At 39.8% G+C, this 282,962-nt stretch overlaps 1 protein-coding gene across 1 annotated transcript; it reads left to right on the forward strand.

The window, feature by feature from the left end:
• Positions 1 to 21,993: 21,993 nt before the first annotated feature.
• TLN2 (talin 2) lies at positions 21,994 to 206,212 on the forward strand. The gene is made up of 58 exons (XM_086620595.1): positions 21,994 to 22,011; positions 81,235 to 81,315; positions 96,155 to 96,325; positions 98,631 to 98,728; positions 99,384 to 99,513; positions 100,963 to 101,115; positions 102,001 to 102,143; positions 103,622 to 103,749; positions 108,823 to 108,886; positions 111,073 to 111,177; positions 113,028 to 113,183; positions 114,123 to 114,224; positions 116,872 to 116,948; positions 118,691 to 118,871; positions 120,566 to 120,679; positions 121,322 to 121,430; positions 122,122 to 122,330; positions 123,144 to 123,242; positions 125,588 to 125,755; positions 127,243 to 127,537; positions 130,223 to 130,389; positions 131,525 to 131,653; positions 133,222 to 133,335; positions 135,152 to 135,265; positions 136,429 to 136,563; positions 137,530 to 137,658; positions 138,240 to 138,342; positions 139,790 to 139,998; positions 140,804 to 140,923; positions 141,954 to 142,151; positions 144,418 to 144,557; positions 147,878 to 147,971; positions 149,796 to 149,885; positions 150,919 to 151,041; positions 152,331 to 152,474; positions 152,643 to 152,804; positions 153,943 to 154,083; positions 155,281 to 155,462; positions 156,522 to 156,654; positions 158,255 to 158,356; positions 161,124 to 161,294; positions 163,636 to 163,782; positions 164,643 to 164,744; positions 166,101 to 166,220; positions 168,797 to 168,943; positions 170,402 to 170,568; positions 171,990 to 172,173; positions 173,726 to 173,851; positions 175,261 to 175,377; positions 177,630 to 177,815; positions 183,297 to 183,404; positions 186,287 to 186,392; positions 189,583 to 189,707; positions 196,511 to 196,636; positions 199,931 to 199,993; positions 200,077 to 200,259; positions 204,987 to 205,112; positions 206,081 to 206,212. Exons 3-58 carry the CDS (start codon positions 96,190 to 96,192, stop codon positions 206,207 to 206,209), a joined length of 7,629 nt encoding a protein of 2,542 aa, XP_086476721.1. The 5' UTR covers positions 21,994 to 22,011; positions 81,235 to 81,315; positions 96,155 to 96,189; the 3' UTR covers positions 206,210 to 206,212.
• The last annotated feature ends 76,750 nt before the right edge of the window (positions 206,213 to 282,962 follow it).

Consider the following 282,962-nt stretch of genomic DNA (forward strand, 5'->3'; position numbering starts at 1 on the left):
GTCAGAAATTTCATTTAAAAGAAAATGAGAAGAAAAGTCACAGGATATTGTAATTATACCCCAGGATAAAGAAGGAGCTTGGGGGATTTTGTGGATCACCGCCTCAGCAGTAAAGATCTGCCATTAATGGTATACAACCAGAGAAGTGCAGCAAACTAGATTAAAAGTGCTTGGAGAACAGTACTGGCTCACAGCAGCAAGCAGGAAGAGTGTGAGAAAGGCAAGGGTTTGCTTTGACAAAATTCCTTCCAAGTCAGAGAACCCATAAGCATGAGAAAACAAACACTTTAACTGCTGCTCCTAAACACAAAGACTTTAAACATACGGCCAGATATTACTATATAAAGAAAAACAATTTGAATTCACTGCTGTCACATACATATTCCCACCGGGAAAAGTAGAAATAGGCTCATGTGACCATAACAGATTCTCTGGCACTTTGTAAAAATTGTTACATGGTGAGGAGCTTTGCCTAAGCGGGGAGGACAAAATTAAACCCTTTATTGTTTAGCTATCTCATCCTCTTTCATTCCCTTAGGCAAGCCTTGACTTTGAATCCAGCCTCAGCCTCTCCCCCTCATCCCCCAGGGCCAGCAGCCTCCCACTGGCAAAGGCAATGTGGAACACATGGCACTTGCGTGCTGGGAACCTCCTCCACCCCAATTCAGAGAAAACAGGCTGCCATTTACTTGCAGCACGTTTCACTTGAGGCTTCGCACTACCTGAAAGCATGGAAGAACCTGGGACACTTGTGAGTTTTTTGCTACCCGTGGTTGCAAAGTAAAAGATACTTCCCTCTGTTTTCTAGCACTTAAAATTTCTTTTGCAACTTAATTTGTCTCAATTAAAATAACAAATACAATGAAAGCTCTGGAAAATGCTTATTCTCTCACCAGTCTTCCAAGGAGCTGTGCAGACAGGTCATTGAGAAGAAAAAAGGGATTTCAGAAAATACCATTTCCTAGCCACAGTCACAGGAAGCACAGCTCTTCCTTCATGATCAGCAGCACCATCTTCAGAGCTGAGTGTGAAACCAGCCAGGCAATCCCACAGGTTCTGTATTTTCCTCCCACCTAAGTGATAAAAGAAACTTCCTGGGCAGCAGCCTTGTTCTATCCCTTGTCCATTTCTATACAGATGATCAGTCATGTAGATACAGGGAGGGCAGGGGCCAACTCCTCCAAAGTGTCTCCAGGGCTAAAAATACCTGAAAGCTGCTGTTTCACTTTCACAGAGAAAATCCCATTTGTGGCCTCCAGGACAGAGATTGCTTTTCATTTCTGTGCCAGAGCAGCCTCTGCCTCATCAGCACTCCTCAGACAGTAGGGCCAGGGTCAGAAGGCCACCAACTTGTTCCTGCTGCTTTTAATTAAGCAGAACTCATCAGTAAACTGAAGGCCAGCAAATGGCACAGGCACTAGTAAGCACAGCCTTCTGGCTTCTGATATTTCAAGTATTGAGCTACAGAGCAGCAGCACCCTCACTGTGTGCTGCTTGTGCTTTTTTCCTATTTACTGTGACCAGCTGAAGTTGGGAAGAACAACTGATCCTAAGTAATTATAATATTATCCTCAGCAATTTACTGCTCAGCAACTTTCCTAAAGCAATGAAGTGATAGCATTCAACAGCAGCTAAAGTGGCAGTCAGGCCAGAGGAGCTTCAGCCTCCCAGTACTTAACCCACATTGTCCATTCAAAGATCAGCTGTTTCAGGCAGGCTGAAAGTCATTAACAACTGCCCCACTTCACCTGTCAACAATTTGCCCTCCTCTAAGAATATAATTCAAATCTCTTCTGCTTTCTGTTAGATTTGAGTCCAAGCCCCTTGGAAGTTGTGTAAAGAACCCTAGCAACCCTGCACTTGAGTCAGTTTCCTAAAAGTAACTTGCAAAATTAATTACAGGTTTGTGATGTCTTTTTTTCCTTTTTTCAAGTACTGCACTGGTATCAGGGAGCTGTTATGACAGTTAGGGATATAAGCCCTTCAAGCTTGGTTTCAGTGGTACAAGATCTTACTGGAACTATGCGGGAGCACATTTCACCTAATGAAAAGAGTAGCAAGCAAGGGAAAAGCACTGTTGGGCTTGTGCTATTATACTGAATGCTTTGATTCTAAATATTTTTGAAGAGTGTCTTCAGTGTGGTACCCAGTGAAATTCTGGAAAACCATTTCATAAATCAGCTTCAGTCAGCAGCACTACACGTCCCCTAGTCAAAGAAATCCTTTATGGTTTATCTATATAGTAAGAGAGCATTAAAAGAAAGCATTAACTGAGGATTGCTGTCAGTGAATGACTGACAATAAGATGGGAGCTTGATTTAATCACAGGAAACGCAAACAACTTATACCTTTAGGGGAATCAGTGAAAAGCTCAGCATTAAAATAAATCACCATCAGACCCTGGAGACAGCAGCTGGAAATGGGCTGGTGCTCCCTCCTCTCCGTCATGCTGGCTTTACCTCTATGTAATCTTGCTGACTTCAGACTTTCACTGTGCAAGTGAAAAGAGAATCACATGCCTGATACATGCCATACTAGATTTGACTAAACTTAGCAATTGTGACTCCAGCATTTCCATCGTTAATGTTCCTGTCCATCCTGAACATCTTTTTCACTGAGGCACTTGAGCTCCACACAAAAAAAATACAGTGCTTTAAGAAAGTTCCTTTATGAGGAGAATTGCTGGTATATTCTTGTTCATTTCTTTTATGTTTCTTTTGAAACAACATCTCACCTAAAATCTGTAGTGTCAAGAACAGTAGCAACTTCCTTCTTTAGAGCTCTCAAAGCAGATTTCATGTCTTTTTTTTTTACCTTTTTTTCCAATACCGATCCTTTTATAGAGCACAATTCCCATGCCACCCTTTTATTTCTCCATCTATACTGGTGCTAGTCAGAACATTAATCCTTTTATCATAGTTCTTCTCACTTCCATTTCTATGTAACTGAAACCATAAAAACATTGGACACAAAGCTAATCTAGGAGACTTGGAACATTGCATCTCATTAAATGTCATTAAAACATTTAGTAGATAGCATTGCCTCATCCCAATTTGTTTCATCTTTTATCTTTTCTCCTGCTGTAGATAACACTTTACTTCAGAATTCCATTTCCCCCCCTTTCCTGGAAGTCAAGTACCCATCAGGTTTCTGCCATCTCCAAATCCAGCTTGTCTTAATGTATGAAATCCATTTTCTAAACCCATTCTTGCATACGTCTGATGAAGCAGCAGCAGCTAAGTCAATATAAAGCTTTGGCTGTGTAGGACCGATCTAGAGATCTCTCTCCTGTTACCAGCAACTACTGTTAGTGTTGGAGTTTCTCTCTGAAGCCCAGACTTTATACAAAGCAAGTCTGCAGATTATGCCATTTTCAGACAAGGAATGCAAGGCTGGAGGAGGCCTCCTCAGTCTCTGAGCACGAACCCTCTCTATTGCTAACATTGCATTATCCAGTTCCCCATCATCATCTTATCCTGCTGCATCATGAAAGTCTGGTTTCAGCACTACTTCTCCCAGAGGAAAGCTGTTCTACATCCCAATCACTGCTGTCATCCTTCCAGGCTAAATTTATTCACAGCCTGTCCAGGCTCATCTGTCCTTACATCAATGTTTTCATGAACCTCACAGTTCTTTCCCTGTGTCCTTCCCACCACTGTTCGCCCTCTGATGCTCTGTAAAGGACAATTATTTCAGCCTTTCTGTAGATAAATGGCATGGTCTTTTTGTCTCTTCTTCTAGAAAACAAAACAAACCAGTCTTATCCCTGTGATAGCAGATCTCACTGGTGCTTTGTATAAAAGCAGCAATGTTCCTTGCATCTGAGGGAAACAGATTTCCCAATACATATCTTTTTCAGGACTGCTCATGGTGATCTCATGATTGACTGTTACACCTAAGCCACTCCCCCCAAATAGCTCACATTTTGTTGCAGAGGGTTTGTTCTTGCTCCTAATTGCAAGACCATGCATTTTGCAGCTCTGAATTTCTTCTGGTTTCTTGTACTTCAAACCTCAAGGAGGACAGTTATTTTTTCCTCATCTTTAAGGAGTAAAGTTTCTCCACCCTCATCCAAATCCTCCCACACAGCATGTTTCAAACAAAGGTTTTTTTATGTTGGAGAGGCAGAATATTCTGCTTTTGGTCATCAGCAGAAACCCAAATAAATCATATTTTCTGGACAGAGGCTGGAGAAAGCTGTGCGGAACTGGTCCATTCACACAGTTGAAATGAATTGTCATCAGGACTTTGCAAATGAAACGGTATGTTCACATCCCTGATCCTTCAAAGGGTAGGTGTGAGCAGAGACATAGAGATGCACCATATATGAAAGGAGCCCCAGAAGCACACATGCCCCTGCTTTTGCCCCTTGGAGCCTGAACCATGAGCTGCGTGTCACCTGACAAAGTCCATCAGGTTCTCTTATACTGAGCTCTTATGGACATGCCAACATTTCACAGTATTCTTGGCATCTATGGCCAATTTTTCTAGACAGTAACTAGTCAAGAAGAGAACATTACAAAATAAGAAAGAGATAATGTCAGGACTCACTGCTCTTAATTACACTCATTACTCTCCTCTAAAGATGCTAATTTCCTGAGCCTAAACTTCTTCTCTCACTCTTATTCTCCTCACTCCTCTTCTTGGCCTGAATCATGATCAAATTCCTCACTATTTGTTAACTGGCTAGCAGACTGTTTGATTGCAATTAGACATACATACATGGTACCACCTGCTACATGCTTTTTATTGCTTTTTGGCTCTGGAACAGCTGTCGGTTTCAATTTCTGCAAATTCACAGTGAAGGAAATTAGATAATTATTTATTTTTTGCAGATGCTTTAATTCTTCTGCAGTATATCAGGGCATGTAGCAAACTTCGAAGAAAATTTAAAATCATAGGTAACTATAATGTTTTACATGGGTTTTGTCAATGAAACAGTAGACACTTAATGAGTTTACTTAAGGAGTCCTCAAAAAATATATAGGCCCACAACCACATCTTCTTGTCACTAGGTTTTCTTTTTTTGGAACCTTCTTCTGATATGAATAGTATGCACAAAGTGAGCCAAACAACTGAAAGTTTATTATTTCGTATCCTATTTACCGGTTTATAAAGCAACCAATGCTTCAAAAACCTGCCAAAAAGAGCAATGAGTTTTTTTCCACCTCACTATCTTGAATACCTCATTTAAAATTGAGATGAAGATATGCAGTGCATCATTTCCACGTTTTTAAATTCATTGACCTGTAAGTCAATCCTTAATTTTATCAATAACAGAGCATAATTTGCTCAAAAACATTGACACCTGTCAACTGAACTTTAACATCTTTTGTCAAGTCAGCTCTAAAAGTGCAGATAACAATCATGACCTCCTACTGCTTCCTATTGAGACACACAGTTCTGAGTTACCTGAGGGGGAAATAAATCACACTATTGCAAAAGTCCAGAGCTGGCCACACTCACTGAAGTAACACACTTAAATATACAGGCTTACTTGAGGTCTATGAGCTGGGATACAGGTAGCACAATCTAGTTTGCACCATAGTATTAAAATTTCACAGAAACTTGAGAGCTGTTTGCTGTTGACGTGGTTCAACGAATACGCATAAACAAAGAAATACCTTACTTCATTTGATTTGTTCAGGTTTATTTTGGAATCGTTTTCCCTCGAACACTCTACATCAAAACAAGAAATGGGGATTGGTGATGAGCATAGCTCCCCTGTTAGAAGGCCTGTACTTCAGCACTGGGTAGGAGAACACTTACTATTCCCTCATTGAATTGGTGGGCAGAGGCGATGTCTAGGCACACAAGAGACATCCGCAAGACCTGTCCAAGAGCCAGAAAGGGATTTCGAGTTGTGAGACAGGTAGGCACTGATGCCCTGTGGCAAAGTTTTCTGAAGCAGTATAAATTTCTCTGCAAAACTACAAAGTTGTAAGTGACCAAAACTATGAAGTCATAAGTGACCCCCTCCACAGTCACTAATGCACAGAAAACGTAATGCCATGCTCTCCCTTTCCTTTTTCCCCCCTTGATCTAATATCTTTGCCATTTCAAACTGTCATCAGTTTATAGCTGTTTTCCCAGCACTCACTGCTGTTGCACATCTCCAGTTACATACAACTGGAGAGCACCTTGGGTTAGGCTGGGCTGTGCCTGTGCTCCAGTGCTGGACCTCTTCCCTGCAGTGGGACAACCTGGCTGGCACTGGGGGTGAGGTTTTGACCCCTGAGTGGACTCTAAGCTAGTTGGGATTTTTGCTGTCCTTCAGTAAGATGCAAGCCATACAGCTCCATGAAAAGTGCTTCAGGTTGTTTCCTAGGAGGCAAATCACAAAGGAGCTAAGTGTGCAGTGACAGAATTGCAGATGTATTTAGGCCCTCGATGTGAACAAACACTTGATAAAGGCTCTTTAAATGAGGTTTTAAAACAGCATCTGAATTGTGGCTTGCATTTATAGCTCAGGTGCTTTTATAGCCTGCACTACTCAAGTCTTCTTACATAGGCAGTTACGTGCCTTCCTGAATTCAGCCCTTGAACAGCAGTTCAACTCTCACTAAAATCTGTAGCCAAACATACACTGATTTCAGTCACGCACCATGCCCTCAGCTATCTCCAACCTCTTCCCCTGACTTACAGGCAGAGAAGCACCTCACACAACCTCCTCCATCTCTGAGTGTTATAATGTGAGCATCAATACTCACTGAAAAGATACCAAAATGTCCCACGTAAGCTAATGCCAATTCCACCCATTGTCCAGGAAGTATGGAAAGCCACAAAATCTTCAGCAGCTAGGCCTTGGCGCCCTTGGTATATGAGCAGTATAACCTCAAAGACCTCATGATTCAGCTATGTGTGTGCATGCACGGACTCTAGTGACTTGAGAAGAGACTGAAAGGGGCAACCCCTGTCCAAGGCTTTTGCTTTACCACTGAAGTGACACGTGTTACGGGGTTGGTTTTTTCCTTAAATTCCAGTGAAAAGACTAGTTACTGACACAGAACATCAGAGACAAGCTAAAATTATTCTTTGGGGTGAAATTACAAGTTATTCTATTGATCATGACTACATGCTTCATGTTTGTCATTTCACTTCCCATTAATTCTAACACAGTGGAACAGGATGGCATCTTAGAATCCACTTTCCCCACTAAAGCTAGTCCATCACATTCAGAAGTATCTTGGTTTTATTAAAGCATTAAGTCACTGCTGCATTTTCCTTTGGCCTTCATTTCCCCTTTTTTTCCAATGGAAAATACTTTTTTCCATCTAGATTGAGCTTGAAATCTGACTAATGGCTTATAGACATTGTTTTTGCTTTCTCAGATAACTGGAAAGCAACTTATGTTGGAAGCCTGATGTGCATCCTGGGTCCGTAGGATGGGGAATGAAGCAGTGTACCATTTAAGATGGGTGTATTGAGGGCACACTACCTACCCTACAAATAGGAAAGTAATAGTGATCCCTGCTTGTTTCAGGAGGCAGGATGCATCCTGGGTTGACCCCTTGCTGCATGTCATTCTTGTTTTTCTGACACTCATTAAAACTTTCAGTTGAGACCCATGCATATGCCCCTCCTGTCTGAGGATCACATTATTTCAATACTGCAGAACCATTTTCCCTATACCCAGCAGTGCCTCAACACGAGGGCACTATGATCATGCAAAACCCTGGTTGCTCTTATTAGCTCACAACAGATTGCAGTCTCAGCTTCAGAGAGCTTTCAGCTGAGCAAATAGAAATCTGCCTTACCAAAGTGCAATACATAAAGAGAGGAGAAAACAGCGGTGAGTATCAAGTGTGAGATGATTTCATATTGTAAATCTTAACACAAAAAGGCTGCTCCTGCTTACAGCCTAATGTGCTCAATTACTTGAAGAGACTGGATTCTAGAAGGAGGCATGACCATATCAGCTTACTCCTGCAGTTACTCAGATAAACTCAGAGCAAATACTAACTTTCATTTTGGTTTTGGTCAATCCTCTGAGACCAGTATCTGCCTCACAAAAAGAAGATATCACCTTTGCAAACATATGCAACAGATGCTGCTCAACCATGTCCGATTTACAGGGTGTCAGTGATGTTCCTTTTACTACCTCCTAGGCAAAGGGGCAGATAGCACAAAGATCTGTAGTTACCACTGTGGCACAGATGACTCCATATAGTCGCTGCAAAGCTGTACTGCACAGCCTTCCCCTCCTCCACCTTCTCCTGTTCAGCTCCCTGGATCAAATCAGTCCAGGCAACAGAAACGCACGAGACAACTACATTATGTTAACAGGGATGTAGAAGGTAACTACAGTATCAAAAGATTTACAAAATGGATTCCAGGTTCCTATACCTGTAAGCAAAGTGCAGTTACAAGTCTGCTATTGGGCTGCAGTAGATGACTATGAAAGAGTTCAGTTTGGTCAGGAGCAAGTAGAGAAATCTCTCACATTTTTAGTAAATCATTACCTTCACTAAGGGACTTCAGGAAGATATCTTTTTTCCTTTCTACTTACTCCCTACCCCCAAACATGCACGATATACAAGAAACTTAAGTCATGTTTTCTAGGGAGAGACCTTGTTATCTGCAAAGCTTGCATGCCAGCCTCTGCGGGTGAAGACTGGCACTGAGAGTGGAAAGCACACTACAGAGTCTGTTCTGATGCTGCAGGAGAGAAACTTCTTCTTCTTTAGGTGGTTAAAAAATATTTAACCATTTCAATTTTATGAGTATAAAGTAACACCAAGTAAAATTCAAGTCAAACTGCTACAGTAAATTCATATTAGCATAAAATTGAATTAAATACTGAAGGGTTACAAAACATTTCTGGGCAAGTTGTGTTTCTAATTTGTCTGATATCTCTAGTTTGGCACTGTTACCTATTATTGAAAGAATGTTGAAATAATCCCTGAGGCAGAATGGTTACATTTAATAGTACCATCTAGTACTGCTTGCTGTAATACTGCAACTGCCTAACTGTATGAAATGATCCTGGCAGCCTCAGCAGCAGTGAATGGAATAGCCCAGCACATCGTATCACATGGGTTGCAGCCCCCAGCTCTCTAAAAAAATACCTGATAAAACAGAAAAATTAATCCTGCCATGTAGCTATTGCTTCAGCACCATGCCAGCCATTTTTAAGACTGCCTAAACACTTGCACAGGGAGGGAGTTGGTATCTGGCAGGCTAGGAGTCAGATACTATCATAGCTTATGGTCTTACCTCAGCAACAACTTTAAGTGCCTGCTTAGCCACAGAACAGGGCTCAGCCTCATCACTTCACTGTGTGCTTTCTCCTTGTCAGGAAAAAAATGATGATTTCTATGATTTTATGCACCTCTCCTATGAAGACAAGCTGAGAGAGTTAGGGTTGTTCAGCCTGGAGAAGAGAAAGCTCTGGAGACACCTCCTAGCAGCTTTCCAGTACCTACAGGAGACCTGCAAGAAAGCTGGAGAGGGATTCTTGACAAGGGCATGTAGCGATAGGACAAGGGGCAGTGGCTTTAAACTGAAAGAGGGGAGATATAGATGAGAGGTAAGGAAGAGCTTCTTTTCTCTGAGGGTCATCAAACACTGGAACAGGTTGCCCAGAAAAGCTGTAGATGCCCCATCCCTAGAAGTGTTCAAGGCCAGATTAGACGAGGCTTTGAGCAACCTCATCTAGTGGAAAGTGTCCCTGCCCATGGCAGGGGGTTTGAAACTGCCTTTGAAACTTCAAGGGATCTTGAAGGTCAAACTTTGATCCTTGAAACTTCAAGGGATCTTGAAGGTCCCTTCCAATTCAAACCATTCTATGCTGGTGCTTGTAAGCAAGCTGTGGTAAGGCCTAAACCTGCCCCACAGACTTCCACAGAGCTTGTGCTATCAACTTCAATAGGTGCAAGATAGATCAGTAAAGGATAGATTTTTTTTTTTTTTTTTTTTTTTTACAGACAACAGCCCAAAATAGCAAGACTTGTGCCAATTTTCAAAATTGTAACAAGGGTTTATCAGCCTTTTTAGGTGACAGGTACTTTCAGAAAAGTGGTCCTTGCCCATTGAACTGTTTTTTCCTCCAAGAAAAAGGATGCCACTAGAGACCTAACTGATTCTACCTTTTCATTATTGCCACATCCACAACTATCAACTATGATGCTATTGCTGAGGCATTCAATCGTGATGCTAGCTGCTGAATCTGAGCATAGAAAAAGAAAGAAAAAGACAAGCAGGAAAGGGATCTAAAGCTGCCAGTAGTTACTGAAACTATGGGATTTTTTTTTGAGCATTCTAACATGTAGATCAATTGACTACACGTTTAATTGCATGGATGAGCTATCCCCAGACACTGAGTGCTGTGCATTGTGGTACTTCAGTGTCATTCCTCAAAGTGTAATAGTGAAGGAGGACCCAATTTTTGCCCCTGACATGGTAACATTCCTGCCAAATCCATCAATATTTGTCTCATGTAGAGGTGGCTGCACCTAAAACTGCAAATAAGCCTCTGTTATATTTATTTAGATATTTGAAAGAATCTGCTGTCTGGACGCCTACACAGAAATTCAGATCTTCAGCCAGTTTAGTGGCCACAGAAGAGACCATGCTTCTGGGCAAGGGAAGAGTATTCCATCTCATAAAGCCCAGAAGACAAATGGTTGGACGGGTGCCACTGGAGAAACTTATTCATTTAACTCAGTAACAATTGGAGACATTATTACAGTTCTTTCTGGATAGAACTGTGGAAAAGTAAAAGCAACACTTAATGAGCTGATTATTCATAGAATGCCTTTATCCCTTGCTTCCTCCACCCATTCAGCATTGGCTGCTTCTGGGTCCCTTCACAAAGCCTCACAATAACACAAGAGCGTTCTCTGCAACTGACATGTGGAACATTTCTCCTGTATTTCTCCATCTTGTCACTTCTTCTGTCTTCAGATCTCATAAGAGTCCACAGATTGCTGCTCTGCTCAACAGCTGAGTTTTTCCTCAATATTCTGTTAATCTTCCATATTTCATTTCACATAGGTCTAGGTATTTTGTCTGTCTAGAAATATCCATAATTTTTTCTGAAGGTTTTTTGGGTTTGTGGGGTTTTTTTTTGTTGTTTTTTTTTTTTTTACATAAATGCAACAGGTACTGTTCAAAGTGGCTAATGAATAACGGCATACATTTCATTTGGAAGGCACAATGAATGCAAGCCAACCACCAGAGCTGGCTCAAGGCTTCTTATCAGCATAAAAAAACCTAAATTGTGCTGCCCTGAGGATGGAGTACATAGGTTACACCCAGAGCTGACTTTCTGCCACAGAAAAGCAAACAGGATCCAGAAAAGGTTCACATGTCCCATTTTCCCAAAGTAGCTGCTGTTTGATGCATTCTTGTCCCCTCTCCTGGCAGCAGTAGCAGGTTTTCAGGGCTCTTCTAGGGCCCATTCTGCCACCCTTGTTGCTGCCTCCTTTGCCCATGTAGAGATCTAGCCCTCCCACTCACCAAGAAATTGGCCTTATTCATAAGTAAAGAAAAATCACAACCTCAACTCTGACCATGCTTTCTACCTACACATACACATTCAACTCATTAGAAATTAGTTATATATCAATAATCTTGCCTGCAAGGTTGAAATAGAAAATTATATGCATCTTTATATACATTATGTGCCTGTTTCCACCTTGTCTGGATTTTAACTCTAAGGAAATCTACAGCATTATGTTAAAAAACTCTACCTCTGCCAAGATTGCCAAGGTCACTACTACTAATTGTTTCTCTCTGGTTAAAAAAATAGGTAGGCACGTACATGTACACACATGTTTGCACAGACATCTACTCCCTTCAAAAGGGAAGGTACTTGGTTTGTGCTTTACTCGAATGACCAAATTGTTGCAAGGGCATTTGAAAAAAAATAACCAAACTATAAAGCCAGATACGCACAATGCAGGGTGTAGAATGGTATGTAAGGGCCTAAGTTCATGCCAAGTTCCTGTTAGGATACATGCCCCAGTGAAGTCTAAGCTCACGCTTCATGATTAAGGAAGCTTTACTATACTTGAAAAAAATCCCACAGCACAATCCACAAGCACTAGGCTGGAGTGATATGAGGCCTTGTACCACTTCGCTGCTGTGTGATACCTTTTTTCTTAGGAACTGACCACAAAACATGCATTCACATGCAATATATTCCAGCAAGGGAGCTAGAGTGATTTATCCATACGAAAGTTGTAGAGCTGATGCTTCTGCTGTGCTCTCATTCTCCCTTTCCGCAAGATGAGGAGGGAGAGCATATAATATAATGAAGACTAACTCATTCTGGAAGGAATGCAAGTCTGCACTGAAACAGTGTATTTTGCCCTTGAGGTGATGAATACCATCAAAGAAGAACAAACCATTTTGCAGAATTCATTACATCTGTGGAAAGAAATCCACTGGTCTGTTTTCCAGAGTTGAGACAAGCTGTCTCAGGTCCAGCCTTGCAAAGTGCTGGGTCAGCTCTGGAAAGGAAAGGGTGGCTTGGCAGAAATAGTAAAGTTGGTTAGGGAGTAAGGGAAAACTGCCAAATTCACAAGTCCTGATGACAATTAGTAGGTTTAATAGAGTCTTCTGTTATGAGATCTTTAAAATGGAAAAGATTAGAGAATGCTTAACCCTGCTCTAACATAATTACATCCCCCTCCCCACCCCCACCTCCCATTAGCTGCCCCAGGGTGCATTACACAGGCAGCAGAAAAGGGTTGGAAATGATCCCTTTCAGGGCCTAACATCCAGAGAAGAGGTTTGATGTGCAGCACAGGGTTGGCAGTGTGGCTTCCTATAGAAATACAAGGGACATGCTTGAAACAGAGGATGGGACAAGGAGTAACACCAGCTATCCGTGATTTCCCACCACCTAGCAGGAGGTAGGGACACTGAACATAAGCAAGGCCAACCCTGAAAGCTAAAACATCCCAAAAAAACCACAAAGTACAAAGATGTCTCACAGCTGAGCATAAAATTAACAGACAGCCAGGGCTGTTACGTTTATGTTCCTTCCAGACCTCAGGCATGCCAAAGCTAATACTGTTTTCATTAATAACTGCTGTTATCATTTAGAAAAGGCTGTTAAATCATTACTGACTTAATACATCAACAAGAGACCACAACAGCCAAAGGATTTATTGATGAAGTCACAGAAAAGGCAGCTTACTTGTGAAGCAGCCTAAGATAAGGACACATAGGAAACAAAATAAAGGATGCACCAATTTTCTATATAAAGTTATTAATGTAATTTATATTTTGACAGTAATTACGTACTGTCAGTGATGTCATATGAAGAGTGTGAATTTTTCATTTTACCAAGGGAAAATCTAATTTGCTATTCCCCTAGGAGAAAAGTTGATTAGGTATGAATTTGATAATCAGAAATGATTAATTACTTGGTTGAGAACGTTAGTCTTATAAACCTGGTTGGGTATGCATAAACAGCAAGATGTGCTCTGATTAGAAGAGGAAAGAAATAAGTGCACCAGCACAAATATCTACTAAATGCCTCTGCAAAGAAAAATACCACAAAATCTAGACATCATTTAAAGTTAAATACAGGCCATCCTGATACTCAAAGAACGTGCATACAGGTAGAGGTTGCTTGCTCAGCACTGATAGACAAGGACTCCACTTGCACATTTACCCTTGAGACAGGTTACGCAAAAGTTATGAGTTGTGTATAATTGTACTTTCCCACTTAATGTCAGGAGTGGCTCTTTTCTTCCCACACATTCCTTGTACAAGGTGATCTCTTCATCAGGTTTTCACAATACTGCATTCTTCACCCATTTGGATAGAGTTGGATCAACTGACTTAAGACATTATTGTACAAGATGGATTACAAAGAACCTACTGCCCTCTTGATAGCAACTCTTTTTGTCCCCCCAGGTCATTGATTGTCTAGTTCCACGCAGCCACTTTCCTTATGGAGCAAAATTCCATTCACATATTGGGATCTCTTTCAGGGCTCCTCAGCTTATTCAAAGCACTGGCACCAGCAACTAGGATTAACTTCCCTTATCTTCCACCCTGCTTTTTTCTCAGACATTAGGGGAGAATTTGTCAGCAATACAGCAAGCTACCATTGATCAAATACACCAACATATTTCTACCACACAATAACCTATGTTTATGTTTAAGTATACTACTCAACAGAAAAAAAAACGCTTCTCCTGTTTGAGGAGGCCTCAGGATTTGGTTCACATATTAAAAAAACAAGTGACACAACAGCAATACAAAGATCTAGGAAGAAACCCAACCAGATTCTCACAGGGTATGGAAAGAGACATTTTAAAAGGCCAGCAACCTGGTACAGCAGAAGTAAGCACTCAGCAGGGCTTCCCTCTTGCTGTGGAGAAAACCAGAATTGCAAGCCTCTGCAGAACATGCAAGCCCACCTGCCCATGCTCACAGCTCCATGCTCAAGTTGCACCCACTCAAATTGCTATGCATCAAGTCAGGTACAAGGAGAAGAGAGAGACAGGGAAGGGAGAGATGGGCTGAGCAATAAATCTGGGCAGCTCCCCATCAGCCAAGATGACTGATGTCTTCCTGTGCTCTGCCCTACCATGTGCCTTACCTTAGAGGTAAGCCGAAGACACAGCTCCATTTTCCTCTGATTTCATTCCTTGGCTCTCCAATGGAGATCAATAATTGCAGCACTGCCGGCTGCCTGCAGAATCCTGGGGCCATGCCATGGAAATCCCTGTGTGGTCATAAAGAGAGCACAGCAACTGAAGGGGAGGCACAGGAAGGAACAAAGCTTATCTAATACTTCAGCTCCAGAAACTCAAAGTAATGCTAAAGTAGCACATGGCCCCAAAGCTGATACTCTGGGATGTTTTTTCATGAGTGAAAAGTTCACAAATAAGTATTGATTTTGAAGACACATACTGTTTGTGTAAATGAAGCTTACCCTGTGGGCCCAGATGTTAGTGCTTGATTAAATGCATACATTAGAGGAGACTTGCAAGAGGAGTAGTGTGACTGCCACCAATTTTTCTTTGGCAAACCTCCACCAGGAAAGAATCCTATGTCAACTATAGCTCTCCCCTTTGTACTGCACCAACTCAGACAATGCATCTGTTGGATTCATTTAAGTATGTCCAAGTCTGAGTTTCATTGCTTTAAAGCATCAAAGACTTTTGCTGTTATAAATCATAACAAATAATCAGTAATTCTGAACAATAAACCACATGATAAAAATAAGGCGCAGCTGTTGCCAGTCATTGAAGGAGACTGTAAAAGAGAAAGGAAGCAGCATTACATAGATTATAGTTCTTGTTATCTAAATGATTAGTTTGAAGACAAGGTGCTAACAACATCTCTCATTTTAAAGGTGACAATTTTTCTCTATAACACTGAATTACCATAGTTAAACAAATATAGTAAAAATTACTCTTTATTCCAGCAGGAAGCTTTACATATTGTAACATCTGGGAAGCCAGGGAAACAGCAATGTATTTCCTAAAATACCTGGCATTGCTCCAGTGCTTTATCAGCATCCTTAAAATACAGGCAATTGAAAAAACACCCTTGGTGCTGTATGATATGAATTTCAGACAAAGCAAAAAGTTCAGCGTAACTCCATACAAGTCACATCTGAGTACTATACAGAGGGATCCAAATCAAACAGTTTAGAAAACTAAATCCCATTTTCAAAACTGTAATACAATATTTCCATATGTACTTTGTGCAGCAAACTTGATGTTCTGTCTTTGGATATGTACAAGAAAAAAATAAAGGGACAGACTTGTAAAAATAAATGCTTATTTAGTAGGTACTTTTGAAAACAATCAGAAAAAGTATCTGGAACCCAAAGACTCTGTATTACTGTTATACAGAGAATTATCACTTAGCTAGACCCGTGTGGGTTTGTGGACAACAGTCCTCACATTTGCTTTGATTCTTCCCACAGCAATTTTGAAAACCTGGAAGTGCTCTTCAGACCAGAGCATAGTTCAGCTGCAAACATCCATGCTAGAATATGTTTGTCAGAAGCCACAGGGGGCTTGTAATCAAAAGGCAACTTGGGTTGCTTTCTGAGGGACAACATTACGTAAAACACTGCTGTTTGGGAGGTAGAATTTTTCTGGTGATACAAATACCATGCTTGAGGGCAGCCCGATTGATTGACTAGGGGATCAATTTATGACCCTTCCACTCTGGGTACTATGTGGGATACAACTGAGAGGGATGCTACTCTTGTTCTTGCCTCCTGACCTCCCACATTGCCAAATCTGTGTCCCATTAACTTCACTGGGACTGACATTTTCTGTGGGAACCAGATCTGAATTACAATCCTATCCTTCATTCTCTTTGAGCTCTTGAAACTGCTGTTCTCTTTAAGATTAGGTACCAAAATCTCTCCTCTGTTTTCTGCAGTCTTGGTCTTGAGTATTCCTTACTAAAAAGGTTAACTCTGTATACTCATTTAGAAGTGGCTGATTGATTTTCCGCAGATATAAACACCACCACACAAGAGAAACATAATCTCAAAGAGAAATTGTATTACTTTAGACTGTAACGTAACTACAGAGCTAAAAAAGAACTGGGTAAAATCAGCTTATCCTGCTGACAAACATCAGTCAGAGCCTTGCCTTTCCATCATGACTAAAATCAGCAGAGCTGGGAAAAATTGGTAAGGTTATAACAAGATTGTTACAACTCTGTGCCTGACCTTGAATACTGTAATCCTGCTATCATAAAATGAGAGGGAGATTATCCCTTCAGTTACTTAATCTCTTTAGGGGTAGCAGTCTAAAGAGATTTTTGTTCTAATAAATCAATTTCTAGAAGTTACTGTGCAAATCTGAAATGTAAGATTCAGCCTCTTTGTATGTTAAGAGGGACCAGTGAGAAGTTGACTGAGAGGTCCTATGATTACAAGAATGAAAAACCAGATGCAAAGTAAGAACACAGTTGTAACACAGTAATGATGTGCTCTTTGTAGAGTGCAGTGGTACAGAATAGACAAGGAAGGGGGATGCAGTCTAAATGAAAAGCACAGGAGCAGTGTTTTACACAAGAAAAGCAGTAACATTGTCAGCCAAAATTCCATTTTCCCCTCACATACCTAGGATCTTCACTGAAAATGTTTAATACAAGATGTGGTATATGCTATCTCACACCCACTGACAGATACCTCACATCTACAAGCAAGGATTAATAACTGGGAAGAAAATCAGAACCATCCCCCTTCCTCTATGCCCTTTCCAACTGTAGAACAAGGGCCTTTTGCTACCACTGCCTCTCAGCTCAGAGAGATCTTGAGATGTTGCCCGAGGAAAATAGGGAGAAAGTGGTGACTGTGATAAAGTCAAATGGCAGCAATGTGACCCAAGGTAGCAGAGATTCTTAATTAGTCTTTGTAAAGCCCATGAACTGCCCCCAATACTAGGCATTTTGGTATGAAAAGACACCCTTTGCACATTCTTCAGATTAGCAGAGGTAACCTCCGTGGTTTAAAATATCAATCAGTAGCCCTGGAGAAAAGTTAAGAATCCAGAATGATCAGAACAAACTGAAGTGGCCCAACATCAAGAAACTTGGTTAGTAGAGAGAGGCTCAAAGAAGAAAGGAAAAGCCCATGTACAAATACCAATCAGCAAATAATCAACTCAGTAACAGAATAAGATAAATTATCAAGAAAACTGATTTGATTCATAAATGAAAGATAGAAAGCTAATACAGAGGGTTACGTCAGATTTCAAAAGGCATGCATAAAGTCATAATGAACCAGAAGAGTGCAGAAATCCTGAAGTAGTGAGTAACCTTTTCAGGAACTAGGTGTTAGTCAAGTAGAAGAAAAACAAAAAAGTTGATTCTTCCAATTATAAAGTTATGATTTCAACAAATAAAGTCAGAATCATGATCTATTTTTTTACCATAATCCAAGAGAGCAGTGCAATAAAAAATCATCTGAATAAGCACCACAAACCTGGAGTGGGTCCTCAAACAAACTTCCTAGTAAGGCTGATAGAACACCAGAACCAGCTACATAGAGATGATACGGCATCTCCTGGCCTAATGAATTTGACAAGTATTAAGCAAACAGCAGTCCTGGAGAACCAACACAGCTTGCCCTTGAACAGAAAGTCAGTTTCCTGCATTTCTCTCAGCTCTGCATTTTTAGGACTGTAAAATTCATTATCACCCTGCATGTTATGAGAAACATCTCATGTATCTCTGAAGGTACTTACTTGGTCTCCTTCATATCTCTTTCAAATTTTCATTTACTGTAGTATTTTAAATAAACAAACAATAGCTTAGGCTCTGATGCATGGTAAAAGAAATACATGACAAGGGCCATTAACATCTTCCTTCATGCTCCCCTTCTGTCTTGTTCAATCTGCTATTCCTTACAGTCCAGTTAAGGAGTAAATCCTTCAGGGCAAGAAATGAGGTTTTATTCTATATTCACTTAATATCTAGCAAAATTAGATCTCCTTCTACAGCGATAACACAAACAGCAAGATTATTAGAACAACAAGAAATATGTAAGCACTGTAACAGTTTGAAAAATTAGTTTGTACCTTAGCCTGTATCTACCAGGGAACAGGAACAGCTGGGCAACCAGAAAATCGAATCCACAGGTCAGGATGACACCTAGTAAAGATCACGAGGGTCAAATACAGTCTAGTGCCCTGCAGAGAAGATCCATATATAACACAAGTTCAAAGTCAGACCACCAACTCAGTCTGCAAAGCAAAAATCTGAATCAGCAAAACCCGTAATTAAAATCAGACAGACCTACAACCTAACTCAAGCTAGGACTAAATACCCAGGGCTGAGCTTATATGGAGCTCCTGGGCCCATGGGCAGAGGGTGTGGGTGAAGGCCCCAGGTGAGGTTGGTCAGGGCAATTAAGGGCTATTAGTGCACTCCCAACCATTATGGTATTACTGCCTGCTAACGCTAACGTGATAATCACAGTGCTGACTTTTGCCTAACATTACTCACTAAGGATAATTTTGACTCATTATAAATACCATTTTTATAACTGTATGTCTTAAATTTATCTTTCAAAGCCTTCTAACATAGTTATGAAAGTAGTCTGGTCACACACACACAGAATCTAGTTTACATGCTTGGGTATGATTTATGTTGCATTTTAATGGACCTGTTCTGAGACAGTGATTTAAAATGTATTTAAAATGATAGATGAGAAAACTGTTTATAGCATACTTCATTGAAGCTCTCTGCACGCAAACTTGACTAAGTTCTACTTCACCCGAAAGATCAGTAAATATGCCAGTAGTGGTGTCATTCACAGGCTATTTTAAGTACCAGAGTCCTAGGATAATTTCAACACAAGGATTAACAGAGGGCTATGAACAAGTAATAGAGCATTTATGGATAGTTTGTGTAGATGTTTCATGCCTCTGGTTTGGGGGATTGCTTAATATCTGTCTCCCAAGATGAAAAAAAAAATATATACGTCCCCAACCTTACTGTCCCACCTGGCAAACAACTGGGGAATATCCCTGTTGTTCACATGCCAGTCCCATTTTGCTTTGTGGAAACATATAAGGCTGTTGTAGCTCTTGCTCTAACAAAGCACTCTTACCCTGAAAGCTGTGAAGTTTCCTAATTAGGAGCTGGAAAGATAGAATAGCTGGGATGGAAGGAAAATGTAACCTCAGAAGTGAAGTCAGATGCCCAATAGAATGTCTTAATATTAAAATGTTCTCTAAATACACATAAAGCCTAGAAACGTCATATTCTTTTTTTAAAAAAATGTTATTTTTCCACTCAATCACAACAATTCATAAACATTACCTGTCATAGTTGGTAACTGCAACTAGAGTCTGATTTAATCTCAAGAGATTATTACGCTATGAAGGTACTAATATCTCAAACTCCGCAGCTATGACTGGTAAAATGAATTTAACAATACTCCAGGAAAACAGTGGCAAACTGAATAGAAATCAAAGGCAAAAACCTTTGTAGAAATGCTAAAGAAGATTGGGAATATGTGAGTGCGTTGATGTAAGTGCTTTCAGTTTCACCTAAACTGTGACTATTTTTTCTTCCCAAGGGAAATGCATCGATCTGCAAATTTTGATAAGTTGAAATAATGTAAAGGAACTAGGAAGTTATAGTTCTGTTTTCTATATCCACTGTACTACAGTAAAAATATGGTGATTTCTTATTACTGAAATAACAAAAGCTGGATCCTTAAATGACAGATTGACAAGATACCTCATTTATTGTTGTAAAAGTATTATCATGGATTGTTACTGTAGAACCCAGGTGTGTGCCCAGACCCCTTTGTATTTGGTACAATGCAAACAGAGATGAAAAAAAAGCTGGTTTGTGCCCCAAAGCAAGTCACTAGCTGCGTACAAAGGGAGATGGATAGCAAATGTGTCCACACACAGACATACTGGGAGGAGCGAGTCACAGAAATGCTACAGAGGAGCCTGGTCTTACCAGTGCACTTCGTACTGCAGTAAAACTTTGTCCTTTGGGATTGGGGGTATTCTTGCTGACATCATGATAAAAAGATTTCACAGAAGCTGTTTGGAGGGCAATGCAGCGCAGAGGTTTAAACAGCCTTCCTGTGAACGGAGAGGAAACAAGAGGACACAAATGACAAGAGCAATAGAGACTCGATTTGTGGCCTTGCGTGTTATGTGGCAGGTAACTTACACCTGCAAAACTACCTGTAAAACGCAGTAACTACTTTAGTTATCACTTCTTTTAATGACAGACATGATAGTATCTCTTTAGTAACAAATATGATAACAATAAGTCATTTGTAAAACAGGTGTATTGTCAAGTGTTTGCAAGTATAAAGCAAACCCTGTGGCCTGTGTTTTAGTTAACAGTGAGGACACTTCTTGTTCCTCTGCTGAAGCTGGCACAGCTCAGTGACTGTTACAGACGTAAACGCTGTCGTGCTTTTAATTCTGTGCTGTGGATCTGTAAGGCACCCGGGCTGGTTATTGTAACTACAGACTGTCTGGAACGTGAAGTGTGTTGATGCAAGTGTAACTATGGTGGACAGTGCAGTTGTACCCGAGCGCGGTGCGGTAAGGTGACTTTGTTGGAGCAAAATTCGTCTTGAGGACAAAGCTAGCTGTGAAGTGATGCAGCCCTTTAAACTCATTGTAAGAAAAGATCTTTACTAATGACTGTACTTCAGCTAAGTCAGATTCAGTTATTTTAATTATATGGTTTTTAACTGTCGCAGTTTTACTGGTGGAGGCCCCAGTATACGTGAAGCTAATTCGCATAAGGGACTTAAGTTTGCACAGCTGTTTTTTTCTCCTGTCGATACCCATATATTGGTACGGAAACCATCTACACACTGCAACAGTAGGGCTGTTGTGTGAGGAAAGCCCTGAGTTTTCTTTGTCCTACGGCGGCCAACTCCTTGCCGATGTTCCGTGTAAACGCTTCACACAACACAACCCAGGGGCAGCCCGGGTGGCTTTCAAAGCGCACTGACTGTTTCCGAGTATTTTCCTTACTCTGAAGCCATTCCCGCCCGCGGCCCCTACTCAGCGAGCGGGAGGCAGCACCGGCGGGGCTGCGGCGCGGCCGGCGCGTGCCAGGTGCGCGGGCGGGAAACCCGCCCCGGCTCCGGGCACAGGTGCGGGCTGGGAGCCCGGGCTTGCTCCGAGCGCGCGTGCAACAGCCCGGCGCTTTGCTGTATCAGCCTATCGCGACAGCGGGCCCGCCGAGCGCCTCCGCAGCGCGCAGCACCGGCGCGAGGCTGCGCGCGCTGCCTCAGGAGCCGGGCGGGCGCCTCGCGCCTCCACAGCAGCCCTCGCGCAGTCAGCGGTGGCGGCCCGGGCGGCAGCCGCCCCCCGGGGCTCGCTCTGCTCCACAGCTTTATTTTCCTTCTGCCGGTAAAGCATGCTGGGCTCCGCCGGCCTCGTTTCTCCTCCTCCTTCTCCTCCTTGAGGAGCCGCCGTTTCGCCGGCGACTGCGGCGCTGGACGGGCAGAGCGGGAGCGACGCTGCCCCACCGCCCCGGCGAGGGCCGCGGCCGGAGAAGGTGCTGTTCCCTCACGCCCAGGTAAGGGGGGCCCGCAGCTCTCGGCCCAGCGAGCCGGCTGAGGCGGGTTCCTCTCCCGCTGACCTGCGGGCGCAGCGGAGGCTCGGGCGGGCGGGAGCCGCGGGTCGCACGGGCCGGGCGGGCGGGCGTCCTGGGCTGCTCGCGCCGTGGGTCAGGCGGCGGCGGCGCGGGCCTGGCCGTGCCGGGCGGAGGGCGGTGGAGCGGTCCCGGAGTGATGACGCGCTTCCTGCCCTCCCCGCCGGGGGTCTGCGCCTGGAGTCCGCAGCGGCGGCAGCTGCGGGCGGCGGCGGAGCAGGCGGGAGCGGGCAGCAGGCGAGCGGGGGGGAAGGAAGCGAGCGAGCGGCGGGGCTTAGGCGCTTTGCAATGCTGCAGTAACGCCTTTCCCGGTAGGAGCCCGCGAGGACCCCCGTGTCCTGCCCTGCCGGTGCACGTTGCATGGAGTGTCTGGTCCGTGCTGAGCCGCCGAGAGGGGGAAGACTCCGCGCAGGGCTGAGCGGCGGGAGCGCGGAGTCGCTACGTGCTCGCGGCGACTCCGCGGCCGCTGCGTTTCGCATGGGCGCTGCGTTGCCCCCAGCCGTGCAGGCGGCAGCTGCCGGTCGCCCGTCCCGCGGCGGGAGCTGCGTTCCGTCCGGCACAGCCTCGCCCGCGCGGAGCGCTGCTCGCCCAACAAGTTGCCGTTTCCAGGGAGGATAGCGATAGCCCAGCCCAATGCCGTGCGGGAAGCCGGGCTGCCGCGGCCCGGCAGAGGCTCCGCCGCCGGGCGGTCTGAGCCTGGGGAAGGGGAGAGCGTCCCAGGCTCACCTTCCCTTCGTCAGGAGCCGGGGTGGGAGGGAAACTGCGGTCCTTTGGTATTCCCTCCTGTGCCGTGTAGCGTTGGTATGGGAGGGAGGGGCTGGGGCGCCCGGTTTTTCCCGGCCCCTCGCAGCCTGTCTGGGGCAGCTTTCCGTGGCCGGGTCGGGAGGCAGGTTTGCCCGAGGAACGGAGCTTTTTTGCCGTGGGGCGCTGCTGGCGACCGTGATGGAGAAAAAAACCTTTTCGCAACACGTTGCGAAGCGACGACCTCCCAAGGACGATCATGCCGCGTGTGTATACGATTGATCTATATCCGTCTGTGTGTATGTTCACCTCTTCCCACCAGACCCGTGGAACGGGTCGAGTTGGAAGCGGATCACAGGCCGGTCCCGTAGGGCCACTCCAGAGGGGAGGGAAGGACGCCTCCGCCCCTGCGCAGCGCGGACGAAGATGGGTGGGCGGATGAGCCGCGCTGGTCTGCAGCCTCCCAGTTCCCCGGGCCGGCCTGGGAGCGTGCAAGCGGCCAGCGGCTCTGGGCTACCTGCCCCGGTGCAGCAGGGCTTTGTGCCAAAGTGCAAAACCTTCCTTGGTGCGAGGCTGCGGTATGTGCTTGCAGAGCGCCTGTCCATGCTGTGGGCTGGGATCCCCTTTGTGTCCTGGCACCTCTCTTTATTCCATGCCACCCTAGCAGATAGTTGTGGGTTGCAGGGCACAGTCTTGCTTTTGAGTGACTAGAGGGCCCCGACTCAGTGCTACTGCATGGGAACACCTGTCAGGGAACTGGGGCCTCTGCTGTCTTTGTGCTCACCTTCTGTAGTGCTTTTGTTCTGCTGACCAGCCACTTCAATTTATTTAGACTCTACTTTTTCTGTGTTAAAACACTGCTGCACTGTCTAGTTAGAAGGATTGTGGGAATGTTCATTGACTGAAAAAGCTGTCAGATTAAACAATTGCACACTTCTTTCCAGATCTTTTAAAACTTTATTTTGCAGACTTGTATTTTAGAGCCAAGTTTGAGCCATATTAGGTTTCAAACTGCAAAGTTCAGAGTTTCAAAGTATATTATTTAAAGGTGTCAGGAGTTCTGCATCGTCAAAAGAGCCCAATAACTATGGAAAAACGTCCATATGATTAAAAGCAAACAGGCAACACGTTTCTGGGATTGCTCTTGCTTATATAAAACATCACTTACTCATCTGTACATGGCAGTGTGTTGCAAGTATGAGCGCAAGCTGACAGTGTTACTTATGTTACAGTTCATAAGGTATTTATATGAAAAGCTTTCATATCTGTTTGAGATAATGGCCAGCCATTCTTCCAACAGTGTAGCTGTTTGCTAAGTTAATTAAGCTGGCTGAACTACCTTTTCTGCTCTAATTTTCAAAACATGAACTTTTCAAGGCAGTGCTTTGAGATTGGAGGTTACCACGTAGCTGGGGAGGGAGAAAAAATATCTCTTGCCTCTGGGAAGTGCATTTCATGTGAATTTCCTAAAGCCTTGTTCAACGCGTAGGTCACTGCAGAACTGAAGAGTTATGTGGAATTTTCATCTGGCTTATCTGTTGGTGGCAAAATTATTGTTCTTGAGTAAGACAAGAACACTTCTTGTTTCTAGTTGCTGATCTAAGTCTCCGGGTTAACTGTGACAACCTTAGGCAATATTTAAGTTCTGAATCTGAGTATAAGACTTGATAAAGACTATAGCAATTTCATAGAGGATACTCATTCATTTCACCATTCAAATTATAGAAGTTTACCCTGAATAGTTGTCCTGTGTGTTCTTAGAGTAACATCTGTTGCATGATATCATGTAATGGAATGTAGTACAGCCTAATTTAAGTTGATTTGAAATGTTGCCATTGCTCTGTAGTACTGCCTGAGAGAGAGAGGTTTTTTGTGTATATGTGATGGATAGATTGGTTAGGAGTAGATGATGAGAAAGAGGAACTGGCATTTGAACTGCAAAGGATTAAGTAATTTTACTCTGAGCTTGGTTTGTTTTACAGTTTCACTTAGATGTCTTTCATCATTTGCCAGCTAATCTAATCGCAGAATTCTACTTGCATGTGTAGATGCATGGGAAATGCATCTACTGTTATATTTATAACTGATTAGTACAAAACAGCACTACAGTAGATACAAGTCTTTTATTTTGGAGGTGGGGGAGTGAGCTTGAAAGAACTCTCCGACTGTGGCAGAGCTTGAACTGCACAATCTTCATCATGACTGAAAACTTTGTGCTGTGAAAACCTTCTCTTATTTGGTATTGTTTCTACAAAGACTTGACTCCACACAGAAGCATTAGCATTTGGATTGTGTCACTTTATCTGCTTACCTATATAATGTATATCTGTTAAATCTGTGCAAATGCGTTGTCTGGGCAGCTTCCAAAATGTCAGTACTTAATTAGTCACCATAACTAGACAGTAGTACAGATATCTACCTCCTTTCTGTCTTGTGCTATTGTAGTTTCAGATAGCTGTTGGGATATCAGGGTGATATATTCTTGAAATGTAAGCAATTCCATTCCAATCCATAATTTTAGCATTGAAGTACCGAAAACACCATTTCAAGCAGTTCTCAACTCCTAGTCCTACCGGAACCTCAGAGATTTCAATAAACTGCCAAATGTGTAGGCATCCTGTTTTTTTTTTTTTTTTAAATATGTAGAGTTTCTTGCCAAGAAGTTCTTACCCAGATGCTACCTTTGCACTAGGCCATAATTAGGAAAGAAGTGTGAATGTGTTTACAGAGGGCTGTATCCAGCTTTTAAGAATTCTTTTTTTATTCCCCTGCTCTTGCATCTTGAAAAGGTTTGGCAAGTCTGCTTATGCATGTTTCTGCAGACAATAGAATGCTAATGCAAGCTGAGAGCAGGAAACAAAATGGTTTGGTGGTGTTGCATATGGGGGGAGGCTGTCTTAATAGGCAGTACTTTTGCATATTAAGTTTCATTTGTTTACTTTTGGTATTAGCTGGAAGTTGTAGTTTCAGGTAGTCCTGTCTGTTGCTACCTGAAGGGGAATGCAGGTTTTTGCTTCTGGTCTTCTGCTTTTGACTACACATGGTTAAAAGAGTATAAGTTAAGTTGAACTGAAGAACTTGTCAGAGCAGGGGAGAGGCAAATGATAAAGCAGAGGGTTTTTTTTCAGAGTAGCCTGGCTCCCAAGTTCCAGAAGCTATATTGAGCAGAAAAATCTAGGCTTTGCAACTCTCTAGATGAGATTGTTAAGATTATGGACATTGTGTTGTGTCTTAAGCTCTTCTATGCCTTCTTCTTATTGTTGTGATTAAGCAAGCCATTCCTTTTCAGAAAGAATGTCTGGTTGTCTTGAAGGTAGCCCAAGCAACTTAGATGCATAAGTGCTGGGCTGATCCCTGTGATGCTGAAATCCTAGGTCTGATGAGCGTGTAGAGAATTGTGGCCTTCTACCTCTGGGTGCAGTGAAAGATGTGCCTTTTGAGTGATACTCATATGCTTCAGGGTGAGAAGGTGGCAAGGAGCCTGTGGTTAGTTTTGACGCCAGGCTTGTAACTGTGAACGCTGAATCTTTTAGGTTTCTGTCACTGCCAGTGCTGCTGAAAACTCATTTCACAGTAGTGTCAGAGAACCATTTCCCTGGGCGTGTTGTGTGCACACATGCTTATCTTGGAATTAAGTTTGAATTAGCCTGTGTACTTGAAGCGATTGTGATAATGCTTTGATATTTTCCACTTCTAGTTGCAAGCTGGGATTCCATCCCCAGAGATCCACCCCCTCAATTCTCAGAGCTCCAGTGCCTTTTTACCCAAGCATTTCCATAAAGCTAGAAAATTCACTAACTGACTTCACAAGGTGATGGTGACCATACAACAATAAGTCTTGTCTTAAAATATCTTTACAGTAGTACAGTGCTGACTTCTTACTTGTAGTCCCTTTACTTGGCAGCAACCAATTGAGTGACTGCCAAGATGGGTCAGGCTGGCTCTTGAAACTGCCTTCCTTGCATTCTCAGTAGGTAGCTCATCTTTCTGTGTTTGGGCAGCAGGAAGAAAGTGTGAACTGAAGTGAATTGTAAATGAACCTTGTGTCTTTCTCTCTGGCAGCTTTTGTGAGGTTGAGATTTCCTATTTGCATGAAAAAGTGACGTGTAACCCAGAAATAAGCAGGAGGCTCTCACTCTTTAAATCATAGCAAATAACTGAAGTGATAAAGAATCAGAGGTACTACATGAGCTGTTGAGTTTTTCAAAGTGGAATAACAATTTGCCTTTGTCAGCTGTGGTAGAGATTTCTTGCTATAGTATATCAGTGTTTAGTGTTTTGCTGAAGCGTTTTGCATAGTGGTGAGAATCTCTTAGACAATACAGTTGTCCTCAGTATAGGAAGGCCTTGATTTGTGTAATGCTTGTGTAATGATCTCCCTTACCTTTCTTGGGAGTGGGTATCTGTAATATGGTAAATAACCCTTTGTTTCAGCTGTCTTAAGTCTACGATTTGTTTACAGTGATGGTATGTACTAGTGGGAAAGTTGTGATTTTTCTGGAATGTGAGATATAAAGTTGAGGTATAGAAGACAAATATGTGAGCATAAAACAGTTTCAAAAACTTACTGACAGTAAAAATGAGGCTTGAATTTGTACAGGTGGAAATGATAATTAGCCTTAAAGGCATTTATGGCAAGTACCTTTTACCTTTGTTCAACTTAAATGTGCCAGATGCTGTGTAACAGGAAACAGCATGTGTTGTTTGTGTTTCCAAGAACAAGTGGAAGCAGCAAAGGCAAATTATGAATGTCTGAAAGAAATGATAATCGCTGTTGAAGAAAAGGCCTATGGTAATCTAGAGGGAGGGACTGTGGCAGGAATGTGGTGGTGGTGTAGGGCTGAGGCACATAATGCTTAGACACAATAAAAATGTTGAAATACCAGGACAGAGTCAAAATTTAGCAATGAGACTCCAAATGAAGATATGAATAAATGAGATCAGGAAGCTGTACTTGAACACTGCAGTTCGCTGTAGCCTGCAAGTTTGGTAGTTCTTCCTTGTAATTTTCACAATTTTGACAAAAAGATCATCTTATATTATTTTTTTGTTGCAGTATGAGGGAACATCTCCTATTGGCAAGGAGGTATCTGAACTATCTTGGGAAAGGATCAAGTGGGAGCCACTACTGCACAGCAGGAATGCAGTGTCAAGCAGAAGGAACCAGTGGCATATCTCCTGGGTCAGGGTATCACAGAAGGCACTATTACAGGGAGGAAGAGATAGATGTCCAACTCCAGTTTTATAAAGCAAAGGCTATGGGAAATGAGATCGCTCTGTCATGTTTAAAGTACTCTTTCGAAGTGTTATGTGTAACAACTGAGAATGTATGCACTCCAAGCAAGAACCTGAGATTCTGTAGTATGTACCAACCCTGAAAAACATTTGTTTTTTAATTAAAAAAAAAAAATCAGTGACTGCGTTTTCAGTTGTAAGGTCCAGATCAGCCTGATTGTAGCTGGATTGCCTGTTCAGCTGCACTGTGATACTAAACAGACTTAAAAGCAGCTGAGAAGAGAAGCATGACTGAAACCTGTGAAGAAAGGGTAATTAACTAAACTTTGCCTGGTGAGACTGGACAGACCAGTCTACGGATTAAGTACAGGACAAACCCAGACGCGGAGAGAAGGGGAGTTGCAGTGGATCTCATGGGCCTTGTCTGAGGCCTTTGTATAGGACAGGGATATGTAAGGGGTCAGTTCAAATGGGTTCACAGGTGCTGTATGGGTGAGTGATGTTTTGTGGTCCTCTCTGTCCTTAGAGAGCCGCAAAAGCAAAGGCTAGTCTAAACCAAATGATCTTTTCCCAGGAGCAGGAAGGTAGTCTGATGTTGGTGCTACCTTCATCCATTGCACGAGCTGTGGATACCTGGAAGACCTAAGGCACTTCAGTCTTTCTCCTCTCCTTTTGTACACTGTCTGTTGTTTTGTTCAGAATGACCACCTCATTCCAGAGCATGCAGGTACTTACCTCTTACAGGGAGATGCTCTCCTAACAACTTTTTTGCTGCTGCCTGATTTACAGCACAGGCCTATCCATCCCAACAGTTGATGGTTGCCTAATGCAAATATTTAACCAGTGAAATTCTTCCATGAGAAGATTTAGGCAAGTGCTATTCTCAGGTGGCTTCTCCTTGAACAGGACTCTTAAAATTCTAGTTCTTCTTGCATACTTCTTGAAAGCAAAGGCTTTTAGCAGCCTTTTTGTAGTTACTGCCATGGTGATCAAGGCACTAGCCAAATATTAATCCATTTTGCCTAACAAAAAGCAAGTTATATGAAATAAGAAACCGTGGGATTTAAGTTTCACCACTTTCTTGCTTTCCTGTAAGGGATCCCACATTGAAGTCTTGGGAGGGCCTGGGCAGAAAAGATATTGTTAAAGATTTCATGTTGGGACTGTGGCTGACTTTGTAAGAACACTGCAACAGAGGCAGGGCGTTAGTGGCACAGAGGCAGAAAAATACCTTGTTTGTGGTACAAGTGTGTGGTTACGGTGAACTGCTTGTGCAGCAGTCGGAGATTATTTAACACAGACACAGGTAAACAAAGCCTGCAGCCAGTTACAAGGGTAGATGTGCCCTGGGGAGCCAAGCAGACCACTGCTGACACAACTGTAAGGCCAGGCTATGAAAATGACTCAGTAATGGCTGTGAATATCCGTGCAGGAAAAAAGGATTCCTACCTAGTGCTATTATCATTCCTTTTCGAAGATAAATTGAAGTTTGAAGGATTAAAAATGCCTTCTGCATATGAGAGCAAAAAACCTTGTTACTTGAGGCTGAAAAGTAGAAATTAAAACCAAAACACTGTGTTCTATGTGGATTTTACTACAATGAGTAATGGCCTTAATTTCTTTGGAATTGTATTACCAGCCTACCAGGTCATTTACGGCAGTGGTTTCCAAACGTTTTTTTTTGATCTATCAGTACAAGATTTGAGAGCAAGCACCCCCAAAACACGTATATTTATTTATAAATTATACACATATACTACTGTACTAATATTATGTAGATTATAAAAAATGTATATATAAAAAGAAATTAAGAAAGGATGAAATAAACAGCATTTTGAAAATTTGTTTTATTTTTTAAAAATTGGTTTTGGTCTCATTAAAAGTATCTTTTAGTGAGAGCTATGTGATTGAATATGCTTCACTATTTTTTTATTAGTTTTTTTAAAATCTGGGCTTAACACTTTGATATAGCTATTTGAAGTTCTGGTTCTAATTTCAGTTTATTTCAATACTTGGCTTTAATGGCTGTCATGGCTGAAAAAGACACCTCGTGAAGATACATAGGTCCAACAGAAGTGCATTGTTGATTGTGCTTACTCAGTCCTGATACTCCCTCGTATACACTAGTTATGCAAAGGTTATCCTGAAATCAATCTATTCAGTTTCCACCTTCCCTGATGTCAATCAGTTGTTCTTGCAAACTAATGGGAAGGTGTTGCATTCTTCTATTTTTAACAAATGTATTCAAAACCTCCTGAAACTCTTCTTGGAAGATTTTTAAACAGGTTAGGAAATTCTGTTTCCAAACCTTTGAAGTATATAGATTTGAGAGGTTTTTATAAGTGACACATCATTTTCAGCAACAAAACCACCTAACAATGGAAACATTTCCAAACATCCATTCTCAAAACAATCTCTGTAGAGCGAACTTCTTTTGAAAAGCAGTTTCTTTCTTGTTCACTGTTAAAATGTCAACTTCACCTTGAAGGGTTAACTTAAGTGTGGTGTTTTGGTGTTTTTTTTGTTTGTGTTTTGTTGGGGTTTTTTTTAAATGTCTGCTAGGTAGCATACTGCTGACAGCCACTTGTCATCAGAGAAAAAGTCAGCAAATTTCGAACAGTTGTCTTTGTGGAAAAAAAAAAAGCATAATGCATCTTTAAGTTTGACAACTCTTTTAAGTACTTTGCCACAAGATAACCAGCAAACCTCAGTGTGGGAGTGACTTTCATGATCACTCCCCATCTCATTACAATGTATTGTAAAGATTCTACTATTTTAAGATCTTGTGTTTATGAAATTAACCATATCAATGACATCCTGTAGCACTTTGTGTACTTCTGGCTCCAGATTTGCTGCAATAGCTTGCCAATGAATGATGCAGTGAAAGAATTTCACATGTGGTTCTATCTATAACCTTTACACTAGACTTTTTTTTTCTTTAATCCAGTTAAAGCAGCCACTCCATCAGTGATTACACTTGCAGAATTTTTTCCATAAAACGTTGTTTCTATTAAAGAAATAGTTTACTGTTGAGAATATGTTGAGTCTTCTCAGGTACATCTCTCCTGTAGCGACTCGCAAAAAAATAGTTCCTGGTCTATTTCATCATTTAAACTGTCTAGTGTATTCTATAAGCTGAGACATGTTAGAAACATCTGTACATTGAGCCAACAGTATAGCAAACCTCCCACACTGTATAATTTGTTCTAATACTTATTTCTTCAAATCTTTGGCTGTTTTCTATATGTCTTCCAGCAATATTTGCTGACAAAGGAATGCCATATTGTTTTCTATGTCTTTCAACCACTTTTTACTGCAGCAGGAAGGCCAACTGCTTCCCCAATGGTATGTGGCTTTGTCTCTTTTGCTATGAAGTAAAAAACCTTTAAAGAGGCTTCTAAAGATTTATCTTGAAGTTCAACGATTTATTTTTTTTAGTTTTTGTGAAGTACTAGTAGAGTGTCGTATGATTTTAAATCAGTGCTGCAGAAATTGTAGGGACTTGTCCTCATGTTCTGAGAGGTTAGTTTTTAAATGTCTTGCTAATCATAGTGGCTTCATGCTATCATTAGCTGTTATCTCAAGGCACAATGTACACTTTGGGTGAGGGTTATCATTAATGACAGCCGATATAAATCTGTATTTCAAATAGTCATCTTCATAATTTCAAAATTTTTTGGTGAAGTTTTTGTGAGGTTGGATGAGATTGTTGAATTTGCTTTATAATGTGTCCGAGAAGCAGCTTCTTTTGGGAGTAGGAGATTGGTTGATGCACATGGATTTTTTGAAGCAAAAGCCAAATCTGGCATGGCATTTGCGTATCTGAAATAACATAACACTTCAAAGTCTTCAAGGTCAGAGATGGTTTGAGCAAGATTGCAGCTGTAGAGAGCCCTAAAACACTTGTTCATGTCTCTGGTGAGAAATCCTTGTCTTCACTTGCTTCATGTTCTGGTACTTTAAAATACGTTATTTAGTAATATGACCCACATGTGTTGTGACAGCATGCAAATTTTTACGAGTGTGCCTTTGTGAATTGTGGCCTTAGGTCATGCCAGTCAAACTTTTAGAAATAAGCGTTCCTAAATCATTGAAGTTTTGTTTGTTTGGGTTTTCCTCTGTCTGGGACTTCTGAGAAGCACAGCAATTCTTATTCATTTATTTTTAGCACCCGACACAATGTAGCGCTCTCATCCTGCCTGAGGCTACAGTGTCTTCTCTTAAAGATAACTTTCAAGTACCTGCTGAACATCTGTTATCAGGCACCAAAACTGTCTTGGTACCCACCCACTAAGTGTATCTCGTCATGTACAGCTCCGCTTTCTGTAGCTGTCCTGTGAGTTGTAAGGGATTTAAGTACAACTTTAGCCCCAGAAGAAGATGCAGAGGCAAGGTGGCATTGCAGATAAGTCCTTTGGGTAAAAAGGGAAGATAAAGCAGGGAGTTGCTTTTTGAAAATTGTTTACAAGGCACTTCTTAGCCAAAGGAAAAAATGTAGAATGAAGACAGAAAATGAAAGAATAAAAAGAAAAATGAGCAAAGCATTTTTTTTAAACTGTAGTTACAGCTTTGTAAAGACTGAAGATTTGCAGTAATGTAGTATTGACTAATTGGTTTTTTATGGACTATATACTTATTTCAAATTTCTTGCTTAATGTGTACTTGTTTAAATCAAAATTGCGTTACTACCCATAAAACAGTCTTTGTACTATACAGATACAGAAATCAGCAGTGTCTTCACAGAAACAGACTTTCTAGAACAGTCATGAGTTTTTCGTACTAATGCTTATTTCTGATGTGTTTAATGGATTTTTTTTTTTTCTTCTCAAATTAAGTTTTCCTGTAAGAAGAGTCTTCGATTTAATGTTCTTCTCTTTGGGACACTTTTCTTTACATTTATTCTATGGGACCTAATTCTCCCATGACACAAGTGAATCAGGATACTGGAGACTTGTGCAAGTGAAATGTATCTTCCCTTTGGGGAAGGTGTTTAATAGAAGTCAGTTATTTTCTTTTTTCCTGGTCAACCTGTAGATGTTTGAAATACTTGTGCTGGTTGGGAGTTTGCCATTTGAAATGTAAGCAATTCGTACTTAAGATACCTACAAGTAGCTTAGAATTAGAAAAGCTTTCTTCTGACAACATTCAGGGGATATTCAACTAAGCAGTAGGAAAATGCTTCTTTATAGGTAATAAGCTCATGGAAACCTAGCACTTGTATAACCAAGCTTGCCTAAGGAGGGTGACTGTCTTGTCGGTAGCTATTGGAATGCATTCTTTTGACAGGGTTGGTTGACAGTTATAAACATTGTCAGTCTATCAGTGACCATTAGCTAGTGAAACAACTGCACATATGATAGAGGAGCTGCAGGAAACAGGACAGAGGCTAGCCTTTGCTTCTCTTTGATGTTTCTTGTTGTTTAGAGTTATGGCATCCTTGCACAAAACCAGCTTGTTCTTCAGACCGCATTTGTTGCAAAATGGGGCCAAACTGAAGTATTTGCAGAGAAAATTCAAAATGATAAGGCTTGGTAAAGAATATAAAGAGGTGAATCTGAGTTATTGTTAGGCATACTTTGGTTCTGTAATGGATGTCTTGGGAACAATGAAATGAAACTCAAGTGGTATGCAGTATCTTTGTGCAAGTCCCATAGTTCAGAAATTCAAGGGGTTGTAACAAGGAATCTGTGTTCAGCAAAAAAGCTTTAGTGTCATGTGGAAGACAGAAGTCCTGACTAATAGTTAGCTAATGAGTAGATTTAGAGTAGAACTTCGAAGACCGAAAATGTGCATTTGCAGCATCCCTTTGTTTCCATTGAAGGCTGGTTTGCTTATTCAAGAAACAAAGTAGTGATCAAAGACACCATCAACAAGCATTGACCTCAGAGTTAAGTCTGGTGTCAGGGAAGTGGATGGCTCCAAATTGCAGCTTGGGTGGCTGGATAGTAGAGGTTACAGTGCTTGTTGATACCTATTCGGATATGTCTACTTTGAAAGGCTTTTTTGTCACACAGAAGGGAAATGCTTCTCATCTCTTTGTAGTGTAATAGATAAATAGGTATGGTGCTCTAAAGCTACCTGTCAAGATCCTTTGTGTCAAGAGGATACCCTTAGGAGGATTTTGATAATAATAGCTGCTTTGTCAAAGATGACTTCTTCTGTTATGTAAAGCTTTACATTATCTGTCTAATACACAGTGGACAGTGGCTGCTATCTGCACTCAAGGGCGATAAAGACCGAGTGTGCTTAAGACTCTCTAACCTAAACGTTATACTGCAGTTGAATGATGCAGTGCTGTGTCTTCCTGGTGGAATGAACAAACAAGTAAAACACTTGCTTTAGAAGTCTGATTTTTTTTTTTTTTTTTTTTTTTGAGATGGAAGAAATAAGCGGATGTGTTAAACTGTTCTGAGATTCTTGGGAAAAGTCTGCAGGGTGCTGAAACTTACGAGTATAATAAACGTTAATTTCAGTTTGTTTGTATTAGTAGCTAGTGGTTTCTAAATGTCTGTGTTTTCTGAGTATTTGAGAGAAAATCATATATAGACAATAAGCTATGCTTACCAGGTAGTGGAGAAAAGGGACTTCCTGGTAACTCAGCTATGAAATCCTTGAATTGGAAAAAAACCAATTCTTGTTTTCCCATATGTGCTCTCCTTTTCCCATGCACGCTTTGTTGTCCTGCTTTAGTGTCTCTCTAAATGGGCATCAATACAGCCTGTGGCCTTGGCAGTTGACTACTTATGCTATTGCAACACACACATCAAAATAAATCCACCTAATCAGTGTTAATGATCAGAAGGAACTATGTATTCATTTATTTCAAAGAATGAAAATCATCTTAGATTATTTATTTGAATTCTTAAGGATAAATAGGAAGTCTCAGGAGTATATGATATTGGTTCAAATGCTTTACCATGGTTATTGTAAGGTAGAGACAAGGACCAGTCTTTGTGCTTAAGCTGCCAAAGTGTCTAGACACGAATTGAAATCTGGAGCTATTTTTGCAGCATTCTTGTACTTAGAATGATGATGTATTATATATACCCTGTATCAATGAATTACTGGCATCCATTTTTGGTTTATGCATTCTCTCTTAGCGAAAAGTGGGTTTGATAGTTTAAGGCCAAGTTCTCCTGTCATCTGATACTTCATTCTCTTCACACAGCATGTAGCCAATCTGTGGACTCTGGTGCTTTTAGGGATCAGAGCTGAGTCTCCATACGGGCAGGACTGATGTGGTTATGTATGCTACAATAGAAGTCCTCAGCTTCAGCCACAAACAGCACAATTTATGTTGAGAGCCTAGGGGGAACAATTTTTTCCTTGCATCGCCTGTATAGGGTTAGCTGAGTGATCAGAATTTTACCGTTCTCGGATGTGTTACAGGCGTGGAATTGCTCTGTGAAAGGTAAAGGCAGAGACCTTGATGGGCAAGGGAGAAGTAACTATGTGTCATAGCTAATTGAGTTCCTGAGCCCAAATGTCAGGTTTGGATTTGGAATTTCAAGTTGAAATACTGACTTTGCAGGCATATTTTGACCTACGGCTTGAGTTTGAAGCTTTATTAAACTTGCATCCCTCCATCCCTTCTTTCACATCCCATTCTCTGGTAGTCTTTCATATACTCACTGAGCATGATGGAAATAACAAATCTGCTCTATTTGGATAATCGAGAAACTCAAAGAGTAGATTTTGTAGATCAGTATTACTAGTGTTAAAAGTGTTTTCTTAATTTGCAGAAGTATGCACTTTTTTAGGAAAGATAATATATTCAAGTTGTTGCATTATTTAAAAATAAATTTTAAAAAAAATTGGCAGCTTCCAGAAGTGGTCCGTTGGAGGTCTGGCTGATTTATAGATGCTACTTCAAGTGTAGTCAACAAACGACGTGCCTAATCTTATTGTTGTAGGGCTTTTGTTTCCTGTACAGCTGATACTCAGAATCCAGTGGTGTAAATAGTACCACTGAACAGGAATTACCTAAAATTATGATTAAAATGTAGCAACTTTTTTTCTAAAATCATTAGTTAGCAGGATAAAAATAAACAAACAGTATAGGTGAGCAAGGTTATTGTGTTTAACACTGTGTTTTAGGATAAGAACATGTGAAACGTCCTTCTGTTACACACTTGACTATCCAAGGTATTGGCATAATAATCTGAAAACCACTTCTGAAGACACTTATTTCATTTTTTTATTGGCAGTGCTATATGTAGTGACAAATGTAGCTAACTTGGATAATGAAAGTGCAGCTTTTGTCCTTGATGAGTGAATTGCCATCTCTTGCAGTAAATTTTAAACATCAAACCTAATGTTTTTGAGCTAGGTTACATACTTAATGATATTTTGTCCTGAGATAGTCAGTAATTCAGGAAAGATTGAAATTATTTGATCCATTTTGCATGGTTGTATATTTCTCTTGTTGTACTCAGTGATATAACTGACCCTGCCTTGCAGTGACATGTAACTTAGTTTATTCCAGCTTCCTGAGCATCAGTGCCACTTTGGCTGAAGAACTCGTAAGGAGATTTTTAGCTTCTGGCTTGCTCTCTGCTTGTGCTTCAGTTAGGATTTTGTATGTTGCAACTTTGGTTAAAATTAAGATGAACTGTTAACTGTGTGGTTTTTAAGTTCCGTGCTTGTTTCTAATGGCAAAATAGAGGAAATGGTAAAATCTTACTAACCTTGACTTGCACCTGGAATGTGAGCAGCCCGTTTTTGGTGTGCTGTAAATATTATGTATACTTAAGGTAAAAGGTGAATCCATTCTCAGTTACCCTCTTACTACTTACCCCAAAACTCAAGAATAAGCTTGGATTTTAGTTGTTGAATTTTGGGTTTTCAGTTTGCTGCCCCCACCCCCTCCACATTTTCTAGGGCTTTTTTTTTTTTTTCCCAAAAAAACTGCTGCTGTGGTAAGCACTACTTAGTAACTGCGTATTGGAGTGCAGCCTCTGACCACAAAGGGGTCATTCCTTGAAAGATGAGTGTCTACCTGCCTAGCAAGCACTTGTTATTCTATGCATTGCGAGGATTGTATCCTGTCTTTCTATTATGGAAAGAGCCAATGCTATTTTATTAAACTAAGACTTTGGAAAAATGTGTCTTTATAAGTAGGTTTGAGTTTCAATACTTCAGATTGATGCTATAAAAATTATTTTATGTGTCTAGTTACTGAGTATAGACCACTTGGCCTCTGTAAGAACCAGTTCTTTCTTTGAAGGGTTGACAGATCAGACACTTGCTCTTAGTTGGCTCTTCCTTAGCCACTCTTAATAGAATAGGGAATATCTATTCCAGTTGCCTGGTGCTAACACTGAAGATAATACTTGTTTTTGTGTTGGACGTGTTTGGCAACAAATATCCTATTCCAAGTATTTGTAAGAAATGCTCATTGACGAGTTCTTCCAGCATCACAGAGGTGCACCATCCATACTGAGCAATTGTCAGTAATACCATTTTCTTAGTTCGCTATATTCCGTGTAAAGATAGGGATCTTACTTATGGGTTGCAGTGTACTGAGTCTTGCAGAAATGCTGCTGTCAAATCATCACGTTAAGGGGTGGTATTTAGGCATGCAATAGTTTGTGAACTGGTGGGGAATCTACGCTTTCTGTGGAGGTAACATGTTTTGTGTGGTAGTGCACACAAGGAAGAACAGTGAAGCTGGAGATGCTAATGTAATGTGAATGGCTGTGACTTGTCATCTTTTTCTCAAATACAGTTTTTGACAGACTTTGAGCATATTAAGTTGACACAAGAGGATATTGATGCATCCAGTGTAAATCTTTGTGATCACTTAATCTGAATTCTACATTTTGAGCTATGTTTTAAAGCAAATCTCTTCAATGTGTAGTATAATTTCATGCATGTATTTCTCTGGAAGCTCTTTTGTTTCATTTCAAGGAAAGTTAAATTTGTTTGCTGTTGGTAGCAGATTGTAATAGCTGCTTATCAGAAGACGCGAAACTTCTCATGCCAACTTTGAAGATCAGATTTCTGATCAGTGTTCTGTATTAAGCACTCTGGTAAACAAGGTTCCAAAGCTTTGTGTGCTTTGATATTTTTGTTGTGGGGAAACAATGCATTTCAGCTTACATACTGTTTCTGAGTTGAGCTGGAAGCTGGAGATTCTCTTTGAAAGAAGCTGTTTCCAAAGAGGGAAGTCTGCTTTTGTAAACGAGACTTGCAGTCAAACCAAATATTCAAATGAGCCCAACCAATGCAAAATCTATTCTTTCCTACAGCTGAAAACCTGCGGGAAAGCTAGTGCTAGTTTCCCTTATTTGATCCTCATTGCAATGCAAAATAGTTCGAAGTTTACTGCATTTGGCGTTAAAATAAAAGTTATACACAGAACACTAAATGTTGACTTTGACTTGTTCGTGTTGTAGAAATGGTCAAAGTGTGTCTTACTGGCATACGATGCTTCTCAATCACTACCTTAGAAGGTTGTGTTTGAAATACTTGTACCTTTCACTTCTTTTTCCTTCCCCTGCAGAAAAAGCTGCTTTGAGAACTGAGTGTAAAATTGGAAATTACCTTACTTGCTTTCAGTTATAAATAGCAGCAAGATGGAAGGGGATTCCCCTGCTGCCAGCCTCCATTGATGGCTTCCTAATTTGGTTCAAACCATGCCTTACAATGTGCTTTGACTTCCGGCCCTCAACATGCTACAATGAATTTGGTTGTATTCAAAAAAACTATGTACTTGAGGTCATGAGCAGGTAAAGTTGCTGTGATACAAGTGCTTTCTTGTTTTGTTGTGTGCTTTTTTGTTTGGGGTGGTTGTTGTTTCTTCTTGTCTGGGCATTAGTAGTATTAGAGATACCACAATGTTTTTCAAAACAATGCCCTCTTGATATTGACTGCCATTTGCTATTTTGTGTGCTTCGTGCACTGATCGAGGCTATATTGAATCATGAGTTAAAAAGCTGTTAGTGGTGAAACACTGCTGTGGCTGGAATTTGAAGAAAATATTGTATATATGGTAGCTTGAAAGGACAGGACATTTTTTTTGGTTCATATGGCTTTTTTTTATGGAACTACAGTTCTTGTACTGTAGCTGTTATGGAAGCTAAACACTGAAAATAAATGGTGAAATAACTTAGTAATGTTCTGGTGTGTGTTCTTTCTTTAAGACAATATATTCAAACCTCTTTAAAAAAACCTATTAGATGAAGCATTAGTAAAAACAAGCCCTTATTAAATAGGCTAATTATTAATAGTGCTAACTGTTCTCAGCCATTTAATTACATATATTATTTGGCTGACTAGCTGATCAATTGTCTTACTAAAATACATCTTTGGCCAAATGTAGGTTGGTACTGGCATTCAGTTGACACCTCACCTTCAAGTCATACTGTTGGTATCTCAAACTTTGCCAGGCAGTAAGTGAGTGTATTGGGAGGGGTGCAGTTGATTACTTAAAAAGTGATCATATGACTGACACTTGAGTCTTGAAAGTAATGCCACTGGGTCAATGTGATTCCTAAGGCAATGATTTCTAGTGGATGGAATGAAAAACACCCAACTCCTGTAACACAGTGTAAAATGTTCTGTGTCTGTTAGGTGCGTGATAGAGAAGAATTAGTGGTATGCCATTATTTTCTACATCACTGTGATTTAGTTTTGAAGGGAAGCTTGGCTTCTGACTTAATTGGAAGGCTAGTTGAATTGGTTTGACATTAATATTAGTTTTGTGTCATTTCCCAAATCAAAACAGCACAACTGTGCGAGAAGGTAGAATTAGTATGAAAAACATGAGCTGCAGATAGGCTTATGTCAAGCCTCTTCCATCCTTTTACTCCTATCAGACAAACTAAAACCAGATTTGTCTGTTTCAGCCTCTCCATGGTTGACACAAGTAGGTTATGAAGGGTGATTGTTTCTTCACAGCGTGTCTTTCAGTTACGTTCCCTCCCTGCCCATTTGTTCGTGGCATTGTAATTCTCTTTTAGGGACAGGGCATTTTATAATTTAACAGCTTTTGATTCTTGTGATGTTCGTCATTTAATTCAGAACACTGGAGCTAAGGCTGCTGAAACAGCTGATGATGAACCAGTCTTTCAGATGAGTTCCTTGTTTCTTGTCTTCCTTTCCACTGTCTTCAGTACTCATTCAACAACAGCCACTTCTTTCCCAAGTTATACCTGTGCTCAGCAACAGACATTGCCAAGCACAGGTATAACTTGTGAGAGAGCAGCCCTGCAGAAAGGGATCTGGGGGTGCTGGTTGACAGCAGGCTCAGGATGACTCAGCAGTGTGCCCTGGCAGCTCAGAGGGCAAACTGCATCCTGGGGTGCATCAAACAAAGTATAACCAGCCCATCAGAAGAGACAATCATCCAGCTGTGTTCAGCATTGGTGCAGCCTCACTTCGAATTCTGTGTGCAGTTCTGGGCCCCACAATTTAAGAGGGATGGGAAGGTCCTTGAATGGATTCAGAGGAGGGCAACAAAGCTGGTGAAAGGGCTGGAAGTCATGTCCTATGAGGAGCAGCTAAAGACCTTGTCTAATTTGAAGAAAAGGAGACTGAGAGGTGATCTTATCGCTCTCTGCAGCTTCCTGAGGAGGAGAAGGGAAGCGGGAGGGAGGTGCTGAGCTCTTCTCCATGGTATCCAGTGATAGGATACGTGGGAATGGTTCAAAGCTGTGCCAGAGGAGGCTTAGACTGGACATTATGAACCATTTCTTTACCGATAGGGTGGTTAAGCACTGGAACAGGCTTCCTAGGGAGGTGGTCGATGCCCTAAGCCTATCAGCATTTAAGAGGCATTTGGGCAAGGCCTTTAATAACATGCTTGAACTTTTGGTCAGCCCTGAAGTGGTCAGGCAGTTGGACTAGATGATCGTTGTGGGCCCCTTCCAACTGAAATATTCTATTCTCATTCCATGACACTAACAACTGCAAAATAGTTTTTGGGTTTTCATGCTGTCAGTGATAACTAGCAAGAATAATTTTTTCCCAAAGGTATGCTGACAGGAACTTCTGATGTTTCTTCTGCTTCTGGGGGACAACTCTTGGTCAAAATTAGTTACCTTTTTATTTCTGTTTCAGATGAGGAAACTGCCTCCTAGCATCTGTTTATTAGGCTCAAAACTTGCCTATTTTTTTCTGTTCTTCTGTTCAATAGTCTGATTTTTCTTGTATTTTGAGAGTAACGTTGAGGGAATGCCATTTTTCAGTGGAGCCCTAAGCTAGTGCAGTCAGCAGCAAAAGGACTTCAGCATATAAAAAGGCATTAGTGTGGCAAAAGCGAGAGTTTTCATTTATTAGGTCTTGCTAATGAGCGTATTTCCAGTTTTGAGCAGATGAGCTCTCATTAGGTCGGGCTTTTGGCTTCAGTTCAGTATGAGGGGAGAAAAACTAGGGGTGTGCACTGAAAGTGCCTATCTAGCATAATGTCTGATGTCCTGATGACTTTCCTAAGCAAAGTTATTTTTAGGATAGTGAGGCAGGCAGTATCTCTGCAGGTTTTAATGTACATGAATGGTTTGTGGAACATAATTTGTAATAATAGGGTTCTCAGTGAAGAAACTATAACTAGCAGGACCCTTGGTTCTTTTGCATTGCTGTTTATTGGATTTTACTCCACCTATACGTAGTCTTTGTGATTCACTAATGACTTATGCAGGCAGCTGCTTGACTGGTATCACTCCTTTGAAAACTGAAAAAAAATTCAACAGTTTACAACTAATTGATATTTATAAGGAATGCATCCTTTAATGCATCCTGGAGAATGTGTGCTGCTTAATTAAAAAACTTAGATGCTTGCCCAGTGTAGATCTAAGACAAATTGTAGAATCTTTCTGGTTAGGACCTGAACAGACCTTCCCAGAAACCATACAGTGCTTAATAGCTTTAGCTTTAAATATCTGTGGGCATTATTTTGTAACTTGCTAGGCAACATACCATTAAGATTCACTCAAGTGACTGAAAGCCAGAAGGGTTTGTTTTTGACTGTTCTCTTCCAGAATAACTTGTACCAATCTTGGTGCTTATGTCCATGGTCATGCATCTGCAATGTGGTCATTGTTGTCTGAAGAATTTAAGCTTCTTTGTGCATCAGTCATTGGTTTAAAAACTGAGTAATTTTCTCTGGTTGGGAAACCCTGGCTATATAATTGAAAGTGTAATTGGAAAACCTTAAGTAGTTCAAGTGGCTTGAAAAGTCCATGTTGCTGTTGTCCTGGTCCTTAAGGTCAGAGCAGATGTGTCTACAATTTTCACTTACACGTGTGTGTGGACACAGCTGGTCTCTAATAACTAGTTGCTGGATCCTCTGACTGCTGTTACACTGAAGGCATAGACTGTAATTGTAGAAATACCTGTGAAAGAGCTAAGTTAATTTGACAAACTGGATCTACCCGCTCCTTCTGTTTCTTTTCCAGCCGTTACTAGACTCTCTGGATGATGGGAGGATGGTCAGTATAATACTGTAACTCAATTTTGGCACTTGTTTGGTAGCTATGGAATTGTCTGTGCTCACAGAAGTGTGTGTTTCTTGAGTGTGCGAATGAAGGCAGAAAGACTGTATACTTAAGAGCTATGTAACAGAAGTTTGTGTTAGGTTTTTTTTTTGTGTCCTAAAGACAGAAATGTAAGGAATCAAAAGTCAGTGGTGTTGTGTAATGAGAAGAAAGAAGCTACTCTTGGCAAAAGTTACCTCAAAAGTGGAGATGTACATTTTCTTCCTTGCATGTGCTTGGATTCCTACCTACTATGGGTGAGGTATGAACCACAGTGCGGAAGGCATCTGTGGCAGGAGTGCAATGAGAAAAGAGGGTGCTCAGACTTCTGTGGCTCAGAGAAGAGAGGAGAACAATGTGAGAAAGTGATCTGCAGTGTGAGATGAATGGTCCTGCCAAATGAGCAGTCTAAAGAACTGACAAGGATGGGACTTCTAGGGGGAGATGACATTCTCTAAATGATAAGCAGGGATTATGGTGGTCAACTTTTATACCCGCTGGTTAAGCTACAGAATGAGCAGAGTGATCTCTTTGGCGATGTTTGATGGTTTTGGTCAGAGCTATTGATGGGCCAGGTCCCTGTACCAAGCAGTGTCAGATAGTGATCTTAGTAATTAGGCCAGGGTTTTCATGCACGGGTGAAGATGAGGTCTAATATGTTTCACCTGAGTTGTCGCCTCAAGCTTAAATGCTTGGCCTGTGGGCAAAATGCAGACAAGTGGGATGACTTTGATATAAATTTGTCTTGTGATTATGAACTTTTTTTGATTTACAAAGGTTGCTTTGGGACTTAAACTTAGATGACTGAAATATTGAACGTGGGGGTTTTTTTGACCGAATAGCAGTCTTTGTTTTCAAAAAGTTTTGTGGAAGTTTGAATCGCTTACATAGCCCTCAACAGGAAGATTGTCACACACTCGAAATTCTCTTTCAAGGTCAAATTCTCCTCACTTTTTTCTGTTACCATATGCAGCCCATGTTTACATAGATGCTTCCCATTAAGCAAGGAGTGTTATTTCAACTTGCTACTTCCCAGCTCTGTTACTTGCTGAATGAATCTAGTCTGTTGTCTTTTATTTTCACTCTCCTAAGACAATTCTTTGCTCTCCTCCATGAGATCTTAGTTCTTCATCTTTCCAAGAAAAGGTTATGGATTTTAAAGGTATTGTGCAGATGAAAAGGGAAGTGTTTTATAGTAGTCTTCCAGTACCTGAAGGGGGCCTACAAGAAAGCTGGAGAGGGACTTTTTACAAGGATATGTAGTGATAGGACAAGGGGCAATGGCTTTAAACTGAAAGAGGGTAGACTTCAATTAGGTATAAGGAAGAAATTATTTACATTGAGGCAGGTGAATCACTGGAACAGGTTGCCCAGAGATGTTGTGGCTGCCCCATCCCTGGAAGTGTTCAAGGCCAGGTTGGATGAGGCTTTGAGCAACCTGGTGTAGTGGAGGGTGTCCCTGCCCATGGTGGGGGGTTGAAACTAGATGATCTTTGAGGTCCCTTCCAACCCAAACCATTCTATGATTCACCTTGTTGTGGCTATGCACAAGAATCCAGGTGTGTTTCTTGGTTGAAGAAGGGCAAGTGTCTTATAGGTGAGAAATAGTGAGTGGGGAGCCTGGGGATTTTACAGCTGTCAATGTTTTGAGCCATAAAATTACAGCATAGGTTAGATTCTATAAGTTGGACAGCAGAGCAGATTCTCCTGCTTCATACCCCTACAATTCCATTGGCTATGCTTTCCCATCTTCTAAGTGGTTTTTGAAATTGTAGAGCTAAGCCTAAAATAAGGTGTAATTCAAAATAGTGGGATTGGAGAAGTGGTGGTGCTGCAGTTGGTGTTAGCTCAGCATGTTGGGATGGATTTTTGCAGTGCTGAGTGCAAATATTAATTAAGGAAATGAACTGCTGTGTTGGTCATCCTGTTGCTTTTCTCCCATCTCTGCCTTACTTTCAGCTTATTTCTAATGACAATTTCCTTTAAAGAAAAGAGAGTAAGAAATGTGAGTGTTAAATGGCTTGATAAAGAAACCCTGAATTCATGTATCTTATGTGAGGAAAATAAGAAAAGGTTAAAAGTCATTGTCTCCTCTTTGGTGAAGTATGTTCAAATGTAACACTTCTGTAAAAATTGAGACTTTGTTCTCTAGACTGTATTTAGGAATTTCACTTGCAACTATGTAGTACAGTGAGCTGGCGTTAATGGAACAGATCACTTCTTGTCACTTGGAGTACTGCAGTGAGATACCTTTCATACTTCAGGAAAGTGCTTCATTCAGATTCGGAGTAGAATCTTTTTTTTTTTTCAATTATACTTTTTGCAGAAAGTATAATCAGAATAACATGAAAAAATCAGAGTAACATGAAAAAAACAGGAAATAATGCTACCTTTTAGGTATTCATGCCTTCTGATACTTTGCAGTCTAGTGAAAGTCACTGATCTCAACATGCTAATTAATAACAATCATAGAATGGTTTGGGTTGGAAGGGACCTCTAAAGATCATCTAGTCCAACCCCTCTGCCATGGGCAGAGACACCTTTCACTAGATCAGGTTGCTCAAAGCCCTACCCAGCTTTCAAAGATAAGGCATTTAGAACTTCTCTGGGCAAGTTGTTGTGCTGTCTCACTGCTTTCATGGTAAAATAAATAAATGAATTTCTTCCTTTTGTGTAAGCTGTTGTGCCTTAGCCCAGCCAGCAGCTAAGCTACCGCATGGCCATCTGAACTCACCCACTTTTAGTTTAAAATGGTTGCCCCTTGTCCTGTCACTACAAATCTTGGTAAAAAGTCTTTCTCTGGCTTTCTTGTAAGCCCCCTTTAAGTACTGAACGAACATGGTAATGTCTCCCCAGAGCCTTCTCTTCTCCAGGCTGAACAACCCTCTCAGCTTTTCTTCATGGGAGAGCTGTTCCAGCCCTCTTATGTTTTTATGGCCCTTCTCTGGACCCACTCTAACAGGTCTGTGTCTGTGTTATACTGGGGACCCTAGAGGTGGACTCAGTGCTCCAAGTGGAGTCTCATGAGAGCAGGGTAGAGGATGAGAATCAACACTCTTGACCTGCTGGCCACACTTATTTTTATGCTGTCCAGGACATGATTGGCTTTCTGGGCTGCAAGACTGTCTGATCTGACAGTCAAGTAGACTAAAAGTATCTGTTATGTGCTGCTATTATGTATATTTGTGGTATATCTAGTACTTTCTTAAGGTGGAGAAGTGCTAGTGTATTAACTCTTCAGCTTTGACAGCTCCTTGACAAACTAATATCTTGTAAACATGAAGTCACTAATAGTTGAAGGCCTTTATGCTGTTGCATTCCAGATGGCTTGCTTGTCAAGTGTGTGGGGTAGGCCGCCTTTCTGTATTTCCAACTTGTAAACAAAGCCTCTATTTATTGCAAATGAACAGCAGCTAAATAAAGCAGGCTGCAATATCTGTGGCCTTTTTTTAGAGTAAAGGCTTAAACGAGAATTTGGAGGACGAAAAGCCAGCTATCATTCCAGAGCAATGTAACTTGCAGAAATTGATGACTTTGTTGTAAGCCAGGCTTTTTGTTTCCTTGTGTTTGTGAAGGCTTGTGCTGTTTAACTGCACTATGCACTACAAACTTAGATTCCCAAGGAGATTTGACATCTGTAGCATCTGTGAAACTAGAAGATATGTTCATGTGCTTGCAGGGAACTTGCATATTCACTGCTCCTTCAGCTGTGAGAAAGTATCTTGATAAAACATAAATCCAATTTTTAGTCACACTTGAGCTATTTGGGAAATTTGAGTTGTTCTGATGCTGGGAACACATTTCATATTAAATATTTAAGGACAGGATGGATAAACTTTTGCTACCCTACATTTTAGATAGCTACTTTAGCTACTAAGATAGAAGGGTCATCTCTGGTTACAGCCCTAAAGCTGAGAAATAAAATGCAGTCTCCCTAGGTGTGGAATATTATTTTTTGGCAAAAATGTCGGAAGTAGAGGTGACTGTCGTATCGGATCTGATGTTAATCAAACACGCTATTCTCTTCCATATGACTCGTAGTCTTGTTCAAGCATTGCAATGAGGTATCTTAAGTTTCTATGTAAATTAATTGTTAAATGTTATCCCTCTCTTCCCGTTAGCATATAGTGTAAATAGTTTGTGCTGAAATGAATGAATTTTGGGTGTAAATAAGCATGATAATTTGCTTTAAAAAGGTGATGACCTTGTGCCATCTGCCTTTGACAGAAGTTGCCATAAATGCTGTTCTTAACTTGGAATATAAACTGAGCACTGATTGTGTTGTTGTAAAAGCTGTGGTAATGAAACCTGTGTGTTTTAGGCAGACTTGCATAAATCTTTTTCTGAAAAAGCTTTCTCATGCAAAGTGACATCCATGCGAGTATACCTTTTCCAATACAGTGCAAGCAGCAAAAGAGAGAGCCTAACTTTGAACGTCTACGTTGTGGATATACTCTAAATAACAACTGAATCTGATGGAGGATGTCTTTGAGCCGATTCTTGCTACTTCTTGGGTTTAAAAGGCTGGATCAGAAGTACAGGCCTTCCCAGGACCTTTATCCTTAGACTGCAAAGTCTATTCTGATGTGGTCTTCCTCTCTCATCTAGAGCAAGAGAAGTTTGGCTTTTCTGTTGATATCCTGTATCTAGGCCATGTTGTCCTGGAGTCAGAACAAGTACTGTGACCGCTGTGAAAAGACGACCTTTGGCTTTTCTGTTACCGTGAGTTCCTTGGTCTAACTTGTATCTTAATAAGCACTGTGTGCGGAAGGAAGCCTATAGTGTGTGTAATAGATGTTTACTTGTGTAGTAACACTTCTCTAAGGGTGCAATTCTAAGATGGGTTGTTTTAGATTGGACCGAAGTTAGTGCTGTCTTGCTCTTTCTCCTTTCTTCCCTTGTGTCAAACTTAGAATTGGCCTGACCATGCAGAGAGCTAGACTGGAAATTTCAAGCTAGTTGAAAACTAGTATTGTGGAGAAGAGGGATGGGGAGAGACAAAGTTGGATAGTTTAGGTCCCTGTACCTACTTGCTATGAGCTGGGCTGAGTGCTGGTGTAAGGAGGGAATGGGAAAAACTGGATAATGTGCTAAAGGGAAGAATGGGATTGTGGCAATGCTGACTGAGACAGAGGACTGCACCTCCAGGGCATCTAGTTCTCTTAGTAGAAATGGTCTGCTTGCTGATGGCGAGATTGTTAATGTCCCCCAGCATTGCGAGCTTCTAGTTTGGGTTGGTTAAAGAAGTTTCTTCTGGAGTGCAATTACAGATGCTATGCTTGCTTTAATGCCTTCAAGTGAGCTCAGGTTGTGCAGCGTTGCTTGATTACAGCTGACATCATTCATCTCTTGTTTTTGATGCGAGTTATTAGTCTGGTTGTCTTGTTGCAGTGGACCTCTGGGAAGGAAGTAGTTGTTTGAGCAGAGTTCAATTTACATGGTTCAGTTTCTTGTGTGATTGTTTTCAGCTAAGTTGTAGTATGCAATTAAACACTATAATGGACAGTTTCCTTTTAATATGTTTCCTGATACTTATCTGCATCTCTTTTGAAACTTGAGCAAGGAAGAGTTGAAGGAGAGAGTGGATAGATTTGAAGAGGGGAAAATACCCCATGTGGAAGAAAAATTATTTGAGGGAGATTTATTTCTTTCTTGGTCATTCTTGTATCATGTATAAATTTGTTGACTTTTTAAATAATAACTGGACTTTATGAATCTATGTATTACTTTTTTTTTCCCTCTTCTCCTGCCTCTTTCCAGTAAACATGAGAAAGGACAGCGTCCTTTACCTACAAAAAGGTAAATCTCTTTTCAGCTGAAGAAAAGCTAACTCTTTCAAAGATTTGAAGGTTGTATCATATCAGTTTTGTTATTTTGGCCAATTTGAGTAAGAGAATAACAAACAACTCTCAAATGTTATCTTTTACTGTGAGTAAGCCTTCTTTCACTAGCTTGCTGACCTGTGCTGAGTTGTATGGGCATTATAACAGTGATGAACGTTCTTGTCACAAGGTGCTAAACACGTTGCCTGAGAAGTAAACAGCATTATTTTTCTGTAACCCTACATAAAAGCGTCCAGACATCATTCACTTTCATCACATCTAGACATAGAGGCAGCAGATGGGAGGAGAAAGTGGAAAGAGTGGACTTTAGGCATCTGTGTTGAGTGCTAATGCAAATGGAAAGGACTCAGCAGTCATTGTTACACCACAGTTTTCACATAAATGGTTTTGATGGAAGTAATTTTTAAATACCATTGGATGACTTGTTAATTGAGGCATTGACTGAGCTGTTATCTTGGCTGAGTTCACTTGATGCATGTAAAGGAAAAGGGTATGAAGCAAGCAACCAACCATGTGTGTGTTTTAAGGGCTTTCTCTGAGTCATAGCGAAATCAATGTGAAAAGTGTGGTGCCATTTTGGAAAAGTTGTATTGTTATGTGCTGCAGAAAGAAATTATCTGTTGAGAGAAATGAGCAGAGTAATGCCAGTTGGATGTCCAGAACTACAGAAGGATATGAAGTGAAGCTGCAAGAACAACTGAGTTAGAACGGAGTGTTTGTTTGAAACCTACTGGTCTTTGACGTTAACAGAACACGTAGAAGCAATAGCAAGTCTTGCATTTTATCCTGTAGGCTTTGCCCATGGAAGTGTAAAGGATTTTTGTCACAGTAACGGTAGCTTTATTGCCATGTTTAGAGTTCCTAGGTCCTCAAAGTTATACTGTACAGGAGGATCACTATTAAAGTGTCTGTCTCAGGACACTCTGAAAAGAGTTTGTTCTCTCAATGTTCTTGTAAGGTTCACCCAATGCCTGCTTCTGAAGAGCTGATGCTTCTGAAGAGTATTTCATTTCCTGGACTCATACTGGCCACTGCTAGGGAAGTTGGCTGAGCATTTTAAGATCTACTGCTGTATGTGTTGATGGTATTGTTATGGTACCAATTACAATTTAGCCCTCTGATTAGGGCAAGGTTAGAAATGTTAGTTTTAAGTACCAGTTAAATGACCTGATAGTCTTGCAGTTAGTTAATTGCGTATGACATACTTGGAGTAGGATCAAATGATACTGCTGTAAGCTTTTGCAACTGGCATTGCACATCACAATTTGAGTGGCTTCAAATTTATTGATGAAATTAAAGTTCAAATCAGCTTTTTTTTTAAAAAAGAATCCAATTTTGTTACCTCAGTTGACATACATTCATGGGCAGAATTTTCTACCTAGTCTAACTTTCATGCAGCTTTTTTTTAAGTCTCTAATAGGTGTTTAATAACTTGGATAACTATCGTTACTGTGCAACGCACTTCAATACATGAGGCTGTATATAGCTTGTCTTTTTTTCTGTTGAAAATATTTGGAAACATCTAGTGTTAATTAAATTTTGTCAATTAAAAGTTAACAAAGTATTATTTTATGCACTCGAGGGCTAGTTTTGTGTAAACGGTAATGGAATGACTTGAATTGTATCTATTTCACACACACTTTTAGTAGAAGCCTTGGATCAATAGAAGAAACAAGTCGCTCAGCATTGATCAGTGCCGTGACACATTATTTTAACGCACCTAATCCACTAGAGGCGAAGATGATAATTTGCTAGTGCTTTACAGGCAGCATCATTAGTGCTAGTTCCCATTGCACTTTGAAGTGCATAGTAATAAACCTGAATTGACTGGATAACAGCTTGCCAAGTGCATCTTAAACGTGTATGTGCATGTATCTAGGGATGTAAAGTCCTGCCTAGTTTTGCTGGTATGCACATACCACCCTGTTAGTCTTGGACGCCATGGAAGAAGAGTTGAAACAATAGCAGGAAATCTAACTAAAGCATTTTTTACAGCTTGCAGGTTTCTTGAAAGTTCCCATACAGCCCAGAACCTTTTCCAGTCTGTATTACTGTATTGTGTTCTGGCAATGCTGACTGTGCGGTTTGCCATGAGATAGCATTTGATTGTCCTAAAAAACTTGGACCCATATGGAAGTGAAATCCAAGCACTGATAGAAAGTTGTCGTCTGGCATGAAAGAGAGAGAGGAATATTTCTACTTTCAGTTGCTGAGGTTAAGAATGAACTACAGTTGTGGGGTTTTTTTCTAGTGCTCAGCAGTAGTCTCTAAAATACACAAAGGAAGCTACTCAACTCCCTCTCTTTATTCTTTGCATAGCTATTCTGTTGCAGCCAAGGCCAATGCTTACATGTACCACCCATAAATTGTGTATTTCAAGGATTAATGCATCCTATATGAAACTGCAGGAGATTGTAGAGTGCTAGGCCCACTAGTAAGGTATAATTATCTTGATAGAGTATCAGCTGTCTCTTGAGACAAAGCTAATATGGGGTAATTTAGGGTCATCAGATTCAGAACTAGTAACAGCCATCAGCTACTTTTTTGTTATAAAGGAAAACAGCAACAGATCTTGTGTAAGTATCAGCCTGGGAAGATCTGTGAAATATGACTAACTAGCTGAACTGCTTGTATATGGGATCAGTTTTGTCTTATCCATCTGTACCTCACTGAGACAAATCTAATTATTTTGAGTGACTAGCTTATTGATATTCAATACCCTGGCAATAGTTTCTTGCTCTAACTACATAACCATTTGGCCTGAGCAGTAGTTTTTACTCAACACTGCACAGACTTGACATGCGCAAACTGGAGCATGTTTACTAGTAGTTGAGCTACTCAAAGGAAACAATTTCATTGTAGTAAAATAGGGAGATAATTGCAGATATAGGGCAAACTATGATTGAATTCACTTAACTTTGAATATCTTTTAAATGACAAGCTTCCTGTTGAGCCGCTTCTTTATGTATGGATCTGGGCATTCCAGTCTGTCTTAGACTGTACCTCATGCCATAGTTTCTCTCATTCCCAGTCACATTAACAGAATGGATGCACTGACAATTTCCCTTTGGGGCAGTAGGATGGTACAGACTGGTATTGCCAAAAGTATCTTCAGAACATATCATTAGTTACTCCTCCAGAACAGAAAGTAAGTGACAGTGCTTCTAGGAGAGTGCTGCTTCTGCTGATCTACACAATCAACCCAGTTGCAGAGGATTTATAGCATTGGCTTAGTATTTGCGTGAGTTGAGTATAGAGATGAGGGATGATCTAGTCTGTTTTAAACATTTAAATCATCAGAAGATGCAAAATGTCTTTATTAATGTGTGAGGAAATAATGCAAAATGTCTTTATTAATATGTGAGGAAATAATACTGAATGTCAAATCAATGAGCTGTAAGTTGATCTCTAGTTACTGTTACTCTAGTAGACAAGTTGCAGGCAGTTCTCAGTTACAATTACAGACATTTATTTGGTATTTAAGAGTCAATCTTTTTATGATTAGTTTAGGCTTTCTCTGTGCCACCTCGTATTTGTGATTTTAAACCATACCACAGAGAAATTGGTGGTAGAAGAAGAAATAAGGTAAGGTTGCTGTCTGGTGTCAGCAGGCATATGATGGTTCCAGTAAGAACTAAAGGTGAAGTAGGTACCTAAGAATAGATTACAGTGTGTTTTGAATCCCTAGTTATTTCTGACATGCCTTCAGATTTCTTAAATAAAATTATAATTGCCCTTATCTGTAAACTCTTGAGATGAAATGACTTTAAATTCATCTGTCCATGTGTGTGAAGTACCTCCTTCTGCTGGGCCTTAAAACTGAGGAAAAGCTGTTAATGCACTTCAGATTTTTTAATCAAAGGGAAAAAGTTAGTGTTTTACGTTATGTTCCTATGTTATAGATTACTCTGATTAGTTGTAGAATAGTGGACTTTGATACCCGTCTGTACTGGAGGGCAAGCAATCAGCTGCTCATGCTGGGAAAGACTGATGTCTTTTGAAACGTCCAGATTTACTACATAGATGAGCAACAATGCTAAAATGAATGGTAATGATGGCTGCTATAGTTTCAAGAATAACAAATAACTTCATTTCCTAGATTTTATTTTTTTTTTCTTTCGAAGCTCACCACTTGTAAAATAATCCTTGGAACCTCAAACAGCATATTATAGCAGCATGCTCATTACTGAGGTTAGGAGTAATGAAACTGGTCGGGAGTAAAAGGTACAGCGTGTATCTTCTATATCTGCATGCATCTGTATGGTGGCGTGTGTGTTTGAATCACTGCATAATACCATCAGCAGCTTCTAAGTTCTATTTAAACACTGCAAGTAATTCTTAAAAACTTTGCGACCATGTTGCAAAGCAAGGCAAGTGTTAAGATAAGGAAAGTTAATTGTTAGACCTGTGTCATCTGAATTTCAGCTATTTGAAAGGGAGATGAAGTCCAGGAAGAAGTACTTTAGTTGTAATCGGTGCATTTATCCTCAAATGAACACCTCAGCACCAATTTTTAACATTCATGTAGACTGAGAATCTTTTGATTGCAGTATTTACTTTTTACTGGCTCTAGAGTAACTTTTCGTGCTTAGTTTGCCATGTCGAGTTTTAGCCCAAAGATGTCAATGCTGAATGTGTGAGTTGCATGAGAATAAAACTTAGGACTTTTAAAAGGTGTGTAAAATATGGCATTTCTTAAAGGTACTTTGTTATGATTTGGTAAAAATACTGTCATTTTTGAGTCTCACACTGTGACTTTCGGATTCATAGATGTCAGTGAAGACAAATAACTGACATGTAAAAAGAAACTGGATTCACAAACAACTTCTAGATGCCTGAGCAGTCACTGATTTGCCTTAGTATTTTATCACAGTGTTCTTGATAATAATAGTAGTTTGTCTAAAAAAGAAGTGTTGCATGATAAAATAGTGACATTGCAAATGTTTAAATAATCTGCCAAGAGTTTCCTTTTTCTCTAGGCATCACCAATATCCATGTTCTTGGGAGTGTTGATCAAACACTGTACATTTGCTATAGCTCATGCATGTTTGGATAGCAGCTGCTGCTGTCAGGTCACTCCAGCTAAATTCTGCAGTATGAACTGCCCTGTTTTGTTATTAACTTCACTCTGAAGGACTGGAGTATGGGTCATTTTGCTGCCTCATTGAAGTTGCTGGGTTTTTTTTTTGTTATTTGGCTTGATGCATCTCAGTCTGAAGATTGTGTCATAACGTGATTGCTTTCACTAGCCTCATTTGCTTAGGGTACAGCATTTAAATGGCATTTTTCTCCCCTTGCCTTTGTGGTTTTTTTTCCCAGCAGTACTCTGCTCTGAGTTAACATCTAGGTCTTGCTTGTTGCTGAACTGTCCTGTTGACCTGTTTCTGTATTCTAAGATCCCAGATTGACAGGAAGGAACCAGTAAGTACAATGGTATGGGGGAATGTTTTGCTGTCATCTAAAATTCTACATACCTCAAAGATAGATAGTACTAGTTAGTGTGATGTTTTATGTGCTTTCAGAAGCCTTGCAAAACAAGTGGCTAGTGGCAGCGTTTATTTTGTAGCACTTAGTCCTTAGTGATCAATACATTCATCTGCGCAATAATCAAAGTTTAGGCACTGCTGTCTGAAAACTGCATTTTACATCTTTATCCCTTAAAGAAAATATTTATCTTACACAAGATAGGAGAAAATTCTGTTAATAAAATGCATGTCTCTTCAATGACTGTTGTTTTTTTATGGTCTTAAAACCGTAGAGAAAGTATTTGACTGCATAACCTGTAAAATCATATCAACAGAAGGAAGAAGAATATAGGGAAACATTCAAAACTGAATATGATAACATTTAGTTTTACAGTCTGGAGTTTGCTACTAGGACCTTTCATCTTTGATGTGACATCATGTAGTATATGTGGATTTAACCTCATGTTAGTGTTCTTGGCATGTGAATTATTTGGACGAGCTATTTAGTATACTGGTACATAGTAAATGCATAGAAAGATTTGCCCCATAATTCATTTTGTTGCAGTTGGTTAGTTTGGAAACAAGTCTTGCCATCCATGCAGCATTTTTTTTAAATGCTCAGAGAGTGCCCCGTTAGATGAAGAATTCCTGCTGAGGTGTCTGGACTGGCTTCAGGAACTGAAGCACTGTAGCTGTAGCAGCTGACGTGGTTTCCTCACTGGTCCCATGCTCAGCAAGTTCTGTTGCTTTTGTTCTTGTCTGGTTCCTTTCCGGGCTGCCTCTGTAGCTGAAGCTTTAGCGGGCATGCTGAAAGGCCTTTTTAGTTGAAGCATATACAAAGCATATCATCTCATGGGTGTTTTCTTCAATGAACAGCTACATGTAGTGTTTCATGTCTCCTGTTTCAGACAACTGAGTCTGGGTCCCTAATAAGAGCAGCTTCTGGAAATTAGTTGGGTGCCTTTGCTGCGTTGTGTTGTTTTGTTGTTGCGAAGTAATGGATAAGATTAGGAATATAAAATTTGAAAAAATACTCTGGAGGAAATGGTATTACCTGCAGAAGAATGGAAAATGAAGTTAATGATTGCTGAAGTAAACGTTCTAGCAAGAATATAGCAAGAACACTGGGAAAGAAAAAAGTGTTTGTCTCAAGCAATTCATCAGGTGCTTCTTACTGGGAATGCCATACTAAATATTACCTGGTATTTCAAACACCTGTCATCCTGCAGTAATTGGGTTCTAGAGAAATATCTGAACCAGAAAAAGTTGTTTTGTTGTAAGGATTTCATACTGTGACAGTTCAAAAATGGGGAATGCTAGATTATTTTTGATCATCAACTCAACTTAGTATGACTGGAGGCAGAAACATAAAAACACTTTAGTCGAAATGTGGTTCAAGTGTTGTGACTAGAAACTGTGCTTCTCCCTTTGAGAGAATCTATTGATGCCTTCATCAGTTATTATGCTTTGAAAACGAAACTACTTCATCATGTGACAAACGTTTTTACTTTAAAAAAAAAAAAATAAATTGAGGGGCATAGTAACTTAACTTTTCCGGTGTTTTGTTTGAGGCTGTTTCCAGGCATAAGTACGTTCAGGTGTAAATAAAATTTGCTTTTTTTTCCCACTGACATTCCTGTCTCCATTGACATGGCTTTCTTGTGTCAATATGGTTGATTCTTAGTATCGGTTACATTCAGTTGTTTGAATACTAACTTGACTTTGATACTGACTTTGATTACTCAGACTTGTCTGGAATTTTCACCCCTATAGATGGCTTCAGATGCTTACTGCCCTGCTGATACTTATCACTCATGTCTGGGGCTGTTACTATGTGTATGTTAATGATCCCAGCTTTTGCAAGGAAAGTTTGACTCTTCTGTTTCAGGGACTGTAAACACATGTTTAGAAGTGCTTCATGTTGGATAGTGAAACAGTTAAATAGTGAGTTTTGACTGTGGATCTTGCATGCTAATGAACTTTACAGTTGCACTGTTATCCTTTTGTTTTGGATCGCTGTATCCCATACTGGGTCTTACGTCTCTGAACTCAAAACTCCAGCTCTTCTTTCTACTGCACTGTGAAATCAAAAATGGTTTATTTGATTGAACTGCTCCACTGTTAAGTTTGCAGATAGACACTAAATTATCTTCAAGTGTTGACATGTATTGTGCAAATAGGAAATAACTCTGGTTGTTTGAGCCTTAAATTAAGTTGAAACTATGAGTTAAAACTTTTAACTTTTAAATGCTCTGGGCACTGAGAGAAACACTGAAATTTTCTAAATTTGAAGACAAGGAAAATAATGCAAAAGAATGAAAATGGTTTCTTTTGCTCTTGTTTACTTTGGTTCCTTCTGTCACTGTGCGTATTTGTAGATGAACTCTTACAAGCCCTTAGCTTCAGTTTATTTAAATAGGCTGTAACAAATATTAATTATCTGCTAACTTTCTCTTCGGTTGTGGTGTGAGTTTTTTGAAGAAGATGAAACTGGTTTTAGGGAGGAGAAAAGATATATAAAATGGCCTCTCCTACAGAGGAGGGAATTTTCAACCTGACATAGCCCAAGTTAGCCAACCTGCACCAGTCTAACAACGAAGTTGCTGTTCGGGCAGAGCTTCCCAAGTGACCTTGCTTTTTGGCTTGTAAAAGCTGATCATAAGCAAAGTTCAATTTGCAACCGAACCATTCTTCGTGTAGGTAGGGCTTGTGCTATATTGCTAATCCTACAGTGGTGCCAAAGTGTCCTTGACTTCTGTTCAAATTGAATTCTAGGAAGTTTGCCAATATTTTATCATTCAACTTCTTCAAGAACTTACTACGGCCTCAAGTTATGCATTTGTATACTACTGGCAAGCACAGCTTGTTGCAAGTATAGTACTTGACCGGATGTTATGACCACAAAACGTGCAACTTCTGGTTTAATGTTTTCATGCTGACTATCCTAATGAAGAGTGGCTTTGGAATTTATGTTGGACTTTACTGAGACTTGGCAATCAGCGCAACTGGCTTATGAGTCATCTTCGTTATTGTTATGGCAATATCTGGAGAATTTTCTGATGTTTTCGTAGTTCTATTAGGTATTTTCAGCTGCTTTATCTTTACTTTTGTTTGAATTTCACTTTTTCCTTTTGTCTTGACACATGCCACTGATTGCGTATTGTACATAACGCAAATTTTCTTCTCTTGTGTATTATCCGAAATGATGCGTAGCTGGCTACTTATGTGGAGCTTCAGTTTATGTGAGGCACTTGCAAAGTCTTTTGTTGGAGGAGGAGGAAGATGTCACAGGGATGTAGGGTCTGAAAGAATTAGAATTACTGGGAGCAGAGTAGCATGTGAAGGAATTAGAATTATTAGGGGAGAGAAGTGTTGGGAGAAAGGTGTTATATCTGCAGGAAACCGCATTGGCTAGTCTCACTGCTCAAAATCAAGTTTCTTGAGAATGTTAAGAGCTTTTCCTGCAGTATCACAAAGGTGAGGGCAGTTTGCCAATTGGTGATGTAACTTTTATGCTGTGTTCGCATTCTAGAACTGTTGGAAGATTTACATATATCCTTGTATATCCCAATATAGCCATAGTGTTCTGCTTGTATTCCAGTCTCTGCCTACTTTCTCCTCACCAAAATCACTCTAACATCTGCTCCAGAACAGCTTTTGAGTTCAGTTCCAGAGGGCCTTTACTTCCCAAGGCAGCCACAGGAAATGGGTATTGGTACCAATGGTTTGGTATGGTTTGGGGTGGTTTTTTTGGGTGGCGTTATGGGTGGTTTTTTTTTGAGCTGGTGGCTTTGTCTGTTCCTTTCCCCTTGCTTCTTTTTTCCCCTGCTATAGAGCAGGCTTCCGACACTTCCTGTGACAAGTCCAGGCTGCTTATTCTGATAGCTTTCTGGGCATATAACTTGTGTTCAAACTGTTGATGGGCTTGCTAATGGTTCATGAAATGGCTCACTGATTTCTGCTTTAAGTGGAGAGTAGTTTAAGTAGTTTAGATTTACATTTTTCTCCTGGAAATGTTTATGAGACTGAGATATGGCTTATGGAGAAAATTTGTTTTCTAAGAGGTAGGAAAGAGTGTGTTTATTTTACTTTCTTAAATTGTGAAAGAAATTCAGTTTGAATATTCTGTTCTGCTAAATATTTTTGCTTTTTATATGCTTTCCATACTTCAAATAAATAGATAAGCAGTTCTGGCAGGTTATTTTCAGGATGTGCCAGAAGCTATTATCTTCATGAATAGATGAGAAGTTAGTTATCTTTTGAAAATGTTTAAAGAAATATTAAGCTCAAAACAGCTGCTTTGACAAAGTTAACTAAATGAACAAGATGCATTTTATGGCTAAGGGCAAACGGAAGTCTAAAACATCTTAGTGGCAGTGAAACAATACAATCCAAAGGTAAGATATCCTGATGCTTCCAAGATGGATAGCTTCTATATTAGACTTAATTTTTGTGTGGGAGAAACACTATCTTATTTTAAAGTGCAACTTTAATTGCATTTTAAATTAATCTACCCCTACAGGAGTATTAAAATTGCATGGGAAGTTAGTCTGCTATTTAATTAAGTGCATGAGCCACTGAGCCATCAAGTATGCTGGAACTGTAATACCAAATTATTATACATAATGCATAATTGAAAAATTGTTTTTATATCGTCACTGCATGTATTCCCATAACAATAGTTATTTTCCTTCCATCTGAGGTCTACAGGAACTGGAGACACAGCTAACAGGAGGAAACTTAAAACAGCTTCCAGTGTTCAGAAGGTCATTGTCTCTGATATTCGAAATGGTTGAAAGGAATTACTCACATGCATCTGATTTGTAGGGGCTTTTCATCAAGGGTACTTTAAAGAAAAATCTTATTTAGATAAGAGAAGGGAACAGAGTTGAAGTTATGCTTTCTTGACTTGGAGTGTTCAACATTGTATAAATAAGTTTTTGTCTGAAATTATGTAAAATCAAGTTATTAGTAGAGTTTAACACTCAGGACTTCAAAGATTTTTCAAGGAATAGGAGCGCCTTATGCGTTTTCCCTTTTAGCCTTGTAGAATAAACTTTACCACGTGTAAAAGAGCTCTGTAGCAGAAGCCATTTTACTCCCTTCCTCAACTGCAGATTCAATTGCTCTCTGAGAACTAGGCTGCTTCTGTCCTTTTGCAAGATCAGTGACTTGTTGCTGCGCACGTGAGGCAGCCAGCTGAAGAGGGCCAAAACTCTGGAAATTGGTTCTGCAGCTTAGGTTTTTTCTATATTTCTGCAACTGTTCTTTGATGGGTGGGAACTTCATAAACAGCTGCTGTGATCAGATCCTTATGAGATCTTGGGATACTCTTTTAGAGAACTTTAAACTGAAAACGGAGTCTGCATTGCAGCCACAGACATTGTTGGTCATCAAAAAATGCATTCCCAACCTGGGTAAACAAATTAGTGTGTCCTTTTTAAAGGTTTTGTTCGTGTTTTTTTTTTGGGTTTTTGTTGTGTTTTTTTTTTTTTTTTTTTTCCCAAGGAAGCTCAGTGTAAATTGAGGAAGAGATTGCTCTTGTATATTTGTGAATCTTAATTTTGTTTTGCAGTCAAGCATTTCAAGATGCCACTACCTCAAAAATCCAGTATACAATTTAACAAGCAATTATGCAAAACAAAGCAAGCTTCCTATTAAGTGATTATGTGTGCAGGTGGTGTGTGGTGAGTTTATTCTAATTATTTTGCTTTGACTAAATTATCAGATATCTCTCATTTTGAACAGGATTATAAAATACTAGACTGAATTTGAATTGCGTGTGTAGACTTAAGGGGGGCTAGTTTCAGAAACTCTTTTCAGCAGGGCGATGTGCACTGGCATCCTGTTTATCTTTCTACTGCGATACTGTGTTACCATTCTCTGTTGCCAGAATATCTGAAACAAAATTCCTCCCCTTTACTTTTGCTTGGGAACTGAGGAGAACTACTCTGTGACAAGAATTATAAAAAAAAGTATTGGTGTACTAGGGAAAGGTAAAAAGATGATACAAAGATGATGATATGACTTCCTTGGAGTGTGCGACTGAAAAACCCAGGGAGGAATAAGCAACAAAGCCTATTGAATTACAGCTTTAGGAGAAGCATACAATCTCTACTGTAAAGCTTCTTTGGAAAATATCCTCCAGTACAGAACACAATAAAGGACTGGCTAACTGTAAATGCTGTTTCATAGATGGCCTGTTGCCTTCAGTAACTAATTTCTCCATCTTATACATTTGGATGTGTAGTATCTTGGAACTATTATGAGTGCCAAAATGCGGAAGACCTGGCATACTACTCTGGACTGGTACTGAAGCCCATGTAAATTGTACCATAGTCCACAAGGGAACATTACTGGTATTCCAGAGGTGTGCCACTTCTGTTGACCTTCTGAAAATTCCTTGTGAAAAAAATTCCTGAGTTGTAGCAGCAACTTCAGGAAACTGATTACGAAGCATACAGCAGTAATGTACTAAAGATGTAACATGAGGCAGATGGTATAGAGTAAAAATCCAGGCAGTGTAAGTCTTTGAGTTGAAGAAAAGTGTTGATAAGCAGCAGATGAACGCTTACCCGCCAGCGTAACTTCCTCATCCGTTGTTGCTTTTATGTCTTGAGCTTGTTACAACTAGGAAATTTTAAAGCACTTGCTGTGCTTCAACTCACATTGCTACTACTGCTGTTATGTAGAAAGCAACCTTTCTTTAGAGGTTGCTAGTTGTGAAAATTTGTGACTATGTGGTTGTTGCCCAAACAGGAGATTTATGGGAAGCAGATGAAAGGTTTACTGGGTCTCCTGCCCGGTCCTGCTAATCTCTTGGTCTGCCCATTGAAGTTCAAGCTCTCTGGGTTATCTAGCACTGTAACTTCCTACAAGTGAGGGGTCATATTTCTTCCAAATATTTTTTGCATCAAAATGAAGTTCATTCCGTCAAGAATCTGAGCTCTGTGCATGGGTCAGCAAATTGGTGACTTCTGTAATTTTATGTAATTTTCAAGAACTGGACAGGGGCTATGGTGATAAGGCAGCCAAAGCTGTGGCTCTGTGGTGGATTGACTTTCATAAGGCAATTGCTTTGACAGCCACGAATTGTGGATTGCTGGTTGGCCAGCCTGCTGTGGTTGAGCTACTGTTCTCAAGCTTCTTATCACCAAATGTGGATGCCACAGTCTTTTCAAAAGCACTATATGGAAGGAGGAATTGCTGCCAAGCTCTTTCCTGTACCTTTTCCCTTCAACTTCCTGTTTTCTAACCTTTGGACTTCAGGTTACACATTCATTACTGGGCCTTTTAAAGGCTGTTTGTTTGCTTCGGAAAGGGCACTATTATGCCTCTTTACATCCAGAGAATGGAGGCAGCTGAAGGAGTCTCGAACTCTTGAATGGCTGTGTTAAGCTGTGAAAGATTTCTTATCTTGGGCACACAAAAGCAATACTCAGTTCTGATCCTCTTCCTTTTGTGGTTTGTGTGGATTGTTTCCTTTTCAAGGGTAAAAGGCTTCGAAATCACAGAGCTAAGCTGTGATCTGGGAGTTGAGCACAGTGTCCCTATTTTTATCTCAACCTGTTTTGGAAAGGCTCTTGTCCACTGATAGGGAGAGAAATTAATCTCTTCTTGTCTTAATTTGAAGAATTAGTACAGGTACCTTTGAGAGCTAAGAAATTTGACAAACAAGATGTCCAAACCCTCTCACTCAATGCCTAAATTTTATATCTCTATATGGCTTAACCTAGTCCACACAAACTTTCCGTTAGGACTTGCGTGTTTACTCTTAACAGTTCTCATGAACACATGCATTGCTTTTTGCACTTAAATAGTAGTGTAATGTGAGTTGAGAGCTGTAGTGCAGCAGCTAAATATATCCATACAGCATAGCCCAGAAGTCTAGCATTCAGAAATTAATTTTTGCAAATAGGGAGGGCTTTGCTATTTTTATAGCTACTCCAAGTAAACAGTTATTTTTCATGTGGGTAGTGTAATTTAATTTTAATTTATTTGTCTACTCTCCTGAGATACTGTTAGGTGCATAGGTGTTGGTATAATAAAGTTTATGTGAAGCAAATCGATTTAGGCTAAATGGTAATGTTTATTTTGCAGGAGCTGTGCAAATGCTTAAATAATAAGGTGTCAGGGTTGAAGTAGCTGTAGGGGGCTGACACATTTGTCATACAGCACCACTAGACACAAAAGAGGGGAAAAAAGGTCTATTCCATTTGATGGCAGAAGTGGTTGAAATTGTGCTAAAGCTTCCATAGTGGAACGTGTTAATTGAATGTTAATAGGGAAACGTGGTCGGTGTGGATTTCTGTATGATTATTACATCGTGTTACATGCTAATTAAGCAGTTCAATTGTGTCTAGTCATAAGAAATGTGGAATGGAGGAAAAGTAATCTCATAAGAAAGACCGAGTGGTCACAGTTGAATTTTATGCATTTTATGATATATAAATGCAGAAATGAAACAAACACTGGTGTTTGGCCTCTGTTCTTTGTTGAAGTTTCAACTGTTATCTTACAGTTGAACTGGTGTCGTATTCCAGAGCTAAGACAATTACCATAGACAGCTGGACTGTGCTTGGATTTTAAACTGTACCAGTTTTCATGTAGGGTTCTCCTGACTCTGAACATGCTACATGTTGTACTGAGGAGAGAGACACAGCCAGAAAGCACAGGTAGCTTTGCAAACTACCTTTCACAGATGAGGCCCGTATGAGCATGTCAGTAGCATAAATGACTTCAGATAGTTGGACAGCAAACTTTACATTTTATTGGATTTTTCTGTGTTGCAGATGCACTCATATATGTTGTTTGCAAACCAACATCCCAAAAGTGGACCTGGATGTCAAGCCTTTTTCTAGCAGTTCTGAGAGTTAGATGTTCATAAGAAATAGTGGGTCAGTATGACAAATGACATTATCTCTGAGGCAGGAAATAGGAAGGGAATAGGATGCCAGCTTCCTCTCATGACATGTAAGTTGTGTTTGGTTTTCCACTCCATACAGAAACAATTTAAAAGAGCATTTTAAAAACCATACTTCACTGACTGAGGACAACTAGAAGTAGTCAACAGGTGTCAGACTAGGAAATCTCACCGTATGGAGAGCATGATATAAAAAGCCATGTTGGCCGAGTCTTTTGGTTATTGGTGGCTTATGTGGTTTGAAAGTGCTATCTTTTCTCTTTGAGAACACTAGGAAAGAATCAGTGAGTTTTGATTCATTAACTGTAAGCTCCTTTGTTTTCCAAGAGGTTATGCCTTTCCAGAAACCCTGTGCATGTAAATGAGCTGGTATTTAAGTCTAGGTTTTAGTGTTTGTCTGCCTTTTTGTCATACTAACAACTGTTAGTGCTGCCCTGGTTTCGATTCTGTTCAACCTTTCCCTCCACTTGACTAGGCTGTCATTTAGACAGTAAGAAACTATGTCCAAAAAGTGATCGTCTGGGTAACAGTGCTAAAAATGGAGATGTTCACCTTTCTCCTGTTAATTTTGGGTGTTCCTTTTCTGTAGGCTCCTCCTAAGCTGAATCAAGCAAGCTGGTGGGAAGCCTTGTGAGAAGCTTACCCTGGGCACACTGGACTGAAAGATGTGGCAAGATAAAACACTGGGTGCCAGGGGGGTATGCATGGAGGAATCGGTGGCAATTGTTGGAAAGGTTTTAAAATGGGTTGTGATGCAGAGAACAATTAGCAGTCCAAAGCAGTTGTATGTTTTCAGATGTGATTTGTCTTGATGATCAGTGTTGACGATAGACAAAAGCAAGCTCATGATTGCCTATGCAGTTTTGTGTGCAATCAAAGGAAATAATTGTAAGGTATGACCCAAAAGGATTTTTTTCAAAAAGGCAGTAGATAAATCTAGCATACTACCTGTCCAGAATTACCCTCTTCCGTTTCTACTTCTTTTTATAGAAAGGCCTCAAGAGTCTGTTATTGAGGTCTGAGATGACTTGTGTAACACAGCAGTTTCTGCAATGCATGATTGAATCTTAAAAGGTGTAAAACAATCATGCCTTTTGATTCCGGACTTAACGATGAAGTACAAAAGTTTCCTAGAGTGTGGAGGAGTTGTTTTATTTTTAAGACTGCAAGGGGGGTTTATGTAGAAACTGGTTTTCAGGTGCTTTTTAAAAAGCTAGCTGAAATAGTGGCTCAGTATGATGGACAAACATGAGCCTTCTTAAATGCACTGAGGGTTTCTTAGGAGTGACTGACTTTTCCTGACCCCAAACACATGATGCTCAGTCTGCAACTGGGCGAATCAAACATGCTGGAGTCAGAAGTGATTAAATTGTGGCTTTAAACAATATAGCTGTCAAATTACCTGCTTAGTGAATCTGAAAATATGCTAACAAAGCATGCATAGCATGTTAAAAGGTACAAAAGGTACTAATCTTTGATAGAACAAGCCAGTTGTGAGTGTTTTTTCCCCTCTGCATGAAAACATTGTTTTACCAGAAATGTTTACACTTAATCAGAAAATGCAGCTAACAGTGCAGAGCTGCTGTATAGTCAGGGGGTGGAGTTCTGATGCCCCTTTCTTGCACCCTGTGGGCCATGCTAAATCAGATTATTTGCCAGTTAATTCTCTGAGCAGGCACACAAACTACCACACCCTGCATGCTGCATCTAGACTTCAGCTGTTGAGTGAAGAACAATGTGTTTTCTGATTCAAAATACCGTGTTTTTCCAGAAGTGGTTTTGTAAGAAAGAAGGAACTTTCAAAACAGTTTTATTTAAGAAAAAGAAAGAAAATAAAACTCCTGAGAACGAACAGCAAAACCCCCCTCAGTTTTTCAAACTGTTTTTCAATGGAAGAATTCTTAGGTCCTTTATTCTAATCTAACATCATAGATTCCTAAGAAATAAATCTGAGAGAGATATCAGGATGCCTGCTTTTTAGTAAAGAAATTAACTTTCCAGTTGTCTTTAGCAGGTATCAAATAGCACAGTAAGTAATTCTGTTGCAATTGTTTGTTTTTAAAACTTAGATTTGTTTGTAAATTTGACTACTTGTTGAAGAACATCCTGACTTAAGTATTGTCTATAAATCTTAGTTTTAGTTGAAGAAGTTCTAGGATAACAACTATTTTGAGTATCATTCCAACTTACAGTTGCGTGGGTTGAGGAATTCCTTGGGAGACTGGATTGTGTTGTCCACTGAACTGTTATGCAAACTGTTTCACTATTGGAGGTTCCTTGTTGCTGCAATATTTAATTTGGAGCAAGGGACCTCTGAAAATGTCGATTTTAGAGTTAATAACTATGGAAACATGGGTTTTATTCTCTGGACTAAACTCAGGTTTTGTGTTAGCTTGCATCACCCCACTGCAGTGTGCTGGACTAAGGTCACAACTGGAATTTGACCATGTGACTTGAAATGTGCTTTGGTTTTTGACAATGTCTTCTCTCTTTGTTCTCAAGCTTGTATTGCTGTGCATGTTGCCTTCTGTGAAATAAAGCTCTGGAATTACAGTGCATGTTTGTTCTGAAGAACTGGATTAAACCAGGGCTTTTATAACCACAAAGGAAGACACAGAGGTAGAATCTAACTTCAGTAATTTTTTTTTGCTGGTGTCACTTATTGTCAGTGCTCAGCCTTATTCTGCAGTACGTAGTATTGCTCGATTGCAAATATGCTGCCTTCTTGAAGGGGTAGTTTGGGGCCAGGGCATCTCTGCTGTAATCGTTGGCACTTTTAAAGGCTGACAGGATAATAATTGTCGTCCTCAGAGGGGTGACTGCATTCAGCAAGTATTAGAAATGGACCACGCGACAGAAACGACTGCTTATTCCTTAGACCAGTGGCAAAGCTGGGAGTGCTTGGAAATCCCTGTGGAGAGTGAGGCACTGGAAAATGTCCTGAGACTTGGTCGTTTATAAGGAGGGCCTGGTGGGTGGAATTGGAATGCTATTGTGGATCAGTTGCTGCTGGAAATGAAAGTTAAAGAGGGAAAAAAAATCCTTTTCAGCTTGAAGACAAAAGTTTGAGGGAAACTGGGCTTCAAGGAGAGACACAGCATAGAATTATCTGGGAGAATGATAAGCCATCTCATGACCTTGAAGAAAGTTACCGTGTTTTTGTGATGGGGTACATTTGGCTCCCTTGTAGTGGAAAAACTCTTACATTGCCAAGGTCGTGCTTTTTACACTGACCCTCTTTGCAGCTCAATGTGTTGTAGGTGTCATTTCCCCTCATCTCTGAAATTCTTAATATCTTTTATTGTCTCAGAATTGCAATGGCTGGGCAGGTGAGCATGGCCAGGTGTCCCTTTCTTCCCTGAAGCCTGATTCGTGGGAAGGATTCTAGCAGCGAGTGACCTGTCAGTTCAACTGAACCACAGCTGCTGAGGCAGAAAGTTCTTCAGAGACATTTCCCTGCAGATAGAGCTATTAACGTTATGTGTTTTGTTATCTTGATTTTGTTCTAAATGGCATCGTATTAGTTTTAAAAATCTGCTTAGTAATAGTTGTACAGCAATCTTATACACACTTTCTTTGCACAGAGACATTTCCTTTAAGCTCTTATTTTTAGTGTCAGTATTACTTGTCAGATGACTTTTTTCATTTGTTCAATGTCCTCTCACTGCCTGTATTGCAAACAGGTTAGGACTGGAAAGATTATACACATTATACTTATGTAGCTAGGGAAAATCAATGAAGAAAAAAGTGAAATGTTCACTTCTGTTGTTTTTCTTCCGTCTTTTTTTACTGTTTTCTCTGTGACTAGTATTTCAGTATCATAGTTTAAGTAGTATAGTCACTTTAGGCATGTATGTCTTTTGGATAGAAGATGTAAAAGCTAACAGTCACAGACTGCCCATCATAGGGCTTTTTAATTGCTTCCCCAACTATCTGGTTGCTGTGAGAAATCTTTTCTTCTGCTCTTATTTCGTAAGCCTTCATTTCTGGATCCATCTCCCTAGGGACTTTTGCAATTAGAGAAAACTACTCTCTATCTTCCCAGATTTTTGTGCAGCTGCAAAGATAGGAGGAGGTAGAACACAGTGCCAGAATAGGTCTGCCTTTTCTCAATCGCCCTGGGCAAGTTCTATACAATTCTGGAGTTTTCTTCAGACTTCAGATACTGTACCCTTAGTCTTTTCCGTGAGACAGACACACGCTCCCCTCTCCCTCCCCAGCAATTCAGAAATGTTTCAGAATAATTGGATATCCTGGAAGTTATTATTTTCCATTGATAAAGCTTTGTTCCTCTGCCTTTTGTGTGTGTTTCTTTAAGCTACACTAAGATCATACTGCATTCAGTCTTCTGTTTAATCCTAGAGTAGTACTTCTGATTATAAGACTTGATCTGTCATCTTCCATGCCCTCAGACTGATGTGTTTCCTGTTGCTTTCTCAGTAAGAAGAAAGTTGCCCCTCCTAAATGCTTGCCAGTTGCAAGTTGAGGGCAACATGCCACGCGGTAAATGTGTCAACCAGAAGCGTTTCTTACCCTTGCCCCTTTCCATGCCAGTCCAGAAAGACGGTTTGGCTTCAATATCCTTGGCTAGAATTGCTTCCTAAAGCCTGTTGTCCATCTGTTCATACAATGGTATGAACAGTGCTGTCCAAGGAGCCGGTAACACAGAGTCGTAGGAGACTTGAGTGTTAATCATTCATGAGAGCAGCTGGAGTGAAAGTCAATCCAGAAAACAGTTCTGAATTATCTCAAACTGAAATTTGATGTTGAAGCATGTTTTACAATTGTCTTACTCTTGGATTAAATTGATAAAAAGTTAGTTAATTTCTGGAAATGCTTATGTCTCTTTGAAGTGCCTGCTTTCAAGGTCGTAGCTCAAAAATCTTGCGTATTGTTTAAATGTGGCCTTGTTAATTGTGATTTACCTGGCGGACAATTATTATCGAATACCAGGCTGAGTAGTAGCTCAGCATTGTTGCTAGCTTCTCAAATTGTATGCACTGTATCCTTGAGTTACTGCTCTGAATTTTCAGACAAATTAGGAGCTTTGCTTCTGAATTATACTATGACAGAAGTGGATTCTGTCATTTAAAAGCGTAACAAGGAGCACTTAAAGGTTTCCATGATAAAATCCATGTAATAACTGAAATGCAGATTTAGAAATATAGCAGTAAAGATGGAAGTTGAATTCTGACAGTGTGACTTGGCCTATTGACCTGCTAAATGCTACCTGCCAAAATACAGTTGCATTATATCACCAGTTTTCATGGCCATGCTCGCCTCCTCTCTTCATCCAAATGGCTTATGCGTAGCTTGGTGGTAATCATTTACTTAATGTTGATTCTTACATTCCTGTGGTCTATCAACAAAATTAGCATTCCTATGCAGGTATTTTAGTTTCTGCATTCAACTGTCAGTTGTATTCTTAGACTCTCGTATTTTAATTTTGAGGTCTGTGACTTCCGAGAGCAAAACCTGTCTGGTCTGAAGTGTCACTTTTGGTGCCTATGACTAGCGTCTGTTCTCTCATCACTAGGGTCAAGCTGGTAGCTGGGCTGTTACATGACTAGATCTTCAGATTTGAATGTTATACATCAACTTCATTTTTCGTTAACTTGAGTAGGCCTGTGTTAGCTGTTCCTCTTGTTATATGATGTCATTCATGTATCTGGGACAGTGAGGTCAGTTGTCACCTATGTGTTAGCTTGATCCAATAAAACCATTAAGTGCAGATTTAGATGTAGGTCATGATTACCAAACTATACTTTTAGTGCCAATTCTGAATGTAATGCTTCAGGTTTTTGGCAGAGAATGGCAAAAAGGTTAGGGAGTGTTATATGTAGCAACTCAAGTTCCCAAATACTTTGCACGTCTCTCAAGCAGCCTGCAATATAAGTTTCGTTTTGTGTTCATCTTTGTTGTTAAATGATTGTTCTGCATAAAACTTAAATATGAGCTTTGTATACTTGGAGAATTAATACACAGGGTATGTGTTTATTCTGAAGTGAGACTCTGGGATGAAAACCAGAGAGGCTTTAGCAGAACTGTTAAGACGACCTGGCTGAGTTATAACAGTAATATCTCTTTTCAAAATCTGGAAGCAATAAACACTTCAGATGTGCTTTCTGAATGCAGTGGAATTAGTCCCTTGGGCAGAGAGTGTATGAAAAAAACCCTTTGGAATTAACTTTGGATATCAACTCTGTGATATTATGAAAATACTGAAATGCCATATGCGTATGCTAAGAATGCAATGTTTTACCTCTTCCTTTCTCAAGCCTTAGTTCTGTGCAGACTGTTGTCACAGTGACCTCTTTTAAAAAGACCAGATAGGAAAATTGCTTGATTTACTTGGGGCTTTTTTTGGCTTCAACTTCAGGACAATGAATGGAAAAAATCAGTGAAAATACATCTTTCTGGGATCTCTGTTAGGAGTCAGTCCATGCTTCCATACAAACAGCTTGGCTTGTTGCTAAACAGTGGGGTATTTTGGTGGTGGTGTTATGGCTTTTTTAAACCATGCCACACCACCCTGCAGCTGTGCAGTGGCAACCACGCGAACTGCACTTCTCAGAGGCAGGTAAAGGGCACTGTCTGTATCTGCAGCAGCAGTGTTGCAGGTCCACAATCGCGTTAAATAACTGAAACCAGCTCTGAGTGACTAAGATTGTTGAGTACTTCAAGTTTTTGCAGTATTTAAGTAGCTTATTTGAGAGCAAAGGCAAACAATGCTTTCTCCCTAGCAAAATGCCTCAGGTGACCTGATTTAAGTTTCTTGACAGAAAGATTATGGAAGTATGGGCTGGTATATAGAAGATAGTTATGAGAGCTGACTTCAAAGGTGAACCACAGTGAGGGAGGGAGATTTGAAATTGAAGCAGCTTCTGTATTGGGAGCAATTGAAAAGAACAGTATTTGAGGTTAGACAACCTGTGTATGCAGTTGGACAAGGGTTGATTTGGTTCAAGATGGTATCAGTGTGTGATGGAGTTTTACTTGCTCCTTACTCTATTGAATAAATATGAATTATACATATAAATAAATATATATACATATAAAAAACATTTGAACTAATACCACATAGCTAGAAGTAGTGAAAACATCTTGAAAATAGTTGGTTTGTGTTCTCCTACAAAGCTCAGACACTGCCTCAGTCCACAAACATGTGCTTGGAAAGCTTAGTTCTGTTAAGAGAAGATGTCTCTCTTCCTTTTACTGAGAGGGGTAAGCGAGGAGGAGGTTGAGCTTCTCATATGTTTGATCTCAATAAAGAGTATAAACAGCATGTATTTCCTATGTATGTGTTTTTTCAGCATTGTCTGTCCTTCTTCCCCCATTTAAATAGCCATTCCAGACAGAGTTCTCCCCTGGGACACAAGGAGTGCTGTTCAACCTGTCTGAACACTGCAAACCATCATTTTTGTTATTTGAGGCACTCAAAGTGAAGCAATTAAAATGACAGGAAGTGCTTGGGACTGAAAGATTTATATCTGTGGGAAGACCTTATGAAATTCAAAGTATATTTTAATCAGAAAGAATTGATTTGGCAGCTGCTTAGTTGCACTGGTTTTTCTGAAATGTTAACTTAATGTCCTTCAAGACAAATCAGGCAGAATTGCTTTATGTGTAGCTGGTATAGTGTACAATAGTTATGTGTACACTCTGTAGAACCACGAAATTCTCAATCACTGAGGAACTCTAATAAGTAGTAGTGATTAAAGCTGCCTTTTAAATTCCTCCTTCCACAGTCACATCAGAAGACTTACACCTACTACAGGAGAACAAATCCTTAATGCAGGAGATAGCCACTCAGCTTCTTAATATTTCATGTGTCTTCACTCACTTGCATAAATGGCTGTTATTTGGAGGAGGAAGTGCATTGTAAGTAGTTTAAAAATCATGGATTGTCAAGGTTGGAATACGGTATAGGAAGGTTGATACCAAGTCATTGTGCTGGGAAGATTATCTTCAAGCACACAAGAAAATGAAGAAGTACCGTCTTGGAAATTCTCACAAAACTTCTTACTGGTAATCTGCTCCGAGGAGCACATTTCTTCCTCTGGAGAGATCTAGAACAGCTGCTGATGACAGTGGTCTCACTTTGAGCTGGGAGAATAGTGTCTGTGGGCCAGGAAGTGCTTGCTTCAGTTCTAGTCAACCATGTTCACTCTGGGTAATTTTTAATGCTGGTTGACTTTGGTCTCAACTTCTACAATCTTAAGAGCTTTACTGGAGTGAGAACCTCCATCGATGGAAGATGTCCATGGGCCTCAGGTGGCTGCTTAGGATTGCATTTGGGACTCCTGACAGCTATTTAAAGTACGCACACTAGTTGAATTAGTGGTTGCCTTTTATAGAAAACGGTTTTGGGTTTGCTTTTTTCTTTACTGATTACTGAGATGGTAGCAGACTAAAATGAACTTTCAGGTATGTAATGTTTCTTTTTTCATCTTACTAAAATAAACTTAAGGAAATGATTTCCTGGGGATGAAAACTTGAGCTTCATTTCCTTATGTAGATAGACAAATGTGTAGAAGGAAAAGACATCTAGTACTGAAATAGGGAACACCTACATAGTTTGCATAGCAGGAATAAGTGTGGAGACTTCCTGAAGTTTTAGGTCTTCCAGTTCTAAATTAATGTGAAACTCAAATGTTAAACGGTATCGTAGTGTGCCCCCTAATTATTTGGGGTAATTTGATCTCCGAATGTACATAACTTTATCTACAAAAGCTGATTTTATAGGGAGAAATAGTGAGAGAGAATTGTATCTACCACTCAATTTTGAAAATTAAACTTTTTTAATGAGGGAACTAATTTCAATTCCAAGACTTCTAAGTAGTCACAACAAGTACAAACAACTGATGTTGATAAGTTATAGAGCTATAATGGTAAACATAAAGAAAGCTGTAACTTGCTTTCCAGAGCTGCATTTTGGTACCTGATTGCCCTGGACAGCCACCTTCTTGTGTGATTTGTCAGAAGACAGCTTTCATTTGTGTAGTTGGAAAGCAAATTGTAAGAATACTTTCGAGATGTCTTCATAAATTAATGGTCTTTCACTGGATTCTCCCCCACCCCCTCGAAGAGAAAACTGTATCTCAAGCTGTGAAGTCTGAAGATCAGGCATGATATGTCAATTTTTTTTCTCTAAAAGAGTTGAGATTTTTAGAATAGCTTTCTGGAGCACAAGAATGGAATAGAGGAATGAACCAATTTCATAGCCATTACTTGAATTTCAGCACCTCTGGAGTTTGTTAGCAGGTTGGTATATCTTGACATAAATTTTCTCCAGTACTACAAAGCCAGCTCTTCAGAAATACATGCAGTTTTAACAGCTGAATGATAGCTAGAATTATGTTCATGGAATTGTAACTGTTGCATTTCCTAGGCACAAAATATTTAAATGAATACAGTATTCTAGTAAGAAGGAAATAAAATTGTGACTGACTTGTATTCTGGAAATATCAAAATGGTATGAATAGAGATTGGAGTATTCTTACAGTATGTATAATGCGAAATATAGTGAGACTTTTACGTCCCTGCTTTATAATATGAAGTTTTCAAGGTAAGAAGTTACAACCATTGGCAAAACTAACTTAAAGCTTTTGTTTTGAAATAGGAGAAACAGTATGTACACCTTTCGGTGAGCACTGTGAAGACTTACAGGAATGGTTAACTGGATGTTTTCTTCACATTCTCTTTGGGCCTTAAGGAAGGTGTTCCAGAGTTGTCTTTCCCTATCTACTGACTGGGTTTTCAAGCTGGGGTTTACCTCAGCTGCAACAGACTTGCTTCTGTTGGAAACTTATAGCCTTGACTGTGTTGAAAATGCCAGGCATACTGTCCCTAGGTGATGGAGTTTGGTGTGAAGACCTCCTACCTAAAGCCATTATAAGCTCTGTAGAAAGGTTCTGTGTTTGCATGTCTAAAGCAGTAATAACATATATGCACATAGGTGTATGTTTGTCTGTATATAAAGTTGGCCCAGAATCATTTATTTCCATATCACAGTGTAGTTGCATTTTCTTTGATGACTGGCTTTCATTCTGAGGACGTCTAGGATCTGTTCGTTTGTTTGGAGATTCTCTGTAACGCACACAGACCTGGACAAGATGGTATATGAGAGGTTTATTGACATACTAACAAAAAGGTTAGGTGGAATTTAAGTTTGTTTTGTTTTGGTGAGTTTGGATCATACTGGTTTGAATTCAGAATAATTTCTATTTCCAAACATCATAAATTTATATGCTAACATGAGCTTTGGATGTTTAGTATAGTTGTGATTGGATATGTTGCTTGCTGTCAGGATAGTTTATGTGTTGCCGAAGTTGAGTATTTAATAACTTGGTCTGAAGATAAGGAAGTCTCACAAACCACTGTTACTTAAAAATATCTCTTCAGTCTAGTAAAACAGTGAGGATAATATAAAAATGAAAAATCCAAGTTTCATTTCTATTGAAGTTGGATTTCCATCACTTAGTATCTGGAGTCTCTGAACCGTTACTATGCTAATCCTTTGAATGCAAATATAAAGCAGCCCAGCTTTCGAGGAATATGGAAAGTTGGCAAACTTCCTGTTAGTCATGCCAAAGAGGTAAATTGTATCCTTTGTCTGCTACAGTGTAAATGGACCATCCTTCTGTTGTGGACAGATCTGGCTGGCAAACTTGATGCTAAATATAGACAGCTTGAGAATTACACTATTTAAATGGCAGGTGTCCTGTTTCGGTAACATACTGTGAAGACATGGTATCAACAGCAAAAACCTTGTGGTGGTGGCTTTTTTCTTCCTTTTACCTGTCCATTGAAAGATAACTTTTGTTATTTTATTTTATTGCTTATTCAGCTCATGCACTGACTCTGAACAGGAAATCTCAGCTCCTAAAACTAATAGTCGTATCACTAATGATTTTATTTGCAAGTACGTAGCCAAAATTGTATATGAATTTCATGTCGTTGTTCAAGATGGAAGCGTTCACTTTAGACAACCTCAGTTTGATTATAACCTTGCAGTATCTCTCAGAAGTTACATATTTAAATTAATATGCGCAATGCAATAGATTTTTTGATTATTAGCTTAACTCTCAGTACTTGGAACCAGCCACCTTTATTACCCTTTCTGCAGGGATTTTAATGTAAGACCTAAATCTAGTGATAGTTTTATTTTATATGGGGCTAAAATCTACTATGTACGTAGTCAAGCCATTTAAAATGTTTCTGTTAATGTTTTCTTCAAGTTTTTGAGAAGAAACATAGAAATGGTAGCCATTGTAGTAGACAGTCATTTTGTCCAAGATTGGATTTTTTTCTAGGTCGCCTTATGCTGTAAATTCCTCTTTGATCCAACTGTAAGCCTAGGCTAATTGTTTTTTTTGTGAAAATGAAGGTTAAATGTTTTCCTGAAGAGCCAAGCTTGACTGAGGATTGGGAGCAGCACCAGTGTTACATCATGGGTTGATATGTCTTTCTTGAATGAGTAGCTTGAAGGGAAATGTGAACCTACTGTAGAAGATGCTTATTTAGGAGAAGTGTTTAAGGCCTGGGTGATTTGTGACTTAACAGTGAAGAAAAAGTAGAAGTTCCTATAATTTTTGTTTTAATCGTAGTTACTTACAACAGCTGAGTTCACGCTTTTTCATAAAGATGACGCAAATGTGCTGTTGGTTATTTATATTGCCATTGAACTGCTGAGGTTCAATAGCTTCCACTGAACCAGTGAATCTTTGCAATGGATTGCTGAATAATTGATGCTGTAAAGCATGTCAACACAAATGGATGGGAAACCCGATTCATTGTGACATGAGTGCAAGTGCATACTTGGATATTCTAAGTGTATAGCACCACAGCACAGGAAGAAAATAGACTCGATGCTGAGGAATTTCTTTCTGATACTATGGAGTTGTGTTCACTGCTCAGGTGTTAGTATGCAGCGGAGAACTGCAACTGTTCTGAGGCAAGCTATGCTTTCTGTTCTCATGAAAAACGGGCTTAACGTCTTCTTTATAGTTGCTAAGGTGCTTACAGATTGTCTGGTTGGGAATAAAGGATAACATGAACATAGATTCCAAATCATGAAAGGTCAGCAATGACAGTTAGTGTCAATGGTATCCTGATGAGGAAAGTGCCATTTACTGATTTTTGAAGACCTGTTATTTCACATGATTACCTGTTATTTTCAATTACTATGCATTGTATCATATGATTGAAAATTGTGTATTTAGCACTGCTTTTAAAAGACTGTGTTTTACGCTTAAATCAAGAGCCAGAGATTTTATAATAAATGAAGAACTGTTGATGATGGTGTAGTTAATTCCTTGCAGACATGGCAAGTCTGGCATGCTTAATAGTGACTGGTCCTTGTCATTCTCTACACACTTCCTGTAGCAGTACTCGGAGGGTGAGTGTCATTCACATTGTGACAGAAGAAGAGGCGGGTTTGACGAGTGGCACCTTTCTAGTGTGTGGTTTCTTAGGAGGGCAGTAAGGCATGACTGCTCTGTACTTCACATCGGTCCTGTGAATCAGTCTAACTTGCTTTCTGTCATCAAAGAAAAGGCATTGCAATATGATGCCAGGGTGGGCATCCTGTTCTGGGCAAACGTTTCGAAGAACTACCAAGCGTGACTGGATGTGAACATTTGCTGCAGCTTTTTCTGTAGTAGTAGTAACAATAAAAATTGAAATGTTACCATTTAACTTTTGGTAAACCTTCTTTGCCTACCTTAAAAGCAAACACAATGCCCATTAAATAAGATTTTATCTTTCTACTAGACAACAAAAATAGAACCTTTTTTCCTAATTTACCTAGAGCGGAAGCTGGAGCTCAGAATAAAGTTTGAGTAATAACTGCTCCTTTATGGAAAACTATCTACTGCTCTTAAAGTGCACTGAACAGGAGGAAAGTGGTATTTGCCTGACAAAAACTTCAAATTCATGGCACTTTTTTTTGCTTTACACAAACATGCAGCCTTGGGAAGAAATTAGTGCCATACTTTCTTTGTGTTGCAGGCTTGACCTGTTGTGCCTTTTCAGACTCCCTCAAAATTGTTGTCCCATACGTGCAGGATGCTGTCAAGATTGATAAATAGGAGCTGCCACACAGTAGTTGAGATCTGATAGAGTCAAGCAGTAATAGGTCCTTAGAGGTTGAAAGCTGAGTTTTGGCAGACCAGTGCAGGTCTGAGCTAGCACCATCTGTGAGGTGCAAAGGAAGAAAGTCCAGCTTGAAAGCTTCAGTTCCAAGTATGAGGGAAGAATTGCGTTTGAGAGTATAGTTTCACCTGGAGGTAGTCAGAAGCTGAATACCTTGTTCCAGTAGGTGAATTCTGATCATTTATGAAGTATCTCATGCAGCAGTAGGCTATGTGGTATATGCTGCTGCTGATAATCAGTAAAGAACAGGTTTCTTAGGTTATTTTGAACAGTTCATCTGGTTGAAGTCACAGATGTCAGTCAAAAAGACCCAGAACTGTTGGAGGATTTAGATGTTGGATGGTTTGGAGCTGAGACAACCTGAGTGGCCTGTTCTCTAGAGAGAATGTGGCAATCTGTATTGTGATCCAATAAATGGTAATTTGTCAAACCTAAAATGTAAAAGATAGATCATATGTGTCTGAGGGGAAGGAGGGGCAAGAAATGACGTTGCTTATTGGTTTGTTCTGCTTTCTGAAATGGATTTCCTACTCTAATGAACATCTCCTGTAATACTTTGCTGGGGAAAAAAAGAAGTTAATTAAAATTGAATTTTGTATCAACAGTAAATGTCATGTTTCAAGTACACACTATTAAAAACCGTTTTACCTGCAGCAGCTGTTTCGGGGTATAGGGTGCTTACTGGTAATTTTTTTCCTGTTTGTAGGTCTTATCATTCACAAATAGTAAGCATACTGGCAAAGCATGTGGGTGTTCTGTGTCATTGAGTGAATTATATGCCATTAGACTTAAATGCAGAATTTCTGGGCTTATGTGCAGTGTTCTTCTGTTTACCTTGTTCAACTAGAAAAACTTGCTGGTTTCAAGGTAGTGCAGTGCCTAAGACATGAAAAATGAGTAGTTGAAACCTGGCCTGAGTCATAAAGGAGGCTTTAGTCTCATAATTTAATAACTTTTCCTCATAAACCAAAAGGGGTATAGTAATGGTTGGGGTATAGTAATGGTTGTGGTATGATCGTTCAATGTTTCATAGTTAGTGTGGTTACAGCATCTTAGAGGAATGCTTCTATAAAATATTTAAAGCTTTATCATAACGGCTTTTGTTAATGATAAATAATGATTTGTTACTTAAATTAAAACCTCATTTTTTTAAAATGAGAGCTTCTTCAAGTAGTGCCAGGCTAAGACTTCTATGAGCTTTTTGTTAGACCATCAATAATGGTTCCCAGTATATGGAAGAGCATGACTGTCTTCGGTTGTGTTTCTTGGATGGGCTCTCCATTCACTTGTCCTGGCATGGAGCACATATATCCACATGCTTGATCTCAGAATGCCCTGCTGGATACCCCTGACTCCTGGCAATTGCTGCTGTGTTACCCTAGTCGAGCCAGTCTGCCCCCAGGAAGGGAAAGCCCAGGTGTAACTGCAGTTAGCCTGCAAGTTTACTCAAGGTGCATAAACTGCATGTGTTGCTAATCCATCTGCTTTTGTGTGTGCTATGCCGTGCTTTAGGAGGAGATGGTGTATCTGTTCTCAGAAATCACTCAGTAGTTTGCTCTCTTATAGTCTTTAAGAAAATAATAAAAGAAGACAGATAAGTGAAGGAACTAAGAATTGAAAGAAGTCATGACATACAAAACATCTACATTAGTACCAGCTTAAAATGACCATTCGATGCCTTTATTGTGTGCAAGAACAAAGTTTTGAAGCACAAAACATACATCATGGAACTAAACTTCCCAATGTCTTTGGGGGATGGGTGGGGAGAGGGGGAAGAACTATTCTATTTATAGCTCAAAATATTAAGCAATTAGCAGATTCGTTTCACAGGGGTGATACGATAATGTGGTGATGAATGCCAACAGGATTAAAACATAAGAATCCATGCTTTGTGTAATGGACTACGTATTTTGATTTGAGTTTGGTTTTTACAGCAGTACTTAGCTAACAACAATAAGATAATTAAAAACCACTCCACAAATCAAATAACAAAAAACCTCAACTAAACCAAACAACTCCCTGCCCCGCCCCCCCCCCCCCCCCAAAAAAAAAAGTAATATAAGAAAATGTACATAAACCCAAAGGAAATATATAGGCAGAAATATATTCCACATTCCAAAAAAGTAGTATAAGAGGATGATGGAATTGATCCTTGTAGCCTCAGTGAGGCCATAATCCAAATGCTACTGAATTAAACTATGTTATCACTAAGAATTTTGAGAATGTAGAATACCTAGGAAATATCTATAAAGGGTAAAATTACAGTTTACCTCTAATTCACAGTGTAGGATTCTGTAATGGAATTGAGAAAGCACGTTATGCTTCAGCACTCTATTTAATATTCTTGTTCTATTAATAACATCGCTAGCATTTGAACCAAAACCATTTAATCGAACTGGAGCTGCAGCAAAGAAAGAAAAGGGAGGAACGCAGTGGGCTAATGCTAAAAATACTCCAACTATTCAGAAAGCCCTGTTGAATTTTGTGTAAACTTTCAGAATTAGGTGCTTTAAACATTCATTGCTCGCAGCCTACAGTAGGTTAAGAATGTTGGTAAGTAGGCTCATGCTGTAAACAAATCCAGGGTTCAGGGTAGCTAATTTGCTGATTGGGCTTTTGGGCAGTCGAGTTCCATCTCTGACTACATTCCAGGAAGTGAGGACAATAGAATAAACAAACAGCGATTAATAGTTTTTAGGCTCTCTTTAGCTCCAATTGTTAAGTAAAAAAATATATGACTACTTCAGCAGCAATTAACCTGCTTGAAAAATGAACGTTCTTTCCACAGTCACGTTTGTTCAAGCTAGTCTTAAAATGTAATATAGTATGAGCAATTTTAGTTGTTCTCAGACTCCACAAGGTACACTCCTTGTTCTGCTGTTAAATATTCAGATAACTGAAAATCTAGTATTTTAAATGAAGTTGTAACTTTAAAACATACTCATTAGGTTGCTCTGGTAGTATGTGCAAGACCATCGTTTTGTTCCTTACCTTGATGTAGAATGTTGAGAGCGGTTTCTTCACCTCCTCCTTCCCAGTCACCTTTCTGATTAACACTTATATGAGTAGATAGACCTTCCTGATAAACTACAGAAAAATAAATTATAGCTTGAAAACAAGAGCTGATTTATTTTTATTTTTTTTTTAAGCAACAGTTCTGTTACAGAACTGCATCAGGAAAGAACAGATTACAAAGCAGTTTGCCAAGCACTTAAATCACAATGATGGTAAATGAACAGCATGTATTGAATCGGAAAATTTCTTTGGGGACCTTTGTCAGGTGTAACTAGAAAGAATCAAATCTAGGATGGTCACTTCATTTTCTGCAACTTGAGGGTTTGTTGTCCCCTAGATGTGGTATGTTCTTCAGATACTCATTTCTTGATATAAGGCTGGTAAGTGTCAGCCTTATTTGGTGAAGACTGAGTAGAGGTAAAGATGCTTCCACCTAGAACTTGGTGTTCTTGGAACTTGGGAATTTGAAAGGATTTCTGATGTCTTTGTCGACAAAAGACTGAAGATGAAGATAGATATCAGTGCTGCAAGTGACTGAAATACTTCACAATCAAGTTTGAAACAAATTTTAGAAATTTTAAATGTCTGCAAGTGTGGAGAAGTGAATAGTGGTTTTCAGGAAGTAGGGTGGCTGGCAATTTCGTGGGCTGTACTGGACAGGACTTTGGCACGTTAGTGTAATACAAATACTTCCATTATAGATAAATCCCTTATACACTGATACATATACACACGTAAGGGAATGAACTAGATAGCCTCACCTTAAATTGTAGCAGAAAATCCATGAAGTGCAGGCTGGTGGCACACATTTTAATTGAACTTAATTGTACATTCTTTGTGCATTACTGGAGACTTGGTAAGCATTGAAAATTTAGGGGTCTGAATTTTCAAGTAGCAAACTACTACAATGCCGATTTTAGTGCAGGTGATCGATTGAATGCTGGAATGACTGTCCTAATGTGGACTGCGTTTACTGTGACCTGCAGTAAACCTGTTAACCTGCAGTTAATAATTGTGTTGGCATAGAGCTGATGTTGCTTAGAAATCCACTGAAAGGAAAAAAAAAAAAATCCGTTTTCTAACCAACCTAGACAATAAAAACATCCTGTGATGAGTTTTATTCTATCAGAAATGTTTTTGCCATCTCTGGTTAAAATTTGCAAGAATTATTCTTTTTTTGCTGTAGGCTTTTCTCAGCTAAGAGGCATTCCTTGTTATGTAGCTGTATATTGTGTAACTTTATCTTCCTGGTCTTTCTAAACTGATACATAAACTAGTTTCGAATTTGGATAGCTGTTGTGGATCAGAACTTCATCTGAAGTTTTTTGATTGCAGTAAGAGTGCTCCAAGAGATATAAAAGTGGGATAGCGGCCTTCCCTAACTACAGATTGCTCACACCAAACATACACAGGCCTTTGCTAGCAGCCGGATTTTGGCCATCTTCTCTTTGTCCAGACATATTACTGTGCTTAGAAAAGTGATCAGTCTTGTAAACTTGGAGATACTTCAAGAAAAGGTGGTGTTTATTTCATAGCAGTGTGGAGCTTGGAGGGAACTGATAAATAGGAATTTACTTTGGTGTTCAAACTGATCTACCCATCCTCATGAGATGAGTGTTAAACCTGTATGCTATATTAGCATTTGTGTAGAGTAAAAACTAACAAATTATCCTAAGAATTCCAGGGGGGGGAAAAAAAAGAAAACTAAGTCTAAAAAACCCAAAGCCTAAAACCGTCCAAACAACAAAGCCCATCTTCTCCAAACAATCAAAAACTTGACATAGAGGTTCTGCCATCTTTTATAAACAGAACTATTAATTCTATTTTTATTTTTCTGCAATCAGACTCTCAGAAGGGGGTTCACTGTGAAGAGAAATTGCCTGGAGAGGCTTGTGCTGTGCTTTCTGCTAAGTTATTCCACATAGACTGTAAACCATAGAAAAGCACAGTTAAGGCAAAATAGCTGTCTTTGAGGTCTATGGTATGGTTTGACACCCAGACTTGTGCTGCAACTATTTGAATTAACTAGACAATTTCAATGTGTTTACCTGTATAAACCTGGAGTTCATTTATTATGAGCTTTTAAGTGTCAGTAGTTTGGAAGCCTGGATTGAATTTTATTTTCTTTAATATAAAGCTATTCTTTTTGGCAATGCGAATTCCGACTCCCAAAGAGCTAAGGAAACATACAACTTCCTGAGTTGCTTCCTTTCCAGTGCGTTGGCAGAAGGTACTTTAAAACTGGAAATTAATGGACTGGGGATAATAAAGTAACTTGTTTGTATCTTGTCTTCCAGACCTGGTTACTGGATGCATTCCACATGGTCAAGCAGTACTTTGACAAGCTTATTTTCTATTAAATGAAGTTTAATTTTGAGGTAAGGTTCTGGTTTATTTCCTTTGTTATGCATATAGTGACATAACTCCTACAGTAATTAAAAACTTTTATCTGCTGCCCGTATATATTAGTGTAAAATTTTCTTTGGAAAGTGAATGAGATCTATACAGCTGTGGCTGTGTTTGTGAAGAGAGAAATCAAACTGAAAAATAAATGTGATGCATGAATATTGAAGCTCCAAGTAAACATTGCAATTAACAGCCAGGAGACTAACCTGACCATTACAGCTATTCGCTATTTTTAAACAGTTTCCAGGGAGACTGGAGAACATGATCATACAGTAAATGAGTTCTCTAAGCCTTGGGAAAAGGGCCATGCCTTTCACTGGTATGAGAACAAACAGCTGAGATAATGATGTAACTTTGTTTCATCTTAATACCTGTAAGAGAGGTGGCAAAAGAGAATAAGGAAAAATCGTTACTAGAATAACTTCACAGATAAATTGCCATTTCTATACTGTTATGCTTTGAGAAGAGACTGTCACAAAGTGCTAAGACTAGCTTTGAGCAAACTGTCGATAAATCTTACTCCATATTTTTAAACCGTTGGAGTTATTTTGACCTTGTACACATTGCTGTTCTAAATGTGTCTCTGGCTTTGATTGCTCATCTGGAAGTGGTGCTTATAATACTAAAAGGTCACCAATGGAATATTCTCCATGTTTGAACAACGTATTTAGTGAACTTTAAAAAAGCCTATAATTAAAGCAGCATGTCAGTTTATATCAGATATGTCTAAGGACAAGGTTAAATGAAGTAAAATCACTAAAGAGTAATCAGTTATTTAGTTAGGAAATTTCACATTTCGTCATAGGTGCAAATCTTGGGAGGGCTAGATGTTTAGCAGCACTGTTCTGTTCTCTTTATTATATGGTCAGAGCTAAATATTTATAGAGATTTCTTATAATCAAGCCTGTCAGCGAGAACCTTGTAACTCTAATGTTTTTAAGAATTAACACTGCATTAAGTTATCTTGCAATGTCTCTGTTTTCCTCATTTCACTGATGCTGCTGCCAGATCACTGTTATTGTGATGTCAAATAACATGGCTTAAGATCTTAATTAGCTTTTGATTTTAGACATTTTTTAAAAAGTATTATCTTCATGTAGTTAAACTAATTATATCTTGCTGTACAACTGATGGAACTGGATAGGTAACTACTTAGTAATCAGACAAAACGGGTGCTTTTATGGAATATTCTTGGTTTCTTAACTGTGAAAGGGGATTTTCCCCAGGAAACGTTTTCAATTTATTCATACTGGCCTGATTCAAGAACGAATCTCTCGAAGTCCGCAATGATTTTCCTCCTTTCTGTTGTCAATCTCAGTGCTGCTAGCTGTTGTATAGGTAAGTGAATGGTAGGAAAATAAACTTATACTCAAGAAATTCAGTGACCCCTTCACACAGGATCTTGGTGAACTGATGGAACGATATCCTCGTAGAAGCAGAAAGTAACCATAGTCACTAGTGGAATCACTGCCAGTGAAGACTATGAATAGTAAGAAATGCTTCAAGCCCTTTTCATGCATGCACTGGGAGGTAAACAAAAGCTAAAATTTCTGGAAATTCTTTCAGTCATTTATGTGATGATCTTTTCGGAAATCCCATTCATCAGAAGACTTCTGGGGAGTTAATGGCATGTGTTTATGTGAAATTTAGTAACACAAAAATGGCCAAGGAAGCTGATTTTTGCCTACCTGCTATGATTCAGTGGGTTTTCTGCATCGACTAGTTCAGATATTAGGACACAAGAACTTGGTGTTAAAGAAAATTTGCTCTTACACGTCTTTGATAGGCTGGCTCTCTTGTCAACATTGAACAGATTGGAAAAGCTGCTTGTGTTGTTGCTCTTGAGTAGGTTGACTAGCAGCTCTCTGAGAAGAAAATCTTGACCTTTCTCAATTTAGTTAAAAGCCATGTCGGGTTGTAAAACAGCAGAGCCAAACAACGTGTTTATATGAGATGATAAGCAAAGTAAAACCTATTTATAAAAAAAAAAACCTAACAGAAAAAAGCAAGATGTGTGCTAAATTGTTCTGTTTACTTTTTCTGTCATAAGTGAAAAACAATCTAAAATATTGTTATAGGAATATGCACCTCCGTGTCCTAATCCATATTGTACAACATTAGTTATTCAAGAAAAAAAACACAACAAAATCATGTTTTACTTGGAGATTTGCTCACCACGGTGTGCTCTTTCCTTCTATGAAATTGAAGAAAATGAAGTCAAATTCGTTTTAGTATGTTTTACCATTTATGTTATTTTAATGATGGTGTTAGTTGAATAAATTTTTAAAACCATACTAGTACCATGATGTACAGAATGCTTCTGGACTTATTCCAAAGATAAGTCTTGTGTGTCAGCAGATAACTTCTGCTGCAGCCATTACAGTCGTATGAAGCAAGCAGATCAGAAGGAGGTCTTGTGCTGCAAGAATTTGAGTGTTGCTCCCTTCATTGTGAGTTTTTGTTTGGTTTTGATTTTTTTGTGGTGGTGGTGCTTGGAGTGTGGTTTAAATTGGTCACCTTTTTCTCTTGTGCAGTAACTGTAGTCTTTGTAAACCACATGGGCACCAACGGTAAGCTGATTTTAAGTCCTTATCTTTGATCACAGTATCAAGGAGATTTCTATGTACTGCATGTGTTGAATATTCAAAATCGTCACTGAAGGATAGAAAGCTTTTTAATCTACTTTGCTTCTGTTCTGTAGACTAAAACTCTTAAAAAAGGCTTTGTGGCATTTGTAGGTACAAGAACATGCTCATGTGTACCGTTCTAATTCTGGGAACTTATGGAGAAAAAAAAACTTTTTAATTTTCTCCCTTTCTTATCCGGTAGCTGTGAGCTTTTTACCTTGGGGGTATGGAATACTCTTCAAGCTGGAGTGAAATCAATGCTGCGGTGCTTGCTTGAAACAGTCACTGTAATGCACATTAGCTTTCTCATGTGTCTCAATCTCGGTGTTCTCCTGTTCTGTGGCCATGTCAGAGATATTGATTTGACAAGTGAGAGTGCACTGTCCCTGCTCACCTTTTCTATTTTAATTAGTGTTGGTGACTCTAGTGCTAACTGAGCCTTCTGCAGTCTATTGCTCTAGATCTTGTTCCTTTTCTTGGCTACTCTTTTTTTTTCTCTTTACTCTTCTACACGTTTTACTCAAAGTTTTTTGGCTAGCCATTCCTTCTTTCTTCTGATGAAAAAGTGTTCTTATTAAAAATGAAATAAAATTATTTAGTAATCAAAAAGCACAGAGAAGCCTGACGTCTCAACCAGGAACCTGATGTTTAAAAAAAAATTATTACAACTAGCAATTCAGCCTTTTAGATGGCATGAAATGGTTAAATATTGAGACAATCTGTTTTTCCTTACCTTCTTCCTCGTCTGGTCAGTTGCTAGCACAAGTAAAGGAGAATGCACTGAGCTCATTCAAGCTCGCTGCCATACCATCTGCAAATCCATTGGTATTCTCGGTATTGTAAACTGTGATTGGTAACTGCATTCATAGTGAATATCAAGTAGGTGATGGAGGTTGGAAGAGCAGGAGAAACTTTTTCTTAGTAGTCATTTAAATGTGTCAAAAGGAGATGGCATGATCTGCTGTTTATTGATTTGACATATTTTATGAATACATCATTTGAGTTGTAAGCTCTCTGTAAACTGTTGTATATATTCCTAGCATTTCCCAGGATACAATGAAATTATCAGTTCTGTGTGTCCACCTTTCTAGTGGTGGATGTATGTTGGATTAGTGTTACTGTCTGCTGACATGCAATTTTTTTGTTGATTTTTACCATTTTTCTGTAAACTTTCTTTTCTACATGACGTGAAAATTGATAAAGAATGATGATTTATACAGAAATTATGTTAATCTCATGTTGACTCCAAGTTGCGATTGCTTGTGAGGAAAAATTGCCTGAATACTACAATAGATGGGATTGAGACCAGACTATTTAAGAGGTAGAAATGTAACTGACTTAATTAACATTTAGACTCAAATAGTGATTGGCTTTGTTTTGAATTCTCCAATAAATATAACTAGGTGGAAAAAAAGGTGTGCTAAAGTATTCACTGTAGTGAACTACATGATACTAATGAAAAAAAAAAGTTGTTAAACTGTTTGACTTGATATATGGATTGTTTTATTTCCTCTATTTTTTTTGTGTACTTGTTTTTTTTTGAAACCTGATTTACTGTGATTGCTGTAGGGGAATAAGAGAAGTAATAATTCAAGTTTTGAAAAACACTTCACATGCACAGGTATTCTGATTGATCTCAGCAAAGTGTCCAGTGTCTTGGCTTCTAACATCCCACATTTTGTTTAAAGAATCAGTTCAGCAACCTGTGGGGTAGTTGCAATGGATATAGCTATGTAAAGCAAACGTTGAAGAAATGCCATTAGTGAATTGTTCTGGTGGACTTGCTTGACCATTTGATCCTGGACAACCTGCCTCTTCATGGAACTTCCAACAGGACATACTGAAAGATGCGGAAAGGAATCCCATACAATAGTTTACCTTGTTCACTTGATGTATTTTCAAGGGTCTCTTTGGCCAATGCTTTCCAGTGTATTGTCATGTATCTTTTTTGCTAAAAAAAAAAAAAAAAAGATAATCCATGCTATGACTCCTGTCTGAGGCCTCTTTAGTGACATTTTGTGCAGAGAAAAAGTTGCATTGAGTTGAGTCAGTAGAATCACTGTTCTTGTCCGATTGGTTTTGCAGGGAGAAATTCGTGTTAAATTTCGACACTGGTATCACTCTGCTAAGTGACACCAAAAATGTGTTTCCAAGTCTGAAAAGTATCTGTGGGAAGCACTTAGTGGGTTTTTTCCATTTTGACTCCAGGCCCATAACCATATGTTCTGTGGTTCATATTAGGAATCCAATAGGGAATTATTTCGCTTGTAACAAATTCTGTTCAAGTACTACTGCCAGCTTGGTTGTTAGGTTGATGTTGACTCTTTTGCAGTTTTAACCTTTAGGCTTTTTTTGTCTTACTCTAATTTGGGCTTAGTGTCACCTGGGTGATCATACTCATGTTTCCTTTGTTCTGTGCTTCATTCTGTTTCAGAGATGTCCGTGATGGCAGCAGAGTTCTGTTTATACAACAAGTTTAAATCTAAAATGTCGGATAGTTGTTGGAAAACAACAATAATACTTGATTTTAGTCACAGTAAGAGGTGCCTAGATGTTAAAGCAAAAAATTACTCTAGAATGTTACATGTACAGATCAGAGAATCAGATACCTCAGGTATTAGAAACACTAATAATTAAATCCTTCTATAGCAGACCATACCACATGGCTTTGTATATGCTTTCTAATACTGTCTGATGCTTAATAATGATTTTATTTAATCCGATATTAGCATGTAGTAGCTTCCTGAATAACCATTTCGTATTTACCTCAGAGTAAGCTCTAAGATTGTCTTTACTGCACATACTTACCTGTTCTTTATTTTCTATTAGTTGACTTTTCACAGTGCTCTATCAGCAGAATATGCTTTTCTTTACTTTTGGACCAATGTTTTATTATTGTAACTAACAAGTATCTGACCTGTACAAAAGGTGCATAATGGCAGGGTTTCACAAGAAGACAGGAAGCATCAGTATCTGATGCTGGTTTATACAGTCATAGTGTATATGTCTGTTATGTTAAGTAACATACGTCAGTGTTATGTTGCATGCTAAGCGTTTGAGATGGGAGGGGAAGTTCTGGACTTATATCCTGGTGGGAAAGACAGATACCATTCAGTGTCCTCTTAGCTGCCTTTTTATTTGTTGTTGGGTTTTTGTTTTGTTTTTTTTTTTTTTAAATCACTGTCTTGGGACAAAAGACACTATGAAAATGAATGTTTCCTATGACAGTGCTTTTGCTATCATTTATATTCCTGACAAGTTCAGTAGATATTGAAGGTTTAAATGAAAATGCCAGCTCAAGCACTTGGATTTATATTCAACCATACAGTTTTCAAGTGCACTTCATCTTTATTTATATATACATAACTTTCTGACTGGAACCTGCTTTGCCATGCTTTGCTTAATATAAGCAGTTGAAAATAGAGTGACTGTATAGAACTATGCAAGCCTGGATTTAACAGCCTGTTTGGTAGTTCAACCTATTACTACTGTTAGTATGATGTAGAATTTGTAGGTAAAAATGCTTAAAATACTCAAATCTGTTGCTTTGGAAAATCAGTTTCATGTCAACTTAAGTCTTCCACAGAAAAAAAAAGGATTTTTAATCTTCATTTATTCTTCTTATCCTATAATTTACCTGTGTACTCCTAATTTACCAGAAATCAGAGATTAGATTTGAAGCTGTATGTGTCCCACTGTAAGCTAAATTAACCTTACAAGCAGTTCTCTTTGGTTTAAAAAAATAAAGCGAAAAAATCCAACAACAAACCCCTCAAAAAAAATACACAAACCCAACAACAAAACAAACAAACCCAAAACAAATGAAAAACCCCACCAAACAAAACCACCTTCTGTATCTCAGATACTGCTTTCATTTTACTCCTACAATCTGTGAACATCTTTATTACAATTCAGGCAAGGACTTAAAAGGGCTCATCTCAACAACAGAAACGCTTCATTTGGAGAGGAACCTAGCAAAAGGATGTTGGTTCACTTTTAATTTCTACAGAAACTCGTGTTGCCTGTTATCAGCTTTCTCCTGCAGTGTTATTGCAAAATAAGAACAAGAGCCTGGAAGGCCTCTTCGAAGAGTTTCATCACTGACCGCCATATTTGCGGCTCCTGCTCGCGAGGCTACTGACTTCTATGTTACATCTAGTTCCAGTCAAGCTCTTTGCTTCTGTTATCTAAAAGCTGTTTCAGCTCTGTTATGAGCAATGTTCCTCCTCTAGTCCCTTGTAATTCATACTTCCTTTGAAGACACATTCAAGCAAGTTAGTTTGCAAATATACCTTTTGACTTAAAAAGCAAATTGTAGTTGAATTGCTGATAAGCTGACTGTCCTGTAAACAACTCTTAATTAGACTCAAATATTTTGGTCTCTTACATAATTCTGCCTGAGGGTACTTCCTTGCTGGGCTCTTAGCAAAATAGATGCTGTTCGTATACAGCTATAATGTGTGAACTGAGAATGGCATGATTAATGCTTACTACTGACTAAAGCCCGTTTTCACCGTAGCCTTTCCAAGCTTGCCCTAGTTCACCTTCGTTTCACTGTTTTTTCAAGTAATTTGTTTTTAAGATTGCGTTGCATGCTACAGATAAATGCTGATATTTTTCCTGAGATTCTTGAAGATTTTAACTGTAAACTTGCTTATCAGGATGTGTAGTGTGCATGTAAAGGCATTGTAGTTGAGTTGAGCTTTTCTTGGGGAAGGGAGGAATATAAGAGGTCTTGTGTTTTAGTTGTCCATGCACATTTACAAAGCAAGAATAAACAATGCTTTGTGCTGTACAGTGTTAAGTTCCTTGTATTATAACTGATGGAAGGAAGGATTATACTGTTTTGCTTGCTCGTTCAAGCTTCAAGAGTTCTGACTGGCCGCCCCAGACAGCATGTGATGCCTGAGGTTGTCAGGATACTTTTGGACTCTCCTAAGCTGGTATCTTTGTACTCATTGCCCCTTTAGAACATCAACTTTTAATCTGTTGGTTTACTGTTCTTGCATTTATCTTTGAGCTAATTAGAGGGAAAATTGAGATTTTTTATTTTTTTCCCCTTTCTGACCACCTGAAGAGTGCATACTGCTCCCTTCCAGACTTATTGACAGGACTTACAATCTAGTGTTTACAAGTGTGATATTTGCACATCAGTGATAGTTGTTCCTGAATGACCTCTCTATACTGTTCTCAGCGGAATGACAAAGCAGCTGACCTGTGATGACATGTTCAGTGTCTTGTCCATCATGCAGTTGATGAAGGCCTTGCTATGACACACTTCAGGCACACAACGCACAGGTGATCATTCAGCTCCTGTACAATGTTCTGGTGGAGAATTAGCCTAGTGTTCTAAGAAAGCATATTAACAGCACCCCGTAAGTACCTTTGAAAGTGTCATGGTATAAATGAGTTACAAATTGACAGTGATGGAGCTCTAAAGCTAAGGCAGTCTTCCTTGGAAAGAAGCAGTGTTACCTTTTATATGATAAGCACGTAAGACGCCAGCAGCAGGAAAGACCAACTAGTTTAAGTGCCATGGTGAGTTTGTAGTAAAATGTGTGGTGTTACCCTCTGTGCCTGTGCGATCATCTGCCTGCTTGCCTGCCTTGTGGTTCCGTCATCCTTGATTTTGAAGGATGATGCTTTCATTTGCATTGATAATTTTGTTAGTACCATATGTAGCTATCCAGTACAACTGTGTTTGTATTTTTGAGTGCCTTTTGCTTAAGGAGATCTTAACAGGCACCAGTCCACTAAACAGGTATTTGCTGTGTTGTAATAGAATTAGATGTTCAACCATTGTGAGCAACAGAAAATGTAACATGTCCTGTTTTGCTGGTGCCCTGTGCCAGCAGGTAGGTGGTGGGAGTACTGAAAAGAATAGAGAACTTTTGTCTCACTGGATTTTCTTACAGAGTTAATCTAGTATAAAAATATGTAGCTCTGCCTATACTAGCATGTACACATGCGGACTTTTAGAGTCTGACGGTCTCATGACCTAGATTTGTGTGTGTTCAAGCCTGAATGAACCAGTTAAGAAACATCTCCAGGGAGACAGACCTCTACTAAATCATAGCAGAGCTTTGCTTTTAACCATAGCACTGACAATGACAACGTTGCTTTAACTAGGTAAATGTACTCTATATTTGACAGTGTCAGTGTTGACAGTTCCACATTTGCCTAGTTTAGAAATGCAGATATTTTTGGATTGTGTTTTACTTCAAACACTTTATTGGCAAGAGTGTGAAATGAGAGCAAAGAAGTGTTGATATTCTCACAGCATTAAGCACAGATAATGTTGAACTGAGATCTTGCATTCTCTGTTTGCTTAGCAGTGTAGTTCAAAATACACAGATAACATCATGGCCCTGTCAGTTGTCATACACCACAGACATTAGGGTAGGAATGGTACAACTTAAGCCAGGTGGGTATGTGACTGATCAGGGAGGTCAGTGTCTGCTAACAGGTCTCCCCTCTAAATCTCATTTCTTCCTTGCATCTGGTAAGCCGTTCTTCTACTGTTTTATTGTATATTTTTGACTTGATGATAGTTGATTCCTGTTGGAATTAAGTGATGTGTAATTCTGTCCTTATCAATATTCGGAGACGCAGCCTTTTACCCCAGGTGATATGTCTGTTGAGAGTCCTTGTAAAATGCTTCTTGAGATAACTCTGCTCCCCCTTGCCTTAGTCTGTCTTTTTGTACAGCAGTTGATGAGGTGATTGTAACATCAGTGCCACCTTTCCAGTCTAGCAGAGCTGGGCTTTCAGGTACAATTTAGTTTCTTAGGGAATCTTTTGTGGAATTTCTATAATTGTCGTTTTGTTATGCTAGTTAATCTGAGCAAGATATTGTGAGACAGAAATGTGTTCTGTACATTCCCTGAGACTCACATCCATAGTATTGATTTGACCTGTACACTTCTGAAGTTGCACAGAGTTGGATCCCTCACTGATTCTGCCCTCATTTTACGAGCCTGACAAAAATAAGGTAAGCTTTCTAACCAGGGCAAGTCTGAACTTGATCAGTATGGATGTCATCCATCTTAATGATTTTAATGTAGACAAATTCATGAAAAGCAGACAACTCATTATTACATACTGTTATTGAAGGCTTTTTAAGGAGCTAGTTGGGAAAGCCGTTTGTTGGAGCAGTAGAGAAGTTTACCAACAACCAAAGGACCTTCAAATGGCTTGGTGGTGCTGTTTGGTTTCCTGTAGATTCTTCTCAAGGTCAGAAAGATTGTGAAGTTTTCCACTAGAGCAGAAGCTTACAGCTTGGGCTGCTAGTACCCCTTTTTGCAACACCTGGTGTGGTACCTCCTGGACAAAAAAAACTCCTGAATAAACTCTGAGGTACCTCTCTGAAGCATGGAACAAGTCGAGCAGGCCAACCTTAATGTCTGGAGTGACTGAAACAGAACTTTGTCCAAGCAAATGCTGATATATGAAAAGGGACTTGTTTCACTTTCTGTTAACAGAAAATACTTTGGCCATGGATAGCACTAACAAATTAGTAAAGATACATTAGCAGTTCACATCTATTAGTGTGGTGAAGGTGATTTGGGAAACCTTTGGTGTGTCCTTGTGAGTTTTTAAAAAAAAGTCCACCAACTTCATCACTGTTAAAAGCCAACTATTTAGAATATTTTAGGGCTCCCTCATACTGCAGGTAACTGTAGTTGACGTTTTGAGGAAATCTGTACTTTTTTCATTGTGTGTTTCGATGCTGTGTTGTTCAATTAATTGATAGGCAGACTGAGCCAGCAACTAAGTGTTGTAAAGCATCAGATCTGGTCGTCCAGATTTGTTAGCAATGTATGGAGGTAATAGAATTTTCTGTATATTACTTTTTAGTAGTTTTTAGTGTGATGGTTGAACTTGAGGCCTTGATGTACACATTACAATATATACCTGGAGGTACTGAGTTTTCTCACTGATGATCTGTGTTTTTTTTTAAGAGCTTGGAGCTGCTTCAGCCTCTCCCAAACCTGTAAGATCCAGAACTTTTTACTTCAGTCTCCAGCCTTGCAAGCTCAGATCAATCATAGTCTCATTTAGAAATCACCTATTTCATTACTCACAGAGCAATTAGACTTAGTACCAGGCAAACCATTCCTTCCAAAATCCTCTTAATTTCCAGCAACCCTTTGACTTTTGTTCAGCCATTCCAGAGGCTGAGTGATATTGGGGAGCATAAAGAGTCTATTACCTGCACAGAAAAATATTTAAATGAGGTGTGAATCAATGTATAGAAGATAGAGGGAGCATGGAAGATATTTTTCTCTGATTTTTCTCTGTGATCTCAACCCTTTTTCATGACCAAGTTCTTAGCTCTTTTGAGAAAAAACAGCTGTCCTATTTTGGCTGTTATCCAGAAGGTAGAAACCGCTTGTCCCAGTTATTACTGAAAGCCAAGTGGGGAGGTTTAGAGCCCCAGGGTAATCTGGAGGAAGCAGACGAAAACCTTTCTCTAAAGTTTGGGAACACAGTGTTGGAGGAAGCTGATAACTCATAGGTTCTTTCCATAAGCTTGTTTTTGAATAAAGCATCCTTTAGAGTCGCTGAAATTAAGAGCACTCAGTTGAAGGAGACCAGACCACTGATGTATTTAGGTCCTTCCTTCTTTAAAGAGTTGAATTTAACTCTTGAAAAAAAGGAATATTGGGAAGAAACAGTAACAGGTTCCCAACTTATAAAATTGTGTTCAAGATCACTGTCTGTTTATGTAGGGCAGGGCAAAAAGGTTCTTTTGCAGAGTGAAAGGCCTAGGTTGAAAACTTGAGTAGTTAGGAGGGAACCACCCCAAATGTAGTAGTAGTAAAAAGAAAAAGAACAATGGATCATCTTCCCAATGGATGTTGTGAACTCCATTTCAGTGGAACTTTATCAGAATGGATTAGATGAGCATCTGGCAGGGACAGCGCAGGGATGCATCATTTTGCAGTGCAAGGCGCTAGGCTAGGCTGCTGCTTGAGGATCCTTCTGACACACGTTTTTATGGTTTCTCTGGTGCATGATCACAAAGTGAAAATATTAACAAGCTGAGAAAGTACTTAATGTATTTTAAAAGAACTGTTTTGGTCTAGATTTTAAGACATGGGGCCTCTGCTTGTTTTTAAATTTATGAAGTGTGTGACACAATGCGGTACTGACTAAACTGCTTTCAAGTTCTGACTTACTCTGTTCTGGAACTCATAGGTGAGATCAAGTTTATCTGAATATTCTGGTTTGCTAAATTTATGCCAAGAAGTAAAAGCAACAGTCCAAACTGCAAAAATCACAACAATTTTACCAGAATATTTTAATTTATTTTTCTAGTTAAAGTTTCATAGTCAGTCTTCACCATTTGATTTTACTTTGCCCCTATTCTCTGTTCAAAAAAGAAGATTAGATGCTGGACTGAATTTGAATGTTCCTTGATGTAAGTTAGTGCCCTGTTTTAAAATCCATCTTTGAGTGTTATATATGAAAGGGTGAACTAAAAGATTAAGTAGATTTTTGTTTGCAAGTAGCTGTATCTATATTCATGCCATAAGATTGTGACTCTTCACCTTAAAAGACAATGTTATTTTCTGAAATATTAAGAGATTCAACTATACATAGGAAGCATAACATTACATCACCATAACTTACATGAGACCCACTGCAGTCAGTGCTGATAATACAGGATTTGTATGGCATGAAACTTTCAAGTCAGGTGTTATTCAGTTACTTGTGTAGTATTGTCTACCAGAAAGCAGTCAATCGTTTCATTGTACACAAAGATTTTTCCAGTGGATCCTCCTTTTTACCTTTACAGGAGTTGAGTTTGATCTTTCAAAAGGTGCTGCAATGTGCCTGTGCAACTGTATTAGGTTCACTTTGCTTTAATGTCAGAGAATAGATTCAGTCACCTGTATTACTCATTTATGTGTTAGCAGAAGAGAAGAGACATGTTCTAATGCCTCTACTTGAGTTATTTTTTTTAAAAAAAGATGATTGTTGAATGTGCTTACGTTTTTTCTGAATTACTGTTTCGCTTTAACCCAAGTCATTCATACTAAAAGTTAAGACTGCAGCTTCTTCATGGAAAAGTTGATAGGAAAAGGTCAGTACCTGTTTTGCCTTTTAATAGACAAGATCATCAGATGAAGTCTGAAGATCTGATGTGTGTGGCTTGCAAGTCTTACCTTCAGGTGCAATAGAAAGCAAAGAGGAGAGGAAAGCTTTTTCCAGAACTTACCTGTTCACTGGTGTCACTATATATCACTTCCTATCACTTCATCTTTTTAAGAGAGGTAGAAATAGGGGTGAGTTCAGAGGGTCGCATTATAATGGCCCTGCTCTATCACAGTGAGCTGGCAGAGGAGGGAGCAGGAATTGTGGCTCACCTTATGATGCTGGAAGCTGACAGCCAGGTTTCAGAGATCACCTGTGAGTTAGAATTGCCTTCTGAGCAACTTGGGCAGATTGTCTCTCTTCCAGGTGTTTAGTGCGCCACCTTTTTTTTGACAGTGCACATAAGTACAAGTGAACATAATGAATGTCTTCCTAGGACCTTTCTGGATGGTGAAAAATTGTTTCAGTCTGTGATTTTCTTGGGATATTTTTTGGTTTTGTAATGCTCTGAGGGTTGCTTATGTGTAAATGATAAAGTGCTAAACTGAACCTGGTTATGGCGAATCTCTGGAAATACTGCAGAGATTTATTTTTTGTCTTGTTTTTTTTTTTGTGCTGCTTCTATACTGAATGATTACTTCTGAAATGTAAAGACCTTTTGGATGAGTTTTAGGTAGGGAGAGCTCTTCATTTATTTATCAGACCTCTGCCTGGAATGATTGCTTCAAAATACAGGTTGTTTTGTTATCAAACACTGATATATGAGGAAAGCATTAACGTTGCTTGTGTGTTTTTTTTTCTGATTGACCCCTTTTTCTGTATCATATAATCTTATCACATTTAGAATTTCATACTGGTAGTGGGTGGTCTTGCAAGTACTAAAAAATCTGAAGTAGGATGGTTTGCTTTTGAGAGGCAGATGGATGGGCTGCCACAAAAATATGGGGGAGGATGACATTTTAGAGCCAAAGCTGCTCCTAAATGTTATCAGTAGAGAAATGATTTGTCTGCTGTCTGTGCCTTGGAAAAGGGATGCAATCACTGAGCTCAGTGCATCGGTGCATTGATGAAATGAAATGGTGGTTCCTACCTATTCCTTAAAGTGGTTCTGCCAGACAGTTCTGACTATCTGGGCTGTAAGAAGATGCACAACTGAAGTTTATGTTTTTGTTGAACTACTGGAATTTGCCCTGCTTATATTATCATCAGTGGCAGTAATCCATAAAATCTCATGTCCTCCTATTTAAAATACATATACATGAATTTATGCAGAAAGGATTTGGAGATTCTAGTAGGTTCTGTATTTATGCAGAAAGGACTTGTGTTCTCAAGAGTTCTTGGAGACTGTTGTGCAAAGTCTAATGATGGAAGAGTGGGTTTGAGTGTTACGACAGCAGGGTAAGATGCTTGAGACAAAACCCAGACTATCTACATGATACAATGAAACAAAACAAAAAGTGTCTGTAGTTTCCTGTTTCTGTAGACAAATGCTGTTAAATTCAGTGAAGTTTCTGAAATAGAATGGAAATGAAAAATAGCTCATTCTTAAAGCTCTGGGTGGCTGTGCAACAGGATAAAAACATCTAGTAGGTCTATGTGGAGACTTAAAAAAAACCCACAACACAGTATTGCACTCTTCAGAATCTTCAGAAGGGAGAAGTTATATACTAAGAAAATTCTGCTTTCATTTAAGTAGTTATTCTAAGCTATTAGTTACCAGTTATTCTAAATGGTCTAATAGAAAGGTGTGGTGAGAGAAAAATCATTTTCTGTCAGTAGTAGTAAATATGTTGGCAATATATCTGATAAGTGTATTGCTTTCCTATGCATCATTTTGACATACCTCAGACAAAGTATCAGCCTTTAAGTATCTGTACACAAGTTTTTGGAAAATGAATTTCTGATATAAAAAAAATGTGTTTTGGATAGTTTCCATCTTGATGGTGCTAATGAGACTTTATACAGAACTACATTTGGATGCATGTAATTCTGCTGAACTAATTTATCTTTTTAATGGAAAGTTCAGTGTATTAAAGCATTAAGTGGAAAATTCTAAATAATAATGCTGCTATTGCTTTTTCAGATACTTTAGTAAGAACTTGCAAGTGACTTGACACCATGGTGGCTCTTTCCTTGAAGATTTGCGTCCGCCAGTGCAACGTAGTGAAGACGATGCAGTTTGAACCATCCACTGCGGTGTATGATGCCTGTCGAGTTATTCGTGAACGAGTGCCAGAGGCTCAAACAGGGCAAGGTGAGTTCCTGTATTTGTTCTTAGTTAATTCATTGGCTGAATTGAAAATAAACATAGACCCATGATTTTGTTTACACTGTTCTGTTCCTCCATTTATCTTTCAGGTTGGAGGGTTTGTTTTTGAATTTAAATTGTGAGGCTCCGGAGTGAAAGGCACAAAGTACAAATAGATTTTTGTGACAGAACATATCTGCATTCTTTTTCTTCCTTTTGTCCTGACAGAGGTTTCTCTACGAAGGATGCTTTTTTGAGGAACTTTTGACTTCTTAAATAAATTGCTTATTTGCCTGAAAGATTATTTTTCCCTACTTGGAGAGCAGTTTTTGTGGTACCATCTTTTTAAAGCAGTATTTGCGGCAACGCTTTCTAGGAAAACCTGGGCAGGCTTATTTTATGCCTCAGCAAAGGAAGGGACATCGTGAATTATGAAAGAATGACTGAATATCTCCAAAATGTGTAAAAGGAAATGTTTGAAACTGGTTAATAAGTAAAAGCATCAGAATGCTGTGCATGCCATATTCACAGTGCTACTATGTATTAATCAAATTTAACTATCTCTGTACTATTGAGCAAATTAAATTAATATGGATTGTGAAATATGTCTTTACTTAGACAAAAACTCTGGTTTAAATGTAGTCCAAATTGTAAAAAAAAAAAATCAGATTCCTTGGAATCCTTTCATGCTGTAGTCTATATAAGGCCACTAGGATCTGATTCCTAAAGAACTATGTTTATTGAGTTTTATGCACAGCTCTCAACCTTTAGAGCTGTTTGAAAAATCTCATCTGAACTGTTAAGAAAACATACTAGTAATGGACAATATTACCGTTACTTAGAAACGTTTCTCCTTTGCAGGAGTCCTTAGGAAGTCTAGTTATTGAGCTTAAATTTTCAATATAAGCTGTGCATTTTTGCTATCCTGATCTCTCAAGGCAGTGATTTTGAACAGCTGTTGAATTCAAAAGTTGAGTAATAAATATCCCTGAACATCCTCAACCTCATAGAAAAGCTCTCCTCAGATTGTATAGGAATAGGTAAAAATATAGTATAAAAGGGCTTTTTCTTTACATGTGATTGCAGTGCAGTTAGGAACTTGAATCGACTTGGTGAAGCTGTGTGACGAACAGAAATAGAGTTACTAACATATCCTTTCCCCTTCTTTGTGGCTGTTAAAATGTGTGTGTTTGCTTGTTAGTTCAGAACACTCGCAGGGGTGCGGTGTAGACGAATCTAACTAGTTCCTGCACAGCTGAAACTGTAGTTGTCGTGCATGATGACTGTCAACCCTGCTGGTTGCACTCCTGCAACAAGCTTGCATGCTGGCCCAAAGGTAGCTGTGATGTGAACGTGCCAGTCGCACAGCTACCGCTGTTTCATCACTAGGGCACAACCCCCAGAAATGAATATCAGGGCAGTCGGTGCTTCTTCTGTGCTCTGTGCAAGGCACTTTGTGTACTTCTAAAGGTCACAACCTATTTATAGGCACAGATTCTAAACTTTTACATAGCTGATTCTGTACTGAATTTGTGTTATAAACACCTCTGCGGAGCACTTGGCTTTTCAGGGAATTTTTAATTAAGTTCACCAGGAAAAGTTTTTCTTCTTATTCAGTTGGTTTTGGAAGGATTCTTCATTTTATGTACCTGGATTTTAGTCTTTGAAGTCTAAGCCTGGGTTTGTTCTTCTGTGACAGTGAAAATTTTATTGTTTAGTTGTGATTCTGAAAGAATCAATTGGCATGTGTTTAGCCTGCAATAGATGCAAGTTTTCCCTGAGGTTGTTGTTATTGATGTAATTCTAGAAGCCTTGTGGTTTTTTAAATGCCTAAGCCTGAAGCATCTATCAAAAAATTCTGAAGTTTGGTGTAAACTCAGTATGTGAAAGGTGGAAAACAAACTGTAATTTTTTTTGTAAAATACAACTATTACTTGAAATAGTATACGGTAGTTAAGCCCAAACTGCTTATACTTTTGGTTAGTCAATTGCAAAGAAGGACCTGTGAGCATTTGAAAAAAGTCATCTTGAAGAGAAGTAATTACAAATATAATACAAATTACACAGTGGATGTGACATGCGCTTGCTTAGTGAAGCTTTTGTTCAAATCTTGTCTAAAGTCTGATCTACTCTGCTATCTGCTGCTACACTAAATATTTTCTGAAGCACAACAAAAATTCTAAGTTCATGAAGAACGGAAGGTGAGTGCAATAGAAACTTAACTCAGAAGCTGAATAACCTTGAATAAAACTATGTTTGCTTTATTAAGTTTAATGTTTTTCGGTGGGTCTCTGTCTCTTCTGTTCCACAGCCTCTGACTATGGATTGTTCTTGTCAGATGAAGATCCTCGAAAAGGTATATGGCTGGAGGCTGGAAGAACGCTGGATTATTACATGTTGAGAAATGGGGTATGGTGCAAGTCTGTTGCGTTTTCATCAACATGTTTTCAGAAAACTTGTTTCCCAAGTAGCAAGGAAAATGTTTAGCATTTGGAGGGCTAGGAGAATCTTGAGTCTGTTCCTGAAATTGGCCCACTTCTCTTCCTTGCTCTGCTTCAGTAGTTAGTTTTTTCCTGCGCCTGGTTGTGACTATGAGCTACTGCGGCCAACAGTGTCTTCATAGAATGATTAACAGGAAGATAAAAAACAAGTTTTGTAATAAACTTTATATTTGAGGTGACCTTGAATTATAGTGTAGGTTTCTTTATACTAAAGGTGATGAAGTCATACTTGCTCGCTTTATGGCCAGCTTGCTTACAACCAAAAGGCGTTGCTATCCTTTTTAAATGCTGAACTAGTTTTTGCAGCACAGAGGTACTTCGGTCTATCCCACCCTGCCTAAGTTTTGGTCTTGCCAGCGAGGACAATTTCTTGAGAAATTACATTGGCAGAACTAAAAGCAGTCACTTCACAAGTTTGTTACATGAATACATTTGTTTATACCGTAACAAAGAAGAAAATCCAGCTTGGTGGGTGGGGAGGAAATCCTGGTTTTAGGCATCTTAGTGCGTTGGCTTGTGGTGGCTTCCAAAAGCATTTAGAAACAGTATTGCTTTCTTCCTAGGATATATTGGAGTACAAAAAGAAACAGAGACCTCAGAAAATACGTATGTTGGATGGTTCAGTGAAAACAGTCATGGTGGATGATTCTAAAACAGTTGGTGAATTGCTGGTTACTATTTGCAGCAGGATAGGTAAGATTTTGGGACCCGCAGGCTTAAGGATTTAGGTTTTTGCCATATTTGCATCTTGATCTTTAGGATGTTATGTGTATTCCTGTCTAGAAATTGGCACATAATGTAAAAAACTGCAAATGTGTTATCAGTTAACATTTACTAAACGCTTTTTTGAAATCTGTTGTCCAGGTTTTATGAAAGTTGGTAGAGTTAACTGTGTCCTTAAACTTCAGTATTTAGTAGTTGAAGACACAGTTATCTGATAGTACTGTTAAAAATTTTTTATTGTGTGTTACCTTTTACATACACTTTCCTGCTATGCGGTAAAGAATTAGAACTAAAGTTATACTTCAATGGGTTAAAAGATAAATACTGTTAAGCTTGAAATATACCCTAACTTAGGACTCTGTGTTATGGTTAAGAGTTGATCACAGGACCATATAATTTGCAAAATGACATATGGAAGCCATCCAGAGCAGCTGGTCAAAAATGTGTCATATTGGTTATAGTCTGTATATAGAGACATTGTGGAAAACTAATTCATATTTAACTATAAACATGCGTCCAACATGGATTAGTTTAAATCAACTTAAACTCTTACTTGATTCTCATGTATAGAATTAAAGTGGCCTTAATTTGATTTAGATTAATTTACATGGAAACTGAATTAAGCTGAATTTAAATTTATCTATTTCAATTTTGTTTGAGTGTTTCTATGCTGGATTCTAATATGCTGTAACAAATTTTCTTCAAAAATTAGTTAGACTTATTTTCATCAATGTGGTCATGTAGGTGAGCATTGAATTTACTTTGCTGTAGAGCATAAACATGCTTTACCAAACAGTGGAAAAAAAAAAAAAGCAGAACGAAGAAATGAGAGCAACTTAGCACATATGCTGAATGTTGTGAACTGATTTTTGATTGTTTCATGTAAAATTCATAGGAAGAGTTGAGTTATAAAACTCCAAAAGAAATCATATATTTCACACGGTTTCTATTCCTCGGTCTGCTCTGCCACATCTCTTCTACATGTCGTGGGCAAGCTGAAATTACTCGGTTCTCAGGAAGCAATTGTAGGCATCCATGAAATGAAATTTACTATGGCATGTCTTCATTCTGGAATTTACTGCTAGTTAAAATTCCATTGTGTTTTTAAACTGGCACCTTCTCTTGGTACATAACAAAAAAAAACTTAGTATCTTTCTGAAAGTGGCAAATGGGGCATATGACAAAGGAAGGGTGTATTTGAAGGGTAATGCTGGATATTGGAGTGATGTCTTGAACGCAGAAGTTATTCTTCTTGAGATCTAATTCCCCATACACTGCTTTAGCATTTCATCTGGAATATCTTTACTATGCTTGAAATTAACTATTGTTTTTTTTCATATATGAAAAGGAACATTTCATCTGTCCTCAAATGTGTTACATTTTTGTTGTTATAAACACTGGATTTATTTATAATTCCAGGAATAACAAATTATGAGGAATATTCCTTAATCCAGGAGAGCATCGAAGAGAAGAAAGAGGAGAGTACAGGAACACTTAAGAAAGATAGGACGTTGTTGCGTGATGAAAGAAAAATGGAAAAACTGAAGGCAAAGCTTCATACAGATGATGATTGTGAGTAGTGTATTCCAGGATAATTCTTCGATTAGTGTCTTTCCACAGTATAGTGCAAGAAAACCATGCAGCAATGTATGATTTTGTGGTTCTTCAGGGTGTCTCAGTTTATCCCTAACTGTATTTTGTATCCTTTTATATGTAATGTCTACTGCTGAGTGTTTTTTAGATTGGGTAAATGGACAAGTTGTTGTCTCTAGCTATGAGAGTTAGCAGGTCTTTTGAAGTGATTTTTGTTACTTACTTGGTAGGAATTGTAACCAAAGTGTGAAGGGTCATTTCTATAGTGACCGTTTTCTCCCTTCATTAACGTTGACTATTTAAATATTGATGCCTACTGAAAGCCATCAAAAGGCAGTTTTGTCTTTGAAGGTACAAATTTTAAGTGTAGATGGAGTTTGCCAAAGAACTAAAAGTATTTCATTTGTTTTATGTGTAAAGTCATGAGAACCATTATTTCTGTTTTACATTAAGGCACTAAGATTAATTGACTGGCAGGAAGATGTTTTAAAAACATATTCAGGGATAAGAAAAATAAGCAGAGTAGCTAGTTTTACAGGGAAAATGTGGTAAACTTTTAAGTAATTTTGCAATGAAATCTCGAAGACCTAAATTTGGTAGCAGAGCCTTACTATAGTTATTTCTTCAACAATATTAATGGTGATTTATGCTATAGTAAATTCTTGTTCCTCAGCAGTGCTGTTCTCCAATTGTCATTTGTAGCAACCTTCAACACTAATGGCTAGAAACAGAAATGAAAGCAATGTTTTTTGCAGAATTTCCCCCTCCAGTGGAAATGACAATTATCACATGATTTTCACAACAGGTATTAACACTAGCAACACTGTGTATCTAACGATGTGCACGTCTGTGGTTTTGTTGCAGTAAATTGGCTGGATCACAGCCGAACGTTTAGAGAACAAGGAGTCGATGAAAATGAAACACTACTGTTGAGACGAAAGTTCTTCTATTCGGACCAGAACGTAGATTCAAGAGATCCTGTTCAGCTCAATTTGCTTTATGTTCAGGTACTGTATGTGGACCAGAAGTACAGGTTCTACCTTATCTGAGGAAACCTGTGTAGGTTAATTACAAAAAACTTATTTCTAAAATACTCCATCTTCTAGAATTCCAGTTCTGAGTGTGTTTCAATTTTACTTTTTTGTTTATTCCTTCAAGAACACATGATAGTACAGAGGCCTTGCTGATTCTTTTTAATCCAATACTTTCAACTCAATAATGGACACTCGACCAAAAATACGCTGACTTTAACGTCATTTTCCTGGTTTCCTTAAATTTCGTGAATGTCTTTAAGTCTTAAGTTGTTCTTTTTAGTTCTTCTCTCCATTCTTTTCTAAAGGTGATGCTCTGTCTGTAATAATCTCAGGTTGGTCTTGCAACCAACTTTCTGCTTCTCATCTCTTTTCTCTTCCACCTGATGAGTGAGAGCTGCTTCTGCACTCCCTTTACAATCTTCAACTCAGACAGCACGCAGGGCAGGCAGGCTTCCTGTTCAAAATGGACCATATCATGTAACACGGTGGGAGTCCACCTAGGCAGGTTCCCCACACTAAGAGGTACTATACATACCTTTGCAAAACTAAGAGTTTTATGCAGAAGATACTATTTAACTAAAGGCTCTCGTACAGTTTCCCGTAATGCAGTCTGAAAAAAGTAGGCTTTTAAACTCTTTGTTTTTTTTAAAGAAAAAAAAACAAAACACACTGAAAGTTTAATGGAATTTTCAGTTGTTATACTTGCAGCTGATTGAAACGGGATTGCTCTAAATTGCATTTTAAAACCCTGAAGCAAAAGATCAAGATGGCATTGCTTATAAGACTGCATTACACTTTTCAAGTATTTTAGAAGACTGTATCACACTGAGCTGTTCTTCTGCCACTTAGGTACTTCTTTCAGGCTACTGTTATGGCAGTATGTGTTGATACTGCCTTGTCATTGTTTTGTCTGTGGACAGATGAGCCTTCTGTTGCCAAAGATGTAAACTACATCATCTTCTATGACCACTACATTTAAAAAAAAGGAAGGACAATGCTGTTTGCCTTCTCCTGTTTTCATTTCTAAATAGTAATCTGTTTTTTACATACTAGTTATGCAGATTATTTTCTCTACTATTAAAAGGTGGTAAGATAAAAACTTTTACTTGTGTGTATGTACACATAGACATATATGTGTATATACACATACATGTATATACATATGTTGTATTTTATATACACATATGGCAGGAAATGGGTGTCAAGTCTTCTTTTTGATGAAATTTGTAACAATTGTGGTTTCAATAAATCTCAGTAGATATTCACCAGAAAATAATCTAGCCCTTTGTTTATTTTATTAGTCATAACCATGTCCAGAATGGAATAATAAAGACTTCCAGACAGAAAAGTGTGTTGCTGGATTCTTGGGCCGTGTTCAAGCTTTCAAGGAATTTCGAGGTGTAGTAGTTCTTTTTGGATGTCCCTGACATGTCTTTGCTTACCTCCTATAGGCTCGTGATGACATACTGAATGGTTCCCATCCTGTCTCCTTTGAGAAGGCCTGCGAGTTTGGAGGCTTTCAAGCACAGATCCAGTTTGGACCTCATGTAGAACACAAACACAAACCTGGATTTTTAGAGTAAACACTTCTAACTTCTAAATTTGGGTGACCTCAAGTGTAACTAGTGTTGAATTGTCACAGACTAAATGCATTTTAGTACTCCAAGCAGAGGTAATCAGATTCAGTGTGTTTTTTTGTAGCAATTTCCCTGTGAAAGGAGCCTTATTGCATAAATCCTCAACCCCAGCTGATATGGGGACCTTTGACAGCAGCTTATTAGGCAGCACAGGGCACCAGTTTTCCCCAGGGTGCCAGCTGAGTACGCAGCTGGATTCCCCAACCATCTGGTAATGTGAGAGAACTGGGATTTTATTCTTCCTTGGAAGTCTACTTCTGCCTGCATTTAGTAATGCCATGTGTGAATTAACTGTACATCAGTATATAACACAGATGTTTGATTTTCTAGGAAAGTACGTGAATGGAAAGATGCTTTGTTGTTTGAATAAAGTTAATATTGTTGTGTAGAGGTTACATTTTCCAAACTTTTTAGTGACAGGAATCAGTTGTTCAGATTCACTATCTCATGGTGTTGTATGAATGGAGATCAAGAATTGTGCTGTTTGTTTCAGACGTGGACAGGACTCCTGCTTACAAGTCACCCATCCTTTAACCTTTATTGTGATGCTTATTTTACTGCTATCAGCAGGGCAAGTTTAGTTTGACTGAATTTTGGATGTCCCATTTTTCTACCAATTTTGATTTTCTGATATATTTGCCTGCAGTACAATTAGCCAAAGGCCAGAATCTGAGGAAAGGAATGTAGGAAGGTAAAAGAAAGCTATTTACTGCACATTCCATCAAGCCTTGCCTACATATGAGGCTCATGAATGCCTTAATGGGATGCACAGAACAATGGGTGCATATTTGTTTTCTTTCCTGGTCCACTGGCCAAATGCTCAGTGCTGACTCTTACACTTCATTAGTGGGCCAGAGTCGAGGGTTTAATGTGTCTCAGGGAATCAGTTTAAAATGATGGCTTGCTTTGGAGCATGCATTCTGCAACATTGGTTGTTTGAAACACTTCGGAAAGATTTTCCTGAAGTAGCAGTTCAGTTATGCAAACAAAGCATGTGAACAAATATCCTTCAGTTCCAATTAATAACCAGCTTTTCTTTGTGCTGTCTGTTTGTCTGCTACTGATTGGGCCATGAACCTTTCCTAGAAGAGCTACTGTCTCTAAGAATTAAGGTGGTCCAGTGTAGTAGCTTCAGTGTATTCCTGATTCTTATTCCTTGGAATTGTGACCAGTTACGCAACAATCTTCCTCTGGGATTTGTCTATTGTCTACTTATTCTTCCCTTCTTTGTCCACTCCCTCAAGAGTATTCCTGCAGCAAACCATTAGGTGGTGATGATGTGTGATGGTAATGATTTCAAGAGTTAGGTGTTCACAGCAGTAGTTCTTTTTAATTTTTAAAGCAATAATTCCCCATGAAGTTACCAGCAGTTTTTGCTAACTGCTATGCAGAGTTCAGTTGCTTGAATTTTTCCAGGTTTTCTTCTTGGTGTTTTCAGGGTAAAGTTTTTGTTTGTTTGCTTGTTTTTACTTTTTTTTAAGCTCTCATGTAGTGGCTGTGTTTTATGGTGGACTGAAGCTGCTGGCTGGATGATATTTCTACTTTGTATGCAATGCTGGATAGTATGAAGGCCATCACAGAACAGTCATCACACGTATAAAGTGCATTATCTTTTTTTTTTTATCCTAATAGAAATGAAAGGTGTAAATAACTGAACCATATGTTAGAAAGAGAACATTACTTCAATGGAAATCATTTAGAAACGGAATTCCAAAATTTAGAACCCCATTGTTTTCTCCAGGGAATTTTCTCTACTATTGTTTTACTTTCATTTAAATGGGCTTCAATTGTACTGGGATCAAACCTTGCAGGTCACTATGTGTAATCAATTGCTGTCCGGGTGTATAATCAGTTTCATAAAATTAAGGATTTCTGCTTTAGAAGTAATTCTATTTTGCCCTCTGTAGAGGAGCCTACCCCAGAACTCTAAGTCCCTAGTCAATGCCTTCTAATTTCAAGTGTCTATGTTTATGATTTAGTATTGTGTGCATTTGGCTTTATATAGCCTTCATGATAGCCTTTTTGTGAAACTTCACACTTATTTTGTGAGTCTAGAAAAGCCAAGCACTCCTGACTCATGATGAGCAATATATTTAACTAGTGTAGATACATGCTGATTTGGGTTTTTTTTTTCTCCTAACAATGCACCTCTTGTCCTTTCAGGAAAAAAGAGTACGTTTGGGGTGTTTTTTCTTGAAAAAGATGGACCTTTTTTAAAGTTTCATCCAACTATTTCCTTCTCTTTGGTGGATAAACATTGATTCTTTTCAAGTGTCAAAGTAGTTATGTTTCATATAAACTGTGTACTGTAGCTGAATATGTGAAATACATTTGAGAGTTGTCCGTTCACTCACCACTGAAACCTGAACGTGCTAAAGATCCCCTTAAGGAGAATCTGTCAGCTCATACAGAAAACAGCATGTAACAGAATACTATTAGTATTTCATAGCATTGTTTTGAAACACCTTCCTTGAGTTTGCCATGTCTGCAATGTGTTTATATAGAGGGATCTTTTGTATCCTTTTTTGTCATGGATAAATGATTCTTGGCGCAGGTTAAGATTATTGCCTGCATCTTGTTAACACTTAGGTATTGGTTGTTGGAATTTCCTTGAAGCTCAGGCCAGAGTAAATTATCAAAGCTCTCAAACTATCAAATTGAAATAGTCCTTTTTCATGCCCTTCCTCATGCAGCTGAAGTTTTGCGTTGCACCTACAGTGGTACATTGCCTAAATATGATGAGAAAATATCTAATACAGAACTGGTACCATTCCTATGCAGATAGGAAAGGCACAGCTAAAACTGCTCACGTCTGCTTTTCCTTTCCAAGCATGCTTGGTGACCAGTAAGCTCAGTTCTTTAATCTAGCCTGTTTTACTGTCTTAAACTGTCTTTTTTTTGAGAACACTGGATATACCTTTATGCTAATGAAAAATAATCAGTATGTTGGCACTCGTGTATAATTTTTTTAAGAACTGTAGGAACAAACTCACAGTAAATGAAGTTAAATAAACACTTTCCTATTAGGTGTTTTTTAACTGACTTCATTGTCCATTGTAATAATAAGTAAATAAAGAGATTAAAGAAGGCTAAACGATAGTATATTCCAGGAGGTTTGGCTAACTCCATTAAACAAGCTGTTAAATACAGTGAAACTGTTGTTTATTGCATCATAAAGATAATTATCTTGATTGTAGGTAGCATAAAACCAATTTCATTCTGATAACAGCTAGAACTTCACTCTTCATGTCAAGGTAATTATGTGTCTATTGATAGAAAAATAATGAAAGGAAATACAAGGGAAAAGCATGTGATCGAACTGCCAGCTACACGTACAAGAATATACCAACTGGTGCTTAGTGGACAAAGCTCAAAGTTGCTAACTCTTGCTGCTTAAGAAGCTCCAAATGATGTTTGCTCAGCAATGTCACCTTAAAGTGTACATTAGTTAACAAAGTAAGTAGACATGCTTAAACATGTAATGGTCAAACTGATTTGAACCTATGAAATTCTATCTAAAAGCACCAGCTGTTTCAGAATAAAGGCACCAGCTTTTTAGGATAATAAGCTGTATTTGGTCCTTATCTACAAAATTAATTTGGCTCTTCAGCCTTCCCCACCCCATGATGTGTCTGTGTAAGTAAGTCCTGAGAAGGTATTTCATTGTCATGTATTAGTGAGATGTAACTACTGGAGCATTGGAAGAAAGATTAGCAAGGATAGTTGTTCTTACTTCAAATTATATTGCTAGAACTTTATGGAAAGAACAAAAAGAATGATCTCACTACAGAATAGTATTTTTGAAGAAAGCACAAAAATCCTGATGTAGTCTTTTGAGTTAATTTTGTTTGTTATCTGCAATGGCATGCTTTTGTGTTTAAAAACAAAACAAGCACACTAAAACAAACAAAAAACCAAACACCCATTCCACCCCCCAAAAAAAAAATTCCCACAGCAATTTTTTTGTCAGTCTTGTTTAAAAAAAAAAAAAAAAAATCAATCCTTCTTAAATCTTGTAACTTTCCATGGCGGAGTAGGTAGTTCTAGCTTTCTGTGTGAGTAGTGTGCTTGCTTACTGAATAAATTAAAATGAGGAGATTGTCCAGTCATGCTTTTTCTGTGATACTTAATAGCCCAAAGCAGGGGGAATCCTTAGAAACCAATTTTTTTATCTATGGAAGTGTCTTCAGACTGAAAATGAACTGCTGAATATATGACATAGTTTCATCAGAGTAGAGTGTTCCAGATGGGAAGGTGCCATCCAGAAAAGAAGTCATGTTTGTTAAAACTTGATGTTGAAATGTCTTCAAGTTGGGGTGATGTTTGACTGAGATAAGGATTTATTTTATTACACAGCAAGGAGGTACAGTTGAGGTGTTCAAAGATTTTTTTTTTTTTTTTTTCCCTGACTAAACTCTATCATGGAGGCTGAATTTGCTTAGTTTACTTTGTATTTTGAGACCCTTAGTGTCTGAGTGCTACAGAAATTAGCACTGGTGATTTATGACTTTGTTTTTGAAGTAGTGACTGGTATTAAGTGTCTACTTAAATAGCTTTCAAATCTTTCGATAAGATATTAGTGATCTAACACTTCTTGGAAGACACAAAAGGAACTTGGTCCTGTACGTAGTAAATCCAAGTGCTACCGGAAAGTAATAGCAGTGCCTGAGCTAAGGCTCAGAGCTGGCTCAAGATTCAGTGTCCTCTTGTCCCAGATTACATTGAGTGTATTTGGATTTAAGAATGGAAAGTGTCACAGCTATTCTTTAGATGACTTATCAAAACATGAAGAGCTATTACATGAGGATGTAACTAAAGTATTGCATGAAGTTTTTCTTAACTATGCAAGGTATTCTCTTGCTCTCACCCTACTTAGAGTTTTGTTTCATTGTGTAGGTATTTTATGCCCATTTTAGGAAGCTTGGGGGACTCAATGCCAGTAAAGGAGCATGGAAAGCATCACTCCTCAAGAAGGCACCATTAACTATGGAATTGTTGTTGTTTTTTTTTTCTAGCCTAAAAGAATTCCTGCCTAAAGAATATATCAAACAAAGAGGGGCTGAAAAGAGAATATTTCAGGTAAATATGAGGCTGAAAAACCTACTATAGTTTCACTTCCTTTATAAGAAAAACACAACCTTTCACAGCTGTATAGTCTGTATATACTTGAATTATATAACTATCTGAAAATTAAGAGTCAAGACTGGCAGATTTTCTTTTTTTTTCTTTCTTTAGCAGATTTTTTGTCATGATTTTTTTTTCTTAACTGATGATTATTCAGTGTACTTTGAAGGGGAGAGAGTGAATATTAAGTATTCTTAAGACTTTTTTCTCAGTTGCATTGAAATGTAAGGATGTGTATTTGTACTAAAATAGAAGCACATTTAGGAAAGCCAGTTTTAATCTCATGTCTTCATTATTCAAGCATGAGCTTCAAGGAATATACAATTCTGCTTGCTAATGCTCAAGTTCAGTGATGTGTCTTGGAGTCACACAGTTATAAAAATCTGAAGCAGTTGAGTATAAAATGTACTGATACTGTTGGAAGTAATCTCAGAGTTTGAGTCTGTAGATGCACTAAATATCTGTGCCTACTGAAAGACAAGTTTGGCAATACAATAGAAGTTGAAAAACTTTGAGATCAACAGCAAAAATCAAGTCTTATGATTTCTGGAAGGACATACCAGTGACCTGTGGTCTCAGCTTTGGAGACAAGTTGCAGAGCAGGAACAGGTCACATAGTTTCTATGTCTGTTACACTCCCACTCTAGGGATTCTGTAATTCAGTAAGTCTGTTCTACCTGCAGCTTGTAGTACTTCATCATAGATGAGGATGTCTAACGCTTTTTTGTATACCTTTAGCTGGCAGTGATGTTGCTGTTTAAGTGAAAAAAGATTCATTCTCTTCTGACTATAGCTATCATGCTATTCATAGCATGTGATTTTTGCCCATGTCAAATATGGATCTATGAGTAGCTTCAGTCATTACATACTTCAGTGCATGAACAAGAAGTTCATCAGTGAGGACACTGATACAGGGCAAAAATACAACAACAAGGTGGAATAAACGTTCTTATTCAAGGTAGAATAAGCATTTTTTGAAAAAATCAGCTGTTTCCTGGAGTTACAAAATTCTTGAGTTTGGCAGGTGGCTTTTGCCAAATATTGCATCTGCAATGCCTTCATTTGGGCTCCTTGCTCTTTTGGGATCCTAGTTGTGATCTCGGTGCTGAACTTGGCAGATATAATCAGTTTATTTCTTTGCGATGCAAAAGAGATTTTGAATTTACAGTTGCTCTTCCCAGTGCTCCTTCGTGGAACGTTGTAAAGATGGTAACTTAAACTGGAGTATGAAAGTGTTTCCCGTGTTCTTGGTGCTCCCCCTGCTGTTATCAGTCAGCATGAAAGAGGTGGCAACTAGCAGTTGAGAAGAATGTGAGGGGAAGATGAGGTGCGATAAGGAATCCCACAAACAGTATTTAAATAGCAGGACATTGGGGTAGTATTTTCCAGCAGAAAGGTCTAGGGTAGGAGAGCAGATGCTGAGATGAAGTTTGAATAGGTAATATTGGTAGTTGTCATTACTTACAGGTAATAGAGTTTACTAATGAATAAACTGTTTAAACACTAAATAGAAATTGAGTTATAAGACACACCTAGATGAGTATTTCAGGCTGAACTATATTTAGAAAAATCATTTTTTTCTTCCTTACCTGTAGAAATCTTTTTGTGTGATTAAAAAAATGTGGATAACTGCAACTGGCAAAAAAAAAAGCTCATTGGAAATAACTACAAGAGATGAAAAATGTTCAGTTACTAGGTGTGACACTCATGAATCCAAAATTTTGGGCACAAAGCAGGAATAAATAGCCTGTTCCTGGAAAAAAAAAAAAGATGCTGGGACTTTTAAATGATTTTTAAAAGCCAAGTAAAGAGGCATTAATTGTATGAAAGCTAATTGTGCCAAATAGCAGCAATACCTAGATTTTTAAACTGTTTCAAGAGTCATTTAAATGTACTTGATCTGACGCACAGATAGAATGGATGATGGTGGAAGAGGAGTGTTCCCTTTGCACAGGTTGCTTATATTCTCTGATGTGAGGAATTACAGGATACAGTCTTGCTAACATTTGTAGCCAGTATTTTTTCAAATATTATGATGATTATTAACTAACTATCCTTAAACAGATAAAAGCTATACCCTTTTTTTGTTTATTTCCAGAAAGCAGTGTTTCTGCCTAAGTAATGCCGAACTCTTTTTACAGGAGCACAAGAACTGTGGTGAGATGACCGAAATAGAAGCCAAAGTGAAGTACGTGAAGCTAGCCCGTTCCCTGCGGACCTACGGAGTGTCATTTTTTCTTGTTAAGGTAATGTAGATCTTGCTGACCATATTGTATGGTTGGTTATGTATTACCTCAGACTCTGCACTAAGCAAAGGTCAAAGGTGTTCTTTCAGCCTTCTTTGTGAAATCAGCATTTGGAAAAAAGTGTAAATTACTACGTGAGACAGAATTATGATGTCAGTTTAGATCCTTGTTGTACTGCTTCTAGAAAGAAAATTGAGTCTGTCATGATTTAATTTATTTAAATTTATATTTCTTCTTTTTTCTTTTGATTACCAACAAAGTACTGTCTTCAGAAGAACATTCACAAAGAACTCTTACGTTGTTCCGGTTTAGAAGTTTAATGATAATGTGAATTGCATGCTGAAAAACTGCATCTGAAGAACAACTTCATCAACTGCATGATTAATTTATCTTAATCCTTACATTAAAACAGGTCATGGTCTTAAAGCTGTTGAAACAATTTGGTACTAAGATACTGATATTCTGCTGTGAAAACGAGACTGAAGCATTAGTGCCTGGGTATTCAGTACCCACTGGCGTAGAGTGAAATGGCAGCTAAACTTAGGCAAATGCTTTCGTTCTTAGGCTTCCACAGTTACAGTCCAGAATCTTTGTAGGTAGCTGGATATTGGTAGGTTGCCTTTTCCTAAAGTACTTAGTCATCCACAAATTCTAGTGAAGCAGATATGAGGTGAAAATATGATGAAAAATATGCAGAGGATACTACCATTAATACAGTACGTTTTGAAAGAATCACCTTGGTTTTGCTTCCTTTAAGGGAAAATGTCTTGTTAGACGCCATTAACGGTGAAAGGAATCTCAACTCTCTAACAGAGCTGTTGAGCTGAGTTGTGTAGTAGAAATTATACTAAAGTCATGGTATGCAGTTTTCAGTAACTAAAATATTAAAACTAACAAGCATGCACGTTTAGAGCAAGCTGCTAATTCAGTGGGGATTTGTTAACACAATGTGGCTGACCTGTATGGTAACAGGTAAAAATATTTTAGTATTTTTCATTAATATCTTGCTTTCTTTTGTCACAGCTTAAAGCAAACGGTAACTGAATCAAGTAACCATGTCATGGAACTTCTGTTGGAGGGAATAATAGATCTTTTTAAAAGTCTATCAAATGTCTTACTATGTAAATAGGAATTGATTCTTTGTGGCCTGCATAAATTCAGGGAAACAGGAAATGTGGATTCCTTTCTATTCTATGATAGATTTTATGTAGCAAATTGTTAGCTTGGGCCTGTGCTCTGCAACCTTGGAAAACTAAAGAGGCAGAGTGTCCAACAAATAAGCAGACATCAGCTGGCAGCCCCTTTGTGCTATTTGCATGGGTTAGAATGTTCTTATGGATTGAAAACAACTAAGATTTCAAATCCAAAATATGAGACAAATTATGGCTGATCTTGCCCAATTGTCAGCCCCAGTGAGCCTTCCTTCCCTTAATCTCTCCAGAAAATTTATAGAGAAATCGTGAGGGCAACGTAACTTCTCAGTCCTCCTGGTGCCAGTTTCCCATTCAGCTTCTCTAACGTGGTTTTACAGAGGAAGTCTTGTGTCTAGGACTACCATCATGTATTTTTTTAAGTAACTTTCAAAGATTTGGTATCATAATCCTTAAAGTGCTTGTTTGCTGGAGGAGGGAGAAGAGGGAGTGTCTTTTGAACTGCAGAGCAAAGATCCAGTAAAGACCAGAGGTGCTTAATGTTAATACATTGCTTGAAAATCACTGTGACCAGAGTTTTAAATTGTCCTTGTCTGCATGCCAGTTGCTTCCCTTTGTCGGTGTACTCCATCATGCCTTTCTTTTCTCCTATGAGAAACTCCATTTGAATTAAAAACAATCTTTCACACCTCTTTATAGGAAAAAATGAAAGGCAAAAACAAGCTGGTTCCTCGTTTGCTGGGTGTCACCAAAGACTCAGTGATGCGTGTGGATGAGAAGACCAAGGAGGTGTTGCAGGAATGGCCACTGACAACTGTGAAACGCTGGGCTGCCTCACCTAAAAGCTTCACTCTGGTAATCTTTTTGTATATATTCAGAAGAAGAGGGATCTACGTGGCAAAGAGAAAGGAAGATGGACTTATACTTGGAACAGTTTCTTGAATGTTACTTGTTCTATCCATAATTTTCTAGCATTGTATAGAGTCACTGAGTCCTAAATAAATAAACTGGCCCATATTGGTGTCTAGGGTCAATATGCATTTTGATGTTTCAAAACAGACAGACCAGTTCCCCAAAAGTACTGTTTAAATCTTTTAAAAAAACAAAGCTGTTTATATCTGTTCTGTGCCTAAGCACTAAAACAGTTAAGAAAATGTCACTATTCACACCTGCTTAAACCCTTATGGAGCTTGCCATTCATAATGCGCTTCATGACTTGCAAGATGTGAACATAAACAAAGCTAGATGGTTCATTAATACATTTGATAATTACAGATTTCAAGAACTTTCATGAATGTGATGATTTGTTAATTATTTGGTCCGTAAGAGAACACTGCAACAGGAGTATTTTGGATATGACAAGGTTATTAAAAGTGACAGAGCAAGAGACAGTGGCTAGAAAATTATATTCACTTTGATCATATGCATCTAACTTTCAATTCCATGGGTAATTATGCTTCAGAAGAAAATTCTAAAGACTTTTTTTCTCTGTCCTTCAGTGACCGAGTCTGATAAACTCAGACTAAGTATCTCTTGGTGCTCTAGCATTTCAATTTATGAAACGTTTGTGATTAAGCTACAATAAAAAGCATCCTTCCCCTCTCCTCCCTCACCTCCCATGTAGACTGGTTTAGAATCTTCGAGCAGTTTAATTTATTGTTGGATATATATAAATACATAAAATGTCTATACAAGCAATTTTAAAATCTAAATTCCCCCACTGATATTTGGTACTATTTCTTCATTTATTACTTTCTGTTTTCAAAGAGGGTTTTTCTTCCTCTTTTCCTTCAGGATTTTGGTGAATATCAGGAAAGCTATTACTCAGTACAGACAACCGAGGGAGAACAGATCTCTCAATTAATTGCAGGTTACATTGATATCATCCTAAAGAAGGTATAGTATTAAGATGACATGTAGTAAGAATGCAGTAAAAATCTCTGTACAGCAGTGCAAAAGCTCAAATGTGTGCAAGCTGCAGTTTTCTTTCTCTCATCTCTCATTAAGTTAATGTTGTATCTTATGTTTTGATGTTATTTATTTTTACCTTTAAGTAATGTAAGCTCTTTCTGTTTAACTTAACTAAGTGCTTCTGGAAAATATCAAGACTGTTAACTATGGGGATAGTGTGGGTCAGGCTCAGTACAGCATGCTTGGGCTTTGTTTTTTTCTGTCTGAAAGGTGAACTGCTGGCTATGAGTGTGAATCCAGAGAAGGGCTTAAATCTTTCAACTATGGATTTTAAGCTATCAACCAAAGTAGTGAATCAAGTGGGAAGAAATGATCCTGTGGAAGCAGCATTTAAAACTACGTTAAGGACTACATGATAGTTGTCCTGTAGCTCTTGTACTTAATGCATCAAAGCTGAGATGTTTTTGGCAAAACTGGAGAAAATAACAAATAAATCATTATATTGCTTTAAAAATATTGTGATCAGTAAAGCAAAGAATTGCATCTCAGTTATGCATAGAGGGGGATAAAATCTGTGTTTGTGAAGAGGCCAGACTGTCTTGAAACTTGGTTTTATGGACTATTCCTGGCAGGAGAAAGGAGAGGCTGATTACACATCTCCAACATTGAAAATATTCACAAGTAAATAAGAACAACAGGAAAAAATACAGTTTTGCCAACAAACGTGGAACTGAATGGTCATATTCTAAGCATATTGTATGAAGAAGTGAAGTGTTCTAAATAGCACTGGTTGCTCTTTGACAAATTTTTACTTTTTTAATCTTCAACTAAACTGCATCAGTTTGCTGTAATAGATCGTAATAGTAAAAATATGCCAGAAAGCTAAGCAGCTCGGGAGATTTTATTGCCTTTGCTTGTGTGAACAGCATAGGATGTAACATCAAACGTTATGAAATCAGAGGTTGAGGCGGATTGGCAGTATGCATCACAGTACGTGCCTTTATCTCTGAGGCTGTCAGTCTCAGATTTAATAAATCTTAAATAAACTGCAGGTTTCTATGGATGGTTTAAAACTTGATTCTAGATCTTAAGCTTCAAAAGTAGCTTTGCTCTCTAATGCCAAACGAAAGCAGCCTTTCATGTGTGTATTTCCACTCCCTTCCAGTCCTTTGATTTCTTTACTGCCTACTGACACAACCAGTTTTGAAGTGAATGAATTAGAAACACGTTAAGTAATAAACACCCATGATGCTTAGTGATGCATATGAGAAGCATGCAATTTTCAATTGTTGAGCCCAAGTTCTCTTGCATGCTTTGATGCATGCCTCAAAGTATGGCTTGTCGTTCTCAGTTGCATAATGTTAGTTCTTGGTGTGTTTTGGACTGTTCCAACTTATTTGCTGTGATGTGGATTGCTGGTGCATTTTTTTCTGCTAAAGTATTGTTGGTGCAATACTCCCCACCTCCCCAACTACTCTTGTCCTGCAATTTCATAGATTCATAGATTTCTAGGTTGGAAAAGACCTTAGAGATCATCGAGTCCAACCATCCCTAATCCCCATTAAACCATATTCTCAAGTAGATCATCCACCCTATTCTTAAACACATCCAGGGATGGGGACTCAACCACCTCCCTGGGCAGCCTATTCCAGTGGCTGACAACCCTTTCAGAGAAGAAATACTTCCTAACATCCAACCTGAATCTCCCCTGACTAAGCTTATACCCATTTCCTCTTGTTCTATCACCCAACACTAATGTAAAGAGCCCTTCCCCTATTTGAGTGATAGGTCATTAATCAGTTTATAGGGAACCTTGAACTTGAGTAACTTTTGCCACTTTTTTAATCCAGAAACATTTTACTTCGCATTAATATGGAAGTAAGGCACAATCTTAACTACAAATAGGCTGTTTCAGTTCATACATAAACTTAATGCATTCAAACTCTAATAGTAAGAACTTATTTGGAGAAAGTTGGGGGGTGTATGTGTATGGATGTGCATGGGGAGTTCCCGCTAAATGTGCCCAAGGTCATAGTGGATGTTTGTTTAAACATCTACGTGTGTATATACGTATATATATTCAGACTAAAAATCATATAACAAGGTGGAAAGCAGACAGTATCTTTGCACTAGGTCACAAGTAGAAATGGACTGGTTTTGCAAAGCACTACTTCTATGATTTATGGTAGTTTCCTGTTGTTCCTAGTGGTTTAGACTTACTCCCCTTCTGTGTATCTACCTCCCTTAACCACTATAAAATCTTCCTCAAAAAGACAGATGTGCGGACTGTCCAGAAGTTTGAAGTAACTATGGTAAAATAACTTGGATACAGTATTAAATTTATCATCTCCCCTATGGATATGTATTTCCTAGTGGTAGGTAGCACCATATAGTTAGCACTTAGTCTGCCAGGTCTTAAAACCTGATCTGTTAGATGGTGAAGGGCACCTCTTCTAAGGTGGAGGTTAAATTGTCACATGCTGCCAAAAAGTGTGTTCAGCACTGGACAAGACTCTGCAAATGATTTAACTAGGTTTCTGATAAAAGGAAAGGAAATGGTGGAGAGAAAGCAAAAAGCAACATTTGTTTAACTTGTGTTTTGTGTGTGTTTGTTTTTGCCCCCTGCCTCCAGAAACAAAGTAAAGATAGATTTGGGCTTGAAGGTGATGAGGAATCAACCATGTTGGAAGAATCTGTTTCACCTAAGAAGTGAGTGTATACAACAGGAGGAAATGTTCTTTGAGTGACGACTTTTAGCTGTGGCAGCTGTTTTCAAATGAAATAATATAGTTATGAGTGTTAAAGAATGATTTTCTACAGGGTATTTCAATAGAAAGAAGTACTGTCCCAGGCAATTCAGCGGGCTCCTAGCTTCATTTGAGGATTGAAGAACAGGTATTTTTCTTAAAATTGTTGGTTAAGGCAACCAGTGTTACCAGTTTGTGGTAACTGGTAACTCCTTGAACAAAGGAGTTCTGGTTGTAATTCAGTAAAATGCTGGGGACGGGGAGTAGTGACACAGAACTGAAAATGTCATAATAGATTTCTGATCATCGTGCAGACACTTGGGATTTACAAGATTTTAGTTGCTTGTGTCTACTAGGTCCATGGTTTCCAGTAAATTTGACTCCTGTCAGTTTAATTGTACACTGTCATAAACAGAGCTGGCTTATTTCACCGAACCACTTTAGACAAACCAATCAGACGTGCAGTGTGGATAAAAGTAAGGTTTTGGTACTAGTAGATCAGACTGTGGTGCTGATGGGAGAGTAGCTGTATACAGCAAAAAGCAGAACTGTAGATGTGGCCATATTCTTGGAAAGGAATGTTACATCTTTCCTTGCAGTGAAGGGGGCAGAAGTAGGTTTGTGACATTATAAGCCGTAACGAGCCACTCAGGTCTCCTGTTGGAACTCTAATGATGGCAGTGTCAGCAGTGTGTATGTGAAAAGTCTATTTGATTTATTGTTAAACATACAGTTTATAGGAGATAGGCTTGTTAGATGTTTAATGTGGCCTTATGTGAAATTTCAGCTTTTTGACAGATCTCACACATTCAGATGTGCTTTCTTTTGACACTGCCCTTTCCAAATCATTTCCAGAATATACTGTTAGCTAAGTGCTGTGCAGAGAAGCCCAAAACTCGTCGTAGATGAATATAAGATTTTTCACAATTGAAATAACATTTTTTTGCCAACAGATTGTTTTTAAAGCCAGAATTCCTGTCAATGCTTCTAGCGGTTAAAGCTTGAATCTTATTTACATATGAGCAGTATATCTGGCAAAGTGGTTCATGACCATAGATGACAGTAATTTTATTATTCTTGGAAGTATCCTGCCTCCCAGCCCATTGTTTGACAGGCTGCCAGATTGTTATCAATTACTGTGTGTGCATGTGTGTGTAAAGAGGGAAGAAAGAATGTTAGTTTTTATCCCAAATCTAGAGATTGCTTGCAAAAGGCATCTCCACAGGGCTCATGCTTCTATTTTATATTGATCAACCTATGACACAACTGAAACAAAGCAACTGTTATGCCATAAACCTTCTTCCAGTTCTGTCTGCCACGTATCTTAGAGGAGTAAAGCCATTGTACCACATATGCCAAAACTACACATTGCCTTCTTTCCTTAGTGACTGCTCATTAATGCTATTAATATTTGATCTGCCAAAAGCACCAGAACAATTTTTTTCAAATACACTAAAAAATGGTTAGAAAAAAAGACTGTAAAGTTTTCTAGCTTCTTCCAGTGTTGTGAAATGCCATTTAAAAACCTAAAGAAAGAACATCTGGCAGGACTTGATTTGCAGAAGCTACTTGATTTGCAGGAGCTAACTAATTTTCTCTGTGTTGGATTTTTCTCTTTCCTTATTGGTGGGGGATTTTTTTGTTTGGTTTCGGTGTTTGTTTTGTTTTTTGTTGTGTGGCTTGTTGTTTTGTTTTGTTTTTTAGATCTACCATCTTACAGCAGCAGTTCAACCGAACAGGGAAGGTGGAGCATGGCTCTGTGGCACTGCCAGCTGTCATGCGTTCAGGATCCAGTGGCCCAGAGACTTTCAACATTGGCATCATGCCTTCTCCCCAGCAACAAGTCACGATTGGTCAGATGCACAGAGGACATATGCCCCCGCTGGTGAGGAACCTCTTTGTTTTGTATATGAAATTTTTTCTTTGCATTTGAAACTTGTCTGTGGTGCAAGTAGTCAGAAATAGAATGCTATATGTATTACTAAGAGCAGGAGGAGGATATCAAGTGTGGCTTCCTAGCTGTCCTACTGAACTGAAGTTTTGAGCATCCCTGAAATATTTGGGGTATCATATTTTTACTTATTTCCTCATTTTTCTTAAAGTTGACTCCTCAAGCCTTCTCTTTGCTTCTAAGTAGTTAAACTCGTATTTAAGGGTCAGAAAAAAAAATGGTTTAAAGACTGGCAAAAGTAAGCAATTTTAAGAAAAAAGCTTACATTTAGCTTATCACTAGCCCGCCAGTTTAGATTTTTTTTTTTAGCAGGCTTAAAGCTGATGCTGAGTTTTCTCATTTAAATTAAAAGACTATCAAAAGGCCTAAACAGGCTGTAGAGAATATAATCAATGCTTAAGATCAGGACATACTACAGGAAGTGTAGTGGGTTGACCTTGGCTGGTTGCCAAATGCCCACCCAGCTGCTCTTTTACTCCTGCTCCTCAACAAGATGAGAAAGAGAGTTAGTTAAAAAAAGCTTTATCTCAACCTGTGTTGAGATAAAGACAGGGAAATCACCAATTACTTTCATGGCCAAAACAGACTCAATTTGGGGAAAATTAATTTATTGTCAAATAAAATAGAGTTGGATGGTGAGAAACAGACAAAAACTAAAACACCTTCCCACCACCCTCTTTTTTTACCCAAACTCAACTTCACTCTTTGTTTCTGACTATTCTACTCCCTGCTCCCAAGGTGTCAGTTTATAACAGCCCCTCTCTGCTTCTTTTTCCTCCTCACACTCACACTTTTCCCCAGCTCCAGCATGGGTCTTTATTATGGGCTGCAGTCCTTCAGGATAAAGTAGCTCCAGTGTGGGTCCCCTATGAGCTGCAGTTCCTGTCAGGAGAGCCTGTTCCAGCGTGGGTCCTCCACAGGCTGCAGTTTATGTCAAGACTCTGCTCCAGCGTGGGCTCTCCATAGGCTGTAGCTTCTTTCAGGAAAATATCCACCTGCTGTGGTGTGGGGTCCTCTGTGGGCTGCAGGGTGTATATCTGCTCTGGCAGGGCCCTCTCCACAGGCTGCAGGGAGGTACCTGCTCCACTGTGGTCTCTCCTGCGGACTGCTGGGCAATCTCCACTCTGCTGCCTGGAGCACCTCCTCCACACGCTTCTGACATTGGTGTTTGCAGGACTGTTTCTTGAACTTTTTGTTCCCTTCACCCCTCACTGCCATGGGGTTTTTTGCCCTTTCTTAGTGATGTTTTTCCAGAGGTGCCACCAGCTTAGCTGCTGGGCATAGGTGTGTCCTGCAGTGGGTCTGTTGGAGCTGTCTGGAACCAGCTGTGCCCAGCATGGGGCAGTCCCTGGCCTCTTCTCACAGAAGCCACCCCTGCAACCAAAACCTTGCTACAGACATGCAATACAGATAGCCATCCTGCTTTGCCTAAAACTCTTCAGTTTTCTGTTATCTTATGCATATTGATGGAAAATTAGTTTTAGAATTGTCCTTGATTACACTGGTAGGCTGTTCCAGGAAATCGATAATGATATCCTAGAAGCAAATTGAGTTTTCGTGTTCCTAGAATGCAAGTCAGTAAGACAGCTGGGTGTTGCACACAGCCATTTCCTTGTTTTGCCTTTCAGACCTCAGCTCAGCAGGCCTTGATGGGGACTATCAATACCAGTATGCATGCTGTTCAACAGGCACAAGCTGACCTCAGCGAAGTTGATAACCTACCACCTCTAGGGCAGGACATGGTGAGGTTTTTTAATCCCTCATAGAAATAGATCTTGATGCTTTTGAGTGTTTACAGATCAGGTTAGTCATTGTCCCTGGCTCTGAAGTGGTATTGCTGCTTTTAACATGTGATAAGAATTTTGTGCTCTCTTTAAGGAATTCATGTGCAGTGTTCCACCTTAGTCTTCTGAAATTAGATGTAGCGAGTTTCCTGGTATAACCATGTCTGGAATCCTATTTGTTTCATGCGCATATGTACAATTAAATGCAAACTGTGGGCAATATTTATAGTGGGAGTGAGTGCCTCCTGGACACTTGAAAGATAAGAACAAAATATGATTCTGTCATTCCTGATCCAAGTTAGGGCAGGGGGACAGATCAAGGGACTACGGCTTGTGGGGGACTGTCAGTCAAGTGTTTAGCCTTCACGGATGCACCGTTTATGGCCTTTACCTTAAAAAGGCAGCTGTGGAAGTGTGATAGCAATTCCATAGGGAATGATTCAGCAGAAGAAAACACTCGCTTTCATATTTCACTTTGAGCTTGGTGGTTGTCCTTTGTTTCCCTTTTAAAGATTCATGAAGGAATGAGATTTACATAGTATCTCCTCTTACAGAACCTCACAGCAATCCGTAGTTCTTGTTTTTGTTATTGCTCTTCAGGCATCAAGAGTATGGGTTCAGAACAAGGTTGATGAATCGAAACACGAAATACACTCTCAGGTGGATGCTATCACTGCAGGAACCGCATCTGTTGTTAACCTCACAGCAGGTACATTTCAAAGGCAAGGTTTACCTTGCCAGTCTCCAGGTTATTTATCAGTCTAATTCAAGTAACACAGGGACTGAGTATGGGGCAGCTGGAGAAAAAATTCCTTGAAAATACCTCAGTGGCCAAGTGCATTGAAGTGTGGAACAAGCTTTCTGTCCCGCTCAACATAATTTTTATATCTTCAGTTTATCTCTCACACTAAAGGTACGAACATTGAAGACGAAACGTAGCTTGCCTATTCAACAAAGTAGAGAGTGTTTGCAAGGTTACTGCAAAAAAGCATTATTGATCTGTCAGTTGTTAGATTATGTGTTTATTGACAGTGGGTTTTTCTTCAGCAAATTACAAGTTGAAGGAGCTGCGAGTGGCTTAAAGGGATCAATACTGTGTTACTTGGGTTCTTTCAATGTTCAAAGATAGCTGAAACAGTGGACTTCTCAGCAAACTGCACTGAATGAAGAGGAACTCTGTTACCAGATAAATTCTTGTAAAAGAACAAATGTAGAAATCGGAAAAATTATAGCAATCTTGAATTCTTTTAAAGCGACAATGAAATTACTTAGTAGGCATTGCTTGGCTATCTTGAAATGTCTTTTTCGCCTTTTGCCAGAGTTTAGCTTGTGATAGCTGCCTTTTCTTTTCCTCTTTTTAACCACTAAAGCATTCTAATGAAAAAACGTTTACTCTACAGGGGACCCAGTTGACACAGATTACACTGCTGTGGGATGTGCAATTACAACCATCTCTTCCAACCTCACTGAGATGTCTAAAGGTGTGAAACTGCTTGCTGCTCTCATGGATGATGAAGTTGGAAGTGGAGAAGACCTCCTGAAAGCTGCTCGAACATTGGCTAGTGCTGTCTCAGATTTGTTGAAGGCTGTGCAGCCCACTTCAGGAGAGGTGAGTAGATGGAAACTTCGCAGATGCTCTCTTTCAAGTGCATGACTTTGGCTCTTTTGAGTCATGTTAGCTTCTAAGCCTCACTTGCTCAGCGCCACATCGTGTCCCCTGTGCAAGCACTTCCTTATTCCTTCATCTGTCTATCTTTATGCCTTTAAGTCTTGCACCTTGGTATTAGAATGTTCTATATTATATGTAGAGGTTAACTGATTTGTGTAATAAATAGTTAATTAGAAACAGATTTCAAACAGTACTATGACTCAATTTAATAGAAAGTGGAGACATACTCATTCATTTATTTTTTTCTTTTCTACTATCTTTATCTACTTTGACATATAAAGTTAATGTAAGTTAATCCCTTTGTTGTAGTCTTCCAGAAATAGGAGTAGTACTGATCAGGATAGACTATCTTCATCACTTTGTTATGCTTTGGAGTCTGCAGCCAGTTTGCCTTAGTTCTCTTAGATTCAGATATTTATGTTTTGAAGAACCTGAAATCTCCTGATGTTTAAGACCAGTTGGCATATTGACTGTCCACCCTTGATTATCCTTAGAGTTATTACAACAATATATATTCAAGTATTTCAGAACTCTTTATACATTCTCTGGGAGCACTTCAGATAAAACCTCTGAAATATGAATGTGCAGCTATGCATGTGGAAGTGTAAAGATTTTTCCCAAGTATTTCTGTGGTGTAATTTTTTTTTAGCCATATTGATTGGATACTAATGCAGAAATTCTTTGAGGAAATCTAAAATTCAAGTAAAGCTCATTTTCTTTGAATTAATGCATTTCACCATTATATTTTTCCAGCCTCGACAGACGGTTCTGACTGCAGCTGGAAGCATTGGGCAAGCAAGCGGGGAGCTGCTGAGACAAATTGGAGAGAATGAAACAGATGAAAGGTTTCAGGTAATGAGGGGGGTTGCTTGTCACTGTCAGTACTGTGCAGCTTTCTAATGAGGAGGCCACTGCATAAAACCAGACTTCCCAAAGTGCGGTTAGGAAATGCTAGATTTCAAGTTTCTCAATGCTAATTGAAGTTAATTCGTTATGAAATTGTTTTTAATTACACAATCACAGAGTGCTGATTTCATAGGAACCCCTACGTCATTGTGTGCATCATACAGATGCTTTCTTGCTTGATGGAGAGCTGTTTGCACTGTACTCCCCTCAGTGTTTAAAATACATGGGTCATGCTCTTTGCATACTGGTCAGACTCTTCCATTTCAAATTCTGCTCTGCTTTTTACTTTCACTGCTATGTTCATCTCTGGCATCTTTTATGGTGACTTTCAGTACCTCAGTGTTGCATGGATAATACCTTTTATAGCTTTCCTGTAGGATGTAGAACTGGCATTTCATTTTAAAGATGGAAAATTTGGCACGAAAGTCCAGAAATCTGCTAATTTGAGATACCCTATGACCTGTTGTTCGTGACATTGTTACGCTTAATGTGTTTGAATCGCAGTTCCCATTTGCTTCGGTTGCCACAGAGTGCGAGTTATGCCGCACAATGCCAAATCACACACAGAAAATAAGGAACAGCCAACAACTTGGTTTTAAAAACTCTGCCTATCTTCGTGTCAGATGAAAGATTATAATTGAGTTTTCCAGGGGACGTCTAGTGTTAATCAATTGTTACTGAATGCCATAGGGATTTTGTGGAAAGTAGTATATTAGAACTTGCATATGCCCACAGACAACTTCAATCCCTGCCCTTCCTTGTGTTTCACTGTCTTTGCAAGCTAATGGCCTATTATGCCATGTATTTATGAAGAATGGATGTTTATTAATAAATAAGGAGTATTTTTTTCATTAAATATAGTGGTTTTCACCTAAGTGTTTGCTGTGTCTGTATATGCGCATGTAAACTAAAAGTTTACACAACCTTTGATAAACCTAGCAGAAGAAAACTATTGTGTTCAAACATAATTTCTTTAAGATGATTATTATTGTCAATTATCAAATCGTAATGCCTCTATGACTTAATAATAGTGTTAACTATTAGCAGTTTAAAAACATTGTTCTTAAATGCTCTGTTAAAAACATGTCTGGATTTTTTCACTCGATGCCAAGAACAGGTTTGCACCAGGGCCATGGGAAGTACTTTACAGCAACAGATAGACCTCTGGCGTGTGCTGTATACAAGATGTCTACCAATATAACTTACAGGCCATTTTAAACACTTGATGCACTAGTAAATCCATCTGCAAGGTTCATCAAAGTTCTCATTTTCTCTTCCTAGTTGAGTGTGTATTACAGCCCTTTCTTTCTTGGGTAAGGGAAAGAACCTGAACATTCTGCTAAGTGCTGTGGAGTGTTGTAGAAGGTGGGTAGGAGAGGGACAGTTTATCATGCCTTCATTTCCTAAAAACAAAATGAAAGCTAGTGTTCTTAATTTTTGAAATCCAACGTTTTCTTTCTGCTTTGAAGTGGAAATTATGCATAAATGTGTCTGTAGTATCTTTTTACAGGAAAGCCAGGTCGTTTTAACAGGGTATGCATTAGGAAGACTCCATCCCACTAAAACACTGAAGTATATGGAATGTAGTATTTTAAGTGGGGAAATGGGAAGAAATTTTCTGAATTTTTTGATTGCAGTAATTAATACATGAGTGTGTTTTAATTTCATAGTTTCAGAGTTAACTAAATTATTTTTGTATGAGGGAAACATGTTCTGGAATTAAGAGCTGTTTTGAATTGTTTTGGAGCAGTAATTTATAGGGCTGTATTTACATCATGGACAAGGAAATATTGTGGTTTTCAAAAACAGTGTGGCAGTTGTCATTACTGTTAAACACAATTAAGTACTTGAATTTAGTATTAACTCAAGTGTAATCTATCCTCAATGGTTTGCTCCTTGAGGTTGTCATCATTATTGCAAATATTTGTCACATATTTAGTGGTGAACTCCAGATGTCTTTGTACTTACAGGGTATTCTCAAGAAGTGAAGATAAGCATATTGCAATCTGGAACCTAGATTTGTTCTTATGGACTCCAAACCAATTAAAAATATGACAGTCCATACTCGTTCAGTTCAGTAACTCGATAATGTATAAGGAGAAATGGTTGTAGCAAGAACAGACAGCTGTCCAGTTTCCTGAGTAATAGCCATGTTTGCTGCTTTGTATGAAACAAAATGTTTAAGTTTTGATACAAGAGAACCTACCTTCAGGAGACTTGATTTTAATATAAAAAAAGTATATACTTTTTTTGTTCATAAGACTGAGTTTTGCCTTTATTTATTTTACCAGGATGTTCTGATGAGTCTGGCCAAAGCTGTTGCAAATGCTGCTGCCATGTTAGTGCTGAAGGCCAAGAACGTAGCACAGGTCGCTGAGGATACAGTCCTGCAGAACAGGGTCATTGCTGCTGCTACGCAGTGTGCACTCTCTACATCTCAGCTTGTGGCTTGTGCAAAGGTGAGGCTGGCAATGCTTATAAGGTGGCAAGGCATCATTTCCAGTGTATGTTTCTGTGTATTTCCAGTGGTCTCAGGCAATATACTGTGTTGATATCACAGCTTTAGATTTATGCAGTGTCAAAGTTGTCACCTATAACAGTGGCAATCAGGAGCCCAGAGAATGTGAGGTGTTGCTGTAATCTTCAGAGAAGATTCCTCAGATAACAAAGGCAATCTTATCAATTACTAATATTGATAAAATAAAAAAGTAAAAAATAGTAGTTCAAGCAGCACAGCTTGCCTGGGTGGCTGTGCAAGTTTTCTAATAAAGCCTGTAATTAAGAATGAGTTCACTTCATCTAAAGCTAAATAATTAAAAGTTGGTATTCTTGCTAAAAATAAAATCGAGTTGTGATAATTGATTTAAATATATTTGCACTAATTTACAGTAGTCCAGTTGTGTTAGATCCATTGCTTTTGGCCAAGTACTGATTTTCATTCTAAGCAAATTACAAATGAGTTGAGATCAGACCTCAAATTCCAAGTTCTGCAATTGGAGCATTACATCTTCTGCAGCCTTTTTTGTCTTAAAAATAAATAAAATATTTAATTTGAAAAATGGAAAGAGTTTGCATTTCCTTTTTGGATACTGCTTTTGAAGTCTACAGTGTTGTCTTTCACAGGGAAATGGATATTCAACTGTTGTGAAACATCCATAAGGTTGATATCAAAATTAATAGCCAATATTAGGTATTAAATTTTCAATATTTTCTGCTTTATTTCTCTGGCTGCAAGGGGGTTTTGTAATGCATATGTATGAATTCTTATTATTTGGACTTCATGCTCCTACTGCCTTCAAATTTCTTCAGTATGCTGGCATAAGCCACCCAGTGGCATCCTGTTTTCCTTGTAAGATATGCACAGTTTTTCCATTGCTAAAATCTGTCTGGATATGCTTGAACAAAATGGGAGAGGGTTGTTTCCAATCTGTAGATTACAGGGTTTATTACTTGTCTTGTGGCTTCAGAAGTAGAATGTTGTTTGGCTTGTGCTAAACACTACATTTATTTAAACAAACAAATACAAGGCTGATAATAAGAAGGCTTTTCAAGATCAATTCCAATTAAGATTTCATTTTATTTGGAATTTCAGGGTACAGAAGTGTGCCAGTGGACATAGTTACTTTGGAGGAGTTTGGCCCATGCCTGCTCTCCAGATCCACTGTCTAGAGTTTGCTCAGTTCAGCAGCTGCTGAAGAAGCATGAAACAAGGTGAGGGCCTCCATTCTCAGAATCTAAACTGAGATTAAGTTAACGATATGCGGAGGTCGGATTCTTAATCTCCATGTCTGAAGCTACCTATTTAAATACTCACTTTCAGGCTTTTCCATCTAGGGAGAACAGGACAGTTGAAGATTAAAAACTAATGTAGTAGATGTTTCACTTGTTAGTTAGGAAATTTGCAAATAAGCCTTTTCTGAATGCTTTGTGTCCTTTCCCTATGCAGGTTGTGAGTCCCACCATCAGCTCTCCAGTGTGTCAGGAACAGCTGATTGAGGCAGGGAAACTGGTGGACCGTTCAGTAGAGAACTGTGTGAGGGCCTGCCAGGCTGCCACAGATGACGCTGAGTTACTGAAGCAGGTCAGTGCAGCTGCCACCATTGTCAGCCAAGCCCTGAATGACCTCTTGCAGCATGTCCGCCAGTTCGCGAGCAGGGGAGAGCCCATTGGACGCTATGACCAGGCTACGGACACCATCATGTGTGTCACAGAGAGTATTTTCAGTTCGATGGGAGATGCTGGTAAGTTTCTCTAATGGACAGTAGCTTTCCATGCTTTGGAGATGTGCGTGTTTCAAATGATGCAAGGAAAAAACTTTCTCTGACGTAAAGTGTGCTTTTAGGGTAGTGCTGTCGCGCTGGGTAGTCCAGTCAACCCATAATATTAAATCAGCAACATGCACCTAGCTATGTGCTAGATAAAATGAGTTTTCTATGAAAGCAATTAATGTCATGTGAAAAGATCACTATATTTCTTCTGTTTCCTATCACTGCTTCAATTCACAGAACTGTCTAGCAATCTCGTCTCCGAAAGTGAAGACAGGAGCCTGAGCAAATACTTCCAGTGATTGATTTTATTATGCTTAGATGTCGTTGTAGGTTTTGAAACTTAATTCTGCTTTTTCCTATGACATTTCTAAAACGTGCAGCTTCTAGAACCAATCAAATCTTGAGATGCCTAACGTTGGACTGATCCAACATGAATTTTTAGTGAAGAACCAGTAAATTACCTGGAATGGTGAAATTTCAGTAGTTAGAAATGCTGTGAAGTAGAACACCATGAAGGGGCAGTATCAACTTGAAATGACGACAATTCATAGAAAGTTTAAAATGGGATTGGTTTTTAAAAGCAGTTATGGTGAATAATAAGGTCTTTTCGTGTTATAGAAACACATGGGCAGGAAAGTAAATTTTTCAGTCACAGTTGTGTTCATGTTACAGTTGATGTGAACAAACTAATCTTTTCTTGTAGAATCATAGAATGGCATAGGCTGGAAGGGACCTTAGAGATCATCTAATCCAACCTCCCTGTCATGGGCAGGGACACCTCTCAACTACATCAGGCTACTCAAGGCTCTGTCCAACCTGGCCTTGAACACCTCCAGGGAGGGGACATCCACAACTTCTCTGGGCAATCTATTCCAAAGTCTCACCACCCTCGTACTGAAGAATTTCTTCCTAAGATCTAATCTAAATCTGTTCTCCTTCAATTTAAACCCATTTCCCCTTGTCCTATCAGTGGACACTCTTGTAAAAAGTCCCTCCTCAGCCTTCCTGTAGGTTCCCTTCAGGTATTGGAAGGCAGCTATTAGGTCCCTCTGAAGTCTTCTCTTTTCAAGGCTGAACCATCATCTTAGTTGTTATGTTTAAGAGGTAAGACTTTCAGATGTTTCTTTTTTTTAAGGAACTGTCATTTCAGCTGTGCAGCACTCTTAGAGGAACATATGTGGGAAAGTAATTAGTGAAATTCTCAGTGTATTTTGACCCTAGAATCTTCTTTATGAGAAATCTGAGTGATTACATTTTTTAAGATGCACAGGAATGTTTGCTAAACCACTCATAATCTTCCAATTGAAAGCTGTGGGAAAAGTTTCCTAATGCTCAGTAGCTATCCTAAGGAATTTAATTGCTGTACATGTGTCCAAGTTTTATGTTTAGCTGTCACTTATTCAGCTTCTGTACAGAAGGCTGCAGTAAAAGAGATTATCTTGGATAGCACTTATTTGCTGTCCACAGTGAAATCTCTTGTTGTGCAATAACTGGTTTTTAGCAGAAGGCATTCAGATTCCAGTCAGTGTTTCCAACTTAACATTGTACTCCAGCAGTCACAACTTTAACAGTGAAGAGACTCTGGCTTGTGACTGCTGTATTATTGTCCAAGCAGGTTATTCTTTCTGTTTGATGTACTGGCTTAACACTGTAAGAAAGAGCATTTCAAGGTTTTTTTGCAAGTGGAATATTTAAGCTGGAAGCTGAGGTAGCCGTTACTGGTAAAAATTTTAATTGCAAAATTGCATAATAGGAAATAGTTGGTAACTTTAAACTAGAAATAGTTGATACCTAGAAAACTTTAATTTTTTTGCCTATGCCTGACCAAAGGAGCCTGGTAAGAAGACATTTAATTCTGAAACCCACAATTCACCTTTACACATGAGAAAAATGCTGCTTTGGTTTTCTTTCCATGATCTTTTTAAGAGCATTTGAAAAGAATGAGGCCTTAGAGCCAAACACATCTTACTTGATTTGATAACCTAAAGGAAGCTGAAGACTTTGTAGGTTCAAGTCTATTATGAAGGAGTTCAAGTGTATGTTTTAATGACCAAATGAATTTGCTCTAGAAATGGTATGTATCCTCTTCAGAAGCATTGCTCTTTCATCTCTGTGCTTCACCATGACCAGAACATGACTCCAGTATCTTAAACATGCATCTTATTTTTTGGCCAAAACCACCTAATTTGTGCTGAGTCTCTTCTGACAGAGTTCTTAATTTAGTTTATATTAGACAGAAGATAATTCCCCAAAAGAACTTTTCCAAAAGAAAAATATATGAAAGATGGGTAATTTTTATTAATAGAATGAAATCTTGCCTGTAATTTGGAAGCAAAATGTAGTCTTTACTGAGCCAGGAGTTTCCCTGAACCATATGTTCTAAATTACCTTGAAGTATTGATTTTTATTTCTTTTGTCTTGCTATATAGAATGCAAATACTATGTTTTTTCTTAATCTGTGCTGTAGTGTTTTCCTTCATTTATGTTGCAATCCAAGATTTTGTTTATGAAGCTTCTAAGTTATGAACTATTTGTGTATCATTTTCAAGTTGAATACTTTAGCAAATGTAGCTTTATCTTCATGTTGTTGAGCTGACTTTTGAAACTGAAACTGAAATACAGAGAAAAGGAAAGTAAAAATGTAATTGTATACCTCAGGTGAAATGGTACGGCAGGCCAGGGTGCTGGCTCAAGCCACTTCTGATCTTGTCAATGCCATGAGGTCAGATGCCGAAGCAGAAATCGACATGGACAACTCTAAGAAGCTTCTGGCTGCTGCAAAGCTCCTGGCAGATTCTACAGCTCGCATGGTTGAAGCTGCAAAGGTACCAGAAAAATGAACCTACTGTCACCTCAAAATTGTGTGGTTATACACAAAGAAGAGATGCTATGTGGGATATTATAGGTAGGATCTGGCTGATAGTAAGAGACGGTTTTTCTTATCCGGTAAATATTCTGCATTCAACGACTTATCCTAGGTACATTCAGAAAAAAAGAATTTGTTAGTTATCTGGGATTACTTTTTTTGTTTGAAAAACCTTTCTTGCACTGCTTTGCTCACCTGTGTGCAGGGTGGTCATGACTCAAGCCATCTAGGGCAATTAACTAATAGTTTTTTCTGAACAGAAAAACAGCCATAACCACTGTGATACAGTCTTGTACCAGTCTACCGATACAAATGGAACAACAAACCCGTAGCAATCTCTTAAACCTCTCTCTACAAAAGCTCTTAACAAAGCAACTCTGCCTCTGTCTTAGGGATTTCCCTCCACCTGGGCGATCTTATCTGTGTTTTTCCCCCCGACCCCACTCTTCTCCCAAGAGAGGCAAATATCTAACCTTTTCTTTCCTTTCTGTGCTAGAAACCTGTTTAAATCCACTAGGGAGGAATATGTTCTCTGAATTGTTTCCCAGATCCTGCACTTAAATGATTTTTCCCGATCAGGGTCAGTGATTCTGCTAGGGCTCTAGAAGGCCCATATGCCTGGCTACAGAGCATATCCTTGACTTGCCAGTACTTTCTCAGACTTCAATTGGAGACCTACTGTGTTTAAATCTCAAGGTTTGGACTGCGGATACCGAAAGGCATATTGAAAATGGGGATTTTAAAACCTGTTTTTTCAAAACCTCCATTAATCAAAGTACATTGTTACAGATCATACCGGAAGCAGTTTACAAAGGCTTTTTTCCTAAGCACCTAAAGTGGTATATGAATCAAATGTTCAACTCCCTTCCTCAAAGTACCTAACATATACAGTAACAACCTTGCACTAGCAATAAATTTTCTGCTTCAAAGTCTTGTAATATTTTAACGTTCTTCTACCTTTGGTTAAGATAATGTAAGAAAAACAAAGGCTAGTGTAGCAGACACTGTCTGGAACTAAAGCCTTGATATTCATCTACACTTTTTCCAGGAACTTTTACTGAGGCTTATGGTTTTTGCTCTGCAATTTTGTGCAGGGAGCTGCAGCCAATCCTGAAAATGAGGATCAACAGCAGCGTCTGAGAGAAGCAGCAGAGGGACTGCGGGTTGCTACAAATGCTGCTGCACAGAATGCCATCAAGAAGAAAATTGTCAACAGATTAGAGGTTGGAAACTAGATACTGTTGAATTTTTAGTTTACTTAGTTTTGATAATGAGTATCTGTAGATAGTTTCAAGCAAGTATAAATGCATGTTTCAGGAGTGCTAAGCCTAGAAGGATGATAGCTCTGTTCCAGAGTACAAGGCTTGGGGTTAGAGATACTAGTATATGATACTGTAGTCCTCAGAAAATTAAGCAACTTGTATCAGTGTTGTAGTAAAGTGGTGTAAGAATTTGACTCACAAGGCATTTGATGGTGGCTTAGTCTAAATTAGAACAGCTGATGTTTCAAACAGCTGAGCTGAAAGTACTTCATTACTGTTTTAATTTGTTTGTATAATCTGTCATTTACACACAATATCTTCTGGTGGTTTTACTAGTATATCTGCCAGAGTTTCATGTAAATTTCTGTACAAAGATATATTGAATTGCACCATATCCTATTAAGCTGGTAAGTTATTCAGAGAATCAAAGAAGCAGAAATGAAAGTGAAAAGATATATCTGGTAGCATAGCCAGGAGGAGCAAAGGAATTTACTGTGCACTAAGGACAAGATATCTCTGAAGTTTCCCTTGAAGGCAAGGTTTGATCTTCCCATTCTCAGCTAAAATGTAGAAAAGACAGATTTAAAAAAGAAGCCCTTCATAATTCCTGGTTGCCAACTGTGGTTTTACGGTAGTCTGATTCAAGTGCAGTGAGATGAGACAAACAAGGAGATCTAAGTTAGGTAATCATGTTGCAGAAGGGCATTTAAATTACTTTATCAAGCTAGAATCAAAAATCAGGAGTATTTCAGGAAATAAAGGCTGATGTCTCGATTTTCTAACCGCGTGCAAGAAGCTTTATAGAAAGGACTTTTTTCATTCTGTATTTATTGTATATACTGCTTACAAAGGAGTGAAATATGTAATGAAGAGAATGAACTTCATGCTTGTTGGTATTTAGTGGGCCAGTTAAAAGAATTGTACAACACGTTGGAATACCTTGGGTAAATTGCTGAATTTTTAATTTTGTAATAGGGAGAAGTTGATAAGATGACTCCTAGGTATTTGAATAAGGTCTTAGAGCTTTCAGACTCAGTAATACCGGTATTTTGTACCTCTGCATCACTTTAGTATCTTTGCTTCTGATATAGAGCAGTCTCAGTAGAAGTTGGCTCCCTTGAGTCTTTGATCAGAGGTACCAATGTAGCAGTATGAAGCACTATACGTACGTTGCCTGTTTTATCTGGCCTTCTTTGTAAGGTGCTAATTGATTAGACTGTTTCTTCTCTCTGTAATTGACTTCTTTTGGTCATATTGCAGCTTAAGCTATGAAGGAGTAAGAGCTTAGAATCCTTCTAGTTCCACCTTTCTCTTTATTGGCAAGTTAGAGATGCATAACAGTGTTCAGCTCATTTTCATCTTGAGAGAAGAGCGATTCTGAGTTTCCTTAAGGCAAATCAAATTAATCAAGGCATATAATGTATTAATCTGTCAAAGCTGTTATTGTCAAAGTTACCTATAATATGTATTTCATCCTCTGAATTACTCACTCTTACCACTGATTTAACTCTGTTTCTTTTCCTCCAAAGATTGCTGCTAAACAAGCTGCAGCTGCTGCTACTCAGACTATTGCAGCTTCCCAGAATGCAGCTGTTTCAAATAAGAACACGGCAGCCCACCAACAACTTGTGCAGAGCTGTAAGGTAAACGTACCACAACCCACTGACAACTAACTCTTGAGCTCAGCTTTCTTGGGAACTGAAGATCACGTTCTATAATACTGTTGCAACCTCAAAAGGATATTTAAAAAACCGAAACACCCACAAAACCCAAACAAAACAAACAAACAAATTAAAACCCAGCAAACTAAAGCCAACACCACACATTAATCTGTATGGGTTCTGGAGAACTCTTTTTTATTGCATTAGCTATAGTTTCCATGCATTACTGTATGGAGAGCTTTGAAAAGCTGAGCTGCACCTAACTGTTACGAATACCCCTGCAAACACATTTTAAGAAAGGACAGCATGTGTCTGCTGAGTAACAACCAATCCACCCGAAGCAAGTACTTTAAGTAAAAGTTGTGCTGCACATCAGTCAGCAGTACTGTACGTGTAGAGCTATGCTAGAAGCGCTGTGTGGAGGGATCTGGTTGCTCAGAGATTTGCACACTGGCAGGAAGTCTTGGCCATGCGTTCAGCGCACGAGTGTGCTCTTCAGCAGGTGAGTAGCTCTGTGATTATCCAAACAGGCTGTTGAGTGGTACATGCAGTAAAATGGGACCGAGGGTCTGCTATGGATTAAAGGTAACCTTTGAATTTTCCACAATGAAGGATGGAATAGCAATAGTGATTTAAGCTATAAAGGACTGAAATCTTCATTTACTATTTTGGTTAATTGGTTATATAACTAACACTGATCCTTCTATTCTGATGTTCGGCCTACAAGCATCTGGGGCCTTAAACATCACTACAAAAAAAAGTATAAGTTATAGACCTTACTATGGGGTTAACGTGATTCCTAGCTTGAAGTTAAAGCTGCTAAGACCATAGATCCCAAGGTTTGCCTGAAGTCAAGCATGTTTTTATAGTTCCAAGCTAGAATTCAGAGTCTGGTGAGAAGCTGTTCTCTTCTATGTTTAAGCTACATTTGGCAGCCTAATTTCTAGCTCTGACTAATGTTGCTTCAGGGTTTTGAAAGAAATTGCGTTTAAACAAAAATTGAAAAAGACAGTAGGAAGCAAAAATATTTTCTTCTGGATGGAAGAGCAGTTATGTGGGGAACAAGAGCAAAGTTGTCAAAGAAGGCATTGTTAAAAGCCACATTAACATTCAGCAATTATTTCTTGCCATGGTGGTGTTCCTAAGAAACGTTGGAGTTAAATAAGGTAGCTCATGTTCATCTCAAGGTTGTATTGTAGGCAGCTGCTATTTCAGTATGAATTTTTTTTTTAAAAAAGCAAGCTGATTCACTGTATGATTTACAGTTCATTCTAATTTGATCTTGATGATTTATTAGATAGCAGAGATCTCATACCTACTTTTTTACTTTTGGGGGGGTGGGGGGAATTAGTATTGCACTGCAGAAATAGGTGTTATTGTGAAATGGATGGACAAGGAACCTGAATCTGGGCAGTCCAGCAATAAAGTTCTAGCAATACGTATTATGGAAAAATCTGTCACCTCTACTACTGGCATTTGAACATGCAAAGGGAGTAATTCAAAATACTTTGTGAACATAATTTTGCAGAAAAATCTTAGATTGTCTTGTAGGATCTTTATAGTAACGAGTAGCTTGAATAAAAATTTCTTAAGTAAAAGTAGAATGGCTCTGAAAAATCCTATTGTGTATTAATTCAGTTCCTTGGAATCCTAAACGAATTCTGTGAAGGCACAAGAATATTGTTCCTGTGAATACTACAGGCTGTCTTTAAGGGGATGGGGAGAGGGCTTGCTTTAGTGTCAGAGGGTTTGGAGTTTTTGTTTATCTACTAAAAGCTTCTCCCTTTGTTTATTATAGAATGTTGCAGACCACATTCCTCAGTTGGTGCAGGGTGTAAGAGGAAGTCAAGCTCAGGCAGAAGACCTCAGTGCCCAGCTTGCCCTAATAAATTCCAGCCAGAACTTCCTTCAGGTGAAGCGACGCAATCATTGTAGTAGATTCCATCGGAGCAAAAAGCATTTTTTAGTGCTGTCTGTAGCACTTGCATTCTGGGAAAGAATTTGAAGAATAAGATGGAGATAATTCAGTGTCTTTCTAAGCAGAGGTCTGAATATGTGATACGCTGTTGTAACTTTTCCTAGTGAAGGTAAATTCAGTGTTATAGCAACAAGCTCCAGAATTCTTCACAAATAGAAAGGAATATTACCATGTTATTTTAGATACTAGCCTGCATATGTAATGGATCTTAATTGAAGTTGTGAACAAAATACAAAGTTTGATGCTGTGCTTCTTCCTAAACATCTTAAAAAAAAAAAAAAAAAAAAAAAAGTGAGCATGGATAACAAAACTATTGGGTTTATTGTTGACATTAAAAGAAACAGAAGAAACCAATTCTCCATGTAATGACATGATCGTTACTTGGCACCAGTTAGTCCTGCCTTAAATGTAGAATGGAAATGAACCCTTTCATTGGTTGCTGTTAGCAGGTTTTTTACGTTTCTATGTGGGCAGAGGTATTGCAAACAATGCTCTCACTCTGAGTATTTTGCTATATGATTCCCTCTGCAGTCATTGAAGTGATCCATCTCTCTGGCTGCGTGTGTGTATCATGGTGATGGGGAGAATCAGCAAAGTATTGAAATTGTATTAGTGGCAAACCTTGTGAAGAGTCATCACTTTAATTACAGTTTTCAATTTATAGAATTTTGGCAGACTTTAATATGTAGAAACATTGAGACCAATTTGGCATTTGTGCCACCTGGACCTGCTCATATCATGTGGATGCTGAATGACAAAACTGCACATTTAAATATTTTTAAGTAGTCTACATGAGTACTCAAAGGCCTCAGGTAGACATTGGTACCAATGAAGTAGTCGTACTAGTAAAGCACCAATGAGTCCTGCTGCAGAGGATGTCGTGGTGTGTAATGATGACAAAGTGCAGCATTACGAACAAAAGGCTGGGATCTAGAATGTGCATGGTTAAGGAGCAGGGAAGTGCTTGAAATAGTCATTACAGAAGATCTAGAAGCCTTATGTGTGTGAATGGAGGAAGTAGTTTGTTTATGCAACCCTAAGACTTCTTTAAAGAAAAAGAGCTGGTAAAACCAATTGTGTTCACTGCCTTTGAACAGCCTGGAAGTAAAATGGTGGCCTCTGCTAAAGCTGCAGTGCCCACGGTGACTGATCAAGCAGCAGCAATGCAGCTAAGTCAGTGTGCGAAGAATCTTGCTACCAGCTTAGCTGAGCTACGAACCGCCTCCCAGAAGGTACGTAAATACCAGTTGTAATCAGCTAAAGCAAGATGGCTTTATGGTGGTCACAGGCTCGCTCCCATGTGGCCCACTGTGTCTCCCCAAAGGCAATGGCTCATGCTCAGGCAGTGTTAACTTTTCAGTGTTGCTTTTTGTGTGCAGCCTGCTCAGGCTCTCACGTGGCTTCTGTGTCATAATAGAAAGAGGAGGGAGAGCTGGCAAGGAAACCGAAAAGCTTTTGCTACACTTTCCATATCAGAAATACAGAAGGGGGTGTTGTGGTTTAGGCAGCACATCAAAGCTCTGAGCTGCTGTTACACCTGAAGGAGAGAAGGGAGAGGGACGCATATCTCGTCCACCTGCCAAACTGGGGAGAACCCAGATACGTCAATGTTGTGATTGTGGACTGGAGCTGTCATCTCTAAAATTCAGGGACGCAGACGCTATCTGTGTTTCATGTACGGATTTCTAAACTATGTATGGGTTTAAAAAAACAGTATCAGTGGAAAGTCTGCTTTTTTTGTGTGAGAGATCTAAACCCAGGATTGTAGTGTATAGGTGGCTACACCTAAGATAACATTGAAGTTTCCAGCTCAGGTGCTGATGATTGTGGGCTGCCACATCCAGGGCTTCAGTGTGACTTTAGTCATGATGCATGGTTAGGCTGTTCATCAAAGGCGAAGCCCAGACTGCAGCAGTTATTTTCTCAGTACCTGGACTGCCTAGTGTGAAGGTAGATGTACACAAGCGAAGTGCATTTCATTCTCCTGCTGGCTCTTAACAGTCTGTTATTCTATTAACCAGCCAAGATTATTGCTCAGGAGTTTGGAATCCATGATGTATAACATTTAAAGTGCTGACAATGGCCTCTAAAGTCATGGGAGCAATAACTTGGGAGGGGGAGATTATATTTGAAGCATTTACTATATCTGATAGTGGATTACAGCTGCTAACAGTGATATTGATCTGATTTTTGAATAGGCTCATGAAGCATGTGGCCCAATGGAAATCGATTCTGCTTTGAATACAGTCCAGACACTCAAAAATGAACTGCAAGATGCGAAGATGGCAGCTGTGGAAGGACAGTTAAAACCTCTCCCAGGAGAAACTGTAATTGAGGAAGGATGTTCTTCATTTAAAAACAAACAAACAAAGTTAGCTGTTAAAAATTTTAAGTATTAGAGGCAAAACAAGTCATGAGGCTTTGGATAATGATGATGCTGATAGGATTTTGCATTGTAGCAGAATTACTCATAGGACAGTAGGGTCTCCTTCTCTATTGTACAAATTACAGTTTAGTAGTAGCAATTTTTAAGTCTTTTCTTGTCAAAAAGAATTTCTTCTCAATAGTGACAAAGATGAGAACTCAACAGTTCTAAGACTACCAGTCCTGATAGGCTTAGAAAGTTAAATGTTTCATTTGGAAAAAAAACCCTTCTCAGATGAAGGTGTTGATTTCCATTGCTAAGTATAAAACAGTTTTGTTGTTCATATATCTAATATATTAATTTACTTCACTCTGGACAGGGAAAACATGCTAATCAGGTTTCAGAGAAACTGTGTGTGTGTTTGGTAGCTGGAATAAAAGCTTAGTTTTTGTGGAATGAGGTATTTTTTTAATATTGTTTAATAAACAAGCGTGGTTTAGTTGAGCTTAGACAAAGAATTTTGTCCTTTGCAAATTTTCACAGCTTGAGAAATGCGCTCAGGACCTGGGAAGTACGTCCAAAGCAGTCGGTTCATCAATGGCCCAGTTGTTGACTTGTGCTGCTCAAGGCAACGAGCACTACACAGGTAGGATTTTATTCATAATGTCTCTGCGAAACCTCTGCTTTCCATAAAATGCTTGATGGTAGGTTTTCCCGTCACAGAATACTTAAATCAAGGAATTAGCCACCTTTTTTATTTTATGCTGGTCATGAATTGTGGCAAGTTACTAGGAATTGCTAGTGTGAATAATGTGCTTCATAGAAGAATAGTGTTGGAATGTGCTGTGTGTCTGTATATAATCAGAATAGATTGAGACATCTGTTGTTTTGTAAATATATGCCACTGAAACTCTGTGAAGGACAGAACTAAAATATAATGCAGTTTAAAGGTCAGTGCCACTGGAAATGTTACTGTGTCCTTTCAGAAGGTTAAAGGGTCTTTGGAAATTTTTTGTAGCACGGGATGTGAACATACTTGGGATAGCTTGGTGACATTTAAAACTGCATCTCTTAGTAGATGTTACCAGTTTACATGTATAATGCAGCTAGTCTCTCTGACTCATTAATCACATTTTCATAGTTTGAGTTAGAGCCAACAGGGAATGTGGGCACACAGAATCTGCAATTTGCTTTTGTACCTGTACTTTTAGAAACCAAAACCACCTTAATAAGAAAATGCTCTTTGCAGGAGGGGAAAAAGGTTTACTCTTAGATGGCAAAATGTTCTCTCCTTACTTCTGTAAGAAATGAAAGCTGTTGATGCAAACGCTACTGTAAGATTATTTTTTTTTTGGTATTACTGATAAAATGCGTTATGGCACTTACCACTTCATTAGATGCAATTGCATCGGGGTACATAACTTACAGGTGCTTTCATTTGAAGCAGATGTAATTGCATGAAGATGGCTCATGTTTCCATCACACAGTTATGCAGAAGTTAGCGCTGGATACCTGATGAAGGAATACAGATACTTGCAGTCAATATTGAGTAATTGAAGTAGTAGCTCGCTCTAGTAGCTCTCTTAACATCAAGTTCTAAGAGCTGTTTGGTTGGGAAATCCTACAAAGCAATGAGTTGATTTTCACAGCTCATACAACTATTTTCTATCTCATACTATCTTTGTATGCAAAAACTGTTGTGTGCTCAAGCAAGCACTGAGTGTTTGCAGGTATTATGATGTTCTGCTGTTTCTCTGTGATAAAAATTCTTTACTGCTTATATTCACTGTTAATTCCCTCTTGTCTGCAACTATCAGTAAGTTTCTTTTTGCTTTGTACTGAAAGTCTGATGTAGAGCTGTGCCTGAAACGTGGCCTTTGGGGTATAATATTTACTTTATGGCTTTTCTGCAGACATTTCCCTAGGCAAATGGTGCTATGTATTTCAAATATGTTCATATTTGAAGATTTTCTTTTAAACTGCATTTTCAATGTTATTTTGCAATGGGAAACTACCTGCAAATTCATTTGTCATAAAATACAAAGGTAGTTTTTAAGGGTACTAACAAAATCCTTGATGAAATTGGAACATAGGAGTTGCTGCCAGAGAAACTGCTCAGGCTTTGAAGACTTTGGCTCAGGCAGCACGAGGAGTTGCAGCATCTACTACTGACCCTGTGGCAGCACATGCAATGCTGGATTCAGCAAGGGATGTCATGGAAGGTTCTGCTATGCTTATTCAGGAGGCAAAGCAGGCCCTAGCTGCACCGGGGGATGCAGACAGTCAGCAGAGATTAGCCCAGGTAAGTTGCGACTTGAGCAGCTACAAGAATTCTCAAACTTGTAGTTGAGTTACTTAGAATGCAGCATTAAATGAGAGAGAAGGTGGCTGCAAGGAATGTCAGCTTTGTAGACCTTCCAGCAAGTCTCAGATAGTAACATCATGCTTATCTTAAACAATGCAGATGGTGCAAAGTATATTTTAGTTATCTTTTAGAAAAATAAACTTATACAAAGATCTAGCTAAGTGCTTTTACCCACAAAATGGTTGAGTAGGCTGCTGACTGCAGAAATGAAACAACCATTATCAAATGAAGGATCTGTATTCATGTTATATTCAAAAACTGGATGCACATCTACACACGTGGCACCACTGCTTCTGAAGACTTTAAGGAGTAACAGGTTCTTTTTTACTGGTTTGTGAAGTTCTACAATTGGCCTGTATTTTAAATAATTTCTTATGAGGTAGCATTTGTTTTAATCAGGACTTTGTCTGAAAAAAGTACCGTGGTAGCATGCAACGGACTTCTGTGATTAGTATATGGTTAACTTCAGGGGCATTCCCTTATCTGCAGTGCTGCAGCTTTTATCCCAGGTGCCAGGAGCAGTTGTGGAGCTGCCCTGCCAACACTGTGCTATCAAATGGGTGAGTGTAAGTAACGACTACTGCTAGGCTACAGGTGAGCAAACCAAGGAAGTTTGCAAGCCTCAAAAATGGTCTTGTTAGAGTCAGAATGCAGGAATTGCTGGCTATAGAATGTGACTCCTATTAGATAAATGACCACGCGAGCCTTTCTCAGTGTGGATGTGTTTACTTGTGTGTTGTAGGTAGCAAAAGCAGTGTCTCACTCCTTGAATAACTGCGTGAATTGTCTGCCTGGACAAAAGGATGTGGATGTGGCCTTGAAGAGTATTGGGGAATCTAGCAAGAAGCTCCTTGTTGATTCGGTGAGAGGTTTTATAACATGCAAATACGTTTCAGAGAACTGAAAAGCAGATTTGGATTCCCCACGAGTCACATTAATAAGTAGTAAATGTGCCCTAAGTATACTTCATATAAATTTTGTTTAAGTTTATGTGACTTCAAGTAGCTGCTACTTTGGCTGAAATGCTGATTTTGTAGTTAATGGGAAAGGTAAAATGGATCTGCGGCTTGTGAGGGCAGTATTGTCATAGATCACCATCAGTTTTTGAAAATGCCAACTGTGGCTTAACATTTTGAAGAATATGAAAATCAGAAAATTATAATCCATCTCTCAGCAGTGATCAGTTCAGTTAAGAAGCATTGAGGTCGGTCAAAAAATGTTTGCTGCATCTGTGGTTATTTTGTGCAAGGAGAGAAATTGTTATGTTTCTGTTTAACTGTATCCATGTCAAAAGAAAAAACAACACCCTTTGTCCATGGTTAATTTGCCAGAAGATTATATGGTTTGAACAATTTTTTTCTGCCCCTACAAGTGATCCTGCTACCCTGTGAATGAAGGAGGAATTGTATTTTGATATGTTTGTGCAATGCCTTTTGGTAAAACCAGGTCAGGAGTTCAGAGTCATTGTGAAGAGCTGCCAATACTTGTGTGGTGTTCTGGAAAGTTTGTTTGTGGAGGTTAAGAATGACTTGGAGATCAAAATTCTCCAACTTTTGCCACTGAGTTCATCACTTCAAATTTTGTAGTCGAACCATGAAATAGTTATCGTCAACTCTGTCCCTTGAAAGGCTTACTTACTTGTCTGTCCCTTGAAAGAAACAGCAAGACTAAGGTGGTTGTGTATATTTCTGGTTAATAGCTGTCCCATAGTTGAACTATTTTGCATTCAGAACTGAATAACTAGCAGTCCAGTTGCTGTACTCTGTTCTAGCTTGTATGTGAAGCTCACTACTGTATTGCATTTAGTATTCTTGAATTGTGTTGAACTTTCCAGTTGTGAAGGGCTGGTGTGATGTGACAGACAATAAAATATGGCACTTGGCCTCTTACAGCTACCTCCAAGTTCTAAGTCATTTCAAGAAGCTCAGAGTGAACTGAACCAGGCAGCAGCAGACCTGAATCAGTCAGCAGGAGAAGTCGTCCATGCTACACGGGGCCAAAGTGGGGAACTGGCTGCAGCCTCTGGAAAATTCAGCGATGATTTCGATGAATTTCTTGATGCTGGTATTGAAATGGCTGGCCAAGCACAAGTAAGTTATTTATCTCGCTAGTTGGGACCAAGGGTTATCTTGGGCATAGTATCTTGCAGTGCAATATCTTGGGCATAGTATCTTGCAGTGCAATATCTTGGTCATCTTGTGGCACAGTACAATATGCTACTGTGAGCCTATCCAAATGTGAGAGGTGAACTTTGTTATGAAGCGGTCATCGCAACTGGTCACCCGGAGTGAAATCAACTCAGCGTTTGCATTTTACACAAGATACTGGTATTTATTCCTGTGCCCAGTCAGAAATATGATTGCATACTCCTCTGTCTAGTTTGGACTGCAAACTAATTTGAGCTGTATATCTGAAGGTACCAAGGTGTTCTGAATCTCTCAAAGCTTATGGAAAGGATTACTTCTGTTCTGGTAGAACTACCACAGAGCATAATTTACGTGAACACTGTTCAAAATTTAGCGCCTTTCTTTGCTAATTTTCAAATGCTTTAAGTAGAGGGAGGGAGAGACACATTTAAAATCCAGACTCGATATTGCTCTATGGTGTGTGCTGCTGCGAACCCGCTACGGAGCGGAGCAAGCATTTGAAGAAGGTTGGCTAAAATGCCAGCAAGTACTTGGACTTCTGTTTAGTTATTGAAAATCTGGCAGAGCTGTATTCTGATGAACTCGGTAACAATCAGGAATGTTGTCACGTATTACCTAGCTTATTCCTAGTAGTCTAGGTACTCATTTGAAGTTGGAGATATCTCCTTCATTTTATCTTAATAGATTTAGGTGTACTGAATTACAGTAATTAGTCATTTGGAGATGATTTAACGTGACAAATGTCAGTATATAAAAAAAAGTCACGTAACAGGAGAGCTAGGAAGACTTACAGTAAAAAGAATCTACAGGTTGATAGGATGGGATTTGCCTTAGTAGGAGGAACTTGCTGAAAGTAAAATAGCCAAGAAGTCTAGAGTGTGTCAGTCCTTTGAAATCATTTATGAAGTGTCCCTACAGAGCAGATGCTTTGTAGATAGAGCTGAGTAGAGAGATTGGACAATGGCTGCTGATTATTCTCCATCAAAACGTAACCACTCTGGTTTCAGATTGTCGTGGTTTAGCCCAGCCAGCGACTAAGCTGTTAATTGCTGAGTAACCCTGTCACTGCTACAGCAGACGAAGACCTGCTTACCTTTTCCCAGCCCCTTCACACAAACCTAGCACACAGATCCATGAAGTATGTTAGGCACCGAATATCAGCTGACTCTCTGAAACCAAGTAGGAGTTAGGTACCTGACTATCTTTTCAGCCGTGTAGAATGTTTTGTTTGATGCAATTCAATAAAGGCAAAGGTAGTAATGATACTGTAAATAGCTACTTGAAAAGAGGATTCCAGCCACTGATGACCTTGTGGCCCTTGCCAATTTGCTTATCCTGCTGACGTAGGGGATGATAACCATCTTGGTTATTAATGGAAGATCTTTCGAAAGAAAGTATTTTCTGTCTGTGTCTAGTTATTTGGCCTGAACAAAAGCAATACCAGCTATTTTGGAGGCCCAGCAGAATGGGGGGAGTAGGGAAGAAGCACCATGTAAATATAGAGCACAAGCTATTCAAATCAGCTGAGTAATATGCAACCTCCTCACATAAAGCTCTGAACAGACTGTTGGAAAGAACATATTCACTTCTACCGATCATTGACAGAAGACACAGCTATTTGCTGTGATAATGCAGTACTCCCCTGTAATTGTATGTGTGTGCAGGTTTTCCTTTTCAAGCAATGGCTTCAGATAAATAATAGAACATCCAAGTCAGAATGTTGACCCAAGTATGTTTATAGAAACATATTTTCTTGGGATAGACGACTTTCTGGAAGGATCTTTCTGGGTAAGTGATCCCAGTTAGATGCTAGAGAGCCTGTGGGTTACATAGAGGATGCTAGAATACAGACAGTGTACACTGACTGAATAATGTGGATCAGTTGTGCCAGGCAGAGACACATGAGAGTCTCAACAACAAAAGCGTTGTTCAACAAGTAGTAAAGTTTCCCCGTTGCTCATTTGTGAATACTACCATTGTTAGAAACCAAGCTATTTGTTATATGGGTTTCTTTTTCTGCTATCTAAGTGAAGCTAGAGGCACCTGTCTGGGTGAACAGAGGCTTTGGTCCATGTCCTTCTCTGGACTATGGTCTCCTGCATGTCAGTTGTTTCAGGTGGTTTAAGAAACTGGGTTTCCAAATGTGGTTTTAGCGCAACTCTCTTTATTGCAAACTCGCACTTAATGTTGTGCTGCTGTGGCTTTCCAGACTAAAGAGGACCAGATTCAAGTAATTGGTAACCTCAAGAGCATCTCTATGGCTTCCAGCAAGCTGTTACTAGCTGCCAAGTCTCTGTCTGTTGATCCTGGAGCTCCTAATGCCAAGAACCTCTTAGCAGCAGCAGCAAGGTAAGGATGCGTTGCTTGCTTTAGGTGTGCCTAAGTTACTTGCTTTTCTCTGTGATATTTATAATGTGTTTGTATATTCTTCTGCTGTTGACAATTAACTGGATGATTGGAACCTGCAGTTCTATTTAAGTGGAAGTAGGCCAGAGGGCAACTGCTTATTTTGGACTAGTTCCTTAACTGGCATAGCTTGTTACCCTTGATGAAAATACAAAACAGCAGTTGAAGGGTTGGCCTGGATTTTGAAAGAGACTAGTGTTTTACCTACTGTGTTCTGACAGGGCAGTAGCTAACAGCCTCTCAATTGCTAACAGAAAAAAAGATATTAAATAATGTTCTTACATAGAGCGTGCTTAAAAATCATGTTGTGACTGCCTCTCGCTGACAGTGTGAGTGTGTGTGTATGATCAAGAGCACTTGAAAGGGTTAGATGCTGTGTTGATTTGGTGGAAGATACACTTACTTTAAGGATTCTGTCAGCCATGCCCTGAACTTCATCTTGAAGACCCTGTTTCTCAGTCATGATGCTCAGCATTTATGTGAAAAATAACACTGTATTTCAGTGTTTGACTGGATAATACCTCTCCTTCAGTTTGTCAAATCCTTTTCACAATTTTTTTGTTTCCAAAATTAACTTTTTATTCAGTTATCTAAGTTTGTAAATGGAATGTTCAAACATCAAACTGGAAGGGACTGTTGAAGAACAGATAGACATCACACCTAGAAATGTCAACATTAAATCAGATGAACATCTGAGACTGTGTGGATGTGACTTACAGTACTGTCTTCCAAAAAAAAGATTCCAAAAAAAAAGATTACACCCACAAAGATTAGCCTAGAGAGGAAGTTAGGACTGTTACTGCCTTGGGCAATGTAGTTGATGTTTGTCCTGGACCTTGGAATCGTCTCTAATAGCAATAACTTTATTATTAGAAAATAAATTCACTCTCTTAATAAAGAACTTCTTAAAGAAGCTATGGTACTTTACTTTGTCATATGTGTTAAAAAAACCCACAACGAACAACCAAATATTCTGATATTGATCTTGTCTCCCTGGAAATAAAGAGCATCTAGGAAAATTGTAGGTAATTGAAGGCACACTGCTTAAAAGTGAAGGAGTTGCATAAACTTTTGTTATGGCTGCAGCATCAGACTGGTACAATTTCTGCTTTAGGCTTGGAGAATTGCCGTTTGAGCGGTAGAGGAAGGTAGTGCCCCCAGTGAAGCCCACTTAGTTGTCAGTTTCTGCCAGGCTGGTATTCCCTCTGTAGAAGCATGTAATTAAAAAAAAGGGAGACAAGCCACGTAGAGCCTTTAGATGTTCTATTTTGCCATGCTGTTGGTGTGTATATGTGTGTCTGCATGCGTAAGACTTTACCAGAAAACCACGGAAAGGAAATACTGTATCAATTCTCAGTTTGTGGTTGAGATGCTAAGGAGAGATATCCTATTTCCCTTCTCAAATCTTCCATGGCTGCTTGTGACAAGCTTGCCAGGGCTCTGTTCTCTTTCCCTGCTATGCTATGGTCAGGGTCAAGTATTTTTAATTTCTTTACTTTCTCTTTTCTTGTGAAAGAAAGAGACACAGCTTCCTTTGCTTCCTGTTTAAGAAAGGAAGAAGAATATGCATGTTGTTTTTCAGGGTTAATAATAACTTTAGAAATATTTGTATATACACACACGCATATTGACTCAGATAAATCAATGATTAGTTAAAGAAAAAACCCAAACTTGGTAACAGACTATATAAATATACAGCAGGACATGTGTATAACACAGTATGCCAGACAGGACACAAGACCTATATATGTAACAGTCCTAAAAGGCAGAGGAAGTCAGGGAAAAATGGCTACACAAGGACACTAAAGCTTCTGAAAAGGGTAGGAGTCTCAGTTAAATGAATGTGTCTATTAGTTTCCGTTCTTTTCGTCCTGGAATTAAACAAAAAACCTGCTGTGTATGTAATAAGTGTATACCGTTTCCTTTTGTAACAGTGCGATATCATCCATCTGGGTAATCATGTTATTAATGTTAACAATCGTGTTATCAAATGCCATTTTCTTAAAGAGAAAATAATTCAAATGTGATGCAGAGTTTTCAAGGCCAGAGGAAAGCATGTTTTCCATGCATTCCAATTTCACTCTTTTTTCTAATTTGTTGTGAGAAACAACACAAAAAGCTTGCGTTCCACTATATGCCACAATACAAGCTAAGTCATTTTTGACTACTAACAGTGAATGGCAGACTTGTACTTCCTCCTGCAAAGCCTCTTCTTCCAGAATCTCCTTACCTGGGTAATTAGACATTAGTCTAAAATGAAATGTAGTCACAATGAATTTTGCGTAGTATCGGAGCATTCATTGGAAACACAAATAGCGACTATTATATGTCAGATTCAGTCTGTGTCAAAGAGCACCAGAACTGTGAACTACCATAGAAACAGAATGCAAAAATCTCTTGTTCTCTGTGGATTTAAACATAAGGGAGCTGATGCATGTTGACTCAGAGAATATCAATTATTAGTTAAAGAGAAAAAAAACCCCTTTTATAACAGGCTACAGAAATAGATAGCAGGACTGTGTATGTGTAATACAATGCGTCAGACAAAACACAAGACTTTGCTTACAAAGAGTGTATAATATAACTTTACATTCAAACATTTTTTTGACATACTGGCCACTTCTAAGACTTCTAGGGTACTATCTGAGAGATGACTTGGTTAATAACGGACCTGGAGAAGTGCTAAAATACCTTTCAGCAACTAAGTTATGTCACTGTGCTAGTGTAATGAGTTGACCTTGGCATGCTGCCAGATGGTGTTTTGCCCTTTCTTAATGATGTTTTCCCAAAAGTGCCTCCAGCTTGGCTGCTGGGCTCAGCTGTGTCCTGCAGTGGGTCTGTTGGAGCAATCTGGAACCAACTGTGCCCAGCATGGAGCAGTCCCTTGCCTCTTCTCACAGAAGTCACCTCTGCAGCCAAAATCTTCCCACAGACACCCAATCCATGTGTGGCTGTGAGATGAAGCTTCTGTTTCTTCTGGACTAACTTAATTGTTTGCACTGAAGGGATAGATTTTCAGGTGTGGATCACTATCAAACACTTTAGTGAGAATGTTTTTGCTCCTATGAAGGTTGTTGTTAAAGAAGAGGTCTCTAGGTGAACTGTTTAACCTGCAGTTAATCCCCAAACACTGAAAAGAAAAAAATGTATTAGGACATGAAAGTTTAAAAATCTTTATGCAGTGTACAGTTAATGAAACAAAAGTTTTAATAAGAGAAATGGTTTAACTTTAAAATATATATTTTACCTTCTACTCTCCCTAGAGCTGTGACTGAGAGTATAAACCAGCTCATCACGCTGTGTACCCAGCAAGCTCCTGGGCAGAAGGAATGTGACAATGCACTCAGAGAACTGGAGGTATTACTACATTTCAAAAGTTCTTATGAATTAAAATGGGCCCCACATGTTTGTTTCACTTGTTTTCTTTGTCCAATTAGCTGCTCTCACTGTCTTCTCACTTGATATTTGTGGCAGGGGTTTTAATTGCATAAGAGATAAGCATAGAACCTCTGTGAACATCTTGTAGTTTTGGCCAGAATGAAATTTGCTGCCCTGTCCCCATCTCTTCCCTGCTCCCCAAAAGGTACACTTTAGTTCTTATTATTCATACTTGCTGTGAATTAAGTAAGAATCGTGACGAGATGGACACTCCCACTACCAGCAGTGCACTGGAGGGAGCTGCAGTATCTTGATTTTTCTGCTTATAGAATGTTGTTACTGACATCCCACTCTAGGTTGACACGTACCATCTTTTACCCTGCCATTTCGTAGTGCAGAGTTTTGATGCCTTGTATCTGCTTTGTTATAGCCAAGCTGATATGACATGTGTGTCAATACAGGTTTTTGCAAGGTATGTTCTCATTCATGAGTCAAATGTTTGGCTGGCTAAATAGTGGGTAGCAGGTCAGTTGCAAGACCTAATTCAAAGGCTGTGCACTGATCACACACACAGCTGCTTACAGTAGTAGGAAACAGTATCTTTTTAGTTTAACTAAACATTTCTTGTTTGCTGTCAAAATCAGAACATCCAGGGTTGACTGGCCTGGTGTCAGTGGCCTAAACCACGACACCTGGGTAGATGGAGTTGTCATTTAAAAATGGAGCACAACAATGAAGAGTTGCTGCAATATCTGTGAGAACTGAGAAAGATGAGAAGCAACTGGAAACTGTTTTCTTGATATGACTTCTTCACGTCACCTTGTTCTCAGTTTAACTGCTGGAAGGCTTTAAGTTTGACTATAGCTTTTAAAAAGCAATAGCCAAGCTCTTAAAAATATCGCAGGTGTATCTTAATGTTAGGATTTTAGTTATGAGAAAAGTCTAAAGGTTAAAGGTTTAAAATCATGCCTAGATTTCCTTCAGGTGGAAGGCAAACGTCAGATACAGATGTTGATATTTTTCTATACTTAACTGATTTCACTTTCTTTGGAAAGATTAAAAGTCTTTTTTGCCTGATATTTGGCAGAAAATAGTGTTCCTCCAAACTTGGAAAAAGTCATATTGCAGTTTTTTATCTATAAAAGGATTAGTCTGCTGCATTTTACAGCTTTTTACTAGTTTCGTTATCTAAATGCATTGATTCTTCTCAGTGAATATGTGACTGACTTTCACGTTGTTATTTCCAGGCATCAGAATTGCCTCAGAAAAAGAGACTAAACCCAATTAGTATGTGTAGTTTTCTGGCAGAGGGAGATTTGTTGGCAGTAGTAAGAGACAGGCAGGTGGCTGACTTGCACTTAGTGTTGTAGCCCTTTGTGTCTCTAGACAGTACTCAACAAACAGTAGCTGGTTTTCCTATCGCTCTTGTAATTCCATTTATGAAATTTGGAGTAGTACTGAAAACGTGTGTCAGACTGACAACTGACAGAAAACCAGAGCATCGCTAATTGACCATAAATCACTCATCACAAACACAAGGTAAACTGCATTAGCCTATACTTCCAACAGATCTGTAGTGCACAAATGTGTAGTTACCACAGTTCAGTTAATGTAGGGTAGCATTTAATGTGTAGCACACTCATCTGTATGTGAGCCCTCACTGAGTGTGTCATTCTGTTTGCTTGCTGGAGACAAAGTTGTGAGATTACACTGGTATAAGCAGGATAGTTGTGATGATCTATGGTGTTCTCAGCTCAGTATTTCAGGTTCTGTCAATAATCAGAGTTTCTTTTGTTATTTCAGACAGTTAAGGGAATGCTGGATAACCCCAATGAACCTGTGAGCGATCTCTCATATTTTGATTGTATTGAAAGCGTAATGGAAAACTCAAAGGTAATTTTCTTTTCCCACCTCTGTGACAATTGTCAAGTGTGTTTTGAATACTGGAAGTTTCCACATGCATATGAGACATGTCAGAAACACAGCACAGTTTTTATAGCTAAAACATGTGCTGCATTGCTTGATCAAACTCAGCTTGAGAGAGGTCTCAGGTAACTTCAGTTTTTGGTCACTTAGCAAGGCGTATTGCCTTGGTAAGAATTTTTTAATTCAATGACTGGTATGCAGTGCTGTTAAAGTTTCCCCCCCTTTCCCTTCCTCTCTTGTGCATTAGACAACGTATCATACTTTCATGATGTATTTTGACTGCAGCTACGTTAGAATGGCCCAAAACGTAAATGAGAGACTTGACAATGCAATACCATTGTGTCGTTCTATGCAAAACAGCTTAGAGAAATGTCTGAGCAGTCCAGATACTCCAACACATCAGAAAATCTGCATGAAATCTCTTAAGTTATTTTTAACCATACCATACATCTTTCTTCGAAGCTTTGCTTTTAGTGTCGTTATTTGATGTGTTGGAATTGTCTCAGATCCTTCCTTCTTTAAAAGAAAAATAAAGTGCTTAATGGATGTGCATGTCATCGTGCCTCTAATGCTCTACTGCAGTCAGACTTTATTTTGAATCTTAAAAGAAAATAATCTTAAAGCAGTGGGAGACATCGTAGGAATTAATGTGTATGCTGACATTCAGGTGGTTCCAGCAGACCAGATGCAGTTTCATTTCCACTGAGTTTCAGTGAGTTTGGGGGCAAAGATGATCCTGGATGTGTGGACAGCAGCTGGTGGATTTGTTGTCACGTTCTGCAATCTGTGAAACGTACCTAGTGCCAGGCTAGCTGTGACAACTAGTGGATAATAGCAAAAATAACGAGGGTTAAGTCAGTGAAGTTATTAACTAAGTATCATTTCTGGAAGCCAATTCAAAGAGGTTGGTGGGCTAGAAGTGGTCTGAGGCCAGGAATCACTTGCTTTTGAGTAGTAGGGAAGCGTATTGGGAAGGTAACTTTGTTTTTTAATTTCTGAGGTTCTTGGAGAATCAATGGCGGGCATTTCCCAGAATGCCAAAACTGGGGATCTTTTAGTCTTTGGAGAATGCGTTGGAGTTGCATCCAAGGCTCTTTGTGGCCTCACAGAGGCAGCAGCCCAGGTAAGCTACTGAAGTCTGTAAAGAAAGTATAGGTTTTTATTTTTTTATCAAGCTCGTGTTTTGAGTGTGTAAATCTGAGATTCACTTCCTGGTGGCCAAAGAGCTGATGACCTTGTACCACGTGGCATGCCCTGTATACATCCACAGAAATTGTGCTTACACTACTGTACATCGCAGCAGCAATAACATGAATATTTGGTAAGGCAGGGAAATGACATCAAGAAGGAAACTTTTCTGAGGATAAAGCAAATGTCAAAGCTGCAGCTTATGGAGTTCATGTTTGCAGCTCAAGCTCTGATCTCGTACTTAATAGAGGAGCACACAAAAAACAGCCACAGTTAAAATGAATGAATCGTTTGATTTAGTTTGTAAAAATTCGTAAGGAGCATTACTGATGTCAGACATTTAAAATAATAAGCAACCTGTTTCAACTCTTGAGATACTTTTGGAATAACTGAAGTTGTTTATCTACTTCAACAAATTAGAGTCTGGAACTGATAACTGTGGTTTCACTGATCTGATAACTGGGTAACTTGAACTCTTGAGAGCTGATACAGCCTCTTCGGTGAAGGATTTGGCTGTGGAAGATCATGCTCTGCCTCTGGAAACCACTTCTTGATTTCCCCGAATATGGAATGTCTCAGTACAGACTTAATTCCTCCACATCTAACCCTGTGTTGCCTTACTGGCATATCAAGGTGACAGATAATGGTATCTGTAATGGAAATTCATTAAGAAATCTTCAGATACATTTTTGAGAGTTCAGACAATTTCTCCTTGTTGAGGGGCATGAACCTTTCATTTAATTGGGAAAGTAAGTTTGGCTGTCAGACATCTTGAGCTACAGTGAGACCAGCAACTGCAGATTTGATGGGTCCTTCACTCAGCAATAGTGCATTTGCTCTGAATAGGTTTTCTACTCAGGCTTGATGAAAACCCTTACACCTGCAAATGTGGCTAATCGAGTAAATAATTTGCTGATGCTTGTGACCATTAAAGCTCTTCCTATTGGCTGTGCAAGTGAAAAATAATGTTTCCAGGGATACGAGCTGCTTTAACAGTGGACAGTTTCTTTGATTTGACTAAATAAATTTCCCATGTGTAAGTTTTCTTTGTTTCAGAGGAATCTGGAGATTTATTATTTAGGAAAACGGTAATAGTACTTGACAGTATGACTTCTGGATATTCTCTGATCGCCATGTGCTATGGCATATGGCAAGCTTATCTAAGAACAAAGACAGATTTGACATTGTTTCTTACGATTGTTTTCTTCCTGTCTCCATTTCTAGGCTGCTTACCTGGTTGGCATCTCAGATCCAAACAGCCAGGCTGGTCAGCAGGGTCTTGTTGACCCAATTCAATTTGCCAGAGCCAATCAAGCAATCCAGATGGCTTGCCAGAATTTGGTAGATCCAGCAAGCAGTCCATCACAGGTGATTCCAGAGGACTGCAGTGAGACCGTCATTGTTAGGACACATGACTGCTTTGTCAAGCAAAGGAGTTCTGGTTTGAAACTGTCACACGGCTTTGAACCACTACTTTGCAGAGCTTGAGTATAGTAACTGTCACGCTCCTTTGACAATCTGCATCTATTTTTACAGGTATTATCAGCTGCCACAATTGTGGCCAAACATACTTCTGCGTTGTGCAATGCTTGTCGCATTGCTTCATCAAAGACAGCAAATCCTGTTGCCAAAAGACACTTTGTGCAGTCTGCCAAGGAAGTTGCAAACAGCACTGCTAACCTGGTTAAAACAATCAAGGTACAAATGCTACTTAATTGTGTTTCCTTCTTTCTTTGTGTTTTTATTTCTCTTTTTTTTTCTGTTTGAGACAGAATCAAAACAGTTAGAAATATCTTTTTATCTTCTGTGTTATGTATGGTTTAAGTAATCATTAAATACATTTTTGAAGACTTGGATTGGAAAACACATTCAGTGGTATAACTGTGCCATAGTCAAGATGGAAAGAATTAGACAATATATTAATATTCTCCAATATTAAGCAAGGCAGCTGGCCCACCTGGTATGAGACACCTCTGTACTGATGTATTTAATGAGCTCGCGCCATGAGAAGAATTTGCAAACAACCGAACATGATGTTTTTTAATGGCATTACATTGCTCAATATCCAGAAGTTTGTGGGGGTATTTCTGACAGCTTTACCATATTTATAAGAGAAAAATAAACAAATAATACTGGGAACCAAACAGAAGCTATTTTTGTTGCTGATGCTTAACAATCTTCTGTTAATAGTAATCTTTTATTTTCCAGATACCTGCCTGCAATATGGCAGGGAGTAGTTTCTCCTCATGTAAGCAGAAATAATACTTCTTAATAGAGGACTCAGGATTCTAAACCCTTCTGGAAGCCATTAGCTGATCTACCACTGAGAGTCTTTTAAAATAATTACGCTTTTAGGACTGGAAGGTTCTACTATGTTACTCAGAGGTCCTTCATATTGGAATCTTTCCTGTGAGATTATGAGAGAGATCAGTTGACTTACAAAAACAAGAGCAAGAAATTATTGGTTTGCTTAAAAATAAAAAACTGCTTTTTTTTTAAATCAGTCTATAGGAAAAACTACCTTGTTAGCCACTTCCACCCTTTTGAGCATGAGGTGCTGAGACATGATTTATGAGAGCCATCAGAGAGCAATGCTAGAAAACCTTTATTCAGTCCTGTGAAGTAAAGCAGCAGTCTTAAGTTTAGAGTCAATAACCAGCTAAGGAAAGAAACACATGCTTAAGGTATCACGCTCTTTGCATCAGCCTTGTTTGTGGAGGAACTTTCAAATGTCATAAACACATACCAGTTTAAAACTTTGAAGAATTACACAATCGTCCTTCAGTTTTGCAAAGAAACCCATTCGGACGGAACTTGATCACAATTTAATTTCCAGGCACTGGATGGTGATTTCTCTGAAGAGAACCGCAACAAGTGCAGAGTTGCTACTGCACCTTTGATAGAGGCTGTGGAAAATCTGACAGCATTTGCTTCAAATCCGGAATTTGTCAGCATACCAGCACAGATCAGCACTGAGGTAAGGCAGGATGCTGCATTTCCACCCTCAAAAAGTTGAAAATGTTGAGTTAATCATGTGTTGAGAGAGAGGAAGTGAGTGTAAAGACCTGATCCCGAAATGTCTCTCTGTGTGTTCCTGTGTGTTCATGGGGCATTCTGCCGTCTTCTGCTTAACCTCCCGCCTTGAATTTTGCACCAGTAGGTTAAAAGTCGTTCGGCTGCAGTAAGCGCTGCCAGTCTCCTGCTAGTAAAGTGACACAGTACGGTGACGTGCATGTCATATAAGGTGGATTCTTCCATGTAACAAAGTAATAATTTAAAATAATAAATAATCCCTTTTTCTGTCAGGAGCAGCTTTAACAAATAGAACTTAATTAGTTCTGAAAGGGATTGAAGGAACGTCACTGGGATTTTTCCCTTTGAAAAATAATGCTGTCATGATGACTAGAAGCAGGTTTTCTGGGAATAATAACTTCCTATGGGCCTTCTGTATTTTTTCCCTGAATTCTCTGTCCTCAACCCCTGTAATTACAACAGAACAGTATTTAAAGTAACTAATTAAGATGATTTTTTTTTTTTCAACGGGAAAAATAAATAAATCCTTCAAGCTTCATAAAAGCTTTGAAGTAGAGGTCACCTAACTGACTCTCCAACTGTTCCTTACTGCTTTTGGCAGGCTCTGTTCCAGATGGCAATATCAGATGATACAATAGCTGCTGCAATGTTGAAGTTGTGGGGCTGTAACTGAAATCTAAGCCTGTCCTCCAGGCCTATGGTACTTGGGTTTACCAGATTACTGACAGTAAAATAGATACAGACATGATGACCCAATTAGAGTGTTGTAGTCCAACAAACTCCTGGCAAAAGAGCACACTTGGTTGGATCTTGCAGGTTTTGAGACGAGGTTTATTTTCAGTGATCTCTCCATAGTCTACAATTAGGCAAGTGTGATGGTTTTTTCCTTTTTTTTCAGCTGGACGGTGCCTTTCTAAACTTGGAAAGTGTTTCTTAAGTATGTTACAGAACAAATGGTTGGACTGTGACGATTTTAGTACTATATCCATGTTGACTATTTGTGAATATAATAGTGTGATACAAGAAATGATAATGCCGTTTTAATGCTGTTAATTAAACAGATTTTTAAGAGCAGAAAGTGTGGACCAACTCAAATAATTATTTAAACATTCATTGTGTTCTTGCACTTTTTTGACCACAGGGATCACGAGCACAGGAACCAATTCTAGTTTCTGCTAAAACAATGTTGGAGAGCTCGTCTTTATTAATAAAAACTGCTCGTTCTCTGGCTATCAATCCAAAAGACCCTCCTACATGGTCTGTACTAGCTGGACATTCCCATACTGTCTCAGATTCCATCAAGAGTCTTATCACCTCTATCAGGTATGTCTTTTGTAGTAACAAAATTGTAGTAATAATGGAGCAGCTATTCATAAAGAATAATACAGTATGGCCATACTGTGGTATTTTTCATGAACAGAAACTATTTATTCTGTAATGCACAATATCGCCCCAGTTACACTGGGTCTTTAATCATAATTGGTGACTGCAGCACTCTGCAGTGTAACGTTGTTCTGTGTGTGTATTTTTTTCTTCTTCCCTGGTTCCACCTTTGAGTCAGATTTAAGGTAAAGGTAATAGAGAATGCTGTACAATAAAAAAAGCACAGCTAATATTACTTCCATCCAGATCACGTACCAACATACAGCACATGGAAAACACCGTGTTTCTGAAGGTTGGGCAGACAGTGTATAAATTACCTTTGCTATCTATTCTTTACTGTAGTTGCAAGAATGTTGTAGCAAGAAGTGAATATTCTTTATTTTTTGGACTAAACCTGTCTGTCCCTTTCCTAGTGAAAATTTTGAAGTGTAGTTCTATGCTTAACCTCTTAATATTGATTAAATAAGAACAGTATGAGAAAAGTGAACTAAGGAGCATTTACAGTTATGTTGATTGTTGATAATGATTGTACTGAAATAGCAAACTGCATGTCAGGACAAGGCACTCAAACTAACTTTCACTAAAAGGTGTCTGGGACTGAATGTAACACCTGATACCTAAGGAATTGTTTTCTGAGGCAGCCTATGGCACTGTACATAAACGTGAATATTTTTTCCTGGTGTCTGTTGCGTTTTCATGTCGACCTACATTATTGGGCCAGTCTGGCCGTCCCAAGGGGGCTGAATTTGCACTTTTCTGAGGCAACAAATTTTCAGCTATCTAATCATTGAGAGGAGCGATATATGTGTGTGTATGAAAGTGTGCAGAGCACTCTGCACATATGTCGAAATCCCATAGGTAGAACAAACCTAACTTTTGTGCTTGTTGCTCTCCTCCCACAGGCTTTATGTATTGGCAGGTAACGAAGTACGCTTGTGTGTGTTCATGAAAGAGCCGGCCTCCTTCCCACTGTGCTCACTTACCATGTCTGTCTTCCAGGGACAAGGCCCCAGGGCAACGAGAATGTGATTTCTCCATTGATGGGATCAACAGATGCATCAGAGACATTGAGCAGGCCTCCCTTGCCGCTGTCAGTCAGAGTCTGGCCACTAGGGATGACATCTCCGTTGAGGTAAGGGAGATAGCACAGGAAAAAAGAGTAATGCTGAGCAGCCTCGTTTACCCTGCCACTTTTCTTTCCATGTGAAGATTTGAAGCTGTGCACTCAGCACAATCTACCAGTGATTTAGGGGAGAAATATTCTTACTGGAATCTTTCTAGGCAAAAATCACGTGCCAGCCAAAGTGTGTCACTTCCAGAAAGATACCAGAATCACCTGGCAAAACTAGGGGTGAAAGTTCTTTTTAACCACCAGCCACATATTACTCTGAATTCCTGTGCTGAGGTGACAGACTGATAGTGTTTCTTTGGTGCTTTGCCATGTGGAAGTCAGGATGTTTCTGAAACTAATCTATAACTAAAAGTCCATGACTGTCATTTTTCTTAATGCCTAATTTAGCATTAAATAAGTGAAATCTGGAGTTGATGTTGACATGTTCTTATTTAAAAAAAGCTTCCTTTCCCCGCCACGCTCCGTCTCATGATAACATAGACCAATCCTGTGCTATTTCAGACTTTATCTAACCGAGGAAGGGCTGTCATGCCAGACCGCGTACAAAATGTCGGCAACTCACAATCGGGTTCTCAGCTTAGTATTTAGTTTCTTTTTGTACTGTCGCTTCCTCGAATTACGTGTCTATTTGTGTATTCTAGGGGTTTCTTTGAGCTGTAATGCTGCATATTAGAAACATTGCAGACTAAATGAAGCTATCGAAAACAAGTTATTACAGGAAATATGTCATAGATAGAATGCTTTTCTATTTAAATAATGAAGTCATCTTGGACACCATGTTGAACTGAAATAAATGTCACTGAAAATGGCAGTTACTTATAAAGCAGTACAGGAATGTGACAAAGTGCAAAAATAGCATTTATTTTCTCTTGCCTTTCATGAGAGTGAGCTAAATCCCAGTGGCTGCCAAGATGTTAAGTGCCTCTGAACTAAAAGCCAGTATTTATGTCTCAACAAGCCCAGTAATATACTTTTCTCATGCTCTTATCCAGCAGATGGTATTCAGGAGGTCAGTCCTTGTCTTTGCCCCTCACACATGTCATATTTTTGCTTTGTCTTTCCTTATCAGTGAATTTCTCCTGCTAGCTTCAAAGTCTACAGCAGAGCTTTTTGCTCGTGTACTCTATTGTCTGCGTTGAAGTATGTTTCTCCATATTTCAATCAGAGCTCCTGCTGTTTCTCTGATCAGGGCAGTGATGCTAAATCTTTGGCAGGGCAAGAATAGTTGGGGGTGGAGGGCGGTGGGGTGGCGAGTGAGGCTTGTCACGTTGCAGTGAGAAAGGACACCTACTTCTGAGTTTGCTACTATCAGCTGGAGTGGGAGGGAGCCATCTTCCCCACTCTCTCCCCAGACTTGCCATATAAATCTGAAGAGGACCAGGCCTATTTGAGGGTTCCTGTTGTTGAAACAGGGTGAGGAAGAAGAAACGAGCAAGTAGATAAAGAGAGCAGACAGCCTGGATTTCTGCGTCCTACTGTAGTGGGTCATTTGAACAGCATTCTGAGTGTGTCGTTTGGTCTGAGGGGTGATTGTTATGGGATGCTGCAACTCAATAAAAGAACAGTTGTGATAGTGACTGACAATTTCTCTTTATATTAGGCTCTACAGGAGCAGCTGACATCGGTCGTCCAGGAAATCGGCCACCTCATTGATCCCATAGCTACTGCAGCTCGGGGAGAAGCAGCTCAGCTTGGGCACAAGGTACTGTCCTACCATTACCAAGGTATTTGACATCTCAGACAGCTGGACACTGGGCGAGACCATGATTTAATAGCTTTTTCACTTCCTACAAAAGAGCAGAAGGAAGCATGTGGAAGGAGGAAAAACGTGGGATTTCCACATACTTGGAGCTGAGACCAAATAAACCCGCTTATGCTTTGGGCCATAGGAAAGATATTTTCGTTGAGGTTTTTGGGGAAGGGCAGGTTTGGGGAGAAAGGACAAATGAAGAAAGGGGAGGGAAAGGCAACGATGGAAGGGTGGTACACAACGTTATAGGTCTCCATCCCTCTGGTTGTTGCAGCCAGCAGTTGTACGTACGTGTAGGTTCTTCTGTCTCTTCTGTTGTATTAAAGGTGACCACAGGACCTGGGGCCCATCACACTCCAGGCTTGTTCAGCACGTCACGGAATTACAGTTTGAATATGTGTATACATAGCAGAATTTGGCCATTTGAAGAAGTACAGTGTGGATTGTCAGATCCGGTCCTGATCTGAGGTCCTTGCACAAAGCACACTACTCCATGTCCTGGCCAGCTCATGATGAAGCAAGGAGGGAAGTGTGGGATACACACAGAGATTACCTCTGGCCTATGGAGACCCATCTCCTGAAGCAGCTTTCTGTAGTCTGAGGAGAGGGAGGTTTAGACTGTGGTTTCAAAGGAAGGGTGTGATGGGCCTGCACTCCACCTTTGGAGTGAAGTGCTCTGCCTCCATCGATTATAGAGGGAGTGTTAGCTTTATTAGGGAAAAACCAGGAATGTTGAACTATCCCGAGTTTCAGCCCCTGCTGCAAATTTTTAGTGGGGGCTGAGAGTGGACAAGAAAAACTGAAAACAATCTGGCATTCTATTGTAAGCATTGTGTAAACATGTCCCTCTGTTATGTGGAAGGATGGTAGAACTTGTGCTTATTAGGTGTCTGTCCAAAAATGAAACTCTACAGCACACGTGCATCATTTACTGTGGTTATTACAAGATTTCAGTAGTTTCTAAGGTAGTAATTCCTCATCCTACAATATATTCTTCAGAGAAAAATAAATACAAGTTTTGTGTGTCAGTGCATTTAATACCAGAAAGGAGTCACTTTGTTAGTGTGAGGGCTCTTTCAGAGTTGCACCAAGTAACTCCATTTAGCTTTGGATAACCATCAAATATTTCGTAACGTCTCAACTTCCGTTTACCTGGCCTTTTGATGTGCACAAGAAATCGGATTTGGTAAGATGTAAGTAGTTAGGGAGTGACATTACTCGTCCCACTTCTTGGTAGATAAATGTTGACTAAAGTCCAAAGCACTTTTCTTGAACATGTTTTTCCTGCTGAGTGCAGAAGAAACTGTTCCTTCTGTTTACTTTGACATGGTTTAAAAGACCTTATGTTTGTGAAGTCATTCCTATTGTTGAGGTTTTTCCTTTTTCTTTTGCTTTAATTCTCTGAGAACCAAAATAGGAAAAGAAGTCTAAGTCTCCAAATTTTATTGGCTCTTAACTGTCCACATAGACACTTAGATGGAGTAAAACTTCCAATCTCTTTTCCTGCACACGAAGTACTGCAAATTTTCTTCCCCGTGCCAGCCTTCGAAACCTGCTTATAGTCCCTGCAAACATATGCTTAGTTGAACTTCGGAGGCTTCGGGTGTACCAGAAGTGGGCAATTTGTTCATGTTCTGTGGAGTAATGAGCCCAAAGCAGTACAAGGTTTTCGCATCCAGTGAAAACTGTAAAAGCAACATCTCATGAATTTCTGACACGGACCAAACGCTGTTGTGGTTTTGTGGAAGATGTGTCAGATGACATGTAGACTGTAAAAGTATTCGTTCGAATAAAAATTTTCACTTATTTTCTTAGAATATGTGTATAGCCAAAAGGAGATGTTTCCTCAGAACAAGTGTAAATCAGATCAGAAACTGAGGAAAACAGAGAGACTGACTCCACATAATTCTGAAGACTAAAATACAGCAACAGAAGCTGCTGGCAGAACTGTGTTTTAAGATATTCCACACGCTGTATTGAGACCAAGTAATGAACTGAGGGGAAAAACACAGCGTGCTTGGTTGTGTGGTCTTTGCAGCACGCCTGTTCCTACCGCCTGTACCAGCTGCTGGGTAGCAGACTAGCATTTAACCACTAGTCTCTTTTTTAGCAGCAGGAAACACTGCAGGGTCAGGCCACGTGGCTGTCTTAGGGAAGCATTCACGCATAAGCAGTGATGAACTGTGTCCAGAGGTAATATTAGCACTTCTGCCCACTCAGATGTGTTACACGGCAGAGAACCGTCCAGGTCTGCGCTGGAATCTGATAAAGGGTTTGAGAGGTTAGGGAGCGAAGGCTGTGAATACAAGGTGTCCCTGAGGTGAACAGAGCCGTCTAAATCCAGTGTGGTCACATTTGTTATCCGTCGTCCGCAACGAAGGTTGGGAAATTTCTCCCTTGCGTGGAGGAGACACTTGTCAGGGATGCTCCCAAATAGCGTGTGGCTCCCGTGAGTTTTGAAAACAGTTTCATCTGACCTCAAGGGACCGTGTGCATCTGAGGGAAGAGACACATGGCCTAATGAAGGAATTTGAAGGTGAGCAGAGAGAGAATCACTCAGGCACATAATACAAACTAAACTCTGTACAGCGCAGAAGCACTAGGACAGTGTGCTGCTTGAGCTAATGCACAGCCCGATGGTAATTAGGCATATGGTTCCTCTCCGTTACACCTGAGAAAAGGGGTTAATGGCTTTCTGTGGTTGTTCTGGCTTTCTTAGGTAACGCAGCTGGCAAGTTACTTTGAACCCTTGGTTTTAGCTGCAGTTGGCGTGGCATCCAAAACACTAGACCATCAGCAACAGATGACCGTGTTGGACCAGAGCAAGACACTGGCAGAATCTGCCTTACAAATGCTGTATGCCGCCAAAGAAGGAGGAGGAAACCCCAAGGTACTGTTGTTGTGTGTAACTAAGGGATCATTGGACGTGGGAGAGGGTGAGGGGGTGGCAGGAAAAGGCAGGTGGGTCAAAAAGAACACCACCAACCTACTGCACATTTGCAGTAAAAATACCATCGCCAGCTCTCCTGACATCTCTCACCAGAGTGGAAACAGCCATCAGTGGCAGGATCCCAGTCTGTCTTACAGCATGGTCACAAGGGACGCAAAGTCAGGATCTGCTGGCAACTACCTATGTGCTTCTGCAGTCACCAAACGGCTAAAAGGCAGAGCCTGTCTGCTACACAGGCCGAGGGGGTCGGGGGGCTGCTGGCTCTGATGCTCATGGGGGACGCCCCATGACACTTGGAAGAAAGGACAGGGCATGCTTTACGCCGCTTCTACAAGCCCTCTGGTAGCACAAGGAGCCTGCAAGACCCAGACCTCAAGCCTTTTATCAGCGGGCAGAAAGCCATGCCCCACCGTCACCCATGCGCGTGGCATACCACGCCCGTGCCTCCCAAAAGCTGCATGCGCGAGGATGTCCCTGGCTGCGCATACATGTGCGTCATGGCTCCCTCCAGCGGCACTTTGCCCGGAAGGCTGGTCCTGTCTTCTTAAGCCCATGCTTTCCCTTAACGGCTCACGCGCGCGACCGCATTTACAGGTTGCTACGCGCGCCTGTCAGAGAGACGCCTTCATGCGACACATTTTATGAAGGCAGTGACGGTCAGCCATCTTTCCTTTAGAGCGTGCCGTGCGCCTTTCTAGAGAGTTGGAATCACAAGACACTTCTGTGGCTATGGAGAGCTGGCAGCGTGCGACACTATTCTAAGGCGCGCTCCCTGCACTGCTTCGACACCCGTTGGCGCGCGATGCTTAACGTCTCTGACACGCTTCGCCCGCATCAGAAAAGCGGCGCTGCGTGACACACTGTTATCGTTGGCGAGCTTAGCGCACCTCCCCAGAGCGCGGCTGGCACGCCACGCTTTCGTCTCTGGCACGGTTCACGTCCAAGGATAGACAGTAGCCAGCGCCAGGCTTCTTTCCTCAAGCACGCTTCCCACGACTCTACATGTGACGCTTTTTATCTCAGTGTTCGTGCTCGACACTTTTTACCTCTTTAGAGAGCCGGAACGCTCGATGCTTTCCTCTCTAGGCGCGTGTATAGAGTCTTGTTCGTGCCCGACTGTTTTTACCTCGAAAAAGAGACCCGAAACGTGCTACGCTTTCCTCTCCAGACACCTATTTTAGACTTGTTTTTGCTCGGCGCTTTTTTCCTTTTTCTCACTTCCAATCACCTTTATACTGATGCATCGCTGTTCCCGAAAAGCGGCACAGGAAGTCTAACACACTTTGTCATGTCCAAAAGCAGGCGGTAGTTTATTGTGACACTGGGTGCATGGGGACATCTCCTTCTAGCATGCAGACCTGGACTCTGCACCGTTATACAGTACCATCGTGCATATTCATAAGCTCGTTACATATTCGTTGTTATTCTCTTAAACAATTGGTTAATTTTCCTCTACTTTGCATGTAAATTACTTTGCATGCTCAGTCCTCTTCCTCCGCCCCTTTCTTTTGGGTTGCAGTCTCTTCCTGCCATATTTGTTTTTCCCCAGGTCATTGCTACACATGGTCAGTGTGCGAAAAAACGGTAACAAAGTTTATGCAGTTTCTGGGATGTTCTCTTCAAGGACAGCCGTTCTTGATAAAGAGTCTCCCTCTTAATCATTCTGGCAGCTTCAAGTATGGTCATTCTTTCGTGTTCTTTTAGTTATGTGCAAACAGCCCACTAAACCCTTCATTAAATTAAATGCCTCAGAGATTTTTTTGGGGGTTGTTATTTGATTTTATTTGTTCTTTTAGAAAAATTGTTTTTGTAAAATAGTTTCTCAGGAGTGTCTTGTGTTAGAATTTTTTTTTTTCATACTATACAGTTGTGATATTTTTTTATTTCTTTATGTCACAGGCATTTTCTTTTGTTGTTCATTTGTCTACAAGCGTCATTTTTGATCAGTTTTTTTAATGCAGAAGTAAACTCTTTCACTGTTGGATATTCTTTTTGCTTCCCCATCTTTGTTCTTCCTGTTATGTATGAGTAGGTTTCATTATTTTTTTCTAAAAAAGGTCCTATTGGTTTTCTAAGTGATTCCTATTCGATGTTGGCTTTTCTTGTCTAAGTAGGACTGTTTCGTCAGTCTTGCTGTTAAATTCAGTTTTTCTTCTTTAACCTGAAATAGGATTTTTGAAGCTACTATTGTATTGGGTTTGGTAGTTACTGTTGTGATTCGCACGTTGATTTGTGCACAGAATGCTCTCTGATCTCTCTTTTCTCATTTTCTCTCTTCCAGGCTTCCCATACTCACGATGCAATCACCGAGGCTGCTCAACTGATGAAAGAGGCTGTGGATGATATCATGGTTACCTTAAACGAAGCTGCAAGCGAAGTAGGCATGGTCGGAGGTATGGTGGACTCGATAGCAGAGGCCATGAGCAAGGTGAGCATCGACAGCCAGAACCCCTTTTCCTTTTGCACTTGAAAGCAGCTCCACATTGCAGGGGTTTGGAAAAGCTGTTGCTGATTCACTTCAGCCATGGTCGGTGGCTGATGCTCTATGACGAGACACCCAAAGACTCTTTGAAATTGTGAAATCACACTGTCATGGGCGACAGTGCTTGTGTTAGTGACCTGTGTGGTACCTGTCACTAGAATTACTACAATGTATTTCCGTTCAGTCATATGCTGGTATTTAACCGTTGTCTGAGGTCAACCGGCCTTCTATTTTTGCTTTCTTTTCCTACTTGTTTTTCACGTTAGTCTCCTAAATGATGAGCAGACCAACCCTGAGGCAGAAGACTTTCAGAGAAGATGCAAAGCCTAAAGTGCTCTGCTACCCTTTGCGAAGTATTCTACCGAAAATGTGTAGTTGCAAAGTGTAAATTACTTCAATCCACACAAGTGGCTTTTCCTGTTTCAAGTTAAAGGCATGTAGGGTAGAAGCCTTTATCACATCAAGGAATGTTACGTTACCTCCTCACAGGAACGTTTTGTTTCATCACCTTTGCGCGTTCCTTTCTACTTTAGCAGAAAATGACATGTTGGTTTGACCCTGTGTGAGAAGTCAACCTTGCGCTCGAAAACTCTGCATTGTAAATTCTCTGTGTCTTCTCTGCTCAGAACATGGGCTGAAGACTTTTCTGAGCTTTTCCATATATCCTGTTGCACTGTCTTCACTTGCGTGTTTCAAGAGAGGAGACTATAAAAAATAATATATCCCACAATTTCAATGTTACGTGTAAGGCGTGCTGTTTGTTATCACCTTACTGATTCTGCCGTATTTTTCTGCCTTTCTTGCAGCTGGATGAAGGTACCCCTCCGGATCCCAAGGGAACATTTGTTGATTATCAGACCACTGTGGTGAAATATTCTAAAGCCATTGCTGTAACAGCACAGGAAATGGTAAGATATTTGGTTAGAACTAAGTACAAGCTCTTCTGTGTTTATAAGGAACGTGGAATGATTTGCACGGTGTTATGAAACTCTTTAAGATCCTAATTTTCAATCATCTTATCTCTTCAGGGGTAATGGAGCAAAAGAAGTGATGGTTTTGTCAATTTAACTCTCAGATCTTAGTGGTGTGATCATAGGGGTGGCCCTCTACAGGAGAAGTGCTGGATTGTGCTGTGGCTCATCTGCACAAAACCCTTTTATTTGGCTCCTTTTCTAGGAGAATAAAAGGAAAACATTTCACCTGTGCACTCTTTCATCAACCTGTTTCATTTTCACTGAAATACCACCTTACGTTTATTGATGACTTCAGGTTACTTTCACACTTACTGTTTCATTTAGCCTGTGAAATAGTTTTTTTCAGACCCCTGTAATACTTATGAGTGAATGCAGATCGACATCTGAAACTGTTCTTTTCTGGCATTTCTGTGATTCATCTGGGCTTAACGAAAGAAAAAAGGACACTTGTTGAATCTAGATTTTAACTCATGTTTCACAACAATGCTTACCGTTTTTGAAGAGTACTTGCATTGCCTGTTTGTTTTTGAGAGGCAAGTGGACTGTTTATGTATGCTACAGACGAGATTGTTTCAAAATCAATTGCTGTTACAGTCGAGACAAGTTGATTGTTCTGCTGTCTGCGACACTGCAGCTTATTGGCAAACCCTATAAATCTGTCTAAAACTAGTTTCGCCCCAAGGGTGGAATGCCATGGCTTTTACTGGCCTAAATTGGAGACAGAAGAAGTATCTTTGTTAAAAGGTAGGCTTTTTCTAAAGAGAGATTTGGTAATTTATACTCACTTTCTACCGAGGTGTTCTGCGTAGACCTACCTATTTCTTTTCGGTCCGCTTCCTATGTCTTAGCTGATTTTTGCATCGGTCCTCAGATTTTTTCCGTTTTCCTGCTCCCGTGCCACGCCAGCTGAGACTGATGTAGGCTAGCTCGCCTTGGACAAAATAAGGTGGCCATGACACGCAAAACCCGCTTCCCCACCCGGTCCGAGTAACTGTGTACCTGGCCCGTCACCCCGCTGTGTCAAAGAGTGAATTACTAGCTCTATCTGCTGCTCTTTGATTACTCCGTATGTTCTGTGAGTGCCTAGTTACTGTGACGCTAATAAAGCATGTTTGCTTGAGTTTCCTCATGGAATTCTTGCTGGAGGACAGGTCCTTTACCCGGCAAGTGGTTTTCCCCGTTTCACAAGTGTGGCCAAACAAATGAGTGTGCTTCTAAGCTGGAGTGTATTAACAAATTATTCTCATGCCTGTCGTTTTTCTTTTTCTCTTGCCTGTGTTCTTTTTTCAGATGACTAAGTCGGTTACTAACCCGGAGGAGCTGGGAGGACTTGCATCACAAATGACCAATGACTATGGGCATTTGGCTCTCCAGGGCCGAATGGCTGCAGCTACAGCAGAACCAGAGGAGGTCTGCACTTTTTAGACCTCTCCATTCTCTCTATACGGTGGCGTCGACATGGGTATTCTTTTACCGTAGAGAATACAATAAATACAGAGCCAAGTGACAAGAGGTATTCACCTTGCTCGGTTGCAACAACGCGCTTGCAGCCGTTGCCAAATGCCGTACATCCCTTGTACGATCAGGCAGATGACAGGTTTCGAACCGTCGGGTAATGTCTTTCTTTTCAAATGTCTTTGGAACGGTTCCAAAACGAATGCAGTGAGCGTGTTTCCACTGCCTTTGCTACGTTTCCCACTTCTGTGCACAAGCACTGTCTGTACTGTGTGCTCTGTCTCCTAAGCAAACATATGCGCTACCTCTGGCCCACTGACACTTGAAACATGGGGCAGGAGAGCACATCTGTTCCGAGAAGACTTTCACTTGGCCTGCTATTACTTGACTGAAACCGTGACGTGAACCGAGTCAACATGATAGGCGTACTTTGGCTATGCAGATCTGTTTCTTTTATGACCTACTTCTATTTTTGCTAAATGCAGATTTTAAGACACAAACTGTGCACAGCCAGACAAAAACTCTGCCGAGTTTCTTTTCATCGGACGCAAAGGAACCGATAAGCGTAGCGAAACTCTGTGTCTTTTCAAAATGCCGTGAAATCTTAGACTATCGACTGTTACTTACGTGTATGTCTCATAAATATTGTTTCCTTTTTACAGTTTGTGGAGAGATATCTATTTTTGTCTTTGATACCGACCTTTCTCTCCTCCAAATATACTCTCTATTCAGTGTGCCTTCACAGGTTGGGGCAGAGCTGCACATAGTACTGCGAAGTAGGTATTTACTGAGAACACACCTCAGTTTTACCACTGCCCATGTGCACAGGTCTATAACGATAGGAATTAGGATTTACTACAAAATGTTTTCAATGAATGTTCAGAACTTCAGACAGGCTTCACTTCTGATTCTCTTCAGCCCTCCTGTTGCTCTTGATACATGTCAACTGTCTACAGAGCAAGTTTTCTCCTAGGAGTGCTACGAATTGGAAGATTTTTAATGAGACTTAAGGACCGTGCAAAAGACATAACGTTTTACTTTATAAGCATGGCTTTTTATGCTACAAGCCTTGTTACAAGAATTACCCGATCAAAGAACAGAAACCTTCTGTCACAACCTCAGTCCAGCTTCAGAAAGAAGCAGCTTGCAATGGTAGTGGACAGTTCCGTCAGACCGGGACACGACCTTCTAAATTACTTGAGGCTTTGACTTACAGACAGCTTGCAAATAAAAAGAAAATTCTTAATTAGTTACTATACAGTTTTCCTTCAATCTCATACATTTTGATGAATTATAAATATATATATATGCTTTTTTATCTTGCCTGTAAGCCATTTCAATTATAACTTCCTGTCCTGAAAGTGAGATGCAGGAAGCCAGTAGGAGCAGAAGTATCTTTTGCTGAGGGGACGTCTTTTGTACCTGAGAGTCAGAACACCAGGCAGGAGAAGCGGGGTTCCTCACGCAGCCTTACGCTCCTCATGCTAACAGAGCAATACGGACTACTCGCCTCAGTCGCGTTAAGTTGCTGTCTATTCTCATGAGCACAGTTACAGAAATCCTTTCGCCTCCCTCCTCTTCTCATTGTGTGCCTCTGGTTACAGAGCATAGACGAGCTTCATTGAGGTGGGGTAAGAGGGTATCTCACCATCAAAGGATGTATCAGACTGCCTAGATAAAAGACCTTCAAAGAGTTTTTGGCTTTGTAATTACGTTCCACTGCTGATAAGAGTACTTGAACGTTTCATGCTCAGTAGCTACGCGAAAAGCAACGGCCTGCCTTCGGCTAGATACTGTTACGTTGAAGTACCGTTTCTGCACGTTACTTTCTGCCTGAAGTTGAAATTTGTGATACTAATGGCTGTGATTCCTGCTTACTCATTAATCCCAATGCGCATCTATATGCCCAAGTACGTGCAGATACTAAAACGATCACGTGTTCCTAAACAGAGACTACACAGCTTATGCTGTAGGGTTATTAATAAATCAGAAGCGGTGAGGGCAGGATTTTCCACATTGCGGTGCTCCTCATGTATCTGGTCAGTCCTGGAGAGTTGAGACACTGTGCCACATGTAAAAATGAACAGAGTTATGTGCTTTTGACGCAGTTTCAGCAGTGAGGAGCGAATGTGTACTTTTTACCCATCAAACATACCTCGAACACAGCTCACACTGATGGTACGGTTCTGGGGGATGAATGTTATTCGAATGCAGTGAGGTCGTGTCTGGTTGAATTATGTACGCTTGGCTTGGGTACAGGCCTTATGCCTTCTCTTTCCCTGGGTTTGGTTCACTAGCGCTCCTGTTGCATCAGTAAGCCTTTCGTAGGGTTGTGCTACAAGAATAGATGGTGTTACCTCTGTCCTTTTTCCTGATCTCCGCAGAAAGTATAGTAATGGGCAAAATATTGGTAATAAAGATTCACCAGAGCGACCGTGTTTCCATTTGTGTTGACGCGAATTACCAGCATGACGTTTATTTATTCACTTTGCTCTCTCTTCCTTTTATCCTGCACCTCCTTTACCATCTAGATAGGGTTCCAGATCAGGACTCGGGTGCAAGAACTTGGCCACAGCTGTATCTTTCTTGTGCAAAAAGCTGGAGCTCTCCAGATTTGCCCGACAGACAGCTACACGAAAAGGGAGTTGATAGAATGTGCTCGTGCTGTGACAGAAAAGGTAAGACACCCCTCTGTGTTGCCCTGTGGTGTTTGTCTACCGAGCTTCTCCAGGGAGTAAACCAGTCAAATTGTACGGGTTCAGGAAATTATTATTTTTTTTTAATTTCCCATTATACTGCAATATCGGTTGAATTACACAAAGTTCTCTTCTTTCAAGCATTCAGTGCAGTTCGTGTGCAGGATTAGCCCATGATCAGCCCTTGCTCATGTCTCCTGATAAAACTCCAGCCTCACGCCAGAGGGAAACTGGTCCAAAACTAGTCTGTAAGACACAAGTTGGCACTTGTGCCCTATGAGGCGCTCCCTTGGAAATACTAAGTCGGCATAGATGGCCACAGTTACCGAGATGAGGTTGGTCAATGACACTTGACTTCTTGCAGTGATGTTCTCCCCTTTTTAGACTGGGCCAAGCTAACACACTTAGAACTGCATCTTCAAACTGTCTGGGGTTTCTCAGTCTTTCTGACGGCCTCTCTTTCCTTTTTTTTGGGCACAAACACTGAGAGTCAAATGTCAGTTCCATTTAGATTTCACCAAATCTCACTTGTTCAGCCTGCGTTAGTGTGTTTTCAGCTGTACAAATTTTCTATTTTGTCATGTCCCGAGAGTATCAGCAATTCCAAATTTAGGCAGGGGTAGAGAGTGTTTTCTAAGAATGGTTAAAGCTGATAAGGAGATTAATAATGAATGACAAGGACCTATTTGGGGACAACTTTGAATCTGAACAGAACCGTAAGAAGAACTGTACTATTAGAAGTCGGTATACATATCCCCAGATGTGAATCCTTGCTTGCAAAAGCAATGTTTACAACTGCAATTTGGCACGGGAACAGCATCCCAGCTGCAGAGATTTGTAAGCACAATGTTAATGAGATTAAATGGAGATTTCTAGCTTTTGTAGTGATCAAAAGTGTTGCTAGATATAAAGCCATATCTTGTCTTTCTATGAATTTCTATAAATGTAACAATATTTAGTATCTGGATTCAGAGAGTCTATACTTTGTTTCTCTGATGTTGACGTTTATATCAATGTCCTGTACGTGACTCCGAAGGTGCCTGAGGCCAGTGTTTATCTGCACGTGTTAGGAAAAAAGCAGCAGCTCTTGCCTCTGATGTGTATCCTGGCAGAAGTTCCCTATGTTATGTCTGACTGTATTTCAAGGAAATTTTAAGTCATGTGCTTCATCCTGTGATCAACAGATCACTTCATTCTGTCTCAAAAATGGACTTCCTAGCTGAAGTCACCTTTAGTTTGAGACAATCTTTAGTCATCACGATACTAGTGTGCAAAAAGAGCAAATAAGAGGAAGGGGAAGGAGAGGTTTATTAAAGTTTGCCAAATGACACTGCGGAATGGGTTTCCATTTTTGATTCCAGTCACGTTAAAGAGCTCACTTAACGTCCCATAACGAGGCTTTCTTTCGATGACCACCTTGTTGCTTTATGTTGTTTCTAGGTCTCCTTAGTTTTATCTGCCCTTCAAGCAGGAAACAAAGGCACGCAAGCCTGTATTACTGCAGCTAGTGCCGTGTCTGGGATAATTGCAGATCTAGACACCACTATCATGTTTGCTACTGCTGGAACCCTTAACGCTGAGAACAACGAATCATTTGCAGACCACAGGTCAGTGTAACTGAAAAAGATGGAAGAGCGCATGCACAGGGGAACAGTGCAACTGGCTGAAGCGAATGGCATACGAAGATAAATTTTTACCTTTTAGGTTGCCATAGATGACATTGAATGAGGCAGTGGAGTGAGAAGAGAAATAGGAAAATTAGGATATTGACAGAGGACAGAAAACTTCACTTTGGTTATTACTATAAGAAAAGAATTTTAAAAAGCTAGGCAACATCTGCTGAGAGCACTTCTGACAGAAGACCCCAAGCACTATTTTGGCTTTTTTTTTTATTGAAGCCGTCTCATTGCATGGACTACCACGCACTGTTATTCGTTAGCAAAAACTAACTGTCCCTGACATTGAAGAGGAATCTTCTATATGCTTTTTTCCAACAGCTCTTCTTGACTATATACCTGTTTGTCTTGCTGAATCACACTTATGGTTAATGCTGTTGTGGACAGCAGTGATGGCAATGGCACAGCTATGCCATGCGTTTTCCCCTTTGCCAGGTATAAGCCAGTTTTTTGTTCAAGCAGCATCTGCAACAAAATAATCCCGCAGCATTTTTCATCACGTTAAGAGCTTTGCAGCATCTGACTGTTACTTCCTTTGCAGTTAAACCCAGGACTTCACAGCCGAGACACTGACTTACTGCTTCGCAGCCTAGTTGGCCCACATGACGATTGTGTGGCCATCATTTATTTCCCACCTTGCCAGTTGCTCAAGGAAGAGGAAAGATGGAACAGTGTGTAAGCTGCTGCTGTTCTGCAGACTGAAAGTCAGGGATTTTTATGCAGATGTTGTTTTTTCCAGGCTGACGTTTTAAATTAATATGGTTCTAGTTCTCAGTGAACTTGACTCTTGTGAAGCACATACTCAAACTGGTTTCTTCTTTTACCCAAATGTTGCTTTGGATTCCTTGTCCTGACATCTGAAAACATGGATATGGTGGGGGGGAACCCTGACTAGGTCACATTCTCCATTCCTTTTGCCATTCTTGCTGCTGCCTTCCTCATAAATAATTATTTTAGTTTCCTTAACAATATGCTGGTTATGATGGAGGTTTGACAGCTGTTACTTTCCTCACAGCGTGGCCGGATTTTCTTTTGGTGTTAAAATGAAATGCTCTCTTCTGCTACTGCCTTACCTCATTTCTTTTCAAGACAGGGTCATTTTAATAAACTGCCTTGCATCTAGCCCAAAATGTAACACTACTGGTTTAATAGCTGTCTTGCCTATTTGTCTGGGGTTTTTTTATTGCAACCTGGCTTGTGGTACGTTATCATGAGTGGACACTGGCATGATGACTTACATCAGCTCTTTTATGTAGCTGTTAGTCACCATAACACTGAAAACCATGGTTTTTTTCCTCTTCTCCTTTCCATTTCCTTCCCTGCTTCCTCTTTTTTTTTTTTTTTTGCTGCAGGGAAAACATCCTGAAAACAGCAAAAGCTTTAGTTGAAGATACTAAATTGTTGGTTTCTGGTGCCGCCTCGAGTCAGGACAAACTGGCCCAAGCAGCTCAGTCATCAGCTAACACCATCACTCAACTTGCTGAGGTAGTAAAATTGGGAGCAGCTAGCTTAGGATCCGATGATCCTGAAACACAGGTGAGATGTGTTAAGATTTTTCTGATGTGCTTAGAGAGACCAGAGACAGTTTTCATTTGATAAGACTTTGTGGGAATTCTGCTTTTAAGCAATGCAATAGGGTTCATCTCTTTTGTGACTTTTCTGGGTTTACTCAGACATCACTCTTTTTAGAATACAATCAAGAGATTAAAGCACTGAGTGGAACTAGACAGGCCTTTGTATAATGCTTTTGCTTTTATTTCATGTGTGTGTTCCAGCTGGGATGCTTTTCGCGAAGTATTTGTCTCATTTTTACTAAGTTGTGATTGGACCCCTGACTCATCCCATTTTTGTTCTAAAGAGCTTGAATGGCTTCAGAGCTACTTATCCGTACATCTGGGCTGTTCACTATGTGTTACTTGCGTAGGCTAACAAGCTCTTGCCATTCTTCAGCTGTCTCTCGCCCTCCCTCTCGCCCTTCCCTCTCGCCCTTCCCTCTCGCCCTTCCCTCTCGCCCTTCCCTCTCGCCCTTCCCTCTCGCCCTTCCCTCTCGCCCTTCCCTCTCGCCCTTCCCTCTCGCCCTTCCCTCTCGCCCTTCCCTCTCGCCCTTCCCTCTCGCCCTTCCCTCTCGCCCTTCCCTCTCGCCCTTCCCTCTCGCCCTTCCCTCTCGCCCTTCCCTCTCGCCCTTCCCTCTCGCCCTTCCCTCTCGCCCTTCCCTCTCGCCCTTCCCTCTCGCCCTTCCCTCTCGCCCTTCCCTTGTTACAGTGAACTACACGCACAAAGGAATGAGGCTTTTTTCGTATTATTTGTAATGCTACAGAAATGCAGTTATTGAGAAGTAATTTCAACATTTTCCTTAAAATGAACTGTCCTGAAGTCCTGCAAAATTCTTAAAATATGATTTTCTACTAGTGGAAAGGGCAAGGGATTTGGAGGAGAATGTTGTTCCAGTACTATCCTAAAATACTTGACAAGCCATTGTAGTGTCTGTATTTTGTCTAGGACCTCCGTCTTTGAGCTGGGGTTTAGGAGACAACATCTCCAGATTTGACTTCTCCTGACTTTAAGGCCAACCAAATTATTCAGCATTTAATTTTGTATAGCCTCTTACAGAGGTTCAACTTCCTTTTCTCTGAAAGAACGTCTCCCTCTAACATCCAGCCATAGCAAGTACATTTGGTCTTTCAGCAGGTGATTCCAGAGTTGGTACCTAACTGTAGCATTAGACTATCAGCTTAAAATCAATCTGTTTTCTTGCTCTCATCCCGCTTCCACTCAAAGGTTGAAGAACATGGAGAAAAGTAAACCTCTTAGGGACGCTCAGAGGAAGGAACTCCTACCTGCAATCAGCGTTTCAATTTCTCCACAGGAAACGGTCGCTTTTATAAATTCTGGCCAGTTCTATGACATACTGTAGCTATCAACACAGCTTTTCCTTTTCCAGAATATTATGTGTTTTACCGGGGTAGAGGGAAAGTGGTACTGTGTGTGTACCAGTACTAGATTTTGTTTAGCTGTGTTCTAAAAATCACACCCTCATCCAGGCTACCGTTTCTTGCCTGAGGCTTACAGCTATTTCCCATCCCTATAGGTTGTCCTGATCAATGCTATCAAGGATGTTGCAAAGGCCCTTTCTGATCTTATTGGTGCTACCAAAGGAGCTGCCAGCAAACCAGCAGATGATCCATCCATGTACCAGCTGAAAGGTGCTGCCAAGGTAAAACCTTGTTCTTATATTTTATTTGAAAGTATCTGCAATCACATTTCATAGATGTGCGAAGCTTGGATTTCAGCAATTTCTGATTGCCTGAAATCTCATCTCTTTCTTTGTTTCATTATCATCCTGGGATGATACAGGAAAAATAAGACAACACTATTGACTTTCCATGAAGCTATCAGTTTTTGTAGGCTGTCAGATGACTTTCGTGCTTTTGATGAAAGAACTGTAATCTTTCTGAAGAGAAACTTCTTCTTTTGCAAGCCCGTATCTGAGGGCAGGTTCTCCTCTAATAATGTTATAGACTAAAATTTGTCTGGTATAAAATGGTACCTAAATACTACATTCTAAACAAGGCCATATGCTCCGGATAAGCACACAGGCTCCTTATTTAAACCTTGCAGCTTGGGGAAGGCAGGGAGAAGTGGAGGGAGGGAGGAAGGCAGGGAAAAAAAACCTTTGTTTTCCGTGCACCTGAGATGTATTGTGACATTTGCCTCACAAAGTTATCGCGGCTTCATGTCTACAAAGTATTTCCAGATGTGGAGATTTAGGTGGTATTAATTCTGCTTTCACATTATGAGAGTGTCGTGGTAGCTGCTTGCTTGGCTGGAAGCTCTTCAGTCTCACGTCTGTTGCTTACCTGCAAGACATGTGCCTCTCTTCCTTTCAGAGCCCACGATAACAGTATACTGTTGAGGCACTCCTTGAAAAGTGACCTGTCTACTCTAGGAAAGTGGCTTCTTCGCTCTTCCTGCTTTGAAGAGCTCTCTGGTTTAAGTCCTCATTGTCAAGAAACTGGCCTTTCTGTCTCTTCTTTTTCCTTTGTAGCTATCATTTGTATCTTGGGGTACTGGGGTACAGGAAGGGCGTAGTTATTACGGTGACAATGAGGTTATTCCGCATCAGGACTACTGGCTTTGTAACAGGAACAGCACCACTGACTCTGTATCTGCGTTTGGGCCTGAGGCTGGTGTTTGGCTACTTGCTTACCTGGGGTTTTATCTGATTGCACAGAAAGTACTGGGTCAATTTCAAAAAGAAACAGCATACCTTGATTCACATCTCCTTCAGCTTACAGTATAAGATGCACAGGAAGAAAAGACGCTAACGTAATCAATCTGTATAAGACACCTACCATGTTGTGAATTCTTTGTAAATTTTTGCCATAACGCTCATGCTTAAGATAGTATGAGTCTGTGGTTAGTTGTGCTACATTTCTGCTCAGACACTGGCTGGCAGGAGAGCTGGTATTTAGTCCCATAACAAGGACAGTTCCTGAAGCCTCCTAGGCCCTATTAGAAGTAATAATGCTGCCTAGCTTAATTTGCCTTGCTTCATATTGTACTGTCTCTGAAAAATGAGAGGAAGAAATCACATATTTTTGTCTTCACCTCTGTCTTCTTCAGGTGATGGTAACAAACGTCACATCGCTTTTGAAGACTGTTAAAGCAGTAGAAGATGAAGCTACTCGAGGGACAAGAGCTCTTGAGGCCACAATTGAGTACATCAAACAGGAACTCACGGTAAAGAACAAAACAGCCATATGTGGCAGTTTTTGAAAGTATGCTCTTACACTCAAACCATTCTGCCCAGGCACTCCTCCTCAAGCTGGGCTTTACTGCCTTGAAGTGCACCAGATGCAATTTGGTTCTCTCTACCTGTTGCAAATAATCTCTGAAAGTACAATTAGAACGCCGTTCCAGCCTGTCTGCTTTCACACGTTACCAGTCCCCACTTTGAGAATCGAGATGCTGCTGTTATCAACAGCAGCTTCTTCGTTCTTTAGACGTTAAGCTTTCGCTACAGATGTTCTTTTCTGAGTCCAATGCTGTTCACTTTTTTGATCCTAGCTTTGGAAATATCTCCTCAGCATCATAGCCATATTGCCCCTGCAGTTTAATCTTGTTTCGATTTTTCCTTTGTTATGAAATGACACTACCAGTGATACATAGCCTGCTATCTGATATTCTATCTGAGCAGGAATTAACAATAGCATAGAATTCTTTCCCAAATTGGGTGTTAGACCATGACAATTGTTTTCCTTCCTCTTTAAGATACAAAAGTATAACCTCCAGCTCCAGCTTTCAGTTTGGTTGTCTTTTTTTCACTAGTACTCTAGTCAGTGACATAAATTAATACCTGCATGTTTGTCAAGAAGCCTGATTTTTTTCCCTTCCTTTATTTGCAGTCCATTTTTATAAAACCCTATAGACACAGTCTTCAGCAGAAAATATTTTGCTGTGTAGTCTGTGGATTAGCAATTTTTACACTAACTGCACTGGCACAGTTTTGCCTTGTCAAGTGCTCTCCATAAAACATCTAGTTTCCATTGTGCGAGCAACACTGTTGTAAGGAAGAAATAACACTTTTTTCTTTTTTTTTTTTTTAAATATCTGTATATAGTTGTTGGGGAATCCATACAGTGTCTGCAGTGGTAAACACTCCTGATTCAGTACCTGGTCAGGAACATTCTGTACAATATCTAGTGAACATTACTGTCGTGTATGCTCATGAAGGCCTGGCTGAGATATGTTCCTTCCCATAACTCTGATCTAAAACCTGTCCAGATTTGTCATGGAAGGATTGTACATTATCACATCTGCTTTCTTAATCTGGTTCGTATCTGTTTGAAATGTTCCGCCTCTTCTTTTTCCTTTTGTCAGCCTTGCTAAGGAACAGGTCTGTGGTGGCAGTATTGTCATCTCTTTCATGGGGAGAAAAGTGGAGCACTGGGAGAGGGTCGAGAGGAACCAAGGATGGCACCTGTGTGCTCAAGAAAATGCGTCAGGCTTGACTTGGAACTCCAGGGACTGAATCCGAGCAACATTGAGGAATGTCCTTCACATATTTAACTCGACTTTATTTTTTAACATTGCTTCCGTTTCTAGAGACAGAAAGTGAAAAACTGTTGAACTGGGAGCATGGGATCAACCAGGCTCATTTTTGTCCAGACATTTGCATGCTGTAAGCATTAGCTTGCTTAGGTTCCACTGTGCGTAGCCAAGAAACTTCTCCTGATTATTTGTGCACTCCGAATTGCCCCTGCACAGTAAAAGAATGGCAAGCAAATATGGACTAAAGCTTAGGAAAAGAGAAATACAAGACAAAAGTAAGGTTACCCAGCTCTTATTGTCTACATCTTACCACAGTTCATGTATTCCAGTACTCACGAGAGTAGTCTGTACTGTCAGATAATTTGAAGTACTTTCACATGATTCACCCTGCAAAATTACATCTTTGGGTTTCTAAGGGAGACTAAGTATAGCGTAAGAGACAGTGCCCCACCTCCGCTTTTTTAAGAGACATTTGAATATTTTAGTGATATTCTCAGTCTGTCCTGCACTGTGCTATCAATAAGGGCTTGGTGGGGCCCAGCCTTTGCAGGGGAAGGATGTTCTCATGTAAGCAGACCAGCCTAAGCCACAGTCAGGATGAAAAAAGATTATAATTAAAGGAATGGTAATTCTTTTGATCCTGTAACACTCCAAACAGCTGTTCGTAACAAACTGCCATCCGGGTAATTAAATGGCAGATGAGATGAATGGGTTAACCTTTCCCAGTATGCTTCCCTCACCTTATTGTTTCTCTCTGATGTCTGCATGTGAACAGGCTTATCAGGACCAGGCTCATGACAAGCAAGAATGATGTTCAAGTACTCCGAATTTGTTTCTAATTTCCTGCTGTTCAAAGTCTGCGTCCAGTTGCTGTCTTTCTATCGTGATTGTTCTGCTTCGCCGTGAATGGTATCAGGCTTTCCTTCTGCTTTCACTTTCAGGTTTTTCAGTCAAGCCAGGTTCCAGAAAAGACATCATCACCTGAAGAATCAATCCGGATGACGAAAGGAATCACCATGGCAACTGCCAAAGCTGTTGCAGCTGGGAACTCATGCAGACAGGAGGATGTGATTGCTACAGCAAATCTGAGCCGCAAAGCAGTAGCTGACATGCTAACAGCTTGTAAGGTAAAGATTCACTTCCTTCCTACGACTGATTTTATTTTATTTTTTGTGTCTCTAAATCCCTTGAATATTGTGGTTTCTGTTCAGTTCTCTTTGCATTAATGCTCTGCTTTTTTCAGATGACAAAGTTGATGGTTATGATAATTTTAAGGGAACGTCCCTCTCAGGCTTTTCTGTGCTATGCACAGAAAATAAGCAGCACTAATATTGACTATTTTCTTTTTCTGTAAATGAGAAGTTTTATTTGACCCGAAATTTCGTAGTTTTCCATCTCTTATTAAACTGGAAGGCAAACAATCCGTGCAAGTAGTAGAATATACAAATAATCCTATGATCACAAATACAATTCCAATATTTCTAGAAACAGTGAAAGGAGTGGTGAAAAGAATCACTCGGATCTATTTTTAGTAGCCCTTTCCCCCTAACCAAACCTGTCGGTTTACTCAGTTTCTTCTGTGCTTTTCAAAAACATGTTTTGCCTTTATTGACATCCTATTTTCTACACTTGTTTGAGCTAGACAACTTTCAAAAACTGACCTGCAAAACTGAGGGGGAAGTATGTGTCATATAAATGGCTATTAAGCCATTTGGCTTTGTTCTGATGAAAAAAAAGATCTAGGCATAAATAAAAAAAGGGTTATAAAGACCTTATTCCTTTTTGGTCTTTACTAGTAACGCAAAAGCGCCTTTGCTTGTAGATTATATTTGTTTACTTTTGCTTTTACATGTATGGAAGATGACAGTAAAATTAACAGTGCACTCCGTGAGGTGTCTGATTTTCAGTATTTGGTCAAATACTAACTGCCTACATCAGTCCCAGATTAATTTTTAGCCTAATACTGTTAATTTTGGTTTTAAAATGATCCTTGTACAAAAGTGCAAGTTCTAGTATAACTTAGAACTGGATTTATACAAAACCATTGAATTAAACTTTTTATTTTAACTTAGTTTTCTGACAGGGTTTTTAGCATTTGACAGTTCTTGAACACTTTGAGAGCTTCAAATTTTGGTTCTGTCCTCTCCAGTTCATAAACTCAGAAGGTCAACAAAACAAGTCAGCTCTAATTTGCATGGGAAAATCGAACAGCTGTGCTACTTACATGGGAACTACCAGAGCCTAATACATCTTAGGCACAATCCAGTTAATTGAAACTTCTAAGGGAGGCTAAGAACAGTTCACAGTTGTGCAACATTCTGGCAAATCAATTCAGGTATGAGTTCAGATGCTGAGATGTGCTAAACATCCTTTATCATTTGGAAGTGGCTAGTGGAGACATGTTTTTGTTTCAATCTCTCCAAACAGGTAGTGAATTCTCAGCAACAGAATCCTCTCTTTCCAAAAACATTATAAACACACTCACATACGCAGTACACAGCCTGATAGGTAATTTAAACATCTAATTATGAACAGTCATCTTTTTGTGTTTACATTTGCTCCCAGTTAGTTTAATGGTTTCGCAGTTCACGCATTGCAAGCAGCTGACAGGATGAAACTTCCTGCAAACTGAACAATGGAGGTCTGGGATGCTGGAAAAGCATTTGTGATCTCCCAGGGAATTACCTTCACAAAGAAAGTGATCTACAGAGGAAAATGGCTGGTAATCATTTTACTTACCTGTAAAGTAAGTAAATACACTGAAATTTTACCTGTAAATTAAGTAAATACACTGACAAGGAGTCTTCCTCAGACAATTGATTCCTCTATGAATTAGGCTCCGGTAATCTAAATTAGTAAGAAACTTTCAAACATAATAGCGCACTTGCTACAGTGTCGTTTAGACCAGTAAAGGCAAAGGCTTAAGATCTAGTTTTGTCTTGTCTAGCTTTCCTAAAATGAAGAGCAGCAAACAGGAATAAAAGTCTCCAGGGATACTAATTTTATGCATTATCTAAAATGTGTGACAAAACAGCTATGTCATTTAACAAAACTTTTAAATAAACAATTTTTACCAGACTTTATTTAGAAAAATCCTGTTTCTACAAATTTTGCTCAGAGACTTAAAAATCTTATGCCATGAATTTCTACGAATTGATTACTGTATATAGCATTTCCATGACAAGCCACAACCCCTGCAGTTCAGGGTAGGAACCAGCAGTCTTAGCCTCGTTATGCCATAAAAGCTGTGCAATGCAATGCAACTTGTTTTTTGTGATATTTGCCAAATACTGGAGGGGTTTCCAGTGTGATTAAGCTAGTCTGTACAATAAGCACTGACAAATAATCAGAGTTTGATGTCCTGTGTGCTAAGACAAAAGTGCATGTATATGATCTATGGTAGAACTGTACAGAACATAGCTCAGACTTCCCTGGTGTCAGGAATGTAAATGTAAGTTCCATTTCATAGCCAGATGCCTAAGGTAAGTGGTACAAGGGATTTGGCTTCTTAGCAGTTATATATGTGCTTGTGCTTGTTCTGCGACACGTGAATTCCCAGTGATCGTTAATAATTCTGCGCTTGTAAGTAGATGCCGTTTCAAAAGACAGTGAGGTTGATTACCGTGGGATATAATGAACCAAGACAACTTTCATTCAAGTCAGTGGAAATACTGTAACTATATTTACTGAAGGTTAGAGCAGGCCCTAAGATAATAGCAATTTCTGTCTTTATTACCTATTTGTATGAAATAATGACTATGCAGTAAGTAACCTGTGCCTAATACCACTATTTTTAATGATTTCTGTTGGAAAGGAAACAGCTGTGAAAAGTCTGTCAAAAGCATAGAAAATAATTGAAGTGAGCAATGGCTCAGGTCGTTACGCAGCCAGTAGATTGAAGGAAACAATTGTTCACCTTTTCTCAGCGCTCGTTAGACTGCATCTAGAATACTGTGTTCAGTTTTGGGCTCCCCAGAAGAAGAAAGGCACTGATCAAACTGGGGCAAGCTCAGCAGAGCCCACCCAGGCGGCTGGAGCTGGACCACAGGCCCTGTGAGGAGATGCTGAAGAGTTGCCTGTTCAGCCTGGAGAAGAGATGGCTTTGGGGGGACCTCATGGCAGCCCTCTAAACCTACCCGGAGATGGCTGAGAGCAGACAGCGTTAGGCTATTTGTTTGAGGTGCATGGGAAGGGAATGAAACACAATGGTCAAAAATTGAAACGGAAGAATTTCCAATTATTCCACTGTGGTTACAATTAAGTATTGGGACAAGGGCCTAAAGAGGATATGAAATCTCTGTATTTGTAGGTTTTCAAAGACCTAAGTGATCCGGTCTGAATTTAGTGTTGTCCTGGCTGTAGGCAGGAGGTTAGACTGCGTGAATTCTCAAGGTTCCTTCAAACAGCACTGGTTTTCTGACTCTGACTATCTCAGTACCTTTTATCTCCACAAGTTACTCATGAGTGCCGACACGCTAGAAGTTGTAGCGCTAGAGTCAAGCAGTGCTTGCTGCCTTACTGCTTGGAAAGCCTGTGAAGAGAAAATGAGGGCCGATAGTGAAGAGGAGCCTCAGCATGAGGACAGAAATGTGTATTCTGGTTCTCTAGACGTGTTTCAGTTTGAGATGCTTCAGCAGGCTTTCTGTGCAAGTCTGGAAAAGTAAATGTGTTTGTTGCAAGTCCTAACTGGTGCAGTGAGATTTCTGCTGGGAAGTTTCTGGGTTACAAAAAAGCCTTCTTACGATGACTTTATCACCTCTTTAGTCTGCTGTGAAGTATACGGTCTATTTTAAGATACATCGAACCTTCAAAATGCTTCCAAAAATATTCTGATATCAGTCTTGGTTATGTATGCAAAGCATAAAAAGAAGTTGATCTTTCTCTCCTACAGATGTTTGCTCTAATTGCATGTGCATGGATAATATTTAAGTGCAGAAGAGGCATATTAGGGTGCTTCAAATGTGTTCATATGAAACGCTGGGGTACCCTTTATGCCCTATTTGAAAACAAAAAATAAGCTGTTCTGGATTTTTGGGGCCTCTGGAACTTGTTTGAGGTGTGCTGTGAAGATGGGGAAAATCCTATCCTGTTTCCTCCCATCCTACCCTATTTCCTCTCATCGCCTTTCCCTTCAGGCTATTTGTTGACAGGATGAAGAGATGAAGGTGGCCGAGAGCCGGTTTTGTGCTCTGCTGAGCTTGAACTTCCCACCAGAGGGAGCCCATAGACCAGCTTCAGGTCCAGCTGGCACCAGCGCTTGCTTGGGCTGTCAGGGATTGCAGGAAGGGCTCGAAATTTAAGTGAGCAGTGAGATAATCCCCCGTCTTAATGGCAGATGCAGATATGAGGCTGCAGGGGTGGAAGGACATGGTCTGTGAGAGGAAATGCTAATTTTTAAGATTTTTAGGAAGTTTCACTTGTCTACAACTAGCACATCTGTCCAATAAGAGTTGTCTAGAATTTTATTTCAGAAAATACAAGGCTTGAAGAGACTGCAGTTTTCACTTTTTATTAAAAATAAAATGGTTGAATTAGTCAGGTCTATATCAGATGTCAGACATTGTACTTACTGGGAATCCTTAAGAAGTCCAAGAACTGACTCTACTGCTTCTCTGTACTTAAAGAGATGGTTCCAGCACTGCCTTTTGCTGTGTTAAATCTCTGTGAAGCTAAAGCCATTAATAAGCTTTTACTTATAGTGTGTTACCAGATCACAAGAAGCAGCTAACGCTCTTCTGGGGTGTGTGGGTTGGGTTTTTGTCTCTCCCATGTAGAATAATGATATCCTGGCACTTCCACAGCACTTTTCATCTGCCGTTTGCAAGCCTTTCTATAAGGAACAAACTATTATCTTTACCTTGCGGAATGGAGAAGGAAGAGTGAGAAACCCACATTTGACTCACACACTGGGCTGGTGGTTGACCTCTCGCCCAAAGTCTTCTGGGGCCAGCCCAGTGCTTTGGTCTCTAAACCCGATGGCCATTTCGGCTTTCATTCCTTGATGGTAGACTGCACAGGCTTACAATTAAAAAATGGGTTTAGCCTACTTCTAATCTGTAAGATGTAAACAGCTGTTTGTGGGTGGCAAAACTACACTTACAGTTCTGATATTTGTTGGTATTAGCAAAAAAGGAGAGCCACAATTGCAAAACCTTTGCACTGTAGAACAGTATATATGCAACTCAAGAGCCCGTTCCAGCCCTTAGATCTGTTTTCCAAGTGATATATTTTCATTAGAGGAAAACATAAATCCTCTTGTATTTTCAGATGGTTCTTCAGGGGTTTCTCTATTTGTTCTCAACTGGCAGAAGGAAGTACAACTACTGCTGACAATATCTAAGGAAGGACACTGGGAAAGACTGCAGATGCACACTTAGGCAGCAGGATGTGCTGATAAAAATGTTCCAAATGCTATTCTCAGAACTGGAGCTCTGCTGCTTTTCAAGCAAGTGTTTGCTTGCACCTTTACAACAGAAAAGCTGCCCTCGAGCTCTAATGTCATGTGCATGTTATGAAAAATCTCTCCCATTCGCTTTCGCCTATCTTCTCTGTGTTGACCTCCTCCTGTGGAGCAGTTTTGGGGTACTGATGTTGTTCTGCCTCCTCAGCAAGCGTCGTATCACCCAGATGTGAGCGCAGAAGTTCGAGACAGAGCCCTGCGCTTTGGAACAGAATGTACCTTGGGATACTTGGAACTCCTGGAACACGTTCTCCTGGTAAGGAGTCATCTGCATGCACGTATCTGATCTCTTACAAGGAGAAGAATCTCTCTGACCTCTTTCTGTGGTGGCTGCTAGTGACATATTTTTATGAGTTTGACACAAGATTATGAGCAAGTTCTTTATTCAGGAAAAGCAAGCTAAAGTAAACTGAGTACTTCAGCTCAAACTGTGAGACAGAAGGAAGACTGGAAGTACTTAAATGGTACTGAATTCTGGATCAGATCTGGAGGTAGTACAGGTCCTGACCTAAAAATGGTCCCTGACAAAGACATTAAAATAAGACACTTCAGTATTCTTTTAAGTCCACTGTACACATTAGACATACTAGGCACACTCCTGTCCCCCAGACCAAAGGGATTACACAATCTTTACAAAAGCACTTTCACATGCCTTTTGCAGTCCTGATTCCAGGAAAATAAGATATACCTACTCAATGCGATCCCAAAACCCCAAGCCAGCACTGCCTCATGAAGAGCTCTCCCAACTCATGCCAGACATGACACCCTCAAAGCTCCACATAAAAATTCTCTGCTCAAATCCAGAGTTATGAATCTTGCTGTCAGTTGGCTTTTCTTGACCATAATTGTCACACAGTATTATGTGACAATAGCAACAGTTCTTCTGTTGCTATTACATTTCTAGGAAACAATAATGTGTGTTGGAAGTAACATTTGTGAGATTTTGAAGTTTCTGGAGGTGACTTAAATCAGCAATCAGCTTCATGGACACCCAGAGATTTCTTTTAAGTGGCTTTAAGCTGACATATTAAAGTCTCTGAAAGTGAAATTCGCAGCCACTAACTGCAGATTAGCAAATCCAAGTCAGCTTTACTGCTGAGAATACAGCATGTCTAATCTTTTGCATCAACTTGTTAAAATATCTATAACATAGACGTGAAGTCATAGTTACGCTTGCCACTAGCACGGAAAATAGTTCAAGAAAGACTGAACTTGTAATTCCTAGAGCTGTATAGCAGTAAGTAATTTAGCATTAGATGTGTGATCCATTTTTAGTTTAGAAGTACTTCAGGGAATTTTTCATATTTGGTCTCCCAAACTCAGTCATAGTACTTGTCTCAAACTGTACCCCAGAACCAATCAAAGACTTTGTCTTTGCTATAGTCCTGACCACATTTGTGTGGTTTTGGACATTTTTGCCTGCATGGGCAGATAGCCCTTGAGAAGCTCAATTTCTGCTGAGGGATTATGCAGCGTATAAGCCTTGGTTGTAACTGTGTTGTTACGTTTTGTTAGCATTGCAGATTGTTTAGCTGTCAAGGATTCAGGTACTTCTGTTTACTATGGAAACGAGTTGACTAAAGATCATCCTTAGGAAGCAGGAGACCAGTCCACCTACACATTGACATGGCAGTTCCAGAGAGATAGGATTCCTTGTGTTGCAGAGTGGTCACCAGGCAAAGTTAAGAAAACAATTCAGTTTATTTTATTCTGCCAAAGTGAGGGGTTAGGCATTTGACTGCAAAATGGGAAACACGCTTACAAAAAGATAAAATGTATTTTCAGTGCGCACCTAATTTTCAGAGCTGCTTTGCGGGGGAGTTATTGTAAACTTTAAGAAAATGCACACCTGAGTGTTACTTCGAGACTCAACCTCTTGTTTTGCTCTTAAATCTCTCTCTGCATCAGTTACTCTCAGAAGCAGGTTTTGAATATAAATTAACTTCCAGAACTTAAGCTTTTTCTCTTCGTACATTATGGTAATTAAAAATGCAAATGTTGTTTCTGTTCAGGGGAAGAATTCAACTTCACTGTCTGAATGTCTCACTGTTTTCCATTTGAAGCACAGTTTAATATTTGATGCAAATTAAGTTCAGAGGTGTCTGTCTTTCCCTTCCATCTAAGGGTCTTGCCCAGGGTTGGCGTTTCCGTTGTGTTCACTATTGCTGATTTTTCTCCAGAACAGGCAACTAGTGCTAGCTTGCAGAACTCTAATTCTGTTTCTTAGAAATAGTGATCAATCAGTTTGTTAATACTAGAAAATCAGCTCCTCTCCAGCAGTTTAGAAAGATGAAGCCTGATGCGTAAGTATAATGACTACAGTATCTGAGAATGGAGTGCTAAAGCTGCATATTCCTCCCACATACTCACACATTTGCCTCTGTTTTCAGGAATTCTATCCTAGTTTTAGTATTGAGAACTTCCAGACAATATTGTCAGTTCCTGTAGAAATGCAAGGCAGTACACCTTTCCTAGTATGCATCAGACATTGGACCTGTTGGAGCGGGTCCAGAGGAAGCCACAAAGATGATCCGAGGGCTGGAGCACCTCTGCTATGAAGACAGGCTTGAGAGAGTTGGGGCTGTTCAGTCTGAAGAAGAGAAGGCTCCGGGAAGACCTTCTAGCAGCCTTCCAGTGAAGGCCCCCATTAAAGGGGCCTACAAGACAGCTGGAGAGGGACTTTTTACAGGGACGTGTAGTGACAGGACAAGGGGCAATGGCTTTAAACTGAAAGAGGGGAGATTTAGATTAGATATAAAGAAGAAATTCTTCCTTAGGAGGGTGGTGAAGCACTGGACCACGTTGCCCAGAGAAGTTGTGGCTGCCCCATCCCTCGAAGTGTTCAAGGCCAGGTTGGATGAGACTTTGAGCAACCTGATCCAGGGCATGGTGTCCCTGCCCATGGCAGAGAGATTGGAACTAGATGATCTTAATGACCCTTCCAACCCAAACCATTCTATGATTGCAGTGTAAGCCTTTGCTCCTAATGATTAACTGATAATTGTACTTCACTCACTGGACTCGTGTTTTCTCTCAGCTGATTGCTATATAAATCTTTCACTAGTGTGCCTTGGGAATGCTCCAAAGTTCTCTAGAATCTTTACTAACTGCATTATTGCATTTTATCTTTTTCTGTAGATCCTTCAAAAACCAACTCCAGAACTAAAGCATCAGTTGGCCTCTTTCTCCAAGCGGGTTGCTGGTGCTGTTACAGAGCTCATCCAATCAGCAGAAGCAATGAAAGGTGAGTTGGGCAGCCTGACTACCATCATGGTGTGCTTTTTACTTCAGAGATGATGATCTGTCATTTTTGTAGTTTAAAACAAAACCAAAAACTAACAAAAACCCTTTTAGTATGTTATAGGTGTCTTAGTACCACCTACTTCCATTCTTTCAGTTTCTCTGCTGGTATTCACTTGTTCACAGTGTTGGTAAACGTGTCTGTTTGACCCTCTCCCACTTCATATGATCAGTCATGTCATCTGTAAATCATGTGGCTTTTGAAGATGGAACCATTAAGAAAAGCAATCAAAATCGGTATCACTCTCTTGAACTAGTGGCTGAATTGGATGGCTGATTCCTTTCCTTACACTCGTGTTTGTTCAGTCCAAGTCCTTTGCTTTGCAGTGATAATTGCTTTCCAACTTCAAGTAAAATGGGATATCACCATCTTACTGAATTAATGCTCAGCCTTTAGCAATGATGTCCGTTTTAGGTCTATAGTGCTTACAGTCCTCTGTCTGGGTCCTGCCCTGACAAAGTATGTTAATGAAACAATGAGACTTCAGAAAATTGTGGTCTGGATTATCTCCTGAATTCCTAGAATTGAACAACTTGTGCGCAAATATAAATTCAGCACTCAAATAAGCAATGAATTCCGTTGTTTAGCAGGAGTTCACTGTTCTTACAACAGACGTGTGATGTTTTTCTCAGATCCTGACTTCCTTAGTATAATTTTTATCCAGTGATGCATGTGAACTTAGAACGACAGTTCTAACATTCAACATTTTAAATGAGATTCATACATATTACGGGGGGTGTTATTAAATATTAGACCACTGAAGCACATCCACTACCAGATTTACTGGGAACTTTAGTCTAAAGAAATCCTCACAGCCATCAGAAAGGCATATCAGCATTCTAACCTCATAGGTAATAGAATGCTGCAGTGAAATATTTTGAATAAAGCATTGTAATAACTTTTTTTATTTCTCCCCCCTCTCCTAACAGAGACTTCTAGTAAATTCATATTTATTCCATCATTCTTTGCTGAGGTAGGCCAGAGAACACTATACTAATTTTTCTGATATTCTGTGTAATACAAACTGCAGGTTTTCCTCCATTATGTCCCGCTTTTATTAGTACACATTCCTTGGAAAAGAATCCTGACTAAACACTTTTCATATATGGGAATTTTTTATTACTTTCTTATGGTTTTTTTTTTCTCTATGTCTAAATATAGTTACTCTGCTTCACGTAACAGTGATATACATTATGCTTTTTCCGTGTTCAGGTGAATTTATTGAATTCTTCATCCTTTTCTACACTCTCTCATATGTTTTGAAATTTCTGGTTTCATTTGCTAATAAGCCAAGCCAATACCAGAATTTTTCTGTTCCCTAAATGTTTTTCCAAAATCTTTTTATTGTCGTCGTCTCTGGAGACGTTTATTTATTTCCTATATTTTTAAAATTTTAATTCATATTCATGCCAATAAAAATGAACTTTTTTTCTTTTCATTTACTGCCTGTAGGGGATTTTTTTTTATAATTTGCTTTAGAAGCTTTTTTGTGGGAAGTAAAATGTATTTAAATGTATTTAACCACTCCAAATTTTCATTCCCAGTTGTCATTTATAGAAACATGATAAAATTCTGTCTCCTAACCAATTTAGCATGTAAATGTTTTCACCTTTGTGAAATGCTGTTTTTGAAGAGGAACTGCTGCATTTTACAAGTTTGGTTTTGACTGTCTTTATACACACTGCCTGTATAAAAAATATTTTTTCTCCCTGCTTATCTGCCAATATTAGAGTTTAATATAGAATTTCTTCATCTTGTACACCATTTGAGCTGAGAAATTGTCTTTGGTAATGTTTTGATATTTGATATAAAATACATATATACATTAGCATTATTAGGGATTAACAGCATGCAGTGTAGCTCACTGGGATTACAGGACCATGTACTTCAGCTTTCTCCCAGCACATCATGGATGGGAGTCGGTCATTTTGTATTCTCCTGTAATTTAGTCACCTGTAGCAGAAACTGCCTTATTAGCTGGTGCAATGTTGATCCATAAGCATTCAAAGCTATTTCCTCCGATGTTTGATGAATCAGACATGGGTTATGCTCTTCCCTATGCAAAGTGCCAGTATCCTTCTCCCCACTTGCTCTTCCTTAATAACAAGTAATGTTTCCATTTATATTTTGAGTTCACCCAAACTTTCTGATCCAGTTTCAATAAGTTTAACAAGGCCTTAAGAGATTTTTTTTTTCTTTGGGTTTTTTTTTTCATTCTAGCTTAGTCTTCCTTTGCCTGGTGTATACCACTTCCCATCCTTTTCTGTTTCCATCTGTGACACCACTGCGTCCCCTTGCCCTTAGTAGTTATGAATTTAGAAGTTTTCTTTTGGATTTCCTTCTCTCTCCATCTGATTTTTCCTTTTGGCTGTTTCATTGCTTCCCTCAATTCAGAACACAGATGCTTTCTGAATCTTGTTGTCCAGAGAATAATGTTATGGAATTGAAAATAATAATGCACTGAGAACTTCCAAAAATCTGAGATCACCTCCAGCCAAGTATTATTTTGTACATCTACAAAATTTCTTTGAGCCAAGAGAAATGCCAAAAACTCAACCAAAAAAACCCCAAAATTTGACCTTTGGATGTATTACAGAAACTGCTTTGGCCTTCTCTACATTGCTGTTAGAAACACATTGCCAAAAGCATGCTTTCTGCAGTCGGTACTAGTTTCATCTCTAACCACTGCCAAAACAGAGACTCTGAAAAGCGTGCTGTGGGTGATTATCTGTTGTATATCACGTCCTCTTTACCATTCTGTCAGACTTCTCAATTTACCTTACAAACTTGGTCCAGTTAGACACCATCTTAGTAAAAGCTGATAAACGAAAGTTGAGTGACAGCTAGTTTTGTTCCTGGTATGGAGAGTATCCCTTTTTGAAGCTGATTTGGTTAGACAGTTCTTAATTAAGATACTTTCATAACAGAATAATCCCGCTACTTTTTTTCACTCTGACTTAAGCTTTGCTCTGTGACATAAACTGCAGTGTTTTTATGCCATTATGATACTAAAATCAGTTTTCTACAGCATGCATTCCATATTTGACACTTGAAGTGTGATTGTAAATCACCCTGTTTGAATGGCAGCTCACAGTGGCACTGAAGTTATTGTCTTCATCTCCATTAATTTCAGGGACAGAGTGGGTGGATCCAGAAGACCCAACAGTCATTGCGGAGACAGAGCTACTAGGGGCTGCGGCATCAATTGAGGCTGCAGCAAAGAAGTTAGAGCAGCTGAAACCAAGAGCCAAGCCAAAGGTGAGTGTCCGTCCCCATTGTTTCTTTGAATAAAGCAGAAGATGCATGCAGCCCATATATTGGTGTATACTTTGTTGCTGTCCACGATAATGATATAACCAATCAACTTTGCATCAGTCTCAGTGCCACTAGACACTGCACTGGATGGACTTACCCTGGAAGGAAGAGGGCAAAAAGATGCTTTTCAGGGAATGAGTCAAGCATCAGCCATGAGCAAGCAAAGGAAGAATAGCCAAATGTTAGAAACGCTTTTAAGTGTTACAGTATCATTACAGTTGATTATTTACTTTTGTGCTTCCAAACACATTTTACTGATGTGAAAAGTCATTCTTACTTGCTTTCCTTTGAAGACCCTTTGTTCTTATCTGAATGTGTGTAGTACAGCAGGAGAAAGCAGCAGCAACACAGAAGGGATTCAGCAGAATGCAAAAGACCTTCAGGATTTTCCGAGATTAAAAACATAACATTTTATGCCATGCTAAAAGAGTAGCTGCTTCAGTATCAAATCAGATGTGTGGTATGACCATTTCTATTTAATTTTCCTGAAGGAAAATGAATTACAGTTCATTATGAAAGCAAGTAGTGTTGCATGTTGCCAGGTCATTTCAAATGTGTCTCTGAATGTATTATATAAACTTACGCTAACTATTTTCGTGTGTGGTACAGAGGGAGTATATGACACTGCTGTTACTTACGGTTGTATGCATAGTTCACAAGACTGGATCACAGAGAATTGCAACCTTTTGTCTAGTGTGGAAAAACAGGCAGGCTTTAGAAGAAATTACCATGTTGCCTAGAACTGCATTGCTTTAAAATGAAAATCATGCTTTGGCTGTGTAATTGACTTCAGGAAAGGACTAAGTATCTATTTCCTTGTTGATGTTGCTTTGTAGGTGCAGAACTGTTTTCTAAGTAAAGCTAATGAGAAGTCTTTCTAAAAAGCAGGGCCTCAAGAACATTCAGTGTTAGATGATTGTTTTTGGTGCAGGGTGGTATTTTGTCATTCAGGAACATCAGATGAAATAGTTCTTGGTAGCTTCACTCTTTGAGGACTTCCCTCCCACCCCCCTGCTTAGTGATGGGAATAAATTAGCTCATGAAAAAGAAATGGTCTTTGTCCTGCATTTTTTAACAAGTACATCCATTTTGTTTATAAAGAAAAATGGTCCTTTATAATGAGATTCTACAGAGCAGAGGACACAGGCTCAGTCTGAGGAGAGGAAGAGTCCTCCATCACCTTTTCTATACAATCACTGCACAATAGCATATGTGTGTTGCCTGGTAACCATGGAGCAGTTTCCTTCCAACATCTAAGCCACTCCTGGGTCATTGTAATTTTCCAGTGAATACAGATCTCACACCTGCTCCTCATTTAACATGTTAATTTGAGTATCCAGTCTGTCTGTGATTTATTGGTCTGTTTATTTGTCATTTTCTGAAACTAAAATTCATATCCAACTGTTTGTTCAATTTGGGATTTAAACAGCCTTTACATCCTTTTTTAGATGTTTAATCTCTTTCACAATATGGATTGTAACATAGGTCAAAGGTACTAGGAAGATCACAGAGTGGCTCAAATACCACTTTTTCTGCTGAAGACTTGTAGCTTGTATTCTCTCGGAGTAGGATTTCATGTTTTGAACAGGCTCTGACTTTCTGATGCTTGTCTTTGACAACATGTTTAATGTTGTAGTGTGAATGCCTAGACTAGGTAAAGGGTTGATAAAACTGATTTTTTTCTTATGCTTAGTCTATGAAAAGCAGGACTAGTAGCTATCTTCTACAATGCAACAGACCACTGGTCCAGCTAGACCAATATCCTGCTTTGATTAGCAGTAATCATCATCAAGTGACTTTGCAGAGAAGTCCTTAGTTGGTAATTTTAGAATAATCTGCCTGCAGGAAATCCGTCCTCTTCATTGTTATTAATCGGTAGTCAATTCTTTATGTTTGGGTAAGCTTCTGTTACTGGGGCAGGGAGTGGGAGTCATTTGATTCAGGCTTGAAATTTTCATCTTTTTGTGTTCCAGTTTGTCTATTACCTCTAAAGGAAAAATCAGTAGTTGAACTTAGGGGTTTTGCTCATTTGTTCCATTACCTTAATTTTTTTGATACTTTTGGATTTTTTAAATTCTTCTTTTCCTTGTTTTCTCTTCATATTTTTACACCCTTGATGCCTTAAACTGAGACCAATAGCATGATATCTCTTCATTTTCCACTACTAGGAATCATTTTATCCCAGAGAACAAGCTCTAAAAAGACACAGACCTGCTAACTTCTGCCCATGTTTTATTGTATGATGCATATTCCGTTTGCTTTAAATCCTGGTCGTTTGACTGCTGGTGAATGTGCTCCTAAAATGCTTAGTCCGCTAGTCCACAGCCCCATTGATACCCTGTTAATGTCTGTCTGTCTTCTGAGCTTGTATCTTGCCAGCACTTTGAGGACACTCCTAAGTAGGTGTTGCTACTCCTCCCCATCACACAAAACCTGTTCAGCATTCTCATTGCAGTGTTCAAGGTGGGGAATGATCTGTGAAGCAACGAGATCTTTATTGTTTATTAAGCAATTTTTGACTGTCACACTTCCTATAAATACAATTACATTTTTCCTGAGTGTGGATTCTTTTTTTCTTTGTTCCATTTTTGGAGGGTCAAGTGTCTTGCAATGCAGCTACATATGACTCCTGTTATGCAAATATGTCACTAGCTGTAAAATACAACCCCCCCGAATTAGTTATTTTTTGAAGAAGAGAAACATTTTGTTTAATAAAAACTACTTGCTTCACTAATACTGGAAAAAGAACACTTATGGAAAAAAGTGCGGTAGATGAGGTACAACAGCAGAGGGCCTTGCTGTACCTACCCTGTTCTGCTGGTACGCTCTTCGTGCTTCTATGCAGGCTTATGCCTTCAAGCCCAAGTGTCTTTAGTAGTGAATAAGAGTTCCCTGCTGTTAGCTTTCAGCAGTTTGTCCTTTTTTTTTCCCAAGATGAATCAAACCTGGATGCCTTTTTCTGCAGGACTCTGTGTGATATGTTTGATATATTAGGTTGTTATTTAATCCAACTATATATCAAACATATTCCTACAGTGTCCTGCCCTGTCTCCGGGGGTTTTAACAGAGTAGAAGGCAATATGAAGGAGTACATTGACTCACCAGCAGGTTTAGAAGACTTCCTGCAGACTCCTAATCTAATCTGATTTAAAATATGTACATGAAGGGCTCCTTTATCAGTGGAGCTGCTCTTGGAGGGACATTTAAATTGCGTAGGGCCTTTTATGACAGTGAGCAGCAGCTGTGCCAAGAACTGACCTTCACTGAAACGGTTATTGTGTTTTCCATGACTCAGTGCAGTAATTTACCCATATTGGTTTTCTCCTTACGAAATAGAAGGTGAGAGCTGCTTCAAAATAAAATTATTTGTCTTTTGTAATTTTTTTCTACTGTTTAGCAATGAGATTGGGGACTCACTTGTTCTCCTATTAACCCTGACTTTATGCTGCCCCTAACAGTGGAGATTCTACAGAAAACTGGTTAAAATACAGTACAAAACCATCTCAAATTATATTTTTTTAATGGCACAATCAACATTTTCAGGATATTTCATGCCACAGACTTTGTAGCTAGCCTAATAATTTTGGTTTGTCTGTTCTGGTGACTTCATTTCCCAATCCATTTATACCCGTACATAGTCAAAACAGTTTATTAGTTTAAGCTGGTGGAAAAAGAGAGGCTGATCTTCATGGGGGCTATTTGAGGAAGGAGAAGCTAATCCACTTGTCTTATAGATCTGGTTTTCTTAAGAAACCCAAGTAGCCCTCTCAAGTAATTAAAATCTTACAAGGTGAAATCTTCTGCCATGTATCACATCGTTGCTCTTAACTTTGTTCATGAAGGCTGTGAACTGACACGTTTTGACAGTACTATAGATGAGCGTGAACTTCAGACAGTTCAGGACACAGACTTTAATAATGGGAATGGGTAAAAGAATTACTTCTCTTGTAGGGTGTTTTGCTGTGTTCAGTCTTGGACTGCTACATGTCCTTATTGCTAAGGAACGCTCTTTGGAGAGAACAGGCAGGTGAACATACCCACAGCACTGACTGAGCCTTGTGCCTGCTTCCCCATTTCAAACATGAGCATCCAGCCCTTAGATGTTGTACCTGAGAATACTGCAGGGAAAACTGCAGGGAAGAACTAGAAAACAAGGATTTGTTAGAAAAGATGAAAACTCAACAGTGTTCTGCTGTGTAAGGCAAAAACAAATTCTTCAAGGAAGGGATCAACTAGAACACTTTTTTCTTTTTTTCCAGACATAGAAGTAGTTGTGAGATGACGGGAAATGTAGGATCTGGAAGCCTGAGAAATTCAGGGGGTGGTTTCTTCTCCACACCCCTCAAATTTCAATATTATTGGAAAGAAATTCATTTGGTACACAAGACAAGGAAAAAAAAAAAACTGTTACCTGATGAGATACTAAGGTTTAACTATCTGTTTTCCTGCTGAGCTTTGCCTGCTGCTCCAGGGTGGAAGTTAATCCAGCCATTGTACAATAGCATTCCCAGTAATGCAAGATTTGATTATTCTGCATTCCCTTTGAAAGTAGTTATTTTTGCTTAGCACTTGTGTGCAATATTTAGTCCACTCACTACGCTGAACTGAGTTCTAAAAGCTACTTTTCTTCAGCCTCTTTTTGGTGGCTGGTTTTTCGCAAGTTGATACCAGCTGGGCATATACATGGCTGCCTAATGGATCAGAGTATGCCAATGGGCATTTTATTAAACTTTACAAAAGAATGACACCTCTTTTATAATAAATAAGCAGATACTGAAGTGCTCAATCTCTTAAGTTTGAATTCCTGACAATGCTGACATATAAAGAATAATACACATGATATATTTTATATTGGACATGAAAATTTAAAAACTCCGTAACAGGGAGCCTTGGACAAAAGTAGAAGTGCAGTAACACTCTTAAATTGACTATCATCCAGTGGTAATTTTGTTGGTATTTCAGTTTAAGTCTTTGGTCAACTCAAATCAAAGTCAACAATGCATCTATTTTGATAATGAAAAGAAATCTGATAGTGGCTATACTGAATTCCATTTTGCCACTTTGGTTTTGTGATGTCATGATTGAAGTAAAAGTCTGATAAATAAAACTTGAGACCTGTTGCATAAATTCAGGACCAATGTGATTACTACTTAGATATGATGGTCATGATGTTACACTGCAAGCACTCCCAAAAATTCATGTGGAACATGACTTGCTCACTTTACAAAGCAATTTCTTCTACTTTTATTACAAAGACATGCTTCAGTTGATGGCATTAGCCCAATGGCAAGGCAAGACAAATACTTTTCTTTGAATTAGGTGGCTTTTCCTAAAGGATAAGAAAAATTTTGAAGTGCCAAACAACTTCATCTATATTGCAGTGTTTATTTTCAGATCATTCAGTTTTTCTGATGTCTATGGATGCTGTGGTTTCATCTCCTGGACTTTTAGTTATGTGGCAGTTACGTGAAGTGCTGAGCACTGCTTGATATGCCATTTTGTAATGATTTGTAATTACTCATAATTATCTTTTATTATTTCATAATTGACTATTTCATCAGATTGCAGTAGCAAGAGAACTAAACCTGACTTAAATTTAGATGGATGCGCTTAGCCTCGCAAACGAAGTGCCCAATTTTCTAACTTAAAGCCCACTTAGCTGGTGCTCCTAAAGCTAGTTATTTGACACAAGAATGCTGTGATTGCTTAAGTTGGAAGAAACCTGCATTGAACCTCATCTCTCACAAGGTGGTCTGTTCTGGTATCGTATCCACTAGCCCTACTGGTCATACTGCATTGGATTCTGGTAGGCTTGTGATTTGATCACAAACAAAATACATTCTGTTGGTTTATTTTGTATAAAACCCAATCAGAATACTTGGCTTAAGCCTGGTTCTGTTTAAAACAGCAATAACCATTTATCTCTATCTGTTTTCTTAACTGTTCAGAAGCCAGTAAGTGTGCTTAAATGGATAAATGTTTTCAGTGTTTGCTTAAATTTTTAGAAAGTCAGGGAAGTTGTTGTTTTATGGAACAATAGACTTGCATTTTTAGATAGCAAGAAACCTCTCTGGGAGCAGCTGATCTCTCTATTCGTGCATGCTTGTTGAAAGACATGTTTGGATGACCGAAGTGTTCCAGGCAGACTTTTGGAACTTTGTATCTCCAAGATGACTAAACTGGACCACTTCACAATGCTGCTCTCTGGGAAATGACAGCTCTTACTAAAAGCTGTTAAATCTATGCACTTGCTTGGTATCTATGTTACATTCTTAGTACAGGTGAATGAGACAATACACATTTATCACTGTTCTTTTTAATGCTTTAAGTATTTAAGTATTTGGAAAATGCTCTACCTAGCTTAGCAATCCTGGGAGCCAGTATTTTAGCACTGCAAGAAAAACAAGAATTTCTTTTCAGACCTGCATTTTTCTGAATGTAGTTTTGAGTAACCCTAAAGGAGGGTAATGTATTGAAAAGTTGAAGGCGCTTCTTTAAGTATCTTGTGTGATACTCAGTTTCACATGTGAGCAGCCACAAAGGAAACTTAGTATTTAAATTTACTGATGTTGACTTCCAGCTTTAGTCCACCTGAAACTCCTTTGCAGAAAACAAGGTTGTAGGTCTGACTCAATTAACTGATGTGTTTCAAAATATTCTTGTCTCATTTTGTATATGTCCTCAATCTTGAAAATACAACTGCTTTCAGGTGAATAATATGTGACATTGTTCTTTCTTGGTTATAGCAAGCAGATGAGACTCTGGATTTTGAAGAACAGATCCTGGAAGCAGCTAAATCCATTGCAGCTGCTACCAGTGCCCTTGTGAAGTCAGCTTCAGCAGCCCAGAGAGAACTGGTGGCACAGGGAAAGGTGGGTAAACAAGTCAAGTAGCAACAGTAGTGGGGAAAAGCATCAAAATTTCATCTAGCCTCTTGACTGTTCTCTATTAAAACAGTAGGAAGGGAGCTTCGGAATGACTAACGAAAATATAAATCTTTTCATTGCTCATCACAATACATAGCCCAGGCCTGGTTCTGTTAAAAAAAAAAAAAAATGTTTATTCAAACCTCACAAGTGTAATCAAGTGTTTGGCTCATCAGATATTTCAGCTGTGGGGAGTTTTTGTGTTTGTGGTGGTTTTTTTCATTTTGTGTAGATCTGTGATTCAAGACAGAAATCTATAGTCCCACAAGAGAGCTTGGGGACCCAAAAACAAATGTCACAGTATACAGTACCACTCTGGACCAGAATAGCAAAGAGCCTCACTAATTGTGCCCTCAATGTTTTGTTGTCTGATTCAATGGGGACAGAGTCTTGCATCCAAATTCACTACGTTTAAGTGGACATGATTATAACTATTGTTGGGACCAACAGAAAGAGTGTTTATTACACGCGTTGTCCTTTTGGTCTGGTCAGGATCAAGGTCTTTGTAATTCATTTTATAGCCATCACTGTGTTTTTTGCTCCCAGTTAATATGCTTTGCAACTTAAAATCAGAACATCAAACAGATATGTTGCCTGTGAGAACAATTTGTTATAGGATCATTGCTGTTGTGTGGTTATGGTTTGCAGTTTCATCTAATTCTTTATTCTAAGCAGACTGTGTCATGGATCTTGTTGCAGGAGCGCTATACAGTCTGCTTCAGCTGGGATTCCTAGGGAGCTTGTGCCTTTAGTTCAGGCAGGAGCACAGAACAATAGCGATGTGACTGAAAAGCCCCACCGTAAGCTGAAGCTATGAAACTTACAATAATGCATAAACCAAGATACTATTAATACCCATTGAGATCTGACTTTGGAGACAGTTCAAAAAATGAGAATTTTGACTTACGTCCTTCGCGTAGAACATTGTGGAGTCTGCTTTTGTTTGATAAGACCTGCTCTTACGTAGTTTCATTATGACATACAGCATGCCTTCCTTTCCTCACCACCACCACTGTAAAGTTATACAGAATAAGACAGAAGGTATTTCTGTCCTGGTACCCGCCCTGAATCTCCCTCAGGTAGTCTGGGCTTCTTTGCACCCACAGATACGTTTCTATTTGTGTCTTTCAGATTGAGGCTAACAGCACTTGCATCCTGTTCCATCCAAGTTCAGATAATTGCTAAACCCACTTTAATCGGTCTGGTTGAGGAAAGCTGTAGCCTGCTGTTCTAACAGAAGCACACCTGTCAAATATAGTGCCATATTAGCAGATCTGGTCAGCCTGCTTTACAGAATTTAGCCAGTTTGCTTTATCCGTCACACTTCTAATAACTTGCTGGAGGATCAGGAATTTTTTGCAGTGCATGGCTTTTATTGATAATTTCTTGCCTGCTTGGAGGATTTACAAATACTACTGTGGTCTTGAAGGGAAAAAATTAATTCCAAACAAAGTAAAAATTTAATGAAACATCAAACTTTGGAATCGTTTGTGGCACATCCGCTCATTATGATACTTCTCACAAATAATTAAAGCCATTAAGATAATTCTGAAATAATGAAGCCCTAACCTGTTTTCCTTCTCTTCTTTCTTTACCTATTGCTAGTGCTTAGGTAATTGTCATTATGGGGTGTCCCCTGGCTGCTGTGGTAGCCTATATCTCTATGTCAGCCGAAAGCACAGGAAGCTGGCTTCTAAAATGACCGGCCAAAGTCTTGCCCATAGTGAATGGCTCCAACCTGCATGGTGGGAAGATTGTTACTCACATTGGGGGAAGCGTTTTGCTTTTGTAAGAAACTTTGAGGCATGTGGTATGGACTTCTCACAGAAAAGCATGGCTGGCATGTAGGCGGGAAGGACAAGTTTGATCTGCTCCACATCCATCGCTTCAGTACTGCACAGTAAATGATACTGACTGTTGGTTAGATTCCTCACTGACCTTTTTATTTGGTATGGAGGCTGTGGGAAATTCTTAACCAACTGCATGGATGTGTGCGAACTAGGCACAGTCTTGTTGCAAATAAATTTCCAACATTGCTTGGCAAAGGCTGTGAAAGTATCTTACAGGGCAAATTGGTGCAATATTGTAGCTGAAGATTTTGCTAAAGAAATTTTAAGTGAAACTGCTTTCCCCTGTGGAATTGTTATAAAAGAATTGATTTGTTCCAAGGCAATCATTTCCCTTTCTGCAGTATAGATGAAATCTGGGAAGTTAGATCTGATCTATCTTCTTCCACATCATCCCCCTGTTCACTCCCTCACTCACACATGCACACATATACGAAATTCAGACGCCACTAACTAGACTCCTGCATCTGTGGTCAACTTAAAATACATTTTCTGGGGATGATTAGGCAAGAAAACCTTGAAGCCTAAAGAATACAGGGACCTAGTGTATTCCTTTGTTTAAGTGGTTTATCAGTTACACAAAAGTGTCACCATAGCTATGAGAGAACAACACATCATCTGTTTATGTTTATGCTACTCATAAGGATTTGATTCCGATCCTTATTATGCACGAATCCCTGTTTCCATTTCTTTTAGAATATAACAAGTTTCTAGGCCATGTTTACATTTGACATCTTCCAGCTTCTCTCCCAAAACCTCCCAGACCCGGGAAGTTTAGGGTGGGGGCTAGCAACTGACAGTAGAATTTTGTTTCATTACTTTCATCTGATGTGAGAATAAAACTCTCCTGGTTGTTGCTGATGTCATGAACACTTCAGTGGATGAGCTGTGCGGAAAAATGGGCTGCTTTCCTCAAATGCCGTTATTAGGCAGGAAGGCAGTTAGGGGGCTTCCCTGTGAAGCTTTCTGCTTTGTACCTTCCCATAGTGCCAGAATAAGGAAAGATTCAGGAATGAAGTAAATGCAAATGTCTTGTGGAGACAGAAATAAGTCATTTTCAAGGCCAGGAGATTAGGAACTACTGCTTCAGCTGTTGCTTAGGTGAAAGTCTCAGCTGCGACAATCATTAATCTGGGACTTCTACACATGCTCCAAGGATGGAGCAATTCAAGCAGCATAGCAAGCTGGATACTCTATGAGCCGGCAGATGTGTGCTGGAAGCATACTTACTCTGGCAACTAACTTTCAGTTGGATTTTTTGCTCCTGTATGTGCTGGGCACAGTCACAGGTGCAGGTGTTTCCATTTTTCATGGATTACTGTTTGTTGAAATCTGAGACAAAGCAATTGTATTTTCTGTTTCATTGTAAGTCATATCTGAAATGTTTTTTCAGGTTGGAGCAATCCCAGCAAATGCAGCTGATGATGGACAGTGGTCTCAGGGACTTATTTCTGCTGTGAGTAACTACTTCTCTCAATGAAAACTAGCACCTCCTCTGAAGAAATAATACATAGTGACCTTTTTTTTACTGTCTCCTAGGCCCGAATGGTGGCGGCTGCAACCAGCAATCTCTGTGAAGCAGCTAATGCCTCAGTACAAGGCCATGCTAGTGAGGAGAAGCTCATCTCATCTGCCAAACAAGTGGCAGCTTCCACAGCACAGCTGCTTGTGGCTTGCAAAGTGAAGGCTGATCATGACTCTGAAGCCATGAGGAGGCTACAGGTACTTGTGTTCTTAGTTACCAAAAACCTATAACAGTGCTATGTAAACACTGTTTTAGCACTGTGTGAACAAACTCCAAATTTCAGGAATAGTTTCTTGAATTTTCAGAATTCTGTTCAGTTTTTCTTCCTTGTGGGATTCTGGGGCACTTTCATTCATCAAGGATGAAATTATTGTACATTTGTCATTATTCAGGAGTAGCTACAGCTCACTTCACTGCTTGTTTTGTTCTTCATTTTTAAAAGATGTTGAGAGATGCAAATGTTGACTGGGCTGTGCCAAGCCCTGGTTTAGGTGCAATATTGATAGATTCATATTCGTGACAAGCCACAGGAATACACGAGCTGAGAATGTTTACTACATGCATTTTTATAGTAACTGAATATAGTTGGTTTCTCTGCAATTATTCTGCATTCAGTTAGACTCCCAGTGAGCTTGCAAGCAGGTAAGCACACTTAACTTGGTTGCACGTGAGTATCTGCCTGACCTCTGCAAGATTATGTATGTGTTCAACACAGTTCTTGCCTAAGTGCCAGCCTGGTTTGTGGTCAGTTTTCCTTTGTTTCTAGGAGTCAAGAGACAGCAATTGTAGATGTAACATTTCTAAAATGGAGCATCATTGTCAGACAAAAACAAGGTCAGAAGCTGATGCAACTTCTCAACTAAAGTCTGATTTAAATTTTTACATGAAACTGGTTCCCTATTACATTACACATCCATTTCATGTTGAGCTTCTCTGAACTCGTACTGAATTAACACTGTGTTATGATGACTAAAATCTAATGTCTCCAAAAGTTTTGTTTAAGGGTGTTCATTTTAAAAATGGCCACAGCCTTCTCTGACATCCTGTCCTGCAGGCTGAGCCTGGAATGTAAGAACTATTTTAGCTCCTTTTTTCATACCATCAACCTGGAGTATCTTTGGTGATAGTAATTATTCCCTTTTCTCTTATTTGCACAGATGCTACTAATGGACACTCAATGTAACAGTTCATGTATGGATAGGCAGAATCAAGTCCAACAGAAATACATATGGCTAACTATCTGTCTGAGCAAGAGGAATTGATGTCATAATTTTTTTTTTCAAAGTAGAAGAATGACTTAAATATTTAGGAGGAAAAAATAAACGTATGAATGTGTGAAAAATCTGTTTCTTTAGAACACAGTGGCACGTTAATGTTATCTCTAGGGATGAGATAGTTTTAGTGCTTTATAGTGGATTCATATAGATTGACTTTGTGAAGGGTCTGTGAGGGAGGTATCAGTAGCTGGAAGACAGCTCTGACTGTAATACAACCTGCACTTTAACACCCAAACACCAAGGTGGGTCTGAAAAATTTTTAAGTGAAGAACAAACAATAGAAACAGGAACAAAATCAAGTACTAGAGATTTTCTCAGTTTTCTCAGCTCTGCCAGGAAATTCAGGGTACTCAGTCACTGTAAGCAAATATTATTAAATAGACATCAAATACAAAAAGTTGGAAGGGAACTTTTATGAAAAGTGAAAAGAAAATGACTGAAATTGAACTTTGCCACTTTACCAAGCTTCGGATTAGTCCCAAAATGAATAATGAAGGGAAAAGCAGTTTGCACCTGGAAATAATACCCTTTACCACAGCAAAAACAGTGAGTTGATATCTACCAAATATTTTTACTGGTGGATTTGCCAAAACTACTACTGAAGCTTTTCAGCTGCCTTTGCCTCCAGCAAAAATATTTTTACATACCTTTAATAACTAGGTTAGGTTTGGGAGTTTGAGTGTATTAGTTTTCTCTTTCCTACCCCACAAACAACTACAAGCTTTGAGAGAATGATTTCAACTCCATTTCCTATGAATGCTAACTTGGAATGCACTGTTACAGAGCCTATTCCAAAACTTAATGAAACAAATGGAAATGTTTCTGTTCTCTTCAGATAAGCTCCAGACTAAGCAAAACAAATTTCAAATAATTTGTCCTTGGGTCATTTCAGGTGGGAAGAGAGTTAAATTGAAAGGGAGATGAAGCTGGAAATATAGAATAGGACTTGGGGGAGGTGGAGGGCAGGTTCAGAGCTGGTCCTCATGGCTTCCCCTCCTAGAGCCAGTGTGTCTCCAGCATGTGAGAGCAGGCTGTCTTGGCCAGCAGCCTGTGAGGGAACAAGTGTTCTCAGCACACATGACACCTGGGGACATCAGGAACCACGGGACAGAGAACTCTAACTCCTGTTCTCTCTGACTGCCTGTCACACTGCGAGTACCTACCCTTTTTCTGCACACTGTGAAAGCATTAATGTTGATTATTGCTGGTGTTGACTGATTTTCTGTTAGATACTAGGGCTTAGGGTTTAATACAAAAACAGCCTTACTGGATCAGACTAAAAGTTCATTAAGCCCAGTCTGTATCCTGATTCCAGCAGTGGCCACTAGGAAATGCTTAAAGAAGTAAGAACAGGGTAAGCATGCATGATACTATTCTCTACTGTTTTCTTAGATTCCAAGCATTTTCAACTCTGGAACTTCCCGAGCCAGATGCAGATTCTGTATGTTTAGTAACCTTCAGTGGCTTTCTCCTCTTAATTTATCCAGTCCTCCTTGACCTCATGTAAGCTTTAACTAACACTTCTTGGGCAGTAAATTAAGCTAGGACAGTTGTACCTATGTCTGTCCCAACCTGCTTCTGCTGGTTTAAATGTACACAGTACAAATAGCTGAATGACATGCAATCCACTGCTGTAGCACACAGGTCTCAAATTTCATTTGCATGCATTTACTGCAGGAGTGTTGATAACATGTTGCTTTTGGAATCTCAGCTAAATTCTTTGCGATTAAGTAAGAATTGTCTCCATAGCGTTCCACTGTGCACTGAAGACTTATCCATGGTAGCAGGTGATCTAGGTATTCTCTTGCTCAGGAGGTAGAAACTTCTTTGAATGGTGTTCTGTCTCGTTCTCTTAAGTTGTTTATTGCTAAAGCACTCGGAATACATTTAGGGGCCCACCTTTCAGTATTTGTATGTATAATTGTCCTGGTTTCACTGGGACAGAATCATAGAATCGGTTTTCTGTTCAGAAAAGCTACGTTTCTAATGTAAGCTGCATTTTTGAGAAGACTGCGGCATCTGATTCGATGAGAAGAAAATTGATAAGACCCTTTTAGTTTGTAGCCAGCCATGGTATGCAGGTATCCATAGTGATCAAGGACTTTTCAACTTGTTTTTGCTAATGACTCAGATATCCAAGAACCTGGGGGGAGCGTGGCTAGAGTGACTGACACTTAAATTGGCAAATAGGGATTCCATACCATGTAATGTCATTCTCACTATAAATTGGAAAGATTGTTTGGGATAGTCTCTCTTTCCCAATGGTTGCTATCCCTGCTGGGTCTCGCCCATCATTCCACTCCCGAGGCCTACTCTCTGTCTTCCAGGATTGTGGTTTTGGGATTTTCCTGCTCCAAGATTGCTAGACAGAAACGGGCTGGATTTTGGTCAAGAGGTGGTGAGCAATTGCACCATACAGCACTTGTCTTAGCCCTAACTCCACATCAGCCCAGGTGTTTCTTCTCCTGCCTCTGTCCTGACACTGATGAATAGATAAAAAGGTGAAAAGGAGGAGGATTCTAGTAAGAGCCAAAAAGGGGGCATAGGTCAGATTTTGATGTATCAACCAGTTTAAAATACAAAATATCAGACATAAGACTTATCTGGTACTCACAAATTCAAAGGACTGCTAGTGGTATATGAAAGATCTCATTTAGACCTCCATATGCAGTACCCTTTAAACTATGGACCATTCTTCTCCCAGAGCCAGCTTTCTACCACTTTCACTAGCTTTTAGGACACTGGAGCATATTCAGTGCCAGAACTTACGATGCTGAGCCCTATACTACCATCACCTGTCTGCACCGGGTATTTCCTAGCCAACGGTCTTCAAGACCCCAGTGCTTCACAAAAGGTGTCAGCTCCATCTTTCAGCTTTAGCTGAAGGCAAGTTTGCATTTTTTATGACGAGGATTCTTCTTCCACCCATCTCCATGGGGATCACAGTAGGAGATTCCAAGGCCACTCTTCTGGTATCTTTCTCTGTATCCCTTAAACCAGTGCCTGTGGACACGGTCATTACTGAGCATGCAGTGTGGAATCTCTACTGCCAATATGTGTTATGGTATAGCAAAGATAGCTTTGTCAGTGTTAGAATGGAGGTAGCTTAGTTACCTTTTCCTTTTGGAGGCACAATTACTGACATGACTCAGTTTAGACATCAAAAGAGGTATTACAAATGTTTGTCTATTTCTCTTTAGAAATCTGAGAATTTTTAAGGAAATGAAAGTTTGAATGTGAGATAATCATGGCTATGTAAGTGGCTAATTTGCTCTGATGAAAGTCCATTAATTAAAAAACTTAATTGCCTTAATTTGTTTCTTTATACACTAGCTTTCATGTTCTGTTCTTCCTCAAAAAAAAATTCTCATCAGTGCTGTGCATAGCACAGCTTGTGACTTCATCAACTGTAGGGAAGAAAAATCTTGTTTGTGATTTTCCCAACTTCCAGATTCTTAAATAAAGGAATTGTGTTCCTCTCTGTACCATTGATTTTGCAAGACTGATTTGCTTTTCACTGGGAAAACCAGAACAAAATACACCTTTCTTGTGTAGTCAAGCAAAGATGTATTAGTTTGGATGCTCAGATGAATCCCTGTTAGTTATGCACTTTTGTTTTTACTAAATTTCCTGTGTTTTTTTCACAGGCCGCAGGAAATGCTGTCAAGCGAGCATCAGACAATCTTGTCAGGGCGGCCCAAAAAGCAGCATTTGGGAAAGCAGAGGATGACGACGTTGTGGTCAAAACAAAGTTTGTGGGAGGCATTGCTCAGGTTGGTACAATCACCCGAGAAGTAAAGCAGAGTAAAACTATCACAGAAACATGGCATAGTGTTGCAATGTCCATCTACTTCATTGCAGGCTGGACAAATCTATGTAGAAATCTATAATAAATTACTTTATGCCTCACTGTTAGGTAATCACTGACATAACAGCAAAGTGATAGGCTGTAAGATGTCTACGTTTCTTCATTGAGCATTCACTGTAATAGCAGTTACCATTGTTCAAGGTCTTTCATTTTTGTTCTGATGAAGTTAATGGTTCTTTTCAAATTTCTCTTATGTACTTTAAATATTCTCAAATCTTAATGTAACACTGGTTTTGTAAGTATATACATAATTAAAGAAACAGAGTGAGAGATAAAAACTGATGACATTTCATTACTGTGACCATAATAAATATGGGGAAATAATAACAATATTTAAAAATAGATTCCAAGTCTTTGAGGTTGTACCAACTTCTGAATTCACTGTTATGAATGAGGAACACCATGTACTGTGGTCACTACTTAAAAGATACTGAAATTTATCATTTCTGCACGTCTGTAGTACTGTAATTTTTCCTTTGACATTTTGAGATGCAGGAAAATACTGTGGATATCTGCAGTAATGAGTGTTCAATTTTACTGTCACTCAAACATTATGTTAAGACATGGTGCTTATCCTACATGTGCTAACCCCCCACCCCGATGAATGTTGGGGGAGCACAGTACTATAAAATCCATCATGGATGCATGGTAAAGCTATGCTGGTACATTTTTTAGTCCTCTTTAAGAAACAAGTGGGAATACGATACTGTTCTTGATGGCATACTCTTGGAACCTGGAAATATTTGAGCAATTCCTGATGAAGTCATTGAAATTTGGTCTGAAGAATGCTCAAGGCCTAGCTGTGACTGGTGTTACAGAAAAAGAAATCTTGTTTTATAGACATTCCCTGCTGTCCTAATTCATGTTTTCTAGATCATTGCAGCCCAGGAGGAGATGCTGAAGAAGGAAAGAGAGCTGGAAGAGGCAAGGAAAAAACTGGCTCAGATCCGCCAACAGCAATACAAATTTCTGCCCACAGAGCTGAGAGAAGATGAGGGTTAACCTGCTGAGATTTTTATTCCTTTTTTCTTTTTTTTTTCTTTCTTTTTCCTTTTTTTTTTTCTTTTAAAGAAATAAGCTAAAGGGGGACAGTACAGTGAGAACTGCTCTGACAACATTCTGGTATGCCAAGCACTTACCTAAATAAACTGCCTGTCATAGCTTTGGATGAGCAGAGGGCAATAAACACTTGTTCTTTCTCATCTGGTCAGCTGAGGTGCATGATGATCAAATAATGGTACAGTGTTAGGTTCATCATTCCTGTTCCTTCCTTGACTTATATCTCAGGAGAGAATGTTTCACTTTTTACTAAAGATACTAAGTCAGTATTATTGTCACTTTCCTGATGCTTGAGGTATTTATCATTCCTTGACTTGTTATAAAACATTCATAATATTAATAGGAAAACAGTCAAGAAATCTTTCATATGATAAATATCACATGAGCTGGTGGTTCTCCCCCAACTACCCTTGTAAAAAGACGACCAAGATGGAGAAGGATGTATGTCTGAGTGGAGAAACACGCATGAGTGTGGGTTTGAAGAAGATGCCTGTCCTCTTTTAGTGTTATATAGCTGGTTCACCCCAAAACTGGAGGAATTCTCTCTGCACCTGTTTGCACTAGTAGTATTACTCCTTACCTGATACCAACAAGCTTCTGCTTGTACAGTACTTAGGTTTACAAAATGTGGCAATAGCCATTCTTTAAAGAGCTCAGAAAACAAAGAAATTGAAACCTTGTCACTGCCTCAATAATAGCAGGTTCATGAAGGAAAATGCTGTTGTGATTATATACCTCTAATGTGTGACTACTTTTACAGTATTATACACACATACACATGCTCTAACATTGGACTGAAGAGTTTTGCATTTTGTTTTATAATTGAAGTTATCTGGATTGTACTGTGGGATTTCTGTTAGAATGTACGTTAGTTAAAAAGGGAAATGCCCAGTACAACAAAAGACTATCACAACTCTTGTTATTCTTTTGATAATTTCATTTATAATTATTTTGATTTGAAACCTGTGGGTATTGTAGGAGAAAAGAGTAAGTGATTTACAAGTATGCTTTTCCTGTAATATATTTTTTAAAAATCTGAACTCTAGGGAGTTTTTTCAAAGTTGGTATTAATGAAAATGTACTTACCAAGGAATTGCAGAGAAGCAATAGCAGCAATCTATCAGCAATCTTTGTCTTCAGCTGCAGAAAGGTACGGTATGCTCTTAATATCTCTGTTGTGACCTAAACAATAGCAATATGGGTAGAGTGAGTAACACATTTTACCCTGTCAAAGAAAGAAGACAAATCACAGAAACTTTAACTAGCAAAAGCTAAACTATTTGACTAACTACAGAAACACCATCTCTCCTAACAATGATTTCCAACATGCCTCCAACTCCACTCAAGCCCTCTTAAACAATAATGTCAAGTCTATTTAGGTCAGAGGATGTTGCCACTCCAGTCCTTCTGAAGGCCATGCTGTCATTTAGATACCTGCCAAGTACATTCAGCTGAGCCTGTTATGTTATATGCATACCCACCTAGTTGTCATTGTTGCAGAAATACTTGTCTTGTAGTCTCAAAAGTAACCCCCCTAGTGGTAGGTTTACCAGTTTAGATAGTGCTAACTCATTTAAGTTACCTGCATGAGATACAATTATCAAGAACTTTGTCACGCTAGTGTTAAATATATAGCAAAAAGTGACTAGAGAATTAATAAATATTAAAGTGTACAAAGATTTTTATTGTTAGAGTCTCTTCTCTGGTACTGACATGTTTCAGACTCAGTAGAGTTGCTGGAGAATCCACAATCATGAGAGGAAAAGAATTGGCACATCCCAAATGGAATCACTGGCATCGACAGGCGTGCTGTGATGTGTAGGCTTGTGTGTGTATGCAAACCCTTGCTATCAGAGACGTGCAATTTCGAGTTCTGTAATCTTCCACTTCAGCACAATCGATTTGATTTTTTTCACTCAACTCACTGAGAGCAGTGTCACAGAATCTTGATGTTAACAATTCCTACACCAAAAAAAAAGGCTTCCCGTAAATTTTGAGGTAGAAGGCTAAATTGTTTTTACTGGTGTAAGATCTGAAAAAAAGACAGCTCTAGTGATAAGGATTTTCTGCTGCTGTTGGTAGGTCCAGCTTCTTTGCAGCTTATGGCTCTTTCTCTTTTTTTACCTGGATAGCCTCACATTCCCATCTCTGCTTTGGAAAGATCTGCAAGACAAGATTTGTTACTGCTTCCCTTTCAACCTGTGTTTAAGCTATTATTTGGTCTCAGTAAAGCATGAAAAAAGATGATGCTGTCTAGCACCATGCCAGTATTTTATTGTAGGTATAATACTGTTGTAACCCATTTCCATCAGGATGGTATTTGTCAGTTTGAAAGAAGCCAAAAGCCTGGTCAAATGCAACTATGTATGGAAGTTGTAGAGCTAAAAAACTTTATCAGTATATAGAAGGAAAGAGCATGCTCAAATTGTGTTCCAGTTAAATTTGTTTGGGAAGTCCATTTTAGCACAGTTATTTTGAGACCTCTCTATTTCTGATTTAATGCCCCCTCTTATTTGACAGAAAGTATTATTCTCTTTTCTCCTTAGCTATGTGCTCCACAGAGGAATCACAGTCAAACAAGTAGCAGAACCGAACAACTGAAGTATTTTTTTACTTTGAATTTTGTCTTCATTTGGGAAAAATTAAGAGAATATAAGCTCATCTAAAGTCTATTTCAATTTTTTTCTTGCTGTCATAATTTGCAGTACCACTGAAGTCCACATGTGAACGTCTGTGGAGTTTGGAACTAGTACATGCGTGTATTTGGCATGGAGACTTGCAGCAGCACGTGACAAGTTGGAGTAAGGGATGGAAGCTAGTTAGTAAGAAGGACAGATGTTTACTTTGTTCTGTTAACTTGTGAAATGGTAAATGAGCTCTGTTGTATCTCACCCTTCTTCATGTGAAATTCATTTTAAGGAACTGTATGCAAATTAAAAGCAAAATGCCTCAAAGTTGTTTGTGTACAAATAGTCTAGTGTTGTTTCCCCAACTATTCAGAAAATAATTTGAACATTTTATAATTTGTGTAAACTTTTCTACATCAGAAACCTTAAAGTAAGAAAAGTTTTAAAACAAAAAATTGAAGGCTAGGCTCTTGTTTAATCTGTTCCTTTCCCTTTGATTTTCTGCATCTTCATTACTTAATTTCTAATGAAGGGATGAATACATAATCTAGAAACCTCCTCAGTCTAAATACGTCTAGCTCGTGAGCACATTTTTGGTTTTAATCAGTCCAAACTGATTAAAAGTATGGCATGTACCATCACTACATTTATCTTCCCTACATTTTTTTTAATCTCTGGGTTTGGATTTTTTTTTTTTTGTGCCTTATACTGTAGAAGTTTGTCCTTATGTGGCTGCATCATGATTAACAAAGAGAGTTATCTGCCCATAACTGTCATGATTCCTGAAATCTGTTTTTCTGTATTCACAGTAGTACACATGAAACATATTGCGGTTGTTCACATTAATGGAACAACATGTTTCTGTGCCACAAAGTTTATAATGCCAAATGCAGAAACTGTTTGGTCATATGAGTTACAAGTCCATTACAAATTGCTGTTTTGCCTGACCATAGTACCTGCACCGAAGTCTAATAGGTTAGTTTGGAGGCACAGATGCACAGGCTGGATCTGGTTCATGAGTCACTCTTCCTTTAACGCGTGAACTCTGTCCTTAGACACAGTGCATCGTTCAGTGGAGAGCAACGCAGAGATCCCTGAGCAAATGTCACTGAGTGCATGCAGCACTGGGTAGAGCCACGCGGGTGCACCTCAGCCCAAGAGGCAACATCCCTGCATCCATCCATCCCAGTGGTCAGGGGGACGCGCTGCCAAGCATGCTGCTTCGGTCAGCGCTGGGCAGAAGGAGGACCTGGTACTGAGGCACAACGCAAGCAGCATTCATTTCTCCAGCAGCTGGTAGTTTCAGTAATTCTGGCAGAGCATGTCCCATATCAACTGCCTGGAATCAGATCAGGCCCCTGGATCTCATGCTTCCTAGTTGGAGTCAGCAAAAGTGACAGCGTTGAAATTTTGTGTGTTCCTGTTTTCAGCTTGGTGCTTGTGAGCTACAGAGAGGTCTCCAGCAGGCGTGGTAAGATCGTGCTCAACTGTGTAATCAGCCCAGCCGCTGCGTAAAGCAGATTCTGCAGCAGAGTTCTGGGCTGCGTGTTTCAGCCCCGAGATGTTTAACAAGAGAATCAATCTAAACTGGGCATGGCCCAGTTCCAGGGGCAGGCTGAAGCAACCCCAGTACTAGAGTCTGGAAACACTATACCCGTAACAGTTCATATCTGACAACACGATTCATTTTGCCTAAAGATTATTCTCTGTCTTTTATTGAGCTACAAATAAGTGCCGTCTTGTCACTTTTTAAACTTTTTAAAAATAATAATGCAGTAGACACTTCTGTTTTCTATCAAATTAGTGCACTTTGTTGCAGGGGAAGAACACTCTGTTCAAGACAGTTCTGTAATTATATGCTGGATTTTCTAGGAGGGTTGAACTCTCACTTCTTGACTTCCCTTCCTGTTAAAGTTTTAACCCCAAGAAAGGCACAAAGGAGTCTGTAGTCATGCTGCCACACTATTATGTGTAGCATTTATCTGGCCACAAAAATAAAGTATATTTTATTTTTGTCTTCACCAACACTAACCCCTTGAAGGAATTCCTTTTTTTTTTTCCTGCATTTAGGTATTTGGGACTTGTGTTGCACCGGTTGTCATGCAAAGGATCATTTTGCTCCATAAGGAAAATAAGGCAGAAGTTTTATCTATCTGCAAGGCTGGGAAAAGGCAGAATTCCCAGGTGACAGAGCAGAATGTTCTATTTAAAGCTCTGCTGCATAGACAAAACTACGAATATTTACTTTGTGATATATATCTGACCATTCAATATCCTTAAAATAAAGCACATGTTAACCACACAAAAATATATACAAAAGTCAAACATGGGTTATTCGAGGGTGTTGGATGCTTAGTGGTGTTGGGTTTTTTTTGGGGGAAGGCTAGTTTTGCTTTTATACATGTTACAGTTTCCATTTCATTCAACATTTTTCCATGTCAGATCTAACTCTGTGTGTGTACCTACAGTTAGGCTACTTCAATTCTCCATATGAAATCTGTGCCAGAAATCTTGCCACTGGCCAGTTCCATGTATAACTAGTTGGGTGTTGCTACCAGCAGGGGCTGTTTCTGGCATGACTGCATGTCAAAGTGGGATCTTCTTGGCATTCTGCGTGCTCACCAAGTGGATCCATCACCAGAGGCATATATCATGTCTCTGATCATATGGTCGCTTTCTTCCATGTATTCTTCGCAACATAAACAAGATTGAAGAAGCTCCTCTTTTAGGGTTGGTTAGCTGAATATTTAAATGGGGGCTGTAGAGGTCCTAGGCACATTTAGGCTAAAATATTTTAATATCTATTAAAATCTTTTAAAATAGATATTTTAACCTACTAGAAAAAAGCATTTGGTGAATTTGCTGTCCTTATTTTCTGTGCAGCATAATTTTAATTTGTGTTAAAAACATTCTAGGCCCTACTTTCGAGACTCTAGGGAGGTTAATTCTTTGTGCTTGCACTGTAACACCTGAAGACTTGAAAACTAAACCAAAATGTTTTATATTCTTTGGTCCCTTTTGACCTTATCTTTCTTCACAAGTTCCTTTGCTTTTCTGTTTCTCTTTTGTTCTGAGAGTTTGAGAGCTGGACTCCTTCCTTGAGCGTCTTTTAACAATATATACACTAAGTTTTCCACCTGTACAAGTAGGTTATGTCTAGTGTGGCAGGAGAAATACTAAGATATGGGGTTTATCCATGCCTAATTTGGATGATGTAAAGCTTATATAACAAACATTATTTCTCTAATGGCTATTTTCTTTAAGTATATTTATGTATTTTAAAAATTGATAGTAGGGGCTGCTGACTTCTTAGCATACTAAAATGTCCACTGTGAAAGTTTATTCCAGGTGAAGAGGGTTTCTTTTGGCATGTTTACCCATAACTGGTATCACTATAAAGTCAAAATCTCTTCATTAAAAAATGCCCATGGAACATTACGTTCAGAAGTTTAGAACTTTTGAAGATGAAAATTCACTCATGGTACTGAACCAAATGTTCATTTAGCAGTCTCAGAAGCATTTTGAAGTCTATGGAAAAGATATTGCATTAGGACAGTGAAAAAACATTGCTGGCTATTTTCTTAATACACTTCTTAACGTGCTGAATTTAATAATACTAGTTGTAATCTTCAATCCCACACAGATCAATATTCAACACTTTCTAGGCTGTTAGTATAACCCATTTGTTTTAGAATAATTGCCTGTACTATGCTTCATCTTCCCTGAATATGATTCCAAATCAGTTGTGGCTGTTTCTGTTTTGTAAGGTGTAATTGACCAAGTGAAAAGGTTAATACAGAGGTTTCTTCTAGTATTACAGTTGATGATCTTTGCATTTGAATTGCATTGTATATTCTAAGTTATTGATTAAAATACTTACTTGAACATAAGTCACTGAACTGTCGACCTGATTAAGTCTTGGAAAGAGCAGTCAGATGCTGGGGCAATGGGTATATTATAAATACGTGTTTGTACTGTGTTGTACATTTTCCAGCTTGACAATAAATACATTGCGTTTTGTTAAGGATGTACTGCCAGATAATAGCTTTATCAGCCTTGCTTCTGAAACAGAAAAGACATTTATGCCCCAGTTCACCAAATGCTGTAACACATACAGTATTTAAAAAACAACAACAAAAAAAGCCTTCATAGTCTGCCTGCAATATAGTTACCTCAACTTGACCTAAATGGGGTTAAGCCTATGCTTAAGGGATTTCCCAAACGACAACAATGTTTCAGACACTCAGAGACACAAGGCAGGGCCCGTGTGCTTTACTGCATGCTACTACATGTTAGAACCACCTTCACCACATCCATCCCAAGCTCATCATACTGGGTTTCAGGTATTAATAAGAAGATTTTGCTCCTAGAGACCATCTCTTACTTGCAGTTCATAAAGCACTACAAGTAAGTCACTCTTATTTTACAGATGGCAAAATCATGTTGCAGGAAGGGAGGGAGGTTGTTCAAATCCGCAGAGCAGGTTGCACTGAATGTAATAGCCAGTCAAGTTCCTGTGATCCAAGAACTAGATAGACCAGTAGTAGCCGCATCCAGGAAAGGGTTAATATTTATATTTCCATCTAGTTACTAACTGGTCTCTGATATTTTTTTGCATTAATGTTTCTGCACTCTGTCAGTTCCAGAGAAAATAAATGCATTCTTTTTTGGTAACTATATAGCAGAAGGACTTCAGTGGTTGTGATTAGTGCCAAGAACAACCATCTTCCACTGCCAAGGCTTTAGACAAACATCCTGTCTTCCAGAGTTGGATTTAATCTGCAAGAATCTCTGCTCAGTGCCTTGGCTTTGCCTTATATTGTAACCACTTCTGTTAAGGCACGAGCCTCCGTTCTCTTCCAGTAAGGATTTAACGCACAGTTTTTCTCTGACTTCTTTTACAAGAGAAGCAACAGCTTTAATACTTTGGACAAAGCCCTTACAGATTATTTAAATCAGCCCCCTGCCTTATCAAAGCTTCCTGCAAAATATGATTAAAATTCTGAGGCATTGAAGCCTTTAGTGTGACACTTTTAACCACAGAACGAGTTTTGAAGTTTACTCAGAGATGCCTTTAGTCATCTGCAGTTACGTGAAACTTAGACATTAAGAACGCCACGCTAATGATTCCGGTCTGTCTGCAATTACTTACTGTTTGCCTTCAGCTATAGAAGCATGAGTATTCTCTTCTAAATATTCATCCTTTCTTTGCATTGTTTAAAGATAAATTATTTGAAATGACACTGTCTTTCTAAAGTGCTACCACAGTGTCTCAAGATCCAGTCTGAGGATTATGTTTAGTTCTACTTTTTTTTTGTAAATTGTTACCTATTTAAAAAAAAAAAAACAAGTGGCATGCATGGCAAACTTGGTGTGAAACCTGTAGTAACATATTAAATGCTTATACTTGAGACAGCCTTTTTTATCTTTTACTGAGGGGTAAAGTACATTGCTTCACTAACAACTTAAAGATTGTTATTTATTGTTATTTGAAATTTAGTGAGTTGAAGCAATACAGACACTGTGAGAATATTTGAGTTATGACCTAAGATGGAGGCATGTTAGGAAACAAAATGGGTGTATTCTTCAAGCCTAGAGTGAACTTTTGTCTCCTGAAATCATTGAAGACTTCAGCTGAATGTTTATTTCTCTTCTCTTTTTGGTTATTGGTTTTGCCTGCATCTGGTTTTGCCTGCTGCCATCTGTTCATGGTTGGCTTTTTTTCTTGAAGGTCAGTATGTTTCAGTATGTGCAGGCTTGGTCACAATCATGTATATCTATGGAGAAAACAGAGCTATTAATGTAAAGATTTATTACCAAAATCAGGAACAGTATCTCCTGCAAATCAAGATCGAATCCTCCAATGGTATTTATCAACTGTCATTAGTGCAGGATGCTCAGTCCCTGAATTCATGAAACTACATTTACAGGAACCGAATTTATTCCCTCATATGCATGGTCAATAACTATGAATGATCACATTCCCTTAAATAAATTTGAATTTAGTGAGTTCAGGCAAGCCAGACATTGTAGGAATATCTGTGTTAGGACATCAGAGGAGTGTTAGGAAACAAATTGGATGTATTCTTCAAGTCTAGGTTGAACTTTTGCTTCACAAAATCAGTAATGATTTTAGCTAAATGTTTATGTGCCAGCATAACTCTGAATATATTTCTTTTTGCCTCAGAAAAATGAAAGTGAGAACTTTAGTATAAACACTTTGCCATTCTTGCTGGTCTCTCATATATATTGCTGATCTCTTCTCATCTGGGACTTTGTGTTACTGAGATTTCACATATGAAAACTGGGGGGGAAAAATGAGTTTAAAAAGAAGACCTCAGAAAAACAGCTTCACTGGTCATTCCATTGTGTTGGCCTGCAGTCCAGTTGCCATTCTCTACTATTTGGTGGTGATAATAAGGCTATTTAGGGTCATTCTCAAGCCAAACCACTGTTGTGACATGCCTGTGATGCTTCTGGATCGTGTAGCCCAGAAATTCAAGCCACAGAGAGAATTTCCTGGTTAGTTTCTTGACTGTTCAGGAGTCATCTCTGATGTCTTCCAAATCATGGGAGTGGCTCTTTATTACAGGACCAGCTCACTCATATTTTGGTTTGTCCAAGATCTTGTTATCTGAAAAGACGCTAGATGCAAAAATTTCTCTTTAAGGGCGCCCTATTCCTCTCCTAGAACTAGAAAAACTCTAAATATGCTGAATATCTTTTAGACTAAATGCCTTGTAAAACAAAACAGGCTGCCACCACACCCACCTCAGAAGAGGTCAGAGCCTATTCAGATCTTCCCTATCTTAAGGGTAACACCCACTAAAAAGAGAACCTTCAACCTATAGTCCTTTTTCAAAAGTATTTGCTAGCAGTAGAGTTCACACTTTGGTCCCCACGTAGATTCATAATGAGTAGATTCATTATGTCCATCAATGAAGATACCAGGTATTCCCTTTTATTTTGTTGTTTCACACCCTTCTTCCTCCCTGCTTAACATGCTGGATGGTTCCTCATATGCTAATTGCCTTTGAGTGGCGGGAAAGCTGCCAGATACAGAATAGAAAGTTGCCTGTTCTTTTCTTCTAGGATTGTAAGGCAGGCACAGGTTAGGATTTGGGATTTGCAGAGAGGTCTTGCTAAGTCTAGTGGGTCACATTATTGCAGAGGAATTGAGATGCCAGCACAGCTTTGTATATGTGTGAATGCAAACTGGAGATGAGGCTGGCCAAACACTATAGCACAGGCAAGTCTAAATCCTGTGCTGGAGAAAAAAAGATTCACTGTGAGCAGGAGTTAGGGGGCAAAATATGAGATTACAGCTTTCCAGCCTTTCATAGACACAATGAAAGATGTTGCTCCATCTTTTGGAGCAAAAGGGAAACAGGATAAGGATTGGAGGGGCTATACTTGGATTTTCCAGTAACAGGTAAATGCTGAGTCACCTAGTGAAACTCTAAAAATGCACAAATTGAGACGGCAAGCAGATCACTTGAGGCTTGTTTTGGATATTTGCTTCCAAGCTGGGATTATACTATCTGTAGTTGCCTCCTGCCATTAAAAATGGCAGTGTTGAAAGGGTAAGTCAGATGTGCAGTGACACTATTGATGGAGAATCACAGAATCATGTTTAAAATTAGGTAAACTCAGATGTTGCTTTGGTCCGTTTTGATCTTGCAGACAAATAGGTGGTGGCTTTTGAGACATCTATGCATTTCTGAGAGTCCAGGCCACCTTCAGAGTTCAAACAAAAAATACATGCTATAACCGAGGCATGTTGAAAGCCATGACTTCATTTCTTAGAACTTTTAACAGCTGTATAGCTCAGAGACAAATAACTCATCCCTGGCTGGTCCCTGTAATAACACAGACATCCAGAAAATGCCTGGCATTTTTTGGTTCACTACTTGGGATCAAATTCCTCTGATTTTGTTTCCGTCTGGACTAAGAACAGACTATTCTTGCAGCCCTAAGGAGAAATCTTGCATCCCGCTGCAGCTTTGTTTTCACACGTGTTATATGGTCCCTGGAAAATTCTACTCCATTAGCAATATTTGTCCAGTCTCACATCCAGCTCCTTCCATTGGCAGCAAGTTGTTTCATTCGGATTTCCAAAGAAAAAGGTATCTCTTTGCTCAAAACCTACTTGGCAGCTCTTCAGCCTAACTGCTTCCACAGAGCCCCAGGAAGCTCCATAAAGAAGCTAGTTCCCACAGAACTGATTCTAGATGCCAGTTCTGAATGCCCTGATGACTTTTTTTTTCCTTATAGAAACTCTTCTGTGATCCGAAATCACGAGCTGTCAAAGCACAGCATTTCAAAAGGCAGAAATTCTGACATTGAAAGGAAAGGAGAGTCTGTCCTGGGAGCCGAGGGGAGAAGTGTTTTGTTTAAGCTTAAGAGTCTGAGAGCAGATACGGCTCCTCTGCATAAAACCAGCACGAAGGTAAGTGCCGATTTGGGAGACAGAGCGCTATTGAAATTCACGTCGCTGTTGGCATAAGAGGACTTGATACGTATTGGTCCTGAATTAGTGTAGGCCAGAAGGGAATTGTGGACTGGTCTTTAAGTATAGCTAGAGGGGAGTAGAACCAACCTGCTTGTGACATCAAGAGTGAGAAACAGGCTTATACAGTCGCAGTAAGGGTTTGGCCTCAGGGCCCTTCTGTCTCTGTCTCTTACACAGTGTTACTGAAATTTGTGATGGGAACCCAGTGCTAGGGTTATAGGTTAATCAGCCTAAACCTTTTAATCTAAACAGTTGCCCAGATGACTGCAGTCTGTGGAAACTGATCTGAGCTTTCTGGGAACTGTGTTCCAGCACAATGCTGTGCCTTCTGCGACAGGACTGTATTTCACCATGACATGCTGCTTAAACATGCGTCATGTGAGACACACTGTAAGGTCAGATACAACTTTGGCTCTACATGGCTTGAGTCAGCCTCTTAAGCCACTTCTGCTGGCTGCTGTATCTCAAAAGTACTCTCTCTAGCACAGGCTTCAGGTCCCTGCTTGCATCTGCAGTCAAGCCAACCCATGTACAAATGTGTTAGTGCATTCCGTTAATTTCTCTGCTGTTGCAAGGACTAGCACTAGAGAACATTTAGGGGTGCTTTCACCCAATCTGCCAGTTTTAATATACTTTCTAATATTTTCCTGGAGATCCCTGTAGACTGTGCTGGGAGTTGTTTTTTCTTGTCAAGTCAAATGTAGTTGATTAAATCAAGAAGGCAGAAATGCGGGTTTATAATATCTTAAAGGATCCCTCTCTCTCAATCCTGGGTGTTTATGACCTGCCCTTCACTGCCTCATTGTCAGGTTTATGTTGAAATCTTTACCCTTCTCTCACAGCCTGGCCAATTCGTCAGAGCTTTTTTCTCTTATTCCTTCATTCCTGTTATTCACTGCGAAAAATCAAATAGAGAGTCTTGAAGTTGAGGACTGGGTAGAAAGGAAGGGCATTTGAGTGACAGAGCCTGCAGAGTGCGGTTGCAGCATAAGAGTCTCCGCTGCTGCGAAACTGCTTTGATGCTTCTGCAGCCCACTGCTTCTTGCAGGGGCCACTTTCCAGCAAAGCCTGAACTGCTGTTGAAAGCTGCATTTCCTGCTCCGCAGAGCTCTCAACCAAAGCACAAATCAAAACAAGAGCAAACTCAGTGTGGACTCTGGCAAAGATCACCCTCTCTTCATATATAAAAGGGAAGCATTTAGCCTGACCTCATAAAAGAGAGAACTTAAAGGACTGTTCTGCGCTTTGAAATCTTACCCTTGATGGCGTGGAAACAAAACGCTGACTTGGGAATTTCAGCAGCTCATTTCATGTTCTGCTCAGCCCGCTGTACTTCCTGAGTATGAATTGGCCATTGCATCATCCCAGGAAAATGAAGGTTATTGGGTCACAGGCTGCCCTTATAATCTGCCCAGTAAGGAATTTCCCAAGGGTATAGACCAGTGCCCAGAATAACATTTAACAAGGTCTGGAAAATTATTCCTGCTACAAGCAGAGACCTCTTAAAAGTTTGCAAGAGGCCTACTGTTTGGATGAGTTAGCAGCACAGTCCCTCTATAAACATCACTTAAAACAGCTGCTTCCAGGAACCATGGAGAGAAATAGCGGAGGGACAGTCCAGATGACTTTGCTAGTACCTTAGTGCCTTTCTTAACATGTGGGCCTGCCTGTGCTAAATGGGGAAAAATCGGTGCCAAAGTTTTCTTGATCCTATTTGCCTCCAGAAAACGTCAGGCAAACTTCTCTTACAGAGACACTCACTCTACGTGCCAATCGCACCCAGGAGTGCAGGTATGACTGAAACTTCATGCAAAATAGTACTGCCTCTTTCCTTGCAAGTGCTGTATATTCTCTGTTTGTGCTGTATATGAGTCCTTTCTGTTGAGGGACAGAACAGTATCTGCTTTCTCTGGATTGTGTACCAGACCATGAAGGACAATTCCATGGCTTTGTTCTCCAATTGGATTGCACCATTTCACCAGGGAATAGATCCTGGTACTTAAAGAAACCTCCCACCTACTGGGCAAATGCCGTGACCGGCACGATTCAACTTAGCAGAAAAGTGCTGTCAGTGTAGAAACTCAAATATGTTGTGCTGTGCAATCTCAGGCTCTCTTCCCACTTGCTCTGGTGATGATTTGACTGTGAGCTTGGAGGCTTTCCCCAAGAGAGCTTCTCTTAACAGCTGTGCCTACTAGTGCTGACAGTGCCTGAATGAATGACCCACTTCTGCTGTCTTTGCACTCCATCACTGTGGGAGTGTTTGACTGGAAAGCATTTCCTGTTCACACTCTCTCTTTGCCCACAGGAGAGAGGTGAGTTGATGAGGAAGTGATTGTTTCAGGAAGTGATTTTGGGTGAAGCTTCACTTTTTCATTTTCCATTTCTTCCTTGCCCATGGACTGAACATAAGAGAAAAGCTCTATCAATCTTAACTGGCATATTGGTGCTTGAGACCACCTAACTTGGCTTTGCTTAAAAGGAGTTGAGAGACTGAAGGGAAGGAGGAAGGAAGAAAGTAGGAAAACTTCATCATCATATGATGGATTTCTGGAGAATTTTCCTCTCAGATGCTGCTCACAACTCAGCCAGACAAGCCAAATTAGCTTTGTTAATGTTACTCCAGGCGTCTTGCCTCCTCTCAAAGATGTTTTGATTCATTAGCACCTCTCTGGCGATCTGAAACCTGCAGTCTTCAAGGCAGGGTTTGGGCTACAGCAGAGCACAAAGTCAGGGCATTTATCCTAGACATAAAGCGCAGAGACGAACGATGCTCCGTCATAGTTAACTCAGAGCCACGGATGCTATTTGCATTGTCCAGCTGTAGGGATATGCAGCAGAAAGCAATAGGAGTGTTCATCTCCAGGAAGTGTTTGTGATTTCTCCCGTTTGCATCTTGTGGTGTCAGCTGGTCCTGTGCTTAGAAGAGCTGCTGCTTGTGCTCCATCACCTAATCCCTCACCACAACTACTGTTCACATTTTCTTCAGCAAGCAATGCTGAACCGTATCACAGTTTTCCTTCGGGCAAAGTATGAAACTGTGAATATGCTAGTGACCACAATTCCACAGAGCATCCTGTACTACAGAGATAGATGAAATGTCTACAGACAGACAGAAGGAGCAAAGCTTGAAAATATTTGTGGAATAATTTCTGGTTTACCAGCCCATTTTTGTAATGGGTAACATATGAGAACAAAAGGTGCAGGCAAACACAGGCTTTGGAAAATGAAGCTTAATACAAAATTATATATTGCATATTGTTTTTTTTTTAAAAAAACAATGTAAGTAGTGCTTAACTGTGATTAGAAGAAATCTAAAACATCTGCAAGAGCTCTTAAATAAACCATGGAAAGTGGGAAGAATTCAACAAATGTTAGGAAACAAAAGAATAAAGAGCTGAGTGGAATTTATGCGTCTGCCTTAATATTCCAAGCTTTCCCCCATACTTATCACTACTGCTAAGCAGAAGTTGTACTTTCACTATTCCATTGTGCAAAACTTCTATTAATGATCTATAGCCCTCAAGCCTGAAAGCTGCATTTCTTTTACCGTTGATCTACATGGCTCCTGGCAATTTTCTCTCCTTTTTCTTACTATGTGTAGATAATAGCATTAATTTTTCTCAGTAGAGAGAGATATTTAGGGTTAGCTTGGGCAAAAAGTTAAGTTGGTATCACTTCTAAACTGTTCTTGAACAAAAACCATGACATAAAAATTTGAACAATGCTATAAACTTCAATGCTAATTTTGCATCTTGTTAGATTATCTTTTAACTCATTTTGCTTTCTCTTTATTTATATCCCCTAAAGACATGTGGGTGAAGTAGATCAACCAATGAACATCACCTTCTTTAAACATATCTTGGAACAGCCCACAGTTCAGATCCAGCACAACACTTACCCAAACTTATCAGCAGCACAGCTAGGAACCACTCCTGCCCCTTCTTGTGGAAAGAGCTCTACCCATGCCCCTAAAATCCACAGAAGAACAAGAAGTAGAACCAGTACCCATCAGGCATGGAGACATAGGAAAATATTTTTTTTCCCATCCCTGTAGAGAGCTTTTCCTGTAACCTGGGAAAAGGCTGGTTTGTTTGTTTTACGTTAGAGAAGCATCCTTTTTCAGGAGTCTAAGGCAAGTAGGATCTGGGGGAAACCACCTGTTTTGGCACAAAACACTGAACTGCTTTGTAGGAATGGTCAACAAAATAATTTCTTATAATTTAGGTTTCAAATTGTTGCAGACAGCTCTGTTTAAACCATTTCTAAAATAAAATCTACTTAGAACAGTATCGTGCAGAGGCATGAGACCCAGAAAATGAAATGACAGAATGCTGCTTCCCTTTTCCCCTCTCTCAAATTCAGACTAAACTGTTATGGTTTTTCTCATTCTTGCTGTGTTTGGCTCAGAATCAACTGCTCTCATCATGAAAAGGCAACAAAATAGGGGAAATTTCTCAGTTGTGGTAACCTGCAACATTAGCAGTAACAAAGAGAAGGGAAGGTTTTCCTCAGAAGTATTTTATTTTTCATATGACTGCTTGTGGTGTCCAATCTCTCATTTAGGACTAATTTCAGCACCTCTCTGCTACACTGCTGTGAGAAATCCAGCCTTACAAACGGAAGAAGCTAACATCAAGTGTATTCCTTCTTGGCAAGATAATTCTTCTCTGAGGTACAAATCATTGTTGTGATAAGGTAGGCAGAGATCCATTTTGTACACAAAAATGAAATTGCTAACCTTTTTCTCCATTGTCAGAATCATCAGGACTACAATCCCACACAACACACCTCCTCTGTCCTTATTTAACTGATCTGCTGTGCTCACAGTGAAACACTGACCACTCCAAATGGTTAAGCTGGGTGCCAGAAATTGTCAACCTGCAGCACCAGGGAGGCCTGCACAAGTTGTGAAACCCTTCCAAAAGCAGGGCTGTGTGGAGTTGCTCCTTTACACGTGCCAACAGACGGAGCCTCTGGCAGGGGCTCAGTTGCACTAGTGCTGAAGGAGCCTTCTCTAGCTATCACACTGGGAGTTTCCAAGCCACTATCTTAATTAAAAAAAAAAGAAAAAGCAGTAGGGGGAGGGTGACTACTTGTAGGTTTTGCGGTAAAAATGCAGCATTGAACAGCTTGTCTGTTATAATCCAGTTCTTGTGTGTGGTGATGAAAACTTGCTGCTACTCATGCACATGTATCTGCAAAGGCATTTTAGGATGCTGAAGCAGCACCATATTTGGCCACTTCTCTTCATAGTCCCTGTCTGGTTGTAGAGAAGTCTTTTGCATCCTGCTAGCATTCACAGACTGCTGCTAAACATGCATTAGAAAGCTCTGCTTTCAATCTTCAGAGCTGTCAAATAGCTTTAAAGCAAAGTTGACTGTTTTGGAAAAGAAACAGAAAAAAAAAAGACTTTCAAAACAACTGAAGTCAGTCTCTATGTACTTTTCTCCCACTCAGGTAATACGTTTGTTCTCTCAGTTTTCAGCTTTGAACTTGTTTGTTCAGAAGGAGTTTACAACAGCCTCAAATTTGTACTCATATTTTTGCCTCTACAGATAATTGCAGGTAAACAGGACTGAAAAGGACATCCCAGCTCAGTACCATTCTACCTAGGCAACTATACTGGAAGTATTTCTACAGCACACTAGATGTCTATCATGTCACTGTGAGGAAACAGGCTGCTGTATTAGGAGTCTCCGTATTTCCACTTGCCAAGATTTAAAAACTTAACCTGGAGGCAACAGTAACAAACTGAAGCTTGCTCCCTCCCAAACAATGCTGTTAAGCATATCTTCTAGATGGAAGAGACAACACTGGTAGGATCATGATAAAAATAACGCTAAGTTATCTAAACTAATCCCTTGTCAAATTCCCTAGATCCTTTGAGCAATGTGCAGTTAAGATGTTAATTGGTATGGGAATGTGTTGGGTAAGTTACAGCAGCTATTGCTGTTGGAGATAAGCATATCATTCACAGCTCAGTAACACACTTTGGCACTCACTGGTGTCAAGTGCTTCAAATGTGTTACTGGGGGCAGCAGCTACCTAATCTGCTAGTTGTAAATGTTACAGGCTACTGATTGTCTGCGCGTTTCCTCTGTTGAGACAGACGTGCCTTCTGCCAGGACTAGGTGGGGATCTATGTGGCCTAGTACGAACCAGCAAGCCACCACGACGTTCGTGCATTCCCTGCTTTTTAATTTTCAGACAATATGTTCTGGACCACAAGGCTAAGAATCTAAAGCAAGGAAAATTCCCTGCCCTTTCAAGAATGGATGATTTGGGAACATAAATAAATTAGGACTAGTTTTTAATGTTTTTAATGTCTAGTTTTTAATGCAAGTAGCCAGATGTTTTTTCTTCCTTTCCCTGACTTCTCACACCAATATTAGTCATCTGGAGGAGCACAGGAGGAGTGCAAATGTGCCAAAACGGAATAATGGCCATTTTGGGGCAAGATTTTTTGGTGAGACAGTCAATCAGTGCAAATGGAAATGGCTTCATTAGAATCACTTTAACACAGGTCATGCCAGTTTATGCCATCCTGGAGATCTGACCCACTGAATCGATCCTTTAGTACCTTTTCTTGAAAGAGAAAAGGAAAATGTAAACCAGATTTTGGAAAATACAAAGATGAAATCTGCTCAAGCCCCCATGTCATTAGTGGGGTTCAGAGGAAAAGTTCAGGGCCACTGGTCAAATTTGGTAACTCCCGCTTCTTTGACAGGCAGCAGCAGTTTCTACAGCAGAAAAAGCAGCCATGCAAACTTAGGGTACAGCCCAGCATTCAAACCTCAGGCCCTCCTGCACTGACCAAACATGCCCCTCTCTTAGCCCAGCTCATGACTTCAGAAGTGCGTTGAATGCTACCCAGAGTTTCCTCCCAAGCAGCTGGTTTGCTGTGACACTGTTCAATAACAGTTACACTTATCACAATCTTCTTCCAGTTCCCCCGCTCCTTCTCATACATTGTTATTTGCTAGGTTGAGACTCTTTCTTCGTGGTTAACAACTACTTTGACATTGCAAGGTAACAATTACATGATACAGTCAGCAGCATTGCATTTAGAGCAGTGGGTTCAGTTGTGGGAGACATTGCTTCAAATTCCTGGCTGCTTGCAGTAGAGCCGGGACTTGAAACTGAATTTCCAATGTCGGAGGTCAGTGGCTATTCCCGAGTAAATATGGATGTCTGATCTCAGGAACAGGCATGTAAACATAAGCCACGAGCTTAGCAACACAGTGTTACGCTGCAAGAAATGTCAAATAATCTGCAAAAACATCTTTTGCCGTGTTCATGTCCATAGGCCAGATAGAGCTTGGGGTCACTTAGTCATCCAATCTGTACCACCATCTGTTGCTATACAACTTCCTGTAACGTTTGGCCTCTATCCAGCATGAGAATCCAATATCCTTAAACTCCACTGGAATTGGTATGAACAAAGGCAGGAGGCAACTTCTCAGTGGGTAAAATTCCTATAACCAGTAAGCACAAGGTTGGGCAAAATCACGTGACTGATGTGGAATGTTAAATATGTGTTAAAAGCTATCTTCAGCTTTACTAGCTCATTTTAAGTAATGGGGCCTGTATATCTTAAAACCATAGTTTGGACGACTAAATTTTTCCAGGTTCAGGAATATCTTGGAATTCTATAAATCATATAATCTTTTTCTGATAGCTCAAAGACCATACACCCAAAGATGTGGAGGTACTTTTATTAGTACCTCCACAGCTCGCATTCCAGTTGTGCTCTTGCCTCAGCAGTAGAAATCCAACACCATAATTTTGTGGACACAATCAGTGCACAGTAGAATAGTATGTTTTGCAGTAACAAGGCATACGTGCAAGGCTGTTGCCAGGTGAGCTGCCAAGGCAGCTTTAAAACAGTTCCAGATGAGGGGTTTTTGATAAAAGCTCTGTTCTCTAGCTCATTCCAGTGGCCAGAAAGAAGCACTCCAAAACTTACATCATCTTGCTGTCTGCTAGATCCTGCTTCCTGTTGCTGCTTGCCTCTTGAACAGCCAAACCTCAGTCCTCTTCAGTAGCTGGTGGTAGCCACCAAATGACTATATGGGGAGCTGGGAAAGAGGCATTTTTAAAAACTCGCTGCTCATATTGCCAAAAAATTATCTGCCTTTTCTGGAAAACTCTATCAGCTGAAGTTTTTGGCAATGCCTGTGTTGGAAAGCTTGGATAGTTGAATTTAAACCATAGCCTCAGTTCTAGCCGCACCCGAAGCAGAGTGGTGATAAGATGGAGAAGTGTTTGCCAACTGGAGAAAAAAAAACGTTAATTCTAAGTGGCTATGTACAGCAGGAATAATCTATTCTTTGGTGCGTATCTTTAGCTGAAAGGTAATTGAATCAGTTATTTTTTTCTTTTTTTTTTTAATATTCCTAGGAGCTATTGCAGTAATAAACAGGGGCTTATTGCATTCTGACATACACCAGGCATCCTGCTGTGTGAAGTTTACCTAATTACATGGCATTAGGATGCTCAGTAGTAATGCTGTCAAGACTCACCCACTACGTTTGTGCTGCCCTGAGCTTACAGGGTAGATATCTTCAGATGATCCCTTTCTTCCCACCCCTGACTGCTGTGGATCCTGACTATTGCAGCATTCATGCAGTTTTGAGATCAGGAATTTTATTGCTCTTTTCTAAATAATCAGACCATCCCTGGGTATCAGATTTTATCCTACCATCCTTGGCATTGATGGAGCAAGGTATTTGCTATGATGGATTAGAAATGTCTACATATATATACTGTCTCTTAGGAGAAGGCAGAGCATCTGTATTCATAGGTAATATATTATTTTGCAGTTGATTCCTTTATGACAGCCTGTCCATGATGGAAAAATTCTTCTGGTGAGATACTTAAACACAGATTTATTTTTTTGATGGAAGTTAACTGAAGTTGTGATTCTGAAGGCCCACAAACGCTGCATGTAATGAAACTTTGGCAAAGGCAGATTATACAACTCTGGCACAGAGAAGCTTGCATCTATAAAAGGCAAGATCTGTCCTCTGTTTATTCTCTAGTAAATCAGTGAAGTATGTCATGGTATTTTAGCATCAACTTAGCATATTTTCTTTTCCCTTCTAATTTACAGGCCAGTGAAAAACAGAGGCTGACCAAGCTGACTAACGACTTAGAGACTATTCATAAAAAAGACTGGAAAACATAGAGTTTCTCAGCTCTACAGACAAGGGGCAGTGCATTTATGAGGTGGTATTACAAGCTTCAGGTGCCACAAGAAAGCTAAACAAGATTTAAAGCCACGCTAGCAGGCAATACACTTGAAACAGCATTTAAGAACAAGAGAAAAGTCAGGCTGCGTGTACCTAAGAGAAATTACTGATGTAGACAAGATGTCTTTGACAGCTGATAGTACTGAAGGTTTCTCTACAAATGATTATCGGAAGAACGGTACAGCACTGGCTGCCTCACCCATTTGCACTATGCACTGCCAATGGGACATAACTTGTACCTTCATTAGCATTTTGATTTAGATCAGGATTGTAGTTTTGATGTGAACCTCTGCTAACCTCACTTCCTGTGCTTTTGTTTTATTGTTGGGTGACCTTGAGGCACACAAACTGGGTACCTTTTAGACAAAACCAGACGATGTGGTCACACCACAAATAGGCTTTCACTCCACACAAGACTAGAGAAAGTTTGAAATAAAACTCCATAAAGTTTATACAGGTCAAACTCTGGTCCTTAGTACCAAATGATTTGCACTACAAATCTGTTACTTTTAGACCACTCCACTTGCTAATGTAGATACAATTGTACTTGACTATCAGTACACACACACACACATATATAGGTATATGTACATACATAAATAGCTTCCCTCAGTCATGCTTTTAGATTTACTGGGTTGTATATCTAGCTAGCACAAGTCAGTGCCATTTCACTGAAACGTGCTACTACCAGTAAATAGTATGTCCGAAATATTATAGTAGCTTTATAGTCAGCTAAGTTTGCCAGCCACTGCTCCGTGTGCTTTAAAATATGAGCTGCAGCAAGCCCAAGGATAGATAGCTGGAGCTGTTCTAAGTAGCAGGATTCCCAATTCCAAAGCTGAGAAAACCTAAATTCAAAGAATGTGATTGGCAGAGAAATATGTGTTCTGACTATTTCTTTGCATTCCACCTTGACTTGACCAGCAGATTGTGTAGATGTCCACCTCTTCAGTGGACTGAGATGGGTAGTTCAATATAATGTTTCTTCGATCTCTCATAAAAATACCCATTACATGGGTTAATTGCATGCAAAAATGAATGCCAAGATCAAAGCTGTCACAGGAATACCAGAGGAACCTTCAGAAGGAATAAAACTATTTCCATATTAAGGAAAGTATTACAAATAAAGCTCATGAAAAGAGATGTTAGAGATAAATGAGTTAATATTTGTCATCAGTGCCTAGTTACATGAACAAGAGCACATTCACTGTCCTTTAAAAGGGAAGTTCACATTGGAAAAGGAAATGTGGGAAGGTGTGAGACTGGAATTTATAAATGGGGTTAATGACAAAAGACTGTAGTCTTGCTTTCCCTGAAGTTTTCCACAATAGCAGGTTTTGAGGATACCTGTTTAACTTCGGATGTAATCTAACTTGCTCTGCTATTTACAGCTTTTCCACTCAGACTACTACGGAGAAACACCTTCGAAAAAATAATTTCAGACAGGAAGAGAAAGTGGTCAAAATGAAGATTTTCATCACAGTATTCTGCTACAGTTTTGATTGTCCTGTCATTGTCTAGGATGAGATTTCAAATGCTCCCAATATGAGAAGGGCAACGCGAGACAGTGTTCACTCACACTTCCTTATTCAGCTTGAGAGAGCAGGCAGAACCTCGACCCAGTGAGAAATCCCAAGTATGGCTATGAAATCGTATCTGCCAAGACTGACTGCAGCTGTGAGCTCAGTCTGATGCGTTTGCCTCTCTTCAGAAGCTGCCTGCCAAGACCTATCGCTCACACTGGTATCCTAAAGGCGAAACGGAGAGCTGTGAGACTCTTGGCTGTTTCCTTAAGACTGAATTCCATCAAAGGATGCTGTTCCCTTATGTGTGCATGTTTGCCGTTCGCTCACTTTGATGATCGTGTGAGTTGCCATTTGTGGCAGCCGTTTCACTTGTGTTAGAATAAACACTGGATTACGTATGCAGCTAACAGCAGCTTTAATGTCAGCAGGCACCCCTTCAGCATTCAGAGAGGGGAGAATGCATAGGTGGAACGACCCATGGCATTTTCTAAATTCTTTTTGCACCATAGTGACTGAAGTGCAAGTGGTCTCCAGGGACACTCCAACTTCTGCACATGCCTATGTCAATTACAAAGAACCCGCATCTTCAAGATCCTGAAGAAGTGTGAAGTCACGGACACCCTGGGCCTAATTCTAAAGTCATTTACCCAAGCATAATTGGAAGTAATTCAGCTGAAGTCTATGAAGTCATCCTGGCATGAAATGGCTTGTGAGATCAGAACAAGACTTCCCCCTTGTCATTAAGGCATTTTAACTGGAGCTACTTTTGATCAGAAGGGAAATAAAATAAAAACAAGGGGAAAACTCTGCCTCAAGTGAGCATCCTGAGAGACTTGGATTTCTTTTTCTACCTTAGGAAAGAATGAGCTTATTTCAAATTTAGACCAGGAAGAGTCAGCTTCTGAATCAAGTATTGGACTCCTCTCTGCTACGAGTCCCAGTCCAGCTACCATTTGCCTTAAGTGACATTTTGGCTAAATGCTTAAAGATCAGTCCATAGTCTACATGTGATTACTGACTATGCAAGGGAATTGCATTTGGGAAAACAGGCATACTTGGAGGTATCCTTTCCTGCCAGTGTAGAACTTGAATCCCATTTCTATGCATTAGAACTTGAATCCCATTTCTATGCATTGTTCCTTGTCTACAGAATCCAATATGATTTACAAAACCTTTTGCACTTTTTCAGCAAGCTTTTGCTGAAATTCTATGTTCTTTCTCAGAAGGGTGCTTTTATTCCTCTAATAGCAACAATCACGGTAGTTACACATTCTGAGAGATGGTTGCCCTTTCAGGAGCAGCACCCAGTCCTCTCTGCTTGCTTTCTATTGCTTCAGCTTTATTCTCCGTGCCTCTTAATTAGCCCAGTTGGTTATCTCTACTTGTGCTGGTTCCATCTTACAGCATCCCTGCTTTTGTCTGGGCTTTTCTGAGACTCCATGACAGCCCTTAAGTGCTTACTTTCAACTCTAACCTTACACGCTTCTGATTTTCAGTAAGACACACTCTCCACTTGAGTCTCGTAAGCTTTCACTGCTATCCTAAAACTCCATTCTTATGGCCAGAGTATATCTGTGTTTCAACGTCTATCTAGTATTTCCTCAGTCTTCATCTGTCAAGTGAGACGCTACTCTTTTCTGGCTTTTCCTTTACTTCCCCACTCTATTTCCTGTTTCACCTACTGCCTTTGCTTCAACCAAGACTCTCATTGTAAGAGAAAAATTAGGTCAAGATTGCAGAAGTAGGAGAAACAAAACTAACTGAACATTGCAGAGGTCCCAAACTTCCTCTTGAATGTCTCTGTGCAACACTGAATCAAAACCAGTGTCAGCATTCCAGTGGTCCTAAAAGCTCCACAGGGATTAGTTGCCTCCAAGAGAGGTTAGTTCTTCAGGACAGAGGCTGTTTTAACTCTCAATTTGACTGTAAGGGCCTTGGAGCCACACAGCAGGGGTCATAATGCATAATACAAGCATATGTACTGCGCAAACCAATGTTAGGAGAAGAGCGTAAAAGCTTTTTGAATAACCCCAGTAAATCCATTTGGTTTAACTGGAACTACCAGCCAAAACTGAGAGAGAGAAAAGAAAACTCGGAACACCAGGACTTCCTAAAAGTCAGAAGATAAGCAGAAAGCTGGATTTGGAGTTGAATCTCACTGCACGTATTTCCAGGCCACTATCTCACCTATTAGCCTAAGTATAATCATAGACATGTCATTCTCAACTATGTATTTTTATTTTCTGTTAATTAGTTCAGTCCCTTTTTTTTGAGCAACTGTTCCCTCAATCAGGACAGCTGCACATTTTGGATGAAAAGTCACCCACAAGTGCATCCAAACTGGAGCTGCAGTAATTAAACCCAAATAACTAAGACATTTATGAGTGACACATGAAATCTCTGGAAACTGGCAATAAATTTTTTTGTGCAGAGTGACATCACAGTGGGCTGGAAGCCAGAGCTGCTGCATGTTTGCATGTGTGTGTGCGTGTGTGTGGAGAGCTCACTTCTTTGGCTTTCTCAGGGAGGAACAGATCAGTATGCAAATGTAAGCTTCCTAATTAAGCCCTGCTTTCATGGGTTATTAAACAAACAAAAACCCCACAAAATAAACCACAAAAATATTTTGAAATGGTATTACCAATCTAAACTATTTTTTGAGACCAAAAGAAAAACACTGTCATGTTAACTTGTACGCTAAGCTTTCAGCAGACACAATTTAAATGCTCAGTTATTAACCACTATACAACTATATTTATACTGGAAATTGCATTTGACCCTTTTAAAGAGCTTCAGATGCATGCCACGCTCAGTCCCATGGTGCTATGGATACACTTGAAACTGCAGAAATGTTGTTTAATTCTTCCATTTAGCTTATGAAACCTCTGTGGATTCAGTGTGCTGGACTTTAGCCCAGAGTTTAATATTCAGTCTGAAGCCTTACAGGGAGAGTTTTGGAAAATGCTTTTGGCATTGACAGACTTCTTTCTTACCTGCCCATATTAGACCAAAGAAACACTGGCAAAAAGTATGACTCAGGCACTCTGAAAACTCCAGAGTGTAAGAATGTTGGATATATTCAACCCAGTCATGGTGTAAAAAGGAAGAGCAGGGGAAAAAAACTCTTAATTCCCTAGGCTCCAGGTATAAATCATAGAAGAAAGTTCTTGTCAGCAAACTGAGAGGCTAGCTTCATGAATTATGGAGTAACAAGACTCCCTTCCTTACTAAAAGTCTCTCTTGTTAAGACATAACTTCATCTTCCACATCAACTGAAGTCTCTAGCTCCTGCAAGAAGGTTAGCTGGTAGACCTGAGGAGAGTTAATCTCAGCAACATAAACAGGCAGAGCCTGATTTTTCCTTCCAAGCATTTCCTAGACTCCAATAGTAAAATTCCAGGGGACAGAGCCTGTCTAGTGTTAATTAAAATCAAGCTATAGAAGATGATTGACTCATTTCCTAAGACCAGTAGGAGTAACATACTGCAGTGATTTTATTAAAGAACAGTGGGCTACAGACCAAAGCTTTCTTTTAAAAAAGAGCTCTTAACCTATAATCGTTCAAGTTCCATTGCCTTAGCCCAACGCCAGGACCCAAGGAAGAGGCAAGAAAACGAAAGGGAAAAAAAAAACCAACCAGTCAAGAAGTGGTTCTGTTTATCAGTCATGCAGAAAAAAAACTTAGCAGCCCTAATCTCAATCCAGAAAGAGGCTATTTTATAGAGAACTTTGGTCACATGCAGCACACGTGCAAAGATTTCTTAAACTAGAGACAGGAATTAGATCCCTGATGAAAGACGTGGAACACTGAAAACATTTTTCAGTTTGCATGAGTTCAGTCTAGAGACATACCGGGCTGCTTAGCCCTGCATGCAAACGTGCATCACAGCGCCCAGGAGCGCTGCTGACATTCTGGAGTGCCATCTGCCGGCTCCTCGTCTGGGATCTCTACCGGACACGTAACCTGTCGTCCTCCCAGAGGTTGTTCAGCGGCTCCCTGAATCCGCCCCAAGCTTCCATGAGGCAGAAGTCTGTCCAGAGGTTTTTAAAAACGGAGCTGACCTCTCTCCCCAGGCAAACTCTGGACCAGAGGCTCTGAGCAGCAATGCTATGGTGATGGAAAAGTAGTACACCTAGCACTGAACTATTGCTTGCACGGAGCAAAGCTGAACGCGTTGTGTGGTGCTGCTTTTAAGGATACTAAAAGAGAGAACATGGAAGGCTGACAGGCCCTTTCCTAGTCAGAGATGTTTGCTTGCCTCACTTCAGAAATATGTGAGCATATTGCTATTTTCACATAATACTCTAACAACGCTCTTTTTTTAAGACACTGTAAGTCATACTACCTCTCTTACTTCAGTCAGTAAATTGTGTGTGGGCATGTTTGGGCACAACTATTTGTAAAATTGTACTTAATAATGAAAAAGATCTCTGTATTTTGGCATTAAAACTCTAGCCTATCCTACATTTGCAGGAGGTTTTGCATTTGGTAATTCTACGGATACCAGAAAGCGATTCTCTCTGCACAGATACTGTTTTTAGTAACCCGAATATACTATAGAAAAGCTTTATTTTTTTCTTGGTCCTGACATTCCACAAGTCTTTACTTGTCTGCACTTTTGCACAGTGGGCAGCAGATAAATATCTGATATTGTTTCAGTGACTATTCTACCAACTCTGAGGCGCTATTGCTGCTGTTTCTAAGCTAGCCAACTAGGTGAATATAAACTTGTGTGTCATCATATTGTTCTGATATGAGCAGGTGATTTAAGTACAACTTTTTAAGCTGCCCCATGTAATCAAAATTCTCTGAAAGTTCAGGACCCTTAAAGTGAAGTTTATCCTACCTCACAGGAAACAAACACAGTCAAGTAAGTTACTCCAGAGCAGAGAAAGGGAAGAAAGCTAGGCTGATAGCCACTGTCTCAAGTTTATACAGAACAAATCATGGGATTTCTCTGTCTGGTGTTCAAAATCTTACCTCAGCTGTTATTTCCCTGTGGGTAAGTGTCTTGGATGACTCCAGGTGAGCTGGGTTCTGGGCTCTGCTCCTTGCAAGGCTTGGTGTGTTTTACCTGACTGGGGGCTTGGACAGGTGAGTATTGACTCATCTCACTAAAGCAAGGTAAGGAAACTCCTCACTAAAGCCTTGTAAGCCATGATTGTTCCTTGTCTGCTTTGCTCATCTGCCAAAGCTTACTGCCCTCACGACAGAGCCATCAGAAAGGAACAGGCTGTGCTTGAGCCCTTTACTTGCACAGGTTGATATCTTTGCACCATCAACTTTGATTTTTGTGATAAACTAAGCTGGATTACATCCTGGAGCTGTTGAAGTGCAGGGACATCTCCCCTCTTCTGCTTTCCATGCTGTGGGGGATGCCAGTGCTGCATGGAGGCAGGGCGTTTGGAGGAGGCTGATGTTTCAAACCGCTGTGGCCAGAGTCTCTGGAGTGCAGTCAAAGCCTGTGGGGCCATTTCATCACCTCCCTGTGCCACTGAGCTCTGATCTTTACAACAGCACAGTAGTTTGCTTTATCTATACACATTAGAAAGATTTTGTGGCTGACACTGTATAATACAACGCACATCTTGCTGGAGCAAAATGGCACTTTCACTGCCCCTTCCTTTGTGGGCTTCAGCAGGCAGGTCTTTCTGTGAAAATGTTGCATCCCCCGCTACGCAGACGAGCACGTAGCTGCCGTGGTGTGCCCGGTGCCGCCTCCGGTGGGCTCGGCAGGGCGGCGAGGCCTGGCTGCCCGCCGGCATGGCGCCAGCGTCTCCTCAGCCTAGCGTGCGGTTATTTCTGCTGGCGCGAGGAAGGGGATGCGGCAGCGGAGTCACCCTCTCTGACCTCTTTTCGAGCTTTAATCAAAACAAGTCGGACACCTTTCCGCCTCCTCGACTTTTCCTCCCGTTTATGAGGTGAAACAGCCTTTGCGGGGCCAGTTTCCTCCCGCCCATTGTGCCCCCTCCTGACTGGATTCGGCGGGTTTCCCTCCGTGTGGGGCGGGGCGGGGCAGACGTCGCAGGAGAAGGGGGGCGCACGCGGAGGGGATAGCGGGCTGCCGCGCTTGCCTGTGCCCCTCCGCGCAGCTGCCCGCGGGCGGAGGAGGGGACGCAGAGGGCGGGCTCCGCGGGCTGCCCGGCCTGGAGGGCATCGCGCCCCTCTCCTTTCTCTCGCCTCGGTGCTGGTTTAGGGATGGGCGTGCGGCGAGGCCCCGGGGCGGAGGGGCTGGCTCCTCGCTTGCCGGCCGTCTTTCTGTACCGTTTTCGGCATAGGAGGGAGTCCTTCAGGTTGGCAGAGTCGTCTCCTCCTCCTCCACCCCCGGCATTTGGGGTGCCTCTGTGAAGAAACGGCAGGAAGGCCTAGTTTGCTTCATGGTGGCCATACACCTAAAATGGCTGCCGTTGAGCTGGGCTGGTTTTCACCCAGCAGCCCAGACAGCATCAGGGTAGGCCTCTGATCTCTAAAACGCTATACTGGGATTTTTGTACGTGGTAGTAGGTACTGTTAACACTTTTATAGGCTGCTGGGGCAGAGCTGACTTACCACGTTAATGCATGCTGGAGTTTTTCCCAAGCCCAGGTCCACCTCTAGGCAGATTCCTATTCGGCAAACTGGGCACGAGATGAACTGAGTTCATTGTGAAGATATCTCATACATGACTGACTTTATTTTTTATGTAATTTAACAGGATGAAGAGCATGAAGAAACAGGAGGCTGCTGCAAGAGGGAGAAGCTGCTGCAAGAGGGAGAAGCTGCTGCTCTCCTGGCTGGTGGAATGTCTGTTATTCACAGTAGAGCAAACACAGGCCTCTAAGGAAGGAGTGCAACAGACACCAAACTGGCAAAATGTAGAAGGTAAGAATAAAAGGAAAACGTGAGATTATCTCTCAGATGCAGAACTGTTTATTGCTGCCTAGTTTATCATGTGAAAATGGGATATTTATTGCTGTCACAAATCCCTTTCCAGTGTACCAGCAGAGTAATTGTGGTCTCTGCTCGGAATTGCTGTGGGTAGAACTTTTCTCGCTGCTCTGTGACTTGTTTTGTTACTTCTAGGCCAGAGCAGTTTCTTGCTTGCTCACTGCAAATGCTGGAGGGGTGCTGACACGTGCTGTCCTCAGACTTTCAGATTATAAACATATTTCAGGAGTGAGCAGTGCAGGATTGGTACCAGGAATTCTCTACCCCCTTAACAGGTGTTCGTCTAGTTGAGGGAGTAGTTCAGTTCATTTTGCAGGTACCTACTAAGGCAGGTGTTTCTATTAGTTACATGAGGCAAAAACGAGTGGCTTTCTGAAGGCAGAAGATAACATAGTTTCCTGAAAGAAAAAGCCTAGAAGAGAAAAACGCAAGACACTTTTTGTTGTCTTATATCTTCCTTTGTTACGGTATCAAAGCTGTAGGAAGATAGGAGTTTTAATGGAGGAAAATACGTATTGTTTAACTTACAGCATTTAGTAAAAAGCATTAACTGTATTTGAAACGTCTGTCCTTTCTATTTGGTAAGGGTTAGTTTTGGAGAGCAGTTCCAGTACTGATCTAACACCTTCCCCCCATTAAGGAATCCATACCATTAAAATGTCATACTGCAAATAAAGTGAATTTGCATAAAAGAATTAAAACAACCTTAGCAGTGACTACATGCCAAATGAACAGTGTCTCTGATTTGGGTTCGGAGCAGCAGCTTGCACTGACAGGCTTTGCGGGTAGAAATGGCATTTTCACTATGTATTGTTCAGTGTAAGTACCTCCAGTGTTATATTTAAACTGTGATTTTTGTCAGAAGTGCCACCCTGGGTTTGATACATTATTAATTTTTGAGGAGGGAATAGAAAAGCGCTGAAACCAGGAGTGCACCTAAATCAACTCCAAATCTCATTCAAGCACAAGCCACCTTTTCTTCACTGCTTTTCTACATGTTCTGACCCAAACAGATCCCAGGCAAATACCCCAGTTCTTAATGTTTCTCAGCACTGAATTTTTTCTAAAAATTGAATTTGTGTTTTGGAGCTTACTCTCAGCTTCCATTTCTGTGAAGAAATTTCTAATGTAAGTTTCCTGGGAAGCTTTGGAATGTCGAAGAAACCTTCAAAGCCACAGCAAAGACTGGCGTATTTCAGTAGGCATTGGAACAGGCCTTTTGTAAGGAGGAGATGAGAAGTAATTTAGCTTGGTGGAGTAAATTTCAGGCCAGATATCTGTCTCATGATTTTACTTGATGTGGCAGTGGTGGTGCTAACACTACTCTCATAGTGTGATTCTGAATGTATGTACTAGCAAATTCAAAATTACAATTTTAGAATCGCAAAAAGAAAACATTGATACTGTTGTGATGGTGTTCTGCCTATGATGATAAAGCTGAGTGCAGCCAGCCTTCCGTTAGTGCTGTGGTGTCTCAGAGGCTGGAGGCTTGCTGTGTTCCCTTCTCCCCAGCCAGACGAGGCTTTCTTTGCTTAGGCACTTTGCAATCCTATGGATGTTCTTGGGCCTGGAGATCCCGCTCTGCAGAGAGCTAGGGAACTGGGAGTTGCCATTGAAAGAAGAGCAAGATTGCAAGCTTCCCTGGTGAGGTCAACACAAGCTTCTGACAGGAGAAGCGTGTGTGTGAGCTGACCTCTGAACAGAAGCGCTCCTCCAAATCACATTGAACTTTTTGTCTGAGGGTTTAAAAGTTTGAAAATCTGTGTGATTGCAGTATCTTTAGAGAGTTAGTGTCACAATCTTTGGAAGACTCAATTTCTTTCTTTTTGGCCCATCCCTACTCTAAATATATTGCACTTTTTTGCTAGTTTATTTGCCTGCTTCCTTCTTGTGTCTTAAAGCGTTCTGCATCTCTGCCTGCTGCTGATGTGCTGATTTAAGCTGTTTCACTGCTTTGGGGCTTCTGTGGATGGTGGGCTTTGACAGGAAAAAAAATTAATGTTACACAGAGCTCAGAGGAGAGCATTTCTGCACACCCGCTGTTGCTGAACTCTCTCCAAATTATTTGGACAGTTTAGGATCTTCTAGTTTGCATTGCCACCTCTTGTTCAGGGTGCCTTCGTTTATCTTGGAATGTGACAAGGGGAGAGAAAAACCATTCCTGAGTCAATAATAAGTACCTTTCTACACTGGATCTAGTTCTTTACAAAATGTTTGTTTTGTGAGAGCCTTGAAATTAAATTCTGTCATGCTTGTACTTCCCTTTCCTGTATGAGTGGCCCCAGTATAAGTATAAGCCAGGGCACTAAAAGCCTATGCCTGTTTAATAGGAGGCAGGCAGAAGCAAAGGACTGGTCTGCAGTGCCAGAAAATCTGGACTTTATTCCTTCCATCCACTGTTTGAGCAGCCTTTCCCTATCAGGTATCTACCTGAAGGGCAAACAGTTGCACAAAGAAGTGAAGTTTTTTCTACCATCTCCAAAACAGCTTGGAGCCTTAGAGAATGCCGGATCTGAAGGAAGTGTGTCCAGCTTTCTCGGTAAAATGACCTCCCTGTCTCACAGACCTGCCAAGCATGCTGTGCAGTCACTGCGAGGTGGTGAAAAGCAGGGCAATGTCTCATAGGCAAGCTGTCAAAAGCATGAAGGAGATTTTCAAATTGAAAGACTAATTGCGAGAAAGGGCTGAAAAAGGGAGACTTTAAGCAGATGTTTTTATAAAGGCTTCTGGGCCTCCTTTCATTTTTAGAAATGTATCTACAGATCAAGCACACGTGTCCTTTAACAGAGTTGTGCAAGGCAGTGCATCCCTTGCTCTGGAACATTAATGCATAGGGCATTTTACCTCCAGCTTCATCCTGTTTTGGTATGGAAGTTTTAATCTAGCAACTAAGGTTTGAGTGTTTGTATCTCTAGTTTGCTTATGAATGTGCAGTCCGAACAGCCCTGCTGCGAGGTGCCCTTCTTGAAAAGACGCAGTATTTAGCTTGAATCAGACTTGCTTACTCCACACCTTGCTTCTGTCAGTGAAGGTGAGGCAGAAGTTGTTCTGGGTGAGTATGGAATTACTTAGACTCTCTGTATGAATGCATTGATGAATGCAGCTCTGAAAGGTCACTTTGTTGATAGCAAAAGCTATCCCCGAGCCAGAGGTGGGGGTGGGTGGGGTGGGAATAATTGCTTGTTTGAGTATTTTGTGGTCAAAACTTCTTTTAATGTCTGGGTAGAAGTTGGCTGTCCTAACCTTTTTCGGTGCTCTCATACAGCTGGGCTGTCACCGGTCTTGTTGCAAAGACCTGTGAAATGAGATCGCCTTTCCTGGCAATAGACAGTACTTGCTCCTGCCAGGTCCTTCTTCTGGGCCTAACCAGCCTGCAGCCAGCTCCTGCACTTGTCTGTTTACTTGATAGCCCCGGCTGTTGCCAAAGGTGAGCTAGTCTGCTGATGACCCCCTTTGTTAGCAGAAATGAATCTCATGGTCAGGGATTTCCCGGGGAATTCCCTGGAGTGAGCATCCCCATGATCTTGCTGCTGTGAGATTCAGCATGCAAGAGCCATGTGCTGCATCAGGCTGTGTAGGAAGCCTACAGTCTATTTCCTAGAAGCAGATTAAACCCACTGATGTTCAAGATCATCTTCCTTGTACTGCTAAAACTTAGGCCATGAAACTTCATTGTACTGGATCCCTGGTTAAAATTGTCATGTCCTTTTAGTGTTTCATAGTGTGTTTTATTTACCACTGTAAAAATTACACTTTTGGAAAAATTCCTAGATGTTAGAGCTGAATTTTCCCTTCTTGGTTACAAACCAGGCTGTAGCTTGAGCTTGAAATTCCTGCATTTCTTAAAGGATCTCTAGCAGCGTTCTGCTAAGCAGGTAAAGAACAGTTGCCTCAAACAGAGAAGGGACAAGAGGTTTACTACATTCTGTGAGCTGTTTAAATTCCATGTAAGGTTGAGATCAGTTTGCTAAAGGCAGGTGAAAGGCTTTATCACTTATGAAAGGTGTGTGGAGTCAGAGTAGAAAATAGCTTTCTTAACAAATGGTTAAATAAAAAGCAAATGTCTGATGACCTGAACAGAAAGCTGTCCCGTCTCACTCATAACTTTCTACTATAGCATGGTAGCATGGTCACAGATACATACTCTGTATTCGGAGAAGCTATGCTTGGTCATAGCTCTTCCCTTGCCCCTTTAAAAAAAAAAAACAAAACAAAACAAACAAAAAAACAAAACCAAAAGCAAACCCAAAGCTATGACATAGGGGAACTGAATCCTTGTTGCTGTTGTAAACTTCGTGCTCTTCTCCTTAGTAAGTGGCCATTTCAACAGGCACTTTTCCCTTGTGCTGGTGAGTGAGGATCTGTTTGATAGCTTTAAGTATGTGTTCCTGATAACAGCAAACTGTTGGCTGTGTATTGGCTCAACCCCGTAGTATCCTTCCCAGTGTATTGTCCCAAGCAAGACAGTGAGTTAGAGTGGGCTGCATGTAACCCTGTATCCAGTGTGCTTTTGAGCTTGGAAGTATTTTTGTAGAGGAAGGGCAGCATAGAATCAGGATCTGCTGTCAGGCAAGTCACTTCATCTATTCTTCTAGTAATTAAAGCCCTTTGAGTTCTGACATACCTCAAATTCAAAGAAAATTGTAATATAATGAGATGTCCTTTTTTTTCCATTGTCAGTTGTTGAGATTTGGTGCTGTACACAGCTCACTGGTATATCTTGTTCTATGCTAAGAAGCATCTTCAGAAATTGCCAGCAGGGAGCAGTGATTTAGAATCTGTTTTCCTCAGCCTGTGGGGAGCATGGATTACTTCTCCAAGCAATGGCAGAGCATAAACATCACAAGGAAAGGGGAGTGCTTAGTATTGGCATAAGGTTACCAGCTGGAGGAAGGCCTTACTGATAGCAGAAAAATTACCAAAATAGGCAGCATTGTTGCCTGACTAGGAATTGAACCACCCTACTGAAAGCCAGTACACTGTTTAAAAGTATGCAGCTCTGCAGTAAGGTATGAGTAGTGGTGGTGTCTTGTCTCGGTGTGGTGACCTGGCTCCTGGACGTGTACAGCACCAGCCTCAGAGGTCTCTCACTGAGGAAAGAGGAGAACCTAGAATGTCATACCTAATGTTTATGACACATCTGAAAAGTAAGATGTGGGCAGAGAGGGACCTAAAATGGATCCAAATTTCCCAAGTATTTCTTTTCAGAGCCTTGATTTCATTTATAGGTGGAAGACCAGTTGTTAACAATTTATTAAAATATTAAACAAGTGAAGAAAGACAATACACATTGCTGAGCACAGTGGTGCTTTTAAATCCTGACAGGCATATGCTTTTGTTTACTCTGTTTACTAGTTCAGTTACTCTCTGTATAGATTAAAACTCCAGTAAACAAATGGATGAATCAAAAATGCAATTATGCTGCCAAGAGAAATTACAAGATGTCTTTCAAATATAATCAGCACGACATGCTCGGCGTCAAAGGTCTAATTCAAATCACATCAATACTGTATTGTGGAAGTTGAGAAGGATAAATGGAGAGGCTTTCGGAAATCATGCAAGCAGCTTGAATTGCTGGCACTTACAGAGGAGGTAAGGTATGCGTATTCTGATTTTGTGGGAAAAAGTGTCTTAAGTGAAAATTATTGGGTGAAACAACACAGCAAAAAATTATTAGCCCCTTGCTGCCAGTTCTTCATGCTTGGTTAACCTCCTTTAGATCTTCCTTGGACTGATACTCTTCCTGTCCTTCAAATCCTAGGATAAGATAATTGAGTTAGTTTGATGTCTAAGTAGGGTGCTGCTCTTTTCAATTATCTATCCAGTTGATTTCCTCAGACTAGACAAAATTCTTGTAAATCCTAGAAAGCCTATCGTAGACAGAGCATCATCTGCAAGAGCCTGTTCTTGGGCCCTGGGGCTATTCCAGGACTACCATTATAAACTGCGGCGCATTGGAAAAGTAACAGTGGAACAAGACACTAGACTTTGTTTTTGTGCAGTATACCTGAGACTGTCATTATGGATTGGGAGCAGAGCAGCTGGGGTTGCATCATAGTTCATCTGTGAATCACAGAACAGATTTTTCTTAAGGCGTGTCAGTGTGCAATTAGCTGCTGCTATTTGTGCATAGTTCATGACAAGTCTCTGTTTGAATGATTACTAATCTGCTATACTAATAAATCCTATCACTAGGGGTGTAACTGGTCTGTCCTCTTTTCAGGAGGTGTATGAAGTAATTCAGTGTGGTAAGAGAGTAGTAAATTAAACCTCAAATTCCAGAGACACTTAGATACTTCGGCTGTAAGAATTTGAGTTATTTTGAGAGTCTTTTGCTTGGAATACTTTTTGTTTGGTTATTCATGGTTTGCTTTGGATCATATATTGAGATATATCTGTAAATTAAGACAGTAATGATACTGGAATTTCTTTAGAGCTATGTAACAGCATGAATGAACTCTTTCATCCTATCACGTAATTAAGCAGTTCTCTCACTTCTTCCCTTTTTTCTTTGGGTAAAGCTTCAATATCTTCTCAAATTCATTATTTTATATGAAATGTAAACAAAGCAGAGGGCATGCTAGCCATCTAAAACTGACCCCAGCAAAGCAAATCCCCCCCAAGTTACCTTCTAGAGATTTCTTGTTTAGTTTGGGGAAGTTGATTTAAAAAAAAAAAAAAACAAACCAAAGCAAAACAACAACAACAAAAAACAAACCACACAAAACAAAACAAACAAACAAAAACCAAAACAACTCACCAAAACCAACCCAGAAAACCCCTAGAGTTTGTAATGTGGCTGTGTTGTCTTTAAGTATTTTCAAATTGTTAAGTCAAAATTTGCAAAATGCTGTCTCATCCTTGTGTTAGAATTGCGAGGTATTGTTATGATATGTACATAATGAATCAAATTGAGCTGCTTCATGGATCACCACTGATTCCTCACAGGCTCTTTCTGTCCTGGAGAGTCTCTCTTTGATCTAGCCTTCACTTTGGAAACAGTTCTTAGATTGTTTCATGTTTTTCCTAACTTTATATGAATTAGATTTCCTTTCAAAGCTATAGCTTGACAACACAAATTCATTTAAAAAATAAAAATTACTATATTTAGTTCCAGTTTGAGACAAGAATGTTCATTTTTTTAGAGGAAATATCTCTAGTTGTGTTTTTAGGAAAGAAGGATATTAAGTCTTCGCTTCTTCCTCTCTCCAGGATGGTTCGCTTGTAAGGATACTGTGTCTACGTAGCTGAATGATTAAGCAGAAAATCCTAGGTGTTACTCACGTTTGTTTTCCTGCTCAGGACTTGAGCCAGTGGCTTTACAGCCAATAGTCGGTGTGCTCTGCATCATAGTACAGCCAAGTAAAGGTGTTCTGGCAAGTAAGCAGTTACCATTCATGCTGATGGCCTGGCTGATCTGGGCTCAGCTGTGTGCCCAGAGGGGAAGCCGGGGCTGAGGTTATCAGGAGAAGGGTGTTCCCCTTTCCTTCCAGCTCCCAGGAAGGAAGGGCAGGGAAGGGAATTTGTTGCTCTGCCCTCTGAATTGGCCTATTACAGATTTGAATATGAGATTTGGAAGTAGACCCTAGAGGGAAGGGATTGGGAAATGGTTTGTAGTCAGGATTTTTCTTTTTCCTACCCTGGGTAGTGAACTTTTTGAATGGCCTTCTTGGTATATCATTCCAAGTTATGGCTGAAGGTGGAAGTAAGAGGGCATTCCCTGAGCTCAGCTGTGCAGTCACAAGGGAAGAGAGCTGGCAGCATCGCTAGACCACTGCCATAGAATATGGTAGAGAATAGAATATTCTGTGAAGAGCATTAGAATAGGATATGTTCTATATCACTGGTATAGAAGAGAATAAAGCTTCTTTTTTCCATGACTAAACTGTAAGTTCAGCCAGACAATGATTATTGCTATTCTGCTTTTGCTTTACTTCTGTGAAAGGAAGCCTCAGTACAGCTAAATAGGTTAGCGTAGCATGTAACCAGAGGATAATGTGGAGACCCTTCCAGCCTCAGAGTCAGTTTTGACTCTTAGGGTTGTTTTCTTTATTGTCTCTGTGTATCTCTGAAGTATGGCATAAGATTGTTACCCTGTACAGCGTGGGTCATCAGAGAGGAACCATGTGTAATTTATTTATTAGCACAAACAGCATCAAAACATTGACCTCTATAACATGTAGTCAGTAAATAATGGGAAAGGAAATATAGAGAAGCAGTACGTGTTACTTGAGTAAAGGCAGTGTCCTGTAAGATTGTCTGTAAAACGGTACCAGAATAATTTTTGGTGGCTTGTATGATTTTTTTTCTTTTTTTCCCCTGGGTCTTCATTGTGGGTACATCTTTCAAATCTATCTGGTTTTTTTTCCTCAACAGTTTTCTCTGGACCATCACAGATCTCCAAATATTCCCAGTTCACACCTGTTTCTTGGCCATTTTTTGCGTGCGTAAGTTGCTATTGTTTTCTGGGCATCAGTTCAGTAGTTCAAGCAATTGGCCTGCTTTGTCCCCGGAAGAGCATAAATCTTCAGAATTTCACTTGGAGTTCCACTTTATTGTAGTGACAAACATAAAAGCAGACAAACTCAGTGACAATGACATTTGTAACTGTTTTCTGTCAAATAATTCTCTAAGATGTTTGAAAGGTCTGAATTGCATAATCCCTTGTTATTTTGCTCTCAGCCAGCTTGTTTGGGTATTCCTTTTTAGGCTGATGGTGGATGATGTTATGAGATGCTGATTTTCCACAGCATCTCTGAAAGTACTGATTAGAGAAGCTACTGGGCTGATTTTTTGTTACACTGCTTTTTTGCTCTGCCCGTGCCTATCTTTTTGAGGAGTTCATGTACAATGATACTGCTGAAGCATAGCGTAGTCACAGATGCACAGAAAAGTTCATGCCTGATAGAAACTTTAAACTGTTCTGTGACCTTCTGTTAGATTTACTGGATAGATGCAGAAAATTTCGTAAATACTGTTACCTGTTTTCTGCCTAGAGACTGCATGGAATGTATCTTACATCTTTTTTACCTCTCCTGCAGTTCATTAATTTGCATGAATGGGGTTAGAGAGAACACCTGTATAGCGCTAAATTCTGTACAAATCCAGAGTGAAGAGATGGCTGTAATTCTTTCAGCTTTCTGGGAATGGCCATTGCATCATTTGTTGCTTCTGCAGATTAAAGAGCATGCCTGTGGAATACACAGGGAGCTGCAGAACAGTTTTTCAGCATTCAATCTTGGAGTAAAGCAGAATGTGAAAGGTGGATATAAAAATAGAGGCACGCATAGAAAATTTAGGACATTTGTTAACATAGATGAGTAAATAAGTTTGAATTCCTTAGGTACAATATCTGTCAGCACAAAGGATACATAGACCTCTTTCGATGATGTACAAACCACATCTCTGCTCCAGCTGTCTATTTTGAAAACATCAAAAAAGTGCAAACTTACCACGTGCCAGAGATACTTAGTGGACGTAGAGTCTGCGCAGTTGGCCTTATGCCTTAACATTTGCTGTCTGGGTGGAAATGTGAGAGAGGTAGACAGTACCTCTATTCTGACTACATCTGTTATTAGAGCCCTTGAGGAGTTAGCACCATCAGTCCGCTGCTGCTCTCAGGGCTGCTGAGGCTGATGTAAAACTGGTTTTAGGAATGGGAATTTGTTCTTGGCTCCCTGCCACCTCCATCCTATTGCCCTTCCCAATAAAGCAAATGGAGGCAGAACAAAGTAACGAACATCAGCCTGTTGGGTTAACATCAGTTGTGCTAAACTACTTTTCTGTTTCTCAGGCTTCAGAAGCAGCACTGTTGGACATACTTTTTCTCTTTTGATTTACCTCCCTAATTACCTCCATCAGTCTTATTTCTGCTGTAGCACTTACCGATAGCAAAGCAGAAGTGAAGACTAGCATGTGCTAGTGTTTGCATGCTACTGTCGCTAAACCTCTGCTTGATTTCTTTTATTTGTAACTCAAACAGTATTTGGAGCAGAAACTCATAGATGCTGAGACAGCACCAATCATAATGTGGGTTTTTGATTTTTCTGAACTGGCACATGTAGGTATCACTGTGCAACAAGCAATGGAGTATAATTATGAAACAAAAACTCTTCACAAACCATATCTAAAACCTCAAGTCAGCCACGTTCAGTTAGCTTTCGTCTTTCAGGGCCTTTTATTTCTGTTTACTCCCAAGTTCTGGCTGGGAGGTACAGAGCATTGCTAGTCTAAAAGAAAACAGGAAGTAGGGGAAATGTGAGGAAGGAGCTTGAGGCCTTCCCTTGAAGTTTCAACCTTTATACTAACTACTACTGAACCTCTACTTGGGAGTTGTTACAGTAGGGCATCAAGCAGGAGTAGTTATATATGCCAGCTTTCAAGGGAGAAAGCAAAAATTTAGGACATAGATGGGAGGGTAGGATTCTTCCTTTTCAAAGGAAGCGAGTCTTGCCCACTATATCCTCTAAGGAAGGCACATCACAAGAGGAGGCCGTATTCAGGGATGTCATCAAATTGTTGCCAGTGTTTTCCTTTCTCTCGGCTCACTGTGATTTAAAGAGCTGGTGATGTCAGAGAGCTGGGATTCCAGACAGAATTACTGATCTTACCTCACTGTGAGAAGTTGCATGGGTTAGCTTTTCCTTATAAGACATTGTCCAGCCTTTCTTACATGAAGGATTTCTCATATTTCATTTGGACTAATTATGCTGCCTCCCTTTCCCGCTCTCGTGAATTAATACCATGCCTGACTCTATCCATTCTGAAAATAGCTATTCATACAGCTCACAGCTATTTATATCTGTGAGTATCAACATGAAGCAGGCACACATTCCCAGAAGAAATTACAACTTTTCACAGCTTTTGCATCAATGAAGTTAAAAAGACTAAAAATGCAGAGGTAGCTTGGACAAAGTTTGAAATGTTCTCCATTCTTGCCTTTCCCTTGAGGAGGATGCAGAAAGTTGCATGTCATTATAGATTTTCAAGTCTTAAAGAACCTGCCAGATTTTGCCCCCCCTTTTTTTTTTTTCAGCTTTGAGAACAGGATTTTTTTCAAGTCACATAATGTTTAATGTGGCCCCAGTGTTCAGCAACGGATTAGCTTCATGTCCAGGAATGCAATAAGAAATGTTTATCATTCTGGTGTAGTAACTTCCTTCCCTAGAAGTACGTCTTCCATATGCTTTGACATTTTGGTTCCTGAACTGCTGCTGTAATAATGCTGGGGAAAACCTGAACAGGATTGAGTAACTGAGATTGCAATTTGTGCTCCAGAGTAGCTCACAGTTTAAATGTCAGAGCATTACAAAGTAAAGAAACATACTCATGGAGCGGTTAGAAAACAAGCACGATGTTCCAAGGAGGATGTCTGAAACACTGCTGAGTGGAAAATTGATGTTTTGTATCTGCATCTGCTGACAGATAGCAGAAGTGTCAATACTTGGCTTTTTTCATATGTTTGTGACACTTTATTTATCATTTGAAGTAAGAAGACACATTTATATCTAGCAATCTGGGCTTATGCCCAGTAGTCTTGTCCCCACAATGCTTTGTTGAGAGACTGGAGAGAGAAGATGATGAAGGATACTTTGAATATATAGAAACACTTTGTTCAATCTTATTTTTTTTAGATTGTGTGTTCCGTTAACCTCTAGTGCAGAACACTGGTTTTGAAAGAAGTATGTAAGCATTTTGTTTCAATAGTTCAATATTATTAACATTTCATCCAAAGTAACTCAGTGCAGTGCTCTTTATTTTGCCGTGTGCATTGGATTTTGACAGAATTTTTTACTCTGGTGAAATGTGACTCAGTGACTCTGCATTGAAGTGTCACGCAAAAGCAGCACAACAGTTTTTTAAATATCTGCAAAAGAGTTGTTTCCAGGGCTGATGGAACAAGGGAAAAAGTGAGGAAATCCATTCTTCTAACTGCCTGCTCCAGAAAAGCATGAAAGTCAGCGGGAGCAGAAGCCTCCACCAAGTCCTAGCAGGCCTTAGCCAAATGTAAGAGACCATATGGAGTAGGTGTTTCATGTCTTTCAGAGCAGTGCCATATGAACAAGCTCTCTGAAATGGGGAACAGCAGAAGGGATCAATGAGACACTCATTTTCCTGGGCTTAAGTGCTGTTTTGAGAGCTTCCCTCTCCTCAGAGTTTTCAGGAGCAAATTTCAGTGCCTAGGGGCAAGTTAGAAGCAAGAGGAACTTGCCATGGGGCTTTTGACATTTATGAATTGCAGAGTGACGATCTTTAAACAAACTATGACAAAGGAAATAAGTGTTTCTAAATCTCACAGTGTGGGGAACTAAACCCAGTTAACATAGCTGCAGATAAGGAGTGGTGATCCAGGACCATGTTAAAGACTAAAGAGCTATAGCGTCACTTGTACTTGTTTATTTCTTGTTTTGTGATCATGCATGCAGTGCTCTGACTAATTGAAGAGAAGAGAGAGTTGCATTCTGTGCTGTACTTAACAGGAAACGAAGTTGTAGGCATGCATGAAAACCAGCCAGAAGGTGTTCAAACAGGAATTTCTGTGTAGCTGATGAGTTCAAAGGTAGGAGCCAGTTACTGTAGGTTTGATGAGCCCACAATATCAGAGATAGTTTTGAAACCCCCATCCCAAACAGAAGATGAACTGAGGCTATGAAATTTTATCACTTTGGTTCTATTGTGGTAGAAGCAGTCCTTAAAAATCTTTAAAGCAATATATAATGTTCGTTTCAGGCTGGAAACCAGATCCAGAAAGAATTTAAGGAGCTGGATGTGAGTTTCCTTGTCACTCTTCAAAAAATGCTGAAGTGGTTGGATCCTTAGTCTGTATGACAGCTTGACTGCAGACCTAAGTCTTACATAGCAATAGGGGACAAGAGAGTTATCAATATCCCAGGATCTTCTCTGAACTCTGTAGAAGTGGGCTTTAAATCAGCCCAGACCTTTGCAGGTTACCTTTTTTACCTTTTAGAGAGTAGGCTTCTGCTATTCCACACCTTGCACACCAGTTCCTGTTAGTACAAGAACAGCTCGGTGGATAGCAGACCAGGCCGTTGTAAGTTGATCTAGCTAGTGATCATACACTCATGATCACTGCTGTGACTTCAGTGGATAAGGTATTTAAGTGTGTTGCTTCTTGTCCTTCTGGTATGGTATCTCTGCCCTGCTTGATTTCTTGTGTACATTGGGTGGTGGTAAGGTGAACTGTATTTTATTCAGAGTAGCGAAATGACAAGAGTTCACACTTGCATAGAAAATTGAAATTGCCCCATGTATTTCCAGACATGTTCAAAGGAAATAAAGTCAGTGTTGCTTTATTGCTTTTGAAATCTAACCACAGTGTTTGTGTCTGACCTCAGTGACGAGTGAGCACATAGATAAAACCTTGTAGCACCTTCTATAAAAAAAAAACAAAACCAAAAATGGAGTGACAAATGAAAACAATTATAACAAACTGAAGTGTTCCTGTCAGATCTCTGTCCAAGAATTTTTAAAATTGGTGTTTCACCTCCAATTTTCACAGACAAACTTTTGTTGTTTCTGAGAGAGATAAGAACAGCAATATGTGGTTCTGATGTGATAGAGCATCCTGTGTTCCTGAGCTCGTTGAGTTGATTGCTTTACTTAATATCCTTCATGCCTGACAAACTGCAGAATTCCCATGACTAAAACCTCCAAACAATTACAGTGCAGGAAATAAATTGAGATGTTGGAGAATGCACTTGTATGCTGCAAATATGTCAGAGGTCCCCTCTCTGACATAGAAATGTACAATCTGCTTGTTTCTGGGATGCCAATTTTGTGTCTAGGTTCCATTCACAGTCAGTGGAAATAGCAGTGCAACACTCTTATTTCTTCAATATGTAATAATCTTAAATTGAGACATTCATAGTCCGTTCTGAATGGTCAGCAATAAAAAGCACAGTGAAACATCGGCTATTTTCCCCTATTGTACCAGGTCTGCCAGCTTGCTCAGTTTGAGCATGGGCCATGCATTGCAGGATGATTTTCAGTGAAACTCAACTGCTAGAGTATATCAGACCGGTTCCTAGAGTAATGTGAATGTGTGAGAATCTCATATTTGGCAGGGGTAGGGTAAGGTGGTTTGTTTAAACTACTATGTATAGTGAAAAGCTTGGAAGTGTCATGTAAATTCAAAATCTGGAAGAAACCCAACATCAATTTATTATTTATATGAACTTGTAGAAATTAGGATATTAGAATATTCACCTCTTTGGGAGAGCTTGACTCATTATTTAGGAGGATCAGCAATATCCCCATAATCTCATGTAATTAATTCTTTTCCATATATCCAGCCAACTCTTGTTTAGGATGCATATAGCGTAGGTTCACAGAAATAAAAACCTAGACAATGCAAAACATAGAAATTAAGTTAAACATGGGGGGGGGGGGGGGGGAGGGGGGGTGTGCATGTGCACAGCTAGTCCATAGCGTAGAAATCAGAACTGAGTTCACTTTCTTCCATTCCTTGGAAAGCCTTCAAATGTATGTCAATCACAGAATCTGTCCTTCAGGTACATGACGCCATTCATATAAGAGATGAGAAACGAAACACACTCTACGAGTCTTGCCTTGATTTATGTTGCAAGGTCACTAGTCATACATCACTTTCTTTGCAGTTAAATGCAGAGAACTGAGTTACAAGGGAGAGAACCCCTCTACTTCAGGGCTATAGAAGCACTGAGTAGAGTGGGTCTGCCACAAGGAGCTTTTGCAAACACCGGCAACTTACCTAATTTAATAGTCAAACAAACTTGACGTGATGCAGCCATAAGCATCCAGTCAAGTAAGGAAGAAAGTCCAGATCTTCAGCAGGCCAGTTCAGTGCCAGGTACGATAGTGCTATATCGTATATGGTGTCTCTCTCTGTGTACAGAAAGACTCAGGAATTAAGTGTGCTTTCTGACTTCATCACAAATAACTGTTTGTTAAAAACATGTCAGACTGGTATGTTAGCCTTCACTTAAGATTTTTGGGTGACAAACCTTTTAAATGTATTGAGGACCAAATAAATCATAGGCCACTCGTTAATAGGGAGACACTAATTACAAAACAGATTGCATTCATAATTATTTGTCTAGAACCTGTACTTTTCTTACTTGCATTGAAAGTAAGGAAATATTTGAAGTATTCAGGTATTCTTATATTTTGTAAGCTCATTATGGGAAATAGATGATGTTTGGATGGAGATGATGTAACCTTTACAGAAGATTTTGGCAGATGAGTTTTAGGTTTGTGGAAAACAAGCTAAGAAGCTGAGTTGGCAAGTAAAGTGTATGTCAGCCTTCCAGTTCCCAGGCCTTTGTGAATGGTGTTTGCTAAGGCCTAATTGTAGTGGTTTCATGTTGCACCTCCCCTTTTTCCTATCTTGGTTTGGGCTGGCTCTGGGTTTTTGAGGTTTTAAAAAAGTACAGGTGCTTTGCAGAGGAAAATTTATTGCTCTCAACTGAGGCGTGCTATGAGATCCTCCTTGATTTCTAACACCCGCATTCTTTCAAGCTTGGTAATGTATTTAGTGATAATGAAAGTAAGTAGCTCATTGTGTGGTATGAGCCAGGTGTAATGTGAATAGACATTGTGCAAATGTATTCAGACTACCAAAGCAAATTTTTTCTGGTTGATCCTGGCCTTCTGTAAGCACAGATTGATAACCAAGGGGAAGATCCTTGTCTAAAAGTTTACTGCTGTTATCTGTACACCTGGCATCTGGAGATCTTCCCAGAGAGCAAAATGCATGGACTGCTTCCAGAGCAGAATCCCTGCCATACTGGTTTGACAGAGCCTATGGCAAATATTAATCAATGGATTTAAGCCCTTGAAAGCAAGTGTGTTTAGAACTAAGCTCATCAGGCTGAAGATCAATCAAACCATTAGAGGAGAGTAGCTTCCGTATGATGCACAGTGTCCCCTTCCTAGACCTCGAGCACTCCAGTTAGTACGGAAAAAGCATCAGAGGAGATCAAACACTGCCTGTCAATTAATGGGTTTGTGACCAGCAGGCAGACTGTTGAAGAGCTTTCTGGAAGGGAATCACTAGCATGCTGGTTCCTATGTGTGTGTTAGCTGAAAGCCATACTGTTTAAAAACATGATTGAATTGATACCAAGTCTTTGGAATTAATGTTAGCCCCAAGCAGAGACGAGTGTTGAAACGCTGGCTTCCACTTCCTTTGGTCTCATCAGTAACCCATCCTTTTGTTATCAGGGCCTGAGTGTGTGGAATCCCTGGAGCTGTAATAATAAAGACCTGGTGAGCATGTAGAGCTGGGTGAATGGGAATTACAGGAAATCTGAGGACCCTCCCTGCATTTGCAGAGCAAATACTCCTTCAAATTGATGTGTGTATTTATTTAGTGTTACTAGTTACAAATCTTCAGTAAATAATGCTTCAATGGTTCAAACATTTAAGGCACAATGAGTCATTCCCCAGCATTAAATGAGAAGCTTTGATCCCAAAACTTTCGATTGAGACAAATAAATGTTTTAAATGTGTATCTCAAGCTGCTTGTTAAAATAAATGCCTGTGGTATGATTGGGCTGAAAGGATGAAAGAGAAAATTCGCTGAGCTTTCAGACTGAAACATACATTGCCTGCTCCAGCCTCAGGTTTTATTGCAAGGGCTCTGGTTTTACCCAAATTGACGGCAACTTGGCAGAAATTTTCCTCAGCACATTCTTTTTATTTAGATTTACCAGCAGTAAACTCAAAAATTGGACAAACGAAACTTGTCAGTGAGCCTGTGGTGTAAGTCTCCCTCTGTGCTCAATCCACAAAATGTTATTGGTCAGCTGTTGCCCCAGCCAGAAAGTGTTAGCTGCTTAGTTAAGGTCGTGGAAGCTCGTGTGTTTAGCTTGAGAGACTCCAAGCTCAACATGCAGAGTGCCAGCCAGCATGACTACTCTGTCAGAAACAAAAAGCCTATCAGAGTGGCCTCCTACTGCTGAAGAAAAGGTGAATGTGCCCAGGGAAAAGAGGGCACAAGAGACTTCCTTATACCTGTCTTTTCCCCGTCATGTCTTCTGTCCAGCTGTTATCAAGGTAACTTGGATACCACCTCGGTGGAGAACCTGTTGGGTGCTTCCTTTAATTCATGGTATGTCTGCTATCACAACATTTTAAGCTCCATTTTTCAGCATAGAATCATAGAACGGTTTGGGCTGGAAGGGGCCTTTAAAGATCATCTAGTCCAACCCTCCTGCAGTGAGCAGGGACATCTTCAACTAGATCGGGTTGCTCAGAGCCCTGTCCAACCTGACATTGAATGTTTCCAGGGAATGGGGCATCTACATCTCTCTGAGCAACCTCTTCCAGTGTTTCACCACCCTCGTTGTAAAAAAAAAAAAAAAAAAAAAAATTGCTTCCTTTTATCTAGTCTTGATCTACACTCTTTTAGTTTAAAGCCATTACCCCTCATCCTACTGCAGCAGGCCCTGCTAAAAGGTTTGTCCCCATCTTTTTTTATAGGCTTCCTTTAAGTGCTGGAAGGCTGCAATGAGGTCTCCCTACGGTCTTCTCTTTTCCAGGCCAAACCACCCAACTCAGTCTTTCTTTGTAGGGAAGGTGTTCCATCCCTCTGGTCGTCTTTGTGATCCTCCTCTAGACTCACTGCACCAGTAGTCCCAAGTCTTTCTTGGCAGGGCTGGTCTCCATCCCTTCATCCCCCAGCCTGTATTGATACCAGGGGTTGGCCCAATCCAGGTGCAGGACTTTGCACTTGGCCTTGGTGAACCTCATGAAGTTCATATGGGCCCACTTCTCCAGGTCCCTCTGGATGGCTAGCATGTCATTAAGAAATTTAAGTCCACTTTCTGGAAAGATCAATATTACTAGAGCAAAAGTAGTTTGATAAATTTAGCAGGTTGTGTTGCGCAAAAGACTTATAGGTATTTGCTTACAATAGGGGCTGGCTGTTAATTAAGAGGTAGCATAATCAGAAATTTGGTTGTTTAATAGCTCTGAAAAAGAAAGCCTTTTGTTAACTGCATAGGTGAAATTTTTGAGTGAAAAATCAATCCTTTCAACTGCTTCAGATATGACATATAATATTTTTTACAAATGCCAAAATGTTCTTGGAAGAAAGGAACTGGGGGCATGAGTTCTTAAAAAGCCCTGCTTTGCCGTAATTGAAAGCCACTTTGGATGCAAATCAGCAGATTTCTGTTGGCTGATACTGTCTTTCTTTTTTTTGTTCCCTAGGTCAATTTTTCTCCCCCCCATCCTCCCCCCTCCCCCCGCCTTGTTGCTCTTTGGCAGTGTTTGGTCACTTAAGGAGTATTTGGTTCCTTGCCACAGACATGGTGTCCACAGAGGGGATTAAAACTTCTAAGCTCTTGCTGGACAGTTTGATGGAAAACTTCACACACAGTTCTAACGGCCTCCTTTGTGTGTAGGTGGATGGTTACACTGTCATTAGGGGTTTTGGTCTCCAGGGCTAAAAGCCTCCCTGCATTTCATATCCAGAGGTGACAGACTTGCAGGTTGTTGTTCACTGTGGACAAAATGAAATGCTTTTAACATTAAACAGTGTTTCTTAAAACCTAGACTATGCCTGTGTGTTAGTGTCTGCTCTCAGTGCTGCTCACAAAAGCAATTTCACACTCCAGGTGTAGTGCTGTGATGTGTGTATGTGCCATATAAATGGAGGTTGCCTAGGCTGTCCACCCTTCCTGTTAGCCAATGGACACTCCATTAAATTTTGCAAAGACTGGAAAGATTATAGCGTTATATCCAGCCAGAGCAGTGAAAGAGGCAGAATATCATTACATGTAAGGGATCTTTTCTCGATGCAGGCATGACCAGGAGTGCTTGGAATGATTATGAAGTGATAGGAAAAAAGCTTTCATCAGCATCACCTAAATCATTGCTGTGTCTACAAATTCTAAAATGTATTGATAAATGCTGCTGAATCCTATAATCCCCCTTGCTGTTTGCTGGTACCTCTGTCTTTATTGCACTGTAACAGTGACCAGATGAATGTTGAGCCAAAAAACTATCCAATTATTTCACCTGTGAGTAAGAAGATAACTATACACGTGTGTCTAAGCTGCCTGTGTCCTTTCCTTGCAAACCAGTTAGTGTGGAATTTCCAGGAACTTAGGTTTTATTCTTGTGGCTGCCCATATTAGAGAGCCTAAAGCAGTGTGAAAGTAGATAAATACAAAATATTAACAGTTCTGTTTTCTCTCTTTGACTTCAGCACCTCCAAGTACCATGTTCATAGTGTCTTTGTGTGAAGACTCAGTTAGATACATTGGTCAAAAAGCAGCAGATTTAATCTAGAAATATAAAGGTGATAGTTGGAAGAAGTTAAGAAGAACCGCTACCAAACATTGGCCCAGATCCCAACACACCAAGATGACTTTACAGAGCTCGATATAACACCTATCAAAGGACAGCAGAAGTCACAATGTATTTCCACAGTTGTTGCTTTGAGATCCAAAATATCCTCTGAGCTGTGTTGCACTGAGAACTGCTTCTTTCTTGCAGAATAGATTCAGAAATGAGCTGAATCTGACAGAATCTTCAGCTGTAATTTTTTTTTAAATTACTAACTGGACAACCATGCAACCATTTGTATTGATCATTGATCACTGTTAGAGAGTTTGGGGGATAAGCATCCGGTTTAGTTGATCATTAACTCCATGTGATTCTTTGTTTCCTGAGTTTATGGAGGGAACTACAAGTAAATTACCTAGGAAGTAGCCCTGTGTAAAAGGAGTTGGGTAGGAGATAAGGGAATAGTGGAGTATAAACAGTGGTGTTTTATTTTGGTTTTTGGGCTTTTTTAAATCAACAAGTTTTTTAAAAAGTACAGTGAAAATGTTTAATAAAATTAGAAAAAAATAAATCAATTTTTTGCAAGAAACATTGTCCTAACACACTAGTGCATGGCAATTGAGATAGAAGTGCCCTGGGCTAGAGAAGTCTGCTTTCTTTTTTCAGCTACAGGAAATATAAAAAGAAAGCACAGTTGCCAGTGCAAGAACTAACTCCAGATTTTAAAATATTCCTGTGGAGAAATACTAGTTTCATAAGCAAGGAAATGTGTTTTTCATAATTGCAATCAATTGTTTCACCTAATTCTTTCAAACTAAAGTTTAGGAAATCTAAACAGCCTTCTACTAAACAGTAGTGTCAGATGCTGGTTTTTTTTATACTACACAATTGTGACACGAGCTGTTTTTCCATTTTTTCAAAATTGATCTTTACAATTTCTGTACAATTCCCATACATTGTTTCTCAAGCTAGAGAGTGTACGAATGTGCATGTCTGCAGTACTGCTCTGCAAGTTGTGTGATTCTAATGCATCTATTAGTGTAGAATCCAGAAATAATATTTTTCTAAGCCAGCTCCTGTTCTTTTTTCCTCTCCCTTCCCCTCCCCTCCGCCAAAGCAGTGTGCCATTCAGCACTGGTGGAATTTCCTGAAGGCAGAGCAACATTGTATCCCGTTACACGTCTTCCATGTGTTCCATAGCACGTGAAAAGTTGTGCTGTTGAAAACCAAATTTCCACTTGTTGCCTTTGAAAATGCTGTCTTGTTTTGCTTGGGAAAGGAGGCAGGGCCCCTACTTGATGTTTCTTATGAAAATAGCAATTTGCCTAGTGTGCACAGCCTCTGAATTCCCATGTTTGTTGACGACTTCTGAGTTTCACATTGTAACTGTTGGCATCCAGCTTTGAAGTGATGAAAGACTGGGAACACATACAGAGGTGTGATAGGAACGGGAACAGACAGCTTGCCAAACCCTGCAGCATTTTGTAGTTAAAAAGCTGATAGCGTCCTTTTGCTCTTGGCTACGGTACTTCAGCTGCCCAGTGGGTGTAAGAATGAGCTTGATTCCATTGGAGACATGTTTGAATTGAACCAAGAATCTTCTCTGCTCTTATTTTAGTAACAATTCTTACAAGATATCTTGCAGGGATCATAGCATATCCTCAGTCAGCATGAACATCAAGAGAAATTTTAGTGCAAGATGCACGTGTACAGCAAGATGGATCTACTCCTGCTACTTTTAGGACTGGATTTCTGAAGAGTCAGGCTAAAATTTCCTATGGTTCTTTAGTTAAAGAATGTGTATATTAAAATGATCCAGGCCTCCTCTTTTTCTCTTCTGTTTGTATGAATGGAAGCAATGTGGTTGCTTCGATTGCAAGGATGAGCAGGTAACGCATTTCCTGCCGTGTGTTTCACTGCACTGTCTAAACGCTGGAATATGAATGTCCTTCATCTATGAGTTACCCTTACGCTGTTGATTTGTAGTCACAGTATGGTTTTGACCGTGCTAGTCAGATCCTGAGATTTGCACTTCAGAGACTGAAGTGGTTGGAAGTAATGTGATCTTTCCCCGAGTTGTACAGTGCCCCTGTCACTAGATGTAATAGAATACCTTCCATGGTATGCGTGACGTGTTCTGAAAATCATTGTCAGGAAAGGAGCTGGAAAAGTTAAATATGAGGACCCACTCAGTGTTTTAGTGGCCAAGATCATTCAGTATTGCTGATACCGTATATATAATTTCTGGTTTTGTTGATCATAAGTACTTTTCAGGATACTGAGAAGCAGGTTTTTGCATGTGCTTGATCATATGTAAGATATCATGAAGTCCATATCTTCAGACCAGCAGTAAGGTTATGTCTGTACTTCATTGTTGATTACAGGGTTAGGAATATTGCAACAGCCCTGCTGAAGACCAGAACAAGCACATTTTTCCTGGGGGCGTAGACTTCTGAAAGCAGCAGTCAGATTCTTCAGGACATGACTTCTACCCCAGAAGAGGTATAGACTGCTTTCCTGTCTCTAATATGAGACATAATTATGCATTATTGTACTTAATTATGCATTACTGTACTGGGCAGGGAAGGTATTACATTCTCTACCATGAAGCTTGAGAAGGTTTATGTTGACTAGCACTATTTTGAGCCGAGTAAGAGAGTAATCTCATTCGTTTCCAGATTGATGTTGCGGTACCTGAAGTCAGATTCTGAATCTCTGTTCTTAATTGCTGAATGCTCTCATCTTTTTTTGTTTGTTGATGCAGCTTTGGCTTTACTTAGGTAAACACTGTGATTTTGAGTCCAAGCTCAGGGGTAGTGCCTGAAGCAATATAGGCCTCGCTTCCTGTTCTGTCTTCTTTTCTTGAAATAGAGAAAGATTAATCCATGACTGAAGCATTACTTAGAGGAGAAGGCAAGATATAACATCAGTTTGTTTGTGGTACAGAGCGCATGTGTTTACTGACTGCATTATGTAGGGCAGAACAATTATTTAATGGTGGAATTCAGACCTCAATTACAGCCTCTGTGAGGCAGTGGTTGATGGTTCAGTGTTCTTGTCTGTGCACAGGTGCAATTGGGCATCTGCCTGTCAGCATGGACGTAGGAGCTTCTGCAAGGAAACAGGACAGGTTAGAGTCCTGCAGGCTGGCAGCTGGAGCACCCTTACCTATGGGAGTCTTCAGTGCTCCTTCTCTCTTAGATTACCATGGCTATAATCAGGCTTAGAATGCCAAAGAAAAATGTTTGTACTGATTGTCCAAAATTTCTACCAATAACATTACAGTAATAGAAAAAAAAGGCAGAACAAAAATACTGCTTCTCTGATGCCTCTTACCATGAGTCTCTGAGTTGTATTTAAGGTGTAAGTATCTTCTACTGAGAATTGAAGGACCAATTTTAGGATCATCACTCTATCCAAGAGGCTCTAACAATATGTGAATGGCAGAATTGCTGCTTAGCTTCCTAATGCTGCCTCGTGGCACAACACCGTGACAGAGAGCTTTTCTTCTGCCATCTTTTAGCAGTCTGCAATCCTCAGCCACACAGGTTTTCTTTCTTTGCAAAACCAGACTTAAAAATATCAAGATGGTCCTCATGGTTCTTAGTCAAGTGGGTTAGCACTGCATGAAAGGAGTCCTGTCTCTATAGAGCAGATTATTGGCCCTTGCTATTACAGTGATTTTTCTTAACTTCCTAATGTTGCTTGCTTTCAGCTCAGGAGGCCTCTTGTGAAAATACCTCGGTTCTGCTACCTTATTCATAGGCAAAGCTTCCGGGTGTCAGGATTTACAGATGTTTTAAAAATATATGAATATGTTGGAATCTGTGACTTCTGCAACAACTATGACAAAATGCAGGCTAAAGAATAATTTACACTTGCTCAGCCTCCTGCTTCCTTACTCTTGATCTTTCAGTGCTGCTCAAACCAGAAATCTCCCAGCACCTAATTATGAATGTTCAAGGAGAGGTTCATGTTACTTTACTGACAGTGGGCCAAAGTGACGTCTGTGTTATCTTCTTGCACCAACTGTGAGCCTGACCCACAGTCAAGCAATTTTGTTAGAGTGTAAAAAGAAGACGCTTAGTCTCATGTTCCCAGTGCTCACTTGAAGATGTCAAATTTATCCTGCTCTGTCATCTTAAATTCTTTCCAATGAAGTGTGACAACATAGCTTAAAAATGTCAAAGGTCGTAGCTTTTTTTGAGAGCATCTGATTCCATCTCTTAGGAGGTTATTAAAAAAATAAATAACAGCCTTGAAAATAGTGAGAAAGGGAGCACCTCTACAATGAAAAGCAATCTCTAAAAACCAAACCAAAATGGAACCAAAAAAATACCCTCAAAACCCCCAACCACCATCATTTGCGAGATCCAGGATAGGGTAGGAGGGGAAGTTAAAGATGCAAATTCTCCTTCCTTCTGGGTTTTTCCTACTTTTTTGTAACAGAGAGATTTGTGTATCTGCTGCCATGGCCACAAAGGGAAAAAGTGGATTAGAGCAAGATATCACATTGCAGAAAATTGGTGTTCTTACTGCACTTACCCCTCTACCCAGACAGAACCTTGGGCCAGAGTCATGCCAAGTCTGGCTTCTCACCCAATGGATTATGTATCGCTGCAGCAGCACATGTCCATGCCAGTCTTTAACACGCGCGGCAGTTAAAACTAAAGATTTGATTCCAACAGGTTACCAAGAAGTTTAAACCTATGCCATTAGTGACTACAAATATATTTAGGAACTTTCTGCAGTCAAGAACACTTGGGGAGGAGTATCTGTGTGGTTGTCTGTTAGGTTTTATGATAATCAATTCTGCTAATCATGGGAACTGTCTATTATTGGGTTTAAGCAGTGAACTGAAAGCATGCCCGATAATGAAAAAAAACTTAGTTGGAAAGAATTCTTTTGTTCTTACATGGGTTTGCTGTCATCTCCTGAAATGTTACTAATTTCCTTTTGGATATAGCTACAACAATCAAAGCTTGATATCCTTGCCAGCTGTTAGGTTTAAATAAACAGCTGTATTGATTTACAGAGATGCCTGGGTCTTGTGCTGGTTTTTTCTTTGCACTGCTGCTAGAGTACGAAAGGATTCCTGACACAGCGTGCCCTTGACTAAGTTATATCTCATCTGGTACATCCTACTGTATTCAATTTCTTTCCGTTTCTACATGTGAAAGCCGGCTGGCCGTTAAGGAATGTAACGATTTATGGTGTGAAAGCTGGAAGCAGCCAGTTCTTGGTTTGGTTCTTTTCATCCCAAACCCACATGTTTCCCAGCCCCTCTGGGGATCCCAGCATTTCCTTCTAAGCTGCTTTAAGCATAATTCTGCTTCTCCATCTCTGCCTTTTTATATTTTAAAAAGAAAATGCCTGGAAAATGGCTTTCTTGGAGACATTTCCTTCCAGAGACTAAACTAGAGCAAAAAATATATTTAGAATGGAAGGCACTGACTGAAGATTTGATCCCTCTGTTCTTAAACAGGATATTTCACCACTGGGAGTAGTATAGCCAAGCCAAAATAGGCTATAAAATCCATTTAAGAAGCTGGCTAAATACATAAGGTGTGGTCTTCAGCTACTTTTGTACCACCATGGCAACAGGGCTACCCAGCTAGCTCAGATGTGTTTGTGGGAACTGATGCCATAGGAATGGTGGCAGCATAGTCCAGAGGCTTCCTCCCTGCCAGAGAGGCAATGTCCTTTCAGTGCATCAAACAAGACGTCCCAAGAAATTGGCCTGATAATTTCTGAGACCCCTCAGCACTTGAAAACACAGTTGGTGAGTGAAAAGCCAGCCAGTTTTGGACTTCGATGGACATCAGAAAGGTCTGGCATGTGGGAGCTGCTGAGGAAGACCTAGATTTTAATTTCTTCTGTTGGTTGTGAGTCAGGATGTCTAAGGGCAGCAAGTAGTGTGTTGAGTCTAGTGGCAACTGCACCTTTAGGAAACAAATGACTTGAGATAACTGCTGTGATGCAAATGTGATCTTAAATTAGGACTTGTAGTAAATTCAAGTGTATAATCAGATAGGAAAGAGCAACACAGGAGTCTTTATTCTAGCGGCTTATGATCAGCAGTCAGGATTCATCTCAGACTGCTGAGTTTTGTGACTAGTTGGTATTGCACTTGCAACTTTCTTTGCCTTGCTCTTCTGGACAAATACTTCAGGTATGCAGGCCCGACCTGTCTGCAAAACCTTGCAACATCTCCAGAAGCAACAGTGACTAAAGCAGCAGCTCCCTTTGGGGTTCTGTCAGCTGATCCAGAAGCTGATTTTCGGAAGGAGACTGTGCTATTTGCTACTCTGCCAATGGAAACCCAAAGTCCAGTGGACATAGTGATCTGTTTTTAAATTCCTTCTGACACCAAAGTGTGATAGAAAAGGGAATTGCTCTGGAAGCTTTGAAAGTTTTCCAGTGTCTGCGTTAGCATTCCTTGACTTTTGGTTCTTGGGTCACTGCCAATGTATCCATACCTGGAAGAGAGCAGGATATGCCAGAGCAGTGACACGAACCTCATGCTACTCTTGTTTTTATATAGTTTACCTCAATTAGTTTATCCTATGAAACAGGACAGGGATAGCAAGATGATGGAACAAGTTGCAGGCTATAGGCTTTGCTGGGGGCTTTGTAATTGGCTTCTTTTACTAGAAACCCCAATGGAAGAGCAATAAAATTTTACAGGCAGAAAGTTCCCCTTGATCCCTTTGTCTTTTAGTGGTGAACCTTGCAGCTGTAGGTGTCAAATACAGCTTGTCTGCCCTTTCTTCTATGTGAATCTCCTGTCCTTTGAATAGAGATCAAGAGATCCAAATGCTTTGTGCTGAGAAGATTTTGTGTATTGCTTAGCTGCTAGTGAACTGAGTTGGAGAGAAAGGAAAGCTTGCAGTTTTTTTTCATTCGTTCAATCTGTAGCATAATGATATATCATACATTATTTTTTCTTATAGACTAGAATCAGAATTGTCCACCTCAAGTCGTTTCCTGAGACAGTTAAAAAATTATTCTCCTTTAATTAACAGGTAGAACTGGAGTCATAAGCATTCTCTCTCAATATTAGCTGGAAGGCTGGTGTATCCTTTTTTTATGCAATAATGTAATATTTGATTGTGTTCATAGAGCTGTTGCAGCATTTTGGTCTTTATCTGATGCTGAAGTTTGCATCTAGCAGTGCTTATGCTGTGTTACATCACCGTTGGTTATGTGTGGCAACAGTTTATAAAGCACCGTCACATTGAAATGGAGTGTTCAGTTACTCCTTTAATCTGGGTGAGAGTGATGCCCAGGGACTGGCCAAGGACAAGACTCTGCTGTACCAGTCAATATAACAGCTGTTCCTCAGAGGTTTGTTGGAACAGTGGCCAAAGAGCAGGCAAGGTAAATAATAGAATGATGACTCACCAGAGTGAATTTTGGGATGATTGGTATTGTAGTTTAGAATTAGACATTGTTTTCTTTGCACTTTGAACCAAGTTTATGGCAGACAATTAGATGCTTCCATTCTTTATTACTCGTTCGTATTCTGGATTTCATCTGAAATAATCTTCTCTAGGTGATGTAATTTCCAAGGTGGGTTCTATGACCATCTGTTCATTGTGCTTATAAAGCCCTTCCCATTTTTAAAGAGACTCTGTACTTGTTTTAGTAAAGGCATGAAAATGTCCCAGCAGGATTGCAAATCCACTAACAGTTTGCTTTTATCCCTACTCTTTGTGGAAGCAGGAAAGGAAATTCCTTTCAAAAGATAACTGATATTCCTTGCTTTCCCTAGACTCCAGCAGGGTTGTCCTTTGTCTGTCAGTGCTGTTCTGGTCAGCAATTGCAGTTTGCTGTAATAATGGTGGGAGGGTGGCCGCACTCATCCAAGTTTGAGCCTGAGATCCTCTATAGTAGTGGATGCCTAGGAGAAGGTGGAAGAACAAGATAAAATGGTAGAGATCTTTCCCCAGGTATTTCCCCAGCCTCCAGTAATCTGTGGTGTAAGGGTCAACTTAATCAAAGACAGTGCTTTTTTTGTTCAGTAATGATGTGGGTTTTTTTCTTATGAGTTTGTCTAGTTGCTTTTGAATCCTTAAAGGTTTGCTCTCCAGGCTGTGTGCAGATGAGTTCCACACTGTATCTCCATGTTTCCTTAATATGTAAGCCATGAACAATATGCAGGATTCCTCCATGATCTTCTGTCTCCAAAGCTTTGGTTTGCATCACGGTGAATTTGTTTTGATTTCCTTGTTCTCCCCGAGACACCGTTGCTGGGGAAAGGAGGACCACAGTCTGTCTGTCTCCTGGCAAACAGCAGACAGATCCAGGCAGGAATTGTTGTCTTTTTCGTGTAGGGCTGGAGTAAAGACTGACATCAGTCAGGTCGATGACTGGCACCTCTGCAGGGGTGCAAGAGAGTCATGGTGTGGCTCTACGCTCCCTTGAACTGCCAAAGCAGACAATGTGCTATGGCATCGCATTCGCTCTGTACTAAGAGTACACGGTACACTGAACTGGATCTACCCAGCGTGCTGGCAAGTCCTAGAATTACGGTGCTCTAGGGCAGGTTTTTCTGTTTGTCCAAGGACCACCAAATTGTTTCAAAAACAGCAGAAAGACCATCTTGCACACCACGCACATTGTCACAGTGATAAAAATTAGGCTAAATTTGAACTGTTCTTCTGTAGTTCATAGTGTTCTTCATTTTCTTTGGTGCCTCCCTCAAGTAAGTGCATGGCACTGTGCATATGAATGATGTTTTGTGGGTTTTTTAGTTCCGGCTGTTTTGCAGACTTTCTTCTCCTGTCTGCCCCAGACTGCTAGGGATCTGGGGGGCATGGGTTACATGGGTTAAAAACCACTGGTGTAAAAGTGTGCTTCTCCGCTACCATGATAAGCAATAGAATAGTGATATGCTCCCGAGATTTTTTTTTTTTCAGTGATATTATTCCCATTCCTCCTTTTTTTTTTTTCAGAATTAACTTCGGTCCATCTCTATGATGCTGTCATCCCTGAGTCCCTCTAGCCACCTACAAATTCCACCTTAGAATGGAAACTGAATACTGAGGAGTTCTTCCATGTGCAGGTATGGGATTTTTTTAGTGCAGTAGTTGCTCATTTACCTGAGCTTTGTCACAGGCTCTGCACCCTATAAACTATCTGAAACAGACCAAAATCTTGATAACTGGCTCAAAAGATCCAAGTTTTTTAGTTTATGTCTTCAGCAAAAATATCTCTTGCTGAGGAAAGTGGATAGCTAAGAAATCCTGACAGCATAACAGAAAAAATGCCAAAAGATAAGTGATTATCCTCAAAGCCATGAATAGCTTGTAAGATAACTTAAATACCTCAAAGAGAGTAAGCAAAGTTTTTTGCCACCACATTCATGTGCCTCTATTGCTGTCATGGAATTTAGAGACACACATAATTAATGGGGTAATTAATCACACAGCTACTTCATAGATTTTCTAAAAGTGAATCAGCTTTGTTTAGCTTCAAGACAAGCAAGTTGAATAGAGACTTCTGAGAGCGCCATTTTAATTATATTTACAAAGCTGCTTAAATTCTTTCCCTCTCTTTTGACCCTGTGGATGAAGGAACAGTAGGAAGTCTGCATCGCTCTCTGTGGTCTTGAGTCCTCTGCGCTTGTGTGCTAGGCCTTATTGCATGTCTCTAAGGGTTAAAAAGGGAGAACAGTACTCTTAAGCAGTCTGCTGCTGCTGCAAACTTGAGATGTTTTATTTTTTCAACTCTGCATTCATGCAGTTATTGTTTCATTGTCTTCTGTGTTTTGGGAAATTGAGAAATTATAGAAATTTTTTTGAGAATGAAGTTCAGACAGTAAGCATTTAAAAAATGTGGCATTAAGTCGATTGTATACATGTGGTTTTTGCCTTCTGCCTTGCATGTAGAGCTTATAAGGAAGATGGCCAGTAGTCCTCATGTACGTGTTACGTATTTCTAAAGGAGCTTTCTTGTTTATCTGATAAAGAGCACATTCCTTAGAGAATAGCAAGGGCCCGCAGGGAGCTGTTTGACATCTCTGACCCTTGGTGAGGTGTTACAGAGCAAGCTAAGGTCATTCCAGAGGTTGCGTTTTGCTCCTCTGTTCCTTTAGGTCAGCAGTGAGTGGAGGGGATTAAGGGATTGTTTTTAGCAGTCTGTATGAGGGGTCCACTGCTGGGGATAGTCTTGAAAAGAATGTTTGTCATTCTCACTGCTTGCGGTGGGAAATTCATAGGATCACTACCTCACGGGCTGGGATGGCTAGAGAGTCTTAAGCCAGAAAGAGCCTCAGGCAAGATCTATCTTTCTTATCTAGCTGTGACATTTCTACAGGACATACTGTTTTACAGCGTTTTGATTTCAAAACCTGATTCATACAGAATTGGCACGTTTGATGTGCTTTTTCCAAGTGATTTCTCCTGTAATCTTAATTTTAGATTTGGGAAGGGAAGGTGGGGGGAAGTTAAGCATTTTGTCCCAAGTCTTCCTCTCAGTGTTCTTCTTGCTTATGTGAAACTTAATTTATGGCTGTCTGGATCACAATATTTAGAGGCATAGTAACTTGCCTTATAATTTGCTAACTGTCTCAAAGCCTGCATTAATTAACTAGCTACCGCATTCGTGTGCTTAAAAGTACTTTACTCAACCTACTGGTGTTAAGAAGCGATATCAAAGTGTGGGTTTGGCTTGAGGGAAATCAGTGCAGTGGAAATGCTGGGGCACAGCTCTGAGTTCCAGCTCTGGCATTGTTAGCTTTGTACTGACAGTTGGGTGTAAAACCTCCTGTGCTCTCTTTCGTAAGTTCAGCCTGTCCAATGCAAAGGATGCACCCACACAGCATGATGCAATGTAGCCACAAAAGGCTGCACTCCTCCGCGTGCATTAGCTATGGTGAGATACACAGTTTATTAGCCGGTGTGGTTCAGGACAATGCAAGTTCTTCCACGTCCAAGATCTGAACTGGCTTCTGTTTTGATAAAGCGCTGTGTCACACAGTCCGTATCCAAAAGACACTAGGAGTAAAACCTCTTAACAATTCTAGCAGGATTTTACATAACACACGTTTTTGTAGATTCTACTTTGAATGTAATACTCTGTTATTTTATACAGAGACCTCTGTGCCTGAAAGTAGACAAGTGCTTTCAGATTACTAGCAAAATTCTCCACTGTTGTCTCCTTTGACTGTCAACTTCTTTCTGCTTGATTTACTTGTTACATCTCCCAGTGGCCAACAGTACTGCAGTCAATTCTTTGCAAGCAAAGAACTTTTGATTATATTTGTTTTATGCTATACTGATATACCTGAAGAATAATGAGAAATCTTCTGAAATAATTTTGCCTGCTAAACTCTGTGATTAAGGACAACAACAGTGTGGCATAAAAATCTGTGAATCGTAGAAACACAAAGGCCTCAGGAGGAGTCCAAAAAAGAATTTTGCACTTGAATGTTTGATGAAGAGAGATGTTCTGATTAGGTCTTTAGTATATTGTGGCTTCATAATTTTGCATCTTATATTGCTCAAGCCATCAGTTAATAAAAGCTGTTTGGCACAAAATCCCATTGATATTTCAACAAATTAATTATATTGCTTGAAAACATAGTATCACCCTTAGAACAGCCAGAAGGAGACAGTTTTGTGCTTGGAAGACAAATTCAGTGGAACCTGTCTCCTCCACAGGTGGGAAGATCATTCTTGTCTTTTCATTGCTAATTGTGTTACAGAACTGGTTTCTTTCATCGGGAACTTATCATGAGGTAATCTAATTATGAATAATTTTGTTTACCAGACAGTTTTTCTTTGGGAATAATCTAATTGAAGTCTTTAAAAAATTTATTGCCTCAAACATATCCTATTGTTGGTTTTCTAGCCCTTCTTCATTAGTGTTTCTTTCATGGGTTTCTCTTTCTTACCTTTGATGATTTTTCCAGGAGCATAATTTCTCACTATTTTAATCTTGTCTTCCTAGTGTGAAGGTCTGTCAGTTTAAAGATATAATTCTATTATTTTTAACTTATGCTTTCCAGAAGCACAAGTATTTGAAAGAATATCTGTATTCTAAAAAAAATGTTTGTAAGAACGAAGACTGGAAGGCGTTAAAATTAGAGGCCTATGCTGCTGCCATTACCACCGAATGTGAACACATTCCATGTAAAATAGCATGGCCATATCTATGATCTTCAGGGTGTGTTCTGTCTCACACTTTCAGATAATTATAAATGGGAAATATAATAAATGTAATAAATTGGTAGCTTATGCAGTTGACGAGTTACTGTATATGGTTCATGCCTTTTGAAAAAATGCATTGTGTCTACTGGCATGCCATAGTCCAAGAATACTGTTCCATAACTGTTACCTCTTTCTACATCTCAACTAAACTGCTACTCTGCAGTTTGTTATTGCAGAAAACACAGACCTTACTGCTGTCAGTTGTCACATTAGCTCTAGTGTTGAAGGAGTGAAAGTGCGAAGCACGGGATCAAGTCACTCTACATTCTCCTTGCATCTCAAATGGATGGATGGCACCACCTCCACATACTAGCTTTCCCTCATTATTTCAAAATTAAGCCACATGAAACCTACCCCCAAATATCTGTTTTCTGACTAGACCTGTTAAATGTTGGTGCCAGAGAAATAAGCCTGGCCTGACTGGACTAATTGAGTTGGCCAAGACACTTGAGAATAGCTCGAAGACAAATTGCAGTAGGAAAGGGGGGGAGAAACACCAATTTCTTATATATGCACGTATTAAAAGAAACCAGCTGCTCCAAAATATGCTTGGTTAGTCAATGACTCCACAGGCAGTCTGCTAAGGGAGCTATGTCTGGAGTTTAGTAAAACTGACTTTTTAAAAAGCAGTACTTGAAAAACAGAAGAATTGACTTTTTATATGTTTTTAATATTAGTTTTTTCCCCTTCCCCTCTCTGCTCTTTACATTCAAAGTTGCTTTCACCCCGGCTTCTAACAAATAATGCTTTTGGCTTCTGCAGTCTTTTTTGCAAGACTGTTAAAGGGGGTACGGACCATCCTAGCAGGAGGGCCCTACACAAATTACTTTACCCTCAGGATAAGATCTATGTGCTAAAGACCTCTTCTGTTTTCAAACAATTGAACTAGACTGCTTAGGCTCCAGTTTTTACTATTGCTGCTGATTTTATGTGTGTTGTTGATTATGCTCCACAACTTCTAATGTTTTTTTCCATTTTTTATAGAAGCAAAGACAGTAATAGCAATGTTTGGAAAGTGGAGTCAACAGCAAATGTGAAGCTGAAATTCCAGTGTCTCTCTTCCTTGGCATGTCATTACTGAGGACTCTGAGACTTCTGTTTCATGTTGCATCCAGTATCTCTTGTAGTATAAGCTACCTACTACTTTGTGCTGGTAACTCCTGTCTTCTAGCTGGAGACCAGTGTAACTATATTCTTCCTACCTAACATTCCTCTACAATTTCAGTTGAACATGTTCTTCGCTTCCTGAGCTAAATTGTGCAGCCCATGGTTTGCCAAATGGCAAGTGCCAACTCTTAGCTCTGTTTTGGACAAGCAAATCTCTCCAAGAGGAGAGAGGAAATGTTTGTCTCTATAAATTTAGTTTGTAGCACCCTTCCTTACATCTCTTTAATATATTATAGAGTCCAGTACTTATCTTCATTGCAATGAGAAAGAAATACAGTGGGCAGCATCTAGTTGAGATTTGTTGTGTGATAGCTTCATGAGGAAGGAAAGCTACGGTACTCAGAATTTGTACATCAGAATTTGTCATACAGCTGTTCTGTGCTGAGCTCCTCCTGCATGAGCTTTATATTGTCAAGTCCTTACAAAGAAAAATGACTTCCCTCTCTCTTTTTTTTTCTTTCCCACTACGTCAAAAAAAAGTAGAAAGGAAAGAGGAATGGTTATTTTTTCAATATTATATGATGTTTTTCTATATCTGGCTGGAGTCTTCAGCTAAATAAGGAAGTCATGAAAGCAGGGTAGGGAGTGAATAGAACTTCAGGAGAGAGATGTTCCAGCAGCTGGATCACTGTTTTCCTATTCAGGAGACCTGAGTGTAAGTCCTTTCTCTCGGGAGAATTTCTGTGGTAGGTCAGTGATTTTGCTTTTCTGCTCCTCAGTTCTACGGTAAGGCTAAGAGCATTGCCTTGCTAGAACTTGCTGTAGTGAATACTAGCTCATTCTGGTTTCAAAAGGATGTCCACAGGTTGGGAATCATTGCAGCACTGGTGCTCCTCTTTTTTTGCTCAGGATGTTGGACTGTGGTTCCAACACACACTGTTCCAGGTTTGACTCAGTTCTCACTTCTCTGGTCAGAGAGTGTAAGAAAAGGAGAGACCCAAGCTGGTGTGGTGGTTCTTTTTCAAAGGACTTGAGGAAGAGTTAGTGAGTATTTTGGGCAGAGTGGGAGAGTGTTTGGGGTTTTGCTTGCTATTGCTCCTTCTCCACGGAAAATACTAAAGATTATTTGCATGTGTGTGCACAGTGGGAGAAGATGCCTGAATGAGATACAAACACAAATGAAACAGAGCTTGCAAAGTTCAAAGCTGACACAATCCAAGTTCTTGCTACTAGGGGAATAAAAAGTTCCTCTGTTTTTCCTTTAAAAAAACCCCAACAAAATCCAACAAACAAACAACAACAACAACCAAAAACCCTGCTCATCTTCATTTTAAAAATACATGTATTTAAATCAGCACACTGATTTTGGAGAAGGAAGAGAGAGATTTCTGTTCCCAAAGCCTGTTTTTAATCATCAGATGAATTTCAAGACAACCTCTGAACATTCAGCACTTGTGGTCAGTTTTCCCCACCCAAAAATTTAGTGGTTTTTGCAGACATTCCATGAACACAGGAAGCATTGACTGTGTCTCTAACAGATAGGGAGACAGAAAAGCAAGATGCACACAACATAAAGGCGAAAGCTAAACTTGCAATGCTAGATCAGAGCAATGATTTTATGTAGTCCAGAAGTCTGTCTCTATAGCCAGAGCCAGATGTTTCAAAGAAAATACCCAAAATCTGTAAAGTACAGTTCTGACATAAGCTGCCTGTGTTTTAGATTTCTTTTTAATTATTGATTTCCTCCCGGAAGCGTGGAACTTCATATTCTGTTTGAGGCCTTTGGTTTGAGTTTTTGGCTTTGATTTTGAGTTTGGCTTTGAGTCTTTGGTTTGATTTTTGTTTCTTTGGAAGGAGGAAAGAGGCAGCATGGAGGGCTAAAAACTGCTGTGCAGAATTCCATGATGTTTGGATTCCTGATGATCTCATAACTGGTCCTAATTTCTATCTGCTGAAGTATTAGCCTTACTTTTACCTGCAGCAGGAAGTTTCATGAGTTAAGCATGTTCTGTCCAAGTTTTCTTTTCATCCATTTTAAACTTTTGCTCTTCCAGCTCCTTACTGAATGTCTCGTTTTTCTTTTAATGTCAGAGTAGCCATAAAGAAATTCCTGACTGTCTTTTTCTCCTGCATGATTTATTATTTTTATATGGCCTAGTTGTTGTTAGTCTCCTTTCTAAAATAAACGCTTACGTTCCTTTCATCAGTGCTTTTTTCCAAGAGAAGTCTCTCTCATCTAGTTCCCTCACCAATATCTCTCCTCAGCTTTGTTTTTGCCCACTCGCTCACCAGAACTGAAGCCACTAATACAGGTGAAGGTACCCCTTTCGCTTTCAAATAGCCTTCTAATATTGTAATTATTTTCTTTTCCACTTGAGTGTTAACCTTTCTAACCTCATCAGTCCGATGAATAGAGATTTTAACAGAACTGTCCGCAATTAGCCCCCATGAGCAGTTATACTCCGTTATTAATACGTGAAATTCAGAACATTTTTTCCAAAGTGCATTACTTCTCTCTGAAAAGTAAAGAATTTGCCTGATGTTAGTCTGTCCACTTTTCTCATTTCTACCTAGTTAAAATTGCAGGAGAGAACCTTTAACTGGGAAATCTTTAACAATTTCTGAGGATTTCTGTGAATAAGTTGTCATTGTGGAAGTAGCTGAATCTAAGGGCTTTTAAACATTCTGTTTAGTATTATGGATTAGAATAATTTCATATTGTTTCAGGATCAATATTATTTATTGAGGAGCTTCCACATTTTTTAAATCTGTTTCTGAAATTCTGTTCTAATATGATTTCTCCCTTCACAGTCAAACTGGAACACGTCATCATTGTTACAGTTTGTCAGCAGAGACCCTGTTCCAGAATTTCTTGTTCTGTAGAAAAGTTTCAAAGTAAAAAAATTAATCAAATTGGACCAAAAAAAATACAGGTTTTGAACTTCCCCAGCAGAGTGGGGAAAAAAAAAAGTAAGGATCTTTCATTAGGTTGTACAATATTGGTGGTATTAAAATAACAATGGAAAACAGGAAGAAAATAGTTTTACTTTGTAATAATGTATATATTCCTGCAGACTTTTCAGATTTTAATTGCTCTGTTCTGTGGTAAACTCCTCTGTAAAAACTTTAGTTACAATTCCACCAAGAGAGGGCTGCTTAATTTTTAGTTTGGTTTTATTTTACCCTAACTGCTCTGTGTGAAAAAAGACAAGTTAAAATAGTGTATATTGTATTGTACTTTACAAATAGGAATTCTAACATCTAAGATATTGAATCTTTAACCCTCACTTGCATCATCTATAGCTTGTGTTCAGAAAAAATTAACTTACCCTTATTGGATTTCTGCTGGAAGCTGTTTAATTTGGTTTGGTCAAACTATCCATAGACGTTTTCCAGTTAAAATCTGCCTTTGGTGTACCCTTACCCTATCCTTCTCCTGCTTTTCTCATATCAGCTCAGACTGAAATCTGGAAATTCCTGTCCCATGACTAATGGACACTGATGCACTTCCTCCCTTCAGGTTCTGTGTCCCCTGCTCCTTTGGGTGTGCTTTGAAACTAGTTAATAAAAAGAACTAAAGACTCCTGGCCCTTAACGTTGTTTTATTAAACTTGCTTGCATGATAGCTTTAACACTGTACGCTCGTTTTCCTGTTTCCAACCTTAAGCTACGTATGATAAGTAAATACCTTGTTTTACCAGTCAGTGTGGTTAAATGGCAACGTGGCAGGTAAGTTGCATATGTTAAAGCAGTTCTAGTCATGTACACAAAAACCTCATCTAAAAAGAACTCTGAATCAGGTATTCTCAAGGGAGCTGTCAGCAACCTTGAAGAACTCCCCGTTGATAATCAAATGCCATTTGGCCCTGCCAGCTACAGTCTAAATTGATTTACACTAGGTTTTTCACGTCAAAAAGTTGCAATGTCTTTGAGTCCTTTATTCTGCTGAACCATTGTTTTCAGCAGTATTTTTGGCTACTTCATATACCACAAGTTCTGTGGCAGATGTAGTCAACATCTGTAAACGGAGGATGCTGCATTAGCTCATGTGCAGATTTTCAGAGGCAGAAATAGACCAGTGAGGACCCTTGGCTCTCAGTGGAACAACATATCTCTGTGCCACCAGTGTCCCTCAACTCCAGAGGGTTTCACCCAGTCCTGTGTTTTTGCATTGTATCAGTGAAGAGCTTGGGGATCTATGGCCAAAGATCACCCATGTTGGTGTACAGATGTGTACTGGACCCACTTCTTGAAAATTAATGGAGTGGGGATTTTTTCTTTTTTTTTTCTTTTCTTTCTTTCTTTCTTTTCTTTCTTTTTTTTTAAATAATTTGGCATGATAATTAGGCATGGATAATAAAATACAATATTTTAGCAGCTTTGTGGAAGTAAAGGACCAGTATGAATAACTATTACAGCTGTCAACATTTCTATGCTGTTTTTAGGGGTTTAATATGCAATCACAAAAAATTGTTCCAGGCAGAAACTTGGCATTAAAAGATGCAGTCCAGGATTTATTTTTTATTTTCCTTAAACTTGAATTTAATCCATTTGGCCATTTTTAAGTAGGAAAAAGACTTTGTGTTTTTGAAGGTAGAGATTCCTAACATACCTCTGGTTTCAGCGGGAATATTTAGGGAACTAACAAGGGCCACAGGACTCTGCCTCCTACATTGCCTTCATCCTCCCTCTCTTCAGCAAACCTTTTTCGTGGTATTACGTTTTTGCACTTTATCACAGCCTATGATAGGGACAGATAGAAGTGTAGTTGTAGGTTTTCCTCGTTTTTCTCTTTCATTAAATTAGGTATTTGCAAAAGTCCCTACCTGATTATGCCTATTGACTTTTGACAGCAGTTGAAGGTTTCTTTGGGAACTTCTGAAAAATTAGATCTTGGCTATATATTCTGTCCTCAGTGAGTGATTTTTATGCCCATGTGTAATACAAATCAGGCACCCCATGATGTCCTGAAAGTCATCTTTCCCCACTTGTCCTGTCTTCGAACAGATAGGTTTAGGCTATTTCTGGAGTAGATGACCTATTGCGATACAGTAGCAACAGAAATTGGTCTAGTCCCAATGCGCTTGCAGCCATGTTTCTACTGCCAAATTTCTGCCAGCCTGGGGAAGAAAAATTTAGCTTTTACACAGCAAATACTTCATGACTTAATTTAAAATAATAAAGGAAATTAGAAGAAGAGGAGGGAGAATGTTTAGCATGTTAAGAAAATATCTTCTTGATTTAGAGAGAGATTAAGAAAAGAAAATTAGGAAGTTTTCTTGCTTATAAATTAAGAACCCCGGAATGGAGAGTTCACTCAAGATTTTGTGAGCTGCAAAATGCTCGGCTGGCAAGGAAAATCACTTAGTGACTTGTTCATTTTTCTTTTTATCTCGAGTGTATAGTTTTGCTTTAAAAATAAGCAGTGTAGGTTCTATGCTGAATTCCAGTGCTGAGTAACATAAACCCTGAATTTTTTTTCGAAGTTCCAACAAAGAATCCACTATTCTGTGTCTGAGTTTTGCTTCGTATGTTGCCTGTGAACTTACAGTATTACTTGTTACTGTTACGCGGTCTGTGGTGCAAAATGGGGGTCCATTCCCCTAGGATCTGAGAAGTTAAATGCACTGAGGAATGAATGCTCATATTTGAATCATAAAAGAGGAAGAGCAGTACTGTAATCTGTTTTACTGATACCCAGAGTGAGTATGTTTGTTTGTCAGAGATTGCTCAAATAGTCTGTGACAAAGCTGATGGGAGACTGGCCTGATAGTCTAATGCCTCGTTAGTCTTAAGCCTCATGTCATGAGCTGTATTATCTCAAAGACAAGACTCTGTTAAAGGAACTGGTGTGATTCCATATGGTTTCTAGTTCCAGTGATTTTAATGCTCCTTCATGTTGATGCTTTTAATTTTTTAGTAAAATTTTCTCCCTTTTCCCTTGATACTGATGCTAAAATATGCTGTATAGATTGCTAGAAATAATTAGGATATATCCTGATAACAAGCAGTGTAATGGAAGATGGCAATATACTTTTTGTACAGTCTTCACAGTGCTTCACAAATAGCAGGGGTTTTTAGCCAGTTTCAGACCTTTTCACAGTATACAGACACAGAACCAGAGGCACAGAGTAATTAAGTGACATGGCAAAGGCACCAACTGGGAATCAGTGACAAGGTCTGACTTAGAATAGGGTTTCTTCTTTGCTTCCGATGCCTGCAATGTTACATGAGCTTTTCTGAAACTTCTCTTTTAATTAAGAAAATATGTAATATTTTTAGAACTCAATCCATCAAAGCAGTTACATTTGTCCTTAGTTTACTGTATTTTAAATGTAAAGAGCAAGATTCAAAGCTCTTGTGAAGCTTGACATTGTCTTTTATTGAATAAATTATTTATTTAGGGGGGAAAAAGAAAACAAAACCTTTTCCCCCAACCATTTTGTCAGAATTCTTGAGAGCTTAAGGTCTTCATGCTTTGAAAACCAGTTGTTAAACAAAATAAACTATATGCAGCAGGTGAAATTTAAAGTCATTCAAAGTTCAAAAAGGATAAAAGAAATACAAAACTTATTCTCAACACCAAGCTCCTACACTAATGCTGGGAATGAATTCACGTCAGATTGGAGGCAGAAGGATCCCATTTTTTTGTTTTAAAAATGTATTTTTCACTAAAATGAAGTATCTCATACATAACATTTCAGACCAAGTTATCTTTTATTATTCCTATTTTTAGCATATGGTGCAGAAATATATTATCTTCTGTGTTTGTGGAGCACTCAATAGCTAGAACTAGGTATTTTTCCTATACATCCATGCTGAGGTGTATTTTACAGAACAGAGGATGTCCTGCACATACCCTGTTTAATCAGAGAAGGCATGGCCAAGTCTGCTCTGCAGAGAGGAGCCCCATATTAGCAATCCCATTTAGCTCCAAGCAAGCTGCTGATCCTACGTTGGGAAGCATAATATCAAGCAGAGGTACTAAGCAGCGTTTGGCCCTGGCAGTGCTAGAAGTGCTGATTAGCCTATATACCTTTGTGTACTAATGCAGCTAAACTTCTTTCAGTTCTGACACTAACTTCTTTAACGCTTGCTTGGGGATTTTTGCAAGGTGCTCATTATGTGATACATACATGCCCAAAGGATCTGCAAAGTGAACCTGTAATAAGTGATGCTGTGGGAAGGAAAAAAAAAAACAAACCCCAACAACAAACAACATTATCAGTAAGTTTTAAATATAACATTGCCTTGAGTACAGGAAATGTATTTATACCCTGGAGTATTATAGCAACAGACACCTATATCTTGCTTTACAGCAAAGTAATTTGGAAAGTACTTAGGGTGAACAAAAAGGGCTCGTGTCTGATGTACTTCTCTGATTTGAGCGGTTGCTGAGAACAACAGAATTAAATTAATAGTCTGATTTTGCAAGGAAAATAATGTGTGAAACAATTCTGTTTTTGTGCAACAGCCCTGACAAAGCATGGCAGATTGCTTCTTTAAGGCAAGTTAAGGTTTAGCTGCTCAGCATGAACCTCAGCTTCTGACACAGGATTTATTTCAGCAAACCAACAGATGTTAAAATACAACTTAACCTGTTACACACTCGAATTCAGATATATTAGTAAAATGTTTTAAAACTTACCCTTTTTTCCTTAGTGTTTACGTGGCATCAGTGGGTACGTTATGTATCTGAATGTTACCAGTTTTATTAATAAAACTGGGAGAAGATTCAAGGCCAGATCTTGCCTTGAAAACCGTTCAGGCTGTCACGGACAATAGCGAAAACTAAAAGCTGCCTATACAAAAGTTGAACTGGCAACTTGTCAGGGACCCAAAACACTGCCGCTGTTTTACACAGCCTAGACTTGTAGCAGTTGTCAGTTTTCAACAAGGTCTTTAGAAGAAGTAGCTGTTGGCGTGCAGAACCTCATTCCATGAGGGATGAAATGAGGCAGAATGGGCAATCGCACTCATCTCTGTAGCCTGGATGAATGAGTCCAGAATATCGACATCTTACTAACTCTCAGCAGTTGTATTTTTGGAGCTTTTACTCTGGAGCTGGGCACTAAAGAAGAAAATCTGTGAAGAGCCTTCAGCTTCATCAGTATTTGTGTTTAATATGATGGTGTCAGAAGTAGAACATAAAGTCACGCAGCCTCCGTTAGAAATTATCATCCTTTCTCGTAAACAGCTGAAGTGAAATTGTAATCAACAAATAAAACTTTTGCAAAAAGGCCACTGGGGAATTCTGTCTCTGGTTAAGCTCACCGTTGTCTGCACTGGAAATGTGTGCAGTAGATTCTTTGTAAATGTTAACTTCAGCCATGAACTTTCAAGAGTCGCTCTGGCAGAGAGCCCTAGTAAAAGTCCAGTTGTTTGCTAAGCTTGTTGTCCCTGTAGACAAATGAATGTTAAAATAGTTTGTAATGAAACTTTAGCTTCTGGCTGGCTCCGAGCCTGTTATCCAGCTGTAGCAGCTATGCCATTTGAGCACCAGTTTTCAGTTCTACTTAACAATTCATGCGGACCGTGGGATGGTCGAGATGGGTGTTAAACACATTGACACGCAGAGGATTACCGCTTCAAACGGTTTTATTCTTGGCACCTGCAAGCTGCTGTTTTGCTGACCATTGTTACAGTGCCGATGGTTAGGTGGGAGGGGTGTGACACCAGGTTCTAGACAGATTTTGAAACAACGTTTTGGTCAGTAAAATTGATCTGGAAATTTGAAATACAGAGGCCGTTTTACCTTCAGAATGAAAAGGAGCTGTGAGCTTTAACAAGCTGCAATGATCTTAGTGCTTGAAGCTGCCATCTACACGCTGAAATGTGCACGTTACGATATGCTGCATTGGCTATTGCAGTATCTTTGCGATGGGTGTGCAGAGGCTCTTCTCTCTGCTGTCACCCAAGGGCTGTTGTATGGCAATCCTATGGCAGTCTTGTATCCAACATTCTTGTGCAGCTTTCCCAAGCAAATGGAAAGCCATTAATTTTGGCATCGTGGTATGTGAGATAATTTTAAGCAATGCAAAGATCTTTTTTCTCTGAAGAAAATTGTATTCTTCATGGAATTTGACAACTTGTTATTTCAGATACTTCCTTTGCATCTGGTAATTTGGCTCTTACATCAGGACATAAAAATACATCTTCTGAAGTTTGAGGAAGTACATTCAAATCAGGACTAATTCCAGGAAATGATCTAGGAATTTCTTTTTTAAATTTCATTAGTACAGAGAGGGAGTGTGTAAATGTAAATTATACAGACCCATTAATTCTGTTCAGACAGCTTTCCATAGCAAAAATAACATGAAGACTAATGGGAACCAAGTAAGTTCTTTTAACTAGAAAAGCATTAACTGCAAGTAATTAGTGAAAGGTTTCAGAGTTACAAAGAAAAAGGACAAGGAACTCATGAGAGGACAGATTAATATGTTTTTGTTTTTTCCAGTGGATTGGATTTATTGTGTTTACTATTGCTGAATCTCATCTGTTGTGTTAATAACATGTCAAATTGCCAACTCAAAGATCTCAGTGATACGAAATGGACATTTGCTGTCCAGGAGGATAGGAAAGAACAAGCTAAGGTTGTGAGACACATGGAGATAGATGTCAGAAGGAGTTAGCGCCTGGGCTACACTCTTATTTCCTGAACTGAGACTAAAGACTTCAACAGTTTTCTTGCTGTGGCAGCAAGTTTCAGGCTGTACAAATAGAAGGCCTGAAGTGAAAGGGAATAAAGTATTATTTGTTGTGCTACATGATGAATGAGTGTTTATAAAACAAGGCTGAATGCATCTTTCTTGCCTTTCTCTCCTCTCAGAAACAAAAGACTTCTCTAGGTTTCAGCAGAGAATTTTTCTTTTCTTTTTTTTTTTTTTTTAATTGTTTGTTTCCCAGTGGGTGTAGTCTTGATGGCAATAAGAAAACTTTGGCCAGACCTGGTAGGGTTAGCTGTTGACAAAAATTTACGCTATTTAAGGGCACAGTCAGGTTCTCAGGATCTTCCCACTGTGAAAAGTGAATATTCAGATTGGATAAGAAAGTTTACTGTCTTCCAGAAGTAACATCTTTACCTTGTAGGCTTATATAATGCATTTTAACAATGTAATTACTCACTTAACTTTCTTGAGCTATACACACTGTTTGATTGGAATGGTGTAATTGCTGAAGATGAAGTGTAATGATATTTGCTATCAGAAGATTTGCTTTTCCCAGAGCCAGATTCACACAGCAGAAATTCCCCATGCTGATATTTCTCCTTGGCTAGGAATCTTTGAAGACTTCTATCTGGTTTCCTAGGTCATAAGTCATAGGCAGGTAGGTTGAATTTAGGCTGCATGAATGGGGACATGTTTTCCTACATCCTGTCCAAATTCAGATTGATGCCTTGTCGTGTGACAACTGAGAATCTCATACAAAACAAAAACTAATTCCTGGCAGGAAGGGAGTGCAGCTTTCTCTTTTCTGGCCTTCTGTGCTGTAGGAGTTGCTACTGCTGTACATTCCCTGCTATGAACTCTGCTGTATGATTTCAGGACATTCGTAAAACACTTTTCAGCTTTCTCATTTGTAACCCAGAGAAGGGAAATAGCTGTCTGTCCTGGCATGTCTCTACAGCATCACCCTGTGTACTGTTGTGTGAAGGGTGGACATCAGAAATGTCGTTACGTTTCTTGTCTCCTTTTTACCATTCCTGCTCCATTCCACTATTTACGTCATCATACGTTGCTGTACCAGTAAGATCAGTAACATCAATCTGCTAAGGATATGTAATGGTAACTGGTCGTTGTTCTGCCAGGAAGAAAAAGAATCCTGGACAAAACTGCCAAGTACATCGTGTAGATGTGGCAATACGTGTTACAACGATAGTGTATTTATCTATATAACCTCAAAGCACTGGCCAATGAACTGCTTAACAAGGGTGGAACTGATGTCTTTTGAAGGCATAGGCTGCCTTGTTGTCAAGGTCAGCGGGTCTTTCTACAACTTTTTTTTCTCACCTTGTATTCAGTAGAACTGAGTCCTGATACGTCACAGGAGATCCACGAAATATAATGAAATTTCTGCACCAGTGTAAGGTTATGACTGCCATATGAGAGTCAATTCCATTTCAGTTTGTTGATTCACAGTTCTTTTCAGTTTGGTGTTTAGGCGCACTTGATTTTAGTCTATTTTTTTCTTTCCCCACGTTATATGTGCTACTTGCCCTTTTCTGTTTCTTGTCCTCTTCAGCATTCTTCTTTTCTCTTTCACAGTAGCATGGTTTAAATCAAAGTGGACTGGGTGCTTCTTTTGCAAGACTATTTTTTTTGAACACCAGATTACTGTAGTTAAATTCAAGTAAGTGACTTCAACAGAGACTTCACTGAGTGGAACATAAATCTAACAATGTATAAATACAAGCAAACAGTTTTAAATTATCTGTTTATCCTTTTTGGCCTAAGACTCTCTGAAGCTATAAAAAGAAGGATGTGGGAAAACATCCTACCAAAAGTGGTTGGTTTTTTTTTTGTCTTTCCATTACTTGTTTTTTGTTTTTTTTTCAGAGAATTACATTAGTAATTCATAACTGCCAGCTAAAATAAATCTGATTTAAAAAGGAAACACAATACAAAACCTTGGGAGGCATGTTTGCTCCGCTGAAACATAGTGGATAACTAGTGTAATCAGGGTGAAAGGAGTCCTGAAAAAAAAAACCTTCTCAGAGCTATTTTAAGATCTTAGGTCATGAGCTTCTTAGCATTTGGTGTGGTATCTGAGTAGACCCTTGGATTATAGATCAGGCCAGGTGCAGAAGACTGTACTTTAAATAACTTTCACCCTTAAGAAGTTCACAAATTTCTTGAGTGACAAACCTGACAAACATATTCGTTCTGAAGAGGAAAATCATTAAAATAATTTTAGAAGAATTTAAAGCTTTGTTTTCCAACATGTCATCTTGTAGTTCTTCATTATAAAAGCTAAAATGCTCTTCACTGTTACCTTAGAAATGTTAGGGAACACCTGTTACAGAGTTACAGCATGTATTTATTAAGCATGACTGGCATGTTCAGGGGTATTTCTGTACTCATTTGCTGCCCGCTGAGCTGTGCAGAGAACTGACCACCAGGATTCCTACCTTCTATTTTAGGGCCTTCTCTTGCCTTATGGCTGGAGCGTATATGACCAATTCCTTCAGGGAAAGTTTTGCTGATTATATGCTCCTCTGTCCCTCAGCTCCCTTAGTGAAGAGCTCTCAGAGATACTTACAGGGTGAAATAACACTAACTGTAGTGGTTAAAACCTGCCTAATTTCATCAGTATCTATTGTTTTATTTGTTTTCCAAGGGAATACAGACGTTTTCAATTTCCTGTGGTTTGATGATATGCCACACTCATGTTGCTGCTCCTTTTGTCCAAAATGAACCTTCCGTTTTACAAGGGCTGCAGAGAACTTTCAGAAATTGGTTTGTATTTTAGTTATATTTGCCTATGAGGGAACACTCCACTTTTCAAATGACACATACAGACCTGTGAGTTCACTCTGACTGACCTAATTTGAATCCTTAATCATCTTTTAAGAGGCATGTTTTTGTAGAACTGGCAGAACCAGTTGTAGTATAAAGTTAGATGTCATTTCCTGCATGTTCTTTAAAAAAAAAAAAAAAAGAAGAAAAGGAAAGCAACTCCTAGGTTATGTTTGAAGTGTTTCCAAATAAATATATCCACCTACCCTTTTGTCTGTTACCAGAATCAATAGTGTGAACTCCCTTTGACCAGCCCAGTCCATGCACAAAAAAGCAGGTCCTTCTCAAGGCAGATTTCTGCCTATGTCAAGGGATATAGGACTGACAGAAACATCATGATATAAACGGGTTCCAGCCTTGCTCTGGAAACAACACCCTACTGTCAGTAAGCCTGAAGTGCAGCATCACCTACTTACAGCTGCTGTGGTGGGAAACCAAAAAAAGGTAACAAGCAACATTACAGAATTGGTATTATGTCAGAAAGACAAAGTTGGTGCTGCCTTTTTTCAGTGTGCAGAAATAATTTGTATACAGGCTTTCTCACATATTAATTAAAGAGGGAGAGACCGTACAAGCTATTTGATTTCCAAGCCTATCTTTCTTAGCCAGCTGGAACAGAAATTTCCAAGCATTTGAAATTGTTAATGAAAGGTATAGCAAGCATGTTTACACATGTCTGTACTTTTCATACTCTCTCTACAAGGAAAAAAATAAAAGAAATTAAATCGCCATCAGCCAGTTCAGTGCCATGGATGCAGGTCATCTTGATATAAACAAAGCTTGTTAATTTGACATTTTCATGTGAGTGAAACCTCAAGATTTTGTTTTTCTGTGGAGGTGATAGCATCCTCAGGTATTTTAAAAAAAACCCTTTTGAGTTCCTTTCCTTCTCCCCATATCTCATACTTCTCACATATCCCAGAGGCTCCCATGTCATGGCTAAATTCTTTTAAAAAAATGGAGCTGCACAGGAATTCTTTAAGAGCCTATCAGCACCACTCCCAAATTAGCCAGAGAGGATACTGTTTGTTTCATTTCACAAGACATTTGCTTTCCCCAAAGCCAGAAGAGCTACCTCAGTAAATTCCCAGCCATGATACTCTGCACTTTTTAATAAGGAATTTTTTTTTTGTGGCAGAGAAGTAAGTTCTCCTAAACTAGGAACAAAACATACCGATACGTTCATAATGTAGTCAGGTTGCTGAAAAATATGTTAAATAGGTGTCTTTTAAATACTCACTATACTTAACCTGAGAAAGGCCCTAATCGGATCTAATTGGCCATATTTTTAAAAGCCAAGATGAACGCGAAGAGGAAAAACTACACTTTCAGAGTTGGCCACAAGTAAATCTGCAGACTTTTTCAATACTCTGGTGTTTTGTGGTTTTAACATGCTGTAACAGTGCAATGCCATTTATCATTTTGATAGGTTTAAATAGTTATTTTTTTGGAACATGATATATAGGGATGAATGAACAATATTGTCTGTATAGAAAAGAGAATTTTCACCTTCTAGAAACATTTTTACTCATAATTTTTACTGTTGTTACTGTTTTTTTACTATTTTTCTGTTGTCATAGGAGTTTGGTATTAAACCAATGCGGTGAGAAATCATCTTTTTTTTAAGCAGGCATAAGGAAAGCTGCTGCTTTGCCAGTGGCTTCCGCACTCTTTTGTAGCAGCACATGTGAATTCCTGCGCGCAGTTGCCAGCCTCTCTGAATCGAGTATGTTCATAGCTGAATGAAGAGTATGGCCTTTCCTCAGGAGCAGGTGAAGGTAACTGTTGGTGTGAACTCTGATCAGGGGGTTGCTATCTTGTAGAGCTGAAGGCTTCATGGGCAGCTCGCTTAAGCCTCCAGGAGCTGCTTCCAAGGCTGCTTTGCAAATCCAGCCCTTATTGCCCTGGCAAGTACAGTGGGCCGGAAGCTGTACGATGTTCCCTCCTGCTGCAAAGTAACATCAACTGATCCAGTGACAGCACCAGGGAGGAATTTCTGCTGCAAGTACTGAGCGCAGACAAAGAGGCTGGTTAATTTTCTCTTTGTGCAACCCAAATCTGTGGGGCTCGTGCACAATCTGTGTACTCTCGGCACTGTACAAGGGAGCGTGCGTTGTGGGGACAGAGCATGCTGTGTCTTGCTCTCCCGTGCTGATGAAGATGGGAGAGGACTTGCCAGAAGCGAAAATTGGTCTCCACTTAATTCTATGTTATTTTGTTAGTTGTCTCATCTGTGCTGCCTGTCTCTCGCTGAGGTTCCGGGTGGAGGGTGCAAGCTGACCTCTCCAGCCACTTTCTCTGTCCCAGCTTCTACCGGGCTCCATTCCCCTCGTAGCTCTGGCTACTCCCAGGAGGGTACCTGCCACTGTCCCAGTTAAGGGGTGTTGTAACTCCCTGCCTTTTCTTTTCAGTCAGGTGTTTGCACCCTTGCGTGTGCAGCAACGGGGCAGGTCCTCCCTGCAGAGCCAGAAGTCCCAGCGATGGTACTGCAGAGGGGGTGCGGGGGGAGGAGTGGAGAGCCCTTCTGTGCCCCCGATGGTCACCTGCCCCGGGGGCCTGGGTCGCACCTTAGCCCCTTCTCCCCTCGCTGTGGGGTCCAGCGCAAGACCTTCCATGCCATGCCCGCCCGCAGCACTTCCGCCTTGGCCGCGGTCTCCGTGCTGAGCGCTGTGGGGCCGGCGAGCAACCCGCCGCCCGCACTTGCTGCGGCCTGACGTGT

The sequence above is a fragment of the Tauraco erythrolophus genome, chromosome 14 (assembly GCF_009769465.1).
Source record: "Tauraco erythrolophus isolate bTauEry1 chromosome 14, bTauEry1.pri, whole genome shotgun sequence".
NCBI lineage: Eukaryota > Metazoa > Chordata > Aves > Musophagiformes > Musophagidae > Tauraco > Tauraco erythrolophus.

Excerpts from the sequence above, each read along its gene's own strand:
- TLN2 (XM_086620595.1), top strand. The coding sequence starts at position 96,190 with ATGGTGGCTCTTTCCTTGAAGATTTGCGTCCGCCAGTGCAACGTAGTG. Across the intron at positions 140,924-141,953 it reads AGAAGCTCCTTGTTGATTCG|CTACCTCCAAGTTCTAAGTC; the intron begins GTGAGAGGTTTT and ends GGCCTCTTACAG. Across the intron at positions 147,972-149,795 it reads ATGCACTCAGAGAACTGGAG|ACAGTTAAGGGAATGCTGGA; the intron begins GTATTACTACAT and ends TTGTTATTTCAG.